The sequence below is a fragment of the Taudactylus pleione genome, unplaced genomic scaffold, assembly GCF_031769625.1.
Source record: "Taudactylus pleione unplaced genomic scaffold, aTauple2 ptg000214l, whole genome shotgun sequence".
NCBI classification, from domain to species: domain Eukaryota; kingdom Metazoa; phylum Chordata; class Amphibia; order Anura; family Myobatrachidae; genus Taudactylus; species Taudactylus pleione.
This window is the reverse complement of record NW_028284616.1, coordinates 12,834,210-13,122,567: the sequence shown is the minus strand read 5'-3', so window position 1 is coordinate 13,122,567 and position 288,358 is coordinate 12,834,210. Positions and strand designations below refer to the sequence as shown.

General features: G+C 44.7%; 2 protein-coding genes across 2 annotated transcripts; one reads left to right on the top strand and one right to left on the bottom strand.

Moving 5' to 3' along the window:
• The first annotated feature begins 91,528 nt into the window (after positions 1 to 91,528).
• Positions 91,529 to 213,757, top strand: JAK3 (Janus kinase 3). Its single transcript, XM_088478550.1, has 24 exons — positions 91,529 to 91,593; positions 98,219 to 98,411; positions 99,380 to 99,503; positions 103,058 to 103,175; positions 110,697 to 110,842; positions 117,290 to 117,575; positions 129,620 to 129,742; positions 131,702 to 131,859; positions 134,614 to 134,725; positions 137,931 to 138,114; positions 149,156 to 149,277; positions 149,947 to 150,078; positions 151,106 to 151,190; positions 166,656 to 166,789; positions 169,674 to 169,806; positions 172,783 to 172,934; positions 175,606 to 175,756; positions 175,844 to 175,977; positions 176,661 to 176,850; positions 180,246 to 180,370; positions 201,495 to 201,667; positions 213,057 to 213,174; positions 213,308 to 213,418; positions 213,647 to 213,757. The coding sequence occupies exons 2-24, from the start codon at positions 98,219 to 98,221 to the stop codon at positions 213,755 to 213,757; spliced, it is 3,315 nt and encodes a 1,104-aa protein (XP_088334676.1). The 5' UTR covers positions 91,529 to 91,593.
• A 45,281-nt stretch (positions 213,758 to 259,038) lies between these two features.
• Positions 259,039 to 263,911, bottom strand: INSL3 (insulin like 3). The gene is made up of 2 exons (XM_088478549.1): positions 263,562 to 263,911; positions 259,039 to 259,584 (listed from the first exon to the last, which is right to left on the bottom strand). Exons 1-2 carry the CDS (start codon positions 263,755 to 263,757, stop codon positions 259,313 to 259,315), a joined length of 468 nt encoding a protein of 155 aa, XP_088334675.1. The 5' UTR covers positions 263,758 to 263,911; the 3' UTR covers positions 259,039 to 259,312.
• Between the last annotated feature and the right edge of the window lie 24,447 nt (positions 263,912 to 288,358).

Sequence of the window (288,358 nt, the reverse complement as noted above, 5' to 3'; positions counted from 1 at the left end):
AGAAAGGAGTGGTGTGTATTGTTTGATTTGTGCAATGATATATTGATGTTTAATTTGATTATGTGATTTGAGGGCCACGCTTTATAAGACAAGGTTCTTACAGAATTGAAGAACCACAACTTCAAACCTCTATTCTCCAAAGTCAGTAAAACCTTATTCTCAATGTCCCTATTTAAAGTTGGGGAAGGCTGGTTACCATATTCCTGGGCATTCTGCACAGAGCTAGCCTGGTGGCAACACTAAAGTCAGTTGGGTCTAGGGGTCTAGTTCTGATATGTGGCTATTTCCAGCAGAAAATTAAACAATTTCAACACTTTTAACTCATACAGCCAAATTTACTATCCCAGTCCATATGCACTCTCTCCACTGAGATGTCTCTTGTCTGTCTGCCCTCCAAAATAATTTACACTTGTGTCCCCACATTTCCCAATTTGCCATGCATACATGATGCACATTGTGGACTTACCCTTCTCCACGACAGTGACTAAATACACTTCTGATGTGTACACCTCCACCTCTGGCACATCAGATTCGCAACCTTCCCATTCTCCTGAATGGGCGTACATGGGATTAGGCCTATGCAGTGGGCCCGGCAGATCATCCAAGTAGTACTAACAGCTCATGTGGCAATCCTTCAGCACTGGCCTGTTACATTGTAAGCTGCAATTTGGCTGCTTTTTCTGGGCATAGCAAGTTGCTGTAATTCACCCATTCTCAGGCCTCGGGAGCCACATTAAACAATATATGCTTCAGCACAACAAAGTCCCTGATTTAAATCACTGTAATTGCCTTTTTCCCTACCATTCATGCTGATTTGAAGCAAAAGGTGGTCACACCAAATATTGATTTGATTTAGATTTCTCTTCTGTTCATTCACTTTGCATTTTGTTAATTGATAAAAATAAACTATTAACACTTCTATTTTTGAAAGCATTCTTACTTTGCAGCATTTTTACTGAGCATCTTACCGAGAGAGCTGTCCTTTGCGTTTTTGTTCATACATACCGGTGTAATTAACGTCGGTATGCATGCGAAGTGACGAGATGAATCGCATCCTGAATGCAAGGTGTCATGCATCCTGTCCAGGGGAAGATAGACTGTCAATATCCACCCACTCGCTCCCCCCTATCCAATCAAGAACCCTACACAGAGCAATTGCCTTGTGGTATGTGAATAACAATTGGAGTTGTTTACTACCCTGATGTTTACATATAAATAAAATGGAATGCTTGAATCTTGGTTTCCTCCCACCCTACATAAATTGTCAGATGGCACAGTGCAGAACCGACAGGAACCCAGTGGGAATCCTCACTGGCAATGGTTGGAGCAAATAAAGTGACCGTGGGAGAATATTAATTTTAATATGTTCTACCCAGCCATAAAAAATTTGAGAGGACCAAACCTGGATTCTTTAAAAGAGGGGTATAAATTAGGGAGAATCATTTATTAGTATTATTTGCAAGAATAATTCCCAAATATTTAAGGTGAGTGGGAAGCCATTTGAAGAGGAAGGTACATTTTAGCAGCTCCACCATTTCCACAGGGGCTGATGTATTCAGAGCAGTAGATTTGGTATAGTTGATCTTAAAATTAGACAGATGACCAAACCTACTGAATTCTGCCATTAAACAAGGAAGTGTCACTATAGGATTGGATACAATGGTTAACAGATCATCTGCAAACAATGGCAGGTGTTAATCAGTGGGACCCAGGGTCACACCGATAATATCAGAATTGGAACGTATACTGTAGCTCTAGCCAAAGCCTCCTTGCAAAGAACAAAGGGCCTGATTCAGAGCCGGACGCTATTTGCGCTCGCTCGTTCAGAAAAAGGGGCCGGATATTTAAACAGAGCGCTCGCTCTTTGCGGTCTGTTGACGCCTCTATGTCTGAACGAGCGAACGAAACATGCGCTCGCTATTTTTTAAAAAACGCCCCCTGGCCGCTCGTCATCTACGCTATTTATTTGATTAATCGAGTACATCGAAAGGCATTTGAACTGCTCGCAGTGCTTGTGGTAGCATTTTCCTACCGCAATCATGCGAGCAGTTCAGGCTAAAAGACAACCAAGGGACGTGGTCGAATACGCTGCTTTGTTAATTATGCACACCCTTAAAACGCCCGTTTTGACCTTTTGGCACGCCTGCGTTCGGATCTCCACTCCCCGTTTTCAAGCACCTTCCCCTGTTACCACCCACAAACGCCTCATTCTGTCACTCAAATTAGCAGGCATTCACTATTTTACGAGCACACTATTTCTGACCGCAATGACTGGTTCGCGCATGCGTATTACAACCCATACGCATGCACAGTTGTGCGAACATCGCTCGGAGCAAACGAGCGGCCGCTTAAGAGCGGCTCTGAATCAGGCCCAAAGATCAATGGCGAGAGTGGAAAGCCCTGATAGGTTGGAAATAAAAACTTTAACATATTTTTCTACTTCTGTAGAGACAGTAAATTACTGTACTATCAATCAATCAGAGTTTTACATTGTGAAATACTGAAGGTTGGGAAATTAACCTGTTCATTCAAAGCAGTGGATGGGATTATAATTTATAAGTAGTTTTAGCCTTAGTCATTGTACTTATAGCCTAATATAAAGTACTAATAAAGGTATACATTAAATAATTTTTTTTCAAAATGTATGCAATGAATATAGGGCCTGATTCAGACCCACTCGCGAGCGGCTGTCCGCTCGCAAGTGGGTCGATGGTGTGCACTGCACGCGACGGAGGGAGCTCCGTCGTGCGCATGCGCGAGACGCGACGAGCGAAGGACTTTCCTTCGCTCGTTGTGTCTGATCAAAGGGGGCGTGCTGTCGATGTTGATTGACAGCACGCCCCCATTGGTGGCCGTGCCGGGGGCGTGCCTGCCAGACGGAGGCGTTCCCAAGGGAACGCCTACCGTCAGAAGCCGGCCCCACTGACATCACTAGCTCTGATAGAGCCAAAATCACTCCTGGCCTTGCGGTTGAGAAACTCAACTGCAGGCTTCAGCTCGCACTGGCGATGGTCGCGATGGTCAAGACCATCGCGACCATCATCCTGCACGCTCGTATAGGCTGTGGGTGGTGACCCACAGCTATACGAGCGTCCAGGAGGACGCTCCATATTTATGGAGGTGGGCCCTGATTCAGAGCGAGCGCTCTGGTCAGAGCGTCCGGCTCTGAATCAGGGCCATAATTTTCACTCTATCACAATTAAAGCATACCATGCACATTGGATGAAGCTCTGGTCGGAAGGTAGTTTTCAGCATTGAGAGGGACTTCATTTTCCACAAAAAAAGATGTAAACACACTGCACTGCATACAATGAACAACAAAATGTAAGCACCAATATAAAGTCACATGATGGGAGAGTGGGCCATCACATGTCTCATGGCCTTGAGTCCACCAATGATTGGGGCTCTGCAGATGGAATACAACATCACTCTTCTAAAGGAAGGTCACTAAACTGATGTATGGCAGATGCTGCTGCTCTATGTAACTGTCTTTAAACTATTTTTGATTAAACTGTCTGTTTTCAGATTTTTCTGACCACTGATCAGCAAAACACACCCTAACAATCACCCTCCTTTCAAAGTCACTGAGTTCTCATTTTCCAGTCATAACTACAGGTTCCCAGAGCAGACCAGCATTTTCAAACATGAATCTGACCTCATACTGGAAGGCATTGCTTTCAATATGCTTGTCCCTCATTTTCCCAAGCATTTACAATTTCTGACCACTACATTATTATCAGGGGTGTAACTAGGTATTTGAAGGCCCCATAGCAAAGTTCGTAAGGGCACCTATGTACCACCCAATGGTGCAAAATGCATATAACACATGTAACTTTGACAAGGAAGATGGGCCCCACTCAGCTCTGGGCCCCATAGCAGCTGCACCCCTTGCACCTATGGTATTATGCCCATGATCATTATGACATGTTTTCTATTATAGCTTGCTATCTAATAATAAGCATAGTGTCACAGGAGGATTAAGTACTTGTGCGGATGAACCCGGAGTGGATCCAGGAGAGGTTATAAGGGCAGACATCTGATATTGAAAGGACGCAGGTCTGAGATGTGTGCTGCTCATGGATGGCCCTCTGACAGAGAAGTGATACTGATGGAGACATACACCCAACAGGTCACTGGAAAGTTCGGGAGAAGCACAGACTGTCAGAATGGCTTTAAGCAGGGCTCCCTCTAGGGCTTGGAGCAGGGAGTAGCACTGGTATGCAGAGCATCTAGGAGGCTGGAACCTGGAGCAATAGTATATATGTGATACTCAGCAGGAGCAAGATAAGGCAAGGAGCTCAGAGAACTAATACCCACCTAGTCTGGGAATAATGTTGTACTGGCACAGAAGAACTGCAGTTCAGCCCTAAGTACCCAGAGGAAGTGACAATGGTTGCTAGGGCTCCCAGGACTGCTCTGACTGTATTGGGTGAAAGGTGTCACCAGACCCCATCCAAGATGGTGGAGCCCATGTCGCGCTGCAGCGCTGCCAAGGTGTGTATTACTCACACTAGCAGCCAAGTCACTATGTCTCCAGACCCCTGTAGCATGCAGCGTGGACCTCCATGTGCCTGCACTCAAGCCAGAATGACCATGCCAGAGCGTCCGGACAGGTAAGTGCCGCTGACCCTGACCCCTCACAGCCCTGGCCGTGACATATAGTTTTATACCAGCAGTGCCTAACACATTATACCTACCAGTGCCCGTTATAGTTTATAGTTATGTGCACTCTGCATTGTCCCATTTGTATCCAGAGAACTGTATTGTGTTATTTCCAGCACCTTAAATACAAACAACTCTGCCTTATGATAGAAATACATAACTGAAAATAAAAAAAAGCATACATAAACTGGACAGACAAAGCAATATGCTTAGTGAAAGTTGCCAGTTCCAATATTCATCATAACACATTAAAGTGTTAAAATTATTTTAGCCTATTTCTAACTTTAGTTTAACTGTGGTTGGCATGTGTGTCTTAACTGCCGGCTTAGCTAGATTTATGATTGATGAAAGTGTTATTTAACATTGGATTATAGTTTGATTTAGTAGATGTTTAATTAAAAAAGAATGATTTGCTACATAATGGAAAGGGTTGCGGTTACTTGAATATTTGGTTGTTTTCCGTTAAAGAAGATATGACTACATTTTCTTGAGTTCCCTTTAATCATTAAAAATGTATGTTTTTAGCCTAAAATACAGCTCAGTTTAGCTTTATTTATATCTTAAATTATGAGAAAAGAGTGAAGGGACAACTGGGCTATTTTTTTATATATTTTATGTGTTAGAAGGTTTGTACTAAATTAGTCAAAGTGCACCATATTTGTAGAGTGGTCTGTGTGCAAATCACCACAGGACTCTAGAGAGTTGCAGAAGTGTGTCTTTACTCACTGGAATCATTCTGAACACTAGCTAGGAGGTAGCGCTATTGCACTCATACAAAACACTGTCAGATTGCACCACATAGCAGTTGGGCCTGTTGGAAGACCCCTGTGTGGACGGTCTGCCCCAGGAACAACGGTCCTAAGTCTTGGGATTTTTTTTTAGCATAAACGGATTTGAGCAACAACCTGAAGTTCTGCAGGGCATCTTGCATGTTGTTTTCAAATTGTGGTCTAATTTTGAACTTGGGTGGGAATGATGGTGCAGGTGCGCATGGACAGAAGGTGTTGAGCAGGAGAATGAAGTCCATCTCTCAGAGTATTTCTCAAATTGATGAGCGCTATAAACACATCAGAAACATCTCTGTAACATTTGTCTAACACGTGCTTCGCAGAACATACAGGGCTTGATTCAGCAACGAACACAATTGCTAATATGCAAGCAATCGGCCGATTGTTGCGTACTGCGCATGCATCGCAGTGCACATGCATCAGAGTGCACGTGCGCGAACTAGCCATTGCGATCAGGGCAGTCCCAACCGCAGTGGCTATGCAGACCCAACGCAGAGTGATTGACAGGAAGTGCCGTTTCTGGGTGGTAACGGGGTGGTCGGCCGAACGCAGGGGTGCCAGTGCATTTGAACGCCGTTGCAGTGGGCGTGCATAAATTTGCCACTGCAATGCCATACGCAGCCTGAGGTCTCTTAGCATGCGTGGAAGTTAGCAATTTCTGAGTATGCTCAGAGCTTGTGCAAGTGTGCATGAGGCTGCAATGGTACTCTCTTGTACCAATGGTTTCACAGTCCTGCTAAACATTACGGATGTGTAAAGTAAAGTGGGAGTCCTTATGTAGTGCTGAGGTTGCATTGCGATTGCAAGGGATTAGCATACTATCGCAGTGAGACTGTGTGCGTAATCGATATTGCATTCGCATCTGCATTCCTTGCTGAATTAGGCCCACTATCCTCTCTGCTAGGCCGTTGGACTGTGGATAGCGAGGACTGCTGGTAAAATGAGAGATTTACCTTTCAATGGTGAAAGTCTGGAATTCACCCCTCATGAACTGCATGGCATTGTTAGTTTAGGAAAATAATCTCAAACTAACTGGAATATGAAACCACTAACACACGGTGCTCATTCACTCTCCATTCAATGAGAACTGAAGCCACAATGGACCATGGGAGGTCAGGAACCTCATGTAGAGCGAGCATTTCCTTGGCATGATGGGCCCTTAAAGCATTGCAGGGGCACATGCAGAGTCAACCCACTCAATGTCAGCAAACATAGAGGACCAAAACAGGGCATCCTTAACTGGCCTTAAGGTGGCCTCATGCTTGGTGTGCCCCTGATGGACCTGCTGTGCATAGAAACCTTGAAGGGCATAAGGTATCATGAAATGCTGACCACACAGGAATATGCCATCTGAGAGGATTAATTCTTCATGGAATGCGAAAAAAGACTTGAGGTCACAAGACAATTCTCTGGAGTAAGAAGGCCAGCCATGCAAGACAACATGAGACAGCCATTGGCAGAGGTCATTCCTGAGTATCATGGAGCTCCTCGATGTGTCTGGAGGAGAGGAGATCAAAGTCCATGACATCCAGGTCATCATCAGCATCAGGGACACCTGCATCAAGGAGGTGAGCACACAATAAGGCATCAGTGACATGGAGGTCCTTTCCACATTGTACACGACATCCAGAACCTTTGGAGCTTGAGCATGAAACATTGGATTTGTGCTGAGGCAGTATGCAGGGGCTCTTAAAGTTATTAATCTCAGTTTTATGCTGTCCTGCAAACCTACTGTAGGTGTGGTTTGACATTACTGTCAACTATATGAAACGTACATTTGTGGATTTCAGCATGACCATGCCCATGGTCTTAATTACCTGACCATGATAAGCAATTATATTCCTACTGTGAGAGCAGTTGTTTTATTGTTTATGCGCTGTAAAGAGATCACGTGATAAGACATTACACTTTGCACCAGTGTAAATTTATATTTTTATTGCATTATTAGTCTCCTTATCTATAATGGTGATAAATATTTCACCCTTTTCGGCCCTGAGGTCAATACTCTCGCAGTGGAGACCGGTGTCTGGGGTGTTTTTTGGTGGATGGTTGACAGTGTGAACTCATTGTGGTGGGCTGCAGGAACGTGCATTGTAAGGGTGTCGGTCATGAGCCATAAGTTACAAGTGTGCAAAATTATTTTGTTTACCACTAGCATTGCAGCGTTTATTGAAAGCAGGACATTTGTGGCAATCATGGGAATGGCGATCGTTGCAGTTCATACAGCATGTATGTTGCCAGAGATCACATACACAAAAAACAGAGTTGCAGATGCACTATGCGATCATTACTGTATACATTTAAATTTATTATATAGAATTTCAGAGGTAGTTTGCATATCAATGGCCACTGATACGGGCCTGCCCACCAGCGTCAAGGTCACCTCTTTGAGCAGGTCCCTAACACTCTGGGGTTCACATCTGGGACGCAGGGCACCCCAAAAGTCAGCCCAGCCAAAGACCTCCCCAGGGCATCACACGAAAAAAAGGGTGACAGTGAAGTGTTAAAGTATCAGGTGTGTAAAGTAATTAACAAGTGTTATGATAATGATAAGGGTAGAATGTGTGTGAAAAAATACATGAATAATAAACAAACATGAGGGTGATATACAAAGTGACTATATGTATTAAATGGTGATGCCCCGGAGAGGTCCAGCCAAAACAGCTCAGGGGGACCCACGCCCAAACGCTTACCCCAAATAAACTGGCACTAACCATATAAATAGGACTTACTTGTAATTATGCCTGTTGTCTGGTGCAGTCAAATGCTAGGTCCCTGCTTAAAAACATTTATGAGGGGTGTGGGGGGAGGGGTGCTAATCTAGACTGGAGCAATCTCAGGCTTCAGATGTGTGTATAAATACACAATATGGGGTATAAGGAGAGGCTCTAGACTGCACACCCTAATAGTAATGAAAGGTGCCATCATGCTGAGATTTTAAGTGACATATACAAAAAACAGAGTTGCAGATGCACTATGCGATCATTACTGTATACATTTAAATTTATTATATAGAATTTCAGAGGTAGTTTGCATATCAACGGCCACTGATACGGGCCTGCCCACCAGCGTCAAGGTCACCTCTTTGAGCAGGTCCCTAACACTCTGGGGTTCACTTCTGGGACGCAGGGCACCCCAAAAGTCAGCTCAGCCAAAGACCTCCCCAGGGCATCACACAAAAAAAAGGGTGACAGTGAAGTGTTAAAGTATCAGGTGTGTAAAGTAATTAACAAGTGTTATAATAATGAGATCACATACATCAGAATGTCTTAAAAAACTTCAAAGCACTTTTATTGGACTGCTTTTATTGTATGGCCAAACGGAGGCGTTCTCGACGGAACGCTTGCCGTTTGGGGGCGGCCTCACTGACATCGGCAATGATGTCAGTGGGGAACCTCCTGCTCGATCAGAGCTGGGAGCTCCCTGGGGCTTGCGAGTGCCGAGACCCAACCTTACGGTCTCGTCGCAAGCCCCGATGGTCGCGATCGTCTTGACCATCGCGACCATCACCCTGGTCGGTCGCTAGGGCTGTGGGTGGTTACCCACAGCTTAGCGATCAACCAACAGGCGGCACTACAAGATGCAAGCGGCCGCCCTCATTCAGAGCGACCGCTTGCATCTAACGACCACCTCTGAATAAGGTCCATATTCCGCAGCGTTTTTCAGAGAATATTTGGCCATTCATATCACTCCCTGTCCCAATTGGAGCTTACTATCTATATTACCTATAACATGCTCACACACATACACACTAGGGTTAATTTTGTAAGAAGCCAAATAACCTACCAGTATATTTTTTGAGTTTGGGAGGAAAAGAGGAGCAAGCACAGGGAGAATATACAAACTCCACACAGTTAGGGCCATATGGGGAATCAAACCCATGACCTCAGTGCTGGGAAGCAGTAATGCTAACCATTACACTTTCATTGCTGCCCAAGTTTCAATCTGGCAGCATACTGTATGACTGGATACTCTCAGTGGGGCTCTGCACAACAGTTTTAAAAGCATGTCTGACCATTATAATATTTTTCACTGGTAAGCATATGTCATCAAACTTTTTTATTAGTGTTTCTGGATCCTCCTGATCTTCCCCCTCTGAATAGTCAAATGTGTAGGGGCGGTGCAAGGTTTCTTGGCACCCTAGGCATTTCTTCAGCCTTGTGCCCTCCCCACCCTCGGATAGCTACACAAGCCCTTATACAGTGCCCCCAGTAGTGGCCCCCTATGCAGTGCTCCCAGTAGTGGTGCAGTGCCCCTTATATAATGCCCCAGTAGTAGTCCCACCTACGCATTGCTCCAGGTAGTGTTCCCCCTATGCAGTGCCCCCAGTAGTAGCCCCCCCAGCAGTGCCCCCAGTAGTAGTCGTGCCCCCAGTAGTAGCCTCACCCCAGCAATGCCCCAGTAGTAGTCATGCCCCAGTAGTAGCCTCCCCCCAGCAATGCCCACAGTAGTAATAGTACCCCCAATAGTAGCCTCCCCCCAGCAGAGCCCCCAGTAGTAGCCTCCCCCCAGCAGTAATAGTACCCACAGTAGTAGCCTCCCCCAAGCAATGCCCCCATAGTAATCGTGCCCCCAGTAGTAGCCTCCCTCAGCAGTGCCCCGAATAGTGATCTCCCCCCCAGCAGTGCCCCCAGTAGTAGTTGTTTTGTGTCTCCACTGTAGTAGCCTCCCCCCAGCAGTAATCCCAGCCAATCACACACGTAAAACATAAAAAAAAACTCCACTTACCTTAATCCCCGCTTCAGCGTCCGCTCCTCTGTCCCCCGGGCGGGCCCGCTCTGCATGATGGTAAAGACGTGATGACGTCTCTCCCAGCACCCACTGCGGGAGCTGGAAAATGGAGCTCATTAGTGAGCTCCAGCCCGGCTCCGGCAGTGGGCCCAGCAGCCGATGAGAGTCTGTCTGACTCTCATCAGCTGCTAAAACAAACACATTGCTGACGGTGCCGGCGGTTCTGTGTTTGTTCCTAGTAGGTAGTGCGGACTGCACTTATGTGCGGTCCACACTACCGCCCTGCAGGGCCGGCTCTCTTAGGCAGCTGCCTAAGTTTACAAAGAAGATAGGTTAAACAAAAGTGATCCACATTAAATAGGGTAGCAATGGAACAATGGTGATTATCACAGATCACCCTAATTACAAGCAAACATATCAAAAAGATGTTCCCATGCGCTCCTAATGGGAATTTTTTTTCCACCAAACAGTTGTAAAGTATTCAAATATAAAATATCCCAAGAGATTCAGTCCAGTATTCAAAAATAAATGTTTTTACTTTTTGGTGGAGCCACCAAATAAAAATAGGTGGCTATATTCTTGTCCCACCACTGTAAGTATAAAATAAGTATAAAGATCCTTAAGAATAGAAATATAACCAGTTTGCCGCAGTTCGTCACTCCAGATTCCTTCAATTATATTCCTTCATTTAGAGTAAATCCTCTTTTATGCAGACTCCTCCCAATATATGTGCATGTAAAACAAAGAGAGGGTTGCCACCATAGCATAAAATCATTTACAATTTATTTGGGAGTCACGTGGGATGCTCCACGCTGCGGGAAACACCGCTGACTACCCTCAGCACCAAGGAGCTGATAGACAGCTCCATAAGCAAAGTAAGTGATACTATTAATCTACATACAATTAGGGGCCATCTGTTTAACACCCTATATATACTTGGTCACTCCAGAGACATTTTACATCTTGACAAAGACCCAGAAGTATGTACAGAGATAGAAAAATTGGAAACTAATCAAAATAGGACATATAACTTATCACAAACATAATTTAATGCTTTACAGCAACTGGAAAAAAAATCAGAATAGTACAATTAAACCGGCAGATAAAGGGGGGGGGGGGTATAGTCATTATGGACACTACTAAATATAATGAAGTCATATTAAAGCAACTAGGTGACAGGGAGACATATGGCTCATTAAGGGGAATCCCGACGGAGCGAATTGAAAAAAGTTTCATAAATTTTATTTCTCAATATGAGGAAAAGGGTACCATTACCAAACAGGAGAACGAATACTTGATTAAGGATCACCCAGTCTTCCCTGTAATCTATATATTGCCAAAAGTACATAAGGACCCAATAATCACCCCGGGAGACCAATTTTGGCAGGCACAGACTCCATAACATCAAATTTGGCACATTTTATTGATTTTAACTTACAAACTGTGGTTTAAAAAGTAAGGTCTTATGTAAAAGACACCATAGATACTATTAGAATTCTTAAACAGACCCCTATACCTCAACAGTGTGTTTTAGTTACTGCGGATGTTACGGCACTATATACTATTATTGATCACAAATTAGGCATTAAAGCAGTAGAACACGCCATAAGAAAAAATCACAACAAATTTAATGAGGATAAAATTGATTTTATTAAAAATTCTCTTGATTTTATTCTCAACAATAACTACTTTTGGTTTGATGGACAGTACTATATACATACCGTGTTTCCCCGATAATAAGACCTACCCCGAAAATAAGACCTACCCTTAATTTTGAAACCCGGTCCAAATTAAGCCCTACCCCGAAAATAAGACCTACCTGAACTCATTTTGAGCTGGGAACGCTGCAGAGACCAGCGTTCCCAGTCATGCAGTGCGTGGGTGATGTCATGACGTCACCCGCGCGCTGAGGATCCTGTGCGGCCGTGCCTGCTGGATCATGTTAGATCCAGTCAGCGTGCAGGTGAGAGCGACATCCCGGACGGCGGCGAGTCAGGTAAGTGCACTGCAATAAGGGACACTGCTACAGGGGGCCTGCATAAGCGGCACTTTTACAAGGGGGCCTGCAAGGGGGGGGCATGCATAAGCGGCACTTCCACAAGGGGGGCCTGCATAAGGGGCACTTCTGCAAGGGGGGGCCTGCATAAGGGGCACTTCTGCAAGGGGGTGGCCTGCATATGGGACACTTCTGCAAGGGTGGGGGCCTGCATAAAGGCACTGCTGTCAAAATTAATATAAGACCTACCCCGAAAATAAGCCCTATGGTGTTTTTGTTAACAAAAAAAAAATAAGACAGTGTCTTATTATCGGGGAAACACGGTAGAAAGGGAACCGCTATGGGAAGTCAGGTTGCTCCAGTGTACGTAAACTTATTTATGGCATTATGGGAAGACGTGACTATCTGGGAGAATAATCCATCTATAGATAACATTATTGTTTGGATCAGGTTTATAGAGGATATATTTTTTATCTGGAGAGGGGATGAAGTGGATCTAAAGAAATTTTGTGCAGATCTTAACAATGAATATAACATCCATCTCACATTTAATATCAGCAAGACAGAGGTTAATTGATCTAGTTATATATTCCACAGACAATGGAATTGCTACAAAGAATTACAATAAACCTACGGATAGTAATTCCTATATTAACATGAAAAGTCACCATCATCCCAAATGGCTGAGGAATATTCCCAAAAGTCAGGTCCAATGAATCTGTAGAAATTGTACAGATGACAGACATTATCTTGAGCAAACAGAAGTTTTACGCCAGAAATTCTTAGTAAGGATATGATAACGATAATATAGAGAAGGCAATAAAAGAGATAGGAGAAATACCGCAAAATGAACTCCTAACGTATAAAGAAAAGAATACTCAAGATAAGAAAACTAAGATAAGTTTTACAACCACGATTCATAACCAATATAATAGAATGGAAAACATCATCAGGAAGATTTGGTTTGTTCTCCTACAAGACCCTGTTTTGAGAGAAATTATACCTGAAAAACCACTTTTTACATATAGACAAGCCCCTAATATTAAAAATAGGTTAGTAAAAAGTGCGTTACCAGAAAAAAGAACTGGAAGAATTAAAACTAAAGGCTTCCATAGGTGCGGCTCATGATCAGTTTGTACTACACACACTAAACAAGATATGAAATTGCAAACGTTTGAGTCAAAATCTAATCTTAAGAAGTTTTACATACAAGAATTTATGACATGCAATAGCAAGATTTGCATATACATGATCAACTGTAGTTGTGGCTTGCAATATATAATTAAAACTTCAAGGAAACTTAAAGAGAGATGGGTTGAACACCTACGCAATATTAGGAGAGGGGTGACGAATCACGCACTCTCAAACCACTTCCATGAAAAACACAATAGTTCGGTTAATGATATTAGATTTATTATAGGTATAAGAAAAGTAGATGGTAATTGGAGAACTAAGGGAACTGACACATTTCTGGCAAAGGCGGAAATTAAATACATCTATGAAGCAAAAACTTTGGAACCATATTTATTAAATATAGATTTTGAACTTAAATGGTTCTTATAATTTTATATCTAAAATGTCTATGATCTTTTATGCCTTATAATGGAAAATTCATAATGTCTAGGATCTTTTATGCCTTTGTCGAAGCTGGAATTTTGCGAATGGCCACCTAAGCGCCATTTTAGATAAACTCACACTTTAGTACATGTGGCGATATTACTATTAGCATCATGCGATTGCATCTGTGACCATCGCCATAAGTTACGGTGAATCATCAAAAGCCCATTTCATGACTTTACGTAGTTTGGGTGCTCTGGATAAAGTGTGTGTATTATTATAATTCCCCTAAAGGATATATTTCAGAAATGGCTGTACAGTATGTCAAAATTGGATTGCATTAGCTAAACAGAGCAAATGGCCACGTGACAACTAGCCTGTGTAGACAAGCTTCATGGACATAACGTCTGCTCTCATTCCAGGTGGCCCAGCTCGAATACAGCAAGAGGGTCGTTTGTAGCACCTTACATTAGCACGCTTCCTACAATAAAATACCTTCAAAGCCAAGAGTGTTATCTGAGGTTTGGGTCTTGTAGCTGTGCTAATTTGCATCCACACAGGCCCTGGAAGTACAGACCAGTATTTTGGAGCCTGAAAAGGGTGGGGGCTGCTGGGGCATGTGCAAGTCATGGAACTATAAGGCTCAGCATTCCACACTGCTAGGTGTTCACTCAGTTTAAGTGAGATTTAAGTGCACCATTTCTCATACACACATTAATATGCACAATTGCGCTGTTAACTAGTCGCATATTAGTGAATGCATAAGACCCTGTATGAAAACGCTGAATATTAGCTACATGCACACGCATCTGCCCCAAGTTAACTAGCATCTTTACATCAAACCCCACATACTCACACCTTACATATTCACATACAAGGTTCCATAAGCTTTAAGGTATAAGATTCAAGTATGCACATTTATTATAATTGCTATGAAATAAAGGTTATTTCGTAACTAAGGTTTTATATGTGATAAGTAAGCCATGTTTGGTATTGTACTGATGCGTACTCTCTCAACAGTATTCCGGTAATATCGATGGAGAGATCGCAACATGCATTCTCAACTTATGGACAGCAGAGACTTCAAGCAACAAAATGTACATTATATGAACAACTGTTAGGATGTTGCATGAGGCAGGAAACCAGAGACCCCCAGTTGTTAGAGGCTGGCTTATGTCTATTTGAGTCAACCTGTTAAATGCCTTGTAACATATGCCCTCTCCTTTAGGACCAATGGTATTAGCAACAAACTTCTCTATTGTGTTGTTTATTTCTGGGGGGTATAAATATGTGTGCTCTGACCCTGGGTTCCTAGTCTTTGTGCTGAATGCTGATTGACGAGGGGTTTCTTGCTGATGCCTAACATCTGGACCAGAGAGCGCTGCGTATGTATAATTGTCTGTATAATCTCTTTGCGCTAAGATTATATGAGGATCATAGCGTGTAACTGCTGTACTTTTACTTGAATAATACTTTGTGCTTTGGAACCACAGATTCTAGGTCTGGAGTCTTTATTTACTGTATGACTGAGTACGCAAATTAGCGTCAGCCTTAGAGGTTTATAGGTAGGATATTAGAAGGTATAGGCAGGGGTATATAAAGGTTCAAAGGCAGTATCCTTACCTTTTACAGTATTTTATGCATTTTATTATGATCAATATTTTACCTATTGCACTTTATGGGTATATTGAAGGTTTTATCTATTATCTTTTAGTTTCCAATTTTATCTCTTTATCAATGAAATGTATATGTAAAGATTGATTACAGCAGTATTATAATAGTCTATGGAGGTTGTAGGTTTTATATGACAATGTCCGATTACATATTCATAATCACAACACACCATATATATATATATATATATATATATATATACATATATATATATATATATATATATACACGTGACTACTGCACCAGGTTTTAATTCTTAAAGTGGTGGTAAACTTTATGTTATGTTTCCGGATGTATTTGATTATACCCCATTCAATTAGAAACATTATATGGAACATAGCCATATAACTGCAGAACATCGGGAGCCGCTTAATAATATGAACGTAGCATCGCACCACATAATGTGGAAGTAGTAAGTGGAACGCTCTGGAGCGTGGAACGCATCATGTGATGCACCAAGCGCCGGAGCGCATACACTTCCGCATCACAACGGGAGTCACGTGGGCGGCGGCGAACTGGTTATATTTCTATTCTTAAGGGTCTTTATACTTATCTTATACTTACAGTGGTGGGACAAGAATATAGCCACCTATTTTTATTTGGTGGGTCCACCAAAAAGAAAAAACATTTCTTTTTGGATACTGGACTGAATCTCTTGGGATACTTGAACATTTTCTATTTGAATACTTTACAATTGTTTAGTGGAAAAAAAATCCCATTAGGAGCGCATGGGAACATCTTTTTGATTAGCTGCCTAAGTTTGCCTAGTGGTAGCGTGGTAGTGCCGGCCCTGCAAATGTGCCTGCCTTATCAACAGCCTCAGCCCCAAATAGGTTGAGCAAGGTATATGCCTGTATTCCTTCACCAACAGAAACCAAAATCTATGATTCGGAGGCCTTGTGCCATCACAGCCAGACTTCTGACACCATGTAAAGTGGTATGTGTGCAAATCACCGCAGGACTGTGGAGGGCTGCAGAGTGTGTCTTTACTCACTGAAATCATGCTGAACACTGGTTGCAGAAGCACTTCCTGCATAACAAACACTTTCTGTATAACAAGGGGATGATACAACTTCTGCCATCCACATACAGCATACATCTACAATACTTGCCTACTTTTTTATGTGTCTAAGTGGGCCCCAAGTGTGGGGGTACTGTAGTAGTGATGCAATTAGAAAGTATAATGAGCACCTAGGAATGTGCTTTGACAAACAATACATGCCATTAGAAGAACAGGAATCGACCGGTCTCCATAATAGCCTATAGGCCACATTACCATAGAGAGGGCTTTAGATACTTCCTAGACTGCCTATAATTGCATTAGTATGAAAACTGGGATTGTCAGAGACCACACCAGTCATGTGCTGCAGCATGTAGCCCGTCCTCCATGAGCGACTTTGAAGATATCAGCTCTGGGTGGGCAAGAAGAGAAATTTTCACACCACAAGGCAGATTGGAGAAGGGTTCAGACCAGAGAAAAAGTGTTGTTCTGGGCCCTGATGAGAGAGCTCAGTCCAGAGATGAGATCCCCAAACGAGAAAGGAAGTGAAAGGTACAGACCAGAGGCAGAACAGGAGTCCTGGAAAAGCAGCACCTGCCTGCTAAAAAGGAAGCCATGCCAGCAGAATCAACAGAAAAAAGCCAGTAGAAGACCTAAGTCTCATCCATAGCCGCAGGACACAGAGCCCAGCCACATGACTCAGAACCCAGCTTCCGGCAGCAGTGCCCAGTCCCAGTCCCCAGTCCTAGGAGTGTAATAGTGTAGTGAGTAACAGTAGTAAACACATGGTATTGTATTGTGTTGTAGTTAAGTGGTAATGTATTCTGTTCTGTATTGTTTGTGCATATTATACCACATTGTTTAATTTGTGTTTTCAATATTGTCTTCTGTAATATATCTAATTTATATTGTGTAGTCTAATTTGTTTAGTTGTTCTGTAGGAAGTTCAGGTAGTCTTGAAGGGTTATGTACTGCACCCAATCCTGGGTAGGACATTCAGGAAAGAGATTAATATACATCTGGTGAATGAGACTATGGGGTCTATTTACTAAGCCGTGTTAGGAGATAAAGTAAATGGAGGTAAGGTACCAGCCAATCAGCTCCTAATTGCCATTTTTCAAACACAGCCTGTGACATGGCAGTTAGGAGCTGATTGGATGGTACCTTATCACCGTTCACTTTATCTCCTAACACAGCTTAGTAAATATACCCCTAGGACAGATAGCATATTACACTCGATGGAGCATAGGGAGAAGCATCTGTGGGAGGGAATCGGTATGATTTACCCGACGGACCCATGCCCGGCGGTTGGAATCCCGACAGCGGCATCCCGGCAGAGGAGGAAATCCTGATCGTCCAAGGTAAGTATTGTCTAACCTAATTCTACCCCCTAACTCTAACCCTCCCTTAGGGGTGCCTAACCCTAACCTTCCCCCCCAGTGCCTAACCCTAATCCCCCCTCTAAGTGCCTAAACCTAACCCCCCCTTCCCCGCCGCCTAAACCTAAGTCCCCTGGGGGGTCCCTAACCCTAAATGCCCCCTGGGAATGCCTAACGCTAACCCCCCCTTCCTCTAGCCTAAACCTAACCTCCTGTGATTATCTGTGAATATTATGGTTCCCTTGTGATTCCCTGTATAGGCGGAGCAACTTTCAGTCTGACTCGCATTGACATTTGAGGCAGATATCATCTGAAGTGTGTGGGCACAAACATATATGAAAAAAGCTATCTGCGGCAACTGTGCTGGTGATGACATTACACCCATCCCAGTAGTGAGGTTCTGCTGTTGCTTAGTTTCTCTTGTTTTAATTAGGCATGGGTGTCTTGTATTAATCTGGTTTCTCCTCTTAGAAACTAGAGATGTGCGGTTGCGTTTCCCTGAACTTAGAGGTTCCGACTTGAATCAAGTTCCAGTTTGGAATCACTTTGGGGTTCTGAGTAGAACCGAGTTCCGGCTTGGGTCTGCTGTAAGTTTATAAATCAAATTTAAAAACCAAACTCAGGTTTTGTATTGCATGTAAATAGGCCCAAATTACATGATTTTAGCTGTTTTTATCAATTTTTTAACCACTTGCCTGGCACAGTCGTATCAGATACGACCACACCAGACTGGGCTTTCCCTGACATGGTCGTATCTGATATGACCAGTCATAAAAGCTCAGTAGGCTGCTGGAAGATGATCTAGCAGCCGCCAATCTCAGAGGGACCTCCCGGTCCCTCCGCACTCTTCCGTGTGACCAGCGCCCGCACTTCCCTCACCCGGCGGCTGCAGAGAGCAAAAAGCAGCCGCTGGGAATATAGCAATCAACAGCGCGCTGTTGGGGCTGTCATCTCCCCCTTCCGCCTCTGCAAGCGGCAGTCCAGCGGGATACGCCCGGCAGCTGCAGATGTTGGGGCAGCCGCCGGGAAAAAGTACCAGCAGAGCGCCTTTGGCGCTGTCATCTTCGTCCTCCTCCCTCCACCATGCAAGCGCCAACCTCTGACCTCTGCAGCTGCCGGGAAAATATAGAACAGCACAGCGCTGTCGGCGCTGCCATCTACTACCTCCCTCTGACCTGCAGGCGGGTGCCTGGCGGAACCCACTCCCGGGGGCTGCAGATGTCAGGGCAGCCGCCGGAAGAATACATACCGGAGGAGCAGAGTTTTCTTCTTCCTGCTCCCCCGTCCTGCAAGCGCCGACAGCGTTGTGCTGGTATGTATTTCCCGGCGGCTGCTTTGACCTCCTACAGCTACCGAGAAAATAAAGAACAGCACAGCGCTGTCATCCTCTACCCCCCCCGCCCTGCAAGCAGGGGTCCGGCGGGATCCACACCCAGTGGCTGCAGAGGTTAGAGCAGTCGCAGAGAAAATAAAGAATAGCAAAGTGCTGTCGGCGCTGTCATCTGCTACCGCCCCCTGCCCTGCAAGCACGGCGGCACCCACTCCCCCTGCAAGCTCCACCCCCCACAGTATACCCTGAATCAACATATATAATATTTTATATATATAAATATATATATAGATATAGATATACATATCTATATATATATATCTATCTATCTATATACATATATACAGTCAGGTCCATAAATATTGGGACATTGACAGAATTTTCAGATTTTGGCCTCTATTCACCACCATAATGGTTTTGAAATGAAACAAACAAGATGTGCTTTAACTGCAGACTTTCAGATTTAATTTGAGGGTAATTATATCCAAATCGGGTGAACGGTGTAGGAATTACAACAGTTTCAATATGTGCCTCCCACTTTTTAAGGGGCCAAAAGTAATGGGACTATCAACTCAAAAGCTATTTCATGGACAGGTGTGGGCTATTCCCTCATTATTGCATTACCAATTAAGCAGGTAAAAGGTCTGGAGTTGATTCTAGGTGTGACATTTGCATTTGGAATCAGTTGCTGTCAACTCTCAATATGAGATCCAAAGAGCTGTCACTATCAGTGAAGCAAGCCATCATTAGGCTGAAAAATAAAAAAAAAACCATCAGAGAGATAGCAAAAACATTAGGTGTGGCCAAATCAACTGTTTGGAACATTCTTAAAAAGAAAAAACGTACCGGAGAGCTCAGCAACACCAAAAGACCCGGAAGACCATGGAAAATAACTGTGGTGGATGACAAAAGCATTATTTCCCTGGTGAAGAAAAACCCCTTCACAACAGTTGGCCAAATCAAGAACACTCTCCAGGAGGTAGGTATATATGTGTCAAAGTCAACAATCAAGAGAAGACTTCACAAGAGTGAATATAGAAGGTTCACCACAAGATGTAAACCATTTTTGAGCCACAAAAAAAGGAAGACCAGATTAGAGTTTGCCAAACAACATTTAAAAAAGCCATTACAGTTCTGGAACAACATCCTATGGACAGATGAGACAAAGATCAACTTGTACCAGAGTGATGGGAAGAGAAGAGTACAGAGAAGGAAAGGAACTGCTCATGATCCAAAAGATACCACCTCATCAGTGAAGCATGGTGGTGGTAGTGTCATGGCGTGGGCATGTATGGCTGCCAATGGAACTGGTTCCCTTGTATTTATTGATGATGTGACTGCTGACAAAAGCAGCAGAATGAATTCTGAAGTGTTTCGGGCAATATTATTTGCTCATATTCAGTCAAATGCTTCAGAACTCATTGGACAGCGCTTCACAGTGCAGATGGACAATGACCCGAATCATACTGCAAAAGCAACCAAAGAGTTTTTTAAGGCTAAAAAGTGGAATGTTATGCAATGGCCAAGTCAATCCCCTGACCTGAATCCGATTGAGCATGCATTTCACTTGATGAAGACAAAACTGAAGGGAAAATGCCCCAAGAACAAGCAGGAACTGAAGACATTTGCAGTAGAGGCCTGGCAGAGCATCATCAGGGATGAAACCCAGCGTCTGGTGATGTCCATGCATTCCAGACTTCAGGCTGTAATTGCCTGCAAAGGATTTGCAACAAAGTATTAAAAAGTGAAAGTTAGATTTAGGATTGTTTAGTTTGTCCCATTACTTTTGGCCCCTTAAAAAGTGGGAGGCACATATAGAAACCATTGTAATTCCTACACCGTTCACCTGATTTAGATATAATTACTCTCAAATTAAATGTGAAAGTCTGCAGTTAAATCACATCTTGTTTGTTTCATTTCAAAGCCATTGTGGTGCTGAATAGAGGCCAAAATCTGAAAATTCTGTCAATGTCCCAATAATTATGGACCTGACTGTATATACATATATATATATATATATATATATATATATATATATAGTGTGACACAGTCAGGTTAGGGGGTCCCTCTCCTGGGTAGAGGACTCCTTCCTTACACACACAGCAGCTGGGAAACAGTACGCCAGACTGGATTCGAGTACAAGCTGGTCGGCGCCAGTCTTTATTGTGCAATGTCAGAAATAACATAAAGGAAACAAAACATAACTCCTAGCCCTGTCGGGGCACTAACTTCACAGGTGGTTCCCTCACTACCAGAACCTGGCAGGGCCTAATGCCCTCACCAGCAACAAAGGCACAGCACAACACTCACAGTGTCTTTGAGCAAACTCCCTGTCTGCTCTCCCAGGTGAGACACTCAGCCCTAAACACACTAGGCTTATATTGGCCACTCTCAGGTGGAAACCCTAACAAGCCTGTTACCAGGCTGCGAGAACCAAAACCTGGAGTGGCCGTGGGTGGAGCCCTCCCTCTCCTCTCACCCACAACCCCCAGGTCCCAAACCGGCTTTTCAAAAAGCCGAGACTCAAGCCTGCTACACTGCAGACTTTCTCCTGGGGGTTTAGAACACATAAGACAGGAATCTGGGACAAAAGTACCTGCCACAGACCACTTTACCAGTGATCCTATCACAATAGATAGATATATAGATATATAGATATACACATATATATATGTGTGTATATATAGATATATATATATATATGTGTATATATATATATATATATACACACATATATAGATATATATGTGTATATATATATTTATATATATATATATATATAGTCCGTAGAAAATAAAACTGCGGCACTCCCAATAGTAGCGTAGAAAAATATATGTATTTGGCAAACAACTGCCGACCTATGCAGTGCCATCCTCTCTCTGATGGTATGTATGGTTTTTCTGTAATGTCCGTGTGGACTACTATGTCTTTATTATTTCGTCCCCTGGTATTAAAGACATAATAGTCCACACGGACATTACAGAACTCTCCAGGCCGGACAGATCCACAGCTGCCTTTTTACAAAAGATGCCGGGATGCTATAAGTGCCTTCAGAGCTGTAACTAGACTTTTTGGTGCCCTGTGCCAGAAAGAGCATTGGCGCCCCCCTCATTTTTCAGAGGGACATAATGCACCCAAAAAAGGGCCATGGCTTCATGGGGAAGGGCCAGGGAAGAGATAGGAGAGGCCAGGAGATGCTGGGGATGAAATAAGAGGAAGCTACAAGTGAGAATGATAATAAACAGAAATTTACAGGCCCAAACAGCGCCCCCTGCCCTGTGGTGCCCTGTGCGATGGCACTGGCCGCACTACCCTAGCTACGGCCCTGAGTGCCTTCATTGTACCACCTGTAAGAACATGATTGTTGGCAATACCATCAAGCACCCCCATAAGAACAAAACCTATAACATCCGGTTTGTTCTGAACTGCTTGTCCACCTTTGTCATCTACGTGATTATGTGCCCGTGTGGACAATATTATGTTGGAAAAACTATACGTACCATCAGAGAGAGGATGGTACTGCGTAGGTGTGCGATCAAGTTGGCCTTCAACCGTGGTTTTTCAGAACAGCCAGTAGCACGCCACTTTCTGGAATCAGGTCACCCGGTATCATCTTTGAAACATATGGTGATTGACCATGTACCACTCTCCATTAGAGGGGGTGACTGCGAAAGCAGGCTACTACGCTTGGAAGCGCGCTGGATATACCAACTGGACACGATTATACCCTGAGGACTCAATGATAAAATTAACTGGAACACCATTTGAACTATATTGTTTCTATCTATATTCCTTAGTGGAGCTGTGCCTTGGTATAATGCGAGTTACATCATACCTAATGTAGTGCATCACCTTTTATGTACCTTTTTTCTATTTTGTGGGATTAAATTGGGTGGTAATAGGGGTTATCTGATCATGTTATATATACATTTTCTGTTTCATGACCCAGTCGCAGGAGATACTAGTACTTATTTTGATATTATCTACTAGTTAGATTTACACTCATTTTAGTGTTTGTTTATACTTACTTTTATATTTCTGCACTGAGGTGACTGATGTGATTTATGTGGGGGCATATTCATAGCATGATATTGGGGTTGATGTCTGTGAGGCATCGGATATTACTATATTCTTGATGTATATGTTAAGATGCTGGCGATCATGAATAGACTGTATGATCGCTGTGGTCTGTTTTGCAGGCCGGGGAGACGCTGTCAGGCTCCGTTTTGGTTGCCTGGCAACCATGCTACGGCTGGATGACGTCATCGCGATGGGACCCCGGCCTCGGCGTGGGAGCGCGCTGCCCGGTCTGCAACAGACCAAATGAACCTAATCTCCTATTTAAGGTAAGAAATTATGTAGCTCTGTTTGTCATTTTGTATGTTATTAGTTTTGTGATGTATTTGGCTGCCTTGAAAAAAGAGCTGGAGCTCTGAAACGTTGGCAGTTGTTTGCCAAATACATATATTTTTCTACGCTACTATTGGGAGTGCCGCAGTCTTATTTTCTACGGTCTACAACTATCTTCACTGAAGGCACCCTTTCATACTATTCTATTTATCAAGTAGCAACGAGTGCCAGTCCCTCTGTACTCTATATATATATATATATATATATATATATATATATATTATGGGTGATCGGGTTCGGATTTCTGAAATCCGAACCCCCCTGAGCCCCCCCGATCCGAGGCCGATCCGAGTCAGGCTCGACTTTTCCCGCCTGGCTCGGATCTGAAATCGAGGCAAAACAACATCATCCCGCCTTCCGGGTCTCGCGGGTTTTGGATTCTATATAAGGTACCCGCATCAGCGCCATTTTCTCACTCGGCTGTGGACAGTGAAGAGGGAGGGTGGGAGTTAGGGTTGGCTGGGCTGTGTAGTGTAGTGTTGTGCTGTACTGCGCTGTGCTGCTGTTGTCCATAGGGGCTGTGTCCACTCCTCCAAAGTCCATAGGGGCTGGCTGTGTTGTGCTGTGCTGCTGTTGTCCATAGGGGCTGTGTCCACTCCTCCAAAGTCCATAGGGGCTGGTTGTGTTGTGCTGTGCTGCTGTTGTCCATAGGGGCTGTGTCCACTCCTCCAAAGTCCATAGGGGCTGGCTGTACTGTGTTGTGCAGTCAGTTGTCCATAAGGGCTGTGTCCACTCCAAAGTCCTGTGCAGTGTCCCAGTCCTAAAGGGGTGCTGTAGTGTTGGCCAGGGGGTGCTCTGTCCATCAGGGGTGCTCCCCCAGAGTGCAAAAAAAATAAATATTTGAATTTGTGAATTGTGTGTGCAGTAGCCGCACGTGCATCAACAAAGTAGCGCCAAGCGTGCGCCTGTGTCATATGTAAAGGGCCGGCTGGCTTGACCGTTAAAGGGTGCTGTAACCTCCAAAGTGCACTCCAAACCAAATAAAAAAATATTTTCTGTGTTTGTGAATTGTGTGCACTGTGGCAGCACGTGCATCAACAAAGGAGCAGCTCCAAGCGTGCGCCTGTGTCCCATAAGTAAAAGACCATCTGGCTTGTCTGTTAAAGGGTGCTGTAACCCCCAAAGTGCACTCCAAAAAAAATAAAAAAATATATTTTTTGTGTTTGTGAATTGTGTGGGCAGTAGCCGCACGTGCATCAACAAAGTAGCGCCAAGCGTGCGCCTGTGTCATAAGTAAAGGGCCGGCTGGCTTGACTGTTAAAGGGTGCTGTAACACCCAAAGTGCACTCCAAACCAAATAAAAAAAAATATTTCTGTGTTTGTGAATTGTGTGCACTGTGGCTGCACGTGCATCAACAAAGGAGCAGTGTCAAGCGTGCACCTGTGTCCCATAAGTAAAGGGCCGGCTGGCTTGTCCGTTAAAGGGTGGTGTAACCCTCAAAGTGCGCTCCACAAAAAATTTAAAATTCTCCTTTTTTTTCTGCCTTTGTGAATTGTGTGGGCAGTAGCTGCACCTGCATCCTCAAAGCAGCAGCGACAAGCGTGCGTCTGTCTGTTAAAGGGTGGTGTAACCCCCAAAGTGCGCTCCACAAAGAATAATTTTTTTTTTTTTTCTGTCTTTGTGAATTGTGTGGGCTGTAGCTGCACCTGCATCCTCAAACAAGCGTGCGTCTGTCTGTTAAAGGGTGGTGTAACCCCCAAGGTGCACTCCAACAAATATAAAACATTTTCTTATGTGTTTGTAAATTGTCTGCACTGTACGTGCATCCTCAAAGCAGCAGCGCCAAGCGTGCGTCTGTCTGTTAAAGGGTGGTGTAACCCCCAAAGTGCACTCCAACAAAAATAAAATATTTTCTTCTGTGTTTGTGAATTGTCTGCACTGTACGTGCATCCTCAAAGCAGTAGCGCCAAGCGTGCATCTGTCTGTTAAAGGGTGGTATAACCCCCAAAGTGCACTCCAACAAAAATAAAACATTTTCTTCTGTGTTTGTGAATTGTCTGCACTGTACGTGCATCCTCAAAGCAGCAGCGCCAAGTGTGCGTCTGTCTGTTAAAGGGTGGTGTAACCTCCAAAGTGCACTCCAACAAAAATAAAACATTTTCTTCTGTGTTTGTGAATTGTCTGCACTGTACGTGCATCCTCAAAGCAGCAGCGCCATGCATGCATCTGTCTGTTAAAGGGTGGTGTAACCCTCAAAGTGCATTCCACAAAGAATAGAAAATTCATCTTTTTTTTCTGTCTTTGTGAATTGTGTGGGCTATAGCTGCACCTGCATCCTCAAAGCAGCAGCACCAAGCGTGCATCTGTCTGTTAAAGGGTGGTGTAACTCTCAAAGTGCGCTCCACAAAGAATAAAAAATTATTTTTTTTTCTGTCTTTGTGAATTATGTGCACTGTAGCTGCACGTGCATTAACAAAGGAGCAGCGCCAAGCGTGCGCCTGTGTCCCATAAGTAAAGAGCCGGCTTGCTCATTTCTTAAAGGGTGGTGTAACCCACAAAGTGCACTAGTCTCCAACAAAAATAAAAAATAATTTTCTGTGTTTGTGTGCGCCTTAGCCGCACGTATATATCAATATAACATAAATGGAGGACCAAACTTTCTCAGATAAAAATAAAATAGGGAAATATCAAGAACCTCTTCCTCCTAGTGCTGAAGCTGCTGCCACTAGTCATGACATAGACAATAACATGCCATCAACATCGCCTGCCAAGGCCGATGCCCAATGTCATAGTAGAGGGCACATACAATCCCAAATGACAAAGTTCAGGAAAATGACCTTAAAAAAAACATTTAAATCATCTGAGGAGAAACGTAAACTTGCCAATATGCCATTTACGACACGGAGTGGCAAGGAACAGCTAAGGTCTTTCCCTATGTTCATGACTAGTGGTTCAGCTTCACATGACGATTGAAGCCCTCCTCCCGCTAAAAAAATCAAACGAGTTAAGCTGGCAAAAGCACAGCGAAGAACTGTGTGTTCTAAGAAGATATCACAAATCCCCAAGGAGAGTCCAAGTGTGGTGGCGGTTGCGATGCCTGACCTTCCCAGCACTGGACGGGAAGAGGTGGCTCTTTCCACCATTTGCACAACCCCTGCAAGTGCTGAAAGGAGCACCCACAGTCCACTTGCTGATATGCAAATTGAAGATGTCACTGTTGAAGTACAACAGGATGAGGATACTGGTGTAGCTCTCACTGAGGAGGAAGTTGGCGAGGAGGATTCTGATGGTGATGTGGTTTGTTTAAAACAGGCTCCGGGGGAGACAGTTGTTGTCCGTAGGATGAAAAAGCCCAAAACGGTCATGCCTGGGCAGAAGACCAAACATTCCACCTCTTTGGTCTGGCAATATTTCTATCCAAATCCGGACAACAACTGTTTTGCCATATGTACCATATGTAAAGGTGAAATAAGTAGGGGTAGGGCCGTTAACCACCTTGGAACAACCTCCCTTATAGAGCACCTGCAGCGCGTTCATAAAAATTTACTGTCAAGTTCAGAAGACCGTAAGCAGTCCAGGGACACCTAAATCCCGTTGTCCTGTTGTATCCAAGCACCTGCAAACCACACCGACAACTCCCTCCTCGTCAATTTCCTCCTTAGTCAGGATCGGAAGTAGTCCTGCAGGCCATGTCACTGGCATGACTGACTCTCATATCCGGGGTTCCTCCGGAGGATACTGCATTGCTACGCCTACTGCTGCCGCTGTTGCTGCTGCTGGGAGTCGTTCATCATCCCAGAGAGGAAGTAGGAACGCCTCTACCTTTACTAAACATTTAACCCTCCAACCATCCTTAGCGAGGAGGATGAAGTACGACAGGAGTCATCCTGAAGCAAAATGTATAACTGAGGCCTTGACTGCTATGTTGGTGTTAGACGTGCGTCCGGTATCCGCCATTAGTGCAGTGGGATTTAGACAATTGATGGAGGTAGTGTGTCCCCAGTTCCAAATCCCGCCTAGATTCCACTTCACTGGGCAGGCGATACTGAGACTGTACAGAAACGTCAGAAAAAGTGTCCTCAGTGTCCTGAAAAATGCGGTTGTACCAAATGTCCTCTTAACCACGGACATGTGGACAAGTGGAACAGGGCAGACTAAGGAGTATATGACTGTGACAGCCCACTGGGTAGATGTATCACCTTATGCAGCAACAACAGCAGCGTTACCAGTAGCAGCATCTCAGAAACGCCAGCTCGTTCCAAGGCAGGTTACGCTGTGTATCACCGGTTTCAGTAAGAGGCACACCGCCGACAACCTCTTAGAGAAACTGAGGGAAATCATCGCCCAGTGGCTTACCCCACTTAGACTCTCCTGGGGATTTGTGATATCTGACAACGCCACCAATATTGTGCGGGCATTACATCTTGGCACATTCCAGCACGTCCCATGTTTTGCTCGCACAATAAACTTGGTGGTGCAGAATTTTCTGAAAAGCAACAGGGGCGTGCAGGAGTCGCTGAATGGCAAAAGTGGCTGAAAAATTTCTGCCCACTTTCGCCATTCAGCGATTGCGTGCCGAAGACTGGAGCCCACTACATTTTGGCCACCTTGCTCGATCCTAGGTTTAAAGCCTATGTGGTGTCTCTCTTTCTGGCCGACACAAGCCTCCAGAGGTGCAAAGACCTGCTGGTTAAAACACTGTCAGCTGAAGTGGAAAGTGACACGTCAACAGCTCCTTCTTCATTTTCTCCCGCAACTGGGGCTGCCAGGAAAAAACTTAGGTATCCTAAGCAACCCGCTGGTGGTGATGCAGGGCAGGCAAGACCAAGTTTGGACATTTGGTCTGGACTGAAGGACCTGGCAACAATTTCTGACATGTCTACTGTCACTGCATATGATACTGTCACCATTGACAGAATGGTGGAGGATTACATCGGTGACAGCATCCAAGTAGGCATGTCAGACAGTCCGTACCTGTACTGGCAGGAAAAATAGGCAATTTGGAGGCCCCTGTACAAACTGGCTCTATTTTACCTGAGTTGCCCCCTCTCCAGTGGGTACGAAAGAGTGTTTAGTGCAGCCGGGAACCTTGTCAGCGAAAGGCGTAGGAGGTTGCTTCCACAAAATGTGGAGAAGATGATGTTCATAAAAATGAATTATCAACTCTTCCAGGGAGACCAGCCTCCAGAACGTACAGAGGGACCTGTGGTGGTGGATTCCAGCAGGGACGAATTAATACTCTGTGAGGATGAGGATGTACACAACACTGAAGAGGGTGAGGAATCGGTGGATGAGGAGGATGAGGATGACATCTTGCCTCCGTAGAGCCAGTTTGTGCAGGGACAGATTAATTGCCAGCTTGTTTTGTGGGGGCCCAAATGAACCAATCATTTCAGCCACAGTCGTGTGGCAGACCCTGGCGCTGAAATGATTGGTTTGCTAAAGTGTCCATAAAAACACTATTGTGAGGTGTGAGGTGTTCAGAATAGACTAGAAATGAGTGGAAATTAAGGTTATTGAGGTTAATAATAGCATAGGAGCAGGAAAACCCCACAAATTCTGTGATTTTAGCTGTTTTTATGCTTTTTAAAAAAAAAATACAGATCCAAAACACAAAACCCAGAACCCAAAACACGGAAGGGTGGTTTTGGCAAAACCAATCCAGATCCAAAACACGAAGAAAGATACAGATCCAAAACCAAAACTCGAAAAGTGGCCGGTCCACACCCGTAATATATATATATATATATATATATATTATATATATATACAAATAAATGAGGGGGCACTCCGAGTCTTGCGTGAAAAACGTGTATTAGGAACAGTCAACGTTTCGGGGACAGTCACCCCTTCGTCAGGACATATATTTATATATATATATATATATATATATATATATTAGGGGTGTGCACCGGCCACTTTTCGTGTTTTGGATCTGGATCTTTCTTCGTGTTTTGGATCTGGATTGGTTTTGCCAAAACCACCCTTCCGTGTTTTGGGTTCTGGGTTTTGTGTTTTGGATCTGTATTTTTTTGAAAAAAAGCATAAAAACAGCTAAAATCACAGAATTTGTGGGTTTTTCTGCTCCTATGCTATTATTAACCTCAATAACCTTAATTTCCACTCATTTCCAGTCTATTCTGAACACCTCACACCTCACAATAGTGTTTTTATGTCCAAAAGGTTGCACCGAGGTAGCTGGATGACTATGCTAAGAGATACGAGTGGGCGGCACAAACACGTGGTCCATCTAGGAGTGGCACTGCAGTGGCAGACAGGATGGCAGTTTGAAAAACTAGGCCCCAAACTATACATAATGCAAAGAAAAAAAAGAGGAGCAAGATGGAATTGTCCTTGGGCCCTCCCACCCACCCTTATGTTGTATAAACAGGACATGCACACTTTAACAAACCATACATTTCAGGGCCAGGGTCTGCCACACGACTGTGGCTGAAATGATTGGTTCGTTTGGGCCCCCACAAAACAAGCTGGCAATTAATCTGTCCCTGCACAAACTGGCTCTACGGAGGCAAGATGTCGTCCTCATCCTCCTCATCCACCGATTCCTCACCCTCTTCAGTGTTGTGTACATCCTCATCCTCACAGAGTATTAATTCGTCCCCGCTGGAATCCACAACCACAGGTCCCTCTGTACGTTCTGGAGGCTGGTCTCCCTGGAAGAGTTGATAATTCATTTTATGAACATCATCTTCTTCACATTTTGTGGAAGCAACCTCCTACGCCTTTCGCTGACAAGGTTCCCGGCTGCACTAAACACTCTTTCGGAGTACAAACTGGAGGGGGGGCAACTCAGGTAAAATAGAGCCAGTTTGTACAGGGACCTCCAAATTGCTTCTTTTTCCTGCCAGTACAGGTACGGACTGTCTGACATGCCTACTTGGATGCTGTCACCGATGTAATCCTTTAACAGACAGACGCACCCTTGTCGCTGCTGCTTTGAGGATGCAAGTGCGGCTACAGCCCACACAATTCACAAAGACAGAAAAAAGAAGAAGAATATTTTTATTGTTTGTGTAGCACACTTTGAGGGTGTCACCACCCTTTAACAGACAGACGCATGCTTGTCGCTGCTGCTTTGAGGATGCAAGTGCAGCTACAGCCCACACAATTCACAAAGACAGAAAAAAAAAGAAGAATATTTTTATTGTTTGTGTAGCACACTTTGAGGGTGTCACCACCCTTTAACAGACAGACGCACGCTTGTCACTGCTGCTTTGAGGATGCAAGTGCAGCTACAGCCCACACAATTCACAAAGACAGAAAAAAAAAGAATATTTTTATTGTTTGTGTAGCACACTTTGAGGGTGTCACCACCCTTTAATAGACAGACGAACGCTTGTCGCTGCTGCATTGAGGATGCAAGTGCGGCTACAGCCCACACAATTCACAAAGACTGAAAAATGAAGAAGAATATTTTTATTGTTTGTGTAGCACACTTTGAGGGTGTCACCACCCTTTAACAGACAGACGCACGCTTGTCGCTGCTGCTTTAAGGATGCAGGTGCGGCTACAGCCCACACATTTCACAAAGACAGAAAAAAAAAGAACAATATTTTTATTGTTTGTGTAGCACACTTTGAGGGTGTCACCACCCTTTAACAGACAGACGCACGCTTGTCGCTGCTGCTTTAAGGATGCAGGTGCGGCTACAGCCCACACATTTCACAAAGACAGAAAAAAAAAGAATATTTTTATTGTTTGTGGAGCGCACTTTGAGGGTTACACCATCCTTTAACAGACAGACGCACGCTTGTCGCTGCTGCTTTGAGGATGCAGGTGGAATCTAGATGGATTTGGAACCAGGGACACACTACCTCCATCAATTGTCTAAATCCCACTGCACTAATGGCGGATACCGGACGCACGTCTAACACCAACATAGCAGTCAAGGCCTCAGTTATACGTTTTGCTTCAGGATGACTGCTGTCGTACTTCATCCTCATCGCTAGGGACTGTTGGAGGGTCAATTGTTTAGTAAAAGTAGTGATGTTCCTACTTCCTCTCTGGGATGATGAACAACTCCCAGCAGCAGCAACAGCACTAGGAGGAAGTGGTTCTTGATCTTTCCCTATTTTATTTTTATCGGAGAAAGTTTGGTCCTCCATTTATGTTATATTGATATATACGTGCGGCTAAAGCGCACACAAACACAGAAAATATTTTTTTATTTTTGCTGGAGAGTAGTGCACTTTGTGGGTTACACCTCCCTTTAAGAAATGAGCCAGCCGGCCCTTTACTTATGGGACACAGGCGCACGCTTGGCGCTGCTCCTTTGTTGATGCACGTGCAGCCACAGCGCACACAATTCACAAACACAGAAAATATATATTTTTTTGGTTTGGAGTGTATTTTGGGGGTTACAGCACCCTTTAACGGTCAAGCCAGCCGGCCCTTTACTTATGACACAGGCGCACGCTTGGCACTACTTTGTAGATGCACGTGCAGCTACTGCGCACACAATTCACAAACACAGAAAATTATTTTTTTTTTGGTTTGGACTGGAGTGTACTTTGGTGGTTACAGCACCCTTTAACGGTCAAGCCAGCCGGGCCCTTTACTTATGACACAGGCGCACGCTTGGCACTACTTTGTTGATGCACGTGCGGCTACTGCGCACACAATTCACAAACACAGAAAATATATATTTTTTTGGTTTGGAGTGTACTTTGGGGGTTACAGCACCCTTTAACGGTCAAGCCAGCTGGCCCTTTACTTATGACACAGGCGCACGCTTGGCACTACTTTGTTGATGCACGTGCGACTACTGCGAACACAATTCACAAACACAGAAAACATATATATTTTTTTGGTTTGGACTGGAGTGTACTTTGGGGGTTACAGCACCCTTTAACGGTCAAGCCAGCCGGCCCTTTACTTTACTTATGACACAGGCGCACGCTTGGCACTACTTTGTTGATGCACGTGCGGCTACTGCGCACACAATTCACAAACACACAAAAAATATTATTTTTTTAGCACTTGGGGGGAGCACCCCTGATGGACAGAGCACCCCCTGGACAACACTACAGCACCCCTTTAGACTGGACACTGCACAGGACTTTGGAGTGGACACAGCCCCTATGGAGAACTGACTACACAACACAGTCCAGCCAGCCCCTATGGACTTTGAAGTAGTGGACACAGCCCCTATTAACAACAGCAGCACAGCACAACACAGCCAGCCCCTATGGACTTTGAAGTAGTGGACAACAGCAGCACAGCGCAGCACAGCACAGCACAACACTACTCTGCACTACACTACTCTGCACTACACTACACTACACTACACAGCCCAGCCAGCCCTAACTCCCACCTCCCTCTTCACTGTCCACAGCCGAGTGAGAAAATGGCGCCGACGTGGGTACCTTATATAGGATCCAAAACCCACGAGACTCGGAAGGCGGGATGATGACGTTTTGCCTCGATTTCAGATCCGAGTCAGGCGAGAAAAGTCGAGCCTGACTCGGATCTGCCTTGGATCGGGGGGGGCTCGGGGGGGTTCGGATTCAGAAATCTGAACCAGCTCACCCCTAATATATATATATATATACATATGTCCCAGGACCGGCACTCAGATAAGTAACTTTGCCGGGTGCCTCCACAACATCAGTAACATACAATATTCAAAGGTGCGGCCCTCACGGACGGGTAATCAGACAACCAGGTTGGTGGTTATAGCATCCTATCACAGGGGCTCTGCACTCACCATAATAACTAACATAATAATAATAAACATAATAAACAGTGGGGTTTTGGTTGATGAATTGATCAATGCATTTAAGCTTGCATTGATCAATTCATGAACCAAAACCCCACTGTTTATTTGGTTTTGGATCTGTTTTTTATAAAAAAATTATAAAAACAGCTAAAATCACATAATTTGGACTTTTGTTTGTTCCTACAGTATTATTAACCTCAATAGCATTAATTTCCACTCGTTTCCAGCCAATTTTGACCACCTCAATATTGTTCACCAACATAGGCCAAACCAACTCACAAGTACGTTCAATAGAAAACAATACAGCACAGAAATTTACTAAAAATCGTACATGGAATATCCTTGCTCAAAACAATTAATCGTAGTTAACAATCAGCAAACAAAACCCCCTAAACCATGTGTAAATAGCAACAGCAGACATGAATGCCCCCTACACAAGTGCACATGCCTATTCTCAGTGCCCAACCTATATTTCCCTCCTGGGGGCACTGGGCCACTGATGACTGGCCCATGTAAAGCCACAATCAATCAGCCTATTTGTTGAGCAGTTCCCTAAAATCTCCCCAACCATTGAAAACAGTCAAATAAAGGGGTAAGGTATAACACCCTAGCGCCAATTACGAAAAGCAATAAATTATACTTTATCTTGAAAGTATCAATAATGTCTTTTCCTTGATTTTTTCTCCAAGGAATGGTGAGGTATGATAAATCGCAACATGCAAAAAGAAAAAGAATACTATCTAGTGCAGATCATCATACAACTCCACAATAATAATTGGACAATATATGATTAGAATAAAATGTTGCCTAGAGAAGAGTCTCTAGGACCATACCTCAAGGAATAATTCGCTTCTATACAGCAAAAAATAACATGCTGTATATTACGTTTATTTTTATGCACAAAAAATTAATAAAAACATCAGGTTTGATCCAATGAAAGGAACAGAAAGGCCCGAGGTGTGTAATGGGCTTCCTTATACATAAATTAGGTGCATCATCACAGGTGAAGTTGGCTTCCTACCAGATTCAGGTCAAACAGATGCATGTAACAACTGAAGAGATGTTTCCAACCCGGGTTAAACTTCAGTTATTAGTCCTCATCAGTCCCACACCGGCTCTGGATAGGTCCTGTGGTATCCCTCTGCCGCCAAACAGTGCTCCGTACCTGCGACTCAGAAACAGTGCAGGTCGGATACAGTGCAGGGTCAGATACAGTGCGGGTCGGATACTGGACCTTATTCAAAGCCACTCGCAAAAAGCGAGCGAACGCTCTGAATGAGGGCGGCCGCTTTTCTTGCGAGCGCATAGCGCTTGTGTGCGGGTCTGAATGAGGTCCACAGTGCGGGTCAGATACAATGCGGGTCGTATACAGTGCATGTCAAATAGAGTGTGGGTCGAATACAGTGCATGTCAGATACAGTACGGGTCGGGAACAGTGCAGGTCAGATACAGTGCGGGTTAGATACAGTGCGGGTCAGATACAGTGTGAGTCGGATCCATTGCGGGTCAGATACAGTGTGGGACACAGTGTGGATTGGATGCAGTGCAGGTCAGATACAGTGTGGGATACAGTGCTGGTCTGATATATATCGCAAGCAGCCCGATGTTTAGGCACTGCGCATGCGCCGCGTCAGTCGCTACGGGGCACACAACAAGACGGGGCGGCTGTCGATGGTCGATGTCGACAGCTCGCCCCGTTTTGTGGGCGGGTAGGGAGGGTGCCTAGACAAATGCAGGCGTTCCTTTAGGAATGCCAGGCGTTTGTAGGGAGGTCTTACTGACATCACTACTGATATCAGTAGTGGACTTCCTGATCTATTATAGCAGGAAGTCCACTCGGCCTTGCGATAGCCTAGACCCTACAGTAGGATCTCGGTCGATGGTCGCGATATCGCAATTGTCTCCTGGCCACTCGCACAAGCTGTGGGTGGTCTCTCACAGCTTTGCGAGTGGCCGGAGAACAAAAAAAAAAAAACGCCCACAATCCCAATGTGCGGGCAGCGGGCAGCGAGCAGCTCTGAATCAGGGCCCTAGTGCGGGATACAGTGCGGGTTGAATTCAGTGCAGGCCAGATACAGGGCCTGATTCAGACCCGCTCGCGTGCGCTATGCGCTCGCAAGCGGGTCAATGGTGGCCCAGTGCACATGCGCACGACGGAATCGGCTCTATCGTGCGCATGCGCGAGACCCGGATAGCGACGGGCATTCCCTCGCTCCGGGTCTTGTACCAAAGGGGGCGTACTGTCGATGTTGACTGACAGCACGCCCCCTTTGGTGGGCGGGCCGGGGGCGTGGCTGCCCAGACGGAGGCGTTCCCATGGGAACGCCTACCTTCTGGGGCCGGCCCCACTGACATCAGCTGTCAGAGCGTCCGGCTCTGAATCAGTGCCACAGTTCGGGTGTTCCCGCCTGACTCGGATTCCACCTCGAGGCCGAACGTCACCCGTCCGGCGTCGGATTCTCGCGAGAGCCGAGTGACGTTCGGCCTCAATAAAAAGGCGCGGCGCCCGGCAGTCGGCGCCATTTCTCGCGTGACGCGTAGTTAGGTAGTTAGCTAGTGCGCTGTCTGTTCTAGTGTTAGATAGATTAGAGTAGGCAGTGCTCTGTGACTTTACTGGGCATAAGCCCTTGTGTGTGCTCCGTGACTGGGCATAATAAGCCCACTGTGTGTATGTGTACTCTACTACTCACTGTATTATACAAGCTCCGTGACAACTGACAGGGCATAGCCCACTGAGTGTATTATACAAGCTCCGTGACAGGGCATAGCCCACTGAGTATTATACAAGCTCCTTGACAGGGCATAGCCCACTGTGTCTATTATACAAGCTCTGTGACAGGGCATAGCCCACTGTGTCTATTATACAAGCTCCGTGACAGGGCATAAGCCAACTGAGTGTATTATACAAGCTCCGTGACAGGGCATAAGCCCACTGAGTATTATACAAGCTCCGTGACAGGGCATAGCCCACTGAGTGTATTATACAAGCTCCGTGACAGGGCATAGCCCACTGAGTATTATACAAGCTCCTTGACAGGGCATAGCCCACTGTGTCTATTATACAAGCTCTGTGACAGGGCATAGCCCACTGTGTCTATTATACAAGCTCCGTGACAGGGCATAGCCCACTGAGTGTATTATACAAGCTCCGTGACAGGGCATATGCCCACTGAGTATTATACAAGCTCCGTGACAGGGCATAGCCCACTAAGTGTATTATACAAGCTCCGTGACAGGGCATAGCCCACTGTGTCTATTATACAAGCTCCGTGACAGGGCATAAACCCACTGAGTATTATACAAGCTCCGTGACAGGGCATAGCCTACTGTGTATATTATACAAGCTCCGTGACAGGGCATAGCCCACTGTGTCTATTATACAAGCTCCGTGACAGGGCATAAGCCCACTGAGTATTATACAAGCTCCGTGACAGGGCATAAGCCCACTGAGTATTATACAAGCTCCGTGACAGGGCATAAGCCCACTGTGTCTATTATACAAGCTCTGTGACAGGGCATAAGCCCACTGTGTCTATTATACAAGCTCCGTGACAGGGCATAGCCCACTGAGTCTATTATACAAGCTCCGTGACAGGGCATAAGCCCACTGAGTATTATACAAGCTTCGTGACAGGGCATAGCCCACTGAGTGTATTATACAAGCTCCGTGACAGGGCATAGCCCACTGTGTCTATTATACAAGCTCCGTGACAGGGCATAAGCCCACTGAGTATTATACAAGCTCCGTGACAGGGCATAGCCCACTGAGTGTATTATACAAGCTCCGTGACAGGGCATAGCCCACTGTGTCTATTATACAAGCTCCGTGACAGGGCATAAGCCCACTGAGTATTATACAAGCTCCGTGACAGGGCATAGCCCACTGTGTCTATTATACAAGCTCCGTGACAGGGCATAGCCCACTGGGTCTATTATACAAGCTCCGTGACAGGGCATAGCCCACTGAGTGTATTATACAAGCTCCGTGACAGGGCATAGCCCACTGTGTCTATTATACAAGCTCCGTGACAGGGCATAGCCCACTGAGTGTATTATACAAGCTCCGTGACAGGGCATAGCCCACTGTGTCTATTATACAAGCTCCGTGACAGGGCATAAACCCACTGAGTATTATACAAGCTCCGTGACAGGGCATAGCCTACTGTGTCTATTATACAAGCTCCGTGACAGGGCATAGCCCACTGAGTGTATTATACAAGCTCCGTGACAGGGCATAGCCCACTGTGTCTATTATACAAGCTCCGTGACAGGGCATAGCCCACTGAGTGTATTATACAAGCTCCGTGACAGGGCATAGCCCACTGTGTCTATTATACAAGCTCCGTGACAGGGCATAAACCCACTGAGTATTATACAAGCTCCGTGACAGGGCATAGCCTACTGTGTCTATTATACAAGCTCCGTGACAGGGCATAGCCCACTGAGTGTATTATACAAGCTCCGTGACAGGGCATAAGCCCACTGAGTATTATACAAGCTCCGTGACAGGGCATAAGCCCACTGAGTATTATACAAGCTCCGTGACAGGGCATAGCCCACTGTGTCTATTATACAAGCTCCGTGACAGGGCATAGCCCACTGAGTGTATTATACAAGCTCCGTGACAGGGCATAAGCCCACTGAGTATTATACAAGCTCCGTGACAGGGCATAAGCCCACTGTGTCTATTATACAAGCTCTGTGACAGGGCATAAGCCCACTGTGTCTATTATACAAGCTCCGTGACAGGGCATAGCCCACTGAGTCTATTATACAAGCTCCGTGACAGGGCATAAGCCCACTGAGTATTATACAAGCTCCGTGACAGGGCATAAGCCCACTGAGTATTATACAAGCTCCGTGACAGGGCATAGCCCACTGTGTCTATTATACAAGCTCCGTGACAGGGCATAGCCCACTGAGTGTATTATACAAGCTCCGTGACAGGGCATAAGCCCACTGAGTATTATACAAGCTCCGTGACAGGGCATAAGCCCACTGTGTCTATTATACAAGCTCTGTGACAGGGCATAAGCCCACTGTGTCTATTATACAAGCTCCGTGACAGGGCATAGCCCACTGAGTCTATTATACAAGCTCCGTGACAGGGCATAAGCCCACTGAGTATTATACAAGCTTCGTGACAGGGCATAGCCCACTGAGTGTATTATACAAGCTCCGTGACAGGGCATAGCCCACTGTGTCTATTATACAAGCTCCGTGACAGGGCATAAGCCCACTGAGTATTATACAAGCTCCGTGACAGGGCATAGCCCACTGAGTGTATTATACAAGCTCCGTGACAGGGCATAGCCCACTGTGTCTATTATACAAGCTCCGTGAAAGGGCATAGCCCACTGTGTGTATACAAGCTCTGTGACTCCAGTTCATAGTGATAAAGTAATATGGATCACGAGAATGAACTGAGAGGAGAGCAGAAACAACATGTAAATGCTAGCATTGCAGCGGCTGGAAGTCCATCACTTTTATCTAAAGCTGATGCTCAAGGGCGTAGAGGCTTTAAAACCTTAGGGAACCTGAAATCAAAAAATTTAGATTTTACAGGGGTAAAGACAAAAAAAAAACCTCTAAAGACTACTACTTTTGCAGAGAAACAGAAAATTGGCAACATACCATTCACCACACGTAGCGGCAAGGAAAGACTCAGGCTTTGCCCTTTATTTCTGAGTGGTGGTTCTGCAGCTGTCAGTGAGGCATCTTGTGCCTCTCGTGATGATAAAAGACCTTTTCAATCAGACTATAGAAGTGTGAAAAAATTTAAAACCAATAAGGCAGTCGAACAAACTGTGTTTTTTGAAACACAAATGTCAGAAATCCCTGAGGAGAGTCTAAGTGGGTCCACAAGTGGCATTTCTATATGTAAGCCTGACCTTTCAGAGAAGCCGCCCTCCACAGTTTCTTTTCCATCTGTAGTTGTGGGGATGAGCAGTATTGCCGAGGACATAGAAATTGAGGATGCCACCGTGGAATTGCAAGAGGATGAGAGGAATATATGTGCAGCTGATGCTGGCACTAATGAGGATGTTGAGGATGAGGATATTATTTGTATAAGTCAGGCACCAGTGGAAGCAGCTCTTGGCCAAGATAAGAAGGCCATTGCCATGCCTGGGCATAGAACCAAGAAATCCACATCTTTTGTGTGGAATTACTTTTACCCAAACCCTGACAACGTTTGTCAAGCCATTTGTAGCCTCTGTGAGACCACAGTTAGTAGAGGTAGGGACGTTAAACATCTAGGAACCTCTACGCTATTACGTCATCTGCAGCGAGCTCATGACAGGTGTTTGATAACAGAAACTACTGCAAAAAAAATAACAACAAGCAGTCCAGCATTAGCTAGATGCCTTCTCTCTACTAAATCCCAGCACCTGCAATCTCCGCCGACAACACCTTCCTCCTCAATATCCTCAGGAATGATCAGTGGTAGTACAACATCCAATTTATTAGTGCTAAGTCACGGTGACTCCTCCAATTTCCAGGACACCTCAGAAGAAACTGAATCTTTGAGTGCTAGGCCTGCTGCTGCTGCTGCTGGTGGATCTTCATCCCAGAAGTGGACAAAGAAGACTACTAGTAGTATACCAAAAAAACAATTGACTGTTAAAGAATCTCTTGCAAGGGGAAGCAAGTATGACAGCTCTCACCCTGTCGCACAGCGGATCACTGACACCATGACAGCTATGCTAATATTAGATCTGCGTCCAATATCCTCAATTAATGCAGTGGGATTTACACAGCTAGTTGAGGTCATGTGTCCCCGGTACCAAATTCCATCTCGGTTTCATTTTACCCGAAAAGCCATTCCTCTGCTGTACCAGGACGTTAAACAGAACCTAATTATTGGTCTGCAAAATGCTATTGTACCCACTGTCCACTTAACCACAGATATGTGGACAAGCGGTAGTGGACAAACTAAAGATTACATGACTGTGACAGCCCACTGGGTGGGTGAATCGCCTTCAGCAGCAGCAGTATCTAACAAACAACACCAGCTCATTCAGAGGCAGGCAACTCTGTGCATCACCGGATTCAATAAGAGGCATACCGCTGACAACCTCTTAGAAAAACTAAGAGATGTCATAGAAACATGGCTTACCCCACTTGGACTCTCCTCAGGATTTGTGATTTCTGACAATGCTACAAATATAGTGAAAGCATTACAGCTGGGTGAATTCCAACACATCCCCTGTTTTGCTCACACAATAAACTTAGTGGTGCAGGGTTTTTTAAAAAACGACAGGGGTGTTCAGGAGATGCTGTCTGTGGCCCGAAAAATTTCGGGACATTTTCGGCATTCAGCAACAGCGTGCAGGAGATTGCAGCACCTGCAAGAGCAGTTTAATTTGCCCTGCCATCAACTGAAGCAAGAAGTGGTAACGAGGTGGAACTCAACCCTGTATATGCTTCAGCGGATGGAGGAGCAGCAAAAAGCCATCCATAGCTATACGACAAGCCATGACATTGGGAGAGGAGGGGGAATGTACCTTACCCCAGCACAGTGGAGAGTACTTTCTGTCTTGTGCAAGGTGCTCAAACCATTTGAAGTTGCCACTTGTGAAGTGAGTGCTGACACTGCTAGCTTGAGTAAGGTGATTCCCCTGATTTCGCTTTTGGAAAAGCAGCTGGAGAAATTGAAGGATGATATTAAACAAAGTGATTCCGCAAAGTATGCTGGACTGATAGATCAAGTCCTTTGTTCGCTTCGCCAGGATCCACGGGTGGCCAAGATCTTGAAATCTGATCATTATATTTTAGCAACCATTCTTGATCCTAGGTTCAAGTCATATGCTGTGTCTTTCTTTACAACTGACCCAGATCTTAAAAGAACCAAAGCGCTCCTGGTGAGCAAGTTGGCAGCTGAAGTGACACATGGCACTACGATGACGTCTCCTCCTTCGGTTTCTGCAGCAGCAGCCAGAAAAAAATGCACCTTTTCCAAAAGACTCAGTGGTGATGCAGATAAGTCAAGTCAACATTTTGACATCTGGTCGGGTCTAAAAGATTTGCCCAACACCAGTGACACCTCTACCGCAACTCCATCTAATACGATTACCATCCAAAGAATGGTGGAGGATTATTTTCAGGACACCATACACGTAGGCATGTCACAGAGTCCCTTCGAATATTGGAAGAAAAAAAAGGCAATTTGGAGACCCTTGTATAAACTGGCTTTGCATTATTTAAGCTGCCCACCCTCCAGTGTGTACTCGGAGAGAGTTTTCAGTACAGCCGGGAACCTTGTGAGTGAACGACGAAGGAGGCTACTTCCACAAAATGTAGAAAAAATGATGTTCATTAAAATGAACTGGAAATTTCACGAGGAAAACCTTTCCCACCAATCACGTCACAGTACAGATACTTCTGTAATGGTAGATTCCAGCGGGGATGAACTGATATTGTGTGAGGAATCGGATGATGTACACACTGATGAGGGTGAGGATGGCAATGATGGTGACATCATGCCACTGTAGACCTGTTGCCTTTAGTAGATTGGAAGATTTTTTTGTGGGGGCCCAAACAAACCAAGCACTTCAGCCACAAAGTGGCAGTACCTGTCGCTGAAATGCTTTGTTTGTTAAAGTGTGCATGTCCTTTTTAAGATCCAACATAAAGGGTGGGTGGGAGGGCCCAAGGACAATTCCATCTAGCACTACCTTTCATTTCTGCCACTGCTGTGTGGCATAGTTTCATAGATGTGCTTTAAACTGTGGTGTCTGTGCCACTGCGCCGCTGCTCTGACGCTTGGTCACCAGTCAGCTCACTGCAACCTTTGGCCAATAATGGTGAAACCAATAATTTAAGCTGTGAGGTGGTCTAAATTGACTGTAAATGACTGGAAATTAATGTTATTGAGGTAAATAACACTCTAGGAAGAAAAAAAAGCCCAATTTATGTAATTTTAGCTTTTTTTGCCAATTTTGGCAAAAAATCCAAATCCAAATCCAAATCCAAAGCCAGTCACCGCAGTTTGGCAAATCCAAATCCAAATCCGGATGACGAATTAGAACCAAATCCAAATCCGGCAAAAATGGTCCGGCGCACATCCCTAGTCGTAATGCGCATGCGCAAAACAGTCATTGCTGTCGGAAATCGTACGCTCGCAAAACAGCGAGGGGCTGCTTATTTCATTGACAGAATGTACTGTTTGTGGGTGGTAACAGGGGAAGGTGCTAGAAAACGGGGAGTGGAGATCCGAATGCAGGCGTACCTAATGGTAAAAAGGGCGTTTAATGGGAGTGCATAATTAGTAAAGGAGCGTCATCGACCACGTCACTTTGTTGTCTTTTAGCCTGAACTGCTCGCAGTGATAGCGGTAGGAGAAACCTACCACAAGCACTGCGAGCAGTTCAGATGCCTTTCAATGTACCCGATTAATCAAATAAATACTGGAGATGACGTGTGATGCGAACGGCAAAGGGGCGTCTTTACAAAATAGCGAGCGCATTTTTCGTTCGCTCACTCAGACATAGAGGCGTCAACAAACCGCAATGAGCGAGCGCTCAATTTAAATAGCCGGCCCCTTTTTTTGAACGACCGTCCGCAAATAGCGTCCGGCTCTGATTCAGGCCCACAGCGCGGGTTGGATACAGTGTGTTATACAGTGTGGGTTGGATACACCAATAGTGCACTTACTGTGATAGCAGTGTTGGCAGTGCTGGCGGTGTCACCAATGCGGAAGTGTTGGCAGTGTGGCAGTGTTGGCAGAGTGGGGGTGCTGGTAGTGTCCTCAGTGCAGGGTGCGGGCGGTTTCCTCAGTGCAGGGGTGCTGACAGTGTCAGCAGGGTGGGGGTACCCTCGGTGTGGGAGTGGTGTCAGTGTCGGCAGTGCAGGGTTGCTGACGGCATCCTCAATACGTTGGGCAGCAGTGCGGGGGTACTGGCTGTGTCCTCAGTGCACGGTTCTGGCGATGCCGGCAAAGTGGGGGCACCAGCGGTGTCCTCAGTGCACATGTGCTGACAGTGTTGGCAGTGCAGGGGTGCCGGTGGTGTCCTCAGTGCAGGGTGCCTGCGATGTTAGCAAACTGGGGGTGCCAGCGGTGTCTTCAGTGCACATGTGCTGACAGAGTGCCTGATTCAGAGCCGCTTGTAAGTGGCCGCTCGTTCACTCCGAGCGATGTTCGCACAACTGCGCATGCGCATGGGTTGTAATATGCATGCGCGAACCAGTCATTGCGGTCGGAAATTGTGTGCTCGCAAAATAGCGAATGCCTGCTATTTTGAGTGACAGGATGAGGCGTTTGTGGGTGGTAACAGGGGAAGGTGCTTGAAAACGGGGAGTGGAGATCCGAACGCAGGCGTGCCAAACGGTCAAAACGGGCATTTTAAGGGTGTGCATAATTAACAAAGCAGCGTCATCGACCACGTCACTTGGTTGTCTCTTAGCCTGAACTGCTCACATGATTGCGGTAGGAAAATCCTACTACAAGCACTGCGAGTAGTTCATACGCCTTTCGATGTACTCGATTAATCTAATAAATAGCGGAGATGACGTAGGATGCGAGCGGCCAGGGGGCGTTTTTAAAAAAATAGCGAGCGCATGTTTCGTTCGCTCGTTGGTTGCTGACGGTGTCCTCCGTACGTGGGGCAGCAGTGCAGGGGTGCTGGCAGTGTCCTCAGTGCAGGGTGCTGGCGGTGTCCTCAGTGCAGGGGTGCTGACAGTGTCAGCAGGGTGGGGGTACCCTCGGTGTGGGAGTGGTGTCAGTGTCGGCAGTGCGGGGTTGCTGACGGTATCCTCAATACGTTGGGCAGCAGTGCGGGGGTACTGGCTGTGTCCTCAGTGCAGGGTGTCGGCGATGCTGGCAAAGTGGGGGCACCAGCGGTGTCCTCAGTGCACATGTGCTGACAGTGTTGACAGTGCAGGGGTGCCGGTGATGTCCTCAATGTGGCCGTGTCGGCAGTGTGAAGTCACTGACGGTGTCCTCCATACATGGTGCAGCAGTGCAGGGGTACTGGCAGTGTCCTCAGTGCAGGGTGCTGGAGATGTTGGCAAACCGGGGGTGCCAGCGGTGTCTTCAGTGCACATGTGCTGACAGTGTTGGCAGTGCAGGGGTGCCGGTGGTGTCCTCAGTGTGGAAGTGCTAGCAGTGTGGGGTTGCTGACGGTGTCCTCCGTACGTGGTGCAGAAGTGCAGGGGTGCTGGCAGTGTCCTCAGTGCAGGGTGTCGGCAGTATCGGCAAAGCGGGGGTGCCAGCGGTGTCCACAGTGCACGTGTGCTGGGGTGCCGGTGGTATCTTCACTGTGGGAGTGTTGGCAGTGTGGGGTTGCTGATGGTGTCCTCAGTATGTGGGGAGTGCAGGGGTGCTGGCAGTGTCCTCAGCGCAGGGTGCCGATGGTGTCTGCAAAGCGGGGGTGCTAGCTGTGTCCTCAGTGCATGTGTGCTGACAGTGTCGGCAATACATGGGTACTGGTGGTGTCGTCAATGCAGGGTGCCAGCAGTGTTGGCAGCAGGGGTGTTGGCAGCATGGGGTGCCACTAGTGGGGGTCAGCAGCAGGGGATGCAGGGGTGCCAACGCCGGTGTTGGCAGCAGGGAGTGCCGGCGGTGTCAGGCGAGGGGGATGGGCGGCATCTTCCTAACTTCCTGTGCCCAATGAATTCAATGGGCTTAACGCTGACTGGCTGAGAGTCGTGACAGACGGCTCTCTCAGCCAATAAGTGTTAAGTCCATTTAATTTAATGGGACTTTCTAAAATGGATGCCCGAGGCGACACCCTCGAGAACCGACAGCGGGATTGCGAGGTTTTGCCTCGATTAGGGATCCGGGTGGGTCCAGCTCCCGGAGAACCAGACCCGTTTTCTGGGACTGTCCCGCTGTCCCAAAATACTGGGGGCCTGATTCAGACCCGCTCACGAGCGCACAGCACTCGCAAGCGGGTCGATGGTCTCTGACTGCGCATGTGCCACCTTCGGCGTGCGCATGCGCGAGACCTGTACTGCGACGGCGGCTCTGTCGCAACGGGTCTCGCTACAAGTTGGTGCGGCTGTCGATGTTGACAGCTCGCCCCGTTTTGTAGGCGAGGAGGGGGGGTGGCTGCACAAACGCAGGTGTTCCCTTAGGAACGTCTGACGTTTGTGGGCGTCCCTACTGACATCACTCGTGATGTCAGTAGTGGACTTCCTGCTCTATTAGAGCAGGAAGTCCACTTGTGCTTGCGAGAGCTGAGACCCTACCACAGGGTCTCCTCGCAAGCCTGATGGTCACGATAATCGTAACCATCACCAGGTCGCTCGGTAAAGCTGTGGGTGGTCACCCGCATCTTAGCGAATGCCCTGGAGGCCAAAATAAATAAATAAATCCCCGCCCTGATTCAAAGCGAGCGCTCGCAAACAGCGAACGGCTCTGAATCAGGCCCTGGGTCCGAGCACATTTCTATTAGAAACATGAGGGCTCTGGTTTGAGTACTGGCCACTAGGTGCAGCTTCCTGAAGATGAGAATGGATGACAAAGTTAAGCTATCAGGTTTTTCTTCTTACCCCCCTAACCCCACTCTTACACATGCGTAGTCTGATGGCCACACATGTAGGCTAATGTAATCTATCACTTTTCTTTTCATTCTTAGCTGGGACAAGCTCTCTTTGAAGCCACTATCCCAGGAAAATAATTTTAATCAATTTAAATATAGTGTTTATCTTTGTAATTTGTGGCAATAGGCACAGTGGCGACACGTGGGTTAGCGATTCCCAGTGCGTCAAGGAAACCCCCGACTGAAAAGAGGGGATGGCTTCGCTGGGAGGAGGCGATGCCTTGTGGCACACTCCTGTGCCCAGCAATCCCAGAGCTGCAGGGAGAGAACCTCTCTCTGCGCTGCCTGCTCCTCCTCAGTGACCGGAAGCCAGACGCTGCACGGTGATGTTAGTGTGCAGTGCCTGGCTCCCTGTCACTGAGGAGGAGCTAGCATTTTGGTGTACGTCGGCATTTTGGTGTGCGTCGGAGGTGTGCAAGTGAATACACAATGACACTTTTTGGAGTTAAGTTGCAAAAGGTTATAAAAAAAAACCCTAAATATGAATAAGAGATAAAACTGAACTTAGAAGCTAAGCACAAAATCCTGCACCAAATCATACATGTTTCAAACAAATGCTAAAGTAAAAATTTTTTAACAGTCAATTACTTATTTTTACTATGTATGTCATTTTATCTAAACCTCATACATCTCCTTTTCCCATACTACAAAACTACAAACCTGCCTGCAGACTAAATGAAATTACTTTTTCTATTCCACAGTCACGGCTTAATTCATAGAGTTACATTAGTGGCATGCCGCTGCATCTTTACAAGCAGTGCTAAAATATGTGAAAGCCACAGGCAGAGCCGTTGAGAGCGCTGCGGGGCCCCGGTAAAGAGGGGGCGTGGCTTAATCGCGGGAGGCGTGGCCACGACCCTTTGAATTAAAAAGTGAAAAAAAGTATACATTTGCAGCGCCGCCACGCCGGGGAGGGGGCCGCTGCAAGCCCCTCAGCCCGGCGCAAAGCCAGGGGGGCGCGATCAGTGTGATCGCTCCCCCCCTCAGGCATAGATTGCTCGCGGCTGCTAAGCAGCAGCCACAGCAATCTCCCACTGCATCTCAGCACACACTGTGTGCTGGGAGATAGTGAGGAGGGAGGGGGGGCGGCAGCCGGACCCGGGCCCCCGCCGGGCCCCTCTGGAAGCCCGGGCCAGGGTAAATTGTACCCGCTCCCCCCCCTCTCGGCGCCCCTGGCCGAAGGAGGCGTCTTAAGTAAAAAGACCTCCACTGCAGGCTTCTATGATCCCCTGTGTGAACATCAGGCATATGAGTAACAATCAGATTACTCAGGATGTTCGTCTAAATCATGCTGCCAGGGGACAGTGAACTGCATCCAAGGACACAGCCACTGGCTTCGGCACACCCAGAAAACGGGGTCATGATGCCCCCATATTCTGGAAAGCTCCCCGTTGTCATTCCCACATGCCAACAGCAAGTCAATTATGCAGTGACTTTTGGGGCACGGCGCCAGACTTAACAGGACCAGATATGCACATGTTCAATGCACCTCCTGCACAATGAAAGATCATTAAACATTGGAGATTTACATAAATCTGTGAATCAGGCCCACAGTCTCCGCACACTCTTCTCAAGTATCTGATTTCTCCCTCTTATCATCTGATTGAGGACTGTCATTCATCTCCATCGGTGTGGCCCCATCTCCCGACAACACACTGCTTCTACATAGGGCATACAATGGGTATGTGACCGTATGGCCACACACCACATTTTGTCACACTTTACAAGTACCTGTTCCCTGACGATCTTGCTGAGCTCATCTTTCCCTATGAATGTTATTGCATGCTAATATTTGTAGGGATATGCTAAATCAAGTGAGTCTGGCACAATGGCACGCACCTGGGGTTGGGTACATGATCCCGGTGCTGATAACGCCGGTGGTCAGAATCCCAGCGGCGGAATCCTGATGGTGGAAATCCTGATGCATGGAGGTAAGTATTCTAACCCACCCCTCCCACAGCCTAACCCAAACCTTCCTAACCCTCACCTTAGTGTCTAACCCTAACCCAGGGGCATATTAAGAGAGGAGGAGACCCGTGTGCAGTCCCTGTCCTGGGCCCCTTCTTTCTCCCCATTGGTTGGCAGCACACTTAGCCGGGCAGTAGATTCTGGGCACTAGTAGACTCTGGCGCTGTGCAAGAGCCTAATGCGCATGGGTAAGTCACCTGAGAAATGGTGCAGCAGCCATTCTCCTGGCAATTTCCCTACTGCGCAATTGCAAAACATAGGGAAAATGGTCGCTGCACCATTTTTCTGGTGATTTGTACAGTGCTGCTACCACCGTTGCGGGACTCAGGAGAGGTAAGTATTGAATAAATGGATGCAGGGGTGCACCGCACACCTTGCCCCCATTATAGCTACACCCATGCCCTAACACTGATATTTACCATCGGAACAACCGTCGGGCTTACGGCGCCGGGATTCTAACCACCAGCATGCTGACTACATCCCCCCACCTGGCATGCTCGAATTTGCAAGGAGCTACACACAAGCAATCTGCATTCGCTTTTTCCCAATCCCTACAGTGGATGTAGTTTGAGTTTTCACCTCCTTGACTTTGAAAGCTGGATCCAAGGTGTGGTGATATGCAGACTGCATACAATTCAACTTTACTAAATTTACAGCTATATTTTATTGGTGGAAAAATTAAGCTTGACTCATTTACCTGTACAGTATTCAGTACATAATGCTCTCATCCACCAACTCGTTTCATAAGACAATGCAAACTTTAGCACCCCAACAAATGCAAGCATCATGATCCACATAGCCGTGCACTTCCCTGTACAACTGTGTGTATTTGTAGTATGTGTCATCATCAAAAATTCATTGTGCTGCACATTTGCATATATTCGTTTCATAAATGTCCTTCACTGATTCACTACTAAATGACTTTCTTAATGTTAATTAATGTTGTGTGACTGTGAATTTAGGAATTACATTTTTAAGCCTTTTGTTGACAATGGGCCTGATTCAGAGATGGATGTTATGCTTATGTGGTACCCCAGACCCTAGATGTGCCTACTGATGCTGGGTCCTTTGTGAGATATATTTTGATTTATGTATATCAATTATTGTTGCATATTTACTATGTTGGGGTAACCCCAAAGTCAACAGGGGAAGAGAGGAGGAGTGAATAATACAGTGGTGAGCAGCAGCAGGTCACAGGACAGAACCGGCTAGAACCAGCGGCAGGTGGCTGAGGTGGACAGTTACAGGGAGTCCTGAGGTGGCAGTCTGAGGGATCAGACCCGCGCAGGGGACTGTGTGAGGAAGCGGACCTGCACTGACGCATGGTACCTGTTTCCTGAGGTGCCCGCTGAAGAGACGGTCCAGGCTGCAGAGGAACAGCTAACTGCGGAGGCTACAAGTTGTCAAAGCTGGATAATTGGCTGAGACAAGATCAGTTTAAAATTGAAGCGTGCGCAACACCATTTTGCGAATGGCAGCTAGACTCCATTTTAGAAACAAGAATCTGCAAGACGCCATTCTGCGACCAGCACTACTTTAAGTTACAACTCACGAGCTAAGAACAGATGGCAATGTTTTTGATAATCTACCAAGGGCAACTAGAAGAACAGCCTCATGCGAAAAAGTAAATAGAATAGACAATGCTCCAGAAACTGTGAGTGTTTTACATACAAATTGGGAATCCCTGTATGCAGACAAGTATAGTTGTGGCAATTGTAATATAATCCAGGCATTGTTCTACACAATTGGATTTGTCTGAATCCTAAACAGGTTTTAGTTTCACACCCAGACAGAATGGCCCTAGCTTCACAGCTTAAGGTTACACATTTGCATTGCAGTCTGAAACTGTGAGTGAGGAATGATATGTGTGTGTATGTATGTATATATATATATAAATATGTTAAGTCCATCATGGATGGAATCTCATGCATAAACACTGCACATTACGCACAATAGAGCTGCTAACATGATGCCCAGTGGCGAATGCACAATTATTAGCATCATGCAATTGCATCTTTCACCATTTCACATACACACATTATGCTTAAGACCCCGAATGAAAACACCGTTTAGTAGCTAAATGCACACATTACATATTCACTTACAAGGTTCCATTAGCGTTAAGGTATAAGATTTAAGTTTGTTCAGTTAATATAAACGCTGTGAAATAAAGATATTTGGTAACTAAGGTTTTATACATGCTAAACAAGCCGTGTTTGGTTTCGTACTGATGCGTACTCTTTCCACAGTATTCCGGTGTAATCGGTGGGGAGATCGCATCATGCATTCTCGAGTTATGGACCGCAGAGACTTCAAGCAACAAAATGTATTAACTGTTAGGATGTTACAGGGGGCAGGAAGGGAGAGACCCCCAGTTGTTAGAAGCTGGGTGAGTCCATTTGAACCAGCCTGTTAAATGCTCCGTAACAGATGGATTCCCCTTGGGAACCAATAGCATCAGCAACAAACATCTCTATTGTTTTGCCTATTCCTGGGGGGTATAAATATGTGTGCTCCAACACTGGGTCTTTAGTCTTCTTGCTGAATGCTGACTGAGGGGTTTCTTGCTGATGCCTAACATCTGGTACCACAAGTGCTGCGTATGTATACTGTACTTGGGTCTGTATAATTCCTTTGCACCTAAATTGTGTCTGGATCAATTGCGTGTAACTGACTGTACTTTTACTTGAATAATACTTGTGCTTTGGAACCACAGATTCCAGGTCTAAGTCTTTATTTACTGTATGTCTGCGTACGCAAATTAGCATCATCCTTAGAAGGTATAGGCAGGATATTAGAAGGTATAGGCAGGATATTAGAAGGTATAGGAAGGTGTGTATAGAGGTTCTGATCCAATATCGTTAAAATGTGGAGCCATTTCTGAGTGCAGGAGCTGGCATCTCAGTGAGGGGAGTGCAGAGGTCTGTTTGAGGCAACAGAGCTGTGCGAGCAGTGTGACAGTGAAGGAGGATGGCTGCAGGCCCTATAACATGGACTGAACTTAAGTAGTAGTCAAACGGAGAACTTTGCCCTTCCTCTGGCTGTAATCAGCATTTCCAAGCAAAGAGAGCTAGTGCTCACTGATCACCTGAGGTCTGGACTGTCAGGTCTGTAGAAACCCTTCCTGTACTGTCCCACCTCCAGATTATATACTGCAGACGCCTGCATATAAAAACTGCACAAGATAGGTAAAGAGCCTAAAGTAGCCCTCAGCCCTCCCTATAGCAGCAATTCATGGCTTTCAGCTAAGAACCGCATACCTTCCCAGCAGGTGTTATATAGACTTATTTTGTGCTGGACCAAGCAGGACCAGGTTACACATCTTCACTGCATTCACCCTATATAACCAGCTGAGAATTACATATCACAACAGACTGTGTAATAGTGCTATAATAGGCCACCATAGACTGTCTATCGCTTAACCCTTTAGCTACAAACTGGGTTAAGTGTGTTGGAGCAAACCAGAGAATACTAAAATATTGTAGGAAAATTAGTAAACCATCATATGTGCACCACCTCTACAGACCCAGCTGGACAATGATGTATTAAATGTAGTAATATATTTCCAGAGTGTAATATAGTGATATAAGCTGTTACAGGTACTTGCCATTAAAGTGTTTAGGTTATTATATTACTTTGCATAGGGTGTTAAACACCATTTTAGTTCATTTATGTTGGTTTGAATAATAACCATAGTGTATTGGGTGATGTAAAAGTGTGTTGCAAGAATATTAACCTTTGCATAGTTGAATCAGTTTAATGTTCTGGGTCAGACAAATCCAACGGGTGGTCATCGGAGGATGATCCCGCTGAGTTCCAGTACAATAAATCATTATCGTGTCATGTGTATGTTACTTACCTGGAGATGCATATAAATGTACTATCCTTTTGAACCATTGTGATGGTGAAATAATTAGCACGATTCCATCTTGTTAGAATAGTTGGCATGATACATTGTGTAAAGAGTAAAACTTCTTCCCCTCTGATGTGAAAATAACCATCCTAAAAGCCAACACAGAGTGTGACCAACTATCTGTACTGGTAAGATACCCGAACACTACAATACCACCATACATCACCTGGCAGGGTATATGGCACTGCATTCTCTCACGGTTCTCAGTAACTAAAATATGCTAATGCATCAGGTGGCAGATTATGTATTGAGACGCCCACCGGAGCCCTCGTAGCTGTCTGCAACTGTGTACACAAACGCAGCATCGGACGCAGATCTTCAAAACATTGACACCTCGAGTAAGTCTATGGTCACTCATAGCTGTGGTAATTGAGATGCTGGAGGTTCATTCTGTGCATGTACAATCGTTGACACTGGCTAGTACATGCACAGGAAACGGTCCCAACACACCCGCGTTTTTGCCAGAACTACCTGTAACCACCCATATAATGGTCTATTCCTGTCCATCAATTGTGAGTGAATCCTCACAGCAAGCACAATCACAATTAATTTGCAGCACATGCGCAATATGGCTGGGACACATGCATAGACCACCGATTATCACTCGACTGCGTGAATATCAGAATAGCAGTCAGCTCTAAATCAGGCCCAATATATGTCAAATTTGCACAATAGGAGCACACACAGGTTTATGTATGTTCATGCCAGGGGTGTTTTAACAGCTGCCCTTTTCTCCTCCATGTAGAGGGACCTCTGCGACAATTTACAGTACAGTACTTGGAAAGATGACGCATTCCAGAAGAGAGCAAAGGCTCTGGAACAGTGCCAATGTCTTTGCAAGAACCATTTTTCCAAGTATATTACCAGGAGGACACTGCCAGGCGATATATATGGAAGTGGAGGTACGACACAGACAGTCACAGTGGTGAATTGATTAGTCCTGAGTGCAGGGTGTGGGCACGGAACCTCCATGGTCCTATGGCTCATGTACAATGCACACCCTGTACCATGCCACTGGTTCATGCTACTTCAGTTTCACCAGGCATAATGGATTTATTTTTTATGCCCACCCAAAGATATTTACTATTGAATGTTAAGACAGATTGTTTTTTTTTCTGGTGCTATAAACCAGTTGATATTTTGTATATTTATGGGCATTGTACATGGTAGATAAAAGGGAAAATGAAAAGGAAGTACTTTGTAGTATTTTCTTCCTTAGCTAGGGGCACAAATTTTATTAAACCCATAAAACACACCTTTGACCTTATTCTGTAACTTCTTGACTCTATTTACAGAGACATGAAATTTGTGCACATTCCCGAAGATTTGATCTATTCTTATGCTTACATCATATCTGATGTACACCTGGCATAAAGCTAGCGCTTACCGGACTGGTGCAGAGCTGCATACATCTTGGGATCTGTCTGACTAAGCATACTGAAATAAATAAGTTATCTTTACTGTAGGAGTGTTTTTTTTAAACACATGCAGTATGGGTCCAACTCAACATCAAGTTTAATATATATGGTATGTAGAGAAATAACATACAGATTATCTCTGACTGATAATGAGTAAAGTGTTCAATGCATTTATAATACACTGTCATTTAAGTACTTCCTTGTTTGTTTTCTGTGTATTGTGTAAATGGAAAAACTGACAGTCAATTAATAAATTCCCCTTATTTGTGTACTCATGTATAATACATATTGCAGCTACATGTACCAAAAAAAACTATTGCAAAACATTGGAATCTTGCTTTCCACACTTTACTTACACTATAGAATGTATGAAATCACTTGTCAGAAACACACCATACACCCAACTGTTCCTTGTTGTTTGTAGACTGACATCTTCATACAGAACCATGAGCAATGGAGGGCAGTGTCTTATTTATGGTATCATTTTTCATTCTTATTAGAGATGAGTGTTTCGATTTTGCAGGAAACCGTACGCACCTGAACTTGTGGTTTCCAAGTGGCTCTGAGTCCCGGCTCGGGTCTTCCCGCCAAGTTTGGATCTCAAGAGTCCCACCCTTGTGATCAGGTGCCATTTCAAATAGGAGAGTGTATGGAGAGGATGTGGGCTGTAGTTGTGCTTCAAATAGACGCCAGTAGGACATCATTAGAGAGAGTCGTAGGAAGATGGAGTGTGTGGAAAAGGTTTGTTGGAGGGGTCTTCCTCTAACCTGGCAGCAGCCCAGCACACACTGCTGTGTGCTGGGCTGCAGTGGGAGACTGCTCACTGCTATTGAGTGGCAGCAGCACTCTCCTCTGCCTGTGTGGGGGAGTGATCACACTGATTGCGCCCCTGTGGATTTGTGCCAGACTGAGAGACTCAAAAAAAACCCATCCCCAGCGCACAAATAGTTTTTTTCTTTAATTTTATACATGCGTGACCACGCCTTCCAGATTAAGCCATGCCCTCTTACCCCGGGACCGGGCCAGCTCTCTACGGCCCTGTGTGTAACAAACATTTAGCTGGGCTCTGGACAACAGGAAGTGCCTGTACAACGTCATTACTATTGGAATATGTTTGCCGTTACTTCATTCCAGGTTCCTTGCTCCTTTCCTTTCACCAGTCATCTCTAGTGTTACGTCTCTACTCCTCAAAGTGATTCTCCTGTGCCATCGGTGCATCTGGGTTCTCAGCCCGTATACTCAGTACAATTCTGGAGTACAACACAAGTGTCACTCTCCTGAGCCAGCGGTGCGCCTGGGTTCTCAGCCCGTATACTCAGTACAACTCCGGAGTACAACACAAATGTCACTCTCCTGAGCCAGCGGTGCACCTGGGTTCTCAGAATGTGTACTCAGTATAACATCAAAGTACTGCCCAAGTGTCACTCTCCTGTGCCAGCGGTGTGTCTGGGTTCTCAGCCCGTGTGCTCAGTACAACTCCCGAGTACAACACAAGTGTCACTTTTCTGTGCCAGCAGTGCGTCTGGGTTCTCAGCTCGTGTACACAGTCCCAAGTACAACACAAGTGTCACTCTCATGTGCCAGCGGTGCATCTGGGTTCTCAGCATGTGTACTCAGTACACCATTAGAGTAAAACCCAGCGCCATCCTGTGTTGCTGACCCTTCCCTCCTCCGCTCCCTTCCCCTGAGCGTTTATCATCAAAATAGTGCCGGGTGGGAGGGAGGGCTTTTCCTGGCACTCCAGGCGACAGACCGGCTTGCCCATGCCTGGAGCCACTACTGTACAACACAAGTGTTGCTCTACTGTGCCAGTGGTGTATCTGGGTCCTTAGCATGTGTACTCAGTACACCAATCAAGTACTACTCTAAGTTTCACTCCCCTCTGCCAGTGGTGCATCCAGGGCTGCAGTGGGCCTTATCAATTTCCCTCCAGTATACTATTCCTTGAAGTTATTCCTTTTGTGCCAATACAGTACCAGCAGGGTACAGGGTTCTCACTAGTACTTCACACCGAAGTACATTCTCTTGGGCCTCCTCTGTGTTACGTTCCTCCATTTCACTTGTATCTGATACCTGACCAAAGTGCCACGACTTGCTTGATGCGTACAGCTTAAAACCCATATCCCGCTTGAAGGGTCACTGGTGAACACCTCTAAGCAAGTTAGACTCTGTGCCTTTGGTCAGGTCTCGTCAACATCTGTTACTTGTGGATGAGGAGGACATACATCTAGGCTCCTTGCCTCCGATTCCTTCCTCAACCCAGGACCTCAGCTTTCAGCTCCTTAGATGGAGATCCTCCTGAGCAGAATGTGACAGTTTGTACAGGTCCCATGGAAGCCATAGGATCCCAGGGTGCAGGGTGCACTGCAAGATCTTCTCTCTCCCATGGATAATCAGGAGGCAGCACAACATCAAGTGGCTCAATACCTCCAAGAGCTCTCTAGCCAACTACTTTCCTTCCAGTCAACCCTGGCAAATATTCTACCTCCTTCTTCTGCACCTGTTCCTGCCAATCCCCCAGCAGTAGTTAATCAGAAATTTCACTTACAGTTGGCCTCACCTGATGCTGCTGGGGTTTCATCAATCAGTGCGAGATCCAATTTCAGTGTTGCTACAGAACTTCCCCACATCTAGGTCGAAGGTGGCTTATATTATTTCATTATTGACTGAAACCACTTTGGTTGGGGATCTCCCTTATGGGAACGAGCAAATCCTTTAGTTTCTAATTCTGAACATTTTATTTGCTCCTTCAAAAGGTTTTTTGATGAGCCAGGCAGGACTGCCTCAGCTTCCTCCGACCTCCTTCGAGTCCGTCAAGGAACCCGTATTGTGGGACAGTACGTGGTCCAATTCCAAACAATCACTTCCAAGTTAAAATGGAATGAGGAGGCACTCAAGGCTGCCTTTCTGCATGGGTTGTCTGAGAGAATGAAGATGATTTGGCCTCTCGGGATGTTCCGGGATCTTTTTCTGAAGTGATCTCTTTGCGTATTAAAATTGACTTTCGCCACAGAGAGCGACTGGCTAGTAGCTGATGAGAGGATCGATTCAAGGACCAGTTCCTGTCAAATACACACCCTTTTTCTCCTGTAACAAATAAAGATTAACCTATGCAAGTCAATAAATCTCGTCTTACTCCGGCTGAGCAGACTTGCTGGTTCCAAATCAAGCTCTGCCTTTACTGTGCAGCCCCAGACCATATTCTTAAGAGTTGTCCTCATCTTTTGGGAAATGAGAGACCCTTACTGGTTCCAGGAGCATCCGGTTGGAGGTGTTAATAAAGCCTTCCCATTCTATGGACAGTCTTTTACCAGTGTATTCTTTATGAGACCAGAACCAAAGATTTAAACGCCTTGGTGGTCTAAGGAGCCACCAGAAATTTTATGTCTGAGTCCTTAACATTTGAACTGAAAGAGCCAATAATAATTGGCTCTTTCAGGAGTTGATGGCAATGTTATCCCGGTAGATGCTATTTCCTCAGTTACTCATTCTGTTACACTCATTCTGTCTTCATCAAGAGGTGTTGGAATTCTTTGTTCTTCCAAAAACTTCTTATGATCTAGTCTTGGGTCTGCCTTGGCTTAAGAAACATAACCCCACGTTGAACTTGTCTACCATGCATGTCCTGACTTGGGGTTCTAATTGTTTGCATCAATGTCTGCCTCATATCCTTCCTGTCCGAACCCATCCAATCTCAACCGGATCCTCTATTAAGTCTCTTACATCTGATCAAATGAGAAAAAAAACAGACCCCCCTTTGCCAGAACCATATCAATATTTTGCTAATGTTTTTAATGAACAAGCTGCAGACAAGTTGCCTCCTCATCACCATTGGGACTGTGGCATCGATCTCAATCCTGGAAAGATGCCACTCCGTGGCCGTATTTATCCTTTTTCGGTTGCCATGTCTGATTGCATAAAAGAGAATCTTGCCAAGGGTTTTAGGAGACCATCTTCTTCTCCTGCAGGGGTTGGATTTTTCTTAGTTAAAAAAAAGAGGTATTAGACCGTTTATTGATTATCGCGGACTCAATCAAATCACCATTAAAATCTGGTACCCCCTGCCACTCATTTCGAAATTTTTTGATAAAGTGTGTAGAGTATCTACAGTATTTTCACAAAATTGGGCCTCTGTGGGGCTTGTAATTAGACCAGAATTAAAATTGGGGATGAATGGAAGACCGTGTTCAACACATGGGACGGTCATTATGAATACTTGGTGATGCCGTTTGGCCTGTGTAACACGCCCCAGCGGTATTTCAGAGTTATGTCAATTACATTTTCAGGGATGTCCTCTACAAATAAGTTGTGGTCTATTTAGATGACATTTTATTTTTTTCTGAGAACTTACAGTCCTATCGACTTCATGTCAGGGAGTTCATGTGCCGTCTGCATGATCACCATCTGTATGGAAAGATCTCCAAATGTCTCTTTGAACAGTCCTCTGTACCATTTCTGGGACAATCATTTCAGGGAATTCTCTGCAGATGGACCAGGACAAACTAAGCGCCATCCAGGACTGGCCTCAACCAAACTCCTTAAAAGCCACCTAGCAATTCTTGGGTTTTTCCAACTATTATCGAAGATTTATTTTGAATTTGTCTACTCTTGTTGCCCATTACGGCTCTCACTAAGAAAGGAGCTAATCCGTCTCGTCGGCCTCCTGTGGCGGAAATGTTTTTCAAGATCTCAAAACAGCATTCTCCACAGTGCCAGTATTTTGCCAGCCACAGCTTGACAAAACTTTCTTCTTAGAAGTTGATGCCTCCTTGGTCGGAGTGGGGGCTGTACTTTTTCATGTAGCTGAGGATGGGACAATTCTATTCTCGCAAATTTTCTCCAGCTGAAAAAAATTATGCCATTGGGGACCAGGAATTGTTGGATATGCAATTGGCTCTGGAGGAGTGGAGATACCTTTTGGAAGGCACAAAATTCCTTGTCACAATCATCACAGACCATAAAAATCTGTTATATCTCAAAATAGCTCATCAATTAGATGCCAGACAAGCTTGCTGGTCCCTTTTCTTTTCTAGGTTTGACTTCAAATTTCAATTACTCCCTGGAGTCCAGAATAAAAAAGCTGATGCTCTTTCTCACTCCTTCCTGCCTCCTCAAGTCCATACTATTTTGGATCCTTTTGTATTTGCTCCCACTCAACTCCTGTCACCTCCCCCTGGCAGGATTTTTGTGGCACCTCAGCTACATAAAAACTTATTGACATGAGCTCATGCTTTTTTATTTGTTAGTCACTCATGCATTCTTGAGACTCTCAAGTGTCTACAATGATCTTACTGGTAGCCCACTATGAAGGAAGATGTTTGGAACTTCATTGTGTCTTGTGCCAAATGTGCTCAGCATAAATCCACCCGCAATAAGGTAATTGGCCTGTTGCGTCCTCTCCCGGTGCCAGTAGCTTCTTGGACCCATCTGTCGATGGATTTTATTTCTGAACTACCATCGTCCAAAGGGCATAATACCATCTGGGTGGTAGTGGACCGATTCTCAAAGATGGCTCACTTCATTTCTCTAACTGGTCTCCCATCTGCACCACAATTGGCTAAAGTGTTCATCTATAATATCATCCAACTTCATGGTCTGCCAAAAGACATAGTGTCTGACTGGGGGGATGCAATTTGTGGTAAAATTTTGGAAGAATTTGTGTGCTTCTTGTGGAATTAAATTAAAATTTTCATCTGCTTACCACCCTCAAATGAATGGCCAAACAGAAAGGGTGGATCAGAAGCTGGAGATGTTTATCAGACTCTTTGTGTCCTCATCTCGGGATGATTGGATCGATTTATTGCCTTGGGCAGAGTTTGACCACAATTTCAGATATCATTCTTCTTCCAATTCTGCTCCATTTTTTGCGGTGTATGGTAGACATCCACGCGTCCCGGATTTTCAAGATTTACCCTTCATGGAACTTCCAGCCATCACAAATCTTGTGAGTTCATTCTTAAATATATGGAAAAATATTAATTGCTCTCTGATAAAAGCTGCTTGTAACTTTAAGAAGTTTGCAGATCAGAAATGTCTCACAGTTCCTCTTCTACAAGCCTGAGATAGGGTTTGGCTGTCATCTAAGAACATTCATTTGAAAGTTCCAAGTATGAAGCTAGCTCCACGCTTTATTGGACCATACCGCATTCTTAAAGTTGCTAATCCGGTGGTATATAAATAGGAACTTCCTGCTCAATTGAAAATCTCCTAAACATTTCACATTTCTTTGTTACAACCGTTAATCCTTAACTGATTTCAACATTCTCTAGCCAAGGCTCCACAAGTTCAAACCCAACAAGGGATTGAATTTGAGGTTGAGACAATCCTTAATTCTCGGAATTGGTTAAATCATCTTCAATACCTTATTGATTGGAAGGGGTATGGACCTGAAGAACGGCCATGAATAAAGGCCTCCGACGTCCATGCTCCTCAACTTGTTTGAGCTTTTCACAAGAGATTACCTGATAAGCCTCATGGGTATCCGGAGTCCACCCTGAAAGTTGAGGGTACTGTCAGGTTGCGGCCTAGGATCGGCCGTTACTCACCACAGGGCTGGATTCCCCTGACTTCTCAAGTAGTCAGACACCTGGTGCGGTGGTTGGTGATGCACTGAGGATTATGCCTAGGGACTGCGTGGACATTCATGCGTTGCTCTGTGACTTGGTTCCTGTGGGTGCTGTCATGGATGCAGCCATGACAGTCTTAATCATCTGACTGGCCTCTACCCAATTGTAGCCTAGTTGTTGGCAGATGACAGTGAGGAGCTGATTGGTTGGTACTTTTTCTCTGTTCAGTTTACCTCTCTCCTAGCTTTGATAAATTTGCTTCATAGACATGTATTAAAAAAAGAGACTAATGTTCTAGGCTCTAATTTGCTATAACAATTAAATTTCTATAGTCTCAATATAAATTAAATTGATATACAATGTGTGTTGAATTTAAAGCTGCAGGTCCTCAATAATCTACAGTAATTTTCATATTTTATTGCGCATTGAACATATATTTGCATACTACGTTTAATATCAATTGTGAGTAAATAAATAATTTTTTTCTATAACAGAGTTTTGATTGCTGTATCTAATCTTCTGCCATTTCACAATGGTTGGCCTTTATTAACGCAGTCCTCTCATTCTATTTTTCCATAGACATGTATGTACAGTTTGTCAACATGGTTCATAATTTCCACAGCTGCATAAGATGAAATGCTAATTATGTTACTATGTTACATTGGTTTAAAATGTAATTTAAAAAAATATAAATTTTTGTCTATATTTATTCTTCTGTCTAAAACCTTCTAACTTCATTACTAATTTGATATTAACCCACTGTATGTCTATCAATGGCATTCTTTTTATTTCCACACACTTCTGATTAATGAAAATCATCATATGATTTGTTTTTGGTTGCAAAAAAAATTATATAGATTATCACTTCTGATAATCTAAATAATTGTAACCTGAGGACCTTATTCAATTAGTGGAGAAAACTGATGTTTTTTCCGCCATTGATGAAAACAGCGAAATTTTCACCTAAAAAAAGGCATAAACGGCAAACATGCGAAAATAGAAAAAAAATTTCTCCATCCCAGACCAGGAAAAAAAAAAAAATCCCTATTTTTGCCTAAAAATGTGGGGATTTCTTTCAGAGCCCTTTGGACACCCCCCTTAATGATAAATTACCCCCATAAAAAGTGGTGTACTTTGGCAAACAACTACTGCGCAATATTTGGGTGAAAAAAAAAATTCTCAATGAGAGGGGGGCCCAGGACACACAACTCCCTTGTCCACATGGCGCATAGCTGGCTGGCCTGGCAACGCGCTGGGCCCCATAGCAGCTGGACCCTCTGCACCTATGCCACTGCCTCACAACACCTGACATCACAAGGGAGAGACTTAAATGAAATCCAAAATATGCAAGATCTGGTTTTTAGATCCTCCAAACTTGGCGAGAAGACCAGAGTCAGGACTCGGAACCCCAAAGTGATCCATGCCATGACTCGGTTCGACTCAAAATCCCAAAGTTAAGAGTGTATTTGGTTTTCAACAAAACTGAACCACTCATCTCTAGTTTCTGTAACCAAGGGAGGAACTTAAATGCAACTCAAAATATGCAAAATCTGTTTTTTTAGATTGGAGTTCTGAACTTGGTGAGAAGACCAGAGTTGGGACACAGTTCTGCACAGAACCCTAAAGTGTTCCAAATCAGGACTCGGTTCAACTTACCCCAAAGTTCAGGTGTGTTCGGTTTTCAGCAAAACCAAACCACTCATCTCTACTTATTAAGTATCAATCTCAGGGCATGTCATCAAGATGTCATACCTTAAGCACAGATATATTTATTACTAGCAGATACATTTTAAAAGTTAGTTACAGTAGGTTAGGTGATGTATTTTTTCAATTATGATATACTCTAGAGCAGAGGTTTTCAACCGCTGTGCCAAGGCAGTTGTGTAGTATGCCGCAATGCGGGAGCCACCAGCCATATTATAGAACTGCCACTGAGCTCCTCTGGGAGGCTCAAATGTGCCCAGGCCGTACCTAGATTCAGATACAAGAATAAAATGGAAAAATGAAAAAGAGGAGAGGAAAAAGGGGGGGGGGGAAACAAAGGAGAAAAGTAGGAGAAACAAAAGGGTAATTATAGACACAATGTAGGAGATAAAAGAGAAGGATGAGGCAAGATGTTTTAATCTTAGCAAACAGGTATTGAGCCTAGAGGAAGAAAATGTGCTTAAGAAAGGGCTCATATATGCCCCAACAAGTCAGATCAATCCTTTTGAATTATTTATTGATTTACAAAAATTTACTCGCAATTTAACAGAAATATTTTTCATAAGTAAAAATAAAGCTGTAGAAAGTGAGGAGACCAGTGGTCCCTCTGGGTCATTATTTAAACCCAAATCATCTTTTTACCCAGTACATCAAAAGGATAGCTTTATTGACTGTTTCAGCAAAATTTTGAATACTGAAACCGAGAAAATTGTAAATCAGAAGAGAAGGAGGAGTAAAAAGTATAATTTAACTAAAAGTGAGTTTTTAGCACTCCAAACTTTGAAAGATGATGCCGATCTAGTAATTAAACCAGCAGATAAAGGTGGAGCAGTGGTCCTTATGGATAAGGAACAGTATATGACAGAGATTAATGGGCAGTTGGAGAAGGGAAACACTTATAAAAAATTAAAAAGTGACCCAACCAGAAGGATCACCAAAATGCTTCTGTCACTAACTACTAAGGCTCTGGAGAATGGTGTATTAAATGAAGCAGAGTATGACTTCATAAATTTGAAGTACCCGTTGTTACCTACAATATACCTACAATATACATCTTGCCCAAAATCCATAAGGACCCCCTCCACCTCCCTGGGAGACCAATTATCTCTGCACAAATAGCATCACTGCGAATCTTTCTGCCGTGGTTGATGCATATTTACAGCCATAAGTTAAGAAATACCTTAGGGATACTTGTGATGTCCTGAATAAATTGAAGAATATGGAGTGGGAACAGAATTACATTTCAATTAGTGCGGACGTCTGTACCTTATATACAATAATTGAAAAGGATCAAGGTTTGAGAGCAGTGTCCCACTTTTTAGAACTATCAGATCTGACATTATTAGTGAAGGAATTCATTCAAGGAAGTATCCAATTAATTTAATTAACAACTACTTTTATTTTAATGGGTGTTTTTATTTACAACAAGTTGGGACAGCCATGGGCACCAGGTCTGCCCCCAGCTACACCAATCTATTTATGGCATTTTGGGAAGAGAAATCAATTTGGTGGAACAACCAGCTGGGTCTGGGCTTGGTGTTCTGGCAACGTTTTGTAGATGATGTTTTATTTATATGGAAAGGCACGGAGGAGGAATTGGTTTTATTTTGTCAGTCCTTGAATGAGAATGATTTTAACATTAAGTTAACTTTTTCTATAAGCAAGGAAGAGATTGTTTTTCTAGATTTAAATATCTATGTGCAAAATGGAGTTTTGCATACCAAGACATATAGAAAGAATACTGACTCCGATAGCTATATAATGAGGGATAGCCAACATCATGAAAATTGGATTGAAGGGATTCCGTTCAGCCAGTATTTAAGAGTAAAGTGTAATTGTACTGAACAAGAAGTATGTGATTCACAGCTTAATGAAATGACAGATCGTTTCTTAGACAAAGGTTATAGTAAAGAATGTCTGAAGAAAGCTCAGGAAAGATTAAGTACTATAAATAGGAATGATCTTTGAGTGAAGAAGACTAACAATAAAGGAGAAAATGATGCCAAGAGGTTTGAATAGTCTTTTATAAGTAGCTATAATTCCCAGTATAAGGAGATTGAGGCGGTATTTAAGAAACACTGGAAGATTTTAAAACAAGACCCTGTGATCGGTGACAGAATACCAAATAAACCATCATTCATTTATAAAAAGGCACCTTCATTGAAGGATAAATTAGTGAGAAGTTCATTGGATATCAAGAAAAAAGTTAGTAGTAGAAGTTTGGGTTTCCACAGGTGTGGAATCTGTACCATGTGCAGAACAGTCAAAGGCCAGTCTAATATAATACATTTTCATATAAAAGGTACTGATTATCCTATTAAAGAATTCATTACCTGTAATTCAAAAATTTTTTATTTATGGATTAGAATGTAAATGTGGCCTAATATATATAGGCAAAACAAGTCGTAATTTGAAAAAAAGACTGACAGAGCATGTATATAATATTAAAAAGGGCTTGGAGACCCACACTGTGTCAGTACATTTCAAACTAGCCCACGAGTCAAACCCATGTCAGTTAAAATCTTTTTGGGGGACCCAGCAGATAAATCCAACATGGAGAAACAAAGATTTGGAAGTGAGACTTTCCAAATCTGAGATGAGATGGAGCCATAAACTTAAAACCCTTGTACCTGGTGGACTGAACTGAAAGGTTTGAGCTCAAATGGTTTTAATGATTTGCCATAAATATTGAATCCTAGTAATTAACCTCTCTTGAATTTTATGATCATTTAAAAAGTGGGTATGCATATTTATTGTTTTTAGTAACGCCTCCTGAATACCCTGTTTTATTAACAATTAATTTTTTATATTTTATAGATTTTATATATTTTCTGATGTTTTATGTATTCCTATTAATATTTCCTCCCTTTAATGTATCTTTTTTTGTTTTTCTTTTTTATATATATATATATATAACGTACTCTTTTCAGGACTTTGCAATGAAAACTTATCCAAAATGGCCACTTCCGGCCTTTGGAATGCATCTCTTTACCAGTATGCTATATCTGGCGTACTGAACATCCCTTCCTGAGAACATCAGCCGATTACTGGAAGTGTGTCATGGTGCCAGAACTGCACAGGATGCATTGAGATGACAGCTTCCGACAAAAGGAACGCATTGGAGCAGGAACGCAGATTTTACCCTTACCATGCTACTTCCGGGGTAGAAGTGGCTTTTGAAAAGAGTGGGAAGTGCTGGTAATGAGGGGGAGGTTTAGAGGCCATTAAGGAGGGTATTTAAACCCAGTTAGGAGACCATCACCACGCTTCTGATGAAGGACAGCAAAGTCTGAAATGCGTAAAGTGGGTGAGTTCTGGGACAATTTGGACTGTGGACTGGAGGACAGGGCAAGAAGTTGGTGGGTGTCCAGGATCCCCCAACCTGTTGCCAATATCATCTAGAAGTCCCCTGGTATCCATGCCCTTGTTGAACCTCAAAGTGTGTATGCATCCTATATGTGATGCTAAATGTTTTTTAACCAAATGTGAGTGTGATCATCTATTAAATTTGTTTTTATTGTGCATCAAATGGTGTTGCGCTATGATATCTTGTTCTCTTGTTTGAGAAGAACCTCATTAAGAATTCGGGGTATTGATGGAATAATCCTGAAGGTGAAGGAAAGAATTATATTCTTGGAACATGACCTTTGGAGCTATTTAGGAACTTTTTTGTGGACATCTTTATTTACAGTAAGAGACTGATTGTATATTTCATCAATTTTGAGAACATTTACAGTGCCCGACTGGAACTCATATTTCTATATCATAGACGTGGCAGCGTGACATCACAGGTTGCTTACGCCGCATTGCCTGTCTGCCCGGCTGCCGCGCCAGTCACCCGGCCCTTTGAAGACCTGCAGAGAGTGCTCTGACAGTGGAGGAGGAGTCGATAAGACAGGGAACATGTGAAGAGAGAAGAAGCTAGTAAGGTAAGTGAAGGACACACAAAAACGGACACTGATTGGTATGAGGGGGGGAGCCTGATTGGGAGAGAGAGGGGAATGCAGAATAATATACCAATAGGGAGGAGGGGGAGAGAGAGCAGAACAGACACCGATAGGCAGGAGGAGGGGGAGAGAGCAGAACAGACACCAATAGGGAGGAGGGGAGGAGCACAAGAACACAGATGAGGAGGTGGAGCATAATAACACAGTGGGGAGAAGGGGTGTGTGAACAATAACATAGATGAGGAGGGTGGACACAATAACACAAATGAGGAAGGGGGGTTGCACAATAACACAGATAAGGAAGGGGGTTGCACAATAACACAGATGAGGAAGGGGTAGCACAATAACACAGATGGAAAGAAGGTGGACACACAATAACACAGATTAGGAGGCAGAGCACAATAACACAGATGGGGAGAAGGGGTATGTGCACAATAACATAGATGAGGAGGAGGAGGGGGACACAATAACACAGATGAGGAGGAGGAGCACAATCACACTGATGGGGAGAAGGGGGAGACAATAACACAGATGGGGAGGAGGGGGAGGCAGAATAACACAGACAGGGAAGTGAACCAGAGCAGGGACTGTACGGCTGCACCCAGTGATCCCTTCCCCTTCACAGAGTGTAATTATTCTGAAAATATGTAGGGGGGGGGATGGGGGTAGCGTGCCAGTCCTTTTCTTTGCCAGGGATGCTTGGACCCCTAGATACACCCCTGGGGCCAATGTAGTGTTTTATTCTCGTGGAGGCAAATGTAGTGTGTTTCATTCCTGTGGAGGCAAATGTAGTGTTTTATTCCTGTGGAGGCAAATGTAGTGTGTTTTATTCCTGTGGAGGCAAATGTAGTGTTTTATTCCTGTGGAGGCAAATGTAGTGTGTTTTATTCCTGTGGAGGCCAATGTAGTGTGTTTTATTCCTGTGGAGGCAAATTTAGTTTGTTTTATTCCTGTGGAGGCAAATGTAGTGTTTTATTCCTGTGGAGGCAAATGTAGTGTGTTTTATTCCTGTGGAGGCCAATGTATTGTGTTTTATTCTTGCAGAGGCAAATGTAGTGTGTTTTATTCCTGTTGATGCTAATGGGTGTGTTTTTTTATGTGGGAGCATTGGCCTTGGCAATTTAAAACCTTGAGTAGTGTTCCTCAAGTTGAAAAAGGTTGAAAATCACTGCTCTAGAGGAAGAAATCTGAAAAACATGCCCTGCTAAGGGGTTCATACATCTGTGATGGATTGCCGCTATGCCCGATTCTGCTAATGTCAGGGCTGGGTAATTCAGGGGCTATTCAACACAATTCCCCGATTCCAGCCAGAAAAGTCAGGATTTTCAACATGTTGAATTTCCTTGATCTGCCAAATGATCGCTGATCATCCATATACGCGGATCGGGGATTCCCTGCCAAGGCTTAGTACATAGACCCCTAATTGTTTTCACAACTTAAGTTTAATGTTTGCTTATTAAATTTATGAACAATATGATCATGGGATATTTGCTATTATCTTAATAAACACTGTCATAATTATTATAATTTTTTTTTTAGACAGACTGAAGTCTGTGTAATGTATGAAAGTTAAAATGTACATGTTTTGTGTGTAGTTATAACCAGCAGCAGCTCCTGCCCTCTTACCTGAGTGCTGGCTGGTCTGGGTGGTGGGATTCCCAGCGCCTGCACAATGCAATAGATCTGGCAGGCGCTGTGACTGGTGTATGTGCATGAGTAGCGCTGGTGCCGCGCATGCGCATAACACTGGCTTTTGGGGGCTGCATTGACTGCAGCCCCAATAAGCTGTGCAGGGCTGCCCAAAAGGCAGAACAGCAGCTTCCACTGGAAGCCACTCTCTGCTAATCACAGCCCAGACTGACAGTCTCAGGGGGAAGAGGGCTGCCTGTCCTGTGCGTGTCTGGCGGTGTAGCCAGTGCAGTCACTGAAGTGGCCGATTTTACTGGGGGGGGGGGGTGCTGCAGCCCTGCAACCCCCAGATAAAATCTGGGGGCTGCATTTCTGTATTTGTAATAGTATCACCACTTGTTGCCATATACTATGTTTGCATCAGTATGTTACTATGGTGACGGCAGTCTTTGGAGTGCGTCATTGTTGGGCGCAACTTTTGGCTTCCGGTTCATTAGAGGGATGTTGGCTACATGTGGGTGGGGGTATTTAAGGTGAGTGTTTTAATGTATGTTTTGTATCCTGATGACTCGTACTGATCATTTATTACCCGCCGCCATTACTGCTGTGTATATATATATATATGTATATACATATATATATATATATATATGTACTGTATATCTATATATATATATATATATATAAATGTATAGGATCCGGGGTTGGACCGCCACTCACTGAATTAAACAATGGTTCGAGTGCCCTCAGTAAAAATGCACAAATAGAAAAAATGACTACGGTACTCCACAAATAGTATAAAAAAAAGTTCAAGTGGACTGGCACGTAATGCTAACGTTTCAGAGCCTATAGCTCTTTTCTCAAGGTTACCAAGTACAACAAATGGATAAACAACTTGTTTATCCATTTCTTGTACTTGGCAGCCTTGAGAAAAGAGCTATAGGCTCTGAATGAAACATCGGCAATTAAGTGCCAACACACTTGAACTTTTGTTATACTATGTGTGGAGTGCCGCAGTCTTTTTTTTTATTTTTTTTAGATTTTTTCTAGGGGTGTGCAATGGCCACTTTTCATGTTTTGTGTTTTGGTTTTGGATCTGGATCTTTCTTCGTGTTTTGGATCTGGATTGGTTTTGCCAAAACCACCCTTCCGTGTTTTGGGTTCTTAGTTTTGTGTTTTGGATCTGTATTTTTTTGGAAAAAAGCATAAAAACAGCTAAAATCACAGAATGTGTGGGTTTTTCTATTCCTATGCTATTATTATCCTCAATAACATTAATTTCCACTCATTTCCAGTCTATTCTGAACACCTCAAACCTCACAATATTGTTTTTAGGCCAAAAGATTGCACCGAGGTAGCTGGATGACTATGCTAAGCGACACAAGTGGGCGGCGCAAACACGTGCCTCATCTAGGAGTGACACTGCAGTGGCAGACAGGATGGCAGTTTGAAAACCTAGGCCCCAAACAGTACATAATGCAAAGAAAAAAAAGAGGTGCAAGATGGAATTATCCTTGGGCCCTCCCACCCACCCTTATGTAGCATAAACAGGACATGCACACTTTAACAAACCAATCATTTCAGCACCAGGATCTGCCACATGACTGTGGCTCAAATGATTGGTTTGTTTGGGCCCCCACAAAACAAGCTGGCAATTAATCTGTTCCTGCACAAACTGGCTCTACGGAGGCAAGATGTCGTCCTCATCTTCCTTATCCACTGATTCCTCACCATCTTCAGTGTTGTGTACATTCTCATCCTCACAGAGTATTAATTCGTCCCTGCTGGAATCCACCAACACAGGTCCTTCTGCACGTTCTGGAGGCTGGTCTCCCTGGAAGAGTTGATAATTCATTTTTATGAACATCATCTTCTCCACATTTTGTGGAAGCAACCTCCTACGCCTTTTGCTGACAAAGTTCCCGGCTGCACTAAACACTCCTTCGAAGTACACACTGGAGGGGGGGCAACTTAGGTAAAATAGAGCCAGTTTGTACAGGGGCTTCCAAATTGCCTCTTTTTCCTGCCAGTACAGGTACAGACTGTCTGACATGCCTACTTGGATGTTGTCACCGATGTAATCCTCCACCATTCTGTCAATGGAGACAGTATCATATGCAGTGACAGTAGACATGTCAGAAATTGTTGCCAGGTCCTTCAGTCTGGACCAGATGTCCAAACTTGGTCTTGCCTGCCCTGCATCACCGCTAGCGAGTTGCTTAGGATACCTAAGTTGTTTCCTGGCAGCCCCAGTTGAGGGAGAAAATTAAGAAGGAGCTGTTGATATGTCACGTTCCGCTTCAGCTGACAGTGTTTTCGCCAGCAGGTCTTTGCACCTCTGCAGGCTTGTGTTGGCCGGAAAGAGAGATACCACATAAGCTTTAAACCTAGGATCGAGCATGGTGGCCAAAATGTAGTGGTCTGATTTCAACAGATTGACCACCCTCGAATCCTGGCAAAGAAAATGAAGGGCTTCATCCACAAGTTCCACATGCTGAGCGGAATCGCTCCATCTTAGCTCCTCCTTCACTTTCTCCAGCTGCTTCTGCAAAAGCCTGATGAGGGGAATGACCTTACTCAAGCTGGCAGTGTCTGATCTGACTTCACGTGTGGCAAGTTCGAAGGGCTGGAGAACCTTGCACAACACGGAAATCATTCTCCACTGTGCTTAAGTCAGGTGCATACCCCCTCCTTTGCCTATGTCATAGGTGGATGTATAGGCTTGAATGGCCTTTTGCTGCTCCTCCATCCTCTGAAGCATATAGAAGGTTGAGGGTGTCACAACCTCTTGCTTCAGGTGATGGAGGGGCAGTTTCAAGAGTGTTTGCTGGTGCTCCAGTCTTTGGCACGCAGTCGCTGAATGTCGAAAGTGGCCAGACATTTTTTTGGGCCACCCAACGCATCTCCTGCATGCTCCTGTAATTTTTCAGAAAATTCTGCTCCACCAAATTTACTGTGTGAGCCAAACATGGGACGTGCTGGAATTTGCCCAGATGTAATGCCCGCACAATATTGGTGGCATTGTCAGATATCACAAATCCCCAGGAGAGTCTAAGTGGGGTAAGCCATTGGGCGATGTTTTCCCTCAGTTTCTCTAAGAGGTTGTCGGCGGTGTGCCTCTTACTGAAACCGGTGATACACAATGTAGCCTGCCTTGGAATGAGCTGGCATTTCTGAGATGCTGCTAATGGTGACGCTGCTGTTGTTGCTGCATAAGGCCATACATCTACCCAGTGGGCTGTCATAGTCATATAGTCCTTAGTCTGCCCTGTTCCACTTGTCCACATGCCCGTGGTTAAGTGGACATTGGGTACAACCGCATTTTTTAGGTCACTGAGGATACTTTTTCTGACGTCTCTATACAGTCTCGGTATCGCCTGCCTAGTGAAGTGGAATCTAAATGGGATTTGGTACCGGGGACACACTACCTCCATCAATTGTCTAAATCCCACTGCATTAATGGCGGATACCGGATGCACGTCTAACACCAAAATAACTGTCAAGGTCTCAGTTATTTGCTTTGCTTCAGGATGACTGCTGTCGCACTTCATCAGCCTCGCTAAGGACTGTTGAAGGGTCAATTGCTTAGTAACAGAAGTAGTGGTGATCCTTCCTCTCTGGGTTGATGTACAACTCCCAGCAGCAACAGCAGCAGTTGACGTAGCAATGCAGGATTCTCCTGAGAAATCCCGGATAGGAGAGTCAGTCATGCCAGTGACATGGCCTGCGGGACTACTTCCAATCCTGACTGAGGAGGAAATTGACGAGGAGGGAGTTGACGGTGTGGTTTGCAGGCGCTGGACTGCTTACGGTCTTAGCCACAGTTTCTGAACTTGACAGTAACTTTTTATGAACGCGCTGCAGGTGACGTATAAGGGAGCATGTTCCTAGTTGGTTAATGTCCCCACCCCTACTTGTTCCACCTTTACATATGGTACATATGGCAAGACAGTTGGTGTCCGGATTTGGATAGAAATATTTCCAGACCATAGAGGTGGAATGTTTGGTCTTCTGCCCATGCATGACCGTGATGCACTTTTTCATCCCATGGACAACAACTGTGTCCCCCGGTGCCTAATTTAAACAAACCACCTCACCATCAGACTCCTCCTCGTCAACTTCCTCCTCAGCGCCAGTTACACTAATATCCTCATCCTGTTGTACTTCAACAGTGACATCTTCAGTTTGAAAATCAGCAAGTGGACTGTGGGTGCTCCTTCCAACACTTGCAGAGTGCGTGCAAATGGTAGAAGAAGCCACCTCTTCCCGTCCCGTGTTGGGAAGGGCAGGCATCGCAACCGTTGCCACACTTGGACTCTCCATGGGGATTTGTGATATCTTCTTAGAATTAGAAAGCACAGTTCTTTGCTGTGCTTTTGCCAGCTTAACTCGTTTGATTTTTGTAGCAGGAGGAGAGCTTCCATCGTCATGTGAAGCTGAACCACTAGTCATGAACATAGGGGAGGACCTTAGCTGTTCCTTGCCACTCCGTGTCATAAATGGCATATTGGCAAGTTTACGTTTCTCCTCAGACGATTTAAATTTATTTTTTAAGGTAATTTTCCTGAACCCATTTGGGATTTTATATGCCCTCCCAGATTAAATTGGTCATCGCCCTTGGCAGACGTTGATGGCATTTCATCGTCTATGTCATGACTAGTGGCAGCAGCTTCAGCACTAGGAGGAAGTGGTTCTTGATCTTTCCCTATTTTATTTTTATCGGACAAATTTTTGTCCTTCATTTATATGATATTGATGCATGTGCGGCTAAGGCGCACACAAACACAGAAAAAGATTTTTTTATTGTTTTTTTCTGGCACACAAGTCACAAACACAGAAAAAAAATATTTTTTATTTTTTGGAGCACTTTGGGGTTACACCACCCTTCAACAGATGAACCAGCCGGCCCTTGATTTATGACACAGGCATACGCTTGGTGCTGCTACTTTGTTGATGCTCGTGCGGCTACAGCGCACACAAACAGAAAAAAAATATATCTTTTTTGCACTTGGGGGGGAGCACCCCTGATGGACAGAGCACCCCCTGGACAACACTACAGCACCCCTTTAGGACTACAGCCTTTATGGGACACTGCACACAAGTCACAAACACAGAAAAAAAATATTTTTTCTTTTTTGGAGTACTTTAGGGTTACACCACCCTTCAACAGACAAGCCAACCGGCCCTTGATTTATGACACAGGCGCACGCTTGGCGCTGCTACTTTGTTGATGCACATGTGGCTAATGCGCACACAAGTCACAAACAGAAAAACATTTTTTTATATTTTTTGGAGCACTTTGGGGTTACACCACCCATCAACAGACGAGCCAACCGGCCCTTGATTTATAACACAGGTGCACGCTTGGCCCTGCTACTTTGCTGATGCACATGTGGCTAATGCACACACTAGTCACAAACAGAAAAAAAATATTTTTAATTTTTTGGAGCACTTTGGGGTTACACCACCCTTCAACAGAAGAGCCAGCCGGTCCTTGATTTATGACACAGGCACACACTTGGCGCTGCTACTTTGTTGATGCACGAGGGGCTAATGCACACACAAGTCACAAACACAGAAAAAAAAAAAAATATATTTTTTGGAGCACTTTGGGGTTACACCACCCTTCAACAGACGAGCCAGCCGGCCCTTGATTTATGACACAGGCGCACAGTTGGTGCTGCTACTTTGTTGATGCACGTGTGGCTACAGCGCACGCAAACAGAAAAAAAATAATTTTTTTTTTGCACTTGGGGGGAGCACCCCTGATGGACAGAGCACCCCCTAGACAACACTACAGCACCCCTTTAGGACTGGGACACTGCACAGGACTTTGGAGTGGACACAGCCCCTATGGACAACTGACTGCACAACACAGTACAGCCAGTCCCTATGGACTTTGGAGGAGTGGACACAGCCCCTATGGACAACAGCAGCACAGCACAACACAGCCAGCCCCTATGGATTTTGGAGGAGTGGACACAGCCCCTATGGACAACAGCAGCACAGCACAACACAGCCAGCCCCTATGGACTTTGGAGTGGACACAGCCCCTATGGACAACAGCAGCAGAACACAGCCCAGCCAGCCCCTATGGACAACAGCAGCACAACACAGTCCAGCCAGCAACTATGACAGCAGCACAACACAGCCCAGCCAGCATGGACTTTGGAGTGGACACAGCCCCGATGGACAACAGCAGCACAACACAGCCAAGCCAGCCCCTATGACAGCAGCACAACACAGCCCAGCCAGCCCCTATGACCTTTGAAGTGGACACAGCCCCTATGGACAATAGCAGCACAACTCCCACCCTCCCTATTCACTGTCCACAGCTGTAGTGAAAAATGGCGCCGACGCGGGGACCTTTTATAGAATCCAAAACCCGCGAGATCTGACAGCGGGATGATGACGTTTTGCCTCGATTTCAGGTCTGAGTCAGGCGGGAAAACCCGAGCCTGACTTGTTTCCTGCCTCGGATCAGGGGGGTTCGGGGGGTTCGGATTTCAGATATCCGAATCCGCTCATCCCTAATTTTTTCTATATATTTAAATAAGTGTGAACAATAGTGATTGTGGTGCTAATAGATAAAATCAACCTTACAGTGAACAAAGATTAAAACTGTGAATAGGAACAATATAATTAATACGTCCTTTTCTCTTTCTTTATATTGCACTCCCCATCTCTTTTGGGGGGCAGCTCTAAGATCAGATCCAATGGCTCACATTGGTTGAAAATCTAGAAATAATTGTGACAATACATATGGAATCTTCCAAGTAATGATTAAATTAATTAAAGTGCACACGTACCGTGTAAAAAGGCAAAATGTTTTAATTTTTGCCAACATAAACTTTTGGTGTATTTCTTTCTCTCCCACCACAGATTCTTATAATCTTGAACTCGTGTTCTCAATAGGGACCATAAAAATGGATGATATATAATTAGAAGGTATACAAACACAATTTATTAAGCATATATCCACACATACATTTCAGTAAAAGATGTCAAGCTTATCTGGACAGCAGAAAAGACCTCAAGACCTCAAGTCCTCCTGTTGGACTGTTCCAGGCTTGAGGTCTTTTTAATTTAATTAATTTAATCATCACTTGGAAGATTCCATATGAATTGCACTAGGAGGTGCTTTATTGTCACAATTATTTTTATATATATATATATATATATATATATATATTATATATATATATATATGGTGTATGTGTGTGTGTGTGTTGTACAGGAAAGTGGATGAAGGCTGATTTGTTTGTCATTCATCTATCTCAACTATGAAGGGGGTTAGCATTACTGAGCTGGGGCTTAGCACAACTGCGATGGGGCTTAGGCCAGCAGGCATGGCATAGAAAAAAACAAACTGGTATACAGTCTATGTATAACAGTGTGGTCCTGAGACAAGTCCATGTTCGCTAAGGCCAGTCGTATCTTGGGTGTAAATTCATGGAATAACTGAAGTGTATTTTCTCATGTTTCCTTAAAATACGCAGAACCACTTCCCAAAACTGTATCTGATGACATAAGTTCCTGTTTTTATATTATTCTGTAAGATCATGTTATAAAATGTCTGTAAGTATATATGTATAAACTAAGTCACCTGACTCAAATTATGTACAGTATGTAGTGTGTACTATTGTGTTTTTGCTCCATAATCATGCCTATTTTATTAATAAATTTTATTACAATTGTGGAGCTGCCCGTAATAGTTTTGCAGGAACAGCAGTGGGGCCAGCAGCATCCCAGGGAGAATGGACAACATAATACAGTTTATAATCATTACTGGATAATCACTCTAATTTTTTTTCTGCTAATGTGTGGTCGCTTATTTGTCATGATATATTTTTCCTATAGTAAATGTAAACAAAAATATAATATATATACACATAAATGTGTATTGAGAGGATAATGAGTTCTAATTTAATGTATGATTCTTTTCTTTTAATAAAGAGGTATGAAATTGTTAAAAAGTTAAAAACATACTTTCATAAAAAGATATATCCCCCACCCATCTGAAATTCTTCTTTAATTGACGCTAATCAGTGATCTGTTGTGTGTAATGAGCCTAATTAAGGCTCTGTCTCATTTGCATATAGGTGTGCCCGGTGAGTAAATCCGCCGGTCGTAAAAGTGGTGGAAATTTACCCAATTCTACTTTCCATCTGTAAATGTTACTCTGCATATGGGCATATTCACACATCTTTTGGCAAGCCGTCCAAACATAGCATACTTGCTCCTTATGGCAGGTGTATCCTATTACCGGTGCCGAAATCCCGACAGGATAGGTTTAGGGTTAGGATTAGGCACTGGGGAGTGGAAGGTTAGGGTTAAGCACTAGGGGGGGGGGTAGGTTAGGGTTAGGCACCAAAGAGTGATGGTAAGGGTAGGGAGAGGGGAAGTGTTAGTATACCGACCAACAAGTGTCGGTATGCAAGCCCTTTTGGGATGCCGGCATCGGGATTCTAACAGCGCCGGCATCTCATACTGACTCCAACTAATACAGATGGCCCAGCTCCCTCTATCCTACTCTCTTACCTCTACAAACTCCCTCTCCAGTACTAGCCAGGCAGTCTGCATTCTCTGCATCCACATGACATGCTCATTCACCTCATTGAAGGAGGCACCTTCTTCTCCAGGGCTGGTTGGCTGGCGCGGCTCTTCTCTCTTCCAGTGGTGCGGTGTGACGTCACACGTGGCAACTCAAAAGAAAAGAGTCTCCTTGTCAGTTGTCCCCTGTAAATAGATCAGGTCTGGTGCTGCGCAGTGTGCCTGTCATAGAGGGTGCACCTTTCACTTATGGAGGTAGTAGTGGGTGGTAGGGGCAGGTGGGCCCACCCTTATTGCCAAGTGTCCGGGCCCGTGACTATAGTCCCGGCAGTCCCCCCTGATGGCGGCCCTGGATTTCAGACTAGGCTGTGAAACAGATGATGAGAATACAATGAGATTTTGTCAGAATGCAGCCTGGGATTGTCCGCTACTCACCTTTGTGCCGGCGTCCTTGGGCTTAGGTGTCCAGTCACTGGGAGTTGAGGTGAGTGGTGTCTGAGTATTCTCCCCAGAGTCTGCTAGGGCTTCTGTGCATGCATCCTGGTTTCTGGGATGCTGGGCATGCACGCAGCCATGTCGGTCCATATCAGATGACTAGTCTCTCCCAATAGTAGTCCTGTGGTCATTATTCGGGTCTTGCGCATGCGCACGACGGAGCTCCCTCCGTCGTGTGCATGCGCACTAGGGCACCAGGCCCCAGAAGCCCATAGGCTTCTATAGGGTAACGCCATCAGGAAGATGGCGTTACCCACCGCAACCAAGACTTGGTGCATATGACAAATATGGTCAAACCCACATTTTCGGGGTTTGATCGCATTTTTCCCCTTCTTGCATCTTACCCTATATATTGCAATGTTCTGAAAAGTGTCCTTGCAAAGATGTTCTATTGAGTAAATATGGAATAAACCATAATTGCCTGTGACAATAGCATTGTTTGATACTAATGGGAGGAGACAGTACCATGTAACACAGGGAAAATTTATATTTAAGGAAGCGTAAGCAAGACATCAGATGAGAAAAGGTTATAGAGTGGCAGTCGTACCCAGTCATGGGGAAGTACGGCCCCAACTACACAAAGGCATATGCCACTCCTACTAACAATGGCACTTATTGTGTACATTTAAAAGTTCTGAGTTTAAAGGCTGCTTTCTGTACCTCTCCTCAGATTAGGTAGGTGGATTTTGTATATGATCAGGATTATTATGAATCCCAAAACCTTATTATTCGGATGTGGAGGCTCTAAAACTGCAATTATAATGTTATAATAGCTCCACCTTTTGGCAGAGTCTATAATTAGTTTATGTATTACCTAACGAGTCAAGAGAGTGACGAGGTTATTGAAATTTGTATAGAGATAAATGTTAAGCTTGTAACTAGCTGTACCTAGCACACTAGACAAACACTAACTTTTAACAAGCTTTCACTGCTGTAGAGATAAAACACAGATGATCAAATAGTCTTGTGAATGTGCTGACCCCTGCAACACATGTTAAACTTAGCTTTTTGACTATAAACTTCTTTCTTTCTTGTGTTTATTTTGACTGTTATATACTGCTCAGCCAACGAATTAACCTTTACATATTGCTTTGCGCACATATTAAGGCTTACTTAAAGTTGGACACATTTTAATCTCAAATATACACATAAAAAAATGCTCATCAAGATTGCGTACTTGTGTGGTCAGATTATATTGTATATATCTTCAAATACGTACAACTCAAAATAGTTTGTGAGACTGTTGCTGCATTAAGATGCATTTGAAGAGCATAAAGATACTCTTTAAGCATATCAGAATGCATAATAGATACACCAATCATCATCATCTACAACTTGATAATGAGGGCAGGCGTTTTAATGTATAACTTAAATAAATAAATTAGGTATCAAATTAAGGGGATTATGTACTAAGGGCCTGATTTTGAGATGTACGTTAATCCGATGATTAACGTACATTCTCGATGTTGAGAGGTCTATGCTCGCAAACCCCCCCAAGCCGCAGCATGATTGGCATAGTTAGTGGGGGTGCGTCTGGTCACCATTCCCAGGAAATAGGACGTGTTGTCCCCGTTTTCCAGAAGGGAAGAGACCAGGGTGTGCATGAGTGGATGCAGATTCCTGGCCTCTGGAGTGACCAGCACCTGGTCAGGCTGCAGGAAGCTTCAGTTACGCAGCCTGACCAAAGGAATAACCTGGCTGCGAAGGTGATCCCAGCCTGCAATGTCGTCACAGTGCTGGGATTGCAAATGCAGTAAGGAGGTGTCTGACATCTCCTTCTGTATTTGCATTTGCATCTGAGATGGACGGAATTGCACAGCTGCTTGTGTGTGGCTCTGCAAATTTGTTCATCTCTAAATCAGGCCTTCAGCCTTGGAGAGAAATAAAGTGGATGATGACGAAGTACCAACCAATCAGCTCCTAACTGTAATTTTTCAAACACAGCCTGTAAAGTGACATTTATGAGCTGATTGGTTGGCACTTTATCTTCATCCACTTTAAAAGTCTCTAAGGCTTAATGCCTGATTTAGTTTCAGATGGAATTGCAAAGATGCTCCCAACCAATGCTCCCAGCCTCCGGCTGCATTACGTACCCGAGCTGCATTGTCCAACGCAGCATTATATACTCTGTGGGACATCGGCCGGCTAAAGTGACCCATGGTGTCACGCAGCCAGCCGCCGCAGTTGAAATGAAAAAGCCAGGACATTTCCATCAGGAGATCCTGGCTTCCTCCCTCCCTCCCAACGGCGGAGACACACCTTCATTTCGGGGAACGGAGGAAATCGCCGTCCTCTCCCGGCCACAAGCGGCAGCACACTGTAAATCACTGCTAGTCTGCTGCCAGTCTGTGAGCGGGGTCGCATACCCATTCTGCACATGCGCATGCACCTGGCCAGATTCCCGAACATCCCCTTAGTACGAGGACCCCTATAAAAAAACATGCTCACCCCCCATACTCAGTAATTTATTGATACATTTTATGTTTATTTATACCTAATTAGAGCAGCAGTGTTACAGTGTAAACAACCGAAAAAAACTGCTCTTGTCCCCGACTTTATTTTTTACATTTTTTGTAACCACTGGATTGCTATAGAAGACAGTAGAAAAGGTGAAAAAGAATAAGAAACATTTCTTTTGATTTAGAAGTATAACAAGGGATTGAGGGAGTTTTAATTTAAATAAAATAAATTTTAATATAATATGGGTGATTTTTTTAAAATAATTAAATATGTGGCACTGTATGCCCTAGGGGGCCCTGAATGCCCAGGAATGCTGGCTTGTCATTCCTCAAGCACCACAATGCTCTGGCAGCCAATGGTATGCAAGCACTGAAATGCTAGCATACCCAAACAGTTTATGGCCACCAAAGGCTTTCTGGGGCCAGTAGTGCTACTCTATATATTAAATAATTGCAGTTTCTAAAACATAAATAATAATATTCTCAACATATACCTCCCAGGAGTATTTGGAATAGATTTTCCATATATGGTTGCTCATTTGTATGTGGGCCCAACTCCCCATGCTGAATAGTCTGGGGCTTTTCTACACAATGACAAGGGTAGCCCACATTGTGGCTTTCTCCGTTAAAGTGTTACCAGCCCAGTCTTATTGACAGATGCCTACTAGTTGGTAGGTGCGAAGCGGATTTGAGCAAGGAGGTTATTCCACACATTGATCCAAACCAGAGTAGGTTTTATTGAAGATAACAGTATACAGGTGATAGAAGATAAAAAGCAATCAATATAAGGTAGTAATCTCTCTTGGGCTAAGTAGTGTACAGCTGTACAGCACTGTGATGCTACAATAACACACTGACAGGCTTGGGCACATGCAGACCCTTTTATAGAGTCTAGTAAACAAATCTTGCATCTGCAGTCTAGACAGCCTGACCATTAAGTTTGGTGAATAACACTTACTCAGACATCTGATTTGTAGTGTTTAACCATTTGACTACATGTCAAAAACAGTCCCCCACTGTTTTAGTACCCCCATATATGTGTATAATAAACAACCCCCCCCCAGGATCAATAAAAACATTTTTTTGCTCACCCTCCTCCCTGTCACAACATGGCAAAATATTATCACTCCCACTGCAATACCTCTCTTGCCCCCCTGTGCCATTGCCCCTACCCTACACCTAATGCAGAACACAGCTGAGCATGGGTCAGGGGGGACTGAATATCAGTCCCCTCTTACTGCAGCTGATCTCAACACATGCAGAGATCAGCATATTAGAACTCGGCCGAAACTATGTGGCCCTACTTGCGCTTATGATTTTTGGTTCCAGTACCCATGAGTGCTATTTGCACTGCATTTTGGGGCATGATTTTGGAAGTGATATCAGCGCTCGCAGACAGTGACATCACTTCAGGGGGGGTCGAAGCAGAAGGAGGACGTCCATTCTGCTTCCTATTTAAATATGTGCTAATCGTGGCAATTTATCGGTCTTAATGACACAATACATCAGGGCCCACCCCCCATCGCCGCCCACCTGCTTTTTCTCCAGGGAGGAAAAAAAAAGTAGGCAACTTCAGTATGTGTTACAGTTCTAGACATAAGTCAAATATACCTAGAATTCGAAGATATCTAGAGCCAGGGTTGTGACATGCAATTGACATGAAATAATTTTTTTTTTAATGAGTATAGTGGTGTATAGGGGCATTGACAACTCTTGCTGACCAGACTGGGAAAGGATCTGGGCCTGGTTCAGAATTTTATGCAATACACACAGTGTAAATATGGTAATGCCACAGGAGGTGTCTTGTGTAAACAGACACCTTCTGCTGGCTTCTGTGGTCCGCTGCTGAGTCTTAGGTCGCAGGATTGAATCACTTGTGAGAATATCGGCCATCTAAGTAACCCAGAAGATGCAGACACTGGCCTGGGCACTCCCAGAAAACAGCGGTAACATGCCCGTTTTCAGGAATTCTGCCCATCACCACCCCCAATAGGCGCAACCCATCAGGCTGCGGCTTAGTGGGCACTGCGTACAACAATGCAGGACACGTTCTGTACATGCGCAGATGGGTCATGCGCAGTCTTCCCGACATCTGAGTTTTACGCAAACCATTGGGTTTATGTACAACTCTGAATCAGGCCCTATAAGCTGAAGTGTGCTCATCCTTGTACTTTCTTCTCACAGGCTTTGGAGCACTAGCTATAAGCATGTACAGGTTGAGTCTCCCATATCCAATTATTCCGAAATACGGAATATTCCGAAATACGGAATTATTTTGGCATGACTGAGATAATGAAACCTTTGATTTTTGATGGTTCAAAGTTCACAAACTTTGTCTGACACACAAATTATTAAAAATATTGTATAACATTACCTTCAGGCTGCGTGGGTCTCATTCAGACCCGCTATGCGGGTCGATGTTGAGGCCCTGCACACTCGTAGCGGCCGCACTGCACATGCCCCGAAGCGAGAGAGAAATTCTCTCGCTCCGCGGCTCACTACAATAGGGGCGGCTGTCGATGGTGATCGACAGCTTGCACCGTTTTGTAGGCGGGGTGGGGGGGTGGCTGGCCAAACGGAGGCGTTCCCGACGGAATGCCTGCCATTTGTGGGCGGCCCCACTGATATCACTTGTGATGTCAGTGGTGAGCTTCCGGCTCTAATAGAGCCGAAAGCTCACTGGGGCTTGCGGTAGACGAGACCCTACCACAAGGGTCTCGCCACAAGCCCCGATGGTCGTGATGGTCGTGATGGCCACTCGCTAGGTCACCCACAGCCTAGCGAGCGGCCAGGAGGCCGGCTCTGAACATAGAAGCGGCCGCCCTCATTCAGAGAGAGCGCTCGCATTTTGCGAACGGCTCTGAATGAGGTCTTGTGTGTATAAGATGTATATGAAACATAAATGAATTTCATTTTTGTACACAAACTTTGCTTGAGCCATAAAATTATTGAAAATATTGTATAAAATGAGCTGCAGGCTGTGTGTATAAGGTGTATATAAGACATAAATGCTTTCTGTGTGTATATTTGGTTCCCATTCCCAAGATATTTCATTATGATATGCAATTATTCCAAAATATGGATTATTCCATTATCCAGCGCCGTATCTGGACGGCAGTGCGCCCTGTGCAGCACTGCCGCCCCTCTCGCTCCCTCTCTGCCCCCTCCTCCCCCTGAGCGCTTACCTTTCTTTCCAGGGAGTGGAGGGCGGGCGGGCTCCTGTGCTGACGTTCCTGTGCTCCGCACTGCCGGAGGTCTCTTCTTGCAGACCTCCGGCACCGGGAAGTGTGTGGCCATTGCTCCTGGAAGATTCCGCCCTGTGCGGAGGCACAGACCGCACCACCCTCGCTACAGCCCTGCCATTATCCAAAATGCCCCCGGTCCCAAGCATGTTGGATTAGGGAGACTCAACCTGTATTTGTTTTGCCTGTTAGATTTTGAATGTGTTGGAAGTTGTTTTATCAGTGGAAAAAAGAATATTTCCTTTGTTTGTTTCTCACTTAACTTAATTCCATGACTTTTCTATTAAATCTTCAGGTAGGTTTAGCTCTGTTATGGAACATGTTTTCTCAGACAGGGATTTATTGTAAACATTGGAAAACATAGCTGATCCATCTTTGGAGACCTCTAGTGGTTGGTAAGTGTAATAATACAGGAGATCAACTAACTGTTTTCATTCGATTTTGCCATTGAAGATTTACTAAAGGCAAATCGTATATTAAATTGAACATAAAACCGAATCCCACTCAAAATTGAATATCGGCAAAACATTGGTACTTTTACCTAGACCAAAATAGAAACCCCTGATTTACTAATATTCAATTTGAAATCAAACACCAAATCGAACTCCAAAATGAACATAAAATACCTAAAATAATAGACCTACAGTACTTCATGCTGGAGATTTTAGCATGAGCAGGTGTGAATTACACAGATGCATACACAGATCAGTGAGATCCGTGCATGCTTCTGTGTGTATAAATGTGTAAAAGTGTAGAAAAAAAATTACATGGGGTCCCCCCCCTAAAAGCACAACCATGCTTTTCTGAGCTGGCCCTGGTTGTGAAAATATGGGGGACAAAAGACGTAGGGGTTCCCCGTATTTTGCACAACCAACACCGCGCTCATTGAGCTAGTCCTGGTTTTGGAAATACAGGGGACAAAATAACTAGGGGTCCCCTGTATTTTCAAAAAAAACGGCACCGGGCTCTTTCTAGTGGGGGTGTAATGCCACAGCCAGGTTACCCTTTCGCAGGGTCCGTTGGCCAAAGCATTATACCCGACCACTAGACAGCCCAGGCCGCGGATCCCTGGGTAGGTGGGACTCCCCCAATAAAAGAGTTCCCCCTCTCCAGGGCACCCCAGGCCTGGGCTAATAGCCAAGGGCTATCCCTGGCACCCCTGGACGGTGGGTACCGGGTTAATTGTGTATAAAAGAACTAGAGGTCCCAGCCAGCCATCTCCGCATGCTGGTAGTCAGAGTACCAGCATGCAGGGCATTAAGGGCCCGCTGGTACCTCCAGTTCACCTGTAAAATAAATATTAAAATAAACACAAGACACACACCGTGAAAGTAGAACTTCATAACACTCCCACTCACACATACTCACCTACAATCCTTGTACACATCCTTTTCTCCATGTAGACATCCACATCTTCCTAAAACAAAAAAAACACAGAGTCCTGAGCCACGGACATAAGTACTGTCCTTTAAGGTATTTCCCGAATGTCAGCTAACTGAGGTCAGCCGCAGCATTTCACTTAGAAATGCATAGATTGAGCATACTGTACATTGGCTGAGAGAAGTGAGCCTCCGCCTCTCTCAGCCAATGAATGGCTCACATGCGTTTTTTTGTTTTCGGAAGATGTGGATGGAGAAGAGGACGTGTACAGGGTTTGTAGGCGAGTACAATGCCAGCAGGCTAAAGATAGGCAAATATCTGCATGCTCCCTTCATCTTATTGTTAGACACAAATAGGGGTATTCAATATGGGTGCGATAAGTCAGTTTTTTGCGTTAATATCGCACTTTTAAACTTTTTTGCGTTAATATATCACTGGTTTTAGTTTTACACCGTATTCAATTTCAAAGACTTATCGCAGTTTTGAAAAGTTTTTGATAAAAAATGGTGATAACTTTTCACCATTGAATAGGTGTCGAAAAAAAGTGCAGAATTGGGGTTTAGGGGTGCAGGCTTAAAAAAAATAGCCTGCACCCCTGAGAATGACATTTAAAAAAGAACTGGGTCAAAAAAAGTTAAAAAAAAAAAAATAGGGACACCCCAAAACATTAACTTAAAAATTGGGGTGCAAAAAAAAAAAAGGGAAAAAATTGTTTAACAATAGGCAAATAGGTTCAAGGCTATTCTGCAAGTATGCGGCAGGTGTTTTCTAGAATAGAATTATAGCGGCAGGTGCACAAATGCAGAATTTTTAAAAATGTACTTTTGGGACATCAAAATATGCTAGTACCCATTTTCATGTACCCAAAATTTATTGGGACCACTAAAAAAAACGAAAAAAATAACCTAAGTGCTCTTCTGCATCACTTCTTCAATGTCGGGAAAAAAACACCTGCTGCGGCTATTTAAATCCCCGACTTTCGATTAAAGGCTAAAACGGGGGTACCCATAGTGTTCCCCATGTTTTTACAACTTTAGGGGGGTCTTACAATTATTTTAAGGAAAAATTCGTAACTTTACGCAAATCCAACTTCGGAGTTTCCCGTTTTCGTTAATTTGATATTGAATACGGGGATAAGCGGGAGCGCGCAGCAGACTTAACGCAGAAAAAAACTCCGATATGAAACGTTAACTTCGGCAGTGAAGTTAACGTTTCATATTGAATACCCCTCAAAGAGTGATATCCGTACTCACCCAGGGCCGGCCAACCCGTTACGTGTAGAGCGCCAGCCAGCAAAGGGCACCGTGAATAGCTGCCTAACCGCCACAACAATTCATTCCCCCCGTGCCGCTCTACAAACATTGAGTGGAGTGCAGTGTGCACTAACAGGACACCCAAGGGCTTGCCTTTTACCTCTCCCTGCTCCCGGAAGCCGTGACACCGAGCAGCCATGCAGGGTGGTGGGAGACGGGTGAGTAGCCGGTGATTTCTGCAGGTGTACGGAAGCAGGGTGGGGCCACATCACGCATTCCGCAGGAGCCTCCTGTTACAAGCTGGGAGCTTCCGCTACTCTGGAAAGAGCGGAGGATCTCTCGTTTATCCCCCACTGCCCCATCTCATTGGTTGGTGCGGGACTTGGACTCTGACATCATGACGTGTGACGTAATTTCGCCTGCCACCGCGGTTTTGTGGGTAGCGGTGGCTGCCTATCCTCAGCACGCCTTCTCAGTTACTGGCACTGTCTTGCATGGTCGGGTGGACTGGGGAGCGCCTGCCAGAGCCGGGCACGGTTACACACATTCGGGCCAGCAGCCTTGAAGCACTTGCTACGCAGCTGCGGCCACACCACACTCTCCTGTCCTCAGGACTGTTCTTCCAGCCAGGGTCGGATTCCACAATTTCCACTTACTCTAAACCACGCCCTCAGGACAAGGTAATGTGACCAGAGCTAACCAGCCACAGCAGCACTGAGCATGACCACGGCTGTACTTCCAACTCCTCATTTCCACCCAGCAGTACCTCCCCAGTGTGACTGTGTGTGACTGAGCTGCAACCAGCGAGCTAGACAGACAAACTCCATCCCCCTCACTGCAGACTGATGCAGAGTAGTACACCCCCTGCAATGTACACCCATGTAGCCAGTCACTCTACCCCCCTGAGTGTGATATGATGCAGTCAGCCCCCCCTGTGAGCACCCCTATAGCCAGCTAGTCCACTCCACCGCCTCCCTTATGTAGTGTGCTTCCCAGTAGCCGGCGTCTAACCCCCCTCCCCATAGTGTGCACACCCTGTATCCACCCTCCAACATTGAGATTAGGTGCAACCAGCAGCATGCTCTAGCAAGGAAAGGGAGACTATACTCTGGTGAGTAAGCAAAACATGTTTTACTGAAGTTATTGCTTAAAAACTTCAATTTTTAGATAACATAGCTATCTCCATTTTTTTTGTGTGTGTATATACAGTGTCGGACTGGGGCATGAAGGGCCCGCCAGGGGAATGCAGTGATAGGGGCCCATGCTTAAGGGGTGTGGCCAACCACAGACACTTGGCTAACCAATAGTCAAATATTGGTGTCGTTTTTATAGAAAGGAAGCACCCATGTTGATCAGTGGTACTACACCGGGTAACTGAACATCTAATAGATTAACAATGTATCATTTTAGGTCTGAAACCTGACACCTAGAGGAGGGGGTGGGCCCTCAGGCATGGGGCCCACCGGGGATTTCCCCTGTACCCCTGTGGGCCAGTCCAACCCTGTGTATATATATATATATTCTCGCTGTTTGATGCAATACCGTATATATATATATATATATATATATATATGGCTTTACCCACTAGACCACGCCCCCTTAAACATAACTCAGGGGGCGCAAAGAAAAATATTCACTTACCAAAAAAAATGGGCTTGGGCCGGCCCTGGACTCACCCCGAGTGCACCCCATGCCAATCATTTCCAGACATCTGGTACGGAGGCCATATTTGCCTATATTTAGCCTGCTGGCATTGTATCTTTAACGATACATTATACCTACCATTTGTGACTATTTTGTATCATATTGAGTGAGAGGTATGTAGGGTTAGGCTAGGGGAAGGGGGGGTTAGGGTCAGGCACCCCTGGTGGGAGGTTAGGGTTAGGCACTAGGGGGGGTTACGGTTATGCACCCCTAAGGGAGGGTTAGTGTTAGGGGCGGCAGATGGTTAGGGATAGCCTTTATACTTACCCTGTTGGGATCTCCATATGCCGGCATTCCGGCATCACTATTTCATCTGCCGGGCTGACGTCCGGCGGTATAACATACCGATTACCGAGTGAGAATATGTGATCCTATGTTAAACTAATCTGCTTTCATATTAAACTCCATTATCCCACAATGGAAGTCTGGAACTACTACTTTTTTGTGCTGCTTATGTTGTTTTACACTGTTCTATACAAGAACTAATTGTTGTGCTGCCTGTATTTTTCTATTTGGATATTTATTTATTTTTTTCTTATGAATAAATTGTATTTTTAGTGATTAACAGGATTACGCTATATTTTTCATTTAAATTTTCTCATTTTATATTGGTTGCAGCTTGTTGAGAAAAAACTGAAGTAAAAGAGAAGTATACTTTACATTATTCTCTGTTTGTTATCTTATAAACTAGCGCCCGATGTTCTGTGCACCTACCACATTATTACCTGATATTGTGCACAGTACCCGCTGAGATGTTCAGTTCATCAGAAATATCTCTAACTGGAACTGGAATGCATCTATCCTCCTGAATCAGACCTTCAATGCTGCACAAATTGTCATTTGTGGTGGACGTGCTTGGCTGGCTGGATCGCAACTCATCCTGAACATCTGCCCTGCCGTTATCAAAGGCAGTGCACCAAACCCAAACCTGTTTCCGTGACATGGCATTATGTTCACCGTACACCCGACAAGTTGGCAATGAATTTCAGCTGCTGATGTGACTTTTAGATGCAGAAATCTGAAAAATTGAAAGAAAATATAAAAAATATCTTCTTTGTTTTATTCAAATCATTTTTATAGTCAAAACTCTGGAGTAAAAAGTGTATGGCAGGTGAGGCACTGCCTCTCCTGTCTAACTTCTCCGCACATCCCTGATCAAATCACACCAAATTTCCAGCACTACAGTATATACTGCTGCACCCATGTATAATGCCCACATGAACTCTCGGATTCATATATGTATGTGTAAATCTGGCTCTGATATTAGCCAGTGCCTCCCCAGCCATTTACCTCACCGCACGTCACTGAATTTTAATGGGGGGAAAATCTTGTGAAAATTGGGATAGTGAATTCTGGGCCTGATTCAGAGCCACTCGTAAGTGGCAGCTCGTTCGCTCCGAGCGATGTTTGCCCAACTGCGCATGCGTACGGATAGTTATACGCATGCGCGAACCAGTCAGTGCGGCCGAAATTCATGTGCTCGCAAAATAGCGAATGCCAGCTAATATGAGTGACAGGATGAGGCGTTTGTGGGTGGTAACAGGGGAAGGTGCTTGAAAACGGGGAGTGGCGATCCGATCGCAGGCGTGCTTAAAGGTCAAAACGGGCATTTTATGGGTGTGCATATTTAAAACAGCAGCGTCACTGACCACGTCACTGGGTTATTTTATAGCCAGAACTGCTCGCAAAATTGTGGTAGCAAAAACCAACCACAAGAATAGCGAGCAGTTCATACGCTGTTCGATGTACTCGATTAATCTAATAAATAGCGGACATGACGTAGGATGCGAGCGGACAGGGGGCGTAGTTTCCCAAAAAACGACCGCAAGTTTTGTTCGCTCGTTCAGACCTAGAGGCGTGAACAGACCTCAAACAGCGAACGGTTCATTTGAATAGCCACCCCTATTTTCTGGACGAGCGAGCGCAAATAGCGACCGGCTTTGAATCAGGCCCTCTGTTCTGAAGAACAAATTCTCTGTGTTTTTGCTGCAGTTTTGAGTGCTGATATTGTCAACCTGCTGCTTAGGTAAGTTTTCCCCAAAAGTTTACTGGGATGTGTGTTTTTCTTATTAAAACACTACATCTTTATTAAATAAAAAATAAGCATCTTTGTAACTGTTTGGAATGGTGACAAATATATTAGATTATTTTAATATTTTTACATTGACCAACAATAAAACATATATTTTTCTGTACATTAGATCAGGGGGCGTAACTAGAACTTTGTGGGCCCCATAGAAACATTTTTAAAGTCTCCTCCAACTCAGGTCTCAAATAGAGTATATACATATATTTAAATGTATATACGTGTATATATATTTGTATACAAGCAGGGCCGGCTCTTGGGGTGTTTGACCAGTGCGGTCGAACAGGGACATCCCGATTTCAGCGGGACAGCACTGTCACACTATTCCACCCGTGGGCCGAAGTGTCCCGCAGGTGTTCTGGTCGGTAGGTTGGGCACTCTACCATCGCAGCTGTGCAGCGGTGACAGTGCCTGGAGTAGCTGAATGGATGTTGCGTGTATGCACGCAGCATCCATTCAGTGCCGGGAGAGGGCTGGGGGAAGCCCAGTTAGTGACGGAGTGCTGGGCTCGTCCCCAACCTGACGTTACACGGGAGGTGTGCCATGCGGGCACGCCCCCAAATAATGTCACTCAGGGGTGTAGCCTATGATAATTAGGCCACACCCCCAACCGCTTGCAACTCGAGGGTGGATTATACCCTTCCGGCACAGGGTGCAGCTACCCCTGGAGCTGGCCCTGTATACAAGTATATATGCGGTATATTCTGTGTTGTGCTCCCGACCTTATCTGTATGTTCTGTATTGTGCTACCCCATCATCTGTATGCACTGTGTTGTGTCCCCTTTCCCGCTCCTGTGTCCATTATTATGTTCTCTCCCTGTGTCCATTATTATGTCCCTCTTTGTGTCCATTACCTATGTCCCCCCTCTGTGCCCATTATTATGCCCCCATCTGTGTCCATTATTATGTTCCCCCTGTGTCCATTATTATATCCCCCCTCTGTGTTCATTACCTATGTCCCCCCCTCTGTGTCCATTATTATGTTCTCTCCCTGTGTCCATTATTATAACCCCCCTCTCTATGTCCATTACTTTGCTCCTACCCTCCTCCCTTCATATATTTAGTGTTCTATATTTTAGTTACCTGCTTCCTTACTTTTCCTTTGCCTAGCCCAGCACACAGTGCGTGGCGGCACCTATGTGACATCACATGACATACACTAGAGGAGGGGCTGAGACACACTACACAGTGCAGGGATGGCTTATGAAGCGAAGCCATCCACTGCACTGCGGCTACTCTAGTTTGTAATTAATATGTTCAGCGGCCAGGAATCGGAGCATTCGGCAGGGTGCTGGGGGTTACTTGCTGGCTCGGCGGATCCCCTAAGCCGCCGGGCCCCATAGCAAGCGCACCCCCTGCACCCTCTATAGTTACGCCATTGCATCAAATGCAATGCTATCAATTCATATATGGTTGAACAACAAAAAATATTAATGTTATGCAATGGCCAGGTCAAAGTCAATGGGGGAGATGTTCTAAGATTTGGAGATTGATAAAGTGGAGAGAGATACCAACTAATCAACTCCTAACTGCCATGTTACAGGCTGTGTTTGAAAAATGGCATTTAGGAGCTGATTGGTTGGTACTTTATCTCTCTCCAGAGCTTAGTACATCTGCACCCAGATCTCAGTCCAATTGAGACTCTGTGGCACTATTTGAAAATTGCTGTACACTCCACAAGTGTCACCCAACCAACCTGAACAACTAGGAACAACCAGGAGTAAATATGCAAAGAAGAATGGTTAAACATCACTCCCAAGAAGTGTGCAAACCTGGTAGACACTTATGCGAACAGTCTTAAAGCTGTTACTGCAGTAAAAGGTGATTCTACTAGTCTGCGGGGTTGAATACTTATGCAAGTAGCATTATTTTCTTCAGTCTTGCTTTTTTTTATGAAAAAATCTGCAACTAATAGATTATGAGTTTCAACATTTACTTTAGGAGTCTAAAGACCAGTAATAAAACTACTGCCTGGAATAAACAGTGTGTCATCGTAATACACACAAATATGTTAACTATTTGTGGTGGTTGAATACATTTGCAAGCCACTGTATGTGCTGTAAGGTCCCCAGTCTGTAATCATGCATGACATGCTGAGGTTCAGCAAAATGTCTCATATTTATTTTAAATAAAATGTATAATAAATGTATTTATAAATGTTTACAGATATGGAGCTGGCTTGTTCATGAATGAAGATTTCAGCTTCAGCACTATCACTACATTTGGATAAATTTAGCAGTTAATAATATTTATTGTACTGTATAATAATTATCCATGAGGAGGAAATCAACTTGTGGACAACTTTGTTCCATACTTACTGACTTTTAATAACTCCTCTCCTGGAGAGGAGACACAGCTGGACACTTCGGGGGCGGATCCCTATGTAATTAGGTCCTGCCCCAATCACTGCAAACTGCTGCAAATTGCAGGACTGCACGGAGGAAGTGGAGCTAAATGTTGGTTTCACAATATTTACCCCCGCACCCTCCATATGGAGCTACAATTTCCTGCTACTATGCCGTGATTCCCAGCAATTATCTCCCCATCCTGCACACTTCACTAACAAATGGGCGGGATGTAGGAGATCCGGATACTCTTCCGGGGGTGCAGTGGGCTACCCGAAAATTCGGGAGCCTCCCGCAACTTCCGGGAGAGTAGGTAAAGCTGGGTACACACTGACAGATGTACTGGCTGATCAATTGATTGGCCAATATATCTGGTGCCCGTCGGCCAGTGTGTACCAGCGATATGTCTGTGAACGACGTTTTTCAGGGACATATCGCACTGGCTGTGCTGCACAACCAATAGACAGATATATCTGCAGACATATCTGCCCATCGGCAAGTGTGTAAGGCAGTCTGCACATGCAGTGACAAACGCGGGGAGGGGGGCAGACCTGTCCCCAACCCGCCCATGGCCAGCGGGAACCACGGCTGCCTGGAAGATGATGGTCATTCAGTGTATATGAACGACCATCATCTGCAGATATATGTGCTAGGTGTGTACCCACCTCAAGTATGCAAGTTTGTCACTTCATGTATGCATTTCCCAATAACATTTAATGATAGAGCATGTTTATGAAATATCATATTATCCTTAAATGTGTGCTGGTTACATGATATTTCTGTCTGAACCTAGTTGCTGTCATACAGGAAGCTACATGTGGTGAGATATAGTCTCTGACAGGAAATGTGCATGTTGCTTTTTTTAACACTGTTATATATGTTAGGTAGGTGCATACTTATATATACATTTACAGAGAAAGATTGAGAAATGCATACTGAAGGAATTAAATATACCTGTTATTAGAAGAAAGGAATATGAACGCACAAAGGACAAATCATTGGGGTAACCTAAGTATGTTGACACGATAAGACAATAAACAAAAACAAGCATTGTCTTCCAAATTTCAGTAGTGGCACAGATCCTACATACATAATATATATATACCAAGAGAAGAAACAAATTTACAAAGCCACACTCTGTCCTTCATATTCACTGGAAGCTGACACCGGATCCTGTCAAAGGTAATATTATATATTTTTTTCAAATATTGATAAGTACCTAAAGGATGAGAACAATCACTATAGTACCTGCAGCAATGCTTAATAATTCTTTGTCAAAACAGGGTATAATACATTGTTGTGTCTCATTGGTATACATAACTAAGTTTATTTTTATTAGACTCTTCCTTTTTCCTGTATTTTTACTATAAGAATACAGTAAATAGTTCTCAGGTTTGAAACAATTTTGCGCACTTGTTTCATAACTGTTCAAAATGCAATGGTTATTAGGCAATAATCAAACAAGGCATCATTGCGACTTAGCAATAAATCTAACCAGTAGAAGCAATGTGCTGGGAGATGTAATGGGGTAGATGTAAAACATACAGATAGATATAGAATTGGAAATGGGCCCATCCTAGCAAAACTATAAATAGCAGAATAAATACAAAGCTGTCCAGTAATTGTGTGCTGCATGAAAGGTTGCCTGTATTTTCTCTGCATGCAAATAAACAAATGACATCTTCACCCGTTACCTGGTTTTTCCAGGTATAAATTTATACCCATTGGCTGGATTTTCTGATGGACAAATCCTGCTGCAGATGCAGCTTCACCAGTGCTCTCCTTCATCTAGAGCTGGTGAGTTATACTGCATGATTATTGTATCATCACTGCAGGCATTGGATTTACACTGTGTTTAGCAGTGACACCTGGATTGAAGATATACAACGGGATCGGTACCCCTTCACCCTTGTACTGAAAAAAAATCAGATTTGTCATGACCAGTGGCGGCTCCAGAGGTGGGGCTGCAGCGCAGTTCAAAATTCAAATAGGGGAGCCACACCAACTGCCAGTAAGTCCCAGCTGGCGATGTTTGGGGTGGCAGTTGTTGTGACTTCCCTATTTGAATTTTGAACTGCGCTGCAGCCCCACCTCTGGAGCCGCCACTAGTCATGGCCCTTCCTCATGAAGCCACACCCCCTTTTCAGGGGTGCATCTTATATCCCTAATTGAGAACTGTGTGTGTGTGGTGGGCGCCAATACTCTTTCTGGCCCAGGGCACCAAAAAGTTTTGTTACGGCTCTGCTTATTCACATCAGTCTGTGTTCGAGTGGAGCTTATATTCTAAATTCCCTACTACACACACAACCTATGGGACAATTTTGTCATGAAACCAATTAATCTAACATTTGTTTTTGAATGGTGGAAGGAAACTGGGGCATCTGGAGAAAACCTGGAATGAACATACAAACTCCACACACATAGGGTCTTAGTTGGAATTGAACACATGACCCCGGGGCTAAACACTGTGTCACTGTGCTGCCTTATTTCCATATGAGCAACAGATAGTAATTTTCCTGAGCAATAATATTGCTTTCTATTTTGTTAGTAAAACATGTGCCTTAAAAAATAATATTTTAAATATATAATATATTATTACACATAACTTTATTTATGGACATCTATGGTTTGATTTATTTGCATGTGTGGATCACATGGGTTGTTGCTGACATTTGGTGAAAATTTTATTACAATAGCCCCATTACAAATATATTTACTGAGAAAAATGTTGATGTGTTCAAAACTTACACTTCAATGCTTATTTTACCCGCTGTATATATATATACATATATGTGCAAATACAGATTTCGGCACTACACACACTCCTCACACATCTTTGTTTACAGAGTTATCTTGGGTACACACTGGCTGAAGGATATATTGGCCGATCAATTGATTCGCCCAATATATCTGTCAGTGTGTACCCAGCTTTACTTGCTCTTTTTTCTTTGCTCCCTAAAGATTTGTTTACTTCCCTAAGATTTGTCTTTGCTTCAAAGTACTTTGCATACCAAAAAACAATATTGCACAAGTATTTTTTTTTGAGTGATGTCCAAAGGGGTAGAGCATACTTACCTACTCTCCCGATTCGGCCAGGAGCCTCACGAAAATTGGGTGCTGCTCCCGCCCCCCCCGAAAGAGTAGGCAAGCCTTCCGGCGACCCTTCGGCCCTCCACACAATTTCTAGACAAACCCCCACAGCGAGGGGGGCCATAATGAGATAATGTCAGCATTGTGTGGTGGGGGCGGGGTCAAAATGATGAGATTCCATGGCCACGCCCCCCATTCCGCCCCATTTACAGGTATTATGCTTGATTACGCCCCCTGTACAGCACCACGTCCCCCTGCTTGACCGACCTAGCTGACCCCTTCTGGATGGGGCTGTCAGAATGTCAATTGCAAATTGAATGTCATTTAAAAGGGTCCCGGAAGAACAATCGGCTTGCCTTGAAAAAGCAGTAATTTGTGAAACGTACGTTGGCTTCACTGGCCGTACATTGTCTGTACTTATGGAAATGTTTTCCTAATATACATTAACCACAGTATGTTAGTGGTGAACAGATAGGGGAGCAGTTTGATATATGGAGGCAGGTGCTGTCAGCTTTCAGTACGAGCGTAGCGCTACACGGCAGCAGTGATAGTCTCTCTTGAGACAGGATCTCTGGAATTGATATAACTGCACCAGCGTGGTATATTCCTAGTGTATGGAAGAATTAATCCCAACAATTACCTAACCATTGACCTCTGAGAACCCATTAGTATAACTCATCCATGACAGCCTGGGAGTTAGAAACAACAGAAGGGTGTCAGTGATTAGTGCTAGTGCCATAGGCAAATGCAGGGGGGTTTCCGTCTGCCTGGAAACCCCCCTCCCCAGCCCACACCATGACCACAATAGAAATAGTAAAATAATAAATTGTTACTAGTGCTGCATGTTCTTCTCAGTATCACAAATGAAATAATTGGCACCACCTGTGGATCTTTTAACATGTATCAGCCAGTAATAAATAACCTGTGCACCAACTAGAAGATCTGGAAAACATGCACTGTTAGAGATGCACTGCTATAGAGCACAATATGTACATATATGTCCAGGGCAGTGCTAGGTTCTTCTGCTGCTCCTCCATTCTCCCAGACTTGCTCCTATAGTCTGAAATGGTGCCCACATCTAAAATAAATACATTCACCTCAGGCAGCATGGCCTACTGACACATTTCATGGCTTACTGTGATCACTGGTCCTGTGTATGCTGGAATTATTACAGACAATACACTTTCTATGACGCATATTAAAGCTGGCTAAAAACTAATTCTGCCCTCTTCATTGACAGGCCACACTCGCTCTAAAATTAAGCATTTGGAAACCCCCCTCTGGAAATCCTGCATTTGCCACTGAGTGCAGCGCTGCATGGCTTTTCTATAGCAGTGACAGTCTCTCATGAGATACTATATGACCTCCAATTTCCACATACCTGCACCAGCACTGCAATATAGTATATAAACATGTGGATAACACCAGGGGCGTCTTAAGAGAGGAGGGGGCCCATGTGCACTCCCTGTGCAGGGCCCCCTCCTCTCTCCCCGGTTGCCGGCAACCAACTGATGCGGCTAGCCAGCCACCGGAGCCTTAGTAGATTCCAGGCTCTAGAGTGTGCCCGGAGTCTACTGCGCATGCGCAGAACGCCAGTAAATGGCTGTGGCGGCCATTTTTCTGGCGTTCTGTGCATGCGCAGTAGAGTTAGGGCACATTCTAGTGCCCGGAGTCTAGTGCGCATGCGTAGAAGACCGGAAAAATGGCCGCGGCGGCCATTTTCTGGTGTTCTGAGCAGTGCAAACACCCGACGTGGGACCATGGACAGGTAAGTCTAAAATAATATGGGTGCAGTGTGTGCGCTGCGGGGCACCCATTATAGATATGCCACTGGATAACACACTAGTTCCCACTGGCCGCATAATAACAGGTTTATGAGAACCTATCCATATAATTTATTAATGGCAGTGTAGTAGTGGAAATATAATAGGAGATACAGCTCATGAGTTCCATATCACGTACAAGCTGACAGAAGGTTAATCTAATTGCAGCACTAAATTATAATAAATTAACAGTGATAGCTGCTTAAAGATATACCTTCCAGCCCTGCGTGATTACTCGTATGTTTTTCACAACTACTGCACCTGTTGCACCTAATGTCTAACATATTTACGTCAGATAAACCAAAGATGTAATGCGTAGGAGAAGCTACACTATATACTGTGAATTGTGAACCTTTATGGTGTTTTCAACATACTATAGGGTGATAAGTCCAATATATAGATAACAATGATTGGACAAATCAAATACACCTGATATATGTAGGACATTCACCCTTTATTTTATTTTATTCTCATCATATATATTCCCATTGTACATAAACAACTGACATATTTTGGAATAAGATTGGATAATTAACACAATGTATAAATTTGTGTAAGAAAGGAGAGTTGTCGGACTCCCTGGAATATAATACCAATTGCAACATTTTTTCTCCTTGATCTATGTCCTTGAATGTGTCAATAAGAGTAACAAATACAATTGTATCAATACAATAGGAGTATTCATATCTATAGACTGTCTCCTTTCTAATACATATAAATACATACTAATGATATCTGACCATGTGGAACAACTAATGACATTGATGGGAAGTAATAGATGTGGTCAACAAATTGACTAATATATATGTGACATCTAACATAATATACTGTATAATTCTAGCCCTATTCCCCCACTAAAAATATATATACAGACTTGTACTGGTCATACAATCAATTTTAATACATTATTTCTAACTTGAATCACACTTTTTTTCTGTTCTTTTTAATATCTCACGGACTGTTAATGAATACAATACAATTTTTAAGATAACAATAAAAGGTATATTTTAATAAATACTGTGCATCAAACAAAGACAACCCTTTCTGTCCTCTTTCTGTATAAGCTGCCAGAATGTCAGCAAGCATGGGGTAGAGAACGAATGTTTATGAACCAAACTGTTTAAAAAGTGTATTTTATTTATGTGTCCCAGGAAAGGAGAGAAAGAAATGATGTTGATTCAAATTCCATTCAATTTTTACTCTCAGTATGATTCTGTTCCCAATTCTAATTCCAAGAGGTCTATTTAAAATGAAAAGCAAAAGTGGCAGAGCAGATTGGCACTAAGCTGAATGATGGCCTGTTCTTGTGTCCTGACGTTAGTATAGGGATGGATGGAATAGTTATTATCCCAACCATGGGGATGCCGGCGCTTAGAATGCCAGTGCCGGCATTCCGACACCAGTCAGAATCCTGGCGCTGGCATCCTGACAGTAAGTATTGGGGTTAGGGATTAGGGTTAGGCACTGGGGGAGGAGGGCTAGGTTTAGGCTGCGAGGGAGGGTTAGGGTTATGGGTAGGGGAAGGAGGGTATACTTACCTGCTTCTGTCGTGATTATGACCTTATCAGGGTGCCGGCGGCGGGATTCTAACTGCCGAAATCCCGACCAACGGCATCCCGTACCCAACCCGGGATGGACATCGGTTTCCGATGTTTCACTACCATCAATGTTTTCCTTTCGATGGTAGTGTTTTTACCATTCGATGACGGCTTTCCGATTGTAGCAGCCATCCATTCGATGGTGTAGAAGCAGTGGCCATCCAATGTTAAAATATAGCTGAATTCAGGGACATTTTTCGATGTGCTAATCATATTAATATTTTTTTCCATCAAATTCTTTTGTGCTATGGTTAGTTACCATTGCATCGAAAGTTTAGATGGCGACAGCACAGCCATCATCTGATGGAGGGCTTCCAATGCCTATCCCTAGCGTGGTAGTGAGCAAGCAGGGAGAAGAAGTGTGTAAGTGAGACTGACATCTAAAGTACATACTGTATAGCTCTTTAGTCAAGTGGCGGTTCAAAAGGGTACAGAAGGCATCATGTAATTTTTTTTAATGCCTTGTATACAAACTGAGATATCTTGAATTGTTGCTAACTAACTTACTTGTATTAAGTGATTTGTGCTGGAGACGAGAAGTATAGAAAGCCAAAAATAAGTGACTGTAAATAAGGCAAATCTACTTTATTTTAAACTATCAAAGCAGCAATTCTTAAAGGGATTCGTCATCACTTAAATATTAATTTTCTCTTATATTTGTAATATCCATGTATCGGGGCTATTCATTACACAAATAATACAGGAGATTACATTGGTGTGCCAATGCTGTCTGCAGTCCCCTTATACTAGTAGTGACTCAGCAAAATCCAAAATCTGAAAGTTTTCAGAATTTGACTGCAAAATTTATCCCATCTTCAGTTAGCGCTGGTTCCTTCCTAGAGCCCCCCTCCTTCCTATGGGACGTGGTCCAGGTTGCGAAGAGGAATCTAACTGCATCCCTCCGCCCACTCTGGCCCTGCAGCCCTTATGGCAGTGCCCATGCATGGTCGGGTCACATTGTTCGCACAAACAATGTGGGTCAGACCCAGCAGTGTAAAGTTCACCCACTACTACCAGTGGTAGGGATTGTGGGGATAGCTGCTTTTTGGAGTGCTTTTTGGAGCAGAGCAGCTGTCCCTGCAATGGAGCAATATTGAATTGCTTATGTATTTTAGTATCCATCAACACAACTGTGTTTTACATCTGTTTTTAGTTTTGCATACTAATAAAGCATCTACAGTATGTACACAAATATGATGGCTTTGTGGGCCTACACCAGTCCACCCACTCTGCAGCTTTATTCTGACCTTTGCTTGTGTAACAATGTTTTCCACCTCTACTCCAATGTTTCTACAGATGTCTGGTGAAAACACTCCACTCCTGTGGGGTTCACGCTCTTGTAGCACCTACTCTTCTGTCACTGGATCTCTCAAACTACTCTTATATACATCTTCATTGCCATCCACTCCTCAGTCAGACCCACAGATGAGCTTTCCTGGTGGACACTACTCTGCAGAAGAACTATGCACTGCAGCTGCCAAATCCTGCGGTAAGAGGAAGACATGAAAGCAAGCTGAAATCACTCATAGGAAATAAATTATATATACATATATATAGTGTATATATATACAGCATGTGTATATATATATATATATATATATATATACATGTACAGTATATATATATATATACAGAGAGAGAGAGAGTAGATTTATATATATTAATAGCTAAAATTTATATTTTTAATTTATATAGTGCCAATCTTTTAAACAGCTCTTTCAGTGTTCCTAGTCTTACAGCAAGCTCAAAACTAAATGGAATTAACTAACCGTCATCATCACAAATCTATTCGTAAACTAGAAATTCTGCAAAACAGGGATTTACAAATACAGTGCAGAAAGATGGGGCAATAGCACAAAACAAAGATTGTATCACTGTAACATCTCACCTCTGCAAAATGTTTTTTTCTGCTACAAACTCACTTTGCACAAAATGTCTCTCTTCTCTGTCTGCCAGTATATGTTTGGGCTGTGGGAGGAAGCAGCAGCACAAAGGGGAACCCATTATATATATATATATATACATATATATATATATATAATTGCATCTACACTGTACTTTATACATAAGTTTATACTGCAGCAGATTTTATTTTAATTTGGACAGTCCTACTTACTGTAGATGTGACATGACAAAGGGACTAGCATATTTGTAATAAATCTATGCATGTGCTGTGATATTTTGAGTTATCGCTCTATATGAAGTTCACTTCATACACCCAACTTTTTCGAATAAGTGGATATGTGCATACATACCTTTGGTAAGGGTACTCATATGCTAGTAATGGTCTTTAGGGAATTGTCCAATCTAAATACACTGACCAATATGTAGCCAGGATTAAAGATTATCTCTGTTTAATTATGCCCCATCAAGACAAATATTTATCTACTTAACCCTGAGAATAAAATGTACAGTAGTTTGCCACACCTTATATATTAACACGTCTTTGCCCCACAGGAATCCTGCCTGTCTATCATTCCTTTTTTGCACTGGCATCTCCAGATCTCAAGACCTGGTATAATCCAAACTACATATTTACAGTGGATGGTTGCATTGCTCACGTTGTGGTTTTTCGCCTCAGGTAATGTGTTGTTGTTCCTGTTTAGGTATAAGATACTGTGTAATACCTCTTTTCCACCAAAAACCCGGGTACAACCTGGGTTTTTGGACATGGTTCCAACCCAGGTCAGACCCCATTTACACTGCACCTTCGATCTGGGTTACTCCCAGGTCAGCCCTGTTCAAACTGAACCCAGGTCTGCCCTGCTAAACCTGTTAGGTCATAAAAAGTTTGAGTTGACTACTCCACAACCACCAATCAGCTCATTTTAGGCATGACCCAGCTTGGATAACCTGGGTCGGGCCGTTTACATTGCACCATTACCCTGGTCCATCCTGGGTCCAACCCTGGTAGCTACCTGGGTTGGATTGGCGTGTCACTTGACCCAGGTTATTTTTTACACTGAGCTGCGACTGAGCTGCGACCTGCGTAGACCCAGCAAAAACCCAGGTTTTTGCTCTGGTGTAAAAGGGGTATAACAGTAGGCAGGGTTAATTGTAAATCTATACTTATATAGTTTATACCAAAGACAGAAAGAACTGGATACTTAGCACATGATATGCAGACATGTAGCATACTGAATTTTGCACAAATGTATAAATATGTAACTCAGTTATATCTCCTATTACTTTAAGACATCTCCTTAATTATTTTTTCTATTTTTAACCTAAAATGTTGCTTTGCAGTCTCTATTATGTCCTAATTAAAGATAGGGGACCTTATGATTATTTCATGTGTCACATTGTACTTTGGTAGAATTATGGATTTAAATGTAATTTTCTCTACAAATTGTGCCCGAATGGTTAATTATACATCTAATTGAAAGTATAGGTTTGCACCCTATCTATGCTACTTTTTAATGATGTATAAATATTAGAGATGTGCGGCTCGGTTTTCTGAAAACTGAACATGCCTGAACTTTGGGGTTCCGAGTCGAATTGAGTCCTGGCTTGGATCACGTTTGGGGTTCCGTGTAGAACCAAGTCCCAGATTAAAAACTGAACTCAGGTTTTGGATAGCATGTAAACAGGTCCTAATTACATTATTTTAGCTGTTTTTATCAATTTGATAGAAATCCAAAAACAAAACCAAATCCCAACCAAAACACTTGAGGATAATTTTGCCAAAACCAAAATTATTAAATTTTAGGGTGGTTTTGCCAAAACCAAAACACGGGGGTCCCCACATATCTCTAATACAAATGAAGTTGTTGTGAGAAGAGAAAATGGTTTATGAGACACTGCAGTCACCTGCTAGATAGGAACATCATCATAAATTCATGCTCTAGACCTCTTTAACCTCATTTAAACATCTTCTCCTGTAACAAAATCTCTATTTTACCTGTGGACACAATATACGTTTTTTGAGTAAAGTGCACCTCAATCCATCTGCCACCTCCCACTGTGGGCAACATTTAAAATTCCTGTAATTGAAGCCACCATATGCCATGGCACAAGAATAGGTGCACATACAGTATATCATAGCAGCATTAATGATTTAAGTACTATTAACTGGGGAGGGGTTAATACACAAAAAGACATCAAAAGCAACTGAATAGTCCTACTGATAGTCATCACCATCAACCTTGCGTATCGCTGCACCAGCCCCCCAGCACAAGCAAGAGATATACCTCTTAAAATATCTGCTAAAATTTCTAATAGTGTTGTAAATATATGAATGCACCCTTGTTGTACTTGGGGAATATCTGCATGATGCTGCCTGCCTCTGGTTTGCCTCTCCAGTCATAAGGAAACTTAGGAGGAGATGTACAAGCAGTGAAAAGAGTGCAGATGAGTGCCTGACACTGCCTGCCTCTGGTTTACCTCTCCAGTCATAAGGAAATTTAGGAGGAAATGTACTATCATTGAAAAGAGTGCAGAAGAGTGCCTGACGCTCCCTGCCTGTGGTTTGCCTCTCCAGTCATAAGGAAACTTAGGAGGAGATGTACAATCAGTGAAAAGAGTGCAGAAGAGTGCCTGACGCTGCCTGCCTCTGGTTTGCCTCTCCAGCCATAAGGAAACTTAGGAGGAGATGTACAATCAGTGAAAAGAGTGCAGATGAATACCTGACGCTGCCTGCCTCTGGTTTGCCTCTCCAGTCATAAGAAAATTTAGGAGGAGATGTACTATCATTGAAAAGAGTGCAGAAGAGTGCGTGATGCTGCCTGCCTCTGGTTTGCCTTTCCAGTCATAAGGAAACTTAGGAGGAGATGTACAAGCAATGAAAAGAGTGCAGAAGTGCACTTGTAGACAAGTACAGTTTATAAAATGATGGGTAGAAAGTGATAGGTTGCTATGAGCAACTTCTCCACTTGTACACTGTGCTTATCCACTCTTTTGCTTGATACATCTCCCTTAGTAATTTTTGCCTGTGCTTACAGGAAGTCCAAATGCCAGATGGCTGAATCTCATCCGGCTCGGTCATCTTCGTGCATGGTTACATTGGAGAGTGATCCTGCAGGAGCATATTTAAATCCAAATGCAAGGAAATCGTAACTCATTCCTAATCAATAATCTAGAGTCATTTCCGACCTAAAGCATAAACTCAATCGTCAAATGACAGATGAACCATAACCGGGAATCTTAACACTTTATAACTAATATAAAGACATGAGACCAACTGTGCCATTCAAAACTAATGGTCAGCTTAATTTATTACAACATAGGTATGGTGGCAGAAGAAATAGCGGCAAGCATATTGCGACCACTTGACTTAGGCAAATTATGTCACAGATTGCGAGGGCCAACTATCTCCTTGTCAAAGGCAAATGTGAAATTACACTTCAAAGGGCCAATTATCCCTTTCTAAGCAAATGGGGAGGTATCCAACATCCATGCCAATGCACTATTCAGGCCCGCTCGGTTGAGAGGTGCTGCTGACCCCAGTAGGATGAAAGCAGCCTAACCAGTGCATTTAAGGGAAGTGCACCCCCATACTGCAGAAAAATTACCGCCAAGTTGCCGGTCTTTCCTTGCCGACAAGACACAAAAAAATTAAGGAGGGGGGGGCTCAAAGCAAGTAGGCAGGAATGCACAAATAACTGACCTAAACATCCTATAGACCCACCCCAAAGCTAATGCCCACCAAGCCCTCAAACCAAAGCCACACACCCCCTTCACTATTAACTCATTCTATCCCTGACTGGAGGTTTGAGAGCCTTCAGTTCTAGTCAAACTTCAGTTATCTTTTGAAACACTGATTTTGCACCTCCATATGGAAGCCTAACGTTAGCATCAGCTAAGTCTATGAGCCCAGAATTATATTATGTTCAGTCAAGGGCATATAAAGTGATCATCAGGATCCATAGCAAAATTGTATTTGGAAGGGTGAGGGCAGGCTTGGTGAGACCCTCACTCTGCTGTTTAGATCATCTATGGGTCCTGCTGCTTGCACAGTAAAGCATGTCAGCTCCTGGAGACCAGAGTTGGGTTTTCCAGAGTAGGTGGAACAGTTTTGCTTGGTTCTCTTCATTGCTGGGCCAGTCAATGATGAGTATATAATATGCATTTGTTTTTACTAATAGCTTACTTTATAAGGAGAACATTTCTTAATTAATTATTTATATCTATTAAAAGGTTCTTCTTCCCCAATTGGATTGGTTCAGGTGAACAAAAATCTACACGTTGCAGCCTCATGGATTTGCCCCATGACCCAATTCTCAGCTACCAGGTCATAGATTATCTCTTTGCCCAGGTAAGAGTGATAAAGTTTGCTGGATATTTAATTACTGTAGCTGCGAATGTAGCTATGAATTACACTTAAATACATTTTTCTCTTATACAGGATTGATATCACAGTCCTCATTTACAGTTGGGAGTACATCAGTATTTGTGGTGTTAATATACGCATTAACATACTGATTCTGGTTATGTGCACAAAATGCATCCACGTCTAGATTAGTGTGCATCTTATGTTTGCATCTCCTTAAGCCTGGAGAGGTGAAACATAGGCGACCAAGCATAAGTTGAGTACAGTAAGGTATGTCGACTAGAGAATGAGATGCGACCTAATGAGATCTGGAAGCCTGCACAGATACATGTGCCTGTAGTTGTATATTTTTTGTGTACTAGAAACCTAGTACTGTATTGGTAGTGGAACTTGAAGGATGCTTTTAGTCCACTACTTGCCTCACTCTTTGTTCAAGGGCCATAAACAGAGTTTGCTGGTACACAGGTGAGGGTTGCAGTTCTATTTCTCTTTGTCACTTTCTTAATCCCTCCTAAGGAGGTTACTGGTCCTCGATGAGGGATTTTTATGTGCCTAGGGGCATTTGAAGCCTAGGGTCGTCAGTAGTTTGCGGGGCACCTGACCTGGACGGGCGGTCAGGGCTCTGCTCTGGCTACCCATAAATCGGATCTCAGCTCCGATTGAGCAGCTCATACATTCGGTAGAAGGAGCAGAGACAGTGGGGGCAGCGGGCAGCAACAAAAAAGGCCACTGGAGGTGGGCTGCTGCGAATACCCAGCCAAGGCAGCTCCTCTTCCTGCTGAGCCTGCGCCTGTGCTGTCTCCCTATAGCCTATAGCCTGCCAGCCACCCCCACAAAGCGCAGTCAGCCAGCTTTAAAGAGTAAGTCTTATAAAAATGTTTTGATTAATGTCAGCTCAGCATGTAGTGCTTTGCCAAGGGGGTATATTTACTATAGCTTCTAAAACAGACAAGTGGTGATGTTGCCCATAGCAACCAATCAGATTCTGTGTATCATTTTCTAGAATGCAATAGAGAAATTATAGCTAGAATCTAAGTGGTTGCTATGGGCAGCATCACTACTTGTCTGTTTTATAAACTTTAGTAAATCTACCCCAAGGAGTTTTCAGTAGACTCAGCGGATGATGTTTTTGTTTAGGAGTAAGAAGTCCATGTTCTTTCGAACTTGTGATAGCGCATACCTATCATAACTGTAACGGCAGGTATTAAGCAGTCATCTGTCTTTATACAGCAGACTCTTCTATACAGTAGACGCTCCTAGGTGTCCGGTGGTCCCGTATTCTCCAACTTATCACCCATGAGTCCACAGCGGCCCTCCTTGTGACTCTTTTTTGGCTTAACAGAGATTGGTACTCAAATCTTCTGCAGCCTCTTGCAGAAAGCCTGTAGTTGTTTCCACGTAGGCTGGATTTTCGTCAGCAGGTTCCGTTCTGGTACCCCTTGTTGCAACATCTTTGTTCCAGGATGATTGTCGACACCATGTTCCTGCAGCACAACCGGTGTCAGCTGCACACTAGCTTCTCATTAAGGAGTCTCATGATGCTTGGTGTGAAAGCAGTGTTTTCTCTTCTATCTCCATTTGGCTTTCCCGTTTTCTTCTGTTTGCCAGATGGTAATATCTGCCGGTCTTCGCCTAGGCTCAAGCTGCAGGGTGTTGCCCTATCCATCTTCTGTTGACATCAATTGGCCCTGCTACAGATTTAAACCCATTCTACAGGCAGTTTTTAAGGCCCAGTCATTTTTGGTTCCTCCTTCTGCCCCATGAGCTCTCATACTTAGGTTGACTTCCCTTGGTGCTCTGTCCTGTCACTCTCCCTTCCTCTAATGTCGGGCTGGGCTTTGTACACAGCTGGTCATTGGCCAATGCTGGCCTCTGCTTTCCACATTCCTCAACCCCTTGTGGTTCCTGTTTTGCCTGCTGACAAAGCAAATTCACTGTCTCTGGAGGTCATAGGAACTTTTCGAGTCTATGTTTCTCGTGTTGTTTCCACGCACAAAACAGTTTCCCTGTTTGTGCTCTATCATGCCTCAGATGAGGCTGGCCTGCTTCTAAGCGGACCTCTTTTCAGGTGGATCCATCTGGCTATTTCTCGGGTTATGTGGTCCTCTCCTCATTCTTACTCTGTTCATTTGGGCATTCCTTGGGGACCTTATGATTTGCCGGGTATGGAGCTTTTGATTCTTCCCTTTGTGGTAAGGTTACTCGGTCCACAGCTCTTAATTGGTTATGTTATAGGGCCAGAGGTTTGACCAGGTGGTTACACCTTCTGCTTGTAAATCGAAGGTTCCAGATTCCCAACCGTCTTGTTACCTGAAGTGTTGGATACTTTAACTGTATGTTTGTTATGGGCTACAGTGTTGCTTCCCTTACAATCGCAGTGTCAGGTTGTTGTCTAGGATAGGCCATTACTCACCTTAGCGCCGGCTTCTCCTGACCTCTCTAGCTGTCAGACGCCAGGTGCGTTAGTGAGTGACGCACTGAGGATTATACCTGGGGTCTGCTAGGACATTCATGTGCTTGCTCCATGATTTGGTTCCTGCGGTTACCGTCATGGGTGCAGCCATGACAGTCTACATCACCTGATTGTCCTTTACCCAACGGTAGCATTGGTTGCTGTCAGCTGACACCATCCTCCAATGGACTGCTACCTTAGGGTATTTAGCCGGGCTCCAGATAACAGGAAGTTGCCAGTACAACATTATAACTTCCATTGTATACTTGCTGTTGCAGCATTTCAGGTTCTAAGTTCCTTTCTTCCAGTGATACTCTCCTAGTGTTACCCACGGTGTGTGTGTTTACTCAGTACGTCATATGAGTACTATATCTGAAGTGTCATCATCCTGTGCCAGTTCTGTGTCTCGAACCACAGTGTGTGTACTTAGGACATCATTCAGAGCTGCTCGCAGAAAGCGAACGCTCGCTCTGAATGAGGGTGGGCGCTTTTTTTTTTAAGCCGGCCTCCTGGCCACTCACTAAGCTTTGGGTGACCACCCACAGCTTTTGCGAGCGGCCAGGTGATGGTCGCGATGGTCGCAACCATCGGGCTTGCGACGAGACCCTTGTGGTAGGGTCTCGTCTGCCGCAAGCCCCAGTGAGCTTCCGGCTCTAAAAGAGCCGGAAGCTCACTACTGACATCACTGGTGATGTCAGTAGGGCCACCCACAAACGGCAGGCATTCCTTCATGAATGCCTCCATTTGTCTAGCCACCCCACCCACCCCACCTACAAAATGGGGTGAGCTGTGATGTCAGTGGGGCTGGACCCAGAAGGTAGGCGTTCCCATGGGAATGCCTCCATCTGGCAGCCACGCCCCCGGCACGCCCCCTTTGGTGCGAGACCCCGAGCGACGGCTACCCCGTCGCTCGCCGGGTCTCGCGCATGCGCACGACGGAGCTCCCTCCATTGTGCGCATGTGCATTTGGGTACCATCGACCCGCTTGCGAGCGTCCTGAGCTCGCGAGCGGGTCTGAATGAGACCCAATATACATTATATTGTATATATGATAGGTGCAGAGTCACCAATTTATCAAAATGTGTTTAGCCCTCCACCTAAAGAGACCTCACCACAGTGTCAGCAGTGTATAGTGCTGAGTTAGAAAGACAACATCAGTTTTTCAATATTTAAGTTAGAATTGTAACTGTTATTAATACATGTGTATGTGTGTGTACATGCAGGCGCACCATGAGGGGGGATGGTACTAATTATCCAGGCCTGTGCTTAATGGACAGGCCTGGCAGAGGCCCGTGTCCACCTCCTGCCTTCCCGTCCTTTACCTGTCATCGACAGCAGCCTGTGTTTACCCAGCCCATCAGACGCTGCTGTGTGCTGGGCTGCAGTGGGACCAAGGAGGCAGTCTCCTCTGGCTGTGTTGTGGTGTGGGAGTAGCAATCACTAATCGTGCACCCCAGCCCCCCATGGATTTGCCCCTGGCTGAGGGCCCCTACATATATAAGTGGCCACGTCTCCCCAAAATTACCGGGTCCCGACAAGGATCTCTACAGCCCTGTGTACATGCAGTGATGCCAGTGTTCTAGATAATTCATATTCTGAGGGTTGAATGTCCAGAACAGACATTGAACTGCTCGAAAAATGTCAAACTGGTTCAAAACTTTATCTAGTTCCATACAGCCAGATTTGAATTTGCAGTTTAAAATTTACGGCTCCTGTTTGTAGACTGAGGTTCACCATTCATACTCAAAGTTCGCAGTTTATAATTTGCCTTTCACAGTTAAATGAGTGTTTTAGATTTGTTGTTGCACACTACTAAAATAGGATTTTTCTTTCCTAAAAATTATTTTACTTTTTTTCTTTACTCAAACGAGATTTACCATTTGCAATTGAATACAGACTAAAGTTTGAATGTGTTTGAGCTGGCTAGACTAGATTAACCATGGTTAAACAGGCTCAAACTGGTGAAACCTGTTTAATTTTGTTCAATTTAGTTTTTTTTTTTCATTAATCTGAAATTTTAGGAATTCCAGTGAATATCAAATATTTAGCCAGTTTGAGCTTCTCTAATCCTGAGTGAGAATTCCACAGAGTGGTGTTTTGAGTAGAGATGTGCGCCGACCCCCATGTTTTTGTTTTTGTTTTGGATCTGGATCTACCCTGGTTTTGGATCTGGATTGGTTTTGCCAAAACCTCCTCCATGTTTTGTTTTCGTGTTTTGGTTTTGGATCTGGATTTTGGCCCTCATTCAGAGCCGCTCGTTAGCGGCAGTACGCTCGTTCCGAGCGATGTTTGCACATCTGCGCATGCGTACGCTTTTTAGTACGCATGCGCGAACCAGTCAGTGCGGCCGAAAATCGTTTGTACGCTATATAGCGAGTGCCTGCTATTTTGAGTGACAGAATGAGGCGTATGTGGGTGGTAACAGGGGAAGGTGCTTGAAAATGGGGAGTGGAGATCCGAACGCAGGCGTGCTTAAAGGTCAAAGCGGGCGTTTTATGGGTGTGTATATTTAAAACAGCAGCGTCATTGACCACGTCACTGGGTTATTTTATAGCCAGAACTGCACGCAAATTTGTGGTAGCAAACACCAACCACAAGAATAGCGAGCAGTTCATACGCTGGTCGATGTACTCGATTAATCTAATAAATAGCGGACATGACGTAGGATGCGTGCGGCCAGGGGGCGTTTTTAACAAATAAACGAGCGTATGTTTTGCTCGTTCGTTCAGGCTTAGAGGTGTGAACAGACTGCAATGTGCGTACGGATCATTTGAATAGCCACCCCTTGTTTTTAAACGAACGACCGCAAATAGCGAACGGCTCTGAATGAGGGCCTTTGTCTTAAAAAATCATAAAAACAGCTAAAATCACATAAAATGGGCCTTTTTTTTGTTCCTACAGTATAATTAACCTCAATAACATTTATTTCCAGTAATTTCCAATCAATTTTGGCCACCTCACAATATTATTTGCTTCATCTAGTTAAGGCCAAAAGGTTGCATCCAGCTAGCTGGCTGACTGAGCTAAGTGACACAGTGGGCGGCACTAACATGTGGCAGTTCAGTTTCTAATTTCCAACACGGATACAGTGTGTTATACAGTGTAGGTTGGATACACCAATAGTGCACTTACTGTGACAGCAGTGTCGGCAGAGCGGCGTTGCTGACGGTGTCCTCAGTGAAGGATGTCGGCAGTGCGGGGGTGCCAGCGGTGTCTTTAGTGCAGGTTTGCTGGCTGTGTCGGCAGTGCGTGGGTGCCAGCGGTGTCTTAGTGCAGGTTTGCTGGCTGTGTCGGCAGTGTGGTGGTGCCAGTGGTGTCTTTAGTGATGGTTTGCTGGCTGTGTCGGCAGTGCAGGGGGTGCCAGCGGTGTCTTAGTGCAGGTTTGCTGTCTGTGTCAGCAGTGCGGGGGTGCCAGCGGTGTCTTTAGTGCAGGTTTGCTGGCTGTGTTGGCAGTGCGGGGGTGCCAGCGGTGTCCTCATTGCGGGTTTGCTGACTGTGTCGGCAGTGCAGGGGATGCTGGCGGTGTCCTCAGTGCATGGAATGGCAGTACAGGGGTGTTCTCAATGCAGGGTGTCGGCGGTGTCGGCAGAGCGGGGGAGCCAGTGGTGTCCTCAGTGCAGGTTTGCTGACTGTGTCGGCAGAGCGGGGGTGCCAGCGGTGTCCTCAGTGCAGGTTTTCTGGCTGTGTCGGCAGTGTGGTGCTGCCAGTGGTGTCTTTAGTGATGGTTTGCTGTCTGTGTCAGCAGTGCGGGGGTGCCAGCGGTGTCTTTAGTGCAGGTTTGCTGGCTGTGTTGGCAGTGCAGGGGTGCCAGCGGTGTCCTCATTGCAGGTTTGCTGACTGTGTCGGTAGTGCAGGGGTTGCTGTCGGTGTCCTCAGTGCATGGAATGGTAGTACAGGGGTGTTCTCAATGCAGGGTGTCGGCGGTGTCGGCAGAGCGGGGGTGCCAGCGGTGTCCTCAGTGCAGGTTTGCTGACTGTGTCGACAGTGCAGGGGTGCTGGTGGTGTCCTCAGTGTGGGAGTGTCGGCAGTGTGGGGGACGCTAACGGTGTCCTCAGTACATTGGGCAGCAGTGCAGGAGTGTTGGCAGTGGTGGTGTCGGCAGTGTGGGATGGTGGCCGCCATCTTCTTTTCCTCTTTTGTGCTGTTTTCAATAGGCTTCATGCTGATTGGCTGACAGACAGCTCTCTCAGCCAATCAGCGTTAAGCGCGCTCAAAACAAAACCTCGCGACTCGACAGAGGGGTCGCGAGGTTTTGCCTCAGGTCAGGGTTCCGGGGCAGGCAGGGAGATCCGAGCTACACTCGGATCGCCCCGGATCCCCGAAATTCGGGATGGGTTCGGATCTCTGAGATCCGAACCCGCTCATCTGTAGTTTTGAGTGTTCTCTTGTTAAGGATGTTGCTGTAGTGGCTCTACTCCAGTCTCTGCATTAACTAAACACCCCCGTCTACTATAAGGTGTCTTACAGCTTAGCATCACTGAATGAACTGTACCCCTAAAATAAATTGTTATTAGGGTCTGTAGTCAAAGTACATAATGGCAGGGCCGGATTGATGGCTACATGGGCCTGGAGCTGAAAATGATCAAGGGCCTATTATGAAAAGCAGAAATATGTGACCATTGCTGTGTGGGTGTGGCCAATGCCATGTGGGCATGTACACCCCTATTCTCTCAGCCCCAATGTCTCCCTAAATATGTAAAATAAAAAAAAGCTTCATTTTGTATGGTAAATAGAAATATAATTTTAGTACTTATAATTTATGGCAGATGGCCAGTCAACATGCTGTCACAACTATGGGCCTATTTAATATGTGGAGGCCTGGAGCTGTAGCTCAATCCGCCCCATTAGTAATCTGGCCCTGCATAATGGACTGAAATCATTTTTACCAGAAGGCATCAAAGGAATATATAATCATAATCCTACATTCTCATTTTTGTATTGAAAACCCCAAAAATCCTTGAAACATACTATAAACATTTTTCTTTTATTGACATTCTCTTGTGTAGTAGTTCATTATTTGAGGCTAAAAATATATTCTGTCCTTGTCATTTCAGTGTCGGAGTGATTTCATAAATGGTTTTATGCCGCTGCCTGTGAACATGGATGTTCAGGAACAGTGCCTAGCCCTAGCGGTATTAGATATGATGAGGCTGGCACAGGAGAGTAACAAAACCCCCAAACAGATCCTCAACAGTGTTAGGTGAGCAGAGATCAGGCTTGTATAATTAAAACTGGGTGGTCTTCAAATGTGCAAAAGACACCCTGCCGGGTGAATGGATTTTCTGACTTCATGTATTTTCTTGTTATGCAAATGCCCCTGTATATTGTAGGTAAGTGCAGAGGGGTAACTGCCATCACATCAGTCAAATGGCTGTTATGGAGCCCAGCACTTATCACAGTGGGTGAGATGTATCAAACCTTTCAATGGAGAAGTTGGCCATAGCAACCGATCAGCTTCTAGCTATCATTTATCTAGCACACTTAAAAAAAAGACAGAAGCTGATTGGTTGCTATGGGTAACTTCTCCATTGCTCCACTTTATCTCTCACTTTTTACTATGGCACCCTATGATTCCTAGTAAAACCCTGAGTAAGTGCCTAGATTTTGCAGGTTAGTAGACAGGTTTCCTGTGCTGACTACCTTCACTGATTTTAATTTTTTAAAGGGACGTCTCCAAATACCAGGAAGTAGACATGCACCTTGAAATTCTGGGCAGAACAGTGGGTACACGTGCATTCAGCAGTGCAAGCCCACATTTTATGGTTCATACTAGGGGTGTGCACCGGCCACTTTTCGTGTTTTGTGTTTTGGTTTTGGATCTGGATCTTTCTTCGTGTTTTGGATCTGGATTGGTTTTGCCAAAACCACCCTTCCGTGTTTTGGGTTCTGGGTTTTGTGTTTTGGATCTGTATTTTTTTTAAAAAAGCATAAAAACAGCTAAAATCACAGAATTTGTTGGTTTCTCTGCTCCTATGCTATTATTAACCTCAATAACCTTAATTTCCACTCATTTCCAGTCTATTCTGAACACCTCACACCTCACAATAGTGTTTTCATGTCCAAAAGGTTGCACCGAGGTAGCTGGATGACTATGCTAAGCGACACGAGTGGGCGGCACAAACACGTGACCCATCTAGGAGTGACACTGCAGTGGCAGACAGGATGGCAGTTAGAAAAACTAGGCCCCAAACTGTACATAATGCAAAGAAAAAAAAGAAGTGCAAGATGGAATTGTCCTTGGGCCCTCCCACCCACCCTTATGTTGTATAAACAGGACATGCACACTTTAACAAATCAATCATTTCAGCGCCAGGGTCTGCCACACAACTGTAGCTGAAATGATTGGTTCATTTGGGCCCCCACAAAACAAGCTGGCAATTAATGTGTCCCTGCACAAACTGGCTCTACGGAGGCAAGATGTCATCCTCATCCTCCTCATCCACCGATTCCTCACCCTCTTCAGTGTGTACATCCTCATCCTCACAGAGTATTAATTCGTCCCTGCTGGAACCACAGGTCCCTCTGTACGTTCTGGAGGCTGGTCTCCCTGGAAGAGTTGATAATTCATTTTATGAACATCATCTTCTCCACATTTTGTGGAAGCAACCTCCTACGCCTTTCGCTGACAAGGTTCTCGGCTGCACTAAACACTCTTTCGGAGTACACACTGGAGGGGGGGCAACTCAGGTAAAATAGAGCCAGTTTGTACAGGGACCTCCAAATTGCTTCTTTTTCCTGCCAGTACAGGTACGGACTGTCTGACATGCCTACTTGGATGCTGTCACCGATGTAATCCTTTAACAGACAGACGCACGCTTGTCGCTGCTGCTTTAAGGATGCAGGTGCGGCTACAGCCCACACATTTCACAAAGACCGAAAAAAAAAAGAACAATATTTTAATTGTTTCTGTAGCACACTTTGAGGGTGTCACCACCCTTTAACAGACAGACGCACGCTTGTCGCTGCTGCTTTGAGGATGCAAGTGTGGCTACATCGCACACAAGTCACAAACACATTAAAAAAATAGTTTTTTATTTTTTGGAACACTTTGAGAGTTACACCACCCTTTAACAGACAGACGCACGCTTGTCGCTGCTGCTTTAAGGATGCAGGTGCGGCTACAGCCCACACATTTCACAAAGACCGAAAAAAAAAGAACAATATTTTAATTGTTTGTGTAGAACACTTTGAGGGTGTCACCACCCTTTAACAGACAGACGCACGCTTGTCGCTGCTGCTTTAAGGATGCAGGTGCGGCTACAGCCCACACATTTCACAAAGACCAAAAAAAAAAGAACAATATTTTAATTGTTTGTGTAGCACACTTTGAGGGTGTCACCACCCTTTAACAGACAGACGCACGCTTGTCGCTGCTGCTTTAAGGATGCAGGTGTGGCTACAGCCCACACATTTCACAAAGACCAAAAAAAAAAGAACAATATTTTAATTGTTTGTGTAGCACACTTTGAGGGTGTCACCACCCTTTAACAGACAGACGCACGCTTGTCGCTGCTGCTTTGAGGATGCAAGTGTGGCTACATCGCACACAAGTCACAAACACATTAAAAAAATAGTTTTTTATTTTTTGGAACACTTTGAGAGTTACACCACCCTTTAACAGACAGACGCACGCTTGTCGCTGCTGCTTTGAGGATGCAAGTGCGGCTACAGCCCACACAATTCACAAAGACAGAAAAAAGAAGAAGAATATTTTAATTGTTTGTGTAGAACACTTTGAGGTGTCACCACCCTTTAACAGACAGACGCACGCTTGTCGCTGCTGCTTTAAGGATGCAGGTGCGGCTACAGCCCACACATTTCACAAAGACCGAAAAAAAAAGAACAATATTTTAATTGTTTGTGTAGAACACTTTGAGGTGTCATCACCCTTTAACAGACAGACGCACGCTTGTCGCTGCTGCTTTAAGGATGCAGGTGCGGTTACAGCCCACACAATTCACAAAGACCGAAAAAAAAAGAACAATATTTTAATTGTTTGTGTAGAACACTTTGAGGTGTCACCACCCTTTAACAGACAGACGCACGCTTGTCGCTGCTGCTTTAAGGATGCAGGTGCGGCTACAGCCCACACATTTCACAAAGACCGAAAAAAAAAAGAACAATATTTTAATTGTTTCTGTAGCACACTTTGAGGGTGTCACCACCCTTTAACAGACAGACGCACGCTTGTCGCTGCTGCTTTGAGGATGCAAGTGTGGCTACATCGCACACAAGTCACAAACACATTAAAAAAATAGTTTTTTATTTTTTGGAACACTTTGAGAGTTACACCACCCTTTAACAGACAGACGCACGCTTGTCGCTGCTGCTTTAAGGATGCAGGTGCGGCTACAGCCCACACATTTCACAAAGACCGAAAAAAAAAGAACAATATTTTAATTGTTTGTGTAGAACACTTTGAGGGTGTCACCACCCTTTAACAGACAGACGCACGCTTGTCGCTGCTGCTTTAAGGATGCAGGTGCGGCTACAGCCCACACATTTCACAAAGACCAAAAAAAAAAGAACAATATTTTAATTGTTTGTGTAGCACACTTTGAGGGTGTCACCACCCTTTAACAGACAGACGCACGCTTGTCGCTGCTGCTTTAAGGATGCAGGTGTGGCTACAGCCCACACATTTCACAAAGACCAAAAAAAAAAGAACAATATTTTAATTGTTTGTGTAGCACACTTTGAGGGTGTCACCACCCTTTAACAGACAGACGCACGCTTGTCGCTGCTGCTTTGAGGATGCAAGTGTGGCTACATCGCACACAAGTCACAAACACATTAAAAAAATAGTTTTTTATTTTTTGGAACACTTTGAGAGTTACACCACCCTTTAACAGACAGACGCACGCTTGTCGCTGCTGCTTTGAGGATGCAAGTGCGGCTACAGCCCACACAATTCACAAAGACAGAAAAAAGAAGAAGAATATTTTAATTGTTTGTGTAGAACACTTTGAGGTGTCACCACCCTTTAACAGACAGACGCACGCTTGTCGCTGCTGCTTTAAGGATGCAGGTGCGGCTACAGCCCACACATTTCACAAAGACCGAAAAAAAAAGAACAATATTTTAATTGTTTGTGTAGAACACTTTGAGGTGTCATCACCCTTTAACAGACAGACGCACGCTTGTCGCTGCTGCTTTAAGGATGCAGGTGCGGCTACAGCCCACACAATTCACATAGACAGAAAAAAAAAGAACAATATTTTAATTGTTTGTGTAGAACACTTTGAGGTGTCACCACCCTTTAACAGACAGACGCACGCTTGTCGCTGCTGCTTTAAGGATGCAGGTGAGGCTACAGCCCACACATTTCACAAAGACCGAAAAAGAAAGAACAATATTTTAATTGTTTGTGTAGAACACTTTGAGGGTGTCACCACCCTTTAACAGACAGACGCACGCTTGTCGCTGCTGCTTTGAGGATGCAGGTGGAATCTAGACGGGATTTGGAACCGAGGACACACTACCTCCATCAATTGTCTAAATCCCACTGCACTAATGTCGGATACCGGACGCACGTCTAACACCAACATAGCAGTCAAGGCCTCAGTTATACGTTTTGCTTCAGGATGACTGCTGTCGTACTTCATCCTCATCGCTAGGGACTGTTGGAGGGTCAATTGTTTAGTAAAAGTAGTGATGTTCCTACTTCCTCTCTGGGATGATGAACAACTCCCAGCAGCAGCAACAGCACTAGGAGGAAGAGGTTCTTGATCTTTCCCTATTTTATTTTTATCGGAGAAAGTTTGGTCCTCCATTTATGTTATATTGATATATATACGTGCGGCTAAAGCGCACACAAACACAGAAAATATTATTTTATTTTTGCTGGAGAGTAGTGCACTTTGTGGGTTACACCACCCTTTAAGAAATGAGCCAGCCGGCTCTTTACTTATGGGACACAGGCGCACGCTTGGCACTACTTTGTTGATGCACGTGCGGCTACTGCGCACACAATTCACAAACACAGAAAATAATTTTTTTTTAGGTTTGGACTGGAGTGTACTTTTGGGGGTTACAGCACCCTTAACGGTCAAGCCAGCCGGCCCTTTACTTATGACACAGGCGCACGCTTGGCACTACTTTGTTGATGCACGTGCGGCTACTGCGCACACAATTCACAAACACAGAAAATAATTTTTTTTTGGTTTGGACTGGAGTGTACTTTCAGGGGTTACAGCACCCTTTAACAGTCAAGCCAGCCGGCCCTTTACTTATGACACAGGCGCACGCTTGGCACTACTTTGTTGATGCACGTGCGGCTACTGCGCACACAATTCACAAACACAGAAAATAATTTTTTTTTAGGTTTGGACTGGAGTGTACTTTCGGGGGTTACAGCACCCTTAACGGTCAAGCCAGCCGGCCCTTTACTTATGACACAGGCGCACGCTTGGCACTACTTTGTTGATGCACGTGCGGCTACTGCGCACACAATTCACAAACACAGAAAATAATTTTTTTTAGGTTTGGACTGGAGTGTACTTTCGGGGGTTACAGCACCCTTAACGGTCAAGCCAGCCGGCCCTTTACTTATGACACAGGCGCACGCTTGGCACTACTTTGTTGATGCACGTGCGGCTACTGCGCACACAATTCACAAACACAGAAAATAATTTTTTTTTGGGTTTGGACTGGAGTGTACTTTCGGGGGTTACAGCACCCTTAACGGTCAAGCCAGCCGGCCCTTTACTTATGACACAGGCGCACGCTTGGCACTACTTTGTTGATGCACGTGCGGCTACTGCGCACACAATTCACAAACACAGAAAATAATTTTTTTTTAGGTTTGGACTGGAGTGTACTTTCGGGGGTTACAGCACCCTTAACGGTCAAGCCAGCCGGCCCTTTACTTATGACACAGGCGCACGCTTGGCACTACTTTGTTGATGCACGTGCGGCTACTGCGCACACAATTCACAAACACAGAAAATATATTATTTTTTTAGCACTTGGGGGGAGCACCCCTGATGGACAGAGCACCCCCTGGACAACACTACAGCACCCCTTTAGGACTGGGACACTGCACAGGACTTTGGAGTGGACACAGCCCCTATGGAGAACTGACTGCACAACACAGTCCAGCCAGCCCCTATGGACTTTGAAGTAGTGGACACAGCCCCTATTAACAGCAGCAGCACAGCACAACACAGCCAGCCCCTATGGACTTTGAAGTAGTGGACACAGCCCCTATTAACAGCAGCACAGCACAACACAGCCAGCCCCTATGGACTTTGAAGTAGTGGACAACAGCAGCACTACACTACACTACACTACACTACACTACACTACACTACACTACACAGCCCTAACTCCCACCCTCCCTCTTCACTGTCCACAGCCGAGTGAGAAAATGGCGCCGACGCGGGTACCTTATATAGGATCCAAAACCCGCGAGACTCGGAAGGCGGGATGATGACGTTTTGCCTCGATTTCAGATCCGAGTCAGGCGGGAAAAGTCGAGCCTGATTCGGATCGGACTCGGATCGGGGGGGCTCGGGGGGGTTCGGATTTCAGAAATCCGAACCCGCTCACCCCTAGTTCATACAGTACATGAGCGTAATTAGGTTGTATGAAGTGAGTCCCATCATTGTCTCCAGTACTGTATTTTTTCTTTGTTCTCCTTGTGCAGCTACAAGCACTGTATCCCGCAGAGTCTTCGGGAGAGCATTGTGAAGCTGAACTTGTTTTGTCGAAAGAGACTGCGGCGGAGCGTTCAGAAATCCCTGAAGAAGATCCGTACCTGTACACTAAGTGTTCCTCTCATCAAGATAAAATACCTAGTAGATATAGAGAAGCTGTACCAGGACTTTGGGACAGAGACCTTTTATGTCAAAAACACACAGAAAAGTGGAAAAGATCTTGTATTTAAAGTTTCTAGTATTGGAGGCATCACCTGGAGAGAAGCAGAGAGTGAGGTGGGTGAGTAGATATGTAACCAGAGAAGCCATGATTTGGGGATATATGACAATATCTAATGCTGGTGACATCTATGTTATTATTGTTCAGTTATATTTGTGCCAATCTTATTTTGCAGCTGTGTATGTACTGTAATCATTCACATCGTAAAATTTTAACAAAGCTATATTTTAGGCAGTGCATTTAACACTGCATTTATCTATAATATGACCCACATATATTGAAACAACTATGTCAATCGGTCAATGTGTCAGGACTCGGCAGCTGGCCCCATGTCACTTACCTGTAAGATGGGTGAATTTCCCTGGCAGGGTTTCCGGTGTTCCTGCAGTTCTGTGGCAGCTGCACAGTGGTCCAGAGTTCAGGCCTGCTCGGTCTCCAGCACTTTTCTCTCCAGTTCTGTGCACTGGGTGCAGCCATCTTGGATTAGCAAGTGGTATAAAAGGCCTTCATGGTGCACTCACAAGTTGCCAGTGCAATGTTGGACATATACTTCATCCTGTGACTCCAGATCACTATATTCTCTCTAGAAATTCTGTTCCTGATACACCCGGTCCCGCTTCTCCTTTCTATTCTATTGGATCTGTGAGTTCTCTTATTGCAGCTACTGTTAATACCTGTCCTGCCTGCAGTTCCAGTGGGTGCTACTCAGCCTTCAGTGGTATCAGTACCAGCATAAATGGTCCCAGCCTGGTATCCAAGTTAGCCGGTCCTGGACCGCATACCAGCATAACTTGTCCCAGCTCAGTGTCCAAGTTAGCCGGTCCAAGGCCAGGACCCAGAGCATAGCCGGTCTCAGCTCGGTAACAGAGCCTAGCTGGTTTCAGCCCGGTACCCAGAGCATAGCTGCTCCCTGTCCGGTAGCAGTGCCTAGCCACTCCCAGCCCAGCACTCAGAGCACAGCCAATCCCAGCCTAGTATCCGCACTTCTAGCCGGTTCCAGCCTGGAATCTGAACTTCTAGCCAGTCCCAGCCCGGCATCTAAGTATACTGTTTCCAATCTGGTATTCCAGTCCGGTAATCAACTCAGATTCCAGCTCCAGCTAAGTCCAGCCTCACCTCATGCAAAGTAGCTACAGTACATACGGCCGCCCAGCTTCCTGCATAAATAACTAATTCCAGAACCAGTCCCAACATCATCACAGGGAACACAAGAATTCAATAACCTGACACAATGAACATGAAGTGGAAGGGGTTTGCACAGTGTTTGGCACACAGGGCAATTGGCCAGGGCACATGCTTCCTGGGAGACATGAAGTTCTGTGTTTATCTATTTATTTGATCTAATTACATCAACTGTATGCTCTAATATTCTGTACTGTGGACTCAAGTATAGTCCCTTGTACAAGCACCTAGGGCTATAGGGAGGCAAGTGCAATAGGTGGTTTGTGCTGTAGAGATTTATATATGTACTGTATATAAGTAGCAACAGTATATGCAATCCTTACCTTTTTATGCATTTTTCACACTTTTCTGTGAAACACTCCCACAGGACTCACTGGTGTATCCAGGTTGGTTTTTCCTTTTGGTTGCTGCTGTAAAAATAATGGAGGACTCATCAGAATCTCACCAGAGCCTGTATTAACACAAGCCTAATGGTCTCAAATCCTGGGAAGTAAAACAAATTAAGAGAATGTCTTAAACACCTCATACGTCATTAGTACATTAATGTAGGTCACGCCCCTTGGACTCCCAAATTTTAAATGAAAAAATGAGGATCCCCTTACTTACAATTACTGAGGATCTGTATTGAACAGCCTAACCCTAACAATAATCCTCCCCCTAGCTCTAATACTTACCTCTGCATTCTGACAGTCATGTATAGTGACCGTCAGCATCTTGACTGAAAGATGCTGACTACATCCCGCCTCAGTACATGCTGTGGAAAAAAGGGTACTTTGCCACATTCTGATGTCCAGAACAGGACTCGCTCCCTAGAAGAAGGGGAAGACAAGGTTAAGGATGCTCCTGTCTCCTACAGGAAAGGTTTCACACACAGCTGCACTACATACTGTAGGTGTGATTGCTCTGGAGTGTGTGATAGATAAAAGGATTGTGGGATCCAGTGGGCAGAGCTTCTGATGCTGACTAGTAGCAAAATGATAGGTAGGGCTGGTGGGGCATATCAAGTGTCAGGAACATTTCCACAGCAGAGTCTTCCGCCGTGAATGTTCTATCTCAGGTTCCGTGGACCCTTTCTTCCTTGACCAGACCACAGAGGGAGATGACAGGAAAATCAAAACTATATCTAATACAAGGCCTCATCCAAAGCTTCAGTAGCAGCGCAATCGCCCTTATTTCAGCTTTGCAGTGGAACATAGAGCTGGGGCTCTCCATTGTAGTGCTGAGACCTGTCACAAAAGTTTGCGCTTCCCAGGGCAGCCGATTTGACGGACTTGGCAAAGCTTAGAAAGAGGGAATTGGGAAAAGGGAAATCTTTTATATGCAAAGAATCTCCTTCACAAAGTATGGCCAGGGTAGTATATTTTTTCACTTTCACCTCAATTACCAAAGTACCTTCCCAGGTTCAATGGGAAGCTAACCTACATCAAATGCTCTGCACTGCACAATGGGTTCTCATCTACAATACAGCTTATAAAATTTCAAAATGTCTTAACCGCTCTGAAATTCAAATCAAACTGCTGTATCATTGCGGCATCCTTTATATCTTACACCTGAGAGGCTCCACTTGTTGTGGCAATCCCATTCTAAGTTGTGTTGGCATAATCATGCTGAAGTCGTCATATCTTTAATGTTTTCTGGTCCTGTTCAGTTATACAGCATTTTTGGAATTAAGTGTTAATAAGTACGGTCTGGGTGCTAGCCCAACATTTAAAGAACCACTGCCACCTCCATTAGCTTTGGTAGTGACTAAAATACACTTTAATATTGAAATGGAGATGGCAGGACTCCCTTACTTGACCTCAGCTACTTTTTCTAAGGTAATAGTTTAGCTGGCATGAGTTTAATATATACTTTTGTCCTGACAAAAGTTTATATTAAACTGAAACGTTGACCATCATTCAGAGCTTTACAGCCTATTTCTACATTTGTGCTAGTCCTGTGAGTGCCGCTGTTCCTGTAGCCTGCTGTAGCCTATGGAGTACACATCACAAAAACTATTGGGAGAGGATTCCATAGGAACACTCGTCCCGCGCAATGGCCGCCACGCATGATGCGGTCACTTTACTCCTAGCACATCGAGGGATGGGGTCTTTTTGGAGCTCCTGTCCCTGTGGCTGCATTTTGTTAACTACCAGCACTATGATCGCATCCTGCAATGCGATTATGGGCGCTAATATCACACCCAGATCGCATTGCAAATTAGATAATTAATAAATGAGCTCCTCTCTATTACACACACACACACATCTATATATATATATATATATATATATATATATATATGTATATATATATTAGAGATGTGCGCCGACCCCCGTGTTTTGGTTTTGGATCTGTATCTCCTCTTGTTTTGGATCTGTATTGGTTTTGCTAAAACTGCCCTTGCGTGTTTTGTTTCTTTGTTATGGATCTGTATTTTTTTCTAAAAAAATCATAAAAACAGCTAAAATCACATAATTTTGGCCTATTTTTGTTCCTACAGTATTATTAACCTCAATAACATTTATTTCCAGTCATTTCCAATCAATTTTGACCACCTCACAATACTGAATTTTTCATCAAGTTTAGGGCCAGAAGGTTGCATCCAGCTAGCTGGCTGACTAAGCTAAGCCACAATAGTGGGCGGCACTCCCATGTGGCAGTTCAGCTTCCAACACGGATACAGTGTGTTATACAGTGTGGGTTGAATACACCAATAGTGCACTTACTGTGACAGAAGTGTCGGCAGTGCGGGTACTGGCGGTGTCCTCAATGCAAGAGTGACAGTGGTGTCCTTAATGCGGAAGTGCCGGCTGTGTTGACAGTGTGGTGGTGTTGACAGAGTGGGGGTCCTGGCAGTGTCCTGAGTGCATAGTGACGGCAGTGTCGGCAGAGCGGGGGTGCCAGCGGTGTCCTCAGTACAGGAGTGCTGACAGTGTCAACAGTGCAGGGTTGCCCTCGTGTGGGAGTAGCAGCAGTGCGGGGTCGCTGACGGCATCCTCAATACGTGGGGCAGTAGTTCGGGGGTACTGGCAGTGTCCTTAGTGCAGGATGACGGTGGCGTCGGCAAAGCGTGGGTGCCAGCGATTTCCTCAGTTTTACCTCTGCTGACAGTGTTGGCAGCAGGGGTCCTCAGTGTGGGAATGACGGCAGTGTGTGGTTGCTCGCTGTGTCCTTAGTATGTGGGAGTGCTGGGGTGCTGGCAGTGTACTCAGTGCAAGGTGTTGGCAAAGTGGGGGTGCCAGTGGTGTCCTCAGTGCACGTGTGCTGACATTGTCGGCAGTGCAGGGGTGACGTTGGTGTCCTCAGTGTGGGAGTGCCAGCAGTGTCGGCAGTGCAGGGGTCACTGATGGTGTCCTCAGTACGTGGGGCAGCAGTGCAGGGGTGCTAGCAGTGTCTTCAGGGCAGGCTGTCGGCACAGCGTGGGTGCCAGCGGCGTCCTCAGTGCAAATGTGATGTAGTGTCGGCAGTTCAGGGGTGCCGGTGGTTTCCTCAGTGAAGGAGTGCCAGCAGTGTTGGCAGTGTGGGGTCGCTGATGGTGTCCTCATGTGGGGCAGCAGTGCAGGGGTGCAGGCAGTGTCCTCAGTGCAGGGTGCCGGCGGTGTCGGCAGAGCGGGGGTGCCATCGGTGTACTCAGTGTGGGGGGTCCTGATGATGTCGGCAGTGCATTTGTGCCAGTGGTGTCCTCAATGCAGGGTGCTAGCAGTGTCAGCAGTGGGGAATGCTGCCAGTGGGGGTCAGCAGCAGGGGGTGTCGGCGGTGTGGGCAGCGGGGGGTGCCGGCGGTGTCAGGCAAGGTGGATGGGCGGCATCTTCCTAACTTCCTGTGCCCATATTCAATGGGCTTAACGCTGATTGGCTGAGAGCCGTGAAAAACGGCTCTCTCAGCCAATAAGCGTTAAGCCCGCTTGATGCAAAACCTCGCGATCCGACAGCGGGATCACAAGGTTTTGCCTCGATTAGGGATCCGGGGCAGGCAGGGAGATCCGAGCTGTGTCTCGGATCCCTGAAATTTTGGTGGGTCCGGTTCCTGGAGAACCAGACCCGCTCCTCTCTAATATATATATTTATAAATATATATATATATATATATATATATATAGACATACACGCATACATACATATAGAGATTGCAGTTACTCGATTTAGCATGTATTTTATGTGCTATAGAAGATGTTGGACACAGTTTAACAAAATCAGCAGGTACCACAGGATGTGCTACGGCCAATACGATGAGGAGCTCACTGTCTTCCTATCCATTTGCTTCAGTGCGGCGGACAGCTCACAGATGGGAGAGAACTGGCTTTAGCACACGCCCTTCTCCTGTGTTTCAGCACCAGTATCACTATCGACCCCCGAAGATAGTGTGAGGACAATTACATGTTGCTGGAAAGTAGATCACTGTTGTAATGTACTGCAGGGGCACAATGTGGCATATAGTGTTCTGCTGGGGCACGGAGTGACATGTAGTGTTTGGGATGCGGTAATAATACTAACTGCTGGGATTCCCGTGCTCAGAATGCCGGCTCTGGAATTCCGACACTTGTCAGAATCCCAGCGCCGTCATCCCGACCGCCGTCATCCTTAAGGTAAGTAGTGGGGTTAGAGAAAGGGTTAGGCACTAAGGGGGGAGGGTTAGGTTTAGGGTGCGTGGAGGGGAAGGTTAGCTTTAGGCACTAGGGGGAGGTTAGGTTTAGGCACCAGGAAGGGAGGGTTAGGGGTAGGGAGATGGGGTGGGCTAGGATACCGACCGACAGGATTCGGTATCAGTGACGTTGGGGCTGCAAACACTGCCAAACATTGCCGGCCGGAACTCACTGGCAGTTGGTGTGACTCTCCTATTTGAATCTTATACTGCATTGCAGCCCCACCTCTGGAGCCGCCACTGGTCAATATCCTAATCCTGTTGGCAATTCTTACCACCGGGATCCCAAGCGCTGGTATCCCGGACCCAACCTGTTGTGTTCTGCAGGGGCAAGGAGTGGCATGTAGTGTTCTGCAAGGGCACAGAGTGGCATGGGGGCTTCTGCAGGGACATGGTGTGGCGTGTAGTGTACTGCAGAGGTGCAGAGTGGCATGTAGTGTAGAATTGGGGACACTCCGGTGAAGCATGTAGTGTAGAACTATAGACACTATGGGGTGGCATGTAGTGTAGAATTGGGAACAGGGATGCAGAGAGGCAGTGGGGGCCAGTACTACTTACTTGGGCCAGATATTGTCTGAGGGATCCAGCAAGCTGTGAAAGAGGTGAAATGTCCTCCTACATGATGCACGTGGCCATAGTATTTTTAATTTTTTTTTTTTTTAGATGATTTGACCAAGGCCTCCGTATCACTCTATCCCACTGTATGTCTCAGGAGCCCTGACTGGGAACACTGTAATTTCTCCTTAAAATGGATGGTGTAAAGGGTAGAAGTGGTAGGAATGTGGTATGTGCATAGATTTGGGGGAGGTCTGATGCCATGTGAGGAGATCGGATGAACAATTAAGGGGCATGTTGAGAGGTCTGAGTTACATTTAAAGGAATTATGAGGAGATCAAAATGTTTGATTAAACTATGTTTTTTCATTATTAGTTGTCTCAAATGGTTTTAGATTTAGAAAAAGTAATGTACAGCAGGACCTCAATTATTTTAAATGATGGGATCCACACAGGGGTGTATTTATAATGGGTGCATGGGCCCCTGGGTTCAGGGGGGGCGCACACCGCACACCTTGCACCCAATATTATACTTAACTCTTTGGCGTCCCATATCGGCACCGGTGTCAGCGCTCTAAAAACACCTGGAAAATGGGTGCTATGCTCTATAGATTGGGCACACTCTAGTGCCTAGAGTCTATCAGTGTGGCACTGGCCGCGCTGCGCTCAGTGCACTGCCGACCGCCGGACTGAAAGGAGGGGGCCCATGACGGAGACTGCACACGGGCCCCCTCCTCTCTTGAAAAGCCCCTGGATCCACATAATGTTCATTTCACTGCAATCACTGGTATACATGTGTGTGTATGTGTATATATATATATATATATACATATATACTGTATACATGTGTACTGTAAGTATACTGCCCTTCAAAAATGTCAGCTCCAGGCTCATGTAGACCTTAATCTGTTCCTGACAGTTTATGTGCAAGCACTCAGCATCATAGGCGTCTTTATAATGGGTGCAAGGTGTGTGTTGCACACGGGGCCATGGGTCCAGGGGGGGGGCCCACACCGCACACCCTGCACCCATAGTTAATAATACTCACCTTTCCGTTGATCCGGTGTGCTGCTGGGACTGCAGGGCAGCAAAAAATCACTGGGACAATAGCGGCACCCATTTTTCCAGTGACCTGCGCATGCACAGAAAAGATGTCTGTGCATGCGCCGCCGCCATTTTCACAAGTCAGAATCTACTGCACTTAGTGCGCTGACAGAGAGGAGGGGGCCCAAACGTGTATGTGCAGCCACTGGCCTGTGCATGCACAAGCTGCTAGTGATTTTTAGTGAAAAGAACCCCATAGGCTTCTATAAGCAGTCATCGTTTGATGGTGTTGCCTATTGGTCACTCCAGAACGTTACGCTTTACGGAGCTTGCTGTACGTGGTAACATCTCAGCCACATAGAATCTTATAGGGACTTCTGTGACGTTGGTCAACTGCAGATATTTCCGTTATCTGCTGCAGTCCTTTTTAATAATGGGGATCCATATGTCATGAGGTACATCTGTGGAGACAGCAGTTTTCTGAGGTTTTGACAAATTTTAAGAATTGATACATCTTCCCCTGTAATAGAAACTCTGTTTTAGAACATACATCTGTTTTGATTTTAACTTCACACTTGCAATTGTTTGCCTTCACATAAATTAAAATAACAACTTGGTTTTCTGGTAGATATGCAAAATATAAAACATACATTAGCCACAGAACCTAAAGTTCTACACTTGAATAGATACAGTACCCAGCATTTATTGTTTGACATATTTCTGTATTATATTATATATATATATATATATATATATATATATATTATATATTATATTCTTTTTGGAAAATCACTATCTGTCACTTGTATAAAATACTAACTGAAGTCCCCGGCATTGCCCGGGCTTAAATCTTCAAGCTATTAAGTTTCATTATGTGATGATCTGCCCAGCGCACTCTGCCATGAGGTCCGACCAAGACCCCAACCTATCCATTAGGCATCCCAGACTAATTTCCACCCCTCTGTGAACTTTTCATCCAAATCCATCCAGTGGAATGCCCAGAACAGGCTCCCCGGGTCAAAGTTTTGTCCAGCGTACAACAACAGGAGGTCCAACCGGGACCCTAACCCCCCTAAAACCTGGGGGTAAATTTACTAAAGTTCGATTTTGTTTTCTGTTCGATTTTGCAGTAGATTTTGGTTTGATTTTTTATGAAAGGATTTACTGAAGGCCAAATCGAAAGTGAAATCGACCAGAAAGATGAATTTCAAATGAACTTGATTTTCTGAAAAATATCGCTGTTTTCACACTAACATTCGATTTGTAAATTAAATGAAAAACTAACTGAAACTCAAACAGGAAATCCCCAAATGAATTGAAGAACTTCATGCATTCGTTTTCAGCATGAGCAGTTCGATTTGACACAGATACATGCATACATCAGTGAGATGCATGCATGTATCTTAGTGTAACACGCTTGTAAAGAGTTAAATTTCGAAAAACAATTAAGTGGGGTCCCCCCCTAAACAGAACCAGCCCCGGACTTTTCATAGTCAGCCCTGGTTGTCTAAGTACAGAACAAAAATTATGTAGGGTCCCCCTGTAATTACCAGAACCAGCACCGTACTCATTATAGCAGGGGGGCTGATGCAACAGCCAGTGGATCCCTATCACTGGGCCCCCCAGCCACAGCTCTGACCACTAGTCAGCCCAAGCCAGGGATCCCTGGGGAGTTGGGGACCCCCCCAATAAGGAGGTCCCTCTCTCCAGGGCACCCCTAGCCTAGGCTGATAGCCCCGGGCTATCCCCGCCACCCCCTGGGCAGTGGATAGTGGGTGCAAGTGTTGTGTAAAAATAGATTACTGTAAATATTGTCTTTACAGTAGAACTGCAGGTCCCAGCAAGCCTCCCCCACATGCTGGTACTTGGAGAACCACAAGTACCAGCATGCAGAGCATTAAGAGCTCACTGGTACTTGTAGTTCACCTGTAAAGAAATGTTTAAAAAAACACAAGACACACACACCATGAAAATACACTTTTATTATACTCAACTACATTACCTGGAGTGGTCCCCTTGTCCCTGTAGGCATCCATGGTCTTCTTAAAATAAAAAACGCTAAACACAAACCACGCACTTAAGTAACAATCAGGATGGTTGTTACTTCCAGAATGAAACGCTCTCTCAGCCAATGACCTCTCTCAGCCAATGAACACTGAGATACGACCCTTCAAAGGAAGAAGCCACGTCTAAGCGTTTAATTCGGGAGATAACAGCCATCCTGGTTGGTATCTGTTGCGTGGCTCGATTTTATTCATATTTTTATTTTAAAAAGACCATGGATGCCTACTTTGGAACAAAGAGGACAGATCCACGCATAGGAGAAGGTGCCTATGTTTTTTTTTACCACAGGTACCCTATGGATAGTCTACTGGAGAAGTGAACCAATGCTACAGGGATACATAGGTGAGTATGAGTACATGTGTGTGCAGGGGCTGGCTGGCAACTTTTAGCCTGGGGGGCAAATGCATGCAGGCGGCCCTGGCAGAGGAGTAGCGTGTAGCCAGGGTGCTCGAAAGAACGTGCGTGCTACGGCGCCCCCCTCAAGTGTTCTAGGGAGGAGGCGGGTCCATATGGGATTAATGTAAGGTAAAAATAAAGATATGGGGCAGCCCCCTGTCGTAGTGCCAATATGCAGTGCCACCGTGTGCCACAGGAGGACACCCTTATGCAGGCCTCGAGTAGTGCCCCCAGTAGTGATCCCCCCTATGCAGTGCCCCTTGTGCCCCCAGTAGTAAGCCCCTTATATAGTGCCCCCAGTAGTGGTAACCCTTATGCAGTGCCCCTTAAATAGTGGCCCCAGTTGTAGTCTTCCCCCTATGCAGTACCCTCACTATTGCCCTTTATATAGAGCCCCCAGGAATGGTCCCTCGATGCAGTGCCCCCAGTGGTAGTCCCCTCCCCCCTATGTAGTGCCCCCAGTAGTATTCCCCCCCTGTAGTGCTCCCAGTAGTCCCCCCTTGTAGTGCTCCCAGGAGTCCCCCCCTTGTAGTGCCCCCAGGAGTCCCCCCCTTGTAGTGCTCCCAGGAGTCCCCCCCTTGTAGTGCTCCAAGGAGTCCCCCCTTGTAGTGCTCCCAGGAGTCCCCCCCTTGTAGTGCCCCCAAGAGTCCCCCCCTTGTAGTGCTCCCAGGAGTCTCCCCCCCTTGTAGTGCTCCCAGTAGTCCGTCCCCCCCGCAGTAGAGACATAATAAAAAAAAAAAACACACTTACCTGACACCCGCTCCTGCTCTTGGTCCCGCCACCGAGGTCAGCTCCTCCGTCCGCCGCTTTGCATTATGGGAGTGACGCATCATGGGAGTGATGCGTCACTCCCATTTTACCCACTGCGGGAGCCGGAAGATGTCCGGCTCTGGCAGTGGGAGCAGTAGCCGATGAGAGTCTGTCTGACTCTCATCAGCTGCTAAAGCAAACACACAGCTGCCGGCTCCGGCGGCTCTGTGTTTGTGCTGTGTAGCGCTGACTGAACTCCGTCCGGTCAGCACTACACACGCGGTGCAGTCTGTGTCACAGTGACACAGTCTGCACCGCGACCCGCGGCCCGCGTGACGCTGCGGCCCGGGGGGCACATGGCACCCTGCCCCCCCGGCCCAGCCCGCCACTGTGTGTGTGTACATGTGTGAGTGCATGTATGTTTAATAAAATTATACTATGTACGATGTGTGTGTCCTGTGTTTTTTTAATATTGCTTTTGCAGAGGAACTACAGGTACCAGCGAGCCCGTAATGCCGTGAATGCTGGTACTTGTGGTTCTCCATGTACCAGCATGTGGGGGAGGCTTGCTGAGACCTGCAGTTTCACAGCAAAAGAAAATATTTAATACTATTTCAAATGCACTACACTTACACTATCAACCCGCCACCCACCGCCCAGGAGTGGCGGGGATAGCCCCGGGCTATCAGCCTAGGCTAGGGGTGCCCTGGAGAGGGGACCCCTTTATTGGGGGGGCTGACTAGCGGTCAGGGCTGATGCTGCAGCTGGGGGGCCCGGTGATAGGGCTCCCCTGGCTGTGGCTGCTAGAAAGAGTCCGGTGCTGGTTTTGGTAACTACAGGGGGTCCCTACGCAATTTTTTCCCCTTTAATTCCAGAATCAGCACTGATTCTCAGAGCCCAGTGCTGGTTATACTAAGTACAGTGGAACCCTACACAATTTTTTCCCTGTACTTAGACAACTATGACTGTACGGGGCTGTTTTGGGGGGGAACCCACATATTTTTTTTTCTAAATGTAACTATTTATAAGCTTGTTACAATAAGATACATGCGCCTGCACTAATGTCTGCATGTGTCTGTGTGAAAATGAACTGCTCATGCTGAAAGTGAAAGCATGAAGCAGTTCTTTTCAGTCTGGGATTTTCACTTCATTTTGAAGTGGGAATTGCTGTTCGATTTGGACATGAATATGCAAAATCCATTCTTAATAAATTTGAGGTTTACTGAGGGATTTTGCTGTTCGAGTTCAATTCGATCTCAGGAGATTTCAGTAAAATCATTGTAAAAATGAATCACAAATCGAACATTAGTAAATTTACCCCCTGGTCAGGATCCAAATGGACCATTTTGCGTTGGTTTCATCCAATCGGTGCAGGGGTGTCCGAATGCATAACAGGACAGAAAACACAAACACATAAAAGAACAAACAGACCAATTAGTTTTATATATAAGATTACATTGTATACATAATTAATGTTTCTTTTGCAGTTGTGGCAACCATTTTGTAATTTTGCCGACATTGTGGACATTAGAATAACACAAGCCAATGCTGATCAAACAATAGTAGAAGGACGCATTGTGACTATCACCAAGCAAAACAACAAGGTTCTGGTGAGTGAGATGATGCAGAGGGAACATGGCAAAAGATGACAGCATGTAGATGATGTGCAGATTTATCATATTGTCAAATTTAACTGTGTAACACTTACATTTGGTAGCCTTTAATATATTGCTTTAGGTTTTGGATGGCATATTACTTTTTATTTCGGCAACTTTGAAGCCATAAGGATTTCTGCCTGAAATCATCAGTTTTAATAAACACTGTTACTGGCACGTGTCTCATAAGTGACCTGAGCAAAATCTGCAATCATGGAAACAATCAGAACAGTTGACAATTTGGGTCACATTTTACTTAAAATATAAGTAGTTATTTCTGTAAGTTTTAATAAGGTAAAAGTGGTTGTGTAGAGTTATATTTTAAAATTAAAAAATTGTTCTCCAACTAAGAAAATGCTTACTCAGTTGTTACCTGTGGGACAGGGGATGCGTGGGACAGTCATCTACCCTCAGTTGTATCCTGGTTGGAATAATCTCTATTTTAACTTAAGTTAATTATGATGATGGCTGAATTTGTTCAACTTTTGGAACAAATTCTCTCAATATTTCAACAGTAATATTTGCAATTTTACATTATTCAATAAAACACATTTGTGCCGCAAAGCAAAAAATGGTAAAGTCACCAATCCCTACCACAGTTTAGTACTATATAGGTATAATTAGAAGATTTTGTTTTCTGCTGTCCTTAACATCGTTAAGATGTATGAAAGTTTACACTTGAAAGACCTATATGGGCATGTAGATTTGCGTGAATTGCGCCTGGAGAGGCGGGATGAGGGAGGGGAATGATGGTCTACTGTATACCAAGCACAATACAGTGTGTTCGCTCAATTGCAACCAGATGCAAACTGGTACAGAGACAATATTCCACTGTTCAAGCTGCATTAGTTGTGGGTGGTTGAGGGCAGGTACAATTACTCAATGATGGTGATGATATGATTGTTGCTAGTACCAGTGCATTTATTATATTTTTGTGTATGTTTTTGTGTGCATTTTTCAGCTTTAATTTTTTTATTCGCACACAAGATGGAAAATTGTAAATGTATGTACAGTAATCCTATATTAGATATAACGGATTCTTGTTTCGCAAACAAAATGGGATGAGGTCAATATCCTGACCGCAGGGATTCTGGCGCTCAGAATGCCGGTGTGAGAATCCCGACATCTGTCAGAATCCAGGCGACAGCATCCTGACTGCCGGAATCACAAAGATAAGTAGCAGGGTTGGAGGGAGGGTTAGCATTAGGGTTAGGCACTAGGGGATGGTTAGGTATAGGGTGCGTGGAGGGGGAGGGTTAGCGTTAGGGTTAGGCACTAAGGGAGGGTTAGGTACTAAGGGGGAGGGTTAGCGTTAGGCACTGAGGGGGGAGGGTTAGGTATAGGAAGTGTGGAGGGGGAGGTTAGCTTTAGGCACTAGGGGGGAGGTTTGGTTTAGGCACCGGGGAGGAAGAGTTAGGATTAGGGTAGGGAGAGGGGCCGGTATCTTAACCCTGTCAGGATGCCGGCATCGGGATTCCGATACGCTGGGATCTCGAGCACCGGCATCCCATGCCGATCCGAAACAAGACAAATGGTAAAAAACATGGGTGTAAGTGTATGTGATGTATGCAAAACCTGGCACACACAGTATGCCAATGTTTCTCAAACTCATTCCTCGGGGAGAACTAACAGTGCATGGTTCCTATTGGTGCACAGCTGTATTCATTACTCACTGACACATTTTAAAAGATCCACAGGTGGAGCTAATTATTTCACTTGTGTTTTTGTGAGGAGACCTTGAAAACATGCTGTGCTGAGGAATGAGTTTGGGAAATACTGCAGTATGTTATTGATGCAAATCCGCACTCAACTTGCTATTGTTGACACTTTGCATATGGTTGCAATCCTGACTTAACTGAAAAACAATTTTTAGCATACCTATTGACCTGTCTTTTCATTATTCTTTTCCCCAAGGAGTCACAGTTTCCAGTCCTTAGGGAAGCCCTGTCTTTTGTGTCTCTGGTTGATGGATATTACCGGTTGACTACAGATTCTCACCATTATTTTTGTGAGGAAGTGGCACCTCCACGCCTGCGGTGGAATTTGGAGAATCAGTGCCATGGACCCATCACGTGAGTTACAGAAAGCTTAACTTTACATTCATTTACATTCCAAGGGTAATGAAAAGAAACCTTTCATTAAAGTGTAAGTTGAATTTTCCCTAACAGCTGTGTTAGGTATGCTTATTATACTGTAGCTCATGCTAGGGAGGGTCATTCAAACTCTTGGCATGGAGGTAAAGTTCCTTGTTTTGTGGAAAGCCAGAGAGAAAGCTTAAGCAACATCATTTAATTGTTACATTACTTTTAGCTATTGTAACTGAAAAGCAATGCTAGATCTATTGCAATCAATGGGAAACATATATAACACTTCTGATTTCAGACACAATAATTTGTGTCTGCTTTCTATAGTATATTGTGAGTATTTATTCACTTTAATAAATAGTCATTTGATATGTTTACAATAGATTTCCTTAACTCACACTGCTTTTCACATTCCAACTAATGAACAGCAATGAAGTTTCAAAGACCAGCAATATACAGTCAGTTGCATAAATATTGGGACATTGACAGAATTTTCATATTTTGGCCTCTATTCACCACCACAATGGCTTTGAAATGAAACAAACAAGATGAGCTTTAACTGCAGACTTTCAGATTTAATTTGAGGGTAATTACATCCAAATCAGATGAACGGTGTAGGAATTACAACGGTTTCTATATGTGCCTCCTACTTTTTAAGGGGCTAAAAGTAATGGGACTATCAACTCAAAAGCTATTTCATGGACAGGGGTGGGCTATTCCCTCATTATTTCATTATCAATTAAGCAGGTAAAAGGTCTGGAGTTGATTCTAGGTGTGACATTTGCATTTGGAATCAGTTGCTGTCGACTCTCAATATGAGATCCAAAGAGATGTCACTATCAGTGAAGCAAGCCATCATTAGGCTGAAAAATCAAAACAAACCCATCAGAGAGATAGCAAAAACATTAGGTGTGGCTAAATCAACTGTTTGGAACATTCTTAAAAAGAAAGAACGCACCGGAGAGATCAGCAACACCAAAAGACCCGGAAGACCACGGAAAACAACTGTGGTGGATGACAGAAGAATTATTTCCCTGGTGAAGAAAAACCCCTTCACAACAATTGGCCAAATCAAGAATACTCTCCAGGAGGTAGGTGTATATGTGTCAAAGTCAACTATCAAGAGAAGACTTCACAAGAGTGAATATAGAGGGTTCACCACAAGATGTAAACCATTGGTGAGGAAGACCAGATTAGAGTTTGCCAAACAACATCTAAAAAAGCCATTACAGTTCTGGAACAACATCCTATGGACAGATGAGACAAAGATCAACTTGTACCAGAGTGATGGGAAGAGAAGAGTATGGAGAAGGAACTGCTCATGATCCAAAACATACCACCTCATCAGTGAAGCATGGTGGTGGTAGTGTCATGGCGTGGGCATGTAAGGCTGCCAATGGAACTGCTTTCCTTGTATTTATTGATGATGTGACTGCTGACAAAAGCAGCAGAATGAATTCTGGAGTGTTTCGGGCAATATTATATGCTCATATTCAGTCAAATGCTTCAGAACTCATTGGACGGCGCTTCACAGTGCAGATGGACAATGACCTGAAGTATTCTGCAAAAGCAACCAAAGAGTTTTTTAAGGCTAAAAAGTGGAATGTTATGCAATGGCCAAGTCAATCCCCTGACCTGAATCTGATTGAGCATGCATTTCACTTGATGAAGATGAAACTGAAGGGAAAATGTCCCAAGAACAAGCAGTAGAGGCCTGGCAGAGCATCACCAGGGCTCAAACCCAGTATCTGGTGATGTCTATGCGTTCCAGACTTCAGGCTGTAATTGCCTGCAAAGGATTTGCAACAAATGAAAGTTAGATTTAGGATTGTTTAGTTTGTCCCATTACTTTTGGCCCCTTAGAAAGTGGGAGGCACATATAGAAACCGTTGTAATTCCTACACCATTCACCTGATTTGGATGTAATTACCCTCAAATTAAATCTGAAAGTCTGCAGTTAAAGCACATCTTGTTCATTTCATTTCAAAGCCATTGTGGTGGTGAATAGAGGCCAAAATATGAAAATTCTGTCAATGTCCCAATATTTATGCACCTGACTGTTAATTTTGTGGCCATGTTATTTGTAGAAAGATGATTATATGAGTACATGCGGACGCACTGAACCTCATTCAAGCAGCACAAAATCCATTTTAGTGGTGCTGTGTGCCCCCATATGCAGGTTGTTGCTGATCTCTTCTGGGTTCAACCTGTCCAGCATATTGCGCATGCACAAGTGCAGGACTGCGCAGGCACCAGTGGGGGCAGCTACCGGTGAGGGATATGGAGTAACAATATCTGAAAACATATGCTACTGTATGTGGTAGCCTTACCAGAGCTTGGTAAATTTGACAGTTTAGCAACCCCTATGTGGTATGCTTTGGGATTGGAAATGGATGGATCTGCTGTGGCCTCTCCTTCTTAAATCCTGGGTATACTTAGCTTTTGCTGGATACCTCAAAAATGGCTGAGACTTTCCTTTCTTTCATAACTTTCATAAATATGTTTTACCTATCTACTGTGTCTCATCATGTGGATGTCATGCAAATCTATATATATATTTCCTTCCTTCCTCCCTTCCTTCCTTCCTTCCTTCCTTCCTTCCTTCCTTCCTTCCTTCCTTCCTTCCTTCCTTCCTTCCTTCCTTCCTTCCTTCCTTCCTTTCCTTCCTTCCATTCCTTCCTTCCTTCCTTCGCTTTACATGCTACTATAACAACCAGCTTAATTTTTTTTTCTTTCTTGTAGCTCAGAATTTGCTATTGACAAACTGAAGAAAAATGGCAGCGTAGAAGGAAGCTATGTTCTCCGCTGCTCCCCCCAAGACTATGACAAGTCTCTGCTAACTGTGTGCTTGGAGGTACAATATTGTTTCTCTCTCATATATATATATATATATATATATATATATATATATATACTTGTTTCCCTTTAAAAAAAAATGTTTTTCACTTTTTATTGACCTTAAGGAACCGAACAAGAAAGGTAGAAAGAATTTAAATAGGGGCTAGGGTGATAACTAGAACTTCATATTCATATTAATTCTGATTGTAGTAATAATGATATGTATATTTTGACTTCTGTTACCAGCTATTATAATTTTAAAAATTATTACTTACTTAAGTCTAGGCGTCGATATGACATGAGAGCATCCAGCGTGACCTGTGTTATATCAGAATGACAATCACATCTGTATATTTGGATAATATCTTGGTGCAGTGGTTTGATTTGCTGCCTGGCTGTAGAGCTGATTCTGAGTTGGACGCACATGGAAGCGCAGAAGGATCTCAAGCATATCTGCAGGCTGTGCATGCGCCGATAAAAGAAAACGGTGACTGCACAAGCACTGGACCAGGCAAACTAACACAGATGGAGTTTGTTAGTGCATACAGATTGCTCCATCCATCGATGAAGCACTCTTTCAGTGAGATGGGCGTTTCCTGGTGAGAATTGCATGGCAACCACGTGGATGCATGAAACTGCAAGAGTGTCGTGGGAGTGTAACCCGACTTCCATGCTCGTTCATAGTGTGCAGATGCAGATAAGGTGGTTGTTTGTGATGGATCTTTTTCACTCCCCATGGTGTGGGTGCAAGTCCTTATACTAATGATGACGTCTGTGGCTGTGAACGTATGGACTTCATCATGCAGACACAAAGATATTCTGCATACCTGGGTGGATTCTCTCATTAGCATAAGGAAGTAAGTAGGATGCCACAGCCGTGCATAAAAGCTGAGAATGCATCTGATTTAGGCTCAAAATTTCTTAACTGGGGCACATTTCCAAAAACTGGGGTCTCAGATTTTGCACAGTAATGATAAATATGCTCTACAAAAGATTTTATATAACATGTTTCAGTACAGTACTTGCTGTAATCAGGGTTGGACTAGGCCAGAGCTGTGCAGGGGAATTCCCTGGTGGGCCCCACTGCCAGAAATCAGTAACTTGGTGGAGCAGGATCATGGATGAACTTGGGTGCTTGCTTGTTTTTATAGAAACTACACCAAGATTAGCCCTCCTGCCAATCCAAGTGGGTGGTCCTGACACACCCCTGTTCCCTCCTTTGTAAAGAGGCCCTGTTCTTTGCATATCCTCTCTAATGGTTGGCCAAGTCCCTCTGTGGTGCTGTCCACACCCCCTCTGGTGGCTGGCTACACCACTTAAGCTTGGACACCTATCACTGCATTTCCTGGTGGGCTCTTCTGAGGCCCTTATTTAACAACAAAGGCAAATACCAGCAGAATTTTCCATTTAGTATCACTGTGATACTAACAAAAAAATCACTGGTATTTGCCAATACTTACCCCTCCGGCGAGGTCCCGCAAAGTCTTCATCCTCAGCGAGGTCCTCCACCGGGCAGCTGTCAGCCTAATGCTGCCAGCGACGGGGCTCATGTAATGCTCATGTGCAAAAGTCCGTCTGCGCATGTGCATTACACGGGGACCCGGCAATGCCTGGAAGGCATCTCAGATTACCGCTTTTTGTTAAATCCAGAAACCTGGCAAGCGATAAAGGGGTTATGCATCGTTGTTAAATAGGAGCCAGGCTGTTATTGTGTTTATGGGGATAATTGTATATATGGAAAATATGATTTCCAATGTGTAAAACTTGTGTTCAAATAGGTAGGCCGTCATAATGATAAGATATTGCCTGGAAGGTTAGTCCAATCTAACATTTGATTGGTGTACAATTTTTGTAATGTTGCAGTTGGTATAAGATTAGTCTAAGTAAATTAAACTAAGCAGTGGGTTTACAGTGCTTTGCAAACCAATGGATATCACTGTGGATGGTGGTTACAAAAGGTCATCTTAACTGTTTAAATTTAAAACAAACTCGTGATTAATCCCCATCAGTTTCTAAACCCCTAATCTGCCACAACACCGCAGGGAACTTACAGCAATGCCACTGCGTTCTACAAGCACTGATGCCTAGGGACCAGTGCCTGTCTTTTAAAATGTCAAAATAAAAAGGTGTGAGTTACTCTACAATAATAGTTAACCAGCCTTAGGAATTTAAGCATCAGCTGGTAGTGTACAAAATTGGGGGGGGGGGGGACACACAAAGCACATGGGGTCCCCCCAGATTTTTCTATAACCTTAGCAGCCAGGGCCGGTGGAGCTATAAAGGGGAGCCCTGCAGCATGACTACAACCAGCTCTATGCCAGTTGGCCCCAGGCTGGGTTCTCCCGGATATACCTATCCCTAGTACCAATAGCACTAGGTCTCATGCTGTACCCAAGTAGAGGTGGGTACAGGATAATAGTTTTAAAAAATAGTATACAGTTTGTCCTTGATGCACTACAGGTACCATCATGGTCCGGTGCCCAAAATGAATGCCAGTGTATGCTGGCACTTGGAGAACCACAAGTGTCAGTATAAACATACAGCATGTGGCCATATGTGAGGTGCCACTCCCAGTCCCAGATATATAATTTTTAACTCCACCTGCTTTGCAACTTTAGATGGATTATCCCCCATTATTTAAAGTTATGTCTTACAAATAGTTGTATCAGTACGGCATTTATATAAATTATATCACTTTTAATGTGCCAATAATTCAGGACTAAGACCTATTTTACTTTTTTCCTCATTAATTTAATTGATTTGTTTAATTGATTATACAGTATGCCAACATGTTCTTAGGGCCTAATTCACTACCGTACGCAACTGCAATTACGCATGATATCTGGCAATTGTTTAACTCTGTGCATGCATCGCAGTGCGCGAAGCAGCTGCTGCGTTCGGGACTACGATCGCAGTGACTACACAGACCCATTGCAGAGTGATGGACAGAAAGTGCCGTTTTGGGAGGTGACGGGGAGATGGTCTGCAAAAACGCAGGCATGCCAGTGCATTTGGACGCTGTTGCAGGGGTGCGCATAAATTTGCCACTGCGATACCCTATGCACTCTGATGACGCATAGCGTGCAATGTAGTTAGCAATTTCTGAGTATGGTCAGGGCTTGTGCAAGTGTACGTGAGGCTGCAAGTCGCCATGTCTTTCATTTTGTCTTTCTTTACTTAATATCTCTCTGTTACCCCTTTCTCAAAAATGTTTACCACAGACCCCATTGGGGAAGGACTTTCAAGGCTGCTGTATCCAATCTAAGAATGACAGTTACTGCTTGGCTGGTGTTCCGCGTCACTTCTCCAATTTGCGAAATCTCCTGGAGTATTATAAATCTCATAGTCTACGTCTGGGTGGTGTCTCTACACGCCTCACTAATTGCTGCCCTCCACGAGCCAAAGGTACAGTACCTGTGCAAATATATCTTATAATTAGGGGTATGCAGCGGCCACTTTTCGTGTTTTGTGTTTTGGTTTTGGATCTGGATCTTTCTTCGTGTTTTGGATCTGGATTGGTTTTGCCAACACCACCCTTCCGTGTTTTGGGTTCTGGATTTTGTGTTTTGGATCTGTATTTTTTTTTTAAAAAGCATAAAAACAGCTAAAATCACAGAATTTGTGGGTTTTTCTGCTCCTATGCTATTATTAACCTCAATAACCTTAATTTCCACTCATTTCCAGTCTATTCTGAACACCTCACACCTCACAATAGTGTTTTTATATCCAAAAGGTTGCACAGAGGTAGCTGGATGACTATGCTAAGAGATACGAGTGGGCGGCACAAACACGTGGTCCATCTAGGAGTGACACTGCAGTGGCAGACAGGATGGCAGTTTGAAAAACTAGGCCCCAAACAGTACATAATTCAAAGAAAAAAAAGAGGTGCAAGATGGAATTGTCCTTGGGCCCTCCCACCCACCCTTATGTTGTATAAACAGGACATGCACACTTTAACAAACCAAACATTTCAGCGCCATGGTCTGCCACACGACTGTGGCTGAAATGATTGGTTCGTTTGGGCCCCCCACAAAACAAGCTGGCAATTAATCTGTCCCTGCACAAACTGGCTCTACGGAGGCAAGATGTCGTCCTCATCCTCCTCATCCACCGATTCCTCACCCTCTTCAGTGTTGTGTACATCCTCATCCTCACAGAGTATTAATTTGTCCCCGCTGGAATCCACAACCACAGGTTCCTCTGTACGTTCTGGAGGCTGGTCTCCCTGGAAGAGTTGATAATTCATTTTATGAACATCATCTTCTCCACATTTTGTGGAAGCAACCTCCTACGCCTTTCGCTGACAAGGTTCCCGGCTGCACTAAACACTCTTTCGGAGTACACACTGGAGGGGGGGGCAACTCAGGTAAAATAGAGACAGTTTGTATGGGGACCTCCAAATTGCTTCTTTTTCCTGCCAGTACAGGTACGGACTGTCTGACATGCCTACTTGGATGCTGTCGCCGATGTAATCCTTTAACAGACAGACGCACGCTTGTCGCTGCTGCTTTAAGGATGCAGGTGCGGCTACAGCCCACACATTTCACAAAGACAGAAAAAAAAAGAATTTTTTTATTGTTTGTGGAGCGCACTTTGAGGGTTACACCACCCTTTAACAGACAGACGCACGCTTGTCGCTGCTGCTTTAAGGATGCAGGTGCGGCTACAGCCCACACATTTCACAAAAACAGGAAAAAAAAGAATATTTTTATTGTTTGTGGAGCACACTTTGAGGGTGTCACCACCCTTTAACAGACAGACGCATGCTTGTCGCTGCTGCTTTAAGGATGCAGGTGCGGCTACAGCCCACACATTTCACAAAGACAGAAAAAAAAGAAGAATATTTTTATTGTTTGTGGAGCGCACTTTGAGGGTTACACCACCCTTTAACAGACAGACGCACGCTTGTCGCTGCTGCTTTGAGGACAGTATCATATGCAGTGACAGTAGACTTGTCAGAAATTGTTGGCACGTCCTTCAGTCCGGACCAGATGTCCAAACCGGCCCTTGACTTATGACACAGGCGCACGCTTGGCGCTGCTACTGTGTTGATGCACGTGCGGCTACATCGCACACAAGTCACAAACACATAAAAAAAATGTTTTTTTATTTTTTGGAGCACTTTGAGGGTTACACCACCCTTTAACAGACAGACGCACGCTTGTCGCTGCTGCTTTAAGGATGCAGGTACGGCTACAGCCCACACATTTCACAAAGAGAAAAAATAAGAAATTTTTTTTATTGTTTTTGGAGGGCACTTTGAGGGTTACACCACCCTTTAACAGACAGACGCACGCTTGTCGCTGCTGCTTTGAGGACAGTATCATATGCAGTGACAGTAGACTTGTCAGAAATTGTTGGCACGTCCTTCAGTCCGGACCAGATGTCCAAACCGGCCCTTGACTTATGACACAGGCGCACGCTTGGCGCTGCTACTGTGTTGATGCACGTGCGGCTACATCGCACACAAGTCACAAACACATAAAAAAAATGTTTTTTTATTTTTTGGAGCACTTTGAGGGTTACACCACCCTTTAACAGACAGACGCACGCTTGTCGCTGCTGCTTTAAGGATGCAGGTGCGGCTACAACGCACACAATTCACAAACACAGAAAATATTTTTTTATTTGGTTTGGACTGGAGTGTACTTTGGGGGTTACAGCACCCTTTAACGGTCAAGCCAGCCGGCTCTTTACTTATGACACAGGCGCACGCTTGGCACTACTTTGTTGATGCACGTGCGGCTACTGCGCACACAATTCACAAACACAGAAAATATTTTTTATTTGGTTTGGACTGGAGTGTACTTTGGGGTTTACAGCACCCTTTAATGGTCAAGCCAGCCGGCCCTTTACTTATGACACAGGCGCACGCTTGGCACTACTTTGTTGATGCACGTGCGGCTACTGCGCACACAATTCACAAACTCAGAATTTTTTTTTTTATTAGCACTTGGGGGGAGCACCCCTGACGGACAGAGCACCCCCTGGACAACACTACAGCACCCCTTTAGGACTGGGACACTGCACAGGACTTTGGAGTGGACACAGCCCCTATGGACAACTGACTGCACAACACAGTTCCGCCAGCCCCTATGGACTTTGAAGTAGTGGACACAGCCCCTATTAACAACAGCAGCACAGCACAACACAGCCAGCCCCTATGGACTTTGAAGTAGTGGACACAGCACCTATGGACAACAGCAGCACAGCGCAGCACAGCACAGCACAACACTACTCTGCACTACACTACACTACACAGCCCAGCCAGCCCTAACTCCCACCCTCCCTTTTCACTGTCCACAGCCAAGTGAGAAAATGGCGCCGACGCGGGTACCTTATATAGGATCCAAAACCCGCGAGACCCGGAAGGCGGGATGATGACGTTTTGCCTCGATTTCAGATCCGAGTCAGGCGGGAAAAGTCGAGCCTGACTCGGATTGGCCTCGGATCGGGGGGGCTCGGGGGGGTTCGGATTTTAGAAATCCGAACCCGCTCACCCCTACTTATAATGTGTAAATACACTATAAAATATATGTATAGTACCCAGTTTTCAGTTGCATGAATCAAAACATATAAATGTGAGACCTGGGGGCCTATTCATCAACACCAAACTAACAGTTTTAAGGACATTTTTCCCTTAAATACCGTTTTTTTGGTAGTTATTAACACACTTAACGCAGGAGATATAACCGATATCTCCTGGTTAAGTTCGTCTGTGTTAATTTCCACACTACCCATACATTAGTATGGGGATGTAGAAATTAAGCTATTCATCAAATTCCGAAAATTAGGTATTTTCGGAATCTGATGGTGTTACTATACGCCACTGTCAGGTGGCGTATAGCCCCCGATAGTGTACACAAGCTGCCGTCTACACGGCAGCTTGTGTAGGAAAGTGACATACTTACCAGCTTTCACCATCCTCCTTAGCTCCCTCTGACTCCGGCTGGTCTGTGTGTTATCCCCGCTGCAACATGGTGTTGCTGGCAGGAAGCGTCTCCCCTCTGTGCACCAGTACACTAATGTGCTTCTTCAATTAACTGTTTTTATTTACTCTAAACATTTGATTGAAGAAGCACTTATAAGTGCCACCGGGCAATAGAGGAGAGACCTCCCAGCAGCAGCAGCAGCAGCAGCAGCAGCAGCGGCATGTAGCAGCTGGAGAATATACGCAGTCCCCTCCTGCCTGTAGCCTCCATTTGTCCGTGCCCAGCTCCAAACAACATCGGGGACATAGCACGGAGCCTCAGCCAGTGCAGGAAAGCATCTCCCTGCCGGCTGCATTGAGAAAATACCTGCATGTCCAGGTAGACCGGGCGGGGGTTGGGGGTCCTGCTACCTTCTGGGAAGGTAGAGGGTGGGCAACATTGAATTGGTGCGGGCAGCAGAGAAGAGCCCACTAGGGCACAGTGTCTTGCAAGTGGGGGTTGTGGGACCTGCTAACTTCCGGAGGATAGAAGATCCGGAGGCAGAAGGGGAAGGGGGTCGGCGGAGGCATCGCCAGCATCAACAGTGGATGGAGCAGGCAGCGGACGGGTGCTAAACGCCGGGGGACAGTTCCCTGTAGAGTACTGCAGTGCAGAGGTGGGTGATGGAGACGGAGGGCAGGGATGTAGGCAGGGAAAAGTATCTATTTTCCGAAAAGCTGTAATCGCAAAAATGACAGCTTTTCGGAATAGATAGTTATGGGGAGGAGGAATGATGAATTCCTCCGGTAATTAGGTAGAACTCCTATGCGAGTTCTAAACCTAATTACCTCCATCGATATTTATGTGTTAATGAATAGGCCCCATGATCTGTTCCAGAATATATAAAAAAAAAATAAAAAATAATAATAATAATAATAATAATAATAATACTTATTTATATATCTCCTTCCTCCAGAAGGACTAGTTTTACCTATAGCTGTAACATATCAAATAGTTTCTTAAAGGGCTTTTCCATTTTCACCATTGCTTTACTTTCATGGCTTCACTTGGTGTATTTTAATCATGTATATTTATTTAAATAGGTCAATTTGATTATTTTAAAAGTACTCGAAAATGTATATAAAACTATAATAATAAATACAAGAGGCATAGTTATATATAATCTATATATATATATATATATATATATATCTATATGTGTTACAACTAATAGCAGTCACAGTACTGAAGCGGCTGGATTATGCAGGCTGAGCTCAGTTTGAGCGAGGATCACTCACAAGATTAGGGATCTCTTCCAGTGGCACAAATGTGGAATTGGGAGCTAACGACAGTAAACACGTGTCTGTGAGCTCGATATACATGTAAACTAATGGAGAAATAGTAAGTTAATTATTGAATCTTTGTAGACAGTGGAAAAATTACCTATCATAAAATCTATCATTCATCACTATTACATCAAACATATAAATGTTAAAATGAGCGTAAAATAAATAAATATGAGCTAAAGTGCATAAAGGGAGAGAACAAAATATAAACTGACAGTAAGTCAAATAAACAAAAAGTAATTAAAGAAATTCTGAATAAAGGACGTAGGTTCCTATTCAGAGTTGGATTTATTGTCAGATCTTTGCGAAGTTGAACGACTATTTTTGTACTGCACCTGCCTCTGAGTCACACTGTGCATGTATCCCAATTCATAACCAATGGCGGACACTGAGAATTTGGGCACAGAAATATTGGGGTTGACGAGTCAAACACAGACGTATCGTGACCATTTCGGGGGTGTGATTAAGCCCGTTACTGCATCTGTATACACTGAGCCTGATTTAGCTTTGGGAATAAAGTAAGAAAGAGCAATTAACTTTGCACCTTGATAAAACCATGTTGCACAGCAGGTGTGGTAGATGTAAATGTGCAGAGAGAGTTAGATTTGGGAAGGGTGTGTCCAAACTGACATCTAAATGCAGGGTAAAATAAAGCTATTTAGCAATTGTGGGCTACATGCAAAAGCAGCCAGTACTTACCCGATGTGCGACCGATGATGCCTCTTTGTACTAGGGGTGTGCGCCAGCCACTTTTCATGTTTTGGTTTTGGATCTGGATCTTTCTTCGTGTTTTAGATCTGGATTGGTTTTGCCAAAACCACCCTTCCGTGTTTTGGGTTCTGGGTTTTGTGTTTTGGATCTGTATTTTTTTTTTAAAAAAAGCATAAAAACAGCTAAAATCACAGAATTTGTGGGTTTTTTCTGCTCCTATGCTATTATTAACCTCAATAACATTAATTTCCACTCATTTCCAGTCTATTCTGAACACCTCAAACCTCACAGTAGTGTTTTTATGTCCAAAAGGTTGCACCAAGATAGCGGGATGACTATGCTAAGCGACACGAGTGGGCGGCACAAACACGTGGCCCATTTACGAGTGACACTGCAGTGGCAGACAGAATGGCAGTTTGAAAAACTAGGCCCCAAACAGTACATAATGCAAAGAAAAAAAAGAGGTGCAAGATGGAATTGTCCTTGTGCCCTCCCACGCACCCTTATGTTGCATAAACAGGACATGCACCAGGGTCTGCCACACGACTGTGGCTGAAATGATTGGTTCGTTTGTGCCCCCACAAAACAAGCTGGCAATTAATATGTCCCTGCACAAACTGGCTCTACGGAGGCAAGATGTCGTCCTCATCCTCTTCATCCACTGATTCCTCACCCTCTTCAGTGTTGTGTACATCCTCATCCTCACAGAGTATTAATTCGTTCCCGCTGGAATCCACCACCATAGATCCCTCTGTACGTTCTGGAGGCTGGTCTCCCTTGAAGAGTTGATAATTCATTTTTATGAACATCATCTTCTCCACATTTTGTGGAAGCAACCTCCTACGCCTTTCGCTGACAAGGTTCCCTGCTTCACTAAACTTTCGGAGTACACACTGGAGGGGGGGCAACTCAGGTAAAATAGAGCCAGTTTATACAGGGGCCTCCAAATTGCCTCTTTTTCCTGCTAGTACAGGTATGGACTGTCTGACATACCTACTTGGATGCTGTCACCGATGTAATCCTCCACCATTCTGTCAATGGTGACAGTATCATATGCAGTGACAGTAGACAAGTCAGAAATTGTTGCCAGGTCCTTCAGTCCGGACCAGATGTCCAAACTTGGTCCTGCCTGCCCTGCATCACCGCCAGCTGGTTGCTTAGGATACCTAAGTTTTTTTCTGGCAGCCCCAGTTGCAGGAGAAAATGAAGAAGGAGCTGTTGACGTGTCATGTTCCGCTTCAGCTGACAGTGTCTTTGCACCTCTGCAGGCTTGTGTCAGCCGGAAAGAGAGACACCACATAGGCTTTAAACCTAAAATCGAGCACGGTGGCCAAAATGTAGTGGTCTGATTTCAACAGATTGACCACCCTGGAATCATGGCAAAGCGAATGAAGGGCTTCATCCACAAGTCCCACATGCCGAGCGGAATCGCTCCATCTTAGCTCCTCCTTCACTTTCTCCAGCTGCTTCTGCAAAAGCCTGATGAGGGGAATGAACTGACTCAAGCTGGCAGTGTCTGAACTGACTTCACGTGTGGCAAGTTCGAAGGGCTGGAGAACCTTGCACAACACGGAAATCATGCTCCACTGCGCTTGAGTCAGGTGCATAATCCCTCCTTTGCCTATGTCATAGGTGGATGTATAGGCTTGAATGGCCTTTTGCTGCTCCTCCATCCTCTGAAGCATATAGAGGGTTGAGTTCCACCGCGTCACAACCTCTTGCTTCAGGTGATGGCGGGGCAAGTTCAAGAGTGTTGCTGGTGCTCCAGTCTTCGTCACGCAGTCGCTGAATGGCGAAAGTGGGCAGAAATTTTTCGGGCCACCCAAAGCGTCTCCTGCACGCCCCTTTCACTTTTCAGAAAATTCTGCACCACCAAATTTATTGTGTGAGCAAAACATGGGACGTGCTGGAATTTGCCCAGATGTAATGCCCGCACAATATTGGTGGCGTTGCCAGATATCACAAATCCCCAGGAGAGTCTAAGTGGGGTAAGCCACTGGGCGATGATTTCCCTCAGTTTCTCTAAGAGGTTGTCGGCGGTGTGCCTCTTACTGAAACCGGTGATACACAGTGTAGCCTGCCTTGGAACGAGCTGGCGTTTCTGAGATGCTGCTAGTGGTGACGCTGCTGTTGTTGATGCATAAGGTGATACATCTACCCAGTGGGCTGTCACAGTCATATAGTCCTTAGTCTGCCCTGTTCCACTTGTGCACATGTCCGTGGTTAAGTGGACATTGGGTACAACTGCATTTTTCAGGACACTGAGGACACTTTTTCTGACGTTTCTGTACAGTCTCGGTATCGCCTGCCTAGTGAAGTGGAATCTAGACAGGATTTGGAACCGGGGACACACTACCTCCATCAATTGTCTAAATCCCACTGCACTAATGGCGGATACCGGATGCACGTCTAACACCAACATAGCAGTCAAGGCCTCAGTTATACGTTTTGCTTCAGGATGACTGCTGTCGTACTTCCTCCTCCTCGCTAAGGACTGTTGGCGGGTCAATTGTTTAGTAAAAGTAGTGGTGTTCCTACTTCCTCTCTGGGATGATGAACAACTCCCAGCAGCAACAGCAGCAGCGGCAGGAGTAGCAATGCAGGATCCTCTGGAGGATTCCCGGATAGGAGAGTCAGTCATGCCAGTGACATGGCCTGCAGGACTACTTCCGATCCTGACTAAGGAGGAAATTGACGAAGAGGGAGTTGATGGTGTGGTTTGCAGGCGCTTAGATACAACAGGACAAAGGGATTTAGGTGTCCATGGACTGCTTACGGTCTTAGCCAAAGTTTCTGAACTTGACAGTAACTTTTTATGAAAGCGCTGCAGGTGCCGTATAAGGGAGGATGTTCCAAGGTGGTTAACGTCCCTATCCCTACTTATTTCACCTTTACATATGGTACATATGGCAAGACAGTTGTTGTCCGGGTTTTGGAAAAAAATGTTGCCAGACCAAAGAGGTGGAATGTTTGGTCTTCTGCCCAGGCATGACCGTGATGGCCTTTTTCATCCCACGGACAACAACTGTCTCCCCCGGAGCCTGATTTAAACAAACCACATCACCATCAGAATCCTCCTCGCCAACTTCCTCCTCAGCGACAGCTACACCAGTATCCTCATCCTGTTGAACTTCAACAGTGACATCTTCAATTTGAATATCAGCAAGTGGACTGTGGGTGCTCCTTCCAGCACTTGCAGGGGGCGTGCAAATGGTGGAAAGAGCCACCTCTTCCCATCCAGTGCTGGGAAGGTCAGGCATCGCAACCGCCACCACACTTGGACTCTCCTTGGGGATTTGTGATATCTTCTTAGAACGCACAGTTCTTCGCTGTGCTTTTGCCAGCTTAACTCTTTAGATTTTTTTTAGCGGGATGAGGGCTTCCATCGTCATGTGAAGCTGAACCACTAGTCATGAACACAGGGAAAGACCTTAGCCGTTACTTGCCACTCCGTGTCGTAAATGGCATATTGGCAAGTTTACGTTTCTCCTCAGAGGATTTAAATGTTTTTTTTAAGGTCATTTTCCTGAACTTTGTCTTTTGGGATTGTATATGCCCTCTTCTATGACATTGGACATCGGCCTTGGCAGACGACGTTGATGGCATGTTATCGTCTATGTCATGACTAGTGGCAGCAGCTTCAGCACTAGGAGGAAGTAGTTCTTGATCCTTCCCTATTTTATTTTTATCGGAGAAAGTTTGGTCCTCCATTTATGTTATATTGATATATACATGCGGCTAAGGCGCACACAAACACAGAAAATATTTTTTTCTTTTTGTTGGAGACTAGTGCACTTTGTGGGTTAGACCACCCTTTAAGAAATGAGCCAGCCGGCTCTTTACTTATGGGACACAGGCGCATGCTTGGCGCTGCTCCTTTGTTGATGCATGTGCAGCTACAGTGCACACAATTCACAAAGACAGAAAAAAAATATTTTTTTATTTTTTGTGGAGCGCACTTTGAGGTTACACCACCCTTTAACAGACAGACGCACACTTGGCGCTGCTGCTTTGAGGATGCACGTACAGTGCACACAATTCACAAACACAGAAGAAAATGTTTTTTTTTTTGTTGATGTGCACTTTGGGGGTTACACCACCCTTTAAGAGATGAGGCAGCCGGCCCTTTACTTATGGGACACTGGCGCACGCTTGGCGCTGCTCCTTTGTTGATGCACGTGCAGCCACAGTGCACACAATTCACAAACACAGCCTAGCCAGCCCCTATGGACAACAGTAGCACAACACAGCCCAGTCAGCCCCTATGGACTGAGTGGACACAGGGCCTGATTCAGAGCTGGACCATGAAAATGGAGCGGCCTTATGGACGCTCGCATAGCTGTGGGTTACCACCCACAGCTATAGCGAGCGTCCATGATGATGGTCGCGATGGTCAAGACCATCGCCAACATCGGGCTTGTGACGGAGACCCTGGGGTAGGGTATCGCTGCCGCAAGCCCTGGAGTGATTATGGCTGTATCAGAGCCAAAATCACTCCCACTGACATCACTACTGATGTCAGTGGGGCCGGCTTCAGACGGTAGGCGTTCCCATGGGAACGCCCCCGGCACGCCCACCAAAGGGGGCGTGCTGTCAATCAACATCGACAGCACGCCCCCTTTGGTGCAAGACCTGGAGCGACGGAGAGCCTGTAGCTAGCCGGGTCTCGCGCATGTGCATGACGGAGCTCCCTCTGTCGTGCGCATGCGCAGTGGGGCAACATCGACCCGCTTGCGAGCGTCCTGCGCTCGCGAGCGGGTCTGAATGACCCCCACAGCCCCTATGGACAACAGCAGCACAACACAGCCCAGCCAGCCCTAGCTCCCACCCTCCCTCTTCACTGTAGACAGCCGGAGTCAGAAATGGCGCCGATGTGGGGACCTTTTATAGAATCCAAAACCTGCGAGATCTGGAAGGCGGGATGATGACGTTTTGCCTCGATTTCAGATCCGAGTCAGGCGGAAAAAGTTGAGCCTGACTCGCATACGACTCGGATCGAGGGGGCTTGGGGGGGTTCGGATTTCAGAAATCTGAACTCGCTCATCCCTACTTTGTACAGAAGCGGCGGATTAAAGATACAGCTGATGGGCGCCTCTGTACAAATTCTCATGTCTGCGACATTTGCATATTTTTGCAGAACCACTGCATACAGAATTGCAGTCTCTACAGAATTTGCGTCCACCTCTGAATCAGCAACATCACATCTGATTACAGTCGAATAGTCCTCCTCCCCCATTCGCCATTCCACAACAATACCAGATGAATACAACGGTCTTAAAGTATTTACTATTCCAAAATTAAATCATGGTTCTAGTAAAGAGTTAATTGTAGATTCCAATCAAAAAATGTTCAATGTTCACCTCTGTAGCAATCCAAATAAGTCAATAAATAATCATTGTAGCATTATCAGTATGTCTGCATGTATTAGAAGAAATAAGCTGAAGTTAGTTAAATACTATCACTTTGTTTCTCATTCAGAGAAATCAAATCTATTAATACAACGCGACAGTTGTCCTCAAAGAATTTTATCACCTGCAAGACAGAGAAGGAACATCCCACCACTGACCTTTCACAAGATCCATCTCAAAGACATCACCTTTGTGAGTAGAATAGAGGAAGACAGCTTGTAAAATGCCAGTATCATTAATGAATATACTAAGGGGTAAATTTACTAAAGTGAGAGGTTTTAGAAGTGAGTTTTAAAAGTGATGTTGCCTATAGCAACCAATCAGATTCTAGCTATTATCTTCTAGAAGGTGCTAATTAAATGTTAAGTAGAATCTGATTGGTTGCTATGGGCAACATAAAAAGAAAGCTACTTACAATAAAGACTGCAAATATCCTGGTGCTCAATACAAAAGGAATAATATAGGACGTGCCAGCTTCACACTGGGAAGCCAGTAGTGAATGCTCATTCAACAGCGGAATTTAGCTGTTTTATATTGGAAACAATATGATACTTTACGCCACATTGTTGCAATAGTGACAGTATCAAAACGTTGTGCTGTGGAACCTCAGTGATTTGGTATCAAGCCATACTCTCATATTAATACACTACAGTAAGAGAGCTATATGATCTTTGTAGTTTTTTATATGTCCTATTCCTATTCATGTGTACATGATTGCAATTATTGCTATGGGCAACATCACTTTTAAAACTCACTTCTAAAAACTCTCACTTTAGTAAATTTACCCCTAAGTGGCACCACTCCAGTTGTATTGGATGGGGTCATAATCACAGACCTTTCTATTGGTGATTTCATTTCCAGCTGGAGAGCCAAGGAAAAGGCTCCTTCACTAAGATATTTCAAGGATTACGCAGAGATGCAGAGGGCGAGGAAGAGCGTGAGGTCGATGTATTGCTCAAAGTTCTTGATGCCTCTCACCAACATTACCAAGAGGTATGAGTATCACTTACAAGTTTCTGACAACTAATAATCTGACTGTTCATTTACTGCCATGAATCGCCTATCATAAACTTAGGTTCTGATTCAGAGATGTACGCTGATGCCATTGCAGCTGCGATCCTGTACTCAGCTGCTGTGCGAAAATATGCAAATATCACAGACGCCAGGAAATGTATTGAGGCGCCCACCTGCGGCTTCGCAAATCTAAGCATCTCCGTACAAAGACCCATCATTGGTCGCAGATCCTTCTATATCAGTCTGCTGAGTAACTTTATGGTCATGTAGAATGGCCGTGGGAACTGAGACTTGCAGATGCACAATGTGACACGCCCCCAGAACGGTTGCAACGCTCCTGCTTTGTTTGCCACCATTTCCCGGTACCCCCTACAGATGCTTTTTAGCTGTCAATAACACTGTGAGTAGATATTCGCTGGAAGTGATTATGGTAATATACCTTGACGCATGCGCCGTGCGACTCAGACACAAGTGCAGATTGCAGATTATCACACAAATGTGTCAACATCGGAATAGCATACAAATCTAAATTAGGCCTCTAGTCCTTGACAAATAAGAAAATAATGTAGTGAAATCCTCTAGTACCATATAGTGTTTGAAAACATTGCTCCCTGTACTCTATAGAGACGCCTATGTCTTATATCACAGGCCATTTTAAACTTCAACCTCTATTAATAAATATTTTGCTTTATTTTGTACTATTGTACAGGTTTAAGGTATATGTTAGCTCTACAGTGATTATAGTAATGAAGTTAAAATGACATTACAATGTTCTTATTGAATAGGCATTGCCTCACTGCCTCTATATGATACACTGTGCCTCTTCTATCTCACTTATGCATTCCTCTTCTCTTTCCGTTTCTTTCCTAACTCTCACTCTGTACTAACCTCTTTGTTCTTTAACACCCTCTTTCCTTTTTCTGATTTTCTTATGCTTGCCAAACTTACCAAACCCTTATTCACCTTGATAGTACCATTTTCCTCCTTATATCTCTCCATCCTTTAGTCTTTTCTAGAAGCAGCCAGCATAATCAACCAGCTCTCGCACAAACACCAAGTCCTGCTGCATGGAGTCTGTGTGGGAAAACAGAGTGAGTGTGTCACATTATCTTGTGTTATTGTGCATTGCCATTGTTTGTGCCACACAGTGAGTATTCAGACCATCTCACTGCACTCGATGCTTCCAGTTCATCGGCTGGCATGTCCTGCTGGCCAGTCTTGCCAAGAGGCACCTGTGGTGACAACCTAGTATATGTGTGCTGGCATTTCTCCTGAAGCTGATGCAGCATGGGCGCTGCCAACTTGCTTTGGTCAGCTGACTCTAGATTTGTCCAATCCCTGAGGAATTTGTTGCCACATGACCTGTGGAGCCAATAACCGTCCTGTGGGCCTAATTCAGACCCGCTCGTGAGCGCTGAGCGCTCGCAAGCGGGTCGATGTTGGCCCAGTGCGCATGCGCACGACGGAGGCGGCTCCGTCGTGTGCATGCGCGAGACCCAGATAGCGACGGGCAAGCCGTCGCTATGGGTCTCGCTACAAAGGGGGCATGCTGTTGATGGTGAGTGACAGCACGCCCCCTTTGGTGGGCGTGCCGGGGGCGTGGCTGGCCAGACGGAGGCGTTCCCATGGGAACGCCTACCGTCTGGTGCCGGCCCCACTGACATCACAAGTGATGTCAGTGGGAGTGCTTTCGGCTCTGATAGAACTGAAAGCACTCCAGGGCTTGCGGCAACGAGACCCTACCACAAGGGTCTCATTGCAAGCCCGATGGTCGCGATGGTCTTGACCATCGCGACCATCTTTTTGGCCGCTCGCTATAGCTGTGGGTGGTCACCCACAGCTATGCGAGCGGCCAGGAGGCCACTCTAAAATTAAGAAGGACAGCCCTGATTCAGAGCGAGCGCTCTGTCAGCGCGTCCGGCTCTGAATCAGGGCCTGTGTGTCCTATTTAAACCCCTCCCCTGCACCTGTTCACCATCAGTACAACTTGTAGTTTACCTGTTCATGGTTCCAGTGTCAGCAGCTCTGTCTTCTGACTCCTGTTTCTCCTGCAAGTGCTCCTGTGCTTTTCAGCTCCCAGCACTTGTCTCCTTTTGCTTCCTTCAGTTCAGTGCTCAGTCCTAATCATACACCAGTGTTCTTCTCTGCCTCAACCTGCATATTCCAGTGTGTATTTTCAGCTATAACCTGCATATGCCAGTTTACAGTTCCATTTGCAGTATGCATCAATATACAGTTACAGCCTGCATATCCCAGCATACAGCTACTGCCTGCATATACCATCATGCAGTACCAGTTTCATCCTGCATTTATACTAGGGGTGTGCACCGGCCACTTTTCGTGTTTTGTGTTTTGGTTTTGGATCTGGATCTTTCTTCGTATTTTGGATCTGGATTGGTTTTGCCAAAACCACCCTTCCGTGTTTTGGGTTCTGGGTTTTGTGTTTTGGATCTGTATTTTTTTTAATACAGCCCACACATTTCACAAAGACAGAAAAAAAAAGAACAATATTTTTATTGTTTGTGTAGCACACTTTGAGGGTGTCACCACCCTTTAACAGACAGACGCACGCTTGTCGCTGCTGCTTTAAGGATGCAGGTGCGGCTACAGCCCACACATTTCACAAAGACAGAAAAAAAAAGAAGAATATTTTTATTGTTTGTGGAGCGCACTTTGAGGGTTACACCATCCTTTAACAGACAGACACACGCTTGTCGCTGCTGCTTTGAGGATGCAGGTGGAATCTAGATGGGATTTGGAACCGGGGACACACTACCTCCATCAATTGTCTAAATCCCACTGCACTAATGGCGGATACCGGACGCACGTCTAACACCAACATAGCAGTCAAGGCCTCAGTTATACGTTTTGCTTCAGGATGACTGCTGTCGTACTTCATCCTCATTGCTAGGGACTGTTGGAGGGTCAATTGTTTAGTAAAAGTAGTGATGTTCCTACTTCCTCTCTGGGATGATGAACAACTCCCAGCAGCGGCAACAGCACTAGGAGGAAGTGGTTCTTGATCTTTCCCTATTTTATTTTTATCGGAGAAAGTTTGGTCCTCCATTTATGTTATATTGATATATACGTGCGGCTAAAGCGCACACAAACACAGAAAATATTTTTTTATTTTTGCTGGAGAGTAGTGCACTTTGTGGGTTACACCACCCTTTAAGAAATGAGCCAGCCGGCTCTTTACTTATGGGACACAGGCGCACGCTTGGCGCTGCTCCTTTGTTGATGTACGTGCAGCCACAGTGCACACAATTCACAAACACAGAAAATAATTTTTTTTTTGGTTTGGACTGGAGTGTACTTTGGGAGTTACAGCACTCTTTAACGGTCAAGCCAGCCGGCCCTTTACTTATGACACAGGCGCACGCTTGGCACTACTTTGTTGATGCACGTGCGGCTACTGCGCACACAATTCACAAACACAGAAAATAATTTTTTTTTTGGTTTGGAGTGTACTTTGGGGGTTACAGCACCCTTTAACGGTCAAGCCAGCCGGCCCTTTACTTATGACACAGGCGCACGCTTGGCACTACTTTGTTGATGCACGTGCGGCTACTGCGCACACAATTCACAAACACAGAAAATATATTTTTTTTGGTTTGGAGTGTACTTTGGGGGTTACAGCACCCTTTAACGGTCAAGCCAGCCGGCCCTTTACTTATGACACAGGCGCACGCTTGGCACTACTTTGTTGATGCACGTGCGGCTAATGCGCACACAATTCACAAACACAGAAAATATTTTTTTTTTGGTTTGGAGTGTACTTTGGGGGTTACAGCACCCTTTAACGGTCAAGCCAGCCGGCCCTTTACTTATGACACAGGCGCACGCTTGGCACTACTTTGTTGATGCACGTGCGGCTAATGCGCACACAATTCACAAACACAGAAAATATATATTTTTTGGTTTGGAGTGTACTTTGGGGGTTACAGCACCCTTTAACGGTCAAGCCAGCCGGCCCTTTACTTATGACACAGGCGCACGCTTGGCACTACTTTGTTGATGCACGTGTGGCTACTGCGCACACAATTCACAAACACAGAAAATATATATTTTTTTGGTTTGGAGTGTACTTTGGGGGTTACAGCACCCTTTAACGGTCAAGCCAGCCGGCTCTTTACTTATGACACAGGCGCACGCTTGGCACTACTTTGTTGATGCACGTGCGGCTACTGCGCACATAATTCACAAACACAGAAAATATTTTTTTTTTTGGTTTGGACTGGAGTGTACTTTGGGAGTTACAGCACCCTTTAACGGTCAAGCCAGCCGGCCCTTTACTTATGACACAGGCGCACGCTTGGCACTACTTTGTTGATGCACGTGCGGCTACTGCGCACACAATTCACAAACACACAAAAAATATTATTTTTTAGCACTTGGGGGGAGCACCCCTGATGGACAGAGCACCCCCTGGACAACACTACAGCACCCCTTTAGGACTGGGACACTGCACAGGACTTTGGAGTGGACACAGCCCCTATGGAGAACTGACTGCACAACACAGTCCAGCCAGCCCCTATGGACTTTGAAGTAGTGGACACAGCCCCTATTAACAACAGCAGCACAGCACAACACAGCCAGCCCCTATGGACTTTGAAGTAGTGGACAACAGCAGCACAGCGCAGCACAGCACAGCACAACACTACTCTGCACTACACTACACTACACTACACAGCCCAGCCAGCCCTAACTCCCACCCTCCCTGTTCACTGTCCACAGCCGAGTGAGAAAATGGCGCCGTCGCGGGTACCTTATATAGGATCCAAAACCCGCGAGACTCGGAAGGCGGGATGATGACGTTTTGCCTCGATTTCAGATCCGAGTCAGGCGGGAAAAGTCGAGCCTGACTCGGATCGGCCTCGGATCGGGGGGGCTCGGGGGGGTTCGGATTTCAGAAATCCGAACCCGCTCACCCCTAATTTATACCAATTTGCAGTACCAACTACAGTCTACTTATTGATACGTACATGCAGTACCTGTCTCAGCCTGCAGGCTATCAGCATTATAATATATACAGACATCATCTGCAGAATGCAGATACTATATCTTTAGTGTGTACTATATGGATTGAACTCACATTCAGTGACCTATATTTAGCACCATTCATACATCCGTGTTCCTGACACATCTCCTATTTCAGCACTTCTCATATATCTGTGTTCTAGGCTTCAAATAGTGTTACCAACTTTGCTGGGTAGCACACCAGTTTCCCAGCCTAGTGAGGTATATTTACTAAAGTGCGGGTTTTTAGAAGTGGAGATGTTGCCCATAGCAACCAATCAGATTCTACTTAACATTTATCTAGTACTTTATAGAAGATAAGTAGAATTTGATCAGTTGCTGTGGGTAACATCTGCAATTCTAAAAACCTGCACTAGTAAATAAACCCCTTAGGCATAGCTCCCAACTGTCCCAATTTCAGCGGGACAGTCCCATTTTAGAGGCATTGTCCCGCTGTCCCACCCGCGGCCGCACTGTCCCGCGAGCAGGGGGAAGTTGGGGAGGACCCACTAACACCGCTGCTCTGCATAGCTGAGCAGCGGTGAGTGGATGACGCGTGCCTACATGCGTTGTCCATATACACAGTGCCGGCTCTTGATGAGGCTTGGGGGCTGTACAGCAGCTACCAGAGCGCTGGGCGAGCCCCCAGTATGGCAAAAGCAGGGGCGTGGCTCGCAGATGCGACATTTCTCATGAGACCACGGCCCTTGCCAATAGGACACGCCTCCTATTTTTGGGCTCGAGCCTACAGTGTGCGCAACTGTCCCTCCTGCCCAGAATTAAATGTTGGGAGGTATGCCTTAGGGGTCATTTTACTAAGATTCGTGTTAGTCCGAGATTGCAATCTCAGATGAGTTTAGGCATTTTTTTCAACTTGCAAATTTAAAGGCACACTTGGGGGAGATTTCTCTCTTTTTACTGATAAATTTGGGTGAGATTGCAAACTCGAATAAACTCACCATCGGCCAAACTCTGAAGTACTTTTCATTAAAAAGATACAATACTGGAATTTACCAAGATTCGAGATTACAATCTCGGGTGTAATTGTAGCAAACTCGCAGCTAAATTGAAGTTTTAAATAGATCACCTCCTGAGCTGTTAGCTTGGCAGAAACATACACAGAAACACTATCTAACGGGTTAATATTAAATAAAAATTATGTATGGTCCCTCCCAGAAAAGCATAACTAGCCCAGGGCTGCTCAACCAGTCCTGGTTTCTAAAAATACAGGAAAAAAACGAGTAGGGCTACCCCTTCTTTTAGGAACCAGCATTGGGCTGCTGAGCCTGTACTGGTTTTACAAATAGGGGAAAAAAATGCGTAGGGGTCCTCCTATTATTAAAATAAGCACCGGACTCAAATCCGGTTGGGTGTAATGCCACAACCAAGGGACCCTTTCACTGGGTCTCCCCAGCCAAAGCATTATCACCCCAAGCTGGTCAGCTTAAGTTGGGGATCTCACGGGAGGAGGGGACCCCCCCAATAAAGGGGTCTCCCCTCTCTCGAGCACCCCTGGCTTAGGCTGAAGTCCGGGGCTCTTCCCCACACCCCTGAGCAGTGGGTACGGGGGTAATATTAGTGACAATATATAGAAACTATTGTTTTTTACAGTGGAACTACAGGTGTCAGAGTGCTTGCCCTTTGGCACCTGTGGAACTACAAGTGCCAGCAGGCGGCTGGCACCCGTACCCCTGCTGTAAAAAATTTGTGAAAAAACTACTAAGACACACACACTGTAGTAGTAAGTACAATTTTATTATATTCACCTACCACACTCACACATACTTACCTGCTTCCAGATGTTCTGTCCACTTCTCCAAGTAGTAATCCAATGGGTGTACCTATAAAAAAAATCCAATACTCACCTCATATGCATCTTCTGTCCATGTAGACATCCACAGGCTTGGCAAAACAAAAAAATTAAAATACGAGGACCTACAAACTTAGTATTGTCCTCTAAGGACAGTACTACCTAGATGCCCGCTCCACCGCAGGATTTCACTCTAGAAATCTCAGTGCTGAGCTTTCATTGGCTGAGAGAAGCGAGCATTCTGCCTCTCAGTCAATGAACAGGTCCCACCATTGACTTCAATTTTGGGAACCGCAAAGGTAACTTAAGTTAAATTTTTTTAAACACGAAAGCACAGACGGATATCACTGATCCCATTCAGTGTTCTCCCCAGGCTGTTTTTGGCGGGTGCACCACCCGGAAAGAAACCTCCTACCACCCGGCACTTTGGGAGCCTGCAAGTGGGGACAAAAAGGACCAGATCCTACAGACTTTGCAGCTTTTTCATAATTAGACGACTGGGCCCCTAACAAGAAGAGGAAAATTAATATATCAATAAAATGTTGTTTCAAGTTTAAATCATAATGTCAGGGTTTAAAACATTTTTTTATTGTGAAGGCCCCCACCCGGCTACTTCTTGATGCCACCCGTCTGGAAAATATTTCTGGGGAGAACACTGCCATTCATGCTTCTGTATTTATTTATTTATTTACACTAGAGATGAGCTTCTGTGGAATCCAAACTGCTACGAACACCGGGGATCCGAGTCCACCCGAGCAGCACTGTTCTGCAATGTCTCTCTGCATATGTTAAAGTGGCTGTGTCCATAGTGGGTGTGCTGGTAAAGTGACTGTAGGGGGCACACTGCACGCTGATGTATGCTGCATTACTCTGCTGATTAAAGTGGCTGTAGTAGCCTGTGTCCACTCCAGACTCCAGACTCACAAGTGGCTGTGCTGTTAAGTGACTGTGTATAGGGGGGCACACTGCACACCAATGTATGCTGCGCTACTCTGCTGACTAAAGTGGCTGTAGCCTGTGTCCAGACTCACAAGTGGCTGTGCTGTTAAGTGATTGTGTATAGGAGGCACACTGCACTGCACACTGAAGTATGCTGATTAAGTGGTTATGTCCAGGTTATGTCCAGACTCACAAGTAGCTGTGTATACAAGGCATGTTGATGTATGCTGCACTGTACTCATACCCATCTGCTCCAGTGAAAAATATAAGTAAAATAATATTTTTTAAAAAAGTAAAAAAAATTTATAAAAGTTAAAAAAAGGGTTTTTTTGTGCAGTATCCCACTGTGTACTGTATAGAAGCACTGTGACTCCTTGGGCCGTAGCCCTCTGTGTATACTGTATACAAGCACTGTCACTCCTTGGGCCATAGCCCTCTGTCTATAAAAGCACTGTGACTCCTTGGGCCATAGCCCTATGTGTATACAAGCCCTGTGACTGGTCCGGCACACATCTCTAATTTACGCACAGATGCAAGCATGGATCTACCTGATCCATGCATGCATCTGTTTGTCCGAGTTAGTCAAAACCGAACAGTAAATAGAAATGAATAATACGAATGACAGCGAATGATTACACCATCGAACAACATGAATGACAGGAACTCGGCAGCTTAGTAAATTCAGTAACATGATCGAAAAATTAAACACATGAATCCGGACGATGTCATCCGAGATTGATCTTGGATGACATCGAGAGAAATAGGCACCTTAGTAAATTTACCCCTTAGGCCCATATTCAATTTGAGGCGAAAAGCTGGGACCGGCGAAAAAGTTTCGCCGATGACGTCTTTTTGCCAGGCAGAAAAGTATCGCCGTATTCAATTTGAAAGACCTTCCGCCTAGGCAGAAAGTGAATGCAATGTAATAGGCGGAAAAGTTTCCCCTATGAATAGCAGGTGGAAAATAGTGCCGAATTGGGGTTTTGCGGTGCAACTTTACGGGAACCCCTGTGCAGCCTTCAGACAGTCCCCCAAAGGTAAACTGTGTCAAAAAAATTTGAAAAAACACTTAAGAACACCCCAAAAAAATCATTTTGAATTTGGGGGCGAAAGAAAAATTTGGGTGGGACAAAGTTAAAAACTAGCGAACTTGACTCTGGATGGGTCCCCAAGTATGCCCCAGGTGTTTTTTTCATTACAGGGGCTTGCGGCAGGTGGATTTTTCAAGTTTTTTTAAACGTAACTTTAGCAACTTTAAAATATGCTGGCCCCGGGTGTACATCTGCTTTATTTTAAGATTTTAAGATGCTTTCCGAGTTATTTCCAAGTTATTTAGATGAGGTAATCTTAATGTGCACCTTATTGTTTTTCTTCCATAATATTATTTATCACAGTACATTTTTGTTTATATGCATTCTCTGTTATTATTACACTATATTATTTGTCCCTGGGCAAGTCTCCCATTTATATTAGCTAGCCGACACTTTCATATCTTATTTTTGTGCACTATATGTGTTCTTCAATTTACCCATAGGCTCCAATGTCATCTCTTATGTTAGGATACTTAACTCCTTTAAATTATCAGCAAAACCACTTAACAGTTTACTTGTGTATCCCCATTCTTTGCTTGTATACTCTCACAACCTTCTGGTTTCAGTCTCTGCGACTCTTGTTTCTGAGTCGTGATCACTTAATACTTGTTACTGTAATATAGTGAATTGTTTAATTTCTCTTGGGATGATTCTGCGGTGAAAACCGTGGCTTACCCTTTTTTCTTAGTAAGGAAAATTAGAAAATTTTAGTGGAGGAAGCTTAGCTTCACATTACGCATTATATTGCATGCTTTACATATTACTATGATTTTATTGTGGATTTCCATTATATGTCATGTGCAATGTCTCTTATTGCTTAACTGTAGCATCACATTACGCTTTATACTGTATGCTTTGCATGTTACAATTTCATATCCATTACATGTCATATGCAATGTATTTTATTGCTTCTTGAAATTGTCTCAGATATCACTGTTTCATGTTGACTTTTGTACAGTACTTATCTCAACATGATTAGTATGATGTCTTTCTTAATTGTTATGTTGGATTATGATGCTTGTACTTCAATAATAATATTTAAAAAAAATAAAAATATGCTGGCCCCCATTTTCAAGTACCCAAATTTGGTGGGATAAGTTATTTTCTGCAAAAAAACCTCCTCAATACTATTCTGCACCACTTATACAAAAACGCTATTTAGCAGCTATTGAGCCCGTTTAAAAACACCAAATACCTTCAGCAAGCCAAATCGGGGGGTACCATAGGGAACCCCAATGTCAGAGCATCTTTTGTGGGGGTGTTATGCTGATTTCCCCACATATGACAGTACTTTCCGCTTCTTTAAGTTTTGCCGGGTCCCGTTTTTCCATACTTTCAATGAGCGCAATTCTTTTCCGCCTACAAAACACGCGATGTAGGCTAAAAGTCTGGGAGGCGAAAAAGTATCGCGGGTCCGCTCAAATTGAATACGGCTCTTAGTGTTTGTTTTGTGGCTGTAGTTGAGGACCATAGAGCTTGTTTTAATACTTTATGCTAATGCAAGTGTCCATTCAAATTAGGGGTGAGCGGGTTCGGATTTCTGAAATCCGAACCCCCCCGAGCCCCCCCGATCCGAGTCCGATCCGAGTCAGGCTCGACTTTTCCCGTCTGACTCGGATATGAAATCGAGGCAAAACGTCATCATCCCGCCTTCCGAGTCTCGCAGGTTTTGGATCCTATATAAGGTACCCGCGTCGGCGCCATTTTCTCACTCGGCTGTGGACAGTGAAGAGGGAGGGTGGGAGTTAGGGCTGGCTGGGCTGTGTAGTGTAGTGTAGTGTAGTGCTGCTGTTGTCCACTACTTCAAAGTCCATAGGGGCTGGCTGTGTTGTGCTGTGCTGCTGTTGTTAATAGGGGCTGTGTCCACTACTTCAAAGTCCATAGGGGCTGGCTGGACTGTGTTGTGCAGTCAGTTCTCCATAGGGGCTGTGTCCACTCCAAAGTCCTGTGCAGTGTCCCAGTCCTAAAGGGGTGCTGTAGTGTTGTCCAGGGGGTGCTCTGTCCATCAGGGGTGCTCCCCCCAAGTGCTAAAAAAATAATATATTTTCTGTGTTTGTGAATTGTGTGCGCAGTAGCCGCACGTGCATCAACAAAGTAGTGCCAAGCGTGCGCCTGTGTCATAAGTAAAGGGCCGGCTGGCTTGACCGTTAAAGGGTGCTGTAACCCCCAAAGTACACTCCAGTCCAAACCAAAAAAAAAATTATTTTCTGTGTTTGTGAATTGTGTGCGCAGTAGCCGCACGTGCATCAACAAAGTAGTGCCAAGCGTGCGCCTGTGTCATAAGTAAAGGGCCGGCTGGCTTGACCGTTAAAGGGTGCTGTAACCCCCAAAGTACACTCCAAACCAAAAAATATATATTTTCTGTGTTTGTGAATTGTGTGCGCAGTAGCCGCACGTGCATCAACAAAGTAGTGCCAAGCGTGCGCCTGTGTCATAAGTAAAGGGCCGGCTGGCTTGACTGTTAAAGGGTGCTGTAACCCCCAAAGTACACTCCAGTCCAAACCAAAAAAATATATATTTTCTGTGTTTGTGAATTGTGTGAGCAGTAGCCGCACGTGCATCAACAAAGTAGTGCCAAGCGTGCGCCTGTGTCATAAGTAAAGGGCCGGCTGGCTTGACCGTTAAAGGGTGCTGTAACCCCCAAAGTACACTCCAGTCCAAACCAAAAAAAAAATTATTTTCTGTGTTTGTGAATTGTGTGAGCAGTAGCCGCACGTGCATCAACAAAGTAGTGCCAAGCGTGCGCCTGTGTCATAAGTAAAGGGCCGGCTGGCTTGACCATTAAAGGGTGCTGTAACCCCCAAAGTACACTCCAGTCCAAACCAAAAAAAAAATATTTTCTGTGTTTGTGAATTGTGTGCGCAGTAGCCGCACGTGCATCAACAAAGTAGTGCCAAGCGTGCGCCTGTGTCATAAGTAAAGGGCCGGCTGGCTTGACCGTTAAAGGGTGCTGTAACCCCCAAAGTACACTCCAGTCCAAACCAAAAAAAAAAATATTTGCTGTGTTTGTGAATTGTGTGAGCAGTAGCCGCACGTGCATCAACAAAGTAGTGCCAAGCGTGCGCCTGTGCCATAAGTAAAGGGCCGGCTGGCGTGACCGATAAAGGGTGCTGTAACCCCCAAAGTACACTCCAGTCCAAACCAAAAAAAAAATTATTTTCTGTGTTTGTGAATTGTGTGCGCAGTAGCCGCACGTGCATCAACAAAGTAGTGCCAAGCGTGCGCCTGTGTCATAAGTAAAGGGCCAGCTGGCTTGACCGTTAAAGGGTGCTGTAACCCCCAAAGTACACTCCAAACCAAAAAAAAAAATATTTTCTGTGTTTGTGACTTGTGTGCACTGTGGCTGCATGTGCATCAACAAAGGAGCAGCGCCAAGCGTGCGCCTGTGTCCCATAAGTAAAGAGCCGGCTGGCTCATTTCTTAAAGGGTGGTGTAACCCACAAAGTGCACTACTCTCCAGCAAAAATAAAAAAATATTTTCTGTGTTTGTGTGCGCTTTAGCCGCACATATATATCAATATAACATAAATGGAGGACCAAACTTTCTCCGATAAAAATAAAATAGGGAAAGATCAAGAACCACTTCCTCCTAGTGCTGTTGCTGCTGCTGGGAGTTGTTCATCATCCCAGAGAGGAAGTAGGAACATCACTACTTTTACTAAACGATTGACCCTCCAACAGTCCCTAGCGATGAGGATGAAGTACGACAGCAGTCATCCTGAAGCAAAACGTATAACTGAGGCCTTGACTGCTATGTTGGTGTTAGACGTGCGTCCGGTATCCGCCATTAGTGCAGTGGGATTTAGACAACTGATGGAGGTAGTGTGTCCCCGGTTCCAAATCCCATCTAGATTCCACCTGCATCCTCAAAGCAGCAGCGACAAGCGTGCGTCTGTCTGTTAAAGGGTGGTGACACCCTCAAAGTGTGCTACACAAACAATAAAAATATTGTTCTTTTTTTTCGGTCTTTGTGAAATGTGTGGGCTGTAGCCGCTCCTGCATCCTTAAAGCGGCAGCGACAAGCGTGCGTCTGTCTGTTAAAGGGTGGTGACACCCTCAAAGTGTGCTACACAAACAATAAAAATATTGTTCTTTTTTTTTCAGTCTTTGTGAAATGTGTGGGCTGTAGCCGCACCTGCATCCTTAAAGCAGCAGCGACAAGCGTGCGTCTGTCTGTTAAAGGGTGGTGACAGCCTCAAAGTGTGCTACACAAACAATTAAAATATTGTTATTTTTTTTTCTGTCTTTGTGAAATGTGTGGGCTGTAGCCGCACCTGCATCCTTAAAGCAGCAGCGACAAGCGTGCGTCTGTCTGTTAAAGGGTGGTGACACACTCAAAGTGTGCTACACAAACAATTAAAATATTGTTCTTTTTTTTTCTGTCTTTGTGAATTGTGTGGGCTGTAGCCGCACTTGCATCCTCAAAGCAGCAGCGACAAGCATGCGTCTGTCTGTTAAAGGGTGGTGTAACCCTCAAAGTGCTCCAAAAAATAAAAAACTATTTTTTTAATGTGTTTGTGACTTGTGTGCGATGTAGCCGCACGTGCATCAACATAGTAGCAGCGCCAAGCGTGCGCCTGTGTCATAAGTCAAGGGCTGGTTTGGACATCTGGTCCAGACTGAAGGACGTGCCAACAATTTCTGACAAGTCTACTGTCACTGCATATGATACTGTCCTCAAAGCAGCAGCGACAAGCGTGCGTCTGTCTGTTAAAGGGTGGTGACACCCTCAAAGTGTGCTACACAAACAATAAAAATATTGTTCTTTTTTTTTCGGTCTTTGTGAAATGTGTGGGCTGTAGCCGCACCTGCATTATTGAAGCAGCAGCGACAAGCGTGCGTCTGTCTGTTAAAGGGTGGTGACACCCTCAAAGTGTGCTACACAAACAATAAAAATATTCTTCTTTTTTTTTCTGTCTTTGTGAATTGTATGGGCTGTAGCCGCACTTGCATCCTCAAAGCAGCAGCGACAAGCGTGCGTCTGTCTGTTAAAGGGTGGTGTAACTCTCAAAGTGCTCCAAAAAATAAAAAACTATTATTTTAATGTGTTTGTGACTTGTGTGCGATGTAGCCGCACTTGCATCCTCAAAGCAGCAGCGACAAGCATTCGTCTGTCTGTTAAAGGGTGGTGACACCCTCAAAGTGTGCTACACAAACAATTAAAATATTGTTCTTTTTTTTCGGTCTTTGTGAAATGTGTGGGCTGTAGCCGCACCTGCATCCTTAAAGCAGCAGCGACAAGCGTGCGTCTGTCTGTTAAAGGGTGGTGACACCCTCAAAGTGTGCTACACAAACAATAAAAATATTCTTCTTCTTTTTTCTGTCTTTGTGAATTGTGTGGGCTGTAGCCGCACTTGCATCCTCAAAGCAGCAGCGACAAGCGTGCGTCTGTCTGTTAAAGGGTGGTGTAACCCTCAAAGTGCGCTCCACAAACAATAAAAATTTTTTTTTTGTTTTTTTCTGTCTTTGTGAATTGTGTGGGCTGTAGCCGAACTTGCATCCTCAAAGCAGCAGCGTCAAGCGTGCGTCTGTCTGTTAAAGGATTACATCGGTGACAGCATCCAAGTAGGCATGTCAGACAGTCCGTCCCTGTACTGGCAGGAAAAAGAAGCAATTTGGAGGTCCCTGTACAAACTTGCTCTATTTTACTTGAGTTGCCCCCCCTCCAGTGTGTACTCCGAAAGAGTGTTTAGTGCAGCCGGGAACCTTGTCAGCGAAAGGCGTAGGAGGTTGCTTCCACAAAATGTGGAGAAGATGATGTTCATAAAATGAATTATCAACTCTTCCAGGGAGACCAGCCTCCAGAACGTACAGAGGGACCTGTGGTTCCAGCGGGGACGAATTAATACTCTGTGAGGATGAGGATGTACACACTGATGAGGGTGAGGAATCGGTGGATGAGGAGGATGAGGATGACATCTTGCCTCCGTAGAGCCAGTTTGTGCAGGGACACATTAATTGCCAGCTTGTTTTGTGGGGGCCCAAACGAACCAATCATTTCAGCCACAGTTGTGTGGCAGACCCTGGCGCTGAAATGATTGGTTTGTTAAAGTGTGCATGTCCTGTTTATACAACATATGGGTGGGTGGGAGGGCCCAAGGACAATTCCATCTTGCACCTCTTTTTTTTCTTTGCATTATGTACAGTTTGGGGCCTAGTTTTTCAAACTGCCATCCTGTCTGCCACTGCAGTTTCACGCCTAGATGGGTCACGTGTTTGTGCCGCCCACTCGTGTCGCTTAGCATAGTCATCCAGCTACCTCGGTGCAACCTTTTGGACATAAAAACACTATTGTGAGGTGTGAGGTGTTCAGAATAGACTGGAAATGAGTGGAAATTAAGGTTATTGAGGTTAATAATAGCATAGGAGCAGAAAAACCTACAAATTCTGTGATTGTAGCTGTTTTTAAGCTTTTTTTCAAAAAAATACAGATCCAAAACACAAAACCCAGAACCCAAAACATGGAAGGGTGGTTTTGGCAAAACCAATCCAGCTCCAAAACACGAAGAAAGATCCAGATCCAAAACCAAAACACAAAACATGAAAAGTGGCCGGTGCACACCCCTAATTCAAATACAGTAATGCTGGGGATCGTGCGTGTGCAAGTGGAATTCAGTGCCACTCATTCATTTTACACCAGCAGATGTAGCTGTCATCATTACTATCAGCACTTGCAGCAGCCCCATGCTAGGTGCAAGAGATCCGTTGGAAAAAGGCTTTCCTTCCCCATAAGCATGAATCAGAATCACACAGAGATATGATTCAGGCCCATGACACTCCCACAAGTCATGGTGCTTCCACCCAGCTTAAGGCGTGGTAACCGGCATTCTCTGACTTACAGTAAGTAGTTTTGGTCGGACTTAGCGCAGTGAATTGAATAGCTCTGGGAACTCCTTCCCGGGAGCATCGTGCTGAATTGAATCTCCCCCCTATGACTACGGCTGTGCGTCTGTGAAGGCAACCTCTTTCACTAACACGTCCGTAAAACTCCTATAACTTACATTTCTGATACCATATGTCACAGCAGCGCGCTTTTCTACATACGCTCTGTATAACACATGCCCATTTTGCATGTGCATTTTTGCACATGCTCATTTGCTAAAAATCGTTTAACTACGTGAATATCGGCATTACGTGTGACTCAGAATCAGGCCCTTAGTCACTTTCTTATTACATGTATTAGTATTGTATTTTTATTGATTTTTGTGGACATATAAATTATATTATTTACATAAATTTGCCCTAGATAGAGCAAAATGCCTTCCATCCAAAGTAACGGTTGACACCCGAATACTGCACCACAGATTTGTAAAAATAAAAAGTTCTTTAGCGGTGCAGAAAAGGCTTTGTGGATCCCCAGAAAACCCGTAATGCTACGCTACATGTGCAGTCTCATTCATTTTAAATGAATTATAATATCTGCTCCAGCAAAATGTGATCTTGTTTTTGTACTAGTCCATGGTATGCGCAGATACCATCATTTACCGCCAGCTACGACCATCAGAATGAGAAATACTGTATTTTGCCCTCCCTCCAAAATTGTCTACACTATAATGGTATAAATAATGATGTTATTTTGCCCATAAAGAAGTATATAAAAAATAGGCTTGTGTGCTGTACGGCTGCAATGTTATATATAATGAACGTTGTCTACCTTCTTATGACTTTTGGCATATAATGTTTTTATTGTGCCCTAGTTGTCATGGTCCAGGAATTTGTGTGTCTGGGTGCCCTAGATCTCTACCTGAAGAGGAAGCAGCAGAAAGGTCCCATTGCCATAAGCTGGAAGCTGGAAGTGGTCAAGCAACTAGCTTATGCTCTCTGCTATATGGTAAGGCTGAAACACAATGATGGTAAAGGCCCAATCTTCAGGACCATGAAATACAATATAGACTAACTGATGGCACATTTATTTCTGCCAGGACTAGAAGTACTATTGGCATCCTCATTCTGTCCACTGAGAATGCCTAACCTCCTCATACTGTATAGCTATGACTTTTCCTTTTAGAGTCCACCATAATTGTGGTTCTAACGTTACACATCATTGACTCTCTTTCTATTTGGTTCCTAATGATATGATATATACTGTAATAGCTGCCCTTAAAGTTGGCCATACAAGCCTGTAGTGCATGGGGCCCCAAATTACCATAATGCTAGATTATTAGCCTATTAATATCAATACAAATATTATCGAGCATGGCAGGAAATGCTGGTAAGAAATTCCTGCATTGTCCTCTGCGTACTTTCCTTTTCTTATTGCAGTAACAGGCTGTGATAAAGCTTTTCTGTCTACTCAGTCAATAGCTAAATGGCCGGTTTGCATCTGACTTGCTAGCTACTGTACATGTGTGGTGGATTGAATGATGATCTGACAGCATCAGCCCATGTGTGAACACCTTTACTCTTTTTAATCTCCGTCACACTCAGTCTTGCCTTTAGAGCAGATCATCATTATTCGCATTATGATAGGCCAGTCTTGCCATGTGAAAGAGTTGAAAGACAGGATAATAGTTACATTTCAGCACATATATCTGTGGCAAATTGGGGAATATCTGTCATCCAGTCTCAGGCTGATAGAACAGATCACATGTGGTTTTGTTGCATCCTGTTAGATCGGTCAGAAGACGACACATCAACTGTCATCATCTTCCACCTTTTGTGTCTCTGGCCTCAAAGTCACTTTGGAGGTACACACTGAGGGATATACATCCATTTATAAGACCAAACCATGGGCCTGATTCAGAGTTGTGCGCATATCACACAGTGTTTGTACGCAGCGGCTGTGTGCTAAATAATGTGCTAAATAATATGCTCACTCATGAGCTTCGCCTTCCAGCACCCGCAGTGGGTGATGGGAGAGACGTCATGACGTCTTTCCCATAGTACCAAGTTAGAGGACGGAGGAGCGGACAGCGGCAGGAGCGGGGATTCAGGTAAGTGGTTTGCGTGTGTATGTTTGTTGTGTGTTATATATGTAAGGGGCACTACTGGGCGGGGGCACTGTATAGCGGCACTGTATCACTATTGGGGCACCACATAGGGGGGACAACTACTGGGGGCACTTTATAAGGGGCACTGCATAGGGGGGCCACTACTGGGGGCACTGTATAAGGGGCACTACTGGGGGCCTGAATAAGAGGGACCACTACTAGGGGCACTGCATAGGGGGGACCACTACTGGGTGTACTGTATCAGAGGCACTACTGGGGGCACTGTATAAGGGGCACTGCTGGGGGCACTGCTTAGGGGGGACCACTACTGGGGCACTGTATAAGGGGGACTGTATAAGGGAAACTACTGGGGGTACTCCATAGGGGGACCACTACTGGGGACACTGTATAAGGGGCACTACTGGGGGCACTGTATAAGGGGCACTGCATAGGGGGAACACTACTGGGGGCACTGCATAGGGGGGAACACTACTGGGGGCCTGCATAAGAGGGACCACTACTGGGGGCACTGCATACTAGGGAACTGTATAAGGGGCACTACTGGAGGCACTGTACCAGGAGCATTACTGGGGGCACTGCATAAGAAGGACCACTACTGAGGGCACTGCATAGGGGGGACTGTATAAGATGCACTACTGGGGGCACTGTATAAGGGGCACCACTGGGGGCATTGCATAAGGGGGACCACTACTGGGGGCACTGTATAAGGGGCACTACTGGAAGCACTGTATAAGGGTGTACTACTGGGGGCACTGTATAAGGGGCACTGCTGGGGCACAACTACACAACTACATGGGGCACTGCTACTGGGGACATTGCATAAGGGGCACTACTACAGTTAGCATTGCAAGAGGGGCACTACTACTGGGGGCATTAAGGTGCATATGGAATGGAAATGAATGTTCCCAGAGTGAAACGGGTGTGTCATGTTGATACGCCCCATTTTTCAGTGGCCACACCCCTTGTGGCATACACCCACTTTTTTGTGCAGATAGGGGCGGGCTCCGTTTTTCATCTTGCCCTGGGCTCAAAATACCCTAGTTATGCCATTGCTGATATCAGTTTGCTAATTAAAGGATTGAGATCTCATTGAAAATGAGTCCAGCCTGAGCACATAAACAAAGTAATCATTTTAAAAAAGGCTGCTAAGTGGTGTATACCTCAGCTTAAAAAAGCTTTGTCACAAATCAGGCAAACCTTGGCAAGTGAACAGCCGTGAAATTGGAGCTTGTTTTGATCTTGTGTTTTGCCATTGTTAAAGTTCTCATATAACCTTCAATAAAAAGCAAATTAAGTCAAAGATCCCATAAAGCCATACGTGTGAGATGTTTAATGAGTACATTACTGTAATCTGAACCGTGGACCTTTCAAGTGTCCTGTGATACCAGAGTGTCGTGGTCTCACTTGCAGCCTTAAGAAACTAGCAGCAATTTACAACCAACTAATGCATTTCATTGCACAAGGCAATTTCATAAGAGACTCTTATATATCCATTTGCCTGATATTGCAATATAATAGTGTGGGTAAGTATCAATGTATTAAAATCTCCTTTCACAAAACATAATTTAAAATGTGGTGTGGTGAACTGAACCTCAGACCTTATCCATTTTGGCTCATTATCTCTGTGTAACTCTAATATGCTATAACATCATATAAGTGTTGACTACAGCTCTTCTAGTGTTCCTCTGAAGATCTCTTTATTTTTTCATATACTAATTTATGGCACAATGTCTCTGTCTCTTACCTCAATCCCATCTGCCATAGGAGGATAAGCTATTGGTTCATGGAAATATTTCAGCTAAAAAAATACTTTTGAGCCGTGAAGGAGACAAGGACACACCACCATTTATTAAACTCAGTGACCGTGGTGTAAGCATAAAAGTCCTGGATAAAGGAAGTAAGAATTCAAAACAGATTTTCTGTATAACCTATTGGTCCTTATTACCCATCCCTATAACTACCATAAACCTTGTCCTATAAATGTTATTATGTTCCCACTTTTTTCTAAATATTTGTTTATGTAATGTCTTTATTTAGCTTGCTCCAGATCAGTATTAGGGATCCTGGGGATTCCCAGCTATTGTGACTGGCAGTGCATAGTGGGTTGTTCCATAATAGCTGGATAATCACAGCTTTCTTACATCTCTACTACATCATCTCTTCTGATATACAACAGTAATATTTTGTTCACCTAGAAACCATGTATGATACTTTACCTCCAGGAAATCAGCATGGAACTAAAAAATGGTATTGTACAAAGCAGACTACATACCACAATGTATAAAAACAACAAATGGCAATCTGTGTTATGAACAGGCATCTGCAAGCCTAATTTAGTGGTAGATATATTAAATGCTCTAAAAAGAAAAGTGCAGGTGTTTCCTATAGCAACCAATCAGATTCTAGCTATCATTTATTGCATTCTAGAAAATAATAGTTAGAATCTGATTGGTTGTTGCTATAAGCAACACCTACACTTTTCCTTTCTAGACTTTTTAGCAAATGTATCCCAAGACTAGGGGGTTTATTTACTAAGCAGTGTTAGGAGACAAAGTGAAATTAGTTAAGGTGCCAGCCAATCAGCTCCTAACTGCCATGTCACAGGCTGTGTTTGCAAAATTACAGTTGGAAGCTGATTGGCTGGCACCTTATCTCCTTTCACTTTGTCTCCTAACACTGCTTAGTAACTAGACCCCTAGAAGTGTTATGGTTAACTGAGCTGAGATTGGGCTGTGTGTGTGTAGAATTATCAGATGCCAGAAATGTAGTCAGCCAAATCCAGGGAACATGGGCCATTAGTTAGCCAAATGCAGTTGATAAGGAGCAGAGGTAAAAAAAAAATACACAGAATTCCCCAGGACACCGCTAAGGACCAGCAAAAGAGATTCTCATCCTACATAATAAAAGCAATGCAGAGATCTCAGTTACATATATTTGCAAACATATAGTAAGCAACCAGCCACACCAAGGTGTCTCTGTTTTGGTGGCCTAAAACTACATGATAATAGCACCCACTTTAGGTCATAGTGTACATTTATGATTTTTCTTATGATAATAGCACAAACATTTATACATTTCTAAATTGAGAGGCAGGGGTTGTCAGTCAAAGTGAAGAGATACCGTAAGGTATAAGGGGATATGAGTCAGGGAGGTAGTCAGCCAAAGTCAGGGAATAAGAGTCAGGGATGTAACCAATGAAGGCCAGTAGTCAGCTAAATCCAGGGTCAATCATGAAAAGTCAGTTTGGAGAAACAAGAGAGATGCTAGATAAGAGGCAATGAACAGCCCTCAGACATTATTTTAAATAGCCCTAAGTAATGGCGTCAGAGTTGGTGCCTGTTTTCCCAAGGTATTATTTTGTGCATGCAAGTCTTCAAATGTGTGCTATTCATTTATGCCTATTTAGCTTTCCAGGAGAAATTAGGGGTCTTATTCATTATGAAGCTCTATTGGTTTCCTGTTAATTAAGTGTTCAATTCACCACGATTTGTGGCGATAAATACAAAAGTAATGGAGAAATTCAGCATTGCTCCGGTCGTATTACAGCAGTTCCAAAAAGCAGCTGTTCTGCAAGCCCTTTCTTTTGTCGCTTATAAGTAGCTGAGAAAGTGTACACAAACCGGTGCTGTGCTGTAAGGGCGCATTCGTGAACTGGGGTCATACATGAACTCAGAGAGGTTAGGAGGAGGAGGAGGAAAGAACCAAATGAATCCCTCTTCTCACTTAGACACTCCTTCATCTTTTGGAGTTTGAGGAATATCTGGGAACCACATTGGGCCAATTCATGATTGGCCCATTACATAAAACACTCAGAAAATACCATTCCGCATGTGTAACTTTATAGGCCCTTAGATCTTGAAAGGATCTTTTGCACATGTACATTCATTAATGCAAGCATCTTAGTGCATTGCTGTTCATTCACATATTCTCAGAAAAGCAGATTGAAAGACTTTAGAGTGGATGAACACTTAGGGAGCAATTCAATTAAGCCCTTTAAGTTTACTTGGGTGAAAAAGGGCTTTATCTCCTGATGCTATTCAATTAGACTCCCTTTTTCACCCAAACCCCTTTTTAACGATTTACCGGTGTTAACCGGTGTTAGCTCATAAAGTTTGTGAAAAGTTTGAAGCCTTATGCGTTAACTGGGTGTTTTCACCCATTAACTGCATACTTATCGAGGATTTTTGTTCAGGTGTCATGAGACCCGAAAAGAAAGTCCCGTAAAGTCGGGCTACTTGAATAGCTGCCGGCGATAGCCTAGCACCCATTAACTTAACAAGGCTAATTGAATTCCACCCTTACTGTCATGCCCTATCTTAGCAGTATGTGATGCATAGGCAGTAATTACTGTGCTCTGGGAGATCTAGGAAGGATCTAGCTGGTTGTTGCATTGATGAATGGCATCATAGTGCCTGCCATCCCACCATGTGTGCCTTCTTACTTGAGAATGGGAGGGATGCAGGAGGGTTGTCTACTTTTCCTGGGAGCCGGATAGAACTCCTCCAGATTAGGAACTCTCCCCAAAATGTAGGGGGTGTATGCAAGTATGAATTACACTCAAGCTGGTGATACTGTTTTGTATATAGCCTGCATTTTATCCAGCACCAATAACTACCTGGTGAGGATACAACCATCTATTGCTTTGAAGCCAGTGAAACGTGATAAGTCATTAAGTACTAGAGACAACAACAGACAACTGCAGCGCAACCACATTGGGACATTTATAGCAATAAGAAAACAATTAAAAAGTAATTGTTATTGTTATTGTGTAACTATCTATAGATATAGAAAATGATTTTTATCATGTATGTATACAATTAATTTATGCATAATTATGATAGTAGTATCACATAAAAACCTGTTTTTATTGTAGTGCTGTTAGAGAGAATCCCATGGTTGGCCCCAGAATGTGTGTCTGACCCCAAGAACTTGGCTTTAGAGTCTGACTGCTGGAGCTTTGGGGCCACTCTCTGGGAAATCTTTAATGATGGTACTGTACCCCTAAATGCAGAGGAACCAGAAAAGGTAAGGATGCTACTTTGTTGTAAGGGGCTTATAGTTTGCAGACAATGAGGCTTAGGGGCATATTTATTAACATTATTTTTTCTAAAATAATGTGAAAACGGGTGTTTTTACATACTTTTCATATTATATTAGTATCACATAAATGTATTAAAGGGCAATTGGAGTAGTTTTCGTGAAAAACTACTCCAATCACTTCAATTCACATATTTTTAGTAAGCAGATCGCATTTCCCATACTTGTAATGGGAAATTCGATCTGTCTGAAATTTACTAAAAATTAATTGTAAAAAAATACCGGGCAAAGCCTTGTGATTATAAAGCCATCTTCCCCGGTTCCCCGACTCCTGCTCTGCTCTGACAGGTGACTCTGACTGATAGCCCACAAACTGATAACTTAAAAAATATAAGTTAAAAAAAACCCCACTTACCTGCATCCAGGGACTGGTGATCGGTGCTCCGGTGAGGTCCTCTGGGGCTCCGGTCAGCTGGTCTCCGGGCTCCTGCACTGTCACCCTGCTCAGCTGCTGCATAGAATAGAGCAACTAACCAGGGCCACAGTGCAAGAGCCCGGAGACCAGCTGACCAGAGTCCCAGAGAGAGAACCTAACTGGAGCACCAATCACAGGGCAAGTCAGTGCAAATGTGGGGGCAGGAGGCTATCGCGGCTGCATTGGTGTGTAGGTAGCGCATGTGCAGACACCTTCGCACTTTCCTATTTTTTGTGAAAAATACAGTGAAAAGTGTGTGGCATGGATTTGCAGGGACAGAGCTTTATCGCAAGCTTTATTTCTGTATGCGATTTTTGACACATCCTTGTGATATTTTCAAATATCGCATTGCAATATAGGGCAAATTTATCAAAGCCAATCTGCATCTGAGATACAGATTGTGATAAATATGCCCCTGATTATATGGTCTGTTTTTTAAATAAAACTTTGATTATTTTTTTCACTTAGTTTTTCATCACTTTGGTACATATTTATCAAAAGAAATTTGAGGGATAACCCCGGAAAACATGCTTTTTTGGGGGGGATATTCCCGAATTTCAAGCATCCCCAGGATGAATCTAGGGGTGAACACAGCAGATATTGGAGATATCTAGTGCGGTCTCCCTTTTTTGATTTGAAAATGGAAAATGGGTGCTGCTAAATTGCTAGATTTATCATCCTCTGACATGCTTCACATTCTGGAGCTTGGCCCCTTGGTAGCTAACTCCATCTTCAGATAGCGTTAGCCCATAGTAGCCTATGGCCTACTCTTTCGCATGCTTTGCTCTTTTTACTTTACCACATGCACATTACATGTGCCGGGTCCGTACCCGGAAGCAGTGCTGTAACAGGGACCTGTGCTGGCCCTGCCCCTTAAACACATGGCATCATTGTGTCATGCCTAGGGGGTGGGGCTGTCAGCTCCACCACCAGCTCCATTAAGTAATCGCAAGCCACATGCAGGTGCGGTTGGGCAGTGACGGTACCGCCCACAGTGCCCTGCACTCTGTGCGGCGGCACTGATCGCACAACCCTAGTAACGGCCCTGCCTAGAAACATTAGTTATAACTTTGCTTTTAAGCCTTTACTTGGTCAGGCCTCATAAGCTCTGTCCCAACACATGAAGAAAATATTTATCTTTGCTTTGCAATTATCACCATTATTGTCACATCCCAAATGCATTAAAAATGGGGGATGCGAGGGGTCTATGTACTAAGCCTTGGAGAGAGATAAAGTGGACAGAGATAAAGTACCAACCATTTAGCTCCTGTCATTTTGCAAACAGTGATTGGTTGCTACTTTATCTCTCTCTAAGGCCGAGATGTACTAAAGGGAAAATGCCGTAAAAACCCCGAAAACGGGTTTTTTACCGTATTTTCATATGTACTAAGGCCCGGTGATGCCAGAAAAACCTGGCGTTACCCTATAGAAGCCTATGGGCTTCTTACCGCACCTTGCTCCCGCCGGTTCGTCGCTGCCTCCTGGGTCCTCCGTCTCCTCCTCCTCCTAACCTTCTTCCGGGTGCAGGGAGGAGGAGGAGGAGCCCGGGGCTTCCTGCACAGGTTACCAGCAGAAAACTCACGGGGCTCGGAGGGGGCGGGGTCCCATGGAGACCCCATCACTCAGCGTCGGGTACTTCGCAAAGGGCAGCTCTTATCGCAAGAGCTGTCCTTTGCGATACTAATCGCATATGTTAGTACATATACGATTAGTAAGGTTGCGGTGACTGGCCGAATGGTCACCGCAACCTTAGTACATCCCGGCATAAGGCTTAGTACATAGACCCCACAGCCTGTAAAGTGACAGTTAGAAGCTGATTGGTTGGGACTTTATCCCTGTCCATTTTATCTCTCTCCAAGGCTTAGTAGATAGACCCATTTAAGTCTCTTCTCTTTATATCACATTTATAATATAATATACTTTTCATACTTCTTACCATATCTGATTTTGCTTTATGTTCTGCTATGAGTCCTGTTATACTACGGGATGGATGAATAACATAATTGTCTGTTATGTCTGTGTGTGGCTAAGTTCATCACATCGGCAGAAACCATCACATCAAAAACACATCACAATTGCTTGTACCTTCAGTACGTTGAGCTGGTCTTCTTTCACTTAATGTGTAACCGACCTTTGAAAAACTATTATACTATTCTTTCTCCTCATATCTATATATTCACTCAGAAACTGCAGTTTTATAAGGAGCAGCTGCAGCTTCCAGCTCCACATTGGATAGAGTTGGCAAGCTTAGAGCAACAGTGCATGTCTTATAGCCCAGTCTTGCGACCATCCTTCCGCTCAATCATCCGAGAGCTCAACAATCTGATTGCATCTGGTAAGAGGAAGCAAGCTGTTTGTAATGTGCAAAGTGTTGGTGATAGGAAAGCTCTGCTATAAAGAGATCTCCTGGTGTTTCTCACAGATTATGAGTTGTTAGTGGATTCCAAAGGCCATCAAATAAAAGAAGGATTCAGAGTATGTGACCATGTCTGGGAATACAAGGACCCTAGTGTTTACGAGGAAAGACATCTCAAATACATATCAGTCCTTGGAAAGGTAAGGATCATTCAAAGGGATGTTTTATCCTATTATCTCTTCTCAGGTGTAATCTTATGGTCACTTGCTTCATGCATTGTTTTATAGTGTTCAATATTATGGACAAAGCATGTTGAGATTTATACTAAAAGCTAGGTTTTCAGTAGATTAATATTGTTCAGTTCCAATAAATGTTGACCTATGAGAGCTTGAATAAAATAGAGATTATTTTAAACTCTCTATAGCTGGGTTTCTATCTACTTTATATCGGGATGTCGTCAGTCTCCCGTCCGACTCCGGAATCCTGACGGTCATCAGAATACTTGGTGTGGAATACTGACGGTAAGGGTTAGGGGTTAGGTTTAGGGTTAGGCTGTGGAAGGAGAGAGTTAGGGTTAGGCTGCGTAAGGGGAGAGTTAAGGTTAGGCTGCATAAGGGAAGAGTTAGGGTTAGGATAAGGCTACTTCCAGAAATCTGTCAGGATTCTGACTGTCAGGATGCTGCTGTCAGTATTCTGTACATCTGCATACTGACCGTCTGTACCTAACCCCTTTAAATGTACTCCTTTGAAACTGGTAAGCATTTTCCTCACAATTACTGTATATTATACTTGTAATGATGTCCCTCTTTCTTTCTTTGAAGTCTACAAAACATATTAAGTTGTTCTCCATTAGTAGTTTTTGGTAACTTCTCTCTTTCTTTAGGGAAATTTTGGCAGTGTTGAGCTATGCAGGTACGATCCCTTGGGTGATAATACAGGAGAGCTGGTCGCAGTGAAAAAGCTCCAGCACAGTGATGCTGAACATATCAGGGATTTCCACAGAGAGAGCTTCATTCTGCGTGCTCTCCATAATGACTACATTGTCAAATACAAAGGGATCTGCTATAGTGCAGGTGATGATGCTACATATTGGTTTTACACAAAGTCCAAGATATAATATCTACCTCTTATTAATCAGTCAATAAATATTGAAATTGCCCTTTAATATTACACTGGGCTGAATTCAATTAACCGCAGCACTTATCGTGGGCTTGTATCTTCTGGGTTAAGTGGCTATTCAATTATAACCTGCGGTAAGCCCCCGCGCTGCACAATGCAGATTTCTGTTCGTACACTCCTGAGGTGCAAACAGATATCCGCTGTACAGTAGGTAGGGCTTTTGGGGCTTACTGCTGTTGCCCGCGAGCGGCTAACCCATAACCTCGGACACTTAACCTGGAATCTATGGGTAATTGTACATTTAGCTGAGTAGATTACTGCACGTAAAACAGGCTACTAATTATATAGCTCCTGGCGTTAAACCTAGAAGCTAATTATAAAACTACACACAATTCAATGGGAAATAGTTGTTTGTCAACATGGGTGGGCAATAAGCGGCCCCCTAGCTGTTGTTGTACTACACATCCCAGCATGCCTTGCAACAGTTTTAGCATGGCAAAATAGCAAACCTATCACAGGGCATGCTGGGATGTGTAGTTTTACAGCTGTGGGGCCGCTTATTGCCCACCCCTAACTTAGAATGTTGACAGAATGTGGACAACACACAGATGTGTCCTCATACTCCTAGTGGTGTAGTGTACCATGTTTTCTTTAAATTTTGTAACTTATTCGCATCGCAGATGCAGCGAAACTCCTCTCAAATTGTACTAGAGATGCTGGGCTGCGACTTTATTGGCACAGGAATTAATTTGAAACACATAAAAAGTTGCAGATGTAGCACAACAGTACTTGGCGTGATTAACAGCTAATTAAAGCATTTTAATTGTGTAGGTAGTATACCTCTAAACATGATGCTTTGCCATTATGCCATTATGTTTACAGGTGTACTGCCAACAAGGTTAAAACACTTCCATTTGCATTAGTACCACGTCGGCATAATGCTGCCGGCATTTGCTGTCCCCTTTCTAATTATCGACATTGTAACATACTTGCTTACCCACCCGATTTGGTCGGGAGCCTCCCGAAAATCGGTGCAGCTCCCGACCTCCCGGGAAGGCAGGCAAGTCTCCCGGTTGCCGCCAATCCCTCCTGTCCTACCGCAGCCCGGCAGCCAAGGGGGCGGTGACGCAATTCGCGTCATTTTGGCACCGCCCCCTGCTTCACACTGCCTGTAATATCGGCAGTGTGTAGCGGGGGCAGGGCCAAACTGCCGCGCTCGCGTGGCTCCGCCCCCCCCGTTCCACCCACAAAAACTTGTCATCTTGCCACCCCCGTTTGCTGGCCATGCACCCCCAGTAATGCCGATCTGGCTGCTCCCTCCCGGAAGGGGCAGCCAGATAGTCAGCAAGTATGCATTGTAAGTGTCGACAAAACATACCAAACGCAGTTCAAAATAATAAGGTTAAACCACACAGTTCAAGAGGGAAAAAATGAAGAGTGAACTATAAAGACAACTAAGAGAGCGACAGGTAAGAAAGTGACAGTAATTCACAGTAGCATTCAATGACCCTGTGTCCTGGGAAGGGCAGGCAGAACAGATTAGACTCAGTGTCACTGACTGAGTGGGTAATGCAGGGTGAAAATCATGAGGGTAATAGTTTTCTGCTCAGAGTTTACCTTGTGTCGGCAATCGGGTTCCCTCCTCCTCCGCAGCGCCATCTTGCCAATGGCATCTACAGGAAGCTGGCGCAGCACAGTAAAGCCAAAGACTCTGTCACTGTGCCAGAGCCTTTGCTCTCCTGTGCACATGTGTCATCTTCCCAAATATCACTGGGAAGATGGTGGGGCAGAGGAGGAGAGACCCGCTGCAAATGGACCTCCTCGGGCGTTGATATGCTCCTGCTACTGGAGATTACTTTTTATGCCTCTACAATCAAAACAGAGGGCCTGATTCAGAGCCGGACGCTATTTGCGCTCGCTCAGTCAGAAAAAGGGGCCGGCTATTTAAATTGAGCGCCCGCTCTTTGCGGTCTGTTGACGCCTCTATGTCTGAGCGAGCGAACGAAACATGCACTCGCTATTTTGTAAAGACGCCCCCTGGCCGCTCGCATCATACGTCATCTCTGCTATTTATTTGATTAATCGAGTACATTGAAAGGCATCTGAACTGCTCGCAGTGCTTGTGGTAGGTTTATCCTACCACAATCATGCGAACAGTTCAGGCTAAGAGACAACCAAGTGACGTGGTCAATGACGCTGCTTTGTTAATTATGCACACCCTTAAAACACCCGTTTTGACCGTTTGGCATGCCTGCGTTCGGATCTCCACTCCCCGTTTTCAAGCACCTTCCCCTGTTACCACCCACAAACGCCTCATCCTGTCACTCAAATTAGCAGGCAATCGCTATTTGGCGAGCGCTCGATTTTCGATCGCACTGACTGGTTGGCGCATGCGCATTACAACCCATACGCATGCGCAGTTGTGCGAACATCGCTCGGAAGTGAACGAGCGGCCGCTTACGAGCGGCTCTGAATCAGGCCCAGAATGCAGAGATGCTACTAAATCCTTATGTAATCCAGCTGCCTATTGCATGCATACAGACTCCCATTCTAGAGAGTGTAGGCACCTGATGGAACAGCTTTCCCGGTCCGTAGCGCTGCATAGATGATAAATCTAAAATAGGCATACTTGTCTGTTCTTTTAAAATATGGGATGAAAGTTATCTTTTTTGCAGGAATAATAGGTAATTTGATATCATGTTACGTTTTCATAAGTGGTTATAATGATTTAACCCTTTCAGTGCCAGGTCACAAAGTTGTCTTGCACTGAATGTGATATTATTGGGTTCTTGCATTATTTCACATACAGAAGGTGACTACAAGTTGAAAGCGAGGTCTTAAGCTAGGTACACACCTATACAATCATCTGACAGACCTTCCGATTCCCAACCCGTTCGTGAGATATATTAAGAGTATGTGCTTGTGTTATCGGAAGAAAACTGATCGCATCTGAAGATCAGGTTTTATGGGTTTCCTAATTTTCATCAGATGCGATGGTACAATGTCAGGAAAACCTGAATGCGTGTGCACACTAACAAATCTTCTGTCCAATACTTTTGCTGATGTTGCTCCAGTCACAACCTTTGCTGATGGTTTCAAGAGATGAGGATCACAGATTGAATGGTACTGTAGATTGTAATAGTGTGTATGCATGAATATTCATATTCAGCTGGACTTTCAATCGTAAGTGAAACTGAAAGAAAAATCGGATCTCAAATATGATTGTACAAGTGTGTACCTGGCTTTAGTTATAACGTTTTCTACACTATAACACTACAATATAATGAAAAAAAAAGTTTCACCTCATTTTCAATAATCTTAATGAAACATGTTTTTATTGTTTTATAAGGTCGCCGTAGTTTCCAATTGGTCATGGAATATCTCCCTAATGGTAGTTTGCAGCAATATTTGCCCAAGAACAGAGACGAGCTGTGCTCCCACCATCTGCTTCTCTATGCCTCTCAGATCTGCAAGGTTTGTCTTCTTATCATACACATAATAATGTAAACCTTCCAATGCATCTATCCTGAGAATGGCCATTTATAATTATACACAAAACTTCCTAAGAAATCTTGAACTATAGTGGTAGAGCCGATACAAGAGGATGTAAAATTTTTTACCTTAATCCGTCTCTAGATGGTGCTCTTTCACTTCTCATTATACTGTACATTGGTGCCATGGTCATACAGTGACAAAAAGATGAATACTGTTAAAAATGATTACAAAGTTTTTTACCCCACATAAACTACATAGCAAAAAAGTCATAAACTACAGAATGTATTTAAAATAAAATCTATTCTATTCAAAGCAACAGAGTTGTAAGAAATGGGTTCCAAAATGTTGTCATTAAAATGAGATTGGCTTAAAGGAGAATTATTGGCAAGTAGATCCTGAAACTGTGCAACTGTATCCTAATTAAACACTAGCTGAGATACCCGGCATTGCCCGGGTTGAAAACTGGACCCTGAAGTACACCTGCAGCTTTTGTTTGTTTACATTGTCCTCGCCTATAACCCCATTGGTCCTAACATGCATGCAAACAGTGGCATAACTACCGAGGGTGCAAGGGATGTGGCTGCTATGGTGCCTGAGCTGCCTCCGTGGCCCGCCGCTCCCCTGCACCCAGCCACGCACACAAGCTGGGCCGGTACCACTCAGGGCTGTCGAGGGGGGGCCTGGGTGTCAACGGTGTTGAGTGGGTGCCAGCCCACCAGCTGATTACAGCTGGCTCACTGGCAGACAATCATGGAAAAACAGCACCGCCGGTCGCAAGGCAATCAGAGCTTGAGGATTGGCAGCCAATCAGCAATTGCGGCTACTGATTGGCTGTCGGTCAGCAAGCTTCGATTGGCTCGCAATTGGGGTCAGATTCAAATTACGCCAGCACTTTGTCCATATTTGCTGCTGCCTGCTGGTACACCAGCTGTAATTAGCTGGTGGCCTGGCCCCAAATCCACACCTGCTGGCTGCTGATGTCACAGAGGGAGGTGAGAGGCTGCTGGAGGGACATGGGGTGGTGAGTTGCTGGGGGGGGTATAATGTGTAACAGGCACTATTATTGTGTGGAATAATATGTTATATGGGGCACTACTACTATGTAGCATAATCTGTAAGGAGCATTACTGTGTGGTATAATGTGTAAAGGGCATTACTGTGTGGCATAATGTATGAGGGCCACTACTACTGCATGGCATAATGTGTATAAGGGGTACTACTGTGTGGCATAACCTGAATGGGCTCTGTGTGGCATAACCTGAATGGGGACTGTGTGGCATAACATAAATGGACTCTGTGTGTATGTGTTTTATTACCTCTGGAGGGGGCCTTTTAGGATCTTGCTATGAGGCCCACAAAGTTATAGTTATGCCATTGCAGGCAAACACAGAGGCTGGATTTAATATGAACTTGCATGAGTCATTAAGTTTGCTCAGACTAAGGTTAAAAGGATACTTTTGTAGCTTTCTCACAGGCTTTTAGCAAACTGCCAATTTCCACTGGAGTCAGCCCTGGAATCTGTAAACCTGTCCACATTTTTAGGGATTGTGTGACAGTGTGTGGCCCTGACGAAGTTCAAATCTATTCAAAAACCTAATCCTGGTCAAACTACACCACCATGCCAAATTTGGTGGAGCTAGGTTCAAAACTTTGGCCGTGCATAAAGGACAAAAAGATGGACAGACATACAAACACGCTTTCTCGTGTATTATATAGATTTTACTAATCCTGCAGCCCTCATTGTACTCACTCATAATTTTACATGTCTGCCTCATTTTTCGTATGTTCTTTAAACTACCACTAAATTAATCCTTTCATTATTTCTTAACACTACTTCCCATTCCCACTTCCAAGGCTATTTTCATGCTTCATCTTTACTCTTTTCTGTTCTATCAAACTCTCCCCTAAACTTCCATGTTGTTGCCCATTTTTGAAAATGCATTTGTTTAAAGCTGATTACATTCTCTACTTCCAGTATTTATTATCTAGTCCCTCTATTCTCTGCTCTAGTTAAAACCACACTGCCCGTCTTTCCTATGCTCATTCAGGCCACTCCACCTCTCCCACTTATTACAGTATGACATCCACTACAATTCATTAGATCTTCAGGAGTGTAGCTGTGTGGCCAGTGCATTCAGTACTTCTAAGCACATAACTGTTTTATACATATAAACTGTTATAGGTGACTGGTACATTGCTTAAAATCTGCATGTATATACCTTAAATCATTTCACATATTTGTATTAGATTGCAAGCTCCTGTGAGCAGGGCCTTCATACAAACAAAACTAATGTTCCTGGATTGTATCCACTGTGAGGCTAATGCAGAATTGAATATGTGCCCGTTTGCAGAGCATATTTTGTGTGTTTTTTCACTGCGCATGTTCCGGAATAGAGCGTATGCAAGTACAGACGATGCAGACTAGTACATGTTTTAGCTGCATCTCCAATTGAAACTGAAGGGGCATAACTGGGCTATAACAAGACATTCTCATGTAGGCAATGGGCTTGATTCAGAGATAGCTGGAAATGCAGCCCTGGTTGCAATAGTGGTTGCGGGATTATGCAAATGCTAATCTCAGCCTTAATTTGTGCTGGATGGTGCAATGTAGTGTATGAGCACTGAGACACCCACTTTCAGGCTATGGGGGCTATCCAATTAGATGCGATAACCAATTTTCTCCCGTTAATCCGTGGTCATGTGGTACAATTTTCACAATATAAATTTTCTCCCTATCCTATTACATGATATTCATAAAACCTAGAGAATTTTTCTCCAATTTTCCTTTTCGGGAGAAAACTCTGCTCCATAGTAAAACACTGCCTTTTCGCGTAAAAGCTATCCAATTACAAGCGAGTGAGAATTTTTCGGGGGTTTGGGCTGGCTTTTTTGGCAATATCTTTTTGCTTACTCAGATGTGGTGAAAAGTACAATCTACAGTAGTTTCAGGAATCTGTTATGAACCTCTGGGAAGATTCACTGTGGAACCATTATCAGGAAAAGAAAGCTCAATAAGATGTAGTGAGTTGATTGATCAAGAGTCAATTTATAATAGATGGTTAAAGAGTCAAATGATAAAAGAGTCAATAGATAAGGAATTGTGAGGACAAGATGGCTCCTAGTTGAAATATACTTGGCAAGTTGCAGTCTTGAGGACTGGTATGCACTTGGCTAGTTGCAGCCTTAATAGCTGGTATGACCGTGGCTAGTTTCAGCCTGAATAGCTGGTATGTACTAGTTGTGGTCTTGAGGACAGGTATGCACTTGGCTAGTTGCAGCCTGAATAGCTGGTATGCACTGAGGAATATCAGGAATTACTGTAAAAGTCACTAGCTACTGGAGTAATTCCAGATGACTGGAAAAGAGCAAACGTTGTCCCACTGCACAAAAGTGGAAGCAAGGAAGAGGCAAGCAACTACCGACCAGTGAGCCTTACATCAATAGTAGGGAAATTGATGGAAACACTCTTAAAAGAATGAGTTGTAGATTATCTCAAATACAGCAATTTGCAGGATCCCAAACAGCATGGATTTACTGGGGGGAGATTATGTCAAACAAATCTTATTGACTTTTTTGACTGGGTGACTAAGGAAATAGATAAAGGGGGGGGGGGGGCATAGATATAGCTTATCTAGACTTTAGTAAGGCTTTTGACACTGTTCCAATTCGCAGACTGTTAAATAATCTGGAAAGTATGGGATTGGATACAAGGTTAGTTGAATGGATAAGAACATGGCTGCTGGATAGGAAACAGAGAGTTGTAGTGAAGTGCAGTCTCAAGAGGGAAATGTTACCAGTGGAGTACCTCAGGGATCTGTACTTGGACCAGTGCTTTTTAATATTTTTATTTGTGACATTGCAAATGGTATTGAAGGGAAACTATGCCTTTTTGCAGATGACATAAAGGTATGCAACAGGGTAGACACACCAGGAGGGGTAAAACAAATGCTTGATGATCTAGGTAGACTAGAGGTCAAGAATATGGCAACTACAGTTTTATGCCAACAAATGCAAGATCATGCACTTGGGTCTCAAAAATCCAAAGGCTAAATATAGTATTAATGGCACTATACTGGAAACTACTGAAGAGGAAAGGGATCTAGGAGTCACTATGTCAGGTGACTTAAAGGCAAGCAAACATTGTAACAAAGCAATGAGGAAGGCAAGTCAGATGCTTGGTTGCATCGGGAGAGGAATCAGTAGCAGAAAGAAAGAAGTGATAATACCACTGTATAGGTCATTGGTACGTCCTCATCTTGAATACTGTATTCAGTTCTGGAGGCCATATCTCCAGAAGGGACTGTACATTAGAGACTGTACAAAGAAGGGCAACTAAAATGGTGCAAGGTCAACATCACAAAACGTACCAGGAAAGACTAAAAGAGCTTAATATGTATAGTTTGGAGCAGAGAAGGGAAAGGGGGGACATGATAGAAACTTTCAAATATATAAAGGGTTTTTAACAGGGTAAAGGAAAGAGATAGTCTTCAAAGAATTAGAATAATAGGACATGTTCTGAAACTGGAAGGTGGTAGGTTCAGGGGAAATTTGAGGAAAAATTACTTCACAGAAAGGGTAGTGGACACGTTGAATAGCCTCCCATCAGAGGTGGTAGAAATCTCACAGTGTATGCCGCAGACATCTGCGGCTGGCAGGCTGCCAGATAAAATGTCTGTCGGTCTGACAGGCCTTTTATCTGGACGTGAATGCCCAGGTTTAAAAGTATCTTGCAGGGAGATCACAGACACTGAACACGAGGAGCTGGAACACAGAAGGAAAACCTCTCACTGAAACCAGAAGCCACAACAAATGCTATAGCCGAGACCAGAGCAGAGCACCAGCATGGGTAAAGAAGGAAGGTGATCCAATCAGCGCAGGGAGGCGGAGACGGAACAGTCAGGTAGGAAGACCTTGTGGAGCAGTAGCCCGGCATTCTTGTCTCCTAGCAATGGGCCTGAGAAAACCACCCAAAGAATCATTGTCAGACAAGGCACAGGGGCGGCTTGTGACAGAATATTGACTATCAACATATTTTTGGTTTCTGTATGTAATAGTAATTCTTTACATGTATTTTTTTTACATTTTTAAGGTTTTTATGACCTTTAGGAAATAAATATATTGTTTTTTCCATCTCTGCTGCTCTCCTCTCTGCTGTGTCCGGTCTCCGATGTGCTGTCTCTGGTCCCCTCTTCTCCTGCTGTAGCAGGCAATCCAAATTCATCCAAACACTGTTACCACCCACAGCTTAACGACCGACCAGGTTGATGGTCACGATGGTGATCACCATCGCGACCATCGGGGTTTACGACCAGACCCTAAGGGGCACTCGTAAGCCCCAGGGAGCTTTCTGCTCTGATGGAGCAGGAAGCTCCCCACTGAAATCACTGATGATGTCAGTGTGGCCGCCCACAAAACGGTAGGCATTCATAAAGGAACGCCTCCGTTTTGGAAACCACCCCCCCGGCCCGCCTACCAAACGGGGCCAGCTGTCGATCAACATCAACAGCCGCCCCTTTGGTAGCGAGAAACTCTGTCGCTCCGGGGCTTGCATACGCGCAGTGCGGCCGCTGCGCATGCACAGGACTAACCATTGAGTCGGTTACTAGCGCATCGACGCTTGCGACCGACTCAGAATGAGGTCCTATGTCCCAGTAACTCTTAAATAGTATGAGGTAACGGCAGGAAAGCGATAAGTTCCCACCCCCCCACCCCATTTGCACGATTGGTCTGTATTTGGGAGAATTTTCCAGAAACTCGCTTGCAAGTGGATACCGCGAAGACATCACAACTGCAAGTACTGTAGTAGTTTTCTCGTGATGGCTGTGAAAATGAAAATATCGGGAGAATAGTGAAAATATCACATCTAATTGGATACCCGCCTATGTGGTCTTTAATTTTGCAGTGGATATTGTAAATACACCAACATTGAGGCAACATCAGTCGCACCATCGACATATGCGGTAGCCTAGGGGTTGTTCTATCTATTCTCCTCTAATCCAACTAAGGGGTAAATTTACTAAGAATCGAGTCTGGGAGAGTTTGTTTATTTTTTAACTCGATTAGCTTCACCTAAACTCGGGTGATTTGAAGCTCCTGAGACTCGCAAATTTACAAAGAAGGGAATTTAGCTGAGAGTGAGATGGCCGATGGTGAAGCAGAACGAGATTTCTCTGCCGAGTAGCAGGTTTTGCAGGAGATACCTCACTCGAGATTGCAGTGTCTTCTGCTCTACAGTTAGCGGCTGCTGATTGGCTGGCAGGGCTGCAAAGCCCGTGCAGTCCCGTCAGCTAGCATTCGCGAGGGATCTGTATGTGTGGCAACACACATACAGATCCTGGGTCCGTCTGGTTGGGTAAGTAATTTTTTTGTTTTACCAAGTCCCGGGGATGCTGCGGAGACCAGCGCCAGGATATAGGTGAGTATGCAATCTGATATAGGTAAGTATGTGTGAATGTGTAAGTGTGTGTAATAAAGTTTTACTAATCACGGTGTGTGTGTTTTTGTCTTTATTTAACTATTTATTTTACAGTGGGGGTACAGGTGCCGCCTGTCTGCTGGCACTTGTAGTTCCACAAGTGCCAAAGGGCAGGCATGCTGGCACCTGTAGTGCCACTGTAAAATACAATAGTTTACTTAAATTTCCCCACTTTATTACCCCCGTACCCAATGCTCCAGGGGTGCGGGGAAGACCCCCGGACTTCAGACCAAGCCTGGGGTTAAGGGAGAGGGGGGACCCCTTTTTTTGGGGATCCCCACCTCCCCTGAGATCCACGGCTTGGACTGACCGGCTTGGGCTGATAATGCTTTGGCCCCAGTGAAAGGGTCTGGCCGTTTTGGGTCTGGTGCTGGTTTTACATATAGGGGGGACCCTACCCAAATTTTCCCCCCTATATTTAAAACCAGGACTGGCCCTGCAGCCTGGTGTTTGTTTCTAAATTACGGTGGAACCCTACACATTTTGTTCCCCATAATTTTAGAAACCAGGATAGGCTGGCAAGCCTGGAGCTGGTTAGGCTTTTTTGGGGGGGGACCCTATGTAATTTTTTTCAGATATTTAAATTTCTTTTCTTTATTTACAAGCAGAAACATACATGGATCACAGCGATCTGTGTATATTTCTGCCAAACTCTCAGATCACAGGCAGGTGTATTTTTTTCACAAGTTTTTACAGGAGAGTTTTCCCATCTCATAAGAGTTTAGAAACTCTCTGCTTGGTAAATTCCAGAATCCTATCTTCGCCAGTGAAAAGGTTTTCGAGTTTTGCCGATGGTGAATTGAAGAGAGTTTGCTAACTCTACAGTATTTTCCCGTAGCAAAGGAGATCTCTCTCCCGAGTTTTACATTAGTAAATTTGAGAGTGGGAAAAAATGCCCAAACTCTCCAGAGATTGCTAACTCTCCCAGACTCTCAGCTTAGTAAATTTACCCCTAAATATAGCCTCTGAAGCTGTGGATTTGCAATTGGGAATGCAGCAGCGTTCCCAGACACGCCTGTGACACTCGCATAACACGTATAAACAAAAAGGGAAAAGGAGGTCACTCTATGGGGAGGACACTCTTAAGAGCAACATACCTGGGGAATTTTTATATTACGGAACTTTTATTAAATAGTAAAGATATGCTAAAACTGACTAACAAAATACAGGTGCAAAAAAATATAAAAAGTGCTGTGGTGTCTAATTAATAAAAGAGGGATAATTTCCATATTTCTAATAGCGGCGAAATATAAAATGAAATACACAAACATTACAATAAACAAAAACTAATTGCTAAAAAAGCAAAGCACAGGGTTATATTCAATAATGGCAATGTTGCTCAGTTAGTTGATCCAATACCAAGTAGCATGGCAAATATTAGGCAGTCAGGATAAAGATAATTGCTTTCTAGTTTATGCTTCTGTCCATTTGCTGAAATAGCATTGAATGATTGTCAATTATTAATCTTAGTGGTAGCCACTGTGTGGCGACTTCAGTTGTACAAAATAAATATATACAAAACTATCAATAATTACAGTAAAAGGTTATAACCTTGAACATTAGTGACACATCATTAGTGACACATCATAGGACATACAATGGTTTGTCACAATATCAGTGACATGTTATATCTTAAACATTAGTGACACATCATAAGACAGACAAGGTTGTCATAATAGCAGTGGCATGTTATGCCTTAAACATTAGTGAGAGGTTGCACTTTAAACATAAGTGACACATCAAAAGACAAGTGGTAATTGTCATATTTATAGTTTCATTCTCAACACTGTATTAATAGAGATGTGCGCCGACCCCCGTGTTTTGGTTTTCGTTTTGGATCTGTATCTCCTTTGGGGATTTGGATTTGGTTTTGCAAAACTGCCATTGCATGTTTTGGTTTTGGATCTGTATTTTCTTAAAAAATGTATAAAAACAGCTAAAATCACATAATATGGGCCTTTTGTTCCTACAGTATTATTAACTTCAATAACATTAATTTTCTGTCAATTTTGACCACTTAACAGCTCACAATATTGTTCACCAACCTAGGCCAAAGGCTGGCTGGCTAAAATAAGCAACCAACAGAGCAGAGGCACCAACACACGGAAGTTATTTCTGTTTACAAATGTTTTGCAAATTAGTAATTTAACAAGCAGCAAACAGTCTACAGTGCGGGTCGGATACAGTGTGGGCCGGATACAGGGCCTCATTCAGAGGCGGTCGTAGGATGCAAGCGGTCTCTCAGAAACAGGGCGGCCGCTTGCATCCTGAACGGCCGCCTCCATGTCGGTCGTTAGGCTGTGGGTTAACACCCACAGCTCTAACGACCGCTAAGGGAGATGGTCGCGATGGTCAAGACCATCGTGACCATCGGGGCTTACGACGAGACCCTAGGGTAGGGTCTCGTCAACCTTAAGCCCCAGGGAGCTTCCTGCTCTGTTTGAGCAGGAAGCTCCCCACTGACATCACTGATGATGTCAGTGGGGACGCCCACAAAACGGCAAGCGTTCCGAAAGGAACGCCTCCATTTGGACGGGCGCGCCCCCTGCCCACCCAGCAAACGGAGCGAGCTGTCAATCAACATCGACAGCTCGCTCCGTCTGCTTCGAGCCCGCTAACGACGGGTGATCCGTCGCTAGTGGGAGCTCGCGCATGCGCACGACGGAGCAGTCTCTGTCGTGCGCATGCCCTGTGGACCAACATCGAGTCGGTTGCGAGCGCTCAGCGCTCGCGACCGACTCTGAATAAGGTCCACAGTGTTGTAGTGTGGGCCGGATACAGTGCGATACACGATGTGAGTTGGATACAGTGCAGGTCGGATACAGTGCGGGATACAGTCCGGGTCTGATATATTGCGGAATACAGTGTGGGTTGGATATAGTGCAGGCCGGATATAGTGTGGTATACTTTGTAGGTTGGATACAGTGCAAGTCGTATACAGTGCGGGGTACAGTGTAATTCAGTTACAGTACGTGTCTGATACAGTGCAGTTTATAGTGCAGGTTGGATACAGTGCGGGATACATTGTGGGTTGGATATAGTGCAGGTCGGATATAGTGTTGGATACAGTGCCGGTTGGATACAGTGCAGGTCGGATACAGTGTGGGTTGGATACAGTGCAGATCGGATACAATGTGGTATACAGTGTGGGTTGAATACAGTGCAGGTCGGATACAGTGATGGTTGGATATACTAATAGTGCACATACTGTGACAGCGGTGTCGGCAGTGCGGGGATGCTGGCAGTGTCCTCAGTGTGAGAATGCTAGTAGCGTCCTCAGTGCGTGGGAGCTGGTGGTGTCGGTAGTGTGGGGGTGTCGGTGGTGTCCTCTGTGTGGGAGTGTCAGCATTGTCGGCAGTGCAGGAAAGGCTGACGGTTTCCTCAGTAAGGGGGGCAGCAGTGTGGGGGGCTGGCACTGTCCTCAGCACAGGGTGCCGGCAGTTTCAGCAGAGCAGGGGTGCCAACGGTGTCCTCTGTGCGTGGGGGCTGGCGGTGTCCTCAGTGCATGGGTGCCGGCAGTGTCAGCAGTGTGAGGGTGCTGATGGTGTTCTCTCTACGGGGGAAGCAGTGCGGGGATGCTGGCGGTGTCCTCAGAGCGGGGATGCCAGTAGTGGCAGCAGTGCGTGGGTGTTGGCAGTGTCAGGGTGCTGACAGTGTTCTCCCTACGGGGGCAGCACTGCGAGGATGCTGGCGATGTCCTCAGCGCGAGAATGCCAGTAGCGTCCTCAGTGCGCGAGTGTGAGGTTTTGCCTCGAACAGGGATCTGGGGATTGCGGGAAGATCCGAGCTGTGTCTCGGATTCCCTCGGATCCCCAAAGTTCTCTGAGAATCGGGCATGCTCATCTCTAAATAATATGCATGTTTCTGATTATAGTAGCTACTAAGCAACCAAAGATAGTATGGCCTGTGTAAGATTGCTATTAGCCCCTTAAATATTCATGAATGTCCTATGTACAATAGTAAGGGGGCACACTCATGTGGGTAATTACTTACATAAAGACTAACATGTCTTATTCAATGCTGAAATGGTTAATCATTGGTCCTGGCTAGAAAACATTTTCTTTCAATAATCACCTGCACTCCCTGCATACACGTCTGAGCAGTTTGTGTGTTAGGAGCTGCTCACAGTGTGAGAGAATCTGACCTATAATGGATCAAACAGAAAGTAATACATTAAAACCTGTGTGCTGAGGTGTACTGCTCTGCACATTAACAGAGCACCTGGTGGTACCGAGCGTGTTTCGACCTGTGGGGCTTTCTCACAACACGCCCATGAAACAGCCCCTTTTTGCAATTAAGCAGGGCCGGTGCTAGGGTGTTCGGCGCCCCCCTGCAAACTATAAATTTGTGCCCTCTCTCCCAGCGCGCACCACAAAAAAGGCGCATGGTCTCATAAGGAATGGGCGTGTCTACACAATAGTAGCCCTAATTCAAATTACTCCACACAGTAGCACAATCTTATTCACAATACGCAGCACTGCCGTTTCATGGGCATGCATAAATTAGCCACTGCATACGCCGCTTGAGTACTCACTGCGTGCGACAAGGCTTGCAGTTTCTGCGTAGGGTCTGACCTGCTGTAATTGTGCGTCGATGTCTGTTGATGTTACCGATGTTTGCGCTGGATTGCGAGGTAGGTCGGATGTGAGAAAGCAGAAGTGGGCGTCTTTATAGCGGCTGACATTTTGTAAGCATTAGCATATTTTCGCAGCTTTGTGTGCGTAATCACAGCTGCGATTGCAGTTGTGATCCGTGCTGAATCAGGCCCTTAGTACGAAAGCAGATTGCAGCACTGTTTAGCTTAGGTAGAGTTAATTTTAAAGTAAAGGTAACTGCTAGATAATGCAGAGAGTGTTGTAGTGACCCACAGATAATATAGAAAGTGTCACAGTGATCACCAGATAATGCAGAGAGTGTTACAGTGACTGTTACATAATACAGGGAACATCCCAGTGACCGCCAGATAATGTAGGGATCATGGCAGTGACCGCCAGATAATGCAGAGAGCGTCGCAGAGACCACCAAATAATGCAGGGAACATCCCAGTGACCGCAAAATAATAAAGGGATCATGGCAGTGACCGCCAGATAATGCAAGGATCATGGCAGTGACCGCCAGATAATGCAGGGATCATGGCAGTGACTGCCAGATAATGCAGGGATCATGGCAGTGACCGCCAGATAATGCAGAGATCATGGCAGTGACCGCCAGATAATGCAGGGATCATGGCAGTGACCGCCAGATAATGCAGGGATCATGGCACTGACCGCCAGATAATGCAGAGAGCGTCGCAGTGACCACCAGATAATGCAGAGAGCATAACAGTGACAGCCAGATAATGCAAAGAGTGTCGCAGTGACCACCAGATAATGCAGAGAGCATAACAGTGACAGCCAGATAATGCAAAGAGTGTCGCAGTGACCACCAGATAATGCAGAGAGCATCGCAGTGAACACTAGAAAATGCAGAGAGCGTCGCAGTGACCGCCAGATAATGCAGAGATTGTCACAGTGAACACCAGATAATGCAGAAAGCATAGGAACAACCGTCAGATAATGCATAAAGCGTAACAGTGACGCCAGATAATGCAGAGCATCGCAGTGACCGCCAGATAATGCAGAGAGCATTGCAGTGACTTTCAGACAATGCAGAGAGTGTTGCTGTGACCACCAGATAATGCAGTGAGTGTAGCAATGACCATCAGATAATGCAAAGAGCGTTGAAGTGAATGCCAGATAATGCAGAGAGTGTTGCAGTGACCGGCAGATAATGTAGAGAGCATTGCAGTGAGCGCCAGATAATGCAGAGAGCATTGCAGTGACTGCCAGACAATGCAGAGATCATCGCAGGGACTGCCAGATAATGCAGGGTACATCGCAGTGACCATCGGATAATGAAGAGCGTTGCAGTGACAGCAAGACAATGCAAAGAGCGTCACAGTGACTCTCAGATAATGCAGAGACCATCATACCCACATATAACACGTAATATAAATACACCCTTCACACATACAGACACAATAATACCCATGCACACACATTAATACACCAGCCTCAGCACAGACAAACTCCCCCAAGTAAAAAAACAAATACACCCCTCCCCATTGCAGAAGTATACCATCCCCCTAGATAACATTTATAAATTTTCACCCCTCCATTAGCACTTACCTGTCCTGAAGGAGAAAGTGTCTGGTCCCTGCGGAACTCCAGGGTACAGGAAAATAATTCAGAGACAAGATAGACTGGGAAAGGGGTGGAGACAGGCAAGGGGGTGGGGTCTTGGCAAGGGACAGGAAGGAGTAGATTAGAAAAGTTAAACAAGGTGTATGAGAGGGCAAGGTCTCAGGCAAGGGGCGTGGTCTTAGCCAGGAGGGAGTAGATTGGAATAGTCACACAGGGCAGAAGAGGGAGCGGGGACTCAGTGTGAGAGGCGGAGTCTTGGCTAGGGTCAGAAGGTTCAGTAGAATAGTCAAAGTAGTGACAGTCAGGTGGGGTGGAGACTTGTGGTGACTGAGGGAACAGTCACAGGAGATTCAATAGGACAGACTACAGTCAGGGTAGAAGATAGGAGGGGGTGGAGACCTCTCATGCAGGAGGGAGGGATCCCTTTCGCATCCACACTGACTGAGCAGGACAGGCAGCCGTACAGAGGACTCACGATCAGCAGGGGGTGATACTGTGTGAAGAGCTGCTCAGGCACGGCAGCTCTACTTCTCTGTAGCAGGCTGCCGCTGCCTGTCATACAATGTGACAGGCACAGCGGCAGCCGGCAGCAGTAACAAGTGACTCAGCAGCAGCTGCAGGGACAGCGCCTCTCCAGCCTGGTGCCTCTCTGCAGAGCAGGATCTGCTCAGCGGGTTGCGCCGGCCTTGACCTTAAGTCACCTTCCAGCCTCCATCCTAAAACGCCCAGGGATCACAAACCCCTTCTCAAGTGTTAGCGATTCCGTACACTGGGCCTGATTCAGAGCCAGAAGCTCTTTAAGAGCGCTCGCTGTGAATCAGGGCTTTTTTTTTTTTGTTGCGGCCTCCTGGCCGCCCGCTAAGCTGTGGGTGACCATCCACAGCTTTTGCGGGCGGCCAGGTGATGGTCGAGGTGGTCGCGACCTTTGGGGCCTGCGACAAGACCCTTGTGGAAGGGTCTCGTCCGTCGCAAGCCCCAGAGAGCTTCCTGCTCTAACAGCGCAGGAAGCTCTCCACTGACATCACTGGTGATGCCAGTGGTGCTCCCCACAAACGGCAGGCGTTCCTTCGGGAACGACTCCGTTTGTGTAGCCACCCCGCTCCCTGCCTACAAAACGGAGCAAGCTGTCGATCAACATCGACAGCCACCCCTTTTGTAGTGAGTCCCGGAGCAAGAGAATTTCTCGCTCCGGGGCTTGCGCGCGTGCGCAGTACCTCACCATCGACCTATGCTATGCGCTCGCAAGCGGATCTGAATCAGGCCCACAGTTGCAAACGGCTTTGCCCAAATTGGTTTGCGTGTGCACAGTACAGGATTTCAAGGCTTTTCGTGCTTGTGCAGTAACAAAACATTGCTCAATTGCATAAATATCGGCACTGATTCCATCTCTGAATCAGGTTCAATGTACAGAGAGGGTGTGTTCACGGAATTGTGGGCCAGTGTAAGTGTACACAGATAATGATGTCAGATATCAAACCAAAAGTACAGATAGGGGCAGCTGCTTGCACTACTCTGCATTAGGGGTGAGCGGGTTCGGATTTCTGAAATCCGAACCCCCCCGAGCCCCCCCGATCCGAGGCCGATCCGAGTCAGGCTCGACTTTTCCCGCCTGACTCGGATCTGAAATCGAGGCAAAACGTCATCATCCCGCCTTCCGGGTCTCGCGGGTTTTGGATCCTATATAAGGTACCATCGTCGGCGCCATTTTCTCACTCAGCTGTGGACAGTGAAGAGGGAGGGTGGGAGTTAGGGCTGGCTGGGCAGTGTAGTGTAGTGTAGTGCAGAGTAGTGTTGTGCTGTGCTGTGCTGCTGTTGTCCATAGGGGCTGTGTCCACTACTTCAAAGTCCATAGGGGCTGGCTGTGTTGTGCTGTGCTGCTGTTGTCCACAGGGGCTGTGTCCACTACTTCAAAGTCCATATGGGCTGGCTGGACTGTGTTGTGCAGTCAGTTGTCCATAGGGGCTGTGTCCACTCCAAAGTGCTGTGCAGTGTCCCAGTCCTAAAGGGGTGCTGTAGTGTTGTCCAGGGGGTGCTCTGTCCATCAGGGGTGCTCCCCCCAAGTGCTAAAAAAAAATATTTTTTTTCTGTGTTTGTGAATTGTATGCGCAGTAGCCGCACGTGCATCAACAAAGTAGTGCCAAGCGTGCGCCTGTGTCATAAGTAAAGGGCCGGCTGGATTGACCGTTAAAGGGTGCTGTAACCCCCAAAGTACACTCCAAACCAAATAAAAAAATATTTTCTGTGTTTGTGAATTGTGTGCGCAGTAGCCGCACGTGCATCAACAAAGTAGTGCCAAGCGTGCGCCTGTGTCATAAGTAAAGGGCCGGCTGGCTTGACCGTTAAAGGGTGCTGTAACCCCCAATGTACACTCCAAATCAAATAAAAAAATATTTTCTGTGTTTGTGAATTGTGTGCGCAGTAGCCGCACGTGCATCAACAAAGTAGTGCCAAGAGTGCGCCTGTGTCATAAGTAAAGGGCCGGCTGGCTTGACCGTTAAAGGGTGCTGTAACCCCCAAAGTACACTCCAAACCAAATAAAAAAATATTTTCTGTGTTTGTGAATTGTGTGCGCAGTAGCCGCATGTGCATCAACAAAGTAGTGCCAAGCGTGCGCCTGTGTCATAAGTAAAGGGCCGGCTGGCTTGACCGTTAAAGGGTGCTGTAACCCCCGAAAGTACACTCCAAACCAAATAAAAAAATATTTTCTGTGTTTGTGAATTGTGTGCGCAGTAGCCGCACGTGCATCAACAAAGTAGTGCCAAGCGTGCGCCTGTGTCATAAGTAAAGGGCCGGCTGGCTTGACCGTTAAAGGGTGCTGTAACCCCCAAAGTACACTCCAAACTAAATAAAAAAATATTTTCTGTGTTTGTGAATTGTGTGCGCAGTAGCCGCATGTGCATCAACAAAGTAGTGCCAAGCGTGCGCCTGTGTCATAAGTAAAGGGCTGGCTGGCTTGACCGTTAAAGGGTGCTGTAACCCCCAAAGTACACTCCAAACCAAATAAAAAAATATTTTCTGTGTGTGTGAATTGTGTGCGCAGTAGCCGCACGTGCATCAACAAAGTAGTGCCAAGCGTGCGCCTGTGTCATAAGTAAAGGGCCGGCTGGCTTGACCGTTAAAGGGTGCTGTAACCCCCAAAGTACACTCCAAACCAAATAAAAAAATATTTTCTGTGTTTGTGAATTGTGTGCGCAGTAGCCGCACGTGCATCAACAAAGTAGTGCCAAGCGTGCGCCTGTGTCATAAGTAAAGGGCCGGCTGGCTTGACCGTTAAAGGGTGCTGTAACCCCCAAAGTACACTCCAAACCAAATAAAAAAATATTTTCTGTGTTTGTGAATTGTGTGCGCAGTAGCCGCATGTGCATCAACAAAGTAGTGCCAAGCGTGCGCCTGTGTCATTAGTAAAGGGACCGATTGGCTTGACCGTTAAAGGGTGCTGTAACCCCCAAAGTACACTCCAAACAAAGTAAAAAAATATTTTCTGTGTTTGTGAATTGTGTGCGCAGTAGCCGCATGTGCATCAACAAAGTAGTGCCAAGCGTGCGCCTGTGTCATTAGTAAAGGGACCGATTGGCTTGACCGTTAAAGGGTGCTGTAACCCCCAAAGTACACTCCAAACAAAGTAAAAAAATATTTTCTGTGTTTGTGAATTGTGTGCGCAGTAGCCGCACGTGCATTAACAAAGGAGCAGCGCCAAGCGTGCGCCTGTGTCCCATAAGTAAAGAGCCGGCTGGCTCATTTCTTAAAGGGTGGTGTAACCCACAAAGTGCACTACTCTCCAGCAAAAATAAAAAAATATTTTCTGTGTTTGTGTGCGCCTTAGCCGCACGTATATATCAAATCGATATAACATAAATGGAGGACCAAACTTTCTCCGATAAAAATAAAATAGAGAAAGATCAAGAACCACTTTCTCCTAGTGCTGAAGCTGCTGCCACTAGTCATGACATAGACGATAACATGCCATCAACGTCGTCTGCCAAGGCCGATGTCCAATGTCATAGTAGAAGCCACATACGATCCCAAATGACAAAGTTCAGGAAAATGACCTTAAAAAAACATTTAAATCATCTGAAGAGAAACGTAAAGGTTTCTTGCCAATATGCCATTTATGACACGGAGTGGCAAGGAACGGCTAAGGTCTTTCCCTATGTTCATGACTAGTGGTTCAGCTTCACATGACGATGGAAGCCCTCCTCCCACTAAAAAAATCAAATGAGTTAAGCTGGCAAAAGCACAGCGAAGAACTGTGCGTTCTAAGAAGATATCACAAATCCCCAAGGAGAGTCCAAGTGTGGTGGCGGTTGCGATGCCTGACCTTCCCAGCACTGGACGGGAAGAGGTGGCTCTTTCCACCATTTGCACGCCCCCTGCAAGTGCTGAAAGGAGCACCCACAGTCCACTTGCTGATATACAAATTGAAGATGTCACTGTTGAAGTACAACAGGATGAGGATACTGGTGTAGCTGGCGCTGAGGAGGAAGTTGGCGAGGAGGATTCTGATGGTGATGTGGTCATGCCTGGGCAGAAGACAAAACATTCCACCTCTTTGGTCTGGCAATATTTCTATCCAAATCCCGACAACAACTGTCTTGCCATATGTACCATATGTAAAGGTGGAATAAGTAGGGGTAGGGACGTTAACCACCTAGGAACATCCTCCCTTATACGGCACCTGCAGCGCGTTCCTAATAAGTTACTGTCAAGTTCAGAAACTTTGGCTAAGACCGTAAGCAGTCCAGGGACACCTAAATCCCGTTGTCCTGTTGTATCCAAGCGCCTGCAAACCACACCGTCAACTCCCTCCTCATCAATTTCCTCCTTAGTCAGGATCGGAAGTAGTCCTGCAGGCCATGTCACTAGCATGACTGAATCTCCTATCCGGAATTCCTCCGGAGGATCCTGCATTGCTACGCTTACTGCTGCCGCTGCTGCTGTTGCTGCTGCTGGGAGTCGTTCATCATCCCAGAGAGGAAGTAGGAACACCACTACTTTTACTAAACAATTGACCCTCCAACAGTCCTTAGCGAGGAGGATGAAGTACGACAGCAGTCATCCTGAAGCAAAACGTATAACTGAGGCCTTGACTGCTATGTTGGTGTTAGACGTGCGTCCGGTATCCGCCAATAGTGCAGTGGGATTTAGACAATTGATGGAGGTAGTGTGTCCCCGGTTCCAAATCCCATCTAGATTCCACTTCACTAGGCAGGCGATACTGAGACTGTACAGAAACGTCAGAAAAAGTGTCCTCAGTGTCCTGAAAAATGCCATTGTACCCAATGTCCACTTAACCACGGACATGTGGACAAGTGGAACAGGGCAGACTAAGGACTATATGACTGTGACAGCCCACTGGGTAGATGTATCACCTTACGCAGCAACAGCAGCAGCGTCACCAGTAGCAGCATCTCAGAAACGCCAGCTCGTTCCAAAGCAGGCTACGCTGTGTATCACCGGTTTCAGTAAGAGGCACACCGCCGACAACCTCTTAGAGAAACTGAGGGAAATCATCGCCCAGTGGCTTACCCCACTTAGACTCTCCTGGGGATTTGTGATATCTGACAACGCCACCAATATTGTGCGGGCATTACATCTGGGCAAATTCCAGCACGTCCCATGTTTTGCTCACACAATAAACTTGGTGGTGCAGAATTTTCTGAAAAGCGACAGGGGCATGCAGGAGACGCTTTGGGTGGCCCGAAAAATTTCTGTCCACTTTCGCCATTCAGCGACTGCGTGCCGAAGACTTGAGCGCAGCAAACACTCTTGAACCTGCCCCGCCATCACCTGAAGCAAGAGGTTGTGACGCGGTGGAACTCAACCCTCTATATCAGTGATTCCCAACCTCGGTCCTCAAGGCACACTAACAGTCCTGGTTTTAGTGATATCCATGATTGAGAACAGATGGCTAAATCAAAATAACTGAGGTACTAATTAAGTCACTTGTGCTCAAGTATGGCTATCCAAAAAACCTGGACTGTTAGTGTGCCTTGAGGACCGTGGTTGGGAACCCCTGCTCTATATGCTTCAGAGGATGGAGGAGCAGCAAAAGGCTATTCAAGCCTATACATCCACCTATGACATAGGCAAAGGAGGGGCTATGCACCTGACTCAAGCGCAGTGGAGAATGAATTCCGTGTTGTGCAAGGTTCTCCAGCCCTTCGAACTTGCCAAACGTGAAGTCAGTTCAGACACTGCCAGCTTGAGTCAGGTCATTCCCCTCATCAGGCTTTTGCAGAAGCAGCTGGAGAAAGTGAAGGAGGAGCTAAGACGGAGCGATTCCGCTCGGCATGTGGGACTTGTGGATGAAGCCCTTCATTCGCTTTGCCAGGATTCCAGGGTGGTCAATCTGTTGAAATCAGACGACTACATTTTGGCCACCGTGCTCGATCCTAGATTTAAAGCCTATGTGGTGTCTCTCTTTCCGGCCGATACAAGCCTGCAGAGGTGCAAAGACCTGCTGGTGAAAACACTGTCAGCTGAAGCGGAACGTGACACGTCAACAGCTCCTTCTTCATTTTCTCCCGCAACTCGGGCTGCCAGGAAATAACTTAGCTATCCTAAGCAACCCGCTGGCGGTGATGCAGGGCAGGCAGGACCAAGTTTGGACATCTGGTTTGGACTGAAGGACCTGGCAACAATTTCTGACATGTCTACTGTCACTACATATGATACTGTCACCACTGACAGAATGGTGGAGGATTACATCGGTGACAGCATCCAAGTCAGTCAGACAGTCCATACCTGTACTGGCAGGAAAAAGAGGCAATTTGGAGGCCCCTGTACAAACTGGCTCTATTTTACCTGAGTTGCCCCCCCTCCAGTGTGTACTCCAAAAGAGTGTTTAGTGCAGCCGGGAACCTTGTCAGCGAAAGGCGTAGGAGGTTGCTTCCACAAAATGTGGAGAAGATGATGTTCATAAAAATGAATTATCAACTCTTCCAGGGAGACCAGCCTCCAGAACGTACAGAGGGACCTGTGGTGGTGGATTCCAGTGGGGACGAGTTAATACTCTGTGAGGATGAGGATGTACACAACACTGAAGAGGGTGAGGAATCGGTGGATGAGGAGGATGAGGATGACATCTTGCCTCCATAGAGCCAGTTTGTGCAGGGACAGATTAATTGCCAGCTTGTTTTGTGGGGGCCCAAACGAACCAATCATTTCAGCCACAGTTGTGTGGCAGACCCTGGCGCTGAAATGATTGCTTTGTTAAAGTGTGCATGTCCTATTTATACAACATAAGTGTGGGTGGGAGGGCCCAAGGACAATTCCATCTTGCACCTCTTTTTTTTCTTTGCATTATGTACTGTTTGGGGCCTAGTTTTTCAAACTGCCATCCTGTCTGCCTCTGCAGTAACACTCCTAGTTGGGTCACGTGTTTGTGCCGCCCACTCGTGTCGCTTAGCATAGTCATCCAGCTACCTCGATGCAGCCTTTTGGACATAAAAACACTATTGTGAGGTGTGAGGTGTTCAGAATAGACTGGAAATTAGTGGAAAATAAGGTTATTGAGGTTAATAATAGCATAGGAGCAGAAAAACCAACACATTCTGTGATTTTAGCTGTTTTTATGCTTTTTTAAAAAAAAATACAGATCCAAAACACAAAACCCAGAACCCAAAACATGGAAGGGTGGTTTTGGCAAAACCAATCCAGATCCAAAACACGAAGAAAGATCCACATCCAAAACCAAAACACAAAACACGAAAAGTGGCCGGTGCACACCCCTACTCTGCATATGGGCAAATATAAGCATTTAGGATCTCATTCAGAGTCGGTCGCGAGCGCCGATGCGCTTATAACCGACTTGATGGCTTGGCCAGCGCACGCGCAGCGGCCGCACTGCGCGTGTGCAAGCCCCGGAGCGACAGAGAAAGGGGCGGCTGTCGATGTTGATCGACAGCTGCCCACGTTTGGTAGGCGGGCCGGGGGGTGGTTTCCAAAACGGAGGCGTTCCTTTACGAACGCCTACCGTTTTGTGGGCGGCCGCACTGACATCATCAGTGATGTCAGTGGGGAGCCTCCTGCTCCATCAGAGCTGAAAGCTCCCTGGGGCTTAGAGTGCCCAGACCCAACCTTAGGGTCTGGTCGTAAGCCCCGATGGTCGCGATGGTGATCACCATCGCGACCATCAACCTGGTCGGTCATTAAGCTGGAGGCGGCCGTTCAGGATGCAAGCAGCCGCCATGATTCAGTGCGACCGCTTGCTACTAATGACCGCCTCTGAATGAGGTCCTTAGTGCCAGGTATGCAATGTGGGAGCAATTATGGCCAATTGTGCTTCACCCCTGAGTGTTTCTTTTATCTTCCTAAATAAAAATATTAAATAAAATGTAAAAACTTAATACCCTTTTGTTATATTTCTTAGGTACAGTAACATTCCTTTTTCGATGTGACATTTTCTGTACTCGCTGATTTTTATACACTTCTGCTTGTCTTTCAGGGCATGCTATACTTGGGATCGCAGCGTTATCTGCATAGGGATCTGGCGAGTAGGAATATTCTCGTAGAGCATCCAAATCATGTGAAAATTGGAGATTTTGGACTAACAAAACTCCTACCACAAGATAAAGAATACTACGTTGTTCGAGAACGAGGACAGAGCCCCATCTTTTGGTAAGTGAAGCGCAAAAACATTCAGACCCACTCGCGAGCAGCAGTACGCTCGCAAGTGGGTCGATGTTCCCCACTGCGCATGCGCACGACGGAGGGAGCTCCGTCGTGCGCATGCGCGAGACCCGGACTGCGACAGCCAAGCTGTCGCTCCGGGTCTCGCACCAAAGGGGGCGTGCTGTCGATGTTGATTGACAGCACGCCCCCTTTGGTGGGCGTGTCGGGGGCGTGCCTGCCAGACGGAGGCGTTCCCATGGGAACGCCTACCGTCTGAAGCCGGCCCCACTGACATCACTAGTGATGTCAGTGGGAGTGATTTTGGCTCTGATAGAGCCAAAATCACTCCAGGGCTTGTGGCAGGGAGACCCTACCGCAGGGTCTCCGTCGCAAGTCCGATGGTCGCGATGGTCAAGACCATCGCGACCATCTTTTTGGCCGCTCGCATATGCTGTGGGTGGCACCCACAGCTATGCGAGCGGCCAGGAGGCTGCTCCATTTTCATGGAGGAGGGCCCTGATTCAGAGCGAGCGCTCTGGTCAGAGCGTCCGGCTCTGAATCAGGCCCCAAGTACAATATATTCCATACTGTAAAACACTGAGGGGCTCATTTAGAATCATTTAAAATCTGTCTGCCTAAAATGTTTTGCATATTGGTGACTTGAGGGGCAAAATGCGGATGAGCTAGCATAGGTGTAGCATGGAGCCAATGGAAGTGCATACTATGATGCACCCCTATCCACCCCCACCCCCCAATACAGATGTGTGCAGGATGAGTGGGGGTTACCAGCACTTCATGGAAAGTTCAAATGGTAAAAATCCCATATAGTGACTTATTTTTAGCGTGGCAAAAAAATACTGTATCAAAAAATATCCCAGATACTGGCACAAAGTGGTTAGGATAAACTACTTTGTCAGGCCAGTCTTTGAACCAGCTTGCCAGATGAGGGCTGTCATTTTCATTAAGATGGAAAAAACATTAGTTTAAAAATAAATGGTTCAAAATAAGAAGTTTAAAAATAGATCACTTTGAAAACAAATATACAAATATTTTAAATCATTCATCAAAAAAAAACTTTATTAAGGAATAAAGCATGTTTTTAAATAATTACAAATAGAGGACAAGGTGGGGGAGGGGTAGAGGGAGAAAGAAAAGATACTTGCAACGTGGAGACACACAAGGGAGGGGGGTGACAAAGAAAAACAGACAGATGGCACAAAACTAGAGCAGAAGGGGGGGGGGGGAATACAGGCACAGACAGACAGAGAGGTGACACAAATACACACACAGTGACGGTGTAATAGAGACATAAACACTGGGGAGGAGGCAGACAAAATGCAGGGGCTTATCCATCCCATTGATGCAGCAGATCTGCTCAGGAAGAAAGGGGGAAGTCATGGACCACGGCATGTGCGGGAAGAGCTGCGCAGTCAGTGTTGATCTATAGAAGGAAGAGCAGAGCTGTGGTCAGGGGTCTTGGCATGTTGAGGAAGAGCTGCCTAGTCAGTGTTGATCTATGGGAGGAAGAGCTGCCTAGTCAGTGTTGATCTATGGGAGGAAGGGCAGAGGTGTGGTCAGATGTCTCAGCATGTGCAGGAAGAGCTGCGCAGTCAGTGTTGATCTATGGAAGGAAGAGCAGAGCTGTGGTCAGAGGTCTTGGCATGTTGAGGAAGAGCTGCCTAGTCAGTGTTGATCTATGGGAGGAAGAGCTGCCTACTCAGTGTTGATCTATGGGAGGAAGAGCAGAGGTGTGGTCAGATGTCTCAGCATGTGCAGGAAGAGCTGCACAGTCAGTGTTGATCTGTGGAAGGAAGAGCAGAGCTGTTGTCATAGATCTTGGCATGTTGAGGAAGAGCTGTGCAGTCAGTGTTGATCTATGGGAGGAAGCGCAGAGGTGTGGTCAGGGGTCTTGGCATGTTGAGGAAGAGCTGCCTAGTCAGAGTTGATCTATTGGAGGAAGAGCAGAGGTGTGGTCAGATGTTTCAGCATGTGCAGGAAGAGCTGCCTAGTCAGTGTTGATCTATGGGAGGAAGAGCAGAGCTGTGGTCAGATGTTTCAGCATGTGCAAGAAGAGCTGCCTAGTCAGTGTTGATCTATGGGAGGAAGAGCAGAGGTGTGGTCAGATGTTTCAGCATGTGCAGGAAGAGCTGCCTAGTCAGTGTTGATCTATGGGAGGAAGAGCAGAGCTGTGGTCAGATGTTTCAGCATGTGCAGGAAGAGCTGCCTAGTCAGTGTTGATCTATGGGAGGAAGAGCAGAGCTGTGGTCAGATGTTTCAGCATGTGCAAGAAGAGCTGCCTAGTCAGTGTTGATCTATGGGAGGAAGAGCAGAGGTGTGGTCAGATGTCTCAGCATGTGCAGGTAGAGCTGCGCAGTCAGTGTTGATCTATGGGAGGAAGAGCAGAGCTGTGGTCAGAGGTCTTGGCATGTTGAGGAAGAGCTGCCTAGTCAGTGTTGATCTATGGGAGGAAGAGCTGCCTAGTCAGTGTTGATCTATGGGAGGAAGAGCAGAGGTGTGGTCAGATGTCTCAGCATGTGCAGGAAGAGCTGCGCAGTCAGTGTTGATCTATGGAAGGAAGAGCAGAGCTGTGGTCAGGGGTCTTGGCATGTTGAGGAAGAGCTGCGCTGTCAGTGTTGATCTGTGGAAGGAAGAGCAGAGCTGTTGTCATAGGTCTTGGCATGTTGAGGAAGAGCTGTACAGTCAGTGTTGATCTATGGGAGGAAGCGCAGAGGTGTGGTCAGGGGTCTTGGCATGTTGAGGAAGAGCTGCCTAGTCAGTGTTGATCTATGGGAGGAAGAGCAGAGGTGTGGTCAGATGTTTCAGCATGTGCAGGAAGAGCTGCCTAGTCAGTGTTGATCTATGGGAGGAAGAGCAGAGCTTTGGTCAGATGTTTCAGCATGTGCAAGAGCTGCCTAGTCAGTGTTGATCTATGGGAGGAAGAGCAGAGCTGTGGTCAGATGTTTCAGCATGTGCAGGAAGAGCTGCCTAGTCAGTGTTGATCTATGGGAGGAAGAGCAGAGGTGTGGTCAGATGTCTCAGCATGTGCAGGTAGAGCTGCGCAGTCAGTGTTGACCTATGGGAGGAAGAGGAGAGCTGTAGTCAGGGGTCTTGGCATGTTGAGGAAGAGCTGCGTAGTCAGTGTTGATCTATGGGAGGAAGAGCAGAGCTGTGGTCAGGGGTCTTGGCATGTTGAGGAAGAGCTGCGCAGTCAGTGTTGATCTATGGAAGGAAGAGCAGAGGTTTGGTCAGGGGTCTTGGCATGTTGAGGAAGAGCTGTGCAGTCAGTGTTGATCTATGGAAGGAAGAGCAGAGCTGTTGTCATAGGTCTTGGCATTTTGAGGAAGAGCTGCGCAGTCAGTGTTGATCTATGGGAGGAAGAGCAGAGGTGTGGTCAGGGGTCTTGGCATGTTGAGGAAGAGCTGCCTAGTCAGTGTTGATCTATGGGAGGAAGAGCAGAGGTGTGGTCAGATTTCTCAGCATGTGCAGGATGAGCTGTGCAGTCAGGGGTCTATTTACTAAGCAGTGTTAGGATAAGTGAAAAGTGAAGAGTGAAAAGTGATAAGGTGCCAGCCAATCAGCTCCCAACTGCCATTTTTCAAACACAGCCTTTCATATGACAGTTAGGAGCTGATTGGCTGGCAGCTTATCACTTTCACTCTTCACTTTTCACTTCTCCTAACACTGCTTAGTAAATAGACACCTCAGTGTTGATCTATGGGAGGAAGAGCAGAGGTGTGGTCAGGGGTCTTGGCATGTTGAGGAAGAGCTGCGCAGTCAGTGTTGATCTATGGGAGGAAGAGCAGAGGTGTGGTCAGGGGTCTTGGCATGTTGAGGAAGAGCTGCCTAGTCAGTGTTGATCTATGGGAGGAAGAGCTGCCTAGTCAGTGTTGATCTATGGGAGGAAGAGCAGAGGTGTGGTCAGATGTCTCAGCATGTGCAGGAAGAGCTGCGCAGTCAGTGTTGATCTATGGAAGGAAGAGCAGAGCTGTGGTCAGGGGTCTTGGCATGTTGAGGAAGAGCTGCGCTGTCAGTGTTGATCTGTGGAAGGAAGAGCAGAGCTGTTGTCATAGGTCTTGGCATGTTGAGGAAGAGCTGTACAGTCAGTGTTGATCTATGGGAGGAAGCGCAGAGGTGTGGTCAGGGGTCTTGGCATGTTGAGGAAGAGCTGCCTAGTCAGTGTTGATCTATGGGAGGAAGAGCAGAGGTGTGGTCAGATGTTTCAGCATGTGCAGGAAGAGCTGCCTAGTCAGTGTTGATCTATGGGAGGAAGAGCAGAGCTTTGGTCAGATGTTTCAGCATGTGCAAGAGCTGCCTAGTCAGTGTTGATCTATGGGAGGAAGAGCAGAGCTGTGGTCAGATGTTTCAGCATGTGCAGGAAGAGCTGCCTAGTCAGTGTTGATCTATGGGAGGAAGAGCAGAGGTGTGGTCAGATGTCTCAGCATGTGCAGGTAGAGCTGCGCAGTCAGTGTTGACCTATGGGAGGAAGAGGAGAGCTGTAGTCAGGGGTCTTGGCATGTTGAGGAAGAGCTGCGTAGTCAGTGTTGATCTATGGGAGGAAGAGCAGAGCTGTGGTCAGGGGTCTTGGCATGTTGAGGAAGAGCTGCGCAGTCAGTGTTGATCTATGGAAGGAAGAGCAGAGGTTTGGTCAGGGGTCTTGGCATGTTGAGGAAGAGCTGTGCAGTCAGTGTTGATCTATGGAAGGAAGAGCAGAGCTGTTGTCATAGGTCTTGCCATTTTGAGGAAGAGCTGCGCAGTCAGTGTTGATCTATGGGAGGAAGAGCAGAGGTGTGGTCAGGGGTCTTGGCATGTTGAGGAAGAGCTGCCTAGTCAGTGTTGATCTATGGGAGGAAGAGCAGAGGTGTGGTCAGATTTCTCAGCATGTGCAGGATGAGCTGTGCAGTCAGGGGTCTATTTACTAAGCAGTGTTAGGATAAGTGAAAAGTGAAGAGTGAAAAGTGATAAGGTGCCAGCCAATCAGCTCCCAACTGCCATTTTTCAAACACAGCCTTTCATATGACAGTTAGGAGCTGATTGGCTGGCAGCTTATCACTTTCACTCTTCACTTTTCACTTCTCCTAACACTGCTTAGTAAATAGACACCTCAGTGTTGATCTATGGGAGGAAGAGCAGAGGTGTGGTCAGGGGTCTTGGCATGTTGAGGAAGAGCTGCGCAGTCAGTGTTGATCTATGGGAGGAAGAGCAGAGGTGTGGTCAGGGGTCTTGGCATGTTGAGGAAGAGCTGCCTAGTCAGTGTTGATCTATGGGAGGAAGAGCTGCCTAGTCAGTGTTGATCTATGGGAGGAAGAGCAGAGGTGTGGTCAGATGTCTCAGCATGTGCAGGAAGAGCTGCCTAGTCAGTGTTGATCTATGGGAGGAAGAGCAGAGCTTTGGTCAGATGTTTCAGCATGTGCAAGAGCTGCCTAGTCAGTGTTGATCTATGGGAGGAAGAGCAGAGCTGTGGTCAGATGTTTCAGCATGTGCAGGAAGAGCTGCCTAGTCAGTGTTGATCTATGGGAGGAAGAGCAGAGGTGTGGTCAGATGTCTCAGCATGTGCAGGATGAGCTGTGCAGTCAGGGGTCTATTTACTAAGCAGTGTTAGGATAAGTGAAAAGTGAAGAGTGAAAAGTGATAAGGTGCCAGCCAATCAGCTCCCAACTGCCATTTTTCAAACACAGCCTTTGATATGACAGTTAGGAGCTGATTGGCTGGCAGCTTATCACTTTCACTCTTCACTTTTCACTTCTCCTAACACTGCTTAGTAAATAGACACCTCAGTGTTGATCTATGGGAGGAAGAGCAGAGGTGTGGTCAGGGGTCTTGGCATGTTGAGGAAGAGCTGCGCAGTCAGTGTTGATCTATGGGAGGAAGAGCAGAGGTGTGGTCAGGGGTCTTGGCATGTTGAGGAAGAGCTGCCTAGTCAGTGTTGATCTATGGGAGGAAGAGCAGAGGTGTGGTCAGATGTCTCAGCATGTGCAGGATGAGCTGTGCAGTCAGGGGTCTATTTACTAAGCAGTGTTAGGAGAAGTGAAAAGTGAAGAGTGAAAAGTGATAAGGTGCCAGCCAATCAGCTCCCAACTGCCATTTTTCAAACACAGCCTTTGATATGGCAGTTAGGAGCCGATTGGCTGGCAACTTATCACTTTCACTCTTCATTTTTCACTTCTCCTAACACTGCTTAGTAAATAGACACCTCAGTGTTGATCTATGGGAGGAAGAGCAGAGCTGTTGTCAGGGGTCTTGGCATTTTGAGGAAGAGCTGCGCAGTCAGTGTTGATCTATGGGAGGAAGAGCAGAAGTGTGGTCAGGGGTCTTGGCATGTTGAGGAAGAGCTGCACAGTCAGTGTTGATCTATGGGAGGAAGAGCAGAGCTGTGGTCAGGGGTCTTGGCATGTTGAGGAAGAGCTGCATAGTCAGTGTTGATCTATGGGAGGAAGAGCAGAGCTGTGGTCAGGGGTCTTGGCATGTTGAGGAAGAGCTGCGCAGTCAGTGTTGATCTATGGAAGGAAGAGCAGAGGTGTGGTCAGGGGTCTTGGCATGTTGAGGAAGAGCTGCGCAGTCAGTGTTGATCTATGGAAGGAAGAGCAGAGCTGTTGTCATAGGTCTTGGAATGTTGAGGAAGAGCTGCGCAGTCAGTGTTGATCTATGGGAGGAAGAGCAGAGCTGTGGTCAGAGGTCTTGGCATGTTGAGGAAGAGCTGCCTAGTCAGTGTTGATCTATGGGAGGAAGAGCTGGCTAGTCAGTGTTGATCTATGGGAGGAAGAGCAGAGGTGTGGTCAGATGTCTCAGTATGTGCAGGAAGAGCTGCGCAGTCAGTGTTGATCTATGGAAGGAAGAGCAGAGCTGTGGTCAGGGGTCTTGGCATGTTGAGGAAGAGCTGCGCTGTCAGTGTTGATCTGTGGAAGGAAGAGCAGAGCTGTTGTCATAGGTCTTGGCATGTTGAGGAAGAGCTGTGCAGTCAGTGTTGATCTATGGGAGGAAGCGCAGAGGTGTGGTCAGGGGTCTTGCCATGTTGAGGAAGAGCTGCCTAGTCAGTGTTGATCTATGGGAGGAAGAGCAGAGGTGTGGTCAGATGTTTCAGCATGTGCAGGAAGAGCTGCCTAGTCAGTGTTGATCTATGGGAGGAAGAGCAGAGCTTTGGTCAGATGTTTCAGCATGTGCAAGAGCTGCCTAGTCAGTGTTGATCTATGGGAGTAAGAGCAGAGCTGTGGTCAGATGTTTCAGCATGTGCAGGAAGAGCTGCCTAGTCAGTGTTGATCTATGGGAGGAAGAGCAGAGGTGTGGTCAGATGTCTCAGCATGTGCAGGTAGAGCTGCGCAGTCAGTGTTGATCTATGGGAGTAAGAGCAGAGCTGTGGTCAGGGGTCTTGGCATGTTGAGGAAGAGCTGCGTAGTCAGTGTTGATCTATGGGAGGAAGAGCAGAGCTGTGGTCAGGGGTCTTGGCATGTTGAGGAAGAGCTGCGCAGTCAGCGTTGATCTATGGAAGGAAGAGCAGAGGTGTGGTCAGGGGTCTTGGCATGTTGAGGAAGAGCTGCGCAGTCAGTGTTGATCTATGGAAGGAAGAGCAGAGCTGTTGTCATAGGTCTTGGCATGTTGAGGATGAGCTGCGCAGTCAGTGTTGATCTATGGGAGGAAGAGCAGAGGTGTGGTCAGGGGTCTTGGCATGTTGAGGAAGAGCTGCCTAGTCAGTGTTGATCTATGGGAGGAAGAGCAGAGGTGTGGTCAGATGTCTCAGCATGTGCAGGATGAGCTGTGCAGTCAGGGGTCTATTTACTAAGCAGTGTTAGGATAAGTGAAAAGTGAAGAGTGAAAAGTGATAAGGTGCCAGCCAATCAGCTCCCAACTGCCATTTTTCAAACACAGCCTTTGATATGACAGTTAGGAGCTGATTGGCTGGCAGCTTATCACTTTCACTCTTCACTTTTCACTTCTCCTAACACTGCTTAGTAAATAGACACCTCAGTGTTGATCTATGGGAGGAAGAGCAGAGGTGTGGTCAGGGGTCTTGGCATGTTGAGGAAGAGCTGCGCAGTCAGTGTTGATCTATGGGAGGAAGAGCAGAGGTGTGGTCAGGGGTCTTGGCATGTTGAGGAAGAGCTGCCTAGTCAGTGTTGATCTATGGGAGGAAGAGCAGAGGTGTGGTCAGATGTCTCAGCATGTGCAGGATGAGCTGTGCAGTCAGGGGTCTATTTACTAAGCAGTGTTAGGAGAAGTGAAAAGTGAAGAGTGAAAAGTGATAAGGTGCCAGCCAATCAGCTCCCAACTGCCATTTTTCAAACACAGCCTTTGATATGGCAGTTAGGAGCCGATTGGCTGGCAACTTATCACTTTCACTGTTCATTTTTCACTTCTCCTAACACTGCTTAGTAAATAGACACCTCAGTGTTGATCTATGGGAGGAAGAGCAGAGCTGTTGTCAGGGGTCTTGGCATTTTGAGGAAGAGCTGCGCAGTCAGTGTTGATCTATGGGAGGAAGAGCAGAGGTGTGGTCAGGGGTCTTGGCATGTTGAGGAAGAGCTGCACAGTCAGTGTTGATCTATGGGAGGAAGAGCAGAGCTGTGGTCAGGGGTCTCGGCATGTTGAGGAAGAGCTGCATAGTCAGTGTTGATCTATGGGAGGAAGAGCAGAGCTGTGGTCAGGGGTCTTGGCATGTTGAGGAAGAGCTGTGCAGTCAGTGTTGATCTATGGAAGGAAGAGCAGAGGTGTGGTCAGGGGTCTTGGCATGTTGAGGAAGAGCTGCGCAGTCAGTGTTGATCTATGGAAGGAAGAGCAGAGCTGTTGTCATAGGTCTTGGCATGTTGAGGAAGAGCTGCGCAGTCAGTGTTGATCTATGGGAGGAAGAGCAGAGCTGTGGTCAGAGGTCTTGGCATGTTGAGGAAGAGCTGCCTAGTCAGTGTTGATCTATGGGAGGAAGAGCTGCCTAGTCAGTGTTGATCTATGGGAGGAAGAGCAGAGGTGTGGTCAGATGTCTCAGCATGTGCAGGAAGAGCTGCGCAGTCAGTGTTGATCTATGGAAGGAAGAGCAGAGCTGTGGTCAGGGGTCTTGGCATGTTGAGGAAGAGCTGCGCTGTCAGTGTTGATCTGTGGAAGGAAGAGCAGAGCTGTTGTCATAGGTCTTGGCATGTTGAGGAAGAGCTGTGCAGTCAGTATTGATCTATGGGAGGAAGCGCAGAGGTGTGGTCAGGGGTCTTGGCATGTTGAGGAAGAGCTGCCTAGTCAGTGTTGATCTATGGGAGGAAGAGCAGAGGTGTGGTCAGATGTTTCAGCATGTGCAGGAAGAGCTGCCTAGTCAGTGTTGATCTATGGGAGGAAGAGCAGAGCTTTGGTCAGATGTTTCAGCATGTGCAAGAGCTGCCTAGTCAGTGTTGATCTATGGGAGGAAGAGCAGAGCTGTGGTCAGATGTTTCAGCATGTGCAGGAAGAGCTGCCTAGTCAGTGTTGATCTATGGGAGGAAGAGCAGAGGTGTGGTCAGATGTCTCAGCATGTGCAGGTAGAGCTGCGTAGTCAGTGTTGATCTATGGGAGGAAGAGCAGAGCTGTGGTCAGGGGTCTTGGCATGTTGAGGAAGAGCTGCGCAGTCAGCGTTGATCTATGGAAGGAAGAGTAGAGGTGTGGTCAGGGGTCTTGGCATGTTGAGGAAGAGCTGCGCAGTCAGTGTTGATCTATGGAAGGAAGAGCAGAGCTGTTGTCATAGGTCTTGGCATGTTGAGGAAGAGTTGCGCAGTCAGTGTTGATCTATGGGAGGAAGAGCAGAGGTGTGGTCAGGGGTCTTGGCATGTTGAGGAAGAGCTGCCTAGTCAGTGTTGATCTATGGGAGGAAGAGCAGAGGTGTGGTCAGATGTCTCAGCATGTGCAGGATGAGCTGTGCAGTCAGGGGTCTATTTACTAAGCAGTGTTAGGAGAAGTGAAAAGTGAAGAGTGAAAAGTGATAAGGTGCCAGCCAATCAGCTCCCAACTGCCATTTTTCAAACACAGCCTTTGATATGGCAGTTAGGAGCCGATTGGCTGGCAACTTATCACTTTCACTGTTCATTTTTCACTTCTCCTAACACTGCTTAGTAAATAGACACCTCAATGTTGATCTATGGGAGGAAGAGCAGAGCTGTTGTCAGGGGTCTTGGCATTTTGAGGAAGAGCTGCGCAGTCAGTGTTGATCTATGGGAGGAAGAGCAGAGGTGTGGTCAGGGGTCTTGGCATGTTGAGGAAGAGCTGCGCAGTCAGTGTTGATCTATGGAAGGAAGAGCAGAGGTGTGGTCAGAGGTCTCGGCATGTTGAGGAAGAGCAGCACTCAGAATGTTGATATAGTGGGCTCTGGACAGCCTCTATGGGAGGAGGAGTAGAGGTGATGTCAGGGGTGCAACATGAGCTTTGTGAACTGGAAAACCTGTGCCTTTTGTTGTGTATCTGTGCCTCCATTGTATCCACCGTCGACCAGGCTGCAGAGTAATAGATCACCTACCTTTATGGTCTATAAATATCAGTAAGAACAAGCAGAAAGGCTCTGTTTGTACCCTACCAGTCGCTGGTGCCCAGAGCACCTGTTTTGCACACTTCGCCTACTCTACGCACCTGAGTTTAGTAGGTGACACACTTAGACATTGATGACTCTGCAGTTACAACACTTGATTATAATATTATATTTTGTACAATATAATAGTGTTACCATTTACTAATAACCGTGTCAAACTACTCCAATATCTCCATGCTTTCATGAGGTTATATGCACAATTGTAACTGAGATGCATCTGTCTCTACATGTGCATGTACATACATTTCAGGCTTTTTTTATGTGCGTCTTTCTAATTTGTGAGCACACAGGCAGCTGCCTATTAGGTGATCCTCTGAACTTTAATAACAGTAATTCATAACATAACGAGGAGTCATTTTTCTGAAAGTATAAAGTCAAATAAATATGAACTTGTGAAGAACACTCAGAGGAAGGCCTCATCCATCCTAATAGAGAACCAACAATTAGAATCAGTGTGCAGCTAATGGTTTAACTTAGTTTGTCACAGTCACATAGGCATTGAATATTATTGGTACAGTTACATGTTCAACAAATTTAGTTATAAAATCTTAGCTACTGTACAAAACAAAAATTGACAAGAAAAGAGATAAACTGAAAGAGATATTAGAAGAAAAGAAGAGATGTTAGGATCCTGGAAGGTGCCCCCCAATTGTGAGGACTGGGGACGGGGACTGAGGAAATAAAACCTTTTAGTCCATCAACTGAGAATCAGTATATTTAGCCCATGGTTTCCACACATATAATAAATGAATGTACTATGTGTCAGATTGCTAATTAACTTCTCACTAACCACACACCAATCCATTTACTCTTTTCTCTCTCTCTCTCTCTCTCTCTCTCTCTCTCTCTCTCTCTCCCTCTCTCTCTCAGGCATGCCCCTGAGTCTCTCTCAGACAATATTTATTCCCGTGAGTCAGATGTCTGGAGTTTTGGGGTACTCCTTTATGAACTGTTCACTTACTGCGAAAGAAGCTGCAGCCCATCAGCGGTAAGTGTTTGAGACTCCATTCAACATCATTTCACAAAATTTTAGATTACATTTTTTCCTGATACAGCAAAGTCAAAATTTACTTGGTTTACAACTGTTCAAAATGATTAAACTTAAGTCTTGCCTTTATCAGGAGTATCGTCGTATGATGGGACCCCACAATTCCCAGCAAACTGTTTGCGCGCTTGTAGAACTATTAAGAGCTGATAAAAGACTGCAGACTCCACCAAGCTGTCCAGTACACGTAAGCTCCTAAACCAAGCACCTTAATGTCCTTTACATTTAATCTGCATAACCTTTTATATAGCTCAATATACATATAAACTTCATTTCATTTTAATAGTTAATTTAACCAAACATTCTAACTTACTGCATTGATATAAAGTCTCCATTTAACTTTTCCTGTAGTTCTTTGTTTTACCTTAGGCTTCCTTGTATCTTTTATGTAAACCTGTGTGTACCTTCATTTCAGGTATATGAGATGATGGTCTCATGCTGGTCCTTCCTCCCCTGTGACAGGCCAACGTTTAGTGACCTGGACAAACAGTGCGAGCTGTTCCGGAAGATGTGCAAGAGTTTGTGAGCTTAATACTAGTGTACATGCAGATCAGGTTCACATCTAACCCATAATCCTTTTAATAATGTAACACAGGTTAACTTTTCAACTTGTGCATACAATAACAGTAAATATCAAAACATGCATACATTTACACAAAGATGTATGATATACACTGTTTTTCTTTTGGTTTTCTTTGCATTAAACAAATATTTTTACTTATGAAAATAAAATGAATTACAAGTGAATAAGTGTGAGTATACTTATATGGAACTATTTGTACAATTGGAAACAAGGAACTTCCAGGATCATTTTCAGGTTTAATCCTATCTGTATAATAAAATTTGTTCAATAAAACTAGAGATGTTTGCTGGACCATTTTTGCTGGTTTTGGTTGTAATTCGTCGGCTGGGTTTAGTTTAGCCAAACTGCCAAGACTGGTTCAGGTTTTGATTTTTTTTTCCAAAAATTGGCTTAAAAAAGCTAAAATCACATAATTTGATCCTTTTTTTGATCCTAGAGTATTATTAACCTCAATAACATTAATTTACACTTATTTCCAGTCAGTTTTGACTGTCTCACAGCTCACAATATTGTTTTCATCTAGTTTAGGTCAAAAGGTTGCACCGAGCTAGCTGGCTGACTAAACTAAGCGACAGCAGTGGTTGGCACAAACACGTGGCAGTTCAACTTTCAACATGACACATTAGGAAACAAATGTTTTCATTAATCAAGAGGCTTGAGGGAGATGGAGTATGTATGTAGTTGAAGGCAGGGTAAGGAAGGATTGATTAGTTTGGCAAGTTAATTAAATTTTTTGATTCCGAGACAAATTTATGAGGGAGGAGGGGTGAGCATGGGTGAACAACATGTCACATGCCTTGCACACAAAATCAACTTGGTGGTTCAATTTTAAAAAAAAATAAAGGGGCATGTAGGAGATGCTGTCTGTGGCCATAAACATTTCTGGACATTTTTGGCATTCAGCAACCGCATGCTGAAGATTTCAGCGGCTATGGCAGTTCAACTTCCAACATGGCACATCTAGGAAATAGAGTGGCAGTAACTTTTCATTAATGAAGAACTAGATCAGTGGCCTGACGGAGGTAGAGTATGTATATAGAGAAAAGGCAGGGAAAGGAAGGATTGATTCGTTGGTAAGTTAAATTTAATTTTTTTATTCCGAAGAAAATTTATGAACTCACTTCACAGGTGGTTACTTCGAAGGGTTTGACTACCTTATGCAAGATGGAAAGCATTCTGTGCTGGACTAAGGAACAGTTCCCCTCCTCTCCCAATGTCATGGCTTGTGGTAGAGCTGTGGATGGCTTTTTGCTATTCATCCATCTGCTGAGTCATATAAAGGGTGGAATTCCACCTGGTTACCACCTCTTGCTTCAGTTGGTGGCAGGACAAATTCAACTGTTCTTGCAGCTGCTGCAATCTCCTGCCCACTGTGGCTAAATGGCAAAACTGTCCCATAATTTTTTGGGTCATAGACACCATCTCCTGCACGCCCTTGTCATTTTTTAAAAAACCCTGTACCACCAAGTTGATTGTGTGTGCAAAATATGGGACATGTTGGAATTCACTCAGCTGTAATGCTTTCACAATATTGGTGGCATTGTCAGAAGTCACAAATTCTGAGGAGATTCCAAGTGGGGTAAGCCATTTTGCTATGGCATACCATTTTTTCTAAGAGCTTGTCGGCGGTATGCCTCTTAGTGAAGCTGGTGATACAGAGTAGCCTGCCTCTGAATGAGCTGGCCTTGGTTGTTAGATACTGCTTCTGCTAAAGACAAATCACTCACCCAGTGGGCTGTCACAGTCATGTAATCTGTAGTTTGCTCACTACTGCTTATCCACATATCTGTGGTTTGGTGGACAGTGGGTACATTGGCTTTTTGTAGGCCAATAATTTTTTTAATGTCCTGGGACAGCTGAGGAATGGCTTTTCGTGTATAATGGAATCAAGATGGAATTTAGTAATGGGGACACAAGACCTCAATTAACTGTGTGAAACCCACTCCATTAAAGGCGGACATTGGATGCCAATCTAATGCTAGCATAGTCGTGAATGCATTAGTGATCTGCTGTGCAACTGGGTGAGAGCTGTCATACTTGCTTCCCCTTGCAATGGATTGTTTCACAGTCAGTTGTTTTTTTAAAATAGTAGTCTTCTTGGTCCCCTTCTGGTATGAAGGTCTGTCCCCAGCAGCAGCAGGCCTTGCACTGAAGGATTCTTCTGATTAATACTGGATAGGGGAGGATCAACTAGCCTTAAAAAATTGTATGCAGGACTACCTCCGATCATTACTGAGTATATGGAGGATGAATGTGTTGGCAGTATAGATTGCAGGTGCTGGGCTCTAGTTGAACTTGAGTGAATGGAGCTAGCTGATGCTGGACTGCTTTTTGTTATTTTTTAAGCACTAGTTTCTAATTTTGTCAAACAATTTTTATGAGTTCAATGCAAATAACAGGGAGGAGGAGATGGTTAATGTTCCTACCTCTACTTACCATGGTTTTACAAACACTACACGACTTGACAATTGTTGTCAGGATTTGGGTAAATATAATTCCACACATAAGAGGTGCATTTGTTAGTCCTATGCCCAGGCAGGTCAATGGCCTTCCTCTTATCATGGCCAAGAGCTGCTTCCACTGGTGTCTGACCACACTTTCCCTTTATTAGATGTGTTTTTTTCTTTAGCATTGTATATTGTTTTTTTATTATTTTAAATACCCTGACTTAGACCTTCTATGCCCTTGAGCATCGGCTTTAGTAGATGACGTTGAAGGACTAGCATCATCATAACTGGTGGCTGCAGCTGCAGCGACAGTATATGGTTGCTTTTCTCTAAACTGAACATTATCCTTTTTTCAATTTGCAGATCACTGCATAGCTTATATACGCATGTGAACAAAGCACACTGGGGTAAAGCACACCAAACAGTACAAACAATAGAATTTATATTTATTATTTTTATTTTTTTATGTCGCAGCTCAATTTAAACTGTGTGGATCCACAGGGCTTATATATGCACGTGAACAAAGTGCATTAGGGTAAAGTGTACCAAACAGTACAAACTAGAATTTTTTAATTTTTTAATGTCACAGCTCATTTCAAACTGCATGGAGCCGCAGGGCTTATATATGCACATGTCATGAACAAAGCGCACTAGGCCACAGTGTGCCAAACAGTGGATCAGTTAAAAATGCGTGGAGTCAAAGGGCTTATATATGCATGTGAACGTCTTTTCTGATGGACACAGCACAGATAATTTACAGCAGAGTACTGCACAGCATACAGCAGCATGCCCCCTCCCTATACACATTGACTAAGAGCAGCACAGCCACTTGTGAGTCTGGACACAACACAGCCTATATACAGCAGAGTACAGCGCAGCATACATCAGTGTGCCTGACAGGGAAATGGCGCGAGTCCTGTCCGCGAATCCTTATATTATGCTACGTGGATGACTTTTGCCTCGAAGAGGAATCCGAGTCAGACAGGAAAACCAGAGACGCCGCTCGGATTGACTCGGATGTCTGAAGTATATTGAGGATGAAGGTGTTGGCGGTATAGATTGCTGGTGCTGGGATCTAGTTAAACTTGAGAGAATGGAGCTAGCTGATGCTGCACTGCTTTTTGTTATTTTTTAAGCACCAGTTTCTGATGATGTCAAACAATTTTCATGAGTTCAAATAACAGGGAGGAGGTTCCTAGATGTCCCTACCTCTACTTACCATGGTTTTACAAACACTACAGATGATTTTACAATTGTTGTCAGGATTTGGGTAAATATAAATCCACACATAAGAGGTGCATTTGTTGGACCTAAGGAGCTGATTCAGACCTGCTCGCTAGGATGCGTTTGCTCAAAGCTGGCCGATTTTTGCAATCTGCGCATGCGTACGCATCGCAGTGCATGAACCAGTGTGAGAGATCGGGAAGCGTTCGCTCGCTGCGAATAGACAGCCCAGCAGAATGAGTAACAGATGAGGCCATTTGTGGGTGGTGACAGGGGCAGACCACTAGTAACGGGGGAGTGAAGATGTGAACGCAGGTGTGCCTAAGTGTTGCAATGCTGTTTCAGAGGCGTGCATAATTAAAAGGCAGCATCATAGTACTCGTCACTTGGTGGGATTTCACACTGTAGTGATCGCAGTACTTGCGGAAGGGTATAGTCAACCTCAAGCGCTGCGATGGAATCCGATGGTGCTCGATGTACCAATGTTTTCATGCACTTCCAGGAGATGACATGCGCAAGTGGTGTCTAATGAATGGCTGGTGGGCATCTGCATACACACAGTGAACTCAAAGACATAGTGGGCGTGCTAATGCCTTGTCGTGCAGTCGCCTGCCTTGCTGTGCATGAGCAGGATTTGCATACGCATAGAGCAAGCATACGCATCTAGGAGAGAGTCTGAATGAGCTCCTAAGTCCAGACATGACAATGGCCAAGAGATGCTTCCACTGGTGTCTGACTTACACAAACAACATCCTCATCCTCAACATCCTCATTAGCGCTGGCATCAGCTACACAGATATCCCCCTTATTCTCTTGCAATTCCTCGGTGGCATCCTCAATTTCTATGTCATCAGCTATATTTGTGCTGCTCATGCCCACATTTGCAGAGTGACCAGAAATGGTGGAAGGTGGCTTCTCTGCGAGCACAACAGTATCAGAAAGGTCAAGCTCACACAAAGCACTTGTGCACACACTTAGGGGTAAATTTACTAAGATTCGAGATAGGTCGAGTTTTTTTATCTCGATTTGCATCGCCTAAACTCGGGCTTGTTTTTTTTTTGGTTTTGGAAGCGAGTTTAGCTGAAAGTGAGTTTTCCGATGGTGAAGCAAATCGAGATTTCTCTCCCGAGTTACAAGTGAAGATGTGATAACTGATCTGAGGGCCTGATTCAGACCCGCTTGCGAGCACTATGTGTTTGCAAGTGGGTCGATGGTGGCCCAGTGTGCATGCACATGACGGAGCCGGCTCTGTCGTGCGCATGCGTGAGGCCCATATAGCGACAGACAATCCGTCACTCCGGGTCTCGTACCAAAGGAGGCTTGCTTTTGATGTTGAGTGACAGCCCTTTGGTGGGCGGGCTGGGGGCGTGGCTGCCCAGATGGAGGCATTCCCATGGGAATGCCTACCGTCTGGGGCCGGCCCCACTGACATCACAAGTGACAAGTGATGTCAGTTTCAGTGCTTTCGGCTGGGGCACTCTGGGGCTTGCGGCAACGAGACCCTACCACAAGGGTCTCGTCGCAAGCCCAATGGTCATGATGGTCTTGACCATCGCGACCATCTTCTTGGCCGCTCGCTATAGCTGTGGGTGGTCACCCACAGCTATGCGAGCAGCCAGGAGGCCGCTCTGAAAAACAAGAAGGATGGCCCTGATACAGAGTGAGCGCTCTGTCAGAGCGTCCGGCTCTGAATCAGGCCCTGAAATTGCAGTGTTTTCTCACTGCAAATCTCACCCGAGCTAGCAGCCTGCACATATCAGTGAGATATGTGCTGGCTGCTTGTGTTGTACCTGTAAAAAACTTGGTTTATTTTTTATAAAAATAACGTGAGGTTCCTCCCCCAAAACACTAACCAGCCCCGGACTTGGCAGCCTATCCTGGTACCTAAATTATGGGGAACAAAATGAATAGGGTTCGTCCGTAAATTAAGGTACCAGCACCAGGCAGAAGGGACAGAGCTGGTTTTAATTATAGGGGCAAAAAAAAGGTACCCCTATATTTCAAACCAGCCCTGGACCCTTACTAGCGGGGGCTGATGCCACAGCCAGGGGAGCCCTTTCACCAGGCCCCCCAGCCAAAGCATCAGTCCTGACCACTAGTCAGCCCAGGCCAGGGTTCCCTGGGGAGTTGAGTACCCCTCCAATCAAGGGGTACCCCTCTCCAGGGCACTCCTGGTCTAGGCTCATAGCCCGGGGCTATCCCCGCCACCCCTGGGCGGTGGGTGGTGGGTTGATAGTGTTGGTGTTGTGTAAAATTAGAAAAATCAACATTGTCTTTCCAGCCGAACTACAGGTGCCAGCAAGCCTGCCCCCGCATGCTGGTGCTTGGAGAACCACAAGTACCAGCATGCAGGGCATTAAGAGCCTGCTGGCACCTGTAGTTCACCTGTAAAGAAATGAGTAGAAAAACACTACACACACCGTGAATTTAAAGTTTTATTACAAACATACATACACACACAGACTTACCTGCTGCCAGATGTTCACGTCCCCTTGTCAACGTAAAGTATCCTAGTGAAAAACCTGAAAGAAAAAGCCAATACTCACCCTTGTGTCCCACGATGTTCTCCACAGATATCCAATTCTGTGGGCGGACACACTGTAACAGCATGTATTAGCATTCTGTTACAGCCTTGCTACTGAGTTCAGTCTACTGGCTGCCAGCCAATCAGCGGCAGCCTCCCTCTATATAAGGCTAAACAACGAGCTTCCTGACGGTAACTATACCTCACTGTGTCGGCACAAAGTTCACCACTCCGGATTATTTCTCAGCGCTTAGAGACTGACAGACACGCTTATGAGAGTCTCTACCAATTATACTACTTGTACTGTTGCCGGTTATGAGGAACCCACACAGTATTCATTAGTGACTTTTCACTTCCAGTCAATCAGTGATCTATGTACTCATAATGACATTTGTCACATTTATTAGCTGATATCCCTTGGATACATTATCCATCTAGAGATTGCTATTATATCACCTTTTGCTACTGTTATTCCTTAACAGCATTGTGCACATAGTCTTATCAATTTTATTGTCTGGTGTATTTATAGATTGTTATTTTTATTTATATATTGTACTACACTCCCGGGAGAATTTTTATGTGTGTACCCCTTCATATTTCCAATACATATTTTGGAATATATAGTAGCGCTATCTGTGTATTTTTATTACTGAGGAGTGCTGCCTGTTTTATTCCTGAGGGGCTGTTCAGCTCTGTACAGGAATTTGTTTATTATGCCTTACTTAGGAGGACACCCTCAAGATTACCAGTGAATTTATCCAGAGTGCCGGACTGATTGCAATATATATATATATATATATATATATATATACACAAGACATATATACACATATATATATATACACATATATATATAGACAGTATATATACACACACATATATATGTATATATTAACGAAACTGGATCAGAACCTCTATATACCCCTGCCTATACCTTCTAAAATCCTTCCTATAAACCTCTAAGAATAACGATATTTTGCGTACGCAGTCTGACCGCAAATAAAGACAGGAGTGGAATCTGTGGTTCCAAAGCACAAGTATTATTCAGGTAAAAGTTCAGTCAGTTACACGCAATTGATACATACACAATTTAGGCGTAAAAGGAAATAATACAGACCCAAGTACAGTATACATACGCCGCGCCTCTGGACACAGAGCTAGGCATCAGTAAGAGACCTCCAGTTCATACAGCATTCAGCATGGACTAATAAACCAGTATCCGGGCACACATATTTATCCCCCACAGACTAAAACAGGACAATGGGGAAGTTTCCTGCTGATGTCATTGGTTCCCAGAGGAGAAGCATATGTTACAGCACATTTAACAGGCTGGTTCTAATAGACTCTCCTTGCCTCTAACAGCAGGGGAATCTTTCTAGTTACGCCCTCTGTAACATTCTAACATTTAATTAGAGAAACAAAATAATCCTGCGCACTGAGCTCTTTAAAGGAGGTAAGCTGCTAACAACTTATAGGTATCCCCACCTATATATATTAAACATGAATAAAAAAGTTTGTTGTAGCGCTCAACCTTCTCGTTCCGTCCAATAATATATGAATGGCTAATCGTCAAATAAATGACTAATTATCATTAAATTGAAACAAATAGATTCTGATGGTGTAAATTTAGTACCATGTACCAAGTTATAGTCAATGAAAGAGATAAGATATTGATATCTCATTAGTATGAAAATCCCAATTGGTAGGAATGTACAATGTAACAAAATGGTAACCAGTACGCGTATGTATCAAAGTATCACAAAAATATTTATTCACTAAACCAAGGATAGTTAAAACTGGTGCACAAATATAAGATGGTCTCTGTATCTTTCAACCATGTAGGATGAGTGGTAAATCGGAAATCTAATGGTTAAATAGTTCCTGTCCAATGTCACTGCATAATCAAAACAAAACAAAACAATCTGCGGCGTCCCGCTAATAAAGAAAACATGATGATGGTTGATGAATTACGGTGCCTGGGATGATGTTCCTGGGGTCAGGGAGTACGGTGTGGCCTTGACGGGGAGAGGCTAGTTCTCTACAGTGCGTGTAGCTAATTGGCATCAATGTCGGAGGGTGCCCGATATGTCACGCCACCTCCAACATACAACGCCACAGCGTGCGCTGAGGTCGGGGCCGGGACACCACGGTCACACCGCTCATGAGAGTAATGTGCTGTGTGTCTCCCTTTGCCGACCTGGGACTCACCTCTCTACCCTGAAAGGCACCACTCCTAGACCTGCCGGCTCCGGCTTCCACACTTCTGCGGCGCTGTTTTCCCGGGGTGGTCACGTGACTATGATGGTGTTGTACGTTGATGTCTCTTGGAAACAGTAGCTGTTGAAGAAAGGTTCCGGATCATCTATGAAGTGCACCTTGGTCTTACGTCCTTGGTGTAGGCAAAAAGCAGATAACTTTAGAATCTTTAGCGTGTAGTGTACCCCAGCGCGTTTCAGCCTCTAAGGCCTTTTTCAAGGAGATGCTGTAGTGATAGAGTTCATGACATCTGAATAAGTAGTCTGAGGGCGGTCCAAAAGTGTTCAAAGATAGCTTAATTGATTGGTGGATAATTCAGTCACTCTGAATAGGTGTTGATTGCTGTCAATCAACCATTCTGGTGTACTGGCATTGCATTTATTAGCACAATCCTATAACTTTATCAGTAAGTATAGAATTAAAGTGAATCCAAAACTATGAAAGCGCAAACCAATAAGTATTGTCAGTTAAAACCATGACATGTCTAATTCGACTTATTCTGGTATATAAAAAGTAAATCCAAAACTGTGAAAGAACAAACCAATAAGTGTTATCAGTTAAAACCATAACAAGTCTATTTCGACTTATTCTAGTGACGTTCCTAAACCTCAAAATGTTTGGAACATACATAATTATGTTTGATGAATATGTCTATAGTGTCTCATGGCAACTCTCACTTTTGTTGTATATCAATATAAGGGAACCAATAAGTACCCGGGTTGGTTTTCTCATGTCTTTTTACATATGATAGACATGACCTCGTTGTCCTTATTCAAACCCCTAGGTGCAAATGTTTTAAGCTCGTACATCCATCTAAGTTCTTGTTTGTTGATTCTATTTGTAAAATCACCTCCTCTCCAGTTGGGTTTTATTTCTTCTAACCCTATAAATCTCAGTGATTTGTGATCACTGTTGTGGAATTCCTTAAAATGTTTCGACAGATTATGGTCTTCCAGGCCTTTCTTGATGTTTCGTATATGTTCACTGATGCGGATTTTAAGTGGTCTTATAGTGCGGCCTATGTATTGTTTCCCACATCCGCATTCTAATAAATAAATGATTCTCTTGCTATTGCACATAAGTCTGTCTTTTATATCGTACGTGATACCTATGTGTTGTGATTTGAAGGTATTTGTAGATTTCGTGCTACATTTACTGATGTTCATACATCCTGGGCAATTCCCACAGTAAAAGAATCCATTTGTCGGTTTGGTATTATTTATTGTCATTTGTCGTGTAGTGGTGGGGGCTATGTGATTATGTACCAGCTTAGATCTGAGGTCTGATGCTTTCCTATAAATAATCTTCGGGAAGGGGGGCAGGTGATCCGCCAGTGTCTCATCTTCTAGTAGTATAGGCCAATGTTTCTTTACAAAAACAACGGGCATATTTGAGAGACACGACATCTACACTTAATTACCTGAAAGACATCACATGGGACGAAGACCTATGGCTAGTAACGGCAGACATAACATCTCTCTATTCAGTAATAGATCACCAACAAGGCACTGCAAGTATTAATTATCACCTCGAACATAATCCTGACATGCTAGAGACACAACAACACTTACAATAGAATGCATCCAATTTATCTGGGAACATAACTATGTCTGATTTGAGGACCAATTTTACCTTCAACGAACAGGTACCGCTATGGGCACGAGATTCGCCCCAAGTTATGCCAACCTTTACATGAGTTGGTGGGAGGACCAACATATCTGGAATAATCCGGATCTTGGGGTGAATCTCGTGCTCTGGAAAAGATATATAGACGATATATTAATGGTCTGGAGAGGGGATGAGTCACAACTTAAAGATTTTATAGGACGACTGAATACCAATAATAACAACTTAATATTCACAGCCACTTACAGTAAAACCAATTTAGAAATTTTAGACTTCGAGATCTATATTGAAAATGGTAATATACAAACTAGAACTTTCAAAAAGAAAGTAGATGTCAACAGTTTTATTTTATCCAGCAGCTGGCACCATCCTAATTGGTTAAGCGCAGTACCAAAGAGTCAGTACATCAGACTGAGGAGAAATTGTTCAAAAAAGGAGGATTTCATTAGACAAGGCAATGAACTGACAACCCAATTTATTGAAAAAAATTATGACATTGAAACCCTAGGGAAAGCATTCAAAGAGGTAGAAAATGTTGAGAGAGATACACTTCTACAATACAAAGAAAAAGGTAATACCCAATTAGAAAATAGAGTTCTTTTTATTATGAATTTCTCTAAACAATACAAAGACATACAAAAGGTTATAAAGAAACATTGGCCTATACTGCTAGAAGATGAGACACTGGCAGATCACCTGCCCCCCTTCCCGAAGATTATTTATAGGAAAGCACCAGACCTCAGATCTAAGCTGGTACATAATCACATAGCCCCCACCACTACACGACAAATGACAATAAATAATACCAAACCGACAAACGGATTCTTTTACTGTGGGAATTGCCCAGGATGTATGAACATCAGTAAATGTAGCACGAAATCTACAAATACCTTCAAATCACAACACATAGGTATCACGTACGATATAAAAGACAGACTTACGTGCAATAGCAAGAGAATCATTTATTTATTTATTAGAATGAGGGTGTGGGAAACAATACATAGGCCGCACTGTAAGACCACTTAAAATCCGCATCAGTGAACATATACGAAACATCAGGAAAGGCCTGGAAGACCATAATCTGTCGAAACATTTTAAGGAATTCCACAACAGTGATCACAAATCACTGAGATTTATAGGGTTAGAAGAAATAAAACCCAACTGGAGAGGAGGTGATTTTACAAATAGAATCAACAAACAAGAACTTAGATGGATGTACGAGCTTAAAACATTTGCACCTAGGGGTTTGAATAAGGACAACGAGGTCATGTCTATCATATGTAAAAAGACATGAGAAAACCAACCCGGGTACTTATTGGTTCCCTTATATTGATATACAACAAAAGTGAGAGTTGCCATGAGACACTATAGACATATCCATCAAACATAATTATGTATGTTCCAAACATTTTGAGGTTTAGGAACATCACTAGAATAAGTCGAATTAGACATGTCATGGTTTTAACTGACAATACTTATTGGTTTGCTCTTTCATAGTTTTGGATTCACTTTAATTCTATACTTACTGATAAAGTTATAGGATTGTGCTAATAAATGCAATGCCAGTACACCAGAATGGTTGATTGATAGCAATCAACACCTATTCAGAGTGACTGAATTATCCACCAATCAATTAAGCTATCTTTGAACACTTTTGGACCGCCCTCAGACTACTTATTCAGATGTCATGAACTCTATCACTACAGCATCTCCTTGAAAAAGGCCCTAGAGGCTGAAATGCGCTGGAGTACACTACACGCTAAAGATCCTAAAGTTATCTGCTTTTTGCCTACACCAAGGACGTAAGACAAAGGTGCACTTCATAGATGATCCGGAACCTTTCTTCAACAGCTACTGTTTCCAAGAGACATCAACGTACAACACCATCGTAGTCACGTAACCAACCCGGGAAGACAACGCCGCAGAAGTGTGGAAGCCGGAGCCGGCAGGGCTAGGAGCGGTGCCCTTCAGGGTAGAGAGGTGAGTCCCAGGTCGGCAAAGGGAGACACACAGCACATTACTCTCACGAGCGGTGTGACCGTGGTGTCCCAGACCCCGACCTCAGCGCACGCTGTGGCGTTGTATGTCGGAGGTGGCGTGACATATCGGGCACCCTCCGACATTGATGCCAATTAGCTACACGCACTGTAGAGAACTAGCCTCTCCCCATCAAGGCCACACCGTACTCCCTGACCCCAGGAACATCATCCCAGGCACCGTAATTCATCAACCATCATCATTTTTTCTTTATTAGCGGGACGCCGCAGATTGTTTTGTTTTGTTTTGATTATGCAGTGACATTGGACAGGAACTATTTAACCATTAGATTTCCGATTTACCACTCATCCTACATGGTTGAAAGATACAGAGACCATCTTATATTTGTGCACCAGTTTCAACTATCCTTGGTTTAGTGAATAAATATTTTTGTGATACTTTGATACATACGCGTACTGGTTACCATTTTGTTACATTGTACATTCCTACCAATCGGATTTTCATACTAATGAGATATCAATATCTTATCTTTTTCATTGACTATAACTTGGTACATGGTACTCAATTTACACCATCAGAATCTATTTGTTTCAATTTAATGATAATTAGTCATTTATTTGACAATTAGCCATTCATATATTATTGGACGGAACGAGAAGGTTGAGCTCTACAACAAACTTTTTTATTCATTCTGACATTTAAACATTTTTGTTGCTTGTAAGTTCTGTGATTCATAACTTGAGTTTGCATGATGCGATCTCTCCACCGATAACACCAGAATGCTGTAAAAAGCGTACGCATCAGAACAAAACCAAACACAACTTGTTTATCATGTATAATACCTTAATTATCAAATACCTTTATTTCTCAGCATTTAAACTACCTAAACCAACTTAAATCATACATTTTTATGCTTATTGAACCTTATGAGTGAATATGAAATGTGTGGGTATTCAGGGTTTGATATAAATACATATTTAATGTGTGTATGAAGATGAGTGCATTTGTCTCTAACATTTTCTAGATAGTTCTACATGTCCTGTCAACAGGCCCTCCCACCTTTCCTGTGTTCAAAGGAAAGATACCTCTGTCGGTCTCTTGTGTGAAAATGCAAAATATCCCAACTACAAGAGACAGACCCAAGGTGACACTCCAGCCCCCGAAATCATGTCATTGCAGGAAGCCTGCTTATTTATTCTAGCCAGACCACCCGTTGTGGGCAAACACTATGCAGGAAGCTTATCTACACAAGCCAGTTGTCACCTGGCCACTTGTTAATGCAATACTGTAAAGCCATTTCTGGAATATATCCCTTATAATACGTAAAGTAATGAAATAGGCTTTTAGTGAATCGCCGCAATCTATGATGATGGTCACAGATGCATTCGCATGATGCTAATGGTATTATCGCCACATGTACTAAAATGTGAGTTTATCTAAAATGGCACTTAGGCGGCCATTTCGCAAAATGGCGTCTTGCGGCCAGTCGCAAGATGGTGTCGCTGCGATTCAATTTTAAACTGATCTTGTCTCAGCCAATAATCCAGCTTCGACAGTCCACCCTTTGATAGCGAACAACATGCTATCACAATCTGCTATTAAAATTTAATTTAGGCTAACATTTACATATTATTTAGTGTTATTATGGGATGGCACAAGGTGGTTCTTAATCCATCAATAATGTTTCTCTGAGTGGGGACATAAAACTACTATTATACGCACACCGCGGATCTTGGAAGATCATGTGACAGGTGTGGGAATGCACTAGTCTTATAACAGCAGTCTTGAAGGGGAATTTGAGACTTTACATTGTCTGAGGTGTTCTATAAATAACATTTCAATAATATATTCTATGCATGTCTAAATATTATACATTTAAATGATGGTACTTCCTAGCTCAGGGTTGTAATGCAGTTCTGTGTCTACCTCGATATTCATATTATCATTTCTGACCACCATCATAATTTCATTCTTTCGTTTCACTCTGTTTATACATTTTCCACACTTCAACACAATAGGAACACACCGGACGCATATGCCAATTACTATGATTACAATCAGTATAAGGATCAAGAATTTACCTTTGCTGGCGATCACTGCCTGGACCCATTCCCCTAGACCTGAGAACCATTTCACTGGGTTCAGCCATGACACCCATCCTTCTATCTTTTCCCCTGCTTCAGTCACTGATGCGTTATGGTTCTTACGAAATTCCCACTTTAGCTGCAGAATCTCATCCATCTTCTGGTCTATCACCTCCTTAGGGTCGCTGGTATCATTGGTGACATAAGTGCAACATTTTACTCCAAATTGAGTGGCTAATGTTACGCAATACCCTCCAGTAACAGCAGTTAAATAATTCAACACTAGCCTGTGTTGCACTAGTTCTTTTTTGTACGCTTGTAATTCTCTCCCCGTGTACCTGAATGTGTCATCGTACATCTCGGTGATATTATCTATTAATTTAGCAAGTTCCTGGATATATCTAAAATTTAATGTACCCCTAGCAATCCTGGTGGGATCCAGGGTGACTAAAACTTGGAAGCCAGTTGTCTCACTGATTAACTGAGCGGCTTTATGCATATCACCAGGTATCATATTTCTCTTGCCTCTGTGTTCATATTGTGTGTGAAGATATGGTGACGGTGTGTTTTTATGTATTCCCAGCATGGTCATAATTTCTGGGACTACTCTTCCCAGATAACACAAACCTTCGGAACTCGGGGAGAGCCATTTATGCGCTTTTCTTCCACATATAAAATATACATTATCAGGGAGAACATAAGGAATGGTATGCTTCATTATCATTAAACACATTTCCCTTGCAAACAATCCTATCTCAGGCTCTTCCATCTGGTATATGCAAGTTTATGGTTGTATTATTTTAGCACAATAACCATCTGGTACTTTACCAATAATTTCTTTGGTGGAACTCAATGTACACCTGTACCTAAAATGTTTCCCACTTGATTTAATTGAGCGTAACAGATCATAGTTTATGGACTCATTATCAGCTCTTTGTGAGAGGTTCATCGTCTGATTATTCCCCGTCACTTCCCAACCTGGGTTGGTTATGTTTAAACACAAAAGTGATCTATCTACTTGGAATTGATAGAGTTTGAAATGAGGTGGTTTGGATGAGAGGAATTTTCCATCCAATGTTTTCCCTTTTTGTAATTCTAAAATTTCTGTGATATTCAGCGGAAATGGCACCAACCCTACATTATGCTGTCCCTGTGGCACATGTGAACACACCCAGCAATCGGTTTGATTTAACACTTTGCCTACCATGCTATGATAATCCTCTAAAGGATATCCTCCCCAGTACGGGTTATATTTATTTGGCACTGTTGGATACAGTTCTCAACAACTAGGGACCCACAAAACTCACAAATACAGGAATCTTCAGACGATAAACCTCCACACCTTCCCCGAGTATCCGGAATGACAGCTCTCTTAACAATAACAGTACTAAGATTGGTCAGACACTCCCCTGATTGGCATTGCACTCCTCCTTTCTCCACTCCATCAGCACTGCCATCAGCTCCCGTTTCCTCAATCAGTCCCCCATCACAGACACTGGATATTCCCGAACTGACCAGGATGGTGAACACTCTAAAAGAGAATATGAGAATGAACACAGCAGACCCGTCCATTTTAACAACAAGTCCTGCAAAATTTCTCTCGGTTCAGGTATCTCACTACGACCTTTTCAATCCTCCCGGAACAAGCTCGCGAGCGACAGGTCCACACTATCAGCCTTGTCTCCGCCTTGTTTCTCCACTGGTTGATTGACCTTTTTCCAGTGAGTGGAATGGACCCAGGTATCTCTCTCGGCTACCTTCAAAGATGTAGTACTTGTCAGCAGCACCTGGTATGGACCTTCCCACTGATCAGTCAAGCAACCTGAACACAAGAAATTTCTGATCATTACATATTCTCCTGGTTCAACATCATGACAGTTAGTTTCAGGCATATCATTAGACAACAATTTCAGTTTCTGCTGCTGTTGCTTTAACTGCCTACTCATTGATATAAGATACTTTACAGTTACCTCATTGTTACCCTTCAAGTCTTCCTGGGAACTTATAATCAAATGAGGTTATCTGCTGAATAGTATTTCAAATGGGGACAGATTCAGAGAAGTCTAGGAGTGGTCCTTATGCTATGTAGGACCAAACGTAACGCTTCTGGCCATCCTATTCCAATTTCTGCCATAATTTTACTTAATTTATTTTTAATAGTCCCGTTCATCCTCTCCACCTTGGCACTGGCTTGCGGTCGGTAGGGGGTATGAAGTCGGCTATTAATACCCATCAGCTTACACATATTTTGGAACACATTACCTGTGAAATGGGTACCCCTGTCACTCTCGATGATCTTAGGGATACCGTACCTGCATACAAATTCTTGGACTATTTTCTTGGCAGTAAACGCATTAGTGGCCGCTGGGTAGGCCTCAACCCAGTTGGAAAATACGTCTGTGCACACTAGTACATACTTAAGGTTCCTGCAGGGTGGTAATTGGATGAAATCAATTTGTATCACCTGGAAAGGTCCATCAGTAGGTGGAATGTGGGACGGTTCGGTAGGGATCGCTTTCCCTATGTTCTTTCTCAAGCAGGTCAGACAGGACATTGCCATCTTCTCTGCTTGTGAAGAAAAACTTGGTGCGCACCAGTATGCCCTCACCAACTTGCACATACCCTGTTTACCTAGGTGATTTAGACCGTGTGCTGCCTCAGCCAGGCTGGGGTAATATGTCTTGGGGGCTACTGGCTTACCATGTCCGTCCCTCCAGAGCCCAGAGGACTCTGGCCCACATCCCTTGGACTTCCAAATGGATTTTTCCTGAATTGAACACAAACTTTGCATTTCAATTAATTTCAGCATATCAATGGTTTGGAATGACATAATTGTTTCAATTGGGGAAGACATTTTTAAGCCTGCTGCCCATTTTGCAGCTTCATCAGCTCTTTGTTGCCCAGTGACACCGGGTCATCCTCACATGTGTGGGTTTTGCATTTAATTACTGCCACTGCTTCGGGCAGTTGGATTGCTTCTAAGAGGTGTTTTATGTGTCGGGAATGTGCAACTGGTATGCCTGCTGCTGTCATAAAATTTCTCAGATGCCATAGAGCCCCAAAATCGTGCACCACCCCGAACGCGTACCTCAAGTCAGTGTAAATGTTAGCAGATTTGCCTGCTGCCAGTTCACATGTTCTAGTCAGTGCTACTAACTCTGCCACTTGGGCTGAGTGAGGAGGACCAAGAGGTTTAGCTTCCATGATGTCTGTGTCATTTACAACAGCATAACCTGTACATAATTCACGTGTGTCTGTTTGTCTATGACAACTCCCATCCGTATAGAAAGTTACATCCACATTCTCTAAAGGTGTGTGTCAGGTCTAGCAGTAAAGGTCTGATTCAGATATGTCATACAATCGTGAATATCATCATGTCTGTTGAACTCACCTCCCGCCAGCAACTCCTCCCCTTCCACCCTTTGTACATCATGTTGTACATATGGTAGGTATGTTGCTGGATTCAGCGTACTGCAATGTTTAACAGTAATATTTGCAGGAGTGATTAGAGCTAGTTCCCATTTGGTGAACCTAGCCGAGGAGACGTGTCTGGTTTGAGCCAAGTTCAACAGAGCAGATACAGCATGGGGAGTGTAGACAATCATATAATGGCCCAATACTATGTCCTCACTTTTACTCACCAATAAAGCGGTAGCTGCTACACTTCTCAAACAGGTGGGGAGTGATCTTGCTACTGTGTCCAATTGGGCACTGTAGTATGCTACGGGCCTACTGGCATCACCATGTTTTTGTGTAAGGACACCTGCAGCACAACCATCGGCTTCCGTACAATGTAAATCAAAAGGTTTTTCATAATCGGGTATTCCCAATGCAGGAGCTTTTGTTAGACTATCCTTAAGATTAAGAAAAGCCTGTTCTGACTCCTCAGTGTGTATGACGCGATCGGGCTTTGAGGAAGAGACTAGTTCCTGTAAAGGCAAGGCCAAAATAGAAAAACCTGGGATCCACATTCGGCAGTATCCACACATTCCCAAGAAGGTACGAATTTGCTGTTGATTCTGCGGCAGTGTCATGTTTTGTATGGCCTGAATTCTATCATTTGTAAGATGTCGTAACCCCTGGGTTAGGCAGTGTCCCAAATATTTTGCTCTGGATTGGCATGGCTGTAACTTGTCCTTAGCCACTTTGTGTCCTGTATGCGAGAGATGAAGTAACAAAAGTTTAGTATCATTCACACATGATGTAAACGAGTCAGAACATAGCAATAAATCGTCCACATATTGAATTAGAACTGATCCATTGGCAGGTTGAAAAGCTTGTAAACAGTCATGTAATGCCTGGGAGAAAATACTGGGGCTGTCTATGAAACCTTGGGGCAATCGTGTCCATGTATATTGCACACCTCTGTATGTGAATGCCAATAGGTACTGACAGTCAGGGTGGAGAGGCACAGAGAAGAAAGCAGAACAGAGGTCAATGACAGTGAAGTTTGTTGCATTTGGTGGGATCTGCATTAGAATGACAGCTGGATTTGGCACTACAGGGAATTGGCTCTCTACTACCTTATTAACACCTTTAAGGTCTTGCACCAGCCTATAACCCCTCCCACCACTCGTCTTTACTGGAAAGATGGGATTGTTGGCTACACTAGCTGTACGAACTAAAATTCCCTGTTGCAATAATCGCTCGATTATTGGAAACACCCCTAGTTCTACTTCCTGTTTTAGTGGGTACTGGGGAATTTTTGGAGCTTGCCTACCACTTTTTAAGTTTACCATTACTGGGCTTACGTTTGCCATTAATTCAGTGTCCTGTCCATCTTTTGTCCAAAGGGAATCTGGAATTTGGGACAACATTTCATCTACTTGTGATGGATTTTCTTTTAAAACTGTAGAGTGATACATTATCCTTTGTGGAGTGTCTAACATATCCTGCACCTCGTATACCATTCTCTCTGGGATATCTAAATATACACCATCAGGGGTGCAATATATAACACATCCCATTTTACATAACAAGTCTCTGCCCAGCAGGTAAGTAGGAGCCGCGGCAGCCAGTAGAAAAGAATGTCTGGTATGCAACGGCCCAATACTAACCTCTGCGGACTTTGTTAAAGGATAACGTTCCACTTTACCTGTCACACCCATTGTTGGTATTGTCTCGTTGGTCACCTGTAAATAACGGGAGATTTCATCACTGACTAGGTCGCCCCTGTGTCTACAAGAAAAGGATATTCAGTACCAGCTACATCAACCATCAAGACCAGTTCTTCCCTAGTACTTCCCGTTAACCTGACTATCTGTAGACCACAGGTATGACCTGATCCCTAGCGTTGACTACCATTCTCCAATAAAGCATTTACGGCTACAATTGGAGCTGGTGCTTGCTGAACATTTGTTGGTCTCTGTGCATATCCCTTATGGGGGTACCCAGGTTTCCCTTGATGTGGGGTCCATACTCTTTTTACTGTACAGTTTCTACTTAAGTGTCCTGTTTGTTTACAATTAAAACATGTCCGTGATTCAGGTGAAAGCATGTGTTGTTGTGAAGTTTGAGCAGAGGGTAAAGGTGGTGGATATGGGTAAGGATAGGGAGGGTAAGGGTATTGTGGGGGATAAGAAGTAGGTGGATAGCCTGGGACCTGTGGTTGCATTGGGTTAGTGGGATAGAGTTGTGTTTGTTGTTGAGTGGGGTTAGTGAGAGCACATACTTGTTCTGACATGAGTGTGTGTGCAAGTGCAAGCGTGTGTTGGCTGTGATGTTACCGTCATTCCCTCCAGAGCTTGTATACTGACAGCCATTAATTTTTCGCTCTGGATCTCCCTCTTTTTTTAGATGTTTTTGTCATGTTCTATGGCCGACTCTATAAGGTTATCTATTGTAAGTCCCCTCCAGCCAGGCTGTGAGGTCTGAACCCGAGTTTTTAAATTCTCTTTTAAACCGTCCATCAATATTGTGACTATCATTCCCCTGTGGAGAATGCTATCTTTAATATCTTCTATCCCAGTGTACTGGGTGATAGCCTGCAGAGCCCGGTCACAATAGTCTTCTGCAGTTTCACTCTCCTTTTGTTTGATTGTGAACATTTTGTTCCAGTTAACTACTACTGGAAAATATACACCCAATTGAGTCACAATGCGGGAAATGTTGCCTTAGTTTACTTGGTCTGTTAAGGGAACGTCGCCATCCAATACACAATACGTGATAAATTTTGTCACGTCGGTATTGCGTGGTAGACAGGCCCTTAACACCACACGCCAATCTTTATTAGTGTGCTCATGAGAACTACCCAAATTTCTAAAAAATCTTTGACATTTGGCTAATTCCTTTTTGGGATCAGGGAAATCATTTATGATGGAATTTAGTTCTGCTCTTGTCCATGGACAATGCATTACTACTTCCCTCGTTTGCATCCGCATTTCCATTCGGAACAGTTATAGTCCGAATGGGATGCAGACCGGCAGCGTTGCTACCTCTGACCTGGTTACCTGGCTGGGGGTTTAATCTGCTTCTGCTACATATGGTATTAACAACTTCCTCAATGGGTGCAGAGTGTGTTAACACTTCCCTTGCTGTTACCGATGGAGATGGTGGCACCACCCGTGATTGTGGTGATGCAGCATCTATCATTTGCACAGCATGGGAAATGGCAGACATTACAATAGGCTCATCATCTACATCATAAACATTTTCTTTATGGTTACTTAAGAGGGGGTACAAATTGCTTGTTACATTTTTATGGGTATTTTTGGTAACTGTACTTGCACCTCCATCCACATAAGGTGGGGAGGTGAGCATGAACTGCTGGCAATACTCTCCACGACGCTACCTTGCCGCACATGCATGCCAATTTGCGGCTCGCCCGTATTGCAACTTAGCGTCGCGGACGTATTTTCTGGCAATGTGCTCGCAACGCTAGTTTGCGTCGTTTGCACATTTTTAAGCCAAGCATCCCCTTCATGCTGCCATAGTTTTAAACATTCAAAATACTTAAACTTTTTCTCTCTGGATCGCACCATACTGATGTGATCCTGGACATTGTCTAACCCATTTTTGTCAAAACTACCATTTCTTGGAAACGGTCTAACACTCTTCCTCGTCATATTAAACCATAAATCACAATACCTTATTGCATAAGTACCATACTTAGTATACATAATACGACAGGCCGATCCAATTGGAGCCTCCATTAGCAGCACATCATTGCCTAACATCTCTACTGTTTGCGTGGCTCCCATTCTGAGACAACTCCTATGCTTTTCAATAAAAATTTAAACTGGCGAAAGACAATCAAGATACTTTCACTTACCTGTGGATGATTTAAGTCGGCGGCGTCCACACACCTGGATAAGATTTAGTAAGGCAACTTCCACACCTAGATAAGATTTGAAACAGGCAACTTCCACACCCGGATAAGTTTTAGTAAGGCAACTTCCAAACCTATGAGAGTTTATATGTCGGCTACTCTCACGCACCTCTATACAACAAAGACAACATGTACACCTGCTACTGTGTATAGAACGGTAAAGCTGCTTACCGAGCGACTAGGCTAACCCTTGCACCTAGCCCTTAAGGATCATACGATACCCATAACTTTGTTCAACAAGTATTCACTGTTACACACTTTTTTCCTGCGTAGAAAAATACACGTTAACCCAGATATTGGTAATAGAATAAAATGTTAAACCTCAATGGCTTTGTTCAAACACGTGGCAGCAGAACCGGAAGTGCGTATACGCTATTGTGCGACCAGCCGCATACACAATAATGTACCACACAACTGTATAATGACTTTTTAACTGCGTACGCAAAAATGCGTTTCAACCGCGTACAAAATACTGCGGCACCCCTCTAAACGCAAGGTTCTATCAACAGAGGAAAACAAACTTTTTCCTCTCTTGTCCCTGGATTCAAGTCAGCTTCCTTAATTGACACGGAGATGGATAGTGATCTTTCAGCACAAAGCGGTTGCAGGCAAACCCTGCATGTAGCCACTCCACCCTTTGCTTAAATATCGATGACCGTATGTACCGTGTGAGCAGGTAGGTGACTTCTTTACAAGCCCCCAACTAAAGAAACTGGATCAGAACCTCTATATACCCCTGCCTATACCTTCTAAATCCTTCCTATAAACCTCTAAGAATAATGCTATTTTGCGTACGCAGTCTGACCGCAAATAAAGACAGGAGTGGAATCTGTGGTTCCAAAGCACAAGTATTATTCAGGTAAAAGTTCAGTCAGTTACACGCAATTGATACATACACAATTTAGGCGTAAAAGGAAATAATACAGACCCAAGTACAGTATACATACGCAGCGCCTCTGGACACAGAGATAGGCATCAGTAAGAGACCTCCAGTTCATACAGCATTCAGCATGGACTAAAAAACCAGTATCCAGGCACACATATTTATCCCCCACAGACTAAAACAGGACAATGGGGAAGTTTCCTGCTGATGTCATTGGTTCCCAGAGGAGAAGCATATGTTACAGCACATTTAACAGGCTGGTTCAAATAGACTCTCCCTGCCTCTAACAGCAGGGGAATCTTTCTAGTAACGCCCTCTGTAACATTCTAACATTTAAACATTTTTGTTGCTTGTAAGTTCTGTGATCCATAACTTGAGTTTGCATGATGCGATCTCTCCACCGATAACACCAGAATGCTGTAAAAAGCGTACGCATCAGAACAAAACCAAACACAACTTGGTTATCATGTATAATACCTTAATTATCAAATACCTTTATTTCTCAGCATTTAAACTACCTAAACCAACTTAAATCATACATTTTTATGCTTATTGAACCTTATGAGTGAATATGAAATGTGTGGGTATTCAGGGTTTGATATAAAGACATATTTAATATGTGTATGAAGATGAGTGCATTTGTCTCTAACATTTTCTAGATAGTTCTACATGTCCTGTCAACAGGCCCTCCCACCTTTCCTGTGTTCAAAGGAAAGATACCTCTGTCGGTCTCTTGTGTGAAAATGCAAAATATCCCAACTACAAGAGACAGACCCAAGGTGACACTCCAGCCCCCGAAATCATGTCATTGCAGGAAGCCTGCTTATTTATTCTAGCCAGACCACCCGTTGTGGGCAAACACTATGCAGGAAGCTTATCTACACAAGCCAGTTGTCACCTGGCCACTTGCTTAATGCAATACTGTAAAGCCATTTCTGGAATATATCCCTTATAATATGTAAAGTAATGAAATAGGCTTTTAGTGAATCGCCGCAACCTATGATGATGGTCACAGATGCATTCGCATGATGCTAATGGTATTATTGCCACATGTACTAAAATGTGAGTTTATCTAAAATGGCGCTTAGGCGGCCATTTCGCAAAATGGCGTCTTGCGGCCAGTCGCAAGATGGTGTCGCTGCGATTCAATTTTAAACTGATCTTGTCTCAGCCAATAATCCAGCTTCGTCAATATATACTTATATATACAGATGGCAGCAGCCCTCAGAGCCAGATGCAGCACTAGCCAACACCCCTCTTTGCCCCCAGTCAGTGCCCAGTGGGTGCATGCTCCACCGTCACTCTCCCAGCTAGACATATCTAAAACATACCTAATACCCTAGAGAGTGAGAAAAGAATCACTCACCTGGCTGCCACCTTCTTTTTTTAAATTATGCATCACAGCTAATGCTACTGCTGAAGATGCCACCTGGTCCAATGGCTGGGCGGCTAAAATGGAGGCAGCTCTGCTCCGCAAAGGCCCATGGGGGAGTGGCCATGGCTGGGCATGCACATCATGCACTCCCACGGCCATCTTGTTTCCTCCTGTAGCCAGAATGAGCTTCTGCACAGAAGCTCATTATGACCTGGGCGGCTCACCTGACCGCTGCACTGCCTGATCGGAGCTGAGCTCTGATCGCTACAGCAGCAGGAAAGGGGGGAGGGGGGGCAGTGACAGAGCCCTGAAATGCCCTTTGGCATTTGCTTATAATGCTTTTGCCTAGGACCGGCTCTGATCTTGCACATGTGCCCCTTCACCACATGATGACATTTTTAACTCATAAGTACCAATACTTTATTTTTATATTGCTCTCTTGACTTACCATTGTCTTTGCATTTATTGCCTTAGCATTTTTTCGCAGAACTAATTGTCTCACCATTAAGTCTTTGGGATAAATTTACTAAGAATCGAGTCTGGGAGAGTTTGCTTTTTTTTCAAGTCAATTAGCTACGCCGAAACTCGGGAGATTTGAGGCTCCTGAAACTCTCAAATTTACCAAGAAGTGAGTTTAGCTGAGTGAGATGTCCGATGGTGAAGCAGAATGAGATATCTCCCCCAAGTAGCAGGTTTTGCAGGAGATTACTCACCCGAGATTGCAGTGTCTTCTCTCTGCAAAACTCTCCCGAGCAAGCAGCCTGCACATATCAATGAGATATGTATAAGCTGCTTGTGTTGTAGCTGTAAAAAAAGGGGTTAAATGTTTGTTAAAAAAAATGACATAGGGTCCCCCCCTAAAGCTTAACCAGCCCCGGACTTGCCAACTAATCCTGGTTTCTAAAATTATGGGAAACAAACTGAGTAGGGTTCCACTGTAATTTATAAACCAACACCAGGCTGCAGGGCCAGCCCTGGCTTTAAAAATAGGGGGGAAATAATTGCGTAAGGTACCCCCTATATTTAAAACCAGCACCGGACCCAAAACGGCTGGGCTGTAATGCCACAGCCCGGAGACCCTATTACTGGGTCTCCATGGCTAAAGCATTATCAGCCCAAGCTGGTCAGGCCAAGCCAGGGAACTCAGGGGAGGTGGGGACCCCCAAAAAAGGGGTCCCCCCCTCTCCCTTAACTCCAGGCTTGGACTGAAGCCCGGGGCTCTTCCCCGCACCCCTGGAGCATTAAGTACGGGGGTAATAATGTAAATAATAGAATTAAACTATTGTATTTACAGTGGGTCTACAGGTCCCAGCATGCCTGCCCTTTGGCACTTGTGGAATTACAAGTGCCAGCAAGCGGCCCGCACCCATACCCCCACTGTAAAATAGTTAAAGAAAGACAAAACACACATACCGTGCCAAGGATAACTTTATTGCATACACAAATGGCACTGAAGTTAGATTTACCCACTGGAGCAGCCAACAATATCCTGAAGTAGCGATGGTCCCACACCGGGGTTAGTCCAACGTAGGAAGACGGACTTGGTGGTAGTAGGTGGGACTGGAACTGACGTTAGAAAGTCCAAAAAGCTCTGCTATGGTGTTAGTAGTAGTTCAAGTGGTCCAATGGTAATATCAGTATCCAGGGTACAGTCAGACTGAGCACCAATGCGTTTCACTGCTCTGGGCAGCTTTTTCTTTGAACTGCTCCAGTGGGTAAATCCAACTTCAGTGCCATTTGTTGGACTGTCTATTCATTATTAATTACTGCTGCCGTTTTGGACTATGATTTTCATTTGGTGCACCAGGTCCTTTAAAACTTTCTAGTATTCCAGGGCACGTCAGTTTCTTTTTATGCTGGATACAGCCATCTATGCTCTCATTATAATTTGCATATGCATTAGCTAATCAATGCGATTTTTATGTGTTTACTTATGTGCTTAATGTATGTATATATGTCTATTAAATTGTCTTAGTTATTTGAGCTATCAGCGCTGCTTTTTGTTATTTCTGTGTATACCTTTGGAGATTAACTATCTCTTTTCTGCAGCTGCTGGGAGCAGCACCACATGTCAGCGCCCTTTTCTTCTTTTTTAGAAAGTTTTGCTACCTCTTACCTCTTTGTCTGACTGTTATTACCCAGTCTAGTTCTATTTATTAATAATGTTAAATTCCCAATTGTAATGAGTAATGGAATTTGCTTGAGCTATACAGTATAATTAAATAATAATAGTAATGATTTCAGAGCTATAAAAAAGGTCTTTTTCAGGGAACAAGTAATGGGCAGCAATGAAAAAGAGGCTTGCCTGGGCCATGAAGCATTGTCACTGGACTATTGAAGATCAGAAGGTCTTATGGACCGATTCATCAAAATTTTAATTATTTGGTTCATCACGCAGGGTTTTTGTATGCTGTCAAGTAGGCAAAAGGATGTTTCCGCAGTGTTTGGGATTTACTTACTGTATTAATAGAAAACACCATATGTTTTGCTATTAAACGTCAGGCTTAAACATGACTTGAAGCAGTGGCTTTTATAAGCTGCAGCTTAGTAAATAAATCCATGTTACACCAATTGTCAATCATGAAGGAGGCAGTATGATGAATGGGGCTTTTTGCTGATTCTTGAGTTGGTGAAATGCCTTACTGACAGCCTGAACAAAAAGGGCTTTCACAGCATTTTACAGCACCATGCAATAACTTCTGGTCTATGCCTAGTTGGTCAAGGGTTTATCCCGTAGATTCAAACCATGCAATGGCAGCACAGTCTCCAGACTTAAACCCTGTCAAGCTGGTTTAGGATGAACTGGACAGAAAGGTGAAAGTAAAGCAACCTACAAGGGTGACACAATTGGGGAACTTCTGCAACAGTGTTGGGAAGAACTTTCCAAACAATATTTGATTTCCATTAAAGAAAGAATGCCACAAGTATGGTGGTTATATCTGCAAATTGTGGCTACTTTGATGAGTCAAAACTTAGATGACATTATTTGAAACAAATTCTATGCATTTCTTATCTCCAATTGTTTATTTGTTCTAGGCTTTAATTTCAGAGTACATTAAGACATTAAACCGCAAATTTCAATAAAAACTGGGGTGTACTAAACCTTTTGGTAGATAGGGTATGATTACCCACACCAATTATAGCTTTATTTATTTCAGAATTTCTTGAAAATAGAATTTGTTTTTTTCCATGTGAGGAGAAATAAAAACACTATCTACCTAAAAGTGCTTGTTATTTTACTTGTAAAACAAGTGAAACAAAGCAAAAATTAGTATTTTTTCTCTTCAACTCACCAATAAATACTTTGTGATTTTTGCGTTGTCATTGGTCCACCTTTCTAAAACAGCAAAAATCCAGATTCTGTATAGGTTTTCATAATAAAATCTGCACTTAAAAATGATTAATGTATTTTTTCTTTTTTTATGTGTTTAAATGAAATGTATAAGATGTGTAGGAATAATATGGTAGCTCAAAAAGCATACAATCTTCATAATTAGACAACCTACAAATTTAAATGAGGGGAATGCTGTGTTTATAGATGCCAGGATAAGGGAGGTCTTGGCATTAGAGCCACCATCTCTGGGTCTTCTAACTCTTTCTGCAATATAGTGTGTTATCAGTGGTGTCACTAGGAGGGTGAGGGGATGCGGCCTGCTCAGGATGACACATATCGAAGGTATGACACCAAAATAGAAGATCAGCTCTACTATTTTGGTCTCACCCCTTCGGATGGTGTCACCAGGTAGCATTGCAGCAGTGGTGGTGGATGGTGTGCGCATCATCCACACCCCTTCTGTGTCCGGAGATGCTGGGGTCTTCCCAGCAGCTACTGGAGCACTAGCAAAGCCACCAGTATGACGGGCACACATGAGGTGGCATGGCCTCATGGGCACGAAGTCATGCCACCTTACACACCTTTGTCACTCACGAGAGGTCAGTAGGTGCCGCACTGGGTGTCACCACACCTGTGACGCCTCTGGGTGTTATTTTGTGATCACCAGACAATAAGCACTAACAGGGCCACACCATTTAAAAAGTTGCTCTCTTTAAAATAATGGTACCCTTGAGCTTATTTTAACCATACTTGCCCACTCTGCTAGAAGTTGTGGTAGGCTCCCATATTTTCGGGTAGCCCCATGCACCCCCTGAAAAGTGGCCGGACTACCGCATTTCGCCAACTTCCTAGTGGAATTTAGCACAACGGGGGTGGGGCTGAATGACGTCAGAGTCTGACCCCGGTTCCCAAAGTAGCAAGCTACATCTCCTTTCCGGGCTTCTCCCAGGGAGGAGATGAAAAAAGTAGGTAAGTATGGTTTGATCTTTTGCACTGCTTAGAACGAGTTTAAAGTAAACCATCCTTAGCAGCGAAAGGTTTAACATACACATATGCAATAAATAAGCAGATAGAATAAGCAGATTTAATAAATGAATGCACTAGTGAGCATCAGACAAAACACAAAATTCACACTTGATGCCTTATGGGAAGTGAACAGATTTTTCCGATAATGAGCATTCTACAATAGGAGAGAAAGTGATGGTTTTTATATAGAGCCACACTTGAAATGAGTGAGCGTGACTGTACCACTAATAATTGTTTTATGTATTCATTTATTATATTTGCATATTACTATAATTTTTTGTTAATCCTGTTTTAGTACTTCAATATAATGTATCTTTGTGATTCAAATATATAAATATTAAAAACTCACCTTGTTGCAAAACTGCTTTGTATATGAATGTTACAAGCATAAAAGTGAATTTTTACGCTTGTGCCCCTCCCCCATGAAATATATATAACTCATATAATTATCATGTATTTATAGTGGTTGGAAGCCGGACCTTTATGTGAGCTTTACACTATTCTATATCTGTCTATAGCACTTTTATCTCCTGAGAATAAAGCATAGGTGTGTAATGCTGGGTACACACTGGCCGACACATTGGCTGTTCAATTGAACGGCCGATATATCGTGTGTGTGTCGGCCAGTGTGTACAGACGATATGTCTGTGAACGATGTCGTTGGCAGATACATCAAGCTGTGTGTACGGGCGGTCATATGACTGCCCATACACTTGCTGCACTGAACGCCAGGGAGGTGGCATGATGCGACTCCCAGGAAGCAGGACCCCCAGCCAGATAGCAGTGATGGTTGCTCAATGTGCATGAATAACCATCTTCGGCACATCAGTTAATCTGCAGATACTGTATATCTTTCAGGTATGTACCTAGCTTTGATGTGTAACTTTGTAAATGTAATTGAAAGAGGAACACCGGCTTATACAAACAACTTGTTCTAAGCAGTTGCTTTAGAGTGACGTTATTTTTTAAGTCATTTAAAGTTATTTGTACAGTACATGCAATATGAACCTTTTATGTGGTAATTGAGTTAATCCTGATATTAAGCTAGGGATTAGATTAACATTTTCTTCAACCATACAGTGTATTCAACAAATTGATGTCATTAAGTAATAGAATGTCTGTATATGCTGTAAGACTTCCCTGACAGATCATACATGAAACATTCTTCTAGGGTCTTATCAAAACATTTCAAAACGGCATTTGGTAAATGCGCCTGAAGCAAAATTTGCTTTTATATAGGTCTTCTAATATACTAAAAATAACTACTGGAAATTCCAGTACAATTGGTTATTACAGATGCTAAATTGATTTATTACATATGGGAAGTTAGTGCTTTCTCAGATAAATAAATCCAATTTAAAGAAAAATTATGGAAGATATATAAATCCTTTCTTTTTTTTTCTTATTTCTTTTTTTGCTTCCTTATAATTGATTACCAGTATTTTAAATGTTCAACTTATCTGCAGTACTAAACATTTACCTATTTATGAGATGGTCCTAAAGTGACCCAAAGCTGACTGTTGCCTGCCCAAAGTACTGTATGTTGTATATAGGGAATAGGAGCTACAGTCTGAAAGGAATATGGAAGGATGTTCTGCGTTCTCTTGTATACAAGTAGATATGTTCAAAAATAACTTCAATGTGAGAAGGCTACTGGTAAAGCAATGGCAATGTTTGCTCTTTAGGTTATTGTCACCTACAGTAGTAGATAGATATTAAAAGTAAATTGGACCCTTTTAACATAGTATATTTATATTATAATGTCTCACAAGCAGGACCCTCCCCACTGTTTGTATGGGTTACTTTTGAAATTTGAAATGTTGGGCCCGATTTAGAGGTGTATGCAATGCCGATGTCCACATAGCTGAGCGATTATTTGGGGATTATTTTCAACTGTGCTTGCGCAAAAATGTCTGAAAACCCCTATGCCGAATGCGTTACACAGAGGGTACACACAAAGGTGCTGTTGCCATGGGGACACACTATATCAGAAAGGTGACAGAAAAGTGATAGACATTCCTGGGTGGTGATTGGGAGGTGGCTACTAGTGCATGCAAAACTGTACTGTTCAGTAGGCGTATTATAGGAGTATCAACGCAAGCGACTGCTTCCCCAGATGCACAGCTGCAAGCATAGGAGGTCTTGGTCAGACGGAGAAACTGTACCTGTAATTTTCGATGCTGCAACCAATGTTGGCATATAAGGACGTACCAATCGGTATTATAGCGTGCACGGATGCTAAAGGTGGGAGTCTCAGTCCTTGCACATTCACCAGCACAGATGTACACAAGGGAAGGAGTTTGCAATCCATTTGCATAAACCCGCAGATGGGCAATTGCCAATAGAGGCTGCTGCGTACACTTTTACATGAGACTAATAATAAGACCCATTATGTCTATGGATGTCTTGTAAATTGTACAGCACTCCTTAATTAGGGTTAATACTATGGACTTTCTGACAGTGAAGAACTTCATAACATATCTATGTATAAGAGACAATATCCAATGTAAAATACATATTCTTTTGTCATTATTCATTATTGGATCTCCTGTACAACATTCAGTGCCATAACTAGAGGTGTGCAAGTGGTGCCACCGAACAGAGCACAGTGCTGCTCACCTACGGCCCCTGCATTTGGCTATCAGGGTGTCTGGAGTGGCTTCAGTGCCACTAGAGATCCAGGCAGGCACCCTACAGCTCTAACAGCCCCCCCCCCTCCTGCCCGGAGCATCCTGAGGATGCCCTGGTCAGAGTTGTAATTACGGCTGCTAGCCCCACCCCCTCTGTATGACGTTATGACGTTGTGCTCTGGTGGGGTGACCAACACAGGGCGCAGAAAAGCCCTGTTATGGTGCTGACAACAATTATGGCAATGAACGATCAAGGGGCACATTTCTCTCTGCAATTTATCATACCACTTTACTCCAACATCTACAGAAAAGTTTTGTGTTTGGAATGTGTAGAAGATTATAGAAGAGTTCCATAATAGAAAAAGAGAGCTATCTCCATATTGTGGCATCATAGTGCATGATGTGCTCAGAGATGAGACTCTGCGATTATAAAGCATATGACATTATTAGCAAAATGTCACGAGCAGCATCAAAAGTCCCAAACGTGGACCCCGGCACTTACCTGTCCGTGTGGAGCTCTCACCGCCTGTCTGTCTGCTGCTTATGCTGCCGGCTCTCCATGCTTCCTTCCACTAGGGATTGACATCGGAAACTGATGGTTAGCAACCATCGATGTTTCCTATTAATTAGAAGTACTTTTTCCATCAAATACCGGTAATTCGCTGGTTGCCAACCATTGGATGCAGCTTTCCGATGCCCATCCAATGGCTGGCTGCCGGGGTAAAGCACACACCGCTGCTCTGCCCTATCACTAGTAATATAAATAGTTTTTACCATCAAATTCTTTTGATGTGATGGTTTGTTACCATCACATCGAAAGTTTCAATGATGGAAGCCCAGCAATCATTTGATGGTGGGCTTCCGATGTCCATCCCTACTTTCCACAGTTCGATGGGTGTAGCATGGTAGCATGGTATGTCCCGCATCTCCTGCCGCAAAAGTCCAGCCAACACCGGGGAATGAATGTCTCCATATTTCCCTTGCTCAGCTGACCATGCTCCAGCCTATGTGGTAGCAGAATCCAGCCACCTGACTTTTCCAACCAAAAAGGGGATAGCAGGTCCTGTAAAAGAACTTCCTGTGTCACAGGCTAATTGCCAGTGCAACATCTTCCACAGCCCTGCCTATGTCCTGTGTCCAGACTAACTGTGCTTTGGCAGAAATTTATCCCTGAGTTATTTTCAGAGAAAGGTGCTTCCAGTCCTGTTTCCATTCAGGTCCAGCATGTATCCAGTAACTACCCTGTTCCAACCTAACCTGGATCCAGTTTGGTTCAGTCCAAGTCTGGTACCAGTTCAGTTTAGTCCAAATCCGGTACTACCAAGTCCCGATCCAGTCCAGTTCAGTACAAGTCTAGATCCAGTTTAGTTTACCCCAAGTCTGGAACCAGTCCAGTTCAGTTCCAGCCTGGATCCAGTCCGGTTTGTTACAAGTACTGTACCATTCTATTACGGCCAACATCTGTCTCTGATCTCGCTCAATTTAGACAAGTGCCTAAGCCTTCCAAAGTGCCCCTGATCTCGATCCTGGGTCCTAGGTCAGTCCTCTGATTGTACCTCAAGGCCCGAGGTCCCAAAAAGCCCAAAAGACATGAACATTCGTTCACACCCTAAAGATTAGTCTGCCCCTGCAAAGCCCTCCTCCTATTCTTAATACCAATACCCCTTACTCCCTCATGCAAATAAACTTAATCAAGCCAACAAGTTTCCAGCATACAGTATCTACTCCAGCAGTACCTCCTGAATCCAGGTTGAGTTCACACAAAAAAACCAGCATGACACAGAACTTCATAAACTCAGTTTTGGTGCAATAGCAATGAAAAGAAGATGGGTGTGAATACCACCAGTGCTGAAACCTGTATCACTCAAGCAATGAGAAAAAATACATTCCTTATAAAGCAGTCAGTGAAAAATCATAGTCCATCCTGTCCTCCAAAGGCTATGTAGGACAAAAGATCCTTATATATTCTCCTTCTCACTGTATAAGATACAGTCTCCCAATGTTCTCACAATGGGTGATATGAGGGATGGAACACATAGAAGAAAAATAAATATATTTATGGTGTAATACTGTTTAATCAAATGAGAAACATATAGAACATGGAATATACAAAAAAAAATTTTCTCTGATTGGTATATACTGATAGATGATACTGTCCGTTCCACTGAGAGAGAATCAGTTGTTGAAGGGGCCTGGAGTGGAACTGGGAGTATTCCACCATATCAAAGGTGGACACCATGGACCCCAGGACCTGCATTGCTGAGTGAATAGATACCCTCCAATTGTGGAGCAAGCTACGTACACGCAAGTGTAGTGTAAAAATCTTGTCTGCTGGCAGAAAGATCCTTTGTATTTGAGAATCTAGGAGTGCCCCCAGATGTATCAGCCGCTGTGTTGGAGATATGGAGGACTTTTTCCAAATAATGATCCAGCCGCGTGTTTGCAGACAGTCCATGGTCAGCTGGAGATGGCATTGTAACACAACCAGCGAGTGTGCCAAGATTAAGAGGTCATCTAGGTATGGCAGGATTCTGACTCCCTGGCTTCTGAGGTGTGCCGCCATCACCGCCATTATTTTGGTAAATCCCGAGGGGCCATTGACAGTATTTTCGGGCAGCACCCGAAACTGGTAATGTTGCTGCAGAACAGCAAATCATAGGAACCACTGGTGGATTGGAGTAATAGGTATATGCAGGTATGCATCCTGAATGTTCAGAGAAAGCAAACAATCCCCAGGCTCCAATGCCAGGATAATTGATGATAAATTTCTTGAGGGATTTGAGATTCAGAATAGGCCGATGAGACCCATTCGGCTTAAGAATCAAAAAGAGAGTGGAATAAAAACTAGTTCCTCTCTGAGCCGAAGGAACCGTCATTATCACACCTGAACTCGGCAGGGAGTGAATGAGGACTTGATAGGATCTGATGAGGGACCTGTACAAAAAAAATGTTGGGGAGGACACCTCAGCAAGGTGAGAGCATACTCCTGAGTGACCACTTCTTGGACCTATGTATCTGTTTGTTGTTTGATGCCAAGAGTCGGCAAATTGAAGAAGTCGGCCGCCCACCCTGGGATCCCCCAGGAGGAGGCCCATCCCATCAGGTGGAGGATTTATCGCCCGACTTGGACGCCGGACGTCTAGCCGACCAAAGCTTCTTGACTCACGGCTTGGTGGTGTTCAGTGAACTAGACTGCCTGGGAAAAAATTGTCCTCTTTTCTTACCCTGGGGGCAAAAGGACCGATAAGAGGACAGCCTAGGCTTAGGGGCAGCTCCTGATGGCAGAAATGCAGACTTTGAGGCTGCCACAGTAGCTACAATCTTGTCCAATTCTGCGCCGATCAGCCTGTCTCCAGAGAAGGGTAAGGATTTGAGTGCCTTCTTGAATCCCATATTTGCCTTCCAGGACCATAGCCAAGGGACCCGACATGCGACTACCGAGGACCCAGATGCCTTAGAGGCAAGGAGTCCAGTATCCAATGCAGCTTCTCCCAAATAAGGGTCCGCTTCCTGAATATGGGAGATGTATGCCAGTTGTTCCCTGGTAGCGTCTGATGGCTGCCTCTCTTCCAGTGCCCCTGCCCATCCTTCGATAGCCTTAGCCACCCAGGGCACAGCCATAGCTGGCCTAGTGATAGCGCCAGAAAGCAAGTAGACTGACTTGAGACAAGTTTGTAGCTTTCTATTCATGCCATCCTTAATGGAGGATGTAGACGTAAAGGCAGCAGAGCTTCTGACTAAGGACCTGATACAGAACCGCTCACTAGATGTGGCTGCCAGCGTATGCAAATCCAGTGCATGCCCAGCAAGGCAGGCGATCGCATGGCAAGACATTAGCATGCCCACTATGGCCCTCATTCAGAGGTGGTCGCAAGAAGCGATCGCTCTCTCTGAATGAGGGACGCCCCTTATTTGTTTAATAATAACAAACTCCTGGTCGCTAGCTAAGCTGTGGGTTACCACCCACAGCTTAGTGACCGACCAGGGTGATGGTCGCGATGGTCAAGACCATCGCGACCATCGGGGCTTGCGACGAGACCCTAAGGTTGGGTCTCGGCAACCGCAAACCCTAGGGAGCTTCCTGCTCTGATCGAGCAGGAAGCTCCCCACTGACATCACTGCTGATGTCAGTGGGGCCGCCCACAAAACGGCAAGCGTTCCGTCAGAACTGCCTCCATTTGTGTAGCCACCCCGCCTACAAAACGGGGCGAGCTGTCGATCAACATCGACAGCCGCCCCTTTTGTAGTGAGCTCCAGAGCGAGAGAGTTTCTCTCTCGCTCCGGGGCTTGCGCACGCGCAGTGCGGCCACTGCGCATGCGCAGGGCCTCAACATTGACCCGGTTGCGAGCGTTCAGCGCTTGCAACCGGGTCTGAATGAGACCCTATGTCTTGGCAAGCGATCACTTTGTGTATGCAGATGCACACCAGCCATTCATAAGACGCATGTCATCTCCAGGAAGTGCATGAAAACATTGGTACATGGAGCACCATTGGATGTGCTTGCAGCGCTTGTGGTTGACTATACCTGGCCGCAAGCAACTCTTCAGTGTGAAATACAAGCAGGTGAAGTTTACAATGACGCTGCCTATTAATTATGCACCCCTATGAAACGGTGTTGAAACACACAGGCACGCCTGCGTTCGTACTTCCACTCCCCCGTTTCTAGTGGACTGTCCCTGTTTCCACCCACAAATGGCCTCTCCTGTCACTCATTCCATTGGGCTGTCTTTGCAGGGCGAGCGAGCGCATCCCGATTGTTCGTACTAGTTTGCGCACTCGCACTGCGAACTATACGCATTCGCACATTAGCAAACATCGCCAGCAACGAGTGTTCCTTTGCTAGCGAGCAGGTCTTAATCAGGTCCTAAGCGTGCCACATGTGAATCAACAGTGGGAGGGACTTCCCACTTAGTACACTCCTTAGCAGGGCCGGATTAAGGGCAGGGCGACAGGGGCGATCGTCCAGGGGCCCCCACACATAGGGGGCCCCCACACACTGTCCCCGGTCCCTTATCCCCAGGTGCTTCTACTAACTACAACTGCTGCGGTTCTCGGCAGCTCAGCTGTTCCCTTACACAGCGGCTGCTGAGGAGAGCGACTCACTACAGAGACAGTCACAGTCTCGTGAGATTATGATGTCAAATCTCGCGAGACTTTGACTGGTCTCAGAGAAGAGCCCAGGCTGCCAGCACTGCGTGCGGGGCATAGCAGCTGCCTCGGCGTTTCCCTGTGCGGCTGGCCGTGGAGCAGAAAAGCAGTCAGCAGAAGAGCTGGCGGAAAGGTAGCCCGCTGTCCCACCACCACGCAATATTATAAATATATGAGCATTTGTAAATTTATATGTATGTACTGTGTAAGTATATATATATATACACAATGTATACATACACAAAGTATAAGTGTATGTGTGTGTACATATATATATATATATATATATATATAATGTACACACGCAAAAGTGCACTCATCAACACCAAGGTTAATTACACACACACACGCACACACATATATATAATATATATATTTTATATATATATATGTGTGTGTACATATATCTACAGTATATATACATATATACTGTGTATAATTTTATTGATTGGGACCCCCACAAGTTTGTTGCCCAGGGGCCCCCACAGACCTTAATCCGGCCCTGCTCCTTAGTAGGGAGAGGGTAAAAAGATGCAAGAAAGGCAAGACAGTAGATACTACTACTACTACACCTACTTTCTTGCCTTCTGAGGAAACCGCTACCCTTAATAGCGGAGAAACGCGTTACGGACCAGGGACACTCAGTCTCAGAGCAGCCGCCTAAGACGATATATTGCCGGGAAACTAGGTCTCTTGACCAGAAGCTGGCTAAGTGTGCTTTTTCACCTTACTCCCTCCTGCAAAGTGTGCCATTCTTCTCCACTGTCAGCCTGCTCCCCGGAACAACAGCAGCTGATTTAGCAGAACTTTCACTGCCTTCAACAGCGGCAGTCCATATTCCATGGAACAGTGGAGATTGATTAAGCAGAACCCTCACTGCTTTCAACAGCAGCAGTGGTAAGAAGTTAAATTAGGAGTTTGTGATAATTCTCCTATGAGACCTATGACTTTTACACCTTTTGCTATTTATGGGCTGCTTACTTGGATTAACGTAAGGACACTAAATATAAGGAAAGTGGAGTCTTAACATAGCTGGCAAAATTATCTATTTTCTCTGGAGAGAAGGATAAGACGATTCTTTCAAAGGTAATTGAACATTATTTTGTCTAAAAGGATACTAATTGGCTGCCCCTAATATTGGGCTTTTACTAGACGGAGTTCATTCTTAAATTAGCACATTTTCTATTCATTATTTCTGAAGATACAAATATTATGTCTCTAAATGTGTATTAATATATACTGTGCAATTTGTTATTTTATTTTTATGGATGTGTTTATGGATATATTTTATATATTAAAAACTGTTTGATATCTTGATATCTTTATGCGCTCCTTGTTATTGCAAAATAACAGTTCTTGTCTATATACCTAGAGTACCACAGATCTACTCTGTAGGAGCAGCAGAAAATTATTACTAATTTTTATAATTAAATTGCAGAGTAATTTTATATATTTCTAATAATTTCATTGTATATGCTCCTGAAATGTATTTGTTTTGTCTGTCATATAGGAGGAGGCTGAGTAAGAGGAGCAGCCCCGAAGCGGGAAAACTCTTGTGAGGGATCGCGCTTTGGGCTGGGGGAGCGGCTGCCGGGGGGAGAATCTACCTCCCCGCTGCTGTATCAACCGCCGTGTGCCGCTGGCCTCTATATGGTCCCCGATGCCGGCTTTTAACTATCCCGGTGGTCTAGTGGAGGAGCGGATGAACCAGTCGCCCAACTGCAGCGTCTTCTGGTGAGTCTCCACCGCCGGAAGTAAGGACTGCACAACATGCGATTCCCCTCAAGCGGGAAATCACCTTACCTGTTCTTCACTGTTTGCCCGGCTGCAGGCCTGGGTCCCCAGTGGAGCGGTAAGCCAAGCCCCACTGGAGCTCGCCGAAATCACCAGACCGCTTACTGGTGTTGCGGCACTGCCAGAGGTAGTAAAGCAGTCCCCCTGTTACAAAAGGTGTGACTGATCCTATTCAGCACCAAACGAAAAAATGGCTGGGGGCGGGTTATATGTTGAGGAGGACCGGGGCATCCTGGGAACTAAAGCTTAATTGTTTGGTGCCTGGATCACTCCACCACACACACCCCATGCTATCCCTCTCCATCCCCTATGAACAAAGAAGAAGAAAGTGCTTGTTATTTAACTTGTAAAAAAAAATGTGTGTAGAAATTCTTGGCATTAGTTCACCTTTCTATAACAGCAAAAATCCAGATTCTACACATAAGATTCCATAATAAAATCTGCACTTGAAAATTATTTATATATTTTTTTCTTTCTTTATGTGTTTGAATGAAATGTATAAATATGTAGGAATAATATGGTAGCTCAAAAAGGCATACCATCTTGAAAAATAGACAACCTACAGAATCAAATGAGGGGGCTGCTGTTTTTATTGATGACAGGATAAGGGAGGTCTTGGCATTAGAGCCACCTTCTCTGGGTTTTCTAACTCTTTTTGTAATATAGGGCCTGATTCAGACCCGGTCGCAAGCGCAGTGCGCTCACAACCGGGTCGATGGTGGGCCATTCATGACGGAGCCGGCTCCGTCGTGCGCATGCGTGAGACCCGGATAGTGACGGGCAATCCGTTGCTCCAGGTCTCGCACCAAAGGGGGCGTGCTGTCGATGTTGAGTGACAGGCACGCCCCCTTTGGTGGGCAGGCAGGGGGGGTGGCTGCCCAGACGGAGGCATTCCCATGAGAACGCCTACCGTTTGGGGGCGGCCCCACTGACATCCCAAGTGATGTCAGTGGGAGAGTTTTCGGCTCTGTTAGAGCTGAAAGCTCTCTGGGGCTTGCGGCCACGAGACTCTACCACAAGGGTCTCGTCGCAAGCACGATGGTCGCGATGGTCTTGACCATCGCGACCATCATCCTGGCCTCTCGCATTAGCTGTGGGTGGCAACCCACAGCAATGCGAGCAGCTAGGAGGCCGCTCCATAAAAAAAGACGCCCTGATTCAGAGCGAGCGCTCTGTCAGAGCGTCCGGCTCTGAATCAGGGCCATAGTCTGTTATGACTGATGGCCCTAGAGGGTTGACGGGGGTGCAGGCTGCACCGGACAGGGCCAGATTAACTGGGGGAGGGGTGACAGGGGCTGTTGGCCCTGGGCCCCCACACATTAAAAGCCCCCACACCTACCAGGGTTAAAGTGGGCAAGAATGGGAGATGGAACCAGTTTCGCCTCCGCCGACCTACCTAACCCCGGCGCCGCAGGGAGGCTTTATTTTCCGGGCACCTGCTGAGATTTTGTTACCAGCAGGAGCCCGGCCCCCTCCCCATAATGGCAGCCGGAGCCGGAGGTTGGAGCTCACGGCTTCCGGCTCCCGCAGTGCACTATGGGAGAGACGTCATGATGTTTCTCCCATAGTACAGAGGAGCAGCCAGTGGACTGGACAGGCAGCGGGAACTTGGCTTAAGGTAAGTATTAGTTGTTTTTTTGTGTGTGCAAGTGGCTTCATTATCGGGGGCACTACTGTGGCAATACTCAGGGGGCATTACTATTGGGGGCACTACTACTGGGTGCAATACTCAGGGGGCATTACTATTGTGGGCATTACTTAGGGGGCACTACTACTGGGGGCATTACTCGGGGGGCTCTACTACTGGAGACATTACTAGTGGGGTCATTTATACAGGTGGCACTACTATAAGGGGAATTACTACTGGAGCATTACTCATGGGGGCACTACCACAGGGGGCATTACTACTGGGGGCATTACTAATGGGGCATGACTACTGGGGGCACTACTAATGGGGGCATTGCATAGGGGGCACTGCATAAGGGGCACCACTCCTGGGGGCACTGCATAAAGGGCAGCACTACTGAAAAAAGGGCACTACAACTGTGGGCACTGCATAAGGGGCACTACCACTACTGGGAGCACTGCATAAGGGGCCACTACTGGGGCACTGCATAAAGGGCAGCACTACTGTGGGCTCTGAAAAAAGGGGTACTACAACTGTGAGCACTGCATAAGGGAAACTGCCACAACTGGGGGCACTGCATAAGGGGCCACTACTGGGGGCACTGCATAAGGGACACCACCACTACTGGATGCACTGCATAAGGGGCACTACCACTACTGGGGGCACGGCACAAGGGGCACTACCACTACTAGGGGCATTGCATAAGGGGCACCACTACTGTGGGCACTGCATAAGGGGCACTACCACTACTGGGGGCACTGCATAAGGGGCACTACTGCTGTGGATATTGCGTAAGAAGTGTCAGTATCCTAACTCTGTCAGGATATTGACCAGGATTTTGACCGTCAGAATCCTGAGCATCAGCATCCCGTCCCCACCCATTAATTTGTTTATTCCACAAGACAGCTGATACTCATCCACCGCCCACCTCTTAGCAACAGGTGCTCTTTCCTAGCGGACCTAAATTTTGCATTTTAATGAATACTGAGCTGGCCCACAAAATGGCTGCCTTTTAGAAGGTGATCGGTACAGTTTAAAAAAAAGAATGCTAATAATAATACATTGTAGGTTGCATTAATACAATTGTTCAAATCTTGGCACATTGTAAGTTCCAGAATGTAACAAAGGTTTATTACAGTTTGAAAAAAACTAATATCAGTAACTACTACTAGTAATAACTAGTATGGATGTATGTAGTATGTAATGTGTGCATAATTACAGGGAGAGACAGTGTAGTGTATGTATTATTTAATGCATTTATAGTATTTAATATGTGCATTGTATATGGCATGTATACATCAGGGGGAGCCCAGGCACTAGGACACTGTGGGGAATGAGGTGCCTGGAGGGGATGGGGTCTCTTGGACCGCATGAAGCGGCATGTATACATCAGGGCAGTCCAGGCTCCAGGACTCGGAGGGGTATGAGGTGCCTGGAAGGGATGGGGTCACTCAGGCCAGATGAAGCTTGTCAAAAAAGGGAAAGCTAGGCAGGGTTGATGTCGCTCCCCAATATTCACCATCACCAAGCTGCTTCCCTGGCCACCCACACTGTGGTCCTCTGCTGGTCTTTATGTAACTGTCTCCAGCCCATGCGCTGTGATATCAGGTCTCCATTCGAGTTTGGTAGGTTCCGCTGGCTGGGGAGGAGGAGCTGATCCTGGGAGTGCTGGGGTGGGTGGAGGCATCAGGTTACACTACAGCAGATATCATCAGCCAAGACACAGACTGCCAGGTTAAATGGCTTCTACTGCAGTGCACAGGGCAATCTACTTTAGGAAACATTCCGGGGGCAACAGTGACTTGGTGGCCCTTCCCCCTAAGGTAGTGGGCGGGTCTTCCAGGCAGTGGGGCCCACCAGGGATTTCCCCACCTTTCCTGCGGGCCAGTCCGACACTGAATAGGATCCCTCCCAGTGTCCCCCATGGCCGCCCATGTGCAGTAAGACTCCTGTGTCATAAACCCGGAAGCGGGACTGTCCGGCATTTTGGGGGGAAAGGTAGGGAGGGAACACTATCACCTGCTGAGGCTGAGGAAGTGATTTACACACCTCCAGTATGACATGAGTTGGGGGTGTAATGTGTGGCCATGCCCCCTTTTTATGTGTGCACCAAAGGCTTGCACACAAGAACATGATTCCTATGTCCTAAATGATGCTCTTTAGGGCCCCCCAGTCTTAAGTGCCCCAGGCCCCCCAAAGCCTTAATTCAGCTCTGGCCGGTGACTAGGGAATAGGTCTATACCGGTAGTGAACTCACTTTAGTTTCGGGTTCTCTGATCCCATTGAAGCCAGCACATTGGGCCAATGGCCAGATAGTATGGTGGCGATAGCTCCTAAGCTGCCTTATCCACTCATCTTGAGGTGTGATTTTCTGTTATTACAGGGGGTGAACTCAGAGCAAGTCCAACCGGACATACTGGCAATTGATTCATCATCTGGGTCTTCGTTTTTAAAGGATATGACAAAAAGAGAACAAGATCTACACCTTGTGACCACAAAGCTATTTGAAGATGCTCCAACGTCTGCAAGCAAGGTGACACAGAAATCACCCGTTAAAGGACATGGGCCTACCACTCTCAGCAGGGGCATCTTTAGAGAGGAGGGGGAACGTGTGCATCCCCCATCACCGATCCACAGTGTGGTTAATAATTAATTTAAGTTGGTCTAAGCAATAGCAAACATGATATCTACCTGTCTTGGTCCAGTATAGTACTCAGTGCCAATCCTGTGCGACTCTCACCCCGCCCCCCTTGTTTTCTCTGAATGCCAAGGTTACCAGGTGCCAGCCAGTAAGCTCCCAACTGTCATCTCACAGGCTGTGTTTCAAAAATGACAGTTGGGAGCTGATTGGCTGGCACCTTATCACTTTCTTATCACTTTTCACTCTGTCTACTAACACTGCTTGGTAAATAGACCCCTTAGATAGATATTATATATAGGGGTCTATTTACTAAGCAGTGTTATGAGACAGAGTGAAAAGTGATAAGGTGCCAGCCAATCAGCTCCTAACTGCCATGTTACAGGCTGTGTTTGAAAAATGACAGTTGGGACCTGCTTGCCTGGTACCTTATCACTTTTCACTCTGTCTCCTAACACTGCTTAGTAAATAGACCCTAGATAGATATGAGATTGATAGACATGAGATAGATAGATAGATAGATAGATAGATAGATAGATAGATAGATAGATATGCACCTATTTTAGGGGGGGGGGCACCAAATTATAACTTGCCTCCGGGCATCTGGGATGAACTTACGCCACTGACAATATATAATAAATAAGTAAATAGAATGAGCAGATTTAATAAATAAATGCACTTGTGAGCATCAGACGAAACACAAAATTCATGCAAGAGGGTATATTTAATAAAGTGTGAGTTTTTAGAAGTGGAGATGTTGACCATAGCAACCAATCAGATTCTAGCTATTATCTTCTAGAAGGTGCTAGTTAAATAGGTATAATCTGATTGGTTGCTATACCCCCAGGTGCCTTATGGGAAGGGAACGGATTTGTTCTGATCATGAGCAGTCTACAATAGGTGAGAAAGTAATGTTATTTATACAGAGCAACGGCAGTGAATCTACCACTATTAATTGTTTTTATGTATTCATTTATTATATTAGCTTATATATTACTATTATCAGGATAATTATGTCTTAATATTTTTATTTAATTTATTTTTGTGATTCAAATGTAGAAATATTAAAAACTCACCTTGTTGCACAATTACCTTGTATACAGTATGAATGTTACATGCATAAGTGTTTTTTTTAAAACTAGTTTGTCCCTTTTCTGTAAACATGTGCCCCTCCCCCCATAAAATATACTGTAGATAAAATGGCCTCCAATAATGAAGTATTGAACTCGCTATGAGGGATACTAACTTGCAGCGGGGAATAGATTACACTGGAGCAATTCATCCAAAAAGCAGCTGTTCCCTCGGTTAGTATCGCAGCTACAGATGTGGCTGTGTTACTTACCTCCTCCCCGAGGTCACATATGCGCACAGCTGCCGGGGAGGTAGTGAGGAGGTGGCGGAGGGATCTGCTCGTACATATGCGCACAGCAGATGGTCTTCTGCTGGTGTGTACGTGCGACACACCGATCGCACGTACACATGCTGCAGGGACCCGGCAGTGATTGACAGCTCAACTGGGCGGGCATTTTTTAAATGCCCGTCCAGTTGAGCTGTGAAGCTCGGCACTTCGGCCAGACGATTGGTATATACACTGACTTATTGTCAGATAGGTCAGCCGTCAACCTAGTGTGTACCCAGCTTAAGGCATTTCCTGTTGCACAACTTTGTAAATTGAACTGAAAGAGGGACACCTTATACAAACAACTAGTTCTAAAACAGTTACATCAGAGTGACCTTATTTTTTAAGCCAATGAAAGGTATTTATACCATACATGCAATGTGAACCTTTTGTGTGGCATTTGAGTTGAGTCTGATATTTAACTGGGGATTAGATTAACATTGTCTTCAATCATACAGTGTATTCAACAAGATTGATGTCATTAAGTAATAGATTGTCTGTATAACTGTAAATCCCAGAGCATACAGGAAACATTCTAATGTATTTAGTAAAACATTCCACAAAGGCATTTAGTAAATGTGCCTGAAGCAAAACTGTCGACATTGTGTCACATATCGTACTTTAAAATAGGTCTTCTAATATACTAAATATAACCACTAGAAATACATTACAAAAAAAACAGAATCCCAGTACAATAGTTTATTACAGATGCTAAATTGATTATTACATATGGGAAGTTAGTGCATTCACAGATAAATAAATCCAATTTAGAGAAAAATTATGGAATCCGTGCTGTCCTTTTTCTTTGTTTTGCTTCATTGCAATTGATTACCAGTATTTTAAATGTTCAACTTGTCTGCAGTACTAAACATTTACCTATTTATGAGATGGTTTTAAAGTGACGCAAAGCTGACTGTTGCCTGCCAAAGTTTGTTGTCTATAGGGAATAGGTGCTAGAGTCTGAAAGGAATATGGAAGGATATTCTGCGTTCTCTTGTATACAAGTAGATATGTTCAAAAATAACTTCAATGTGAGAAGGCTACTAGTAAAGCAATGGCAATGTTTGCTCTTTAGGTTATTGTCACCTACAGTAGTAGATAGATATTAAAAGTAAATTGGACCCTTTTAATGTAGTATATTTATATTATAATGTCTCACAAGCAGGACCCTCCCCACTGTTTGTATGAGTTACTTTTGAAATTTGAAATGTTGGCCCTGATTCAGAGGTGCATGCAATTGCGACGTCCACATAGCTGAGTGATGATTTGAGCGATTATTTGCAACTGCGCTTGTGCAAAAATATCTGAAAACCCCTATGCCGCATGCGTTACACAGAGGGTACACACAAAGGTGCTGTTGCCGTGGGGACAGACGGTTACTGAAAGGTGGCAGTAAAATGATAGACATTCCTGGGTAATGACTGGGAGGTGGCTAGAAATGCATGCAATAATGTACTGTTCAGGGAGGGTGTTAAGGGAGTGTCGCAAGCATAGGAGACCATGGTCAGATGGAGAAGCTGCCCCTGCCATAGGTCTGGTGAAATTTTCGAGGGTGCAACCAATGGTGGCATATAAGGACGTACCAATCGGTATTACAGCGTGCACGGACGCTAAAAGTGGTCTTCTCAGTCCTTGCACATTCGCCAGCACAGATGTGCACAAGGGAAGGAGTTTGCAGGTTATTTGCATAAACCCGCAGATGGGCAATCGCCAATAGACGCTGCTGTGTGCGCTTTTACCTGTGACTCAGAATCAGCCCCATTATGTCTATGGATCTCTTGTACATTGTACAGTACTCCTTAAGTAGTGATAATCATAATAGTAGGCACTATCTGACAGTGAAGAACTACATAGCATATCTATGTATAGAAGGCAAGATCCAATATGAAATACATAATCCTTTGTGATTAGTCATTAATGAATCTGCTGTACAACAATTATGGCAATAAATGATCAAGGGGCACATTTCTCTCTGCAGTTTATCATACCTTACTCCTCCATCTACAGTACTTCAAGGATAAATTGCAGTTTTGTGTTTGGAATGTGTGATTATAGAAGCGTTCTATTATGGAAACTATGAAGAGAGTGCTATCTACATATTGTGGGATTACAGTGCATGATGTGCTCAGAGATGAGATTATATAGCATTTGACATGATTAACAGAACTTCATAAGCTCAGTCTTGGTGCAGCCTCTTTGGCAGCAGGATAAAGCTGGCCCTGTACTTCTCTTCATCCGCAGGCTGACACCTTGCTGTTCCTCACCCACTAGTGGATCATACAGGGCACCCTGCAACTGTTCCATAGTGGGATCATTCTTCTGAAGAGAAGTGTAAGGGGGATTCGGAGCTCCATGTCTTTCTGAGTACAGTGCATTCAGACGATCAGGGTCTTCCAACGAAACTCTATTAAGCCAGTCCAGGAAATCTCCTACAATAAGAGCAATATGAGTGTTAAAAAGTGGGCAGCAGAACCATTCTCTAGTAAATCCCTTCTAATCCAACAATTTTCTTATAGCTAGATACAGTATCTACTGTTTTTCTTGTGTGATTAATGATTAATAATAGCACAAAGAGCAAAGATATACTATAGGCCACGTCACCAGTCTACTAAAGTCAGAGTCATAAACACTAACCTTTCATTGAAAGATTTGGGTTAAAACATTTGTATTCCAGTTGCACAATTTTATTAAAGAAGCCCTTATATGTATACAGTATATGTAGAAAACCTAAATTCAACAAAATGTGCATGCTCCATATTACTAAAGAATAATCTGATGAGTTATAATGAAAAATAGGTAGCGTTACTCCCATCAATACTCCATTCACTGGATATTCACTGGATATGCTGGGGCTGCTGACACAATGCCTTTCTTGTGACTTTTCATTGGAATTGGGGGAAACAGACAAAATGCAGTGTGTCCCGTTACACCCATTAGTGATCTCTTCTGATCCAGAGGGTGTAAAGGGCCCCATCAGCAACGGTTTGCCGCGATCCTGCAACCCGGCATCGCAGGATCGCAGAAATCCAACATGAAATGATGATCGCGATCAAAAAATTAGTCTAGCAATCTCCCTGATTGCACCTTACACTCATTATGAAGCTGTTACATAAACAAAAATCAGAAATACAGGTTGAGTCTCCCATATCCAAATATTCTGAAAAATTGAATTATTTTAGCATGACTGAGATAAAGAAACCTTTGAATTTTGATGGTTCAATGTACACAAACTTTGTCTACGCCACAAATTATTACAAATATTGTATAACATTACCTTCAGGCTGTGTATAAGGTGTATATGAAACATAAATGAATTTCATTTCTGTACACAAACTTTGCCTGAGCCACAAAATTATTGAAAATATTGTATAAAATTACCTGCAGGCTGTGTGTATAAGGTGTATATAACACATAAATGCATTCTGTGTGTATAAGATATTTCATTATGGTGTGCAATTATTCCAAAATACGGAATACTTCGTTATCCAAAATACCCCTGGTCCCAAGCATTTTAGATATGGGAGACTCAACCTGCATATACATTTAATTGTGGTCATTAGTATAATTTCCCTGCATTGGTTATAAGGCACAGCGATCCCTATGACTACATGCATTTCTTGCAGGGGCGTATCTATAATGGGTGCAGGGTGCCTCACACTGCACACCCATCACCCACAATATACTACCTCTCTGGAGTTCCACGTCGGAGCAGGGATCCGGCGCTCTAAAAACTACTGGAAAATGGCCACCGTGGCCAGTTTCCCGTAGTTTGCACATGCGCAGTACAGGGAAAATGTTCGCCGCGTCCATTTTCCTGGTGACCTGCACATACTCTATAGACTCTGGGTGCACTCTAGTGCCCAGAGTCTATAACTCCGGCGCTGGTCCCGCACAGCTCAGTGTGCTGCTGGCCGCCGGACAGAGAGGGGGGGCCCTTGTCGGAGACTACACAAGGGCCCCCTCCTCTCTAGAAATGCCCCTGATTTCCTGAAAAGTATCAGTATGTTTTCATCAACAAGTAGATCTTACTAACTGCTTTGGGGCTCATTTACATTGGGATGTAAGTCAATTTTATGGCAAGACTCTCAGATATAGCCGTACACGTCCACTTTACTGCTGCGCTCATAGATGTTGCTTTTGCAATCTCCCTGAAATGCTTTTTCAAAAGTAGGTAAGTATGGCACAGTTACTTATATTTTTACTGTGCCATATCTGTCAGGTTAGCACCATCTCAGAAAGGCATCATCAGATGATGAGCACATTATTAAATAAATATATATTTTTTAAGTATCAATCTTTTGAAAATGCTTAGTTAAATATCATACCACTCTATAGAATATAAATGCTATTTTCTGTGAGGGGAATGGTGGATATTCTATGGGGTCAACCCAATTAGGAGCGATGTTCTCAACCCTGTAGCTGTATGCTACACTTACGCTACCTCTGGACTCGCACATTTCTGTTTGCAGCCCCATAGGTCCGCAAGCCTAAATGTGTCAGTCAGGGGTGAGATCAGGCCGCGAGGGGGGCGAATTGCCGTGCTTTCCAACTGAAATTTTCCCCCCTCACACATAGGGCCTGATTCAGAGATGTGCGCTAACCCAATGGTTAGCGCACATCTCCAATGGTGGGAGGACTGTGCATGCACAGGAGGTGTACTGCGTATGTGCAGCCCTTCATCTGCGAGTTTGCTAACAGAGCCTTACAGGTTGCAGCATTTAGAAGGCGGAGCGGGGACACTCCTGGGCTATGTTCCCGGAAACGGGGTGTGTCGCCCCTGTTTTCCGGGACTGACTAGGCCAGGGTTTGTGTGGGTGCACGCAGACTGCCTGGTCAGGCAGCGGTTAGTTTCAGATAGCGCAGCCTGGGCCGAAGGGACAAAAATCGCGGCCGATGGTGTTCCAATGGTGATCCCAGGCTGCGATCGTGCAGATGCAGCAAAGAGCTTTCTGCATTTGCATTTTAAATAGATGGAATTGCACAGCCACTTGTGTGCGGCTGTGCAAATCTGTCCATCTCTGAATCAGGCCCCTAATTGGAATGACCCCTAACATATATATATTGACCGCAACAATTTTTTTGTAAGAAAGCTTTAATTTATTTACATAAACCTTTTATTTAGTGTTTTTTTTTCTTATAGCAATCATCTCACACCTGTACAGACTTGCCTGGCAAAGCAATTAGTAAAGGCCCCCATACATCTGAAGGGGAATTGAGCGAACCTGCGATCGGATCCGCCGGTTGGAAATGACGGCCAGCGGCCATCGATGTTCTGTGATCCGTTACAGGATCGGTGAAATTCTACATGTTAAATTTCACCGATCTGCCAATCATGATCATTTTTTGATCGTGATCGGCATATCTGTGAAATCCAACATGTTAGATTTCAGTGATTCTGCTATGCTGGGTTGCAGGATCACAACATTCTGTCGCAGATGTATGGGTACCTTAAAGCCTACTTTTTTCAGGTCAGTATCATAAAGGCAGTTGTGTATCATTGAACTGCCCCTTTAATATGCTATAAATAAATTACGTGTACTGTATGATGGCAATAAAAAAAACTATTATACTTTATAAGATTTTTAATAAATACAAGCGTTTTAACACATTAGAAGCTTGTCCCAATCAGGGCATTAGACATTTGCCTTTTTTTCTGGATTCAGAGATCCATTAGGGAGGTTATGGTCATAGTTTTTACTGTATTGCATTTATTGTATATTATGTATGTGTATGTAACATTTTAATACCTGATAAAATGTATTAATCTGACAGCGCCTTGGAACACACTCTAAATGCAGAGTGTGTTTTTTTTCGTTCGAACAGTAACATTTTATAAATGCTGCACTCTGTATATTGTATTACTAAACATCATTCCATCAGTACATATGAGCCATGTAGGTCTATAGGATAGCCCTCACCTGCTAGCACTATAAACAGATGTACGTAAACCTCAACAATAAATTCAGGTTACCTGGCCCCAACAAGCTAATGTGATTTTAGTGATGTACTATGCACACAGCCTTGCACACTTACGACATGCAAGAACCAAGCTTTACTATTTCTTATCATAGCCAATCTTTTCATTGTTTTATGACAGATCAGTCTGCCTACAATAATATAATTGCAGGACCTTTTACAAGAGAAATATAATGTATATTTATTTTCCCTAAACCAGAACACATAAAAACTTATCATACATGTATATAGCTATTTATCATTGTACTGTATATATTATAAACAATTAAAAAAAAAATAAATAAATAAGATTTCATGGTCTGCAAAAAACAAGATGTTCCTCAGCAATTTCCTCAGTAGACATACTGGCAGTCTATTTAATTTCATTTAGTAAGACAGTGATCTGATTAAGTTGCTGCACACAGTAATCATCAGTATCCTGAACACTTACTATAAGGATTAACTCTCTCCTGGCCAGGCTCTGGTGAGTACCTCTTCCACCGGGATCCTCCACATGACATGACAACTGTCCGAATGAAATCTCGTCCACACAGCCTGATCCCAACATCTGAGACCTCCATTGCCTGGCACCAACTTGGAATGATAAAAGCAAGCAACAGGCCGCATAGGTAGAACCGGAGACACATGGCTTTTGGAATGATGTTGTGTCTGGCCTGTTGTAGTGACTAGTGGACTGGTCACCGCCTTATAAATTACACATGAATCATTATCTATTCAAGGTCCATAAGAAAATGAAATTCTGAGAAATAATAACCTTGTAAAAGGACACACAGAAAAGGCAAGGACAACCTCAGGGCTAACAGCTGCAAATAGGTGGCAACTTTTTATTTTTGTTGTAAAAAGATGGAATAAACCCCTCTAGTCTCACCACTATGAAGGCGGTGGGCATATGAGCCTGTTACCTAATATAGGCCAAAATGCATCCTTACATCAACTGTCATGACTCCAAACATGCTTCTATATTATAGTATACATGTATATTATATTATACTATATTATATATACTATGTATATTATACTATAGAGTATATCAATTACTAGTGCTATTTTATCCAGTGAGAAAACAAAAATGTATACCAGAAACATCAAATTGTGTTAATTAGAAATGGGAGTATAATTTAACATTATTAAATAAGAAATTGTCCTAATCTGTAACCAAAGTCCAATCATATAGGGGCCAAATTCAAGTTGCACACAAATCAGCTGCAGTTGCACTCACACTGCATAACTGTAAGGGCCTGATTCAGCCAGGAACGCAGTTGCTTATATGCCTCACAGTGCGCCTGCGCAAACAAGCTATTGCGAACGGGACTGCGAGGATACGCAGACACATGGCAGAGTGATTGACAGGAAGTGCCATTTGTGGGTGGTGACGGGGCTGGTGATCGGGCGAACGCAGGCGTGCCAGTGCATTGGGGCGGCGTTGCAGGGGCGTCCATAAATTATCCACTGTGATATCTTACGCAGCCTGAGGTCTCATAGCGTGCGCTGAAGTAAGCAATTCCTGAATGAGGTCTGACCTGCCTTAACTGTGCGTATGGGTCCGATGTTACCGATTGTTTCACTGTGTTGCAGAAGTGTACAGATGTGAGTGAGGGGAAGTGGGCGTCCTTGTGTTAGGCTGCGATCGCAATGCAAATGCAAACATTTACATATCACTGCTGATATTAGCAACTGCGCTGCGTGCATATAAGCAGAATAGTGATCCTTGCTGAATCAGACCCTATATGCAGATATTTGCCCATAGGCCAAATTGCATGCATCTTGTGGCCGCACCTCTTTTCATTCCTCTCCACAGGAAGTGATGCTAGTCTCTATCAATAGACATTCCAAGTTCTGTCATCAGTTCTGCTAAAACAAGTTAACCAAGTTTATCAACTTAAATTTACTCATATATTGTCTAGAAAGGATATCATCCGATCCCACCATGCAGCCTGAGGCTATATTATGGGTGTACTGTATAAGAAGATGTCCCTTGGGATTGACCAGAGAGAGTTCTGTTGATCTGATCTAAGAGGTAATGCTCTTGTCACTTGCAATACTAAGAACATAAGGAAACTCAACCAGGACATGGTCTGTGTGAGCCAGTATCCCAGGCTGGGGAAAACAGAACTGTTGTTAGGATCCGCAGGTAGCGGATCATCGTGGTAGCAGGTCCCAGTTTTTTGTTGCTACTGGATACGGCTTCATATACTGCTCTGTTTGTGTACAGCTTAGCCTGTCATTCCTGCCTGTCTGTGTGCTCACATCATGTGCTCACTAATTAACCAACTGTCTTTCTGCAGAGCAGGTACACACATGCCGATGATTAGGAATTCATCTCCAGGTATTGGTTCTAATTGGGCCTTGCTTCCTTTAAGTAAAGGTCCCCATACATCTGCGATGGATCGATGGGGACCATCGATGTTCAGCGATCCGTCGCAGGATCGCTGCAATTTCACATGTTAAATTTCTCCGATTTGACAATCATGATCATTTTTTGGTTGTGATTGTCATATCGGTGAAATCCAACATATTGGATTTCTGCGATCCTTCGATGCCAGGTTGCAGCACCGCAGGATTGCGGCAATCCATCGCAGATGTATGGAGCCCTGTACAGCCAGCCCTGCAGTCAGTGCTGGTTTTACTGTCTGAACTGTCTGACTATCGAGAGTTTCCTCAGTTGCTGTTGTTTCCAGTACCACTGTGAGAGTATCCTTGTCCTGCCAGTACTCAGCCCTGTTGGATTGTTACTACTTGCATCTTTAGTTTGCTGAACCATTTACTCCACCTGCAGTACTCTCCACCCTGCTGCCTTTAGCTTATGTACCTGCTATGTCTGAGTCCACTGGCTTGTCATCATGTTCCTGCGTTACCGGATCCCAAGCCACAACATCGGTGCAATCACAGCACCATCAGCTTAATAGCTACATCCCTGGCTCCCTAGCTGCATCATCGGCTCATTAGCTGAATCATTGGCGCAATTGCCACACCATCTGCTTACGAGCTATATAATCGTCTCACTAGCTGCACCGTCAGCTTACAAGCTATATTACCTGCTCTCTAGCCGCATCATCGGCTCATTAGCCACATCATCAGCACAATCGCCACATCACCAGCTATATTACCGGCTCACTAGGCACACTATCGGCGCAATCGGCGCACCATCAGGTTACTGGCTACATCACTAGCTCCCTAGCTGCATCACCAGCTCATCTGCTGCATCATCGGTGCAACCACCACAACATCAGTTTACCAGCTACATTATCTGCTCAGTAGCCGCATCATCGGCACAATCACTGCACCATCAGGTTACTGGCTATATCACTGGCTCCCTAGCCGCATCACCAGCTCATTTGCCGCATCATCGGAGCAACCGCCGAAACATCAGCTTACCAGCTACATTATCGGCTCACTAGCCGCATCCACAGCTCAGTAGCCACACCTATGGTCTCTGACTATTCCGCAGGCTGCGCAGCCATATCATTTGCTTTCTTACCACCTCACCGGCGTTCAGCCACACCACCTGCATTCAGCTGTCTCTTCTGTTTAGAACTTTATGTTACTATTTCTGTTTCCAGTTTTTAGTGACATTAAAGTCACCAGTTTCATTTTTACCACCTTGTCTGTGTCTCTCTCCTTACAGGTTATTCTGGTTGTTCGCTCGCATACTACCGTCACAACTGTCTAGCTAAATGGTAGCAGTAATATGCAGGAGAACACTGAGATTGTTATTTGGGGATGCTGATTGCAAGAAACAGCTGGCGGGTACATGCTACCTGTGCTATTTACCGGGTACATACTACCTTTGCTATTTACCCTGTGCTATGTGAACATCTATGGTGCTCAGCTGTGATATATTCTGATCTGCCCAAGTGAATTTAAATCCCTTAGAGAGTAGCCACCATCCCACCTAAGGGAGGTTCCTCACAGCCATCATCATTATCAGCGCACATTTGCACCAGCCCTATACCTGGTGCAAGAGATCTGAGAGATACCTGCATATGCACAACTCCACAGAGCCCACGACATACCTTCACTCAACTTAAGTGCGAAGGCCCCATTGGCGCCCAGTTACACTCATTCAGTCATAGGTGGAGATGCGAATAAGATGCATATGACTCGGAGTCACCTGTAGATGTGTGTTCTCGGCACCGAAGCATGCGCTGTGCTAAAACAATAGGGGCTGGTTGCATTAATGCATATTTTGTGGTCAAACCTCAAGAAATGATGTTTGCAGAGATTTGGCCACTTACCACATATGCACCAAGCTCCGGAGCTTAGACGTGGTGGACAACGGCACAGACAGAGGAAGGGGAGAGACACTGGCACACACAGAGGAAGGGGAGAGACAAAGGGGGAGATGCACTAATCCTTGGAGAGAGATAAAGTGTAGAGTTATAAAGTACCAACCAATCAGCTCCTGTAATTTTTCAGACACAAGGGTCTAAGTACTATGCCTCAGAGAGAGATAAAGAGGGAGGATGAGGGTGATGCGCAGCTGTCTCTGGAGGTGTCCAGCCTTAGAACAATGTATGATAAAAAGTTGAGGCAGCACTGCAAAAAGGGTTCGGAGGGGTAGTTTACCATAATACTGGGCATACACTAGTACAATGCAGTACGATGCAATTGTTTATTTGGAATAAACAGATAATGATCACTGTTTCTTTCAATATCCCAGGTGTCACTACCACTATAACCAGTGGTTGGGGCTGTAATGTATCCCCTCTGTTTAGGGAAACCTAATATGATGGGATACAGGTCTGTGGTGTTCACTAGGTCAACCTCAGGTGGGAGCTCAGGGCCTGATTCAGTGATAACCGCAACTGCAATTTGCATGCATATTGAGCGATTATTTGCCACTGCGCATGCGTATGCATCGCAGTGAACATGCGCGAAGGCAGCAGTGTGTCCGCTGTGCGTTCTCACAGACCACAGAGGCCCATTGCAGATTGATTGACAGGAAGTGACTGTTTTGGGGTGGAGACAGGGGGTAATATGTGAAATGCAGGCTTGCCTGGCCGTTTGAACGCTGTTACGTGGACATGCATAAATTAGCCACTACAATTGCATACACAGCTCTGCATGGCAGAAGAGAAACCTGGCCTGCGTGTGGTCAAACCTGCGCAAGGGTAAAATGGCCACCGATGTTCTTCGATGGTACCAATGTTTAAGTAGGTTGCGTACGGAGACGCAGTTGCGATCGCATTAGTGTACATCTCTGAATCAGGCCCTCAGTTCTTCCCCTTGTTCTCCTTATCAATGTATTAGGTGTAGTGCTTTAAACAGTCAATGTCTTAGGATGTATAGCAAAGTCCACTGGTGGTCCAGGGCTGGAAGCGGCGTCCCGCTCCTCCTGGATCCCACTTACCGGTAAGTGTGGCGCTGTTGTAGTTGCCTGTGGCTAGTTGGTGCTGACGGGTGCCGTGTCACACTCGCAGGTGCGGGTGTGTCCCAATGCCAGTCTTCAGTCTGCTGAGGCAAGTTAAGTGTGGCACTGCTGCTGTCGCCTACTACTCGTTTGGTAATTTCCGGTGCCGAGTTGGGCTGCGCAGGTAAGTCCTGGTGCTTGTCTTTGTTCTGCTGTTGTACTTTTAGTAACAGCCAATACCTTCCGATCCTAGGTGCCCTGGTGGTGAGCCAGATATGCATCATCTGTCATCTGGCCGCGGGTCCTGCTGGCCGGGGGGCGTGTCACGCCCCCCCTCCCCACGGCCTCTGCTGCAAGTGTGTGGGTGGTTGTCTGAACACACATACACACAGCACAATGCCCCAATATGTCTGCAGATATATTGAGCATTGGCTGTGCAGCACAGCTGATGCAATATGTCCTTGAACAATGTCGTTCACAGACATACCACTGGTACACACTGGCCGACGCACACAAGATATATTGGCCGATCAATTGATCAGCAAATATATCTGCCAGTCTGTATTCAGCATTAGTACATAGACCCCGCCTTTAAACTGACAGTTAGGAGCTGATTAGTTGGTACTTTATTACTCTCCACTTTATCACTCTCCAAGTCTTAGTGCATCTTTAAAGGCACATACAGAGGAAGGGGAGAGACATAGACACAGACAGAGGAAGGAGAAAGACACTGGCACACACAGAGGAAGGGGTGAGAAAAGGGCACATACAGAGGAAGGCAAGAGACACTGGCACAGACAGAGGAAGGGGAGAGACACAGGCACAGACAGAGGAAGGGGAGAGACACAGGCACACATAGAGGAAGGGGAGAGACACAGGCACACACAGAGGAAGGGGAGAAACATAGACACAGACAGAGGAAGGGGAGAAACCCAGGCACACAAAGAGGAAGGGGAGAGACATAAACACAGACAGAGGAAGGGGAGAGACACAGGCACACACAGAGGAAGGGGAGAGACATAGACACACACAGAGGAAGGGGAGAGACATAGACACAGACAGAGGAAGGGGAGAGACACAGGCACACACAGAGGAAGGGGAGAGACACAGGCACACACAGAGGAAGGGGAGAGACATAGACACAGGCAGAGGAAGGGGAGAGACACTGGCACACACAGAGGAAAGGGAGACAAATAGACACAGGCAGAGGAAGGGGAGAGACACTGGCACACACAGAGGAAAGGGAGAGACATAGACACAGACAGAGGAAGGGGAGAGACACTGGCACACAAAGAGGAAGGGGTGAGAATAGGGCACATACAGAGGAAAGGGAGAGACATAGATACAGACAGAGGAAGGGGAGAGACACAGGCACAGACAGAGGAAGGGGAGAGACACTGGCACACAAAGAGGAAGGGGTGAGAATGGGGCACATACAGAGGAAAGGGGGAGACACAGGTACAGACAGAGGAAGAGGAGAGACACTGGCACACACAGAGGAGAAAAGGGTACATACAGAGGAAGGGAAGAGACACTGGCACAGACAGAAGAAGGGGAGAGACACTGGCACACACAGAGGAAGGGTATAGACATAGGCACAAACAGAGGAAGGGGAGAGACACTGGCACACACAGAGGAAAGGGTGAGAAAAGGGCACATACAGAGGAAGGAGTGAGACACATGATACCCACCGAGGTAAGTATCAGTGAACCTTGCAGGATTTATTATCAATATCAGCCTACCACATAAGGTAGTACCTTTAGCTTACTTTACACACAGAAATAAACAATACAATTTAAGATTTGTTATGAACAGTCATAAATTGAACAATCTTCAGTGAAAGATGTATTTTATTAGGCTGGAACACTCCCTTGAAGCTTTCTTCACTGCAATGAATTTAGGATTAGCGCACAAAAGAATTAAACAACTTGAACTAAATACAAGTATGAGTCACACAGTGTAGGAAAATGAAATAACCTGTAATAATCTTATCATATAAAATTACAAGGTATAGACCAATTACATCAAAATCCTCGTACACAGGGTCCTGCAATCTCTGTGAGGTTTGAATAGATCGCTATGTATATGGTTTTTAAGTGCACTTGTTTTTAGGTTTATTTCTTATGAACCATGTAAAGTCTGAACAGAAATAAGCAAAGATTAATGAAATGCAAATATAGCTGGCTCTGTCTTTATAAGCAGCTATTGTTGTGGACTTTTCTGTTCTGTAAGCAGTACATCTACAAAGTAACAATCCTTCCTTGGGGGTGTGGCAACAGTATTCCTTGGGAATTTTATTGTCCTGTCGACTATTCCCTGATAAGTCTCAACTTTATATAATTACTAGCAGTAGGTATGCTGTTTGCTCCAATGCTCTGTTCCTTTCTAAGTTATGCTGTCTCTAAATCCGTGAGCTTTCCTAGGTAAGGACCTTTGTAATTGAAGCGCTGAATCTGACTATGCTTTTTACTAGTCTATAAGCTGTAGCTGTCAGCTAAGGTTACCAAGCTACATGAAGTTACTGTCTTCTTTAAGTAGCAGATTGCTATTTCAAGCTGTTATTATACAGCACTTAAGTATCTCAAAATGCAAAGCTGCTCCTGGCTGCAGTCTCCCAATTTTAGGCAATGCCAGAGTTTTACTACAAGCTTCTGTAAGTCACTATGGAGCCTATTCATCAAAAGAAAAAATTATAAGGTGATAATTATGTTTTGAACTCACATCGAGGTCAGAGCAAATTTCTGAGGCATTCATCATGCCACCTTCACAAAATCATCACTTCCGAATAGCTGGTCTTTTTGCGGAGACAGCTTTTCATAAGTACGATATATTTCCCCTGCTTCCTCCATATCTTCTTCACGCTCCCTCCCGCATCTTCTCTCCCCCAGTGTATCCTCTCCATCCTTGCATTCTCTCCCGAGGTGCCTGCTACCTCCCCGCAGCACATTCTTTCACCCTGTAACTTGCTCCCTCCCTGCAGTACATCCTCACCCCTGGTACCGGCTCCCCCCTTTGCAGCACATCCTCCCTCCCAGTACGAGCTCCCTGCCAGCTGCGCATCCTGTCTCTGAGTACCGGCTACAGGTTCCCCAGGTGCCTGCTTCCTCCCCATAGCAAATCTTCACAGGTGCCTGCTCCCTCCCCATAGCCTCTCCCCCACTGCCTGGCTGTTCCCTCCCCATAGCCTCTCCCCCGATACCTGGCTGTTCTCTCCCCATAGCCTCTCCCGCAGTGTCTGCTTCTCACTCACGGTGCATCCTTTCCCAATTGTCCCCTTCTCGGCATCCTCTCCTCTGGTGTGTGCTCCCTCCATGCAGCACATTGCCTCCCCCATAATCTCCCAGGTGTCCCCCTACCTGCATCCTCACCCCTTGTGTGTGCTCCCTCCTGGCCATCCGATTCTACAGTAACTCTGCCTAATGACACCGGGAAGACTCCGGGTCCCCTGTACCACTCAGGCTGCTGGAACAGAAGACGGAGGGCAGACTTTTGGAGGATCCGGCAGCCAGAGCAAGGTAATGCTGGCCATACACGTGACTATTGATCAGATGATTTGAGCAGTTTCTACAGTTTGGACAGACCAATCATTTGAAAATAGTTGTATTTTGAGTCTTGTGCGACCCCGATGCGTGTCCCTGCCGTCGTCTAGATGGATCGCAGATCAGATGGTTTTGCAGAGAGATCTCAACTGATCGTGTAGGAATTGACACACATTATGTGATGTGATTGACCAAATCGTATGGTCTTATGTGAAATAGTTGCATTTTAAATACAAATCGTCCTGTATCTGAAGGGAAGCATTTTCAAGGGAAATCGCACAACTGATCCGACCAACTTTTGAATCTCACCGTGTATGGCCACCTTTACTAACAGCTGGGAGGGATCTGAATAGATCCCTCTGCTGCACAATCTGCCGTGTATATGGCAGCTTGTGTATGGTATCGGATGCTGTACGCCACCTCAGAGTGGTGTATAGTATCACTCACAAGTTCCGAAATAAATGCTTTTTCGAAACTTGATGAATAGCATCATTTTATGTATGGGGAGTGTGGAAATTAATGGAGACTAACTTAATGAGGAGATTTTAGTCATATCTCCTGTGTTAAGTCTTTTAATGAATACAACTGTTACTTAAATGTGTAAAATATGACCTAAAAAACGAAACTTTAGGTTTGATGAATAGGCCCCTATTTCTGTGTTCATAGACTACACTAAGCAGTATACCTGTGAGTACAAGGCAATCTAGTGCTGCAGCTGGAATGGGGATTGTAATGCAGTAATGATATAGATAACGATGTACAGACCTCTCCCCATAGATAGTCCTGAGGCCTTTGACTGCTGCACCTGCGTTTCCTCTATCTTTCACTCTCCAAATAGATGAAGGTTGTCGGTTCCCTGTAGATTGCAGGGGAAAGCCTGCTTCTCTGGGTGCTGTCTACTGTTCGTCTCTAGGGGAGGAGCAGCGTCACCACCCCAACTCCGCCTCCTGCACACACACAGCTGATGGGAGGCTTGGAGATGTTCCTGATCTGACCATCATCAGGGGTCCCAAAAGGATCCCTGATATTCAGCAAACTCTGAAATATGTAAGTTTTCAGAGTTTGCTTGCGAAAACAAGCGCCATCTTAAGATGGCACTTATTCTTGGATCCCCGTTCCTTCCTATGGGAAAGAGTTCTGGGAATGCAAAGAGGGATCAGAGCGGATCCCTCCACCACCTCCTTACTACCTTCCCGGATGCTGTGCGCATGCGTGACCTCGGGTCACACATGCATAGCCAGGACGATGGAGAGGAGGTAAGTAACGCAGTTACTACTGTCCCTGCATCGGAGCAATGATGAATTGCTTCGGTGTCAAGTTTCCCCTGCTGCGAGTTGGATACTCAATTATCCCTCGCAGCGAGATGATTACTTAATCATCGCAGCCATACGGCCTCCCATGATGAATAGGCCCCTGAGTCTCCTCTGCTCTACTCTCCAGCTCAAATCCTCCTCTAGCCCTTTCCATTCCGCTTCCCCTTTCAGCCCCTCACACATGCACTCTCTCAACTCTTCTTGACAGTCTTTCTTCCGATCTGTAAACAAATATAAAGTGATACCAGCGCTCAGATATGGATATAGGCCCTCATTCAGAGTGGTCGCTAGGGCGCGATCGATCGTATCATAAAAGAGCGAGAAAATGCAAATCGCAGCGCACATCGTAGGCGAGGAAACTCCCATCACAATGAAAACACACCTCCTGAGTCTCGTAAAGGGGTGAGCGAGGACTACAGTCGCAGAAATTTGTCAGTCGCTGGTGCCAAGCTATGTGACCATCGTGGTTTTTTGGCAGAGTCAAGTTTTCACAGCTGCACTTTCGATGGTTCTTTTGCCTATTTCGATGCGGATGCGAGCAGCGTGCAATCGCTTTGATTTTTTTTGTCTATTCTTCTAATGTAAATTTTGCATGTGTTTTTTGATGTTTGGTTTAAGAAATCTGGCTATGGGCTTTATTAATAATAATTTAAAAAAAAGCATACTGGGATGTGCAGTACCACAAACCTAAAAAAATATAAAAAAAAATCTACAAAAACATGTATTTAGCATTTGAACCAAAACAAGGGAATTATGATTATTAAATGTATTTTAAATGGTTTTGCAAACAAATGTAATATAAATATCACATACCGAGACCAACCAAATGTAATGTCCTTTTAAAAAGAAAAAAAAGCCAATTAATGCAACCACTTTGCTAATATACATTGCAATGACAAACACCTGTTACTTTGTTAATTGACTCCAGACATCAGCAGAGGCAGAAACCATCGCCTGCAGTCGCAGTGCTAGAGGTAGACCCAGGGCTAACTCAAGCACTACGAGAAGTAGCATCTTAAAGGCTGCAGTATGACGTGTGCGATGACCTGCTCTGTAATTTATGCACGCCTTTAAATCTCTCTTTTTACGACAGACACACCTGCATTCGCAGCACCACGCCCCCGTTCACATGCACCTTCCCGTTACCACCCACAAACGGAACTATCTGTCAATCAGAGCTACGACCAAGTAGTGACTGACGACAGACTCCATTTAGCTCGCAAGAAATGGCTTGCGCACGCGCAATGTTGACTACACGCATGCGTACATGACAAAAAATCACTTGTTGCGATCGATCGTGCCCTAGCGACCGCCTCTGAATGAGGTCCATAGTCAGATAATAGTAAATAGCAAAATTTAATCACATAATATTAAAAAACAAAATTTATAAAAAGTGCACAAATGATAAAACAAATCTCAGTATTATCAAGAAAAGATGACACACTGAGCAACATTCAAATATCCAAGTGATCCACCATATAGGCTGTATATATCATCAGATGAATAAAGATCTCAATTAAATAGTCCTCATTATCCTGCTGCAGCCACAATGATGATTTAAACATACCGCAATAGTCTCAGGAGACTCCAAATTCCAAATTGGTAATCGGTGAGGGGGGATGTGCACTCCCAATAAGATAATAGTTACCAGTTCCAGTGTCCATGTAATGTATAGGGTCTTTTTAGCAATGCTTGCAGAGCTATCGCATGTAGGTAGTCCCCTTGGGCACGGTTCCTGGTCCAAATAGCAGTTTCCAGTAGTGGACAGTCTCACCAAAGCATATGAAAGAGTGTGAGCTCCTAGCGGTTATTGGTGGTCACACATAAGCCAGGTCCTGACGCGTTTCTGTGCAAGTCTCCCTTTCCCCTGTCTGTGCCAGCTTCTTTCCACCATTCTTCTTTGTGCCAGTCACACTTCATATCTGTATAATTCTCCCATTCCTGTCTATGTCAATCTCTATCTCTCCTGTCTGTCTTCCATGCACGCTTTTGTGTGTGCATCTCTGTCTTCTCTTTGTGCCTATCTCCTTTTCTTCAGCCCCTTCTGTATGAGTCTACATTGTGAGAGTCTGTCCTTTCATTGTCCCCTTTGTGTGTCTGTCTGTCTTCCTACACCTCTCTTGTTATCATATCTATCCAGATCCATGTAAAACCCTATGGGTTCCTGCAATGTATGGCCCCATTATCCTTCTATTTGTTAAAAAAACAAAACCTAACATATCCCGACTTTTGACTCTGCGTACACACCATGAGATGCATGCGCAATTGACAAACAACCATTTGCATGAATATCGGCAGAATCAGGCCCCGAGGTATATATTTACTAAGCATACATTTTATGTTTTTTTTACCGATTTTCCATGAATTTTGCAATCTGGAGATCAACTAAATGAAAAAGCTATGGAAATACCGACTAGAATGCAGTAGAACATCAGCTCACTATCAATGTTTTTTCAAGGCAAGGTATAGAAATCTGACTTACTGTACTATGCATCGGGTTGAAATACCGACCAAAATTGACCAAATATTGATGGAAACTCTGGCCAAATAATAGGCTACCATCTGACAAGTGGGTTTGTGGGGGAAAAAAACAATCTATTGCTCAAAGGTTCATCAACTTACCTATAAAAAGTGAATCACATCACCATCTGATACAATATGTCCCCTGGATGGTATTTTATATCACAACTTATTAGGGCCCCATCCTACTTCTCCAATTTACTCACACACTATGAGACAACTGAATTTGGATTCTTTACAAAGTGGTATGGCTAAGTGGCGAGGAGTCTTTCAGGGTATGGACCTGCAGGATATCATTGACTCTAGTGTACGTCTGAACAAACAATTGGTATCCTCCTCATACGCTGAAATTAATTACTTCACCTTACTACTAGTTGAGATGTCTAATAGGTATCACTTCAGACTCACAGTGTTTTAAATACTCGCAGTCTGACTCGGATCTCTTACATTGCATGTGAAGTTCATAATTTTTGGTTGAAAGTCCAGACTCACATAAATGGAGATTTGGGTATACCTTTTACAATCAATATAGCTTGGGCCTTATGGGATATGCGAACCTCCTCTCCTGTACGACGCCACCCAAAACACACTGCAGCGCTCGTAGCTCGTATCACAGCCGCTGCTAAAAAGTAAATTTTATCCCAGAGGATTCATGCAGTGGAAGTGCCTATTTTCATTGATGTTCCCCAGGTTAACATTTTTATTCCATATGGATTAGATAGAATGTTCCATAGATGCAGAGGTAAGAGTCAAATTTTTTTTTGCAATTTGGCTCCCCTATTTTCTTACTTTGCCCGTTGCTACTCAGGAATTTATACGATGAGCGGTTAAGCTCACATTTTGGTACGACTTGGAGACATTGGACCTCATTCAGAGTCGGTCATAGCGGCCGCACGGTCGTACGCATCCGATGTTTTTCTTTCTGCGCCTGCGCACGGCTAGCTGTGCGCATGCGCGTACGAGCTCTACCGATGAAAAATACTGTCGGTCGTAGGGCTTCCGACATGCAAGTGGATTGCTAAAGTTGATTGACAGGAAAGTCCGTTTGTGGGAGTATACGGGGGTGGTGGTCTGCAAACGGAGGCGTTCTTCAGCATTTCCAGGCATTTTAGGGGAGTGCATAAATTATCTGCTTTCTATGACCAAGAATTGCGGATGCATGACAACGTCAATCTACGAACAGGATGATCGTCCAGGCTAAGGTAGGCAAGAAGCGTCCGTAAGCCACAACAGTACAATCGTAAATCCGATGTTACTTGCGATGTTTCTAAATGGAACCACACAAACCAAGCAGCTAAGATTGGTGCATTGTAACTATTAACACTGCTAATTACCTTGTAACTGATTTCACTTGCGTGTGCATTAGGGAATTCGTAACACAAATGTTTATTTGTGTTTTTTAAACTTATTTTTTTAAAACAGTTTTTTAAACATCTAGCATTGTGTTTTGCGTAGCAGCCTTTTCAGATGCCATACTTTTTAAACCTTGTATACATTGATATAGTTAAATATAGACATTTTGGAATAATTTTTTTTTATTTTTTTGAAATTCGCCTTTCAGCACAATTTAAATAACAATTGTTAGGGCAACATTTGCATATAATTTAATAAAGAAACAACAAAAAAACACAATTCTGAATAATTTTTTTTTTTTTAAAAAAGAGCTTGAGACATTGGTGACAAGAAATATGGGGACTGGACAACAGGTGAGGGAGGAGATATCCAGGGCTACTTTCGTCGTTTGGGCCAGCTCGGAGGAAAAGGTAAGCTATGGACAGCCGACTGGCGTGTAACACGCCGACTAGCCTGGCCAGAGGTAGATGGGATTTCCTCAGGCCTAGGCATAGGGCTCTCCATACTTGCGGGGGTGGCTGTTGGGCTGCCAGAGGTGGTGGTCCTGGAAGGAAGGGAGTCTCGCTCCATCATGGCAGGTGGGTTTGCTTGCTCCTGGTTATTGGCCCAATGATCAAAGGCCCCAGCAATGGTCTCCAGGGCCACCGCCAAACTCACCAGAGTGGTCTCCATCCTCAGAAGAACACATCTGTTCTCCTGAGTTGGGAGACCAACCTGGTGAGGAGAGGCACTGCTCGGTCTGATGGTTGCCCTGGAGTATTCCACAGGGTCCCCAGATGGAGTACTTGGATCCTCCCCTGCAGAGTCTCCATCTGTGCTGGACCCAGACCTGACCTCAGGAGCAGACACTACCTCCTCTGAGTCTGGAAAAAAAATAAAAAAAAAATTTGTATTTTTATTCAATAAAAAAACGCATACACGTTTTAGCTTTATACTTTTTTGAGTCCTAAAAATATTTACATTCTTGCACATGTGGAGCGTTGAAGTCGGCCATGTCAGTGTCCATAGTGGACACGCCGACTATCTCCTCTTCCGTCACACATCCCTGAGCCAACGTCTCCAACCTCGTCAAGGCCAGCTCCTCAGGGATGGGACCACCACCTGTCCCCGCAGCTTGGTCCACCCTACTCCGTAGCTTCCTCTTCAACTGGTATTTGAAATCCGTCCAGCTGTCAATGTGATTTTGCATTTTTTAAGGGTTCGTTTTTTAAAATAAGATCTCGCTTTTGACTTCAGTACACTCACAATATAATTTTCTTACCGTTCTTTAACGACTTTCATGGTTCTGTGGGTTGTCCCCACAGCATTATCAGCCCTGGATATCTCCTCCCAAATCCTGTCTTTGGCTCCAGCCCCCATATTTCTTGGGGCATGGACAAGGTTATCCATTGTCATGGTCATCAATGTCTCAAGCTCGATCCGTGAAAACGGAGGGTTTCTTAGCCTTGGCCTGCTTGGGCCCGCCTCCTCCTCCTCTAGTGGTGGAATTGGATTCCCAGCACCTACAACATTTTTAAAATTAGATAAAATAAAAAAAAGTATAATTTTGGAAATATGAACTGTTCTTGTGTTTTTTTCAAAATGTGATTCGCACTTACCTGCCTCAGTTGGCCTCTGCTCACCATGCTCCTCGCTTGACATTTTACAAACACGTGAGAGAGCATGAAGAATACTGCTTGTGCAGACTTTTTTATAGATGTGAGCGCATCCCTGGATTGGTTACCCGTGCATCCCTATTTGCCCAAGTACAATGCACACCTTTCCTGCATTCCGTAATCACTGCGTGGGTTACGCTAGATGTGAGTGCATCCCTGGATTGGTTACCCGTGCATCCCTATTTGCCTAAGTACAATGCACACCTTTCCTGCATTCCGTAATCACTGCGTGGGTTGGGCTAGATGTGAGTGCATCCCTGGATTGGTTACCCGTGCATCCCTATTTGCCTAAGTACAATGCACACCTTTCCTGCATTCCGTAATCACTGCGTGAGTTGGGCTAGATGTGAGCGCATCCCTGGATTGGTTACCCGTGCATCCCTATTTGCCTAAGTACAATGCACACCTTTTCTGCATTCCGTAATCACTGCGTGGGTTGGGCTAGATGTGAGCGCATCCCTGGATTGGTTACCCGTGCATCCCTATTTGCCTAAGTACAATGCACACCTTGCCTGCATGATTCAATAATTGTTTTTTTTTTTCCTTATTTAAGGCAAAGCCAAATGTTCCCTTACTTGTGGGTTGTAGTTGGAGTTATTTGTGGTGCAGGAAGGGATTGCTAGTGGTTACATTGTTTGGAGTTGTTTGAGTGGTGCTTGTTTGGAGTTGTTTGAGTGGTGCTTGTTTGGAATTTTTTGAGTGGTGCTTTTGTGTGTTGTTTGAGTGGTGCTTGTGTGTGTTGTTTGAGTGGTGCTTGTGTGTGTTGTTTGAGTGGTGCTTTTGTGTGTTTGATTGTTTTTTTTTGTTTGGGTGGTGGTTTTTTATTTTTAATTGTATTTTGGGTGGTGGTTTTTGTTTTTACATTTTTTTGGTGGTTTTTGTTTTTGGGTGTATTTTTTTATTTATTTTTTTTGTTTTGGTGGTGGTTATTTTTTATTTTATTTTGGGTGGTGGTTTTTGTTTTTAATTTTTTTGGGTGGTGGTTTTTTCTTTCTTATTTTTTGGGTGTTTTTTTTTTTTTTTTGTTTGGGTGGTGGTTTTTTATAATTTTGTTTGGTGCATACATTTCCCAAACCCGGTTACTTGGTGTGTTTGGGTGCCCGTGCTTTTGGAGGATCAAAAATCCAATGTTATTTGAAGACTCCAGTAAGTGTGCCAGCCTACTGCCCTTTTTTTTTTGGTTATATAAACCCAGAAAAATTACATTATTCGAAAAATTTATATCATGTTTTTTTTTTTTTTTTTTAAGGTGTTTAACAGTCCAGTTTGTACTTGAATCAGGTAAGTGTCTATTTTTACAATCCTAAAAGTTTGTTTATTTTAATTATGAAGTGTTTTTTGCTTTTTTTTAACATTTAATAATGCAGTTTTTAATTTTTTGGAAAAAACAATAATCAAGTTTACAAAATTTAATATTGGCCAATTTAAAAGTTAAGGTTTGTTTCAACAATAATAGTAGTAATAGTGGATTTTTAAAAATATTATATTATTTTCTTTTTCTCCCCCCCCCAAAAAACGTACACCAAATACACCTGTAGGGGTTCCCGAAGATGGCACTGCCCGACCCTGTAAGAATATGCACCATTATTACTAAGCTAAGTATTTTGGGCCAAATATTCAAAAATCATTCTCAAAAACACTTTTTTATTGTTTTTTTAAATTTACAGAGCGATGTGGGCCAGCTAATAGTGGCCATGTTGCCCCCCACCAACCTTCCTCAGCCTCCTCCTGGGCGTAGGCATAGGAGGCATGCAAGGGCCAAGATATATAGAACACGTGTCACCCTTTTTGGAATGCCTGATGATGTGGTTATAACCACTTATCGCCTGCCTCCAAATATTATCCTAGACACTTTCAATAATAAAGAATGATCTAGAAAGTCAGATTCACATTCCAACAGCAATCTCACCACTTACACAGTTGTTGGCGGTGTTACATTTCTGCGCCTCCAGGTCCTTCCAAACCACTGTGGGGCTGGTGGGTGGCCTCTCCCAGCCCACATTTTCACGGATCCTGAGGCGTGTGCTAGATGCATTCTTCAATCATATAGCACATTTTATTAGTATGCCTTTGGATACGGAAGCCCTTGATGTGGTAAAGCAGAAGTTTTTTGAGATTGCAGGCACTCACATAGCACTTCAGCCCCCTGCATGCAGGGAACAAATATATAGGAACCGTAAACATTTCCATTCACTAAAAGTAATGGTGCTATGTGATGCCTCCCTCCAGATCCTCTCCCTGAATGCAAAATTTCCAGGCTGCAGCCATGATGCATACGTGATCCAGCTTTCAGGGATTTGGCCAAAATTAAGCACACTGCAAGCTGGTGATGCGTGGCTTCTTTGTAAGTATAAATCCAGTATGTAGCTATAGTAATAGTGTAAACATGTTTTCATGGTCAATTTATGTATCTTTTGGTGTCCCATTTCCATCAGGTGACAGTGGATATCCTTGCACGCCCTGGCTGCTGACTCCCTTTAATTTTTAAAATAAAAAAGGACAAATGTTTTTCCAAAATAAACTTTACTGTAATAACGAAAATGTATAAATGGACAAAGACAACAAAATTTTTTTTTAAATCTCTCCAGACTCCCCACAATACGATGTAGGCAGCAGTAGGCCTGCAGCAAATGGCCACTTGTTCTTCTCAGCTCCTCCTGAATGTCCATCATGATGTTGGTTAGATCTGTGGACAGAAAAATATATTTGTAGGTTAAAAACATCTAAAAAATGTCCAACATTTGAACATTAGACATTAGTCAATGTCCCAAAAAGTGTGAAAACACAATCAAATAAGGGTGTGTTTGAAAGTTTCATCCACACAACATTATTAATCTGTTGAAACTTTTATGGTGTAAAAACAATTGGAAGCCCTAACTATGTGGCATAAGCAAAAAAAACCTAGTATGTTAAAAAAAAAAACTGGGAGGTGTATTCTTAAGTCATGATGGCCATATCCTTAAAACACACTGCACGTATTCACTTCTAGAATGTTCTTGATAATCCAAAACTAAAATGTGTTTGTTTGCTATGGCAAACATCACTTTTCCTAATGCAGTTACATCTTAGTACATTTTAAACACAGTGTACACAACATTAACAAGGTTAGTCTGGTTCCTATCACCTTCCCAAGTTCTGTGACATGTTTTATTTAAATCAAAAATACTAATCCAAATGTAATCATCTTTTACACCAAATAAAAAGCATTTTGGAAACCCCAAAAGGCATACATTTTTGTGCTCCCCCCCAAAAAAAATGGCCCAGGCACAAAACATAAGCACAAAATATTGAATAACAGCATTACTGCGCAATGATTTTGACACCCATACTGAAAAAAAACAAACAAACACACCGCCCAAAAATGTGTCAAAAAACAAGGATAACAACAACACTACAAACTAAAAAAAAACAAACAAAAAAAATATTAAAAAACACATACCATCAGAGCGTCCTAACAAAGCACCCGATGGAGATGGTGCAGGAGATGGTGCAGGAGATGGTGCTGGAGATGGGGAGTAAGTTGGAGTTGGGGGAACGGTGGGAGGGGAAATTGAGTGGCAAACATCAAAGGGAGGGGATATTTGGGATGAGGACTCGGGCACGGGAGTGGAGATTTGAGATGAGAGCCCTGGGGAGGGAGGAATACTACGGGAGGTTTGGAAGAGGGAGGGAGGGTTACTGGGGGAGTATGGTTGTGGGGAGGGAGGGCTGGGTTGAGCGGATGGGGAAGGGACAACATACAGGAGGGTTTTTTTACATTTACTAAAAGAATTGGAAAAGGAACATACATTTTTAACATTATAACATTTATACAAACGCATACTTACGTCTGTGTAGTCGCGCCCGCAAATTTCTCAAAAGGACTGGCGACCGGCGGCGCAGATCTGACCACCGCCTCTCTAGTTGCACTATATTGCGCCTGTATCCCGCTCTGCGAAGGGCTCGGCCCACCTCCGCATAGGCCGCCCGCTTTATGCGGTTTGAAATTGGAGGCTGGGCGGTCGTAATCCGCCTGTCCATGATCTGAACGAGGATCATCAATTCCCTACGGGTAAAGGCCGTGGCTCTAATGATGGCAATGGCCGATTTTACAGAAAACATGAAATATACATGGGGTAAAATAAAGATGATTGGCTAAAATATTTACTCAGTTTCCTAAAAAAAACCACTATTGGCCAATCCTTTAATCATGTGACCGAAAAATAAGGTCAGATTTGATTGGATAAAACACGCAGTGTGCAATTGCAAACATAAGAGTGCAAATGATCCTAACGCAAAATGCACATGCCTTTTTAAAGTTAACACAATTAGCAACAGTACATTCACAGATAATAAACATTACTTTGTTTTGGAAATTTTGAAAAAAAAAGAGAACGGAGAAAACACCCACGAAAAAAACAATAAAGTTTATTGACACATGAAAAAAAACTGGTTAAAAAGAACAGCAAGAGTTAAACAATCTTAATTAGATAATTTACAACAAGCTAATAACAAGCTGATCGATAGTCCAGGTAAACATGACATGTGACCATCAATACAACACATACGGCCGCAAACATCAGAACATAATTAGCATACAGCGACTGACAGCGCCTGACTACGATTGTCTCGGTCATTCGATCAGATCAGTCGGTAGCTAGAGGAGGTGCAGTGCTAACGAATGGGTGTCACTTTGTTTACGATCGACCTGCCGTACGATCGGATTTTGCGGTTGTAGTCTGTACGACCGTGCGGCCGCTACGACCGACTCTGAATGAGGTCCATTATCCCGAGGCCATCCCCCTTTTGGGGAATGGATGTGTTTTTAGTTTATGTTGTCCCCTCATTTCTATGCTGTATATATTTTCCCTTATTGCATAATATGTGCACTTGGTATGTTTCTGTTTCTGCTTATCATATTATTATAGATATTCTCATAATGGTAACTAGAACCCTTACTGTTTCTTTGTATATTTCACACTCTGGGCCTAATTCAGACCCTCTTGCGAGCGCTGAGCGCTCACAAGCGGGTTGATGTTGGCCAAGTGCGCATGCGCGAGACCCGGATAGTGGCCAAGCCGTCGTTATGGGTCTCGCTACAAAGGGGGCGTGCTGCCGATAGTGAGTGACAGCATGCCCCCTTTGGTGGGCGTGCCGGGGGCGTGGCTGCCCAGACGGAGGCACCCCCATGGGAACGCCTACCGTCTGGGGCCGGCCCCACTGACATCACAAGTGATGTCAGTGGGAGTGCTCTCGGCTCTGATAGAGCCGAAAGCACTCCAGGACTTGCGCAGATGAGACCCTACCACAAGGGTCTTGTCGCAACCCAGATGGCCGCGATGGTCTTGACAATCGCGACCATCTTTTTGGCCGCTCGCCAGGAGACCGCTATAAAATTCAGAGAGACGGCCCTGATTCAGAGCGAGTGCTCTGTCAGAGCGTCCAGCTCTGAATCAGGGCCTCTATTCAATGTTTTGAATCTTTGGGCCTGATTCAGACCCGGACGCTATTTGTGGCCGCTTGCTGGCTAAAAGGGGCGGCTATTTAAATCATGTACTCGCACTGCGTCGCGTAAAGCCGCCCACTAAGTAATAGCGAGCGGCCGCACTATGCGCTTGCACTTGTATAAAGACACCCCACTCACAACACACGTCATCTCCGGCAGTTGTAGGATTAATCGGGAACATCGAGAGCCATCGGAACTGCTCGCAGCGCTTGTGGTAGCCTTTTTCCACCACAACATTACGAGCAGTTCTGGCTAAAATACAACCCAGTCACGTGTGTAATGACGCTACTTTGCTAATTATGCACACCGATTAAACGCCGTTCTGGCGGTCGGGCACGCCTGCGTTCGCACATCCACACCCCCATTTACAAGCACCTTCTCCTGTTACCACCCACAAATGGCACTATGTGTCACTCAAAATAGCGGCCCAACTGCGGGCTACGGGCGAGCACTTTCCCATCGCATTGACTGGCACGCACATTGCAACTCATACGCATGCGCAGATTGTGAAAAATCACTCAATGCGAGCAAGCGCAGCATAGCGTCCGGGTCTGAATAGGCCCTTTGTTTGTTATTATCACAGCCATGTTATGACTCTTTCAATAAATAAATAAATATATATTTTTAAAAAAAAAGTGAATCGCATAGCAGAGAGGGCCTGATTCAGAGCTGGACACAATGCCAATGTTTGTGTAGTTGGTCAATGTTTTTGTACTGATGGTTTGTCGATGGCGGTGGTAGTGAGTATTTGGATGAAGAGTGATTGACAATCAGTGTGCATTTTTGGAATGTAATGGGGGGTGGCTAGTCAAACCATGGGTGTGTCACCACCTTTTTGAGGGTGAGTCACAGCCAGTAACCACGTCTTTGTACACAGCTGCCCTGGCCCTGGCGGCTTACTTGCAATGGACATTCTGAGCGGCCATAAGGGATGTACAAAGTTTGATGGTGCGTCTTTGTATGGAAGTGGCAGAATATAGATGCAGCCAGTGGGAGTCTGTGTACAAGTACTAAGTATGCACTAAGAGCCTGATTCAGTTATGTATGCCTAGCCGATGGTTAGCGCACATCTCCAATGGTGGGAGGACTGCTCATGTGCAACCCTCTGTTAGCGAGAGTTCGCTCGCAGTGCACCACAGCCACAGCCTTATTGACAGGTTGTGGCGTTTAGAAAGCGGCGCGGGGGCATCCTTGGAAGCGTTCCCAGAAACGGGGGCACGTCGCCACCATTCTCTGGGAGTGATGAGGCCAGGGTTTGCGTGGGTGCACGCAGACTTTCTGGCCTAACAAGCTGCCAGGACCCAGTCAGGCTGCGGTAAGCTTGAGCTACCACAGCCTGGCCGAAGGGACAACAATCTTGACCAATGGTGATCCCAGCCTGTGACCTTGGTCGCAGTGCTGTGATCACGCATTTGCATTTTAAATGGATGGAATTGCACAACCGCTTGTGTGCGATTCCGACCATCTCTGAGCCACGTCCTCAGTACAGCGGCTACGGCATTGGCATGAATTCTCAGTACTGCTGCATAAGTGCAGGATTAGTGTTCACCTCTGAATCAGGCCCAGAGAGCAGGAAGCAGTTGTGACAGCCAGTAATTACCATCTTTTTCACATGTAAGTACTGTGTGGTAGATGTACTAAGCTTTGGAAAGAGATAACGTACCAACCAATCAGTTCTTAACTGTCATTTTTAAGACTATGGGCCTTATTTATCAATGTGTTTTATCATACGCAACAAGTTTTAAACTTGTTACGTATGATAACGGTGCTCTGGCCATTTAGCTCCCAACTGTCATCTGTTTGAAAAATGACAGATGGAAGCTGATTGGCTGGAGCACCATTTATCATACGCAACGAGTTTTATCACACGTTGTGAATGATAAAACTCATTGATAAATAGGCCCCACAGCCTATAAAATGACAAATAGGAGCTGATTGGTTAGTATTTTATCTGTCTCCACTTTATCTCTCTCCAAGGGGTCTATTCATCATTATATAATTATCACTAGTGATAATTAGGTTTTAAACTAGCTGCGAGTTTAAAAAAACCTTTTGGAGACATTCATAATGAGACATTAACAATAGTATCACTTCCGAAAAGTTACTCTTTTTGTGACATCAGCTTTTCAGAATTGTGATACTTTTCCCCTTACAACTGAGGTATCCATCAGAATTTCCTCACATTGCATCTGTCCTCTTGCTAACCCCACCATGTCTATAACCACACACACACCCGCTCAGAATTGCAGCCAACAGTCCCCCCTCCCTTGGGCACTGTGTACCCAATCAAATGTAATATTCAATAAATTAATTCATTAATAAATGAATGAATAAACGAACACAATATCAATCACCAATATGGAGAAAGATGAGTTTTGCAGCATACACTACAGCAAACTCTGTGATAATTTGCAAAGAAAAGAAAAGTGTCCAATATTACAGAAGAGTCAGCGCTAACCTCAGATCCTGCCAAATGGTGATTTTAAATTTACAACACAGTTACTCATTAAGTCGAATGTGTCAAACCTTAATAGGTTTATTACCATACAATGAGATAAAAACATACAATATTGTAAATCAGACACAAAGGGTCAAGTATAATAAGGTGAGAGTTTAGAAAATGTGAGAGTTTAGCAGTAAAACTCTCACACTAGGGGCATATGTATCAAAGCTTGATATGAGATAAAATTGTGAAATATATATCACCAACCAATCAGCTCCAAACTATCATTTCTTAAACACAGCCTGCAAAATGTAAGTTAGAAGCTGATTGGTTGGTGATATATATCTCACAATTTTATCGCACATCAAGCTTTGATACATATGCCCCTAAATGTGATCACACTCTCCTGTATCAGTCAACAATATAGCATGCATCAAGCTGATTTAAATCCTTGTGTAGACTTGTTGTTAACCGTCCCGGAACAAATGACAGATGTGGAGTAAGTCACATAGAGTATGTTAATAGTCACATTGGCCAGTAACAAACTTTTGTTCCCCTGTATGTATTCATCCTTAGTCACTCAAGAGGAAGTTGCTTCCAGCTAAAGGACTCTGCAGTGATAATAGACACATTCGACTCAATATATAACTATGTTGTAAATTTAGAATCACCATTTTTAGGGATCTTAGGTTAGTGCTAACTCTCCTGTAATATTGGACACTTTTCTCTATGGGTAACCACTTTCCCAAACGGGTGTCTGTCTCTCCCTCCCCCTTGGTCTGTGTAACCACCTGCACCCCCACACACATTTGCCCTCCGCCTGTCCCAGCTGTCTGTGATATCTCTTGCATTACATGCTTAATGAATGGCCCTGAGCCTTAATTTTTACAAAAGTAGGGGAAAATGTTAACTGTCACCCACTTTTGTAGAAATGAAGGGATAATGAATAAACCTACAAGGCTTAGTATATCTCCCCCTGTATACCTTAATTTTTTGGCTTTACATTACGAACTGCTCCATTACAATGAAACTTTGCTATAGCATAATTATTTGCAATATCTTAACACAGGTGCAGATTTTAACACACTATTTAAGACCCTCTTTATCAATATTATTTTTACTAAATAATGTGAAAATGGGTGTTTTCACACCATTTTCACATTATTATAGTATCACTTAAATGTATCAAACTGTTTTTGTAAAAAACTAATCCAAGCCCTTAAATTCACATTCTTTTGGTAAGCAGATCTGCTTCAAACTTACAAAAAAAAATTGTTAATAAAAGAGAAGAGAGCCCTGTGATAATAAACTATCTGGAGATGGCGTTAAGCAGGGTCCCCTCAGTCTCACCTACTCTGGCAGGTAAAAGCAGAGCCCCTTGGAGACTTTGGTGTTCAGCCTGCGTGATTGGTCATCTGATCGCTGTGCCCCGTTCATCTGTCGATAAACTGAGATACTGTGAAGTCACTGCGCAGTGTCACAAAGGAGCTCACTGATCACCTGCACGAAGGTAAGTGTAAGCTGAGCGTGAGAGCAGGTGGGGCGATTGCGTAAGGGGGGGGAGAGAGC

Coding starts and splice junctions, on each gene's coding strand:
- JAK3 (XM_088478550.1), top strand. CDS start 98,219: ATGTCTGGTGAAAACACTCCACTCCTGTGGGGTTCACGCTCTTGTAGC. Junction 213,175..213,307: donor GAAGCTGCAGCCCATCAGCG/GTAAGTGTTTGA, acceptor TGCCTTTATCAG/GAGTATCGTCGTATGATGGG. Junction 213,419..213,646: donor CACCAAGCTGTCCAGTACAC/GTAAGCTCCTAA, acceptor CCTTCATTTCAG/GTATATGAGATGATGGTCTC.
- INSL3 (XM_088478549.1), bottom strand. CDS start 263,757: ATGTGTCTCCGGTTCTACCTATGCGGCCTGTTGCTTGCTTTTATCATT. Junction 259,585..263,561: donor GGAGAGAGTTAATCCTTATA/GTAAGTGTTCAG, acceptor CTCTTATTGTAG/GAGATTTCCTGGACTGGCTT.